Source organism: Thalassophryne amazonica, chromosome 7 (assembly GCF_902500255.1).
Source record: "Thalassophryne amazonica chromosome 7, fThaAma1.1, whole genome shotgun sequence".
In the NCBI taxonomy this organism is placed as follows: Eukaryota; Metazoa; Chordata; class Actinopteri; order Batrachoidiformes; family Batrachoididae; genus Thalassophryne; species Thalassophryne amazonica.
Window position 1 is genome coordinate 64,329,978 of NC_047109.1, and position 224,966 is coordinate 64,554,943.

Sequence of the window (224,966 nt, forward strand, 5' to 3'; positions counted from 1 at the left end):
TTTGGCTGCCTCTCTCCCCTTCCCTTTCTCTCCTCTTGTGTGTTGTTCATCTATTTTCCCTCCAGGTGGTGCACTGCAGAGCCGAGCAACACCTGCCGCTCATCAGCTACTCACACCTGCGGCTCATCAGGAGCGGGTTACTTAAATCCCAGCTTTGAGCTCAGTCACTGCCGGATTCTTCCTTTCCATGACACCAGAATCTACTGCTGAATGCACTGCATCCTGATCGTGAAGCTTCCATGATTATGACCTCATCTTTCCTGCTGCTTCCATGCGATCTGATGTCTGAGCTCTCCACAGCTTGTTCCAAGGTAACCTGGCCAACTATAATTTCCATATTAGAGCTTGTTGATGTTTTTGGTGTTTCTAGACACTCTCCTGCGTGGCTTCCTTGTCGCACACATTCCTTGCTCCCACGACGTCACTTTGGAACTCTCCGGCTCTCAGCTACAGAGCGTGTAGCTCTGCCATGCTTCCGTTACGTTCCTTCATGTTCTGTGAGATCCTGTTCTCACCCTGCCCCTTTTTGTGACTGTGCATGACTAAGAACTGTTTCCAAGAACTGGCTCCTTGAACTAGTACCAAGAACTATTTCCAAGAACTGTTTTCCCAGAACTGTATGAACTCTGATATTGAACTACTAAGAAATCTCTGAGTTGTTTCTAAAGTCAAGTCCCGCTTAATTGGAACTGCGTCACAAGATGCGCAGCATGTGACCTTTGACCTCTGAAGACATTCATGAACTGTGAATGAAATTAGGAACCTGCAGCTCCCTAATTTCCACCGCTACAAGTGGGCTGACTCTCCACTCTGCAGGCACCCCCAGCACAGCATTATTATTTATCCAGTTATTGTAAATAAATATCTTTTCATTCACAACCATTTCTGTTCCTTGCTCCCAGCATTTGAGTTCTTCGTCTGTACCAGTCCGGACCTCTAACCATAACACCTGAAGAAATTTGGTTTTGGTGATAGATTTATTTCTTGGATTTGTCTCTTGTATACTTCCCCCTAGCTTCTGTCTGTAATAATAATGTAAAATCTGACTATTTTATTCTGTCATGTGGTACACATCAAGGCTGTCTATTGTCCCCTTTATGTTTTGCTTTAGCAATAGAGCCACTATCAGTAAGTCTCAGGACCTCTTCCTTGTTCCAGGGTGTAACTCATGTGAGTACAGAATATAGGGTTGCTCTGTATGCAGATGATTTACTTTTATGTCACAAATCCAACTAGTAATTTAACATCTATTATGGCAGTACTCCAAAACTTTGGCTCTTTTTTCTGAATATAGGCTTAACATACAAAAAAGTGAATGTGTGCCTATAAATGTAGCTGCACAGTGACTCAGACAAACTGATCTTCCTTTCCATCTAACTAATTCTGGTTTTAGGTATTTGGGAGTAAATGTAACTGGTTGACCTCAGACTCTGCAGGCCACAAATTTTACTCCTTCATTGTCCACTTTAAGGTCAGAGTTCAAAGTTGCACTAATTTACTAGTATCTCTTTTAGGTAGGATTAGTATAGTGAAAGTGAATGTTTTACCCAGATTTTATACTTTTTTCAGTGTATTCCTCTGTTCTTACCCAAAACCTTTTTAACTCTATCGATCAAATGATTTCCTCATTTATATGGGGAGGTAAAACTCCCAGGGTTCGTAAATCATTACTACAAAAATCTGTCTTTACCTAATTTAATGTATTATTAGTGGGCACCTAACATTCAAAATTACATTTATTGGTTAAAAGATCCTCATACATACAACTTGGTGTCAGTTAGAATAGAAGCTCAGTCATGTTTGTCTACCTCTCCATGCTTTGATATTTAGGTTTCTCCCTGGTCCCTGTCTCAGTACACAGATAATCCTGTTGTACTTTCCTCTCTTAAAATATGATATCAATCTTGAATTCACTTCAAATGTGTTTTGCTTCTGCTTTTGGTCCATTAGAAAAGAATCACTGTTTTCCTTCCTCCTTCTTAGACACTGTATTTCACGTAAGGGGTAAGAAGGGCATTAAGATAAGACAAAATCAACTTTATCCCCAAGGAAATTATTTTGCCAAAGTACAGAAACAGTAAAATTTTTTTGTTGTTGTTGTTTTTTTATCAGTAAGTACAACACATTTATGCGAAATGACTGGATGACATTTGCATAACATGTTTGACAATATTGCACATAACTGAGTAACTGAATACCTCTGTTCATTATGTAGTCATCCTGCAGAAGGGGGGGAATTATACAGTCTGATTGCCACAGGGAGGAAAGACCTCCTGTGGCATTCTGTGATGCACCATGGTGATCTCAGTCTTAAATGTTTCTATAATCAGTTTAGGGATAATATCTTTCTTAATTTTACTGATAACTCTTCCTTAGTTTTTTTTTTTTTTTCCAAACTATACATTGTGCATCTACTATTTTTGTGGAGTTCCCCTCTCAGCCCCCTAAACATTCTTGGCAGGACCTCTTTGAACTTGTGCCCCATAAGAAAGTTCTTATATAGCAGCTATATAATCTTGTTCTTTCAATGCACAGTCATCCACTCAATAAAACTATCTGTAATTAGTAATTGGGTGTGGAGTTCGGTGAAGATTTCTGAGATAACGCAGCTGATAGAATTTGTATGTCATCATCTTGTGTAAGACTTTCCCTTATTCAATTTAAAGTAGTGCACAGGCTGCATTTGTCAAAGTCCAAATAATGCAAAATTTATCCCAATGTTTCTGATCTGTGAGACAGATGTAACTCCTCTCCCTGTGATTTAAGTCATATGTTTTTTTTCTTTGCCCCAAATTTCAGTCATATTAGAGTTTGTATTTTGACGTTAACTCTCACATTCTTGGTGTCAGAATGGATCCTTGTCCGCTGATCGCTGTTTTTGGTGTTCCTGGAGTCCCCATTGTGTTCCTTACTAACTCGCCAGTGGATGAAATTGCCTTTACCGCAGAATATTATCCTGGAAAGTTCCACATCCCTCATCTGTTTCTTTATGGTTGAAAGATCTTGTGTTTTTCTTAAAAGTTGAAAAAAAATCAAGTTTAGTCTTAGAGGGGGGGCTGATAGGTTTCTGAAAGTGTGGCAACCATGTTTTTTTTTTTTTATCTTAGATCTTTGAGAAAATATTGGACCTGATTGAAATGATTGTCATGAGAGCATGTTTTATTATTATTATTTATTTATTTAAATTATTATTTTGGTGGGACTATGGTTGGTATATTGGTGTTGGGTACTGGTGAAGGTTCAGATTGTAGCACATTTATTGATTTTAATTGCACTTTCTTTATGTTCGCACTTTGTAAGTGATGTGCAAGTGTTTTGTCATTTGATGAAAAATGGTAAATATATGTTTTAAAAAGGTAGTTAAAGACTAAACAGGGATGGTCAAACACTGTCAAACATCCCACAGTGAAGCACGTGTGGACAAGACTAATCCAAGCGTGCACTAAATTCCACAGTCTGCCATGTAGATGGGACGTGACAGTATAAAACAGAGGAAGACGTCTGGAGATTTCACTGACAGGAAGTGAGTGCTGTGAGTGAATCAGCCTCATAAATCATTGGGGGGAGGGGGAGAGATGCAGGGAGCTTCCAAACCCAGAGTCCTTTTTATCCACATCTGATAAGTTAATGCCTCAAATGTACACTCAATGCTGCTGATAGCATGTGGATGAGACACACAGCACATGGCTGTTGCGTGTTGGCATGTGTGCACAGCTCTCACACTATAACACAAATCAAGACGTTTACAGCTGGTCGTGATGACTAACTTGCTGGTGTTGTGTTTGAGGTCTGTGGAGAAAATAGTTGCAATCCTTCACCAAGTCCCACTGGGAGCTGAGGCTCTGAGCTTGGGCCTGGTACAGGGGAAGAATCCTGGCTCAGGAAGACATGTTCATGGGAAAGATCAACTGGGGATTTGTCTCTGTGGTGTACTTAAGTCTGTATGTGTGTAGTATATGTAATTAATCATGTTGTGGGGACACAAATCTGTTTACACTGTTGAATCATCTGGCGAAAAAGCTGGTACCCACAAAGTAATCATTTATTTTGAAGGATAAGGCTCGGCTTTAGGAATCAGTCATTGTCCTCTAAATTGAACAAAATCTACACCTGCTTTTGATTAATGCAACTCTGTGCCCAAAGACAAGATTTCAGATGGGGCCCTGTTATGGATTTAATTTTTTACAGCTTTCATTCCCATGTAACACCATAGTATGCATTGCATGCATAACGGTGCATCCGAAAAGTATTCACAGCGCTTCACTTTTTTCAACATTTTCTTATGTTACAGCCTTATTCCAAAATGGATAAAATTCTCTTTTTTTCCCCTCAAAATTAAATTCCTCACACAATATCCCATAATGGGGCAGCACGGTGGCTTCGTGGTTAGCACTGTTGCCTCACAGCGAGAAGGTCGTGGGTTCAATTCCCGTGGCCTTTCTGTGTGGAGTTTGCATGTTCTCCCCGTGTTTGCGTGGGTTTCCTCCGGGTGCTCCGGTTTCCTCCCACATCCAAAGACATGCGAGTTAGGTGGACTGGGATCTTTAAATTGTCCGTAGGTGTGTGCGCGTGTCTGTGTGTCTGTGTTTGTTTGTCTGTTTGTGGCCCTGCGACAGACTGGCATCCTGTCCTGGATGTACCCCGCCTCGCGCTCTATGGCTGCTGGGATAGGCTCCAGCCCCCCGCGACCCTTAAATGGACTAAGCAGTAGAAGATAAATGAATGAATGAATATCCCATAATGACAAAGTGATTTTTTTCTTCTGATTTTTCCAAATGTATTAAAAATGAAAAAAAAAAATCACATGTACATAAGTATTCACAGCCTTTGCCATGAAGCTCAAAATTGATTTCAGGTACATCCTGTTTCCACTGACCATCCTTGTGATGTTTCCACCTGGGGTAAATTCAGTTGATTGGACATGATTTGGAAAGACACACACCTGTAAACATATAAGGTCCCACAGATGACAGTGTATGTCAGAGCACAAAGAGTCAAAGGAATTGTCTGTAGAGTTTCTCAAGGCACAAATCTGGGAAAGGGTACAGAAACATTTCTGCTGCTTTGAAGGTCTCAATGAGCACAGTGGCCTCCATCATCTGTAAATGGAAGAATTTCAGATCCACCAGGACTCTTCCTAGAGCTGGACAGATATCTAAACTGAGCAAAAGGGGGAGAAGGGTCTTAGTCAGGGAGGTGACCAAGAACCCAATGGTCACTCTGTCAGAGCTCCAGCATTCCTCTGTGGAGAGAAGAACCTTCCAGAAGGACAACAATCTCTGCAGCAATCCACCAATCAGGCCTGTGTGGTAGAGTGGCCAGACAGAAGCCACTCCTTAGTAAAAGGCACATGACAGCCCAGCTGGAGTTTGCAAAAAAGCACCTGAAGGACTCTCAGACCATGAGAAACAAAATTCTCTGGTCTGAGGAGACAAAGATTGAACTCTTTGGTGTGAATGCCAGGCATCATGTTTGGAGGAAACCAGGCACCATCCCTACAGTGAAGCATGGTGGTGGTATCATCATGCTGTGGGGATGTTTTTCAGCAGCAGGATCTGGGAGACGAGTCAGGACTGAGGGAAAGATGAATGCAGCAACGTACAGAGACATCCTGGATGAAAACCTGCTCCAGAGAGCTCTTGACCTCAGAGTGGATCGACGGTTCATCTTGGAGGACCAATTCAGTGAGATTCCACATGAAAAGGTTGTCGCCTTTTCACCTGTTTTGGCGTGCTTTTGTGTGTCCGCCTACTCTCCACAAGTTGCAGCCCAGTGAGATACTACCCTTACTATGTTGATATGGTACTGAATTATGCTCTTAAGACATAATTGCATTCTATTGTAGTGAGTGTCACCCGCTAATGTTGCACATGGATATCACATTGTTATTTATTTATTTATTTTTTTATAATTTTATAATTTTACAAAAGGTACTGTAAGTGATTTACTGCCACTAGATGTCATACTAGCAGCAGCATCACCAACCAAAAAACTGGCTTACCTTCTATGGCCTCTCTCAATGCACCCTCTTCCTCCCTCCTTCCTCTGTATTGAGGAAAAAGAATTCCAGTTGGAGCCCTTTAACAGACCAAAGAGCTCTCCATATATGAAAAGTGAGACCTTTCTTGCTCCTTGGCCTTCCACATTGTTGAAGAAAGGCCTTGTAATATCTGAACTTGGTTTCTTTGAGATATTTCAAGAAAGTCTCCACTATCCAACATGCTAGAATGTGTAAGTACTGTATAATCTATTGATAAATGCTTGTGCTGAGCACAAATTCTCTCTGATCCATCAGATGGCACTACATCAAGAACCACCATTCATCAATAGCTGATATAACCACATGGACAAAGGATTACTTTAGGAAACCTTTGCCAAGCACTACAATACAGAGCTACATTCCAAAGTAGCACTTAAACCCTTACTCTGCAAAATAAAGATGTCTTATATCAACCTAGTTCAGGAGTAGCATTGATGTCTCTAGGCTCAGATGCATCTGGGTTGGACCTTCATATACTGGAAACAAGTATTGTGGGCAGAACATTGACCTGACACATGCAGATCTGTGTGCTGTGGGATCATCTTTATATATTAATGATGATCTTGAACACCTGTGCACAATGTGCGTGGTTTTGCTTTGTCTCTTTTTGTTTACATTGATTGATTGATGTGTGCGACAGTTCTGAATCTTGTTTTACGTGTCACTGATCAGATTTACTTGTTTATTTCATTTCATTTTTATTGTTTTTTTTTGTTTTTTTTGCATCAGTTGTACTTGTTTATTGGTTGCTAGCTGCATTGCATGTGTGTTATGTATACCTTGTATCTTTGTGGTGATGACCCAATGTTCACTGTTTTTGGACCATGCTCTTGTGACGCGCCTTGGATTTGACTGGTTTCATAATTTGGCACCATACACCATAAATCAAATTGACTTGATTTAAATGAAGTGAATTGCTATTGCAATCCTTTCCTATAGGTGCTGCAAACTGACAAACAAGAAGGGAGACGGAAATGACCACATGACGTACTGTAATAATATCAGCATGGGAACACATACAGATTCCGGCCACCATAGGGTAGAAAATGAAATACCTCTGTAATATAATATATCATTTTAAAGGGTACTATCTGAAGTATTAACCTATGAAGTTTCAGAGCTTAACACTTGCTCATTGTGGAGACACAGCTGAATCAACATTCGGATCACTTCACCATGGACAAAAAAAAAAAAAAAAAAAATCCACTTTTGAAGATTCTTGCACCATAGTTTGACTAGTCTATTTCCTTAAAGCTAATACTTTACTGGTCAAAACAAGATACACAAACATGTGACATGCACAAAAAACGTGACATACAGCAGCTGAGAGAGATTTCTTGGAACTGTTAGCTACTGTTTAAACTTTAAACTTTAAAGTGTTCAAACCAAGATGTATTGTGAGTACCAAACAACAGTGCGCTCTAACTCGTGGCATACACTCAACAAAAATATAAATGCAACACTTTTGGTTTTGCTCCCATTTTGTATGAGATGAACTCAAAGATCTAAAACTTTTTCCACATACACAATATCACCATTTCCCTCAAATATTGTTCACAAACCAGTCTAAATCTGTGATAGTGAGCACTTCTCCTTTGCTGAGATAATCCATCCCACCTCACAGGTGTGCCATACCAAGATGCTGATTAGACACCATGATTAGTGCACAGGTGTGCCTTAGACTGTCCACAATAAAAGGCTACTCTGAAAGGTGCAGTTTTGTTTTACTGGGGGGGGATACCAGTCAGTATCTGGTGTGATCACCATTTGCCTCGTGCAGTGCAACACATCTCCTTCGCATAGAGTTGATCAGGTTGTCAATTGTGGCCTGTGGAATGTTGGTCCACTCCTCTTCAATGGCTGTGCGAAGTTGCTGGATATTGGCAGGAACTGGTACACGCTGTCGTATACGTCGGTCCAGAGCATCCCAAACATGCTCAATGGGTGACATGTCCGGTGAGTATGCCGGCCATGCAAGAACTGGGACATTTTCAGCTTCCAAGAATTGTGTACAGATCCTTGCAACATGGGGCTGTGCATTATCCTGCTGCAACATGAGGTGATGTTCTTGGATGTATGGCACAACAATGGGCCTCAGGATCTCGTCACGGTATCTCTGTGCATTCAAAATGCCATCAATAAAATGCACCTGTGTTCTTCGTCCATAACAGACACCTGCCCATACCATAACCCCACCGCCACCATGGGCCACTCGATCCACAACATTGACATCAGAAAACCGCTCACCCACACGACGCCACACACGCTGTCTGCCATCTGCCCTGAACAGTGTGAACCAGGATTCATCCATGAAGAGAACACCTCTCCAACGTGCCAAATGCCAGCGAATGTGAGCATTTGCCCACTCAAGTCGGTTACGACGACGATCTGGAGTCAGGTCGAGACCCCGATGAGGACGACGAGCATGCAGATGAGCGTCCCTGAGACGGTTTCTGACAGTTTGTGCAGAAATTCTTTGGTTATGCAAACCGATTGTTTCAGCAGCTGTCCGAGTGGCTGGTCTCAGATGATCTTGGAGGTGAACATGCTGGATGTGGAGGTCCTGGGCTGGTGTGGTTACACGTGGTCTGCGGTTGTGAGGCTGGTTGGATGTACTGCCAAATTCTCTGAAACACCTTTGGAGACGGCTTATGGTAGAGAAATTAACATTCAATACACGAGCAACAGCTCTGGTTGACATTCCTGCTGTCAGCATGCCAACTGCACACTCCCTCAAATAGGGGATTAAAGGCCTTGCCCAAGGGCCCTTAGTGATTTTCCAGTCAGGTGGGGATTTGAACCCATGATCTTCTGGACTCAAGCCCAACACCTTAACCACTAGACCATCACACAATCTAGCCCAAATATCCTTTGATTTGTACACGTGCTTTGTGATTCACAAACACAAATTTCTGATTTGTAACTTGTGTGTGGGTTTTTACAAATAAATGTTTGTTTGCAAAACTGAAAATTCTGTTTGTGAAGGGTGATTCAGCATTGGTGGATCACCGAACACACACATTCATCACTTTGCTCAGTTACTCAATATTGAGACATTCTCAGCGCAAAACTGCAGTTGAGATCCACAAATATGTCAGTCGCTATTCACATTATTGGCAGAATTATTGGGGGGGCTGAGGGGGAGCTTGGCTCGTTATTGGAGGGGCTTAAGCCCCCCCAAGCTCCCCCTTGGCGCCGCCACTGCCCAACACCAAGCATCAAACACCAGACAAGAAAAAGCTCTCCACCAAACCCCAAGCAAAAACTCATTTGAAAGTCAATTATGTACATTTTTAATATGTGTTGAGTAACGTGAGGCTGCAAGCATGTAATTTATGATTTATGGAAGATTAGAAAGATTAAATTAAATTAGATTGACGTCTTGAGAGGTAGCAATCGGTTGTCTGCCTGGATCGCTGTCATGCATATTTCTTACTATCTTTTGATTATTTTCAGAGGCTGACTGTTAAATTTCCAGAGGTTTTAATGAACTAGCAAGTTGAATTATCAGCTTTTTACTGGTATGATTGAGACAGTTTTTATCCTATCAAGTGGAAGATGTTTTCTAAAAAAAAAATTCAAATAAAAATAAAACATGGAATTTCATTGTGGAAGGTTTTGACAGAAGCATGAATGTAAATGTTTGCAAACCCATTGTGTGAGTATGAGCTGGAATGGTTGGCCGTATGGGAGGTGGCCTCAGTTGAACACCAGTGAAGAAGTTGAAGAGCAACAAAAGCAGCCTGGATCATGTAGTGAGGAGGCACCAAGCCCCACTGATACTCCATCGTCCGAATCATGAGCCAAACCACAACCTGGCTGTCAGAATGATGAAGGTCGTCCGGAGGGCTGGTGGGTGAGTGAGCTCACAGGTCCAAAGGCAAAATCAACAGCTGCTTCCAAGTAAGGAGCCCACTCAGGTTCTCATACTTTCATCTCAGTTCACTAGCATGAATGAAATAAGAAATACTGCCAAAATAAGATATGTTTGTATCCTGTTGTTTCACTTTCACATAGTGATCTGCTGTTGTCTGTTACAGTCTGTCTTTCTTCCACCTGGTCTTTGGGCACTTGAATTATTTTTTTTATAATTTGTCCACCAAGATGACTCAGAAATAATAAACATTACACACAATGAAAAACATATATTGACGAGTCTGTCTTGCACAAAAATTTGACTTTGGACTTTTGCCTGGAAGTTAGTCCCTAATAAACAGTACCTACAGAAACCTAAAAGTGCAGCAGTACGTCCTCTACAGCTGTTTTTTTTTTTTTGTCTTTGTATTGACCTACTATCTGTGTTGTATTTCAGCTAAACACAAGCAGTTATCAGCAGTTTATGAATCAGAGTTGGCTTCTGATCCCACACCGTCTGGGGTGATTTACCTTTGGCCCATGCAGCCAAACTCTAATTTCTATTTGTTTTCTTATTTCCTTCTATTTCCCACCACTTCTTTTTTCATTCTTCTATTCTTTACTTGGTTTATTCTCCTCACTCGTGTTTAATGTCTCTGTTCTATTTTCATTTCATGTAAATAGTGATATTTCATATTCTTTCCTCACCCGATTAAAACAACCTTTAGCCTCCATCAGCACTGCAGTGCACGTACACTCGAACACACAGGCACACACACACACACACACACACACACACACACACACACACACACACACACACACACACACACACACACACACACACACACACACACACACACACACTTTCTCATCCCAAGCAGATGAGTCATTCTCTCCTGTTCTCCACCTATGATGGAGCACCCATTAACCCACAGCTGCCTCTAAACACAAATAATCAGCGCTGATGTGCGATCGTGTCGTCCCTGCACCATAATTGTGGATAATTGCAGCACCTCATTTGGACCAGTTCAGCCTATTACTAAACCCTTCTACTTAATCCATGCTGTTGGCTCCAGGATGGAAACACTGTTTGGGTTTCAGCTTTGCTGACTGTGTGAATGAGTGTGATGTTCTTTGGGAGAGAAAAAAAGAAGTCAGCAACAGATAAAAGTCCTGAAAACGTCTTAGTATCTGATGGCTGAGACCATAAAGAGGTAAAAGACACAACAGTATAAGCCATACATCATTAAAGCTGTCAATAAGTCTAGTTATTAAATGGCTACGACAGTATGCGCACTTTGATTGGCTGATTTCAGACTGTTACCATGATCGCATAATAGATTTGCGACTTTGTTTACAATTTTCACAGCGTAAAATAAAACAAAACAAAAACAAAAAGTGAACAAAGAAATTATGAGCGACGAAGAGGACCATTCTCCGAGCGAATTTTATTACACTGAGGAGTTTGAATCGGAGGAATTAACAGCAAATGAGTTCAAAGTGGGCATGCAAAATGAAAAGCAACAAGATGAAAACACAGCTCCAAACAGCCATACAATAAACAAATGATTAACCTCACTTGCTCTGTCTTTTTTGTATGGACCTCTCTTAATTTGTTTGGCCTGTGTGCCTTGCTTTGATCCTGCCAACATAATCACAAGAATGAGGATCTAAGATCAAAGATCAAAGGTATGATCCACTCCATAATCAAAATCAAAGGAACAAAGATCAAAGCTGAATGATGAAGATTTAAAGGAAGGATTTCCTCGAGATCAAAGGCAGAATCAGGATCAGGCTAACACCCCTATTCCACAGGACACCGTTCCATTACGATCCCCCACGATCCAGTAAAAGTGCAAAAGTGGGATGAAACATCTTACTCCAGCATGTCTCCTATCAGACTGACTTATAAAGTGCGGACCTGACAACCTGTTTGAAAATGAAAGTAAAGCTGCACCCGCTGTCTTCTCAGCCAGAACTGCAACAAACGCTGCCTTTGCTTCATATCTTTACCCCGAGCACAAACAACACTCTAAGAAGTAATTCAATGGCTTTGTATATATCAGAGTAAGAAACAGTTATACTGACTTAATAACATCTCTGAAACACATTCAACTGAATGTTTGAGTTGGATATACCAAATGAAATGCCTAAAAAGTTAACTGTTAATTTTATCTTAACATTCAGCATTGAAATGAATTAGCATTTGCTTAATAAATTATATTTTTTGAAATATATTTAATTTGTTTGGTGAATTTCATTCAGAAGATTTGGAAATGACTAATATACTTAATATTTTTTACCAAGATCATCAAGTATATTTAAATGATTTCACAGCTTTTTAATTTACTCAGTACTTTCAAGTGTAAATACAAGGTCTGTTAGAAAAGTTTCCGACCTTTTTATTTTTTTAAAAAGTATATGGATTTGAATCATGTGCGCTTGCATCGGTCAAGCTTGAACCTTCGTGTGCATGCGTGAGTTTTTTCACGCCTGTCGGTTGCGTCATTCGCCTGTGGGCAAGCTTTGAGTGAGCACTGGTCCAGCCCCCTCGTCGGATTTTCATTGTCAGGGAAATGGCTGAGAGGCTGCCGCTTTGCTTCATGAAAATTTTTTCAGAAACTGTGTCAGACAGTCAGGTGGAAACCATTCGGAAAATTCAGATGGCTTTCGGTGAAGATTCTATCAGCATCACACAGATTAAGGAGGATTACAACCGGATTAAAGACGGCCCACAGTGGCGGAGGGCGCGCCGCACTTCGAGCGGCCATCAACAGGCTGAAACGACCAGATCATTTCCAAAGTGAAGGCTGTGTTGATCCGGGACGTTGTGTGACTACCAGAGAAATTGCAGAAAATGTGGACATCAGCACTTTTGCAGCACATTCCACTGTTACAGGAGATATTGTAATGAAAGACGTGCGGAGGAATTCGCACGTCGGGATGGAACCGCTCATGGCGCACAACAAAAAGCACGTCCGTGTTGGAAGTCAATCAATCAATCAATTTTATTTATATAGCGCCAAATCACAACAAACAGTTGCCCCAAGGCGCTTTATATTGTGAGGCAAGGCCATACAATAATTACGTAAAAACCCCAACGGTCAAAACGACCCCCTGTGAGCAAGCACTTGGCGACAGTGGGAAGGAAAAACTCCCTTTTAACAGGAAGAAACCTCCAGCAGAACCAGGCTCAGGGAGGGGCAGTCTTCTGCTGGGACTGGTTGGGGCTGAGGGAGAGAACCAGGAAAAAGACATGCTGTGGAGGGGAGCAGAGATCAATCACTAATGATTAAATGTAGAGTGGTGCATACAGAGCAAAAAGAGAAAGAAACACTCAGTGCATTATGGGAACCCCCCAGCAGTCTAAGTCTATAGCAGCATAACTAAGGGATGGTTCAGGGTCATCTGATCCAGCCCTAACTATAAGCTTTAGCAAAAAGGAAAGTTTTAAGCCTAATCTTAAAAGTAGAGAGGGTGTCTGTCTCCCTGATCTGAATTGGGAGCTGGTTCCACAGGAGAGGAGCCTGAAAGCTGAAGGCTCTGCCTCCCATTCTACTCTTACAAACCCTAGGAACTTCAAGTAAGCCTGCAGTCTGAGAGCGAAGCGCTCTATTGGGGTGATATGGTACTATGAGGTCCCTAAGATAAGATGGGACCTGATTATTCAAAACCTTATAAGTAAGAAGAAGAATTTTAAATTCTATTCTAGAATTAACAGGAAGCCAATGAAGAGAGGCCAATATGGGTGAGATATGCTCTCTCCTTCTAGTCCCCGTTAGTACTCTAGCTGCAGCATTTTGAATTAACTGAAGGCTTTTCAGGGAACTTTTAGGACAACCTGATAATAATGAATTACAATAGTCCAGCCTAGAGGAAATAAATGCATGAATTAGTTTTTCAGCATCACTCTGAGACAAGACCTTTCTAATTTTAGAGATATTGCGTAAATGCAAAAAAGCAGTCCTACATATTTGTTTAATATGCACACTGAATGACATATCCTGATCAAAAATGACTCCAAGATTTCTCACAGTATTACTAGAGGTCAGGGTAATGCCATCCAGAGTAAGGATCTGGTTAGACACCATGTTTCTAAGATTTGTGGGGCCAAGTACAATAACTTCAGTTTTATCTGAGTTTAAAAGCAGGAAATTAGAGGTCATCCATGTCTTTATGTCTGTAAGACAATCCTGCAGTTTAGCTAATTGGTGTGTGTCCTCTGGCTTCATGGATACATAAAGCTGGGTATCATCTCCGTAACAATGACAATTTAAGCAATGCTGTCTAATAATACTGCCTAAGGGAAGCATGTATAAAGTGAATAAAATTGGTCCTAGCACAAAACCTTGTGGAACTCCATAATTAACCTTAGTCTGTGAAGAAGATTCCCCATTTACATGAACAAATTGTAATCTATTAGCTAAATTTGTTTCAAACCACCGCAGCGCAGTGCCTTTAATACCTATGGCATGCTCTAATCTCTGTAATAAAATTTTATGGTCAACAGTATCAAAAGCAGCACTGAGGTCTAACAGAACAAGCACAAAGATGAGTCCACTGTCTGAGGCCATAAGATCATTTGTAACCTTCACTAATGCTGTTTCTGCACTATGATGAATTCTAAAACCTGACTGAAACTCTTCAAATAGACCATTCCTCTGCAGATGATCAGTTAGCTGTTTTACAACTACCCTTTCAAGAATTTTTGAGAGAAAAGGAAGGCTGGAGATTGGCCTATAATTAGCTAAGATAGCTGGGTCAAGTGATGGCTTTTTAAGTAATGGTTTAATTACTGCCACCTTAAAAGCCTGTGGTACATAGCCAACTAATAAAGATAGACTGATCATATTTAAGGTCGAAGCATTAAATAATGGTAGGGCTTCCTTGAGCAGCCTGGTAGGAATGGGGTCTAATAGACATGTTGATGGTTTGGATGAAGTAACTAATGAAAATAACTCAGACAGAACAATCGGAGAGAAAGAGTCTAACCAAATACCGGCATCAGTGAAAGCAGCCAAAGATAACGATACGTCTTTGGGATGGTTATGAGTCATTTTTTCTCTAATAGTTAAAATTTTATTAGAAAAGAAAGTCATGAAGTCATTACTAGTTAAAGTTAAATGGAATACTCTGCTCATTAGAGCTCTGACTCTTTGTCAGCCTGGCTACAGTGCTGAAAAGAAACCTGGGGTTGTTCTTATTTTCTTCAATTAGTGATGAGTAGTAAGCTGTCCTAGCTTTACGGAGGGCTTTTTTTATAGAGCAACAGACTCTTTTTCCAGGCTAAGTGAAGATCTTCTAAATTAGTGAGACGCCATTTCCTCTCCAACTTACGGGTTATCTGCTTTAAGCTGCGCATTTGTGAGTTATACCACAGAGTCAGGCACTTCTGATTTAAAGCTCTCTTTTTCAGAGGAGCTACAGCATCCAAAGTTGTTTTCAATAAGGATGTAAAACTATTGACGAGATACTCTATCTCACTTACAGAGTTTAGGTAGCTACTCTGCACTGTGTTGGTATATGGCATAAAGAACATAAAGAAGGAATCATATCCTTAAACCTAGTTACAGTGCTTTCTGAAAGACTTCTAGTGTAATGAAACTTATTCCCCACTGCTGGGTAGTCCATCAGAGTAAATGTAAATGTTATTAGGAAATGATCAGACAGAAGGGAGTTTTCAGGGAATACTGTTAAGTCTTCAATTTCCATACCATAAGTCAGAACAAGATCTAAGATATGATTAAAGTGGTGGGTGGACTCATTTACATTTTGAGCAAAGCCAATTGAGTCTAATAGTAGATTAAATGCAGTGTTGAGGCTGTCATTCTCAGCATCTGTGTGGATGTTAAAATCGCCCACTATAATTATCTTATCTCAGCTAAGCACTAAGTCAGACAAAAGGTCTGAAAATTCACAGAGAAACTCACAGTAACGACCAGGTGGATGATAGATAATAACAAATAAAACTGGTTTTTGGGACTTCCAATTTGGATGGACAAGACTAAGAGTCAAGCTTTCAAATGAATTAAAGCTCTGTCTGGGTTTTTGATTAATTAATAAGCTGGAATGGAAGATTACTGCTAATCCTCCACCTCGGCCCGTGCTACGAGCATTCTGGCAGTTAGTGTGACTCGGGGGTGTTGACTCATTTAAACTAACATATTCATCCTGCTGTAACCAGGTTTCTGTAAGGCAGAATAAATCAATATATTGATCAATTATTATATCATTTACTAACAGGGACTTAGAAGAGAGAGACCTAATGTTTAATAGACCACATTTAACTGTTTTAGTCTGTGGTGCAGTTGAAGGTGCTATATTATTTTTTCTTTTTGAATTTTTATGCTTAAATAGATTTTTGCTGGTTATTGGTGGTCTGGGAGCAGGCACCGTCTCTACGGGGATGGGGTAATGAGGGGATGGCAGGGGGAGAGAAGCTGCAGAGAGGTGTGGAAGACTACAACTCTGCTTCCTGGTCCCAACCCTGGATAGTCACGGTTTGGAGGATTTAAGAAAATTGGCCAGATTTCTAGAAATGAGAGCTGCTCCATCCAAAGTGGGATGGATGCCGTCTCTCCTAACAAGACCAGGTATTCCCCAGAAGCTTTGCCAATTATCTACTGGCAAAGCCACAACATGTCTCACAGGACATGTTGTGGCATGCCCAGCTGTTACACAATTTCTCGGATACTCACTCGACTGAAAAGCCACCAAAAGCCGTCTGAATCTTCCGAGTGGTTTCCAACACGGAGGTGTTTTTTGTTGTGCGCCATGAGCGGCTGCGTCCCGACGCGCGAATTCCTCCGCACGTCTTTCATTACAAAATCTCCTGTAACAGTGGAATGTGCCGCAAAAGTGCTGATGTCCACATTTTCTGCGATTTCTCTGGTAGTCACACAACGTCCCGGATCAACACAGCCTTCACTTTGGAAATGATCTGGTTTTTTCAGCCTGTCGATGGCCGCTCGAAGCGCGGCGCGCCCTCCGCCGGTGTGAGCCGTCTTGAATCCAGTTGTAACACTCCTTAATCTGTGTGATGCCCAGAGTATCCTCCACGAAAGCCGTCTGAATCTTCTGAATGGTGTCCACCTGGCTGTCTCTCACAGTTTCTGGAAAAATTTGATTCAGCGCTGCTCCAATCGCTCAGCCATTTCCTTTTACAATGAAAATCCGACGAGGGGGGTGGACCAGTGCTCACTCAAAGCCTGCCCACTGGCGAATGAAGCAACCAACAGGCGTGACAAAACTCACGCATGCGCACAAAGGTTCAAGCTTGGCTGATGCAAGCGCACATGATTCAAATCCATATAGTTTTTGAAAAAAATAAAAAGGTCGGATACTTTTCTTACAGACCTCGTATGTTTCACCAAAAAAATTGGGTAGAACACAGTAACAGATTTTTAGAGTGGTATCAAGCTGTACCCACTAGAACTACCGCGTTTAAAGATGCTTGAACATGATTGAAACTGTTAAGACTATAAACACCCAGAAATGACAATTTGATGAATCGGGATGAAATTTTTGAACAGCTCGAAAATTTCACCCCAATTTCAAAACTGGTGCAGATGATGACTGTAACTACTGCATATACAAAGATTGTTCAAGACTGACAAAAGATGGATCAAGAAGTTACTGTGATGCTTCACAACGCACCCCGATTTGCTATTTGGAATGAAACAGGAAGGAACAAGGATAAGGGTATAATCAGGATAAAATATCAAGGCCCAAAAATCAAAAGGGGGGTCTGAACCTCAATCCAGATCTGTACCAAAAATGAATCAAGTATTCTGTAGCCTAATGTCTATCCTTTCCACCATTCATTCATGTGCTTTTTCAGATATCTGCTTACAAACTAACTAACTGTAATTAAAACATTGTATCCTTGCAGTAAATATAACTTCCATTCCAAGGTAATGAAACTGATGGTTGCATGGATGAACATTTATGATTAACATTTATGAGGAAGCAGGAGTACCTACTTCCTCCCACTTCCCAAGACGTGCAGGTCAGCCTGATTAGTGTCCAAGGCTTTGTCTACAGTTTACAAAGTGTGCCTGTGGGACAGTAAACCAGCCGTTACCTATCATCATTGTGGTTCTCTGCATTGGGGTCCTCTGTCTAAGATGTGACAGCCAGATCCATTATTGTCACCAAATTATACAACCCCTGGAAAAAATTATGGAATCACCGGCCTCGGAGGATGTTCATTCAGTTGTTTAATTTTGTAGAAAAAAAGCAGATCACAGACATGACACAAAACTAAAGTCATTTCAAATGGCAACTTTCTGGCTTTAAGAAACACTATAAGAAATCAAGAAAAAAAGATTGTGGCAGTCAGTAACGGTTACTTTTTTAGACCAAGCAGAGGAAAAAAATGTGGAATCACTCAATTCTGAGGAAAAAATTATGGAATCACCCTGTAAATTTTCATCCCCAAAACTAACACCTGCATCATGTCAGATCTGCTCGTTAGTCTGCATCTAAAAAGGAGTGAACACACCTTGGAGAGCTGTTGCACCAAGTGGACTTACATGAATCATGGCTCCAACACGAGAGATGTCAACTGAAACAAAGGAGAGGATTATCAAACTCTTAAAAGAGAGTAAATCATCACGCAATGTTGCAAAAGATGATGGTTGTTCACAGTCAGCTGTGTCTAAACTCTGGACCAAATACAAAAAACATTGGAAGGTTGTTAAAGGCAAACATACTGGTAGACCAAGGAAGACATCAAAGCGTCAAGACAGAAAACTTAAAGCAATATGTCTCAAAAATCGAAAAATGTACAACAAAACAAATGAGGAACGAATGGGAGGAAACTGGAGTCAACGTCTGTGACCGAACTGTAAGAAACCGCCTAAAGGAAATGGGATTTACATACAGAAAAGCTAAACAAAAGGAATCATTAACACCTAAACAGAAAAAAAACAAGGTTACAATGGGCTAAGGAAAAGCAATCGTGGACTGTGGATGACTGGATGAAAGTCATATTCAGTGATGAATCTCGAATCTGCACTGGGCAAGGTGATGATGCTGGAACCTTTGTTTGGTGCCTTTCCAATGAGATTCATAAAGATGACTGCCTGAAGAGAACATGTACATTTCCACAGTCATTGATGATATGGGGCTGCATGTCAGGTAAAGGCACTGGGGAGATGGCTGTCATTACATCATCAATAAATGCACAAGTTTATGTTGATATTTTGGACAATTGAAAGGATGTTTGGGGATGATGAAATCATTTTTCAAGATGATAATGCATCTTGCCATAGAGCAAAAACTGCAAAAACATTCCTTGCAAAAAGACACATAGGGTCAATGTCATGGCATAGGGTCAATGTCAATGAGCAGATCTGATTTGATGCAGGTGTTAATTTGGGGGATGAAAATTTACAGGGTGATTCCATAATTTTTTCCTCAGAATTGAGTGATTCCATATTTTTTCCTCTGCTTGGTCTAAAAAAGTAACCGTTACTGACTGCCACAATCTTTTTTTCTTGATTTCTTATAGTGTTTCTTAAAGCCAGAAAGTTGCCATTTGAAATGACTTTAGTTTTGTGTCATGTCTGTGATCTGCTTTTTTTCTACAAAATTAAACAACTGAATGAACATCCTCTGAGGCCGGTGATTCCATAATTTTTGCCAGGGGTTGTATAAAAACGTGTTCACTATTAATAAGTGAGTTATTTTGTAATTCTGCAAAATGACTCTTCATTTTTAAATTTTGATTGCATCTATTTCACTAAATTTCTTGAGAATCTGTTCAATAGTTTTTCAGTAATGCTGCTGAATAATGCAGTGAAAATATGACCTCCTCTGTGGAGGTAATTTTCACTCATGTCTCTACCCACAAGAAGTCATTACGTCTGTGCACTAAAAACATTCAACCTCCTGAAGAAATGCGTGCCATAGTCTGCAAAAATCTGCAGCACATCTGCAGCATTTCGACTCAGCACCAGGCTAATCACCACAATGTTGTTTCAACACAGTACCATGGACCATGTGGCCTGTCCACATATCCACACTGTGGAGTCCCATATTACCTGGTTGACCTTGTATTTGGCCACATGTGCATTTCCAGCAGGTTGTTTTAGACGTGGCTGTCAGCAAGCGATCCCATGTCCTGCTGAGACTCATTTATAAGGCCAGGCTCAGCTGTGTGTGGACCAGTGACAGCTCAGGAGGGGGGACATGTGGAATTAATTTGGCCTTCAGGAATGGTCAGCTTATTGGGACACAGGAAATATGTAGGAGTGGGTATGAGGGCCGTCGTGGTACACTAAAAACACAATAGAGTACATATATTCCCATTTTCTACTGTTGATACATGAAGACATCACATAAAATGGGATTAAATATTTTCAACTACAGTGTCAAACACTGCCATGTTTTATCAAGAACATTTATCCAGAGATATTTGCCTGTAGGCCTTCACATTCATACATATTCTGTGTTCCCTTCTATAGGAGAAACACTGTGATTAAAAAAAAAAAAAAACATACCTGAATTGCACTGGATGGTAAAAACAAAAGTGTGAAAATGTGCAAAATGTATTATATCATCTACAAAATAACTGTAAACCTTAATTACAGATAACTCCTCTTTTACATGGCTCTGGGTTACATTAAAATATGACACTTTATTATATTGTAAATTATCAATCTGTTTTTATGTTTGTTAAATGCTCTATGTTTTATATTTTATGTTTGGGGACGACAGATGGAAACTAGCATTGTGCTAAATCCAGCGTATTTACATTAAATTTAACGGCTGATGTGAGATTTTGGTCTGTAAGTGTCGCTTTAAAGGCGGCCCACGGCGCCTGACGGCGATCTGCACTCCGAGGCGTCGTCGTCTCGCTGTTTCAAGCTGAAAACTTCCACATTTCAGGCTCTGTTCACCCAGGTCGTCGTCAGAGAACAGAGAAGTTTCAGAAGAGGTCGGCATGAGGAGTTTATGCGGACATTCAACTGTTAAAGGAGATTTTGTAATGAAAGAACGTGTGGGCAGATTCGCATGTCGGGCCGGACCAGACCGCGGGGGGTCGCGACAGCAAAAACACCTCCATTGGAAACCTTAACTGACAAGTTGGAACATGCCCAGCTGTTAAACAATTTCTCAGATACTCACTTGTTGAAAGCCATCAAAAGCCGCCTGAATTTTACAAATAGTTTTCAACACGGAGGTGTTTTTCCTGTCGTGGCGCAGACGGATTTGCGTCGTCGTCACGGAACCAACTCAGCGAATTTGCCTGCACGTTCTTTCATTATAAAATCTCCTTTAACAGTGGAATGTCCGCATAAACTCCTCATGCCGACTTCTTCTGAAACTTCTCTGTTCTCTGACGACGACCTGGGTGAACAGAGCCTTAAATTAGGATGTTTTCAGCTCAAAACAGCCAGACGGACGCCACCTCCGACCGCGCCGCGCCGATCCGCTTTGTGAGCTGTCCTTAAAGCGAAAGAAACTCCACAATCTCTCATCAGCCATTAAACTTTTCACCGAAAACCAGCTGAATTTGTCAAATAGTGTCCACTCGGATATCCCTCACAGGTCCTGAAAAAATTTTGATAAAGCAACGCGCGCCGTCTCCAGCAGCGTCTCAGACAAAGGATTTCAGCCGGGAGGGCGGGACCAGTGCTCACTCAAAGCCTGCCCACAGGCGGATGACGTCACCGACACGCGTGAAAAAACTCACGCATGCGCACGAGGGTTCAAGCATGTCTGGTGTAATCGCATGTGATTCAAATCCATATAGTTTTTTTTTTTTTATAAAACTGCCGGTTAGTTTTCTAATAAACCTTGTATATATATATATATACGAGGGCTGTCAGTAAAGTATAGGTCCTTTTTATTTTTTTCTAAAACTATATGGATTTCATTCATATGTTTTTACGTCAGACATGCTTGAACCCTCGTGCGCATGCGTGAGTTTTTCCACGCCTGTCGGTGACGTCATTCGCCTGTGAGCACTCCTTGTGGGAGGAGTCGACCAGCCCCTCGTCGGAATTCCTTTGTCTGAGAAGTTGCTGAGAGACTGGCGCTTTGTTTGATCAAAATTTTTTCTAAACCTGTGAGACACATCGAAGTGGACATGGTTCGAAAAATTAAGCTGGTCTTCAGTGAAAATTTTAACAGCTGATGAGAGATTTTGAGGTGATTCTGTCGCTTTAAGGACTTTTCACGGTGCGAGACGTCGCGCAGCGCTCTCAGGCAGCGTCATCAGCCTGTTTCAAGCTTAAAACCTCCACATTTCAGGCTTTATTGATCCAGGACGTCGTGAGAGAACAGAGAAGTTTCAGAAGAAGTCGGTTTCAGCATTTTATCCGGATATTCCACTGTTAAAGGAGATTTTTTTCTCAGAGTGGAACCTGCTCTGTTGCAGGCAGCCTGTCCTGTCCTCATAGCCACCAGGTAGTTGGATAATGGGTCTCTAACAGCCTCGTACTCACTACTAACATGCCTCTAACATCCTTGTTTAACCTGGTAGTACCTCGTACACAAATCACCCCATACTATTTTTGCTCAGTTTTGAACTTCACGAAATTAGCGCCATGCTCAGAGATGAGACGTGTTAGCCGAATAATCTGCCTCTAAGAGCCACTGTTCTCCCATGTTTCTTGAAAAACTCCACCCGTACCAACCCCCCCCCCCCCCCCCCCCCCCCCAAAAAAAAAAACACTACGTGGCTCATTATTCATCGTTTATTATTCGGTCTGACCAGGGCTTAATTGATTAAATTAAAAAAGTCAGAAAGACAGTTCAAGTATACTGTGTAGTCTCCTGAGACAGTGCTGATTGTGCAATCTGACAGCGGCAGGAAGAAAGGAGCTGTAGTGCTTCTCAACACACACTGGGTGGAGCAACCTGTCACTGAAGAAACTGTTCGAGCCTGTCAGAGTGCCCTGCACACACATTCCTCAACATGGACGATAGCTTAGGGTTTAAATACAATAGGAAGGTAAATACACAAATTGGAGACAGGTGAGCGTAATCACTGAGGGAAAACAGCTGAGGACAGACACAGGAAAAAATCCAAAGAAACACACTGAGAACAGGTGATCACAAAATAAAACAGGAAGTGCACAAGAAAAGCAGAACAGTGGCAACACAAAGAACCAGAACCAGGAACGGTCACAAGAGGGAGACACAGGACAGAGACAGACACAGACATGAATCATAATAACATATGGAAATTCTACACTTACGACTCCTGTGTCAACCAAAAATTATGATTGATGTTTGGATGGATCGCAAAATATTTTCAGTTTCCGAAGTGGGCTGTGGTGTTCTTAAATTTGAGAATGGCTGCCCCCAGCTGTAACATTGTTCCTTGTGGGAGTTATGGTGTTTGCAAAACGGCACTTAGTGTAACAAACAGATGGACAAACTTTGTCAATCCAGTAGGCATGTTAGCTTTACGTAAGCTGCTCAATAACCTGCCAAAAAAGCAGCCAAAACTGTTAAAGAAAAGTTTGTCTAACGATGTGAAAAACTAGACTGAACATGTCTAAAGTCAGGGGAACTGAATGTGTAGGGAAAGTATCAAAGTTTGACTGAATGTAGACATAACTTCAAAAATCACAGCTACTCTCCCAAAGTTTTTATGAACTCATTTCTGTGCACCTTTCATCTGCGTGCAGTGCAGCCTGTATGATGTCATAACTGTGTGAAGTCGTCTGTGTGATGTGTGCTTTGATGCCTTGGGGAAAGCTTGGTCTGGGTTTTACTGCTCTTTCTCTTACAGATCAGAAGGTTGATGTAAGATGAACTGTGTCTGTATGTGAGGCAGAAAGTATTCATTGACCATAACGTGGTGCCATTTGTAAACTAAAACATTTAAATTAATAGTTCAAACTTTCCACATTTAGCAATAATGACAGCAGAAAATTCAGACCCCTTGCTTTACAACACCATGGAGCTGGAGAAATGTGAAGATGACAATAGACTGCTGCTTACTCCTCAAAACAGCCATGGTCAGCTATGTAAAAAAATATTGTAGACTATTGGAATTTTAGCAACAGAGCTCCCTAAAAACAAAGCTTCATTATAGTAACAGTACTCAAAAACTAATGAACTACTTGTTTATTTGCTTTTAAAAAAAATAATTCCCTGCACTGTAACTGTGTAAAGGTTTGGACAGCAAAATGTACTACCACAAATCAGAAATACCTGGGATGATATGGAAAAGATCAATAAAAAAGGTATCAGAGGGCTGATGCACATACGGACTCTACACATGAAAATATAAATGTACAACTAAATATACACATATCTGTAATGGTGTTGTGTTTTTGTCTCTGTATGACATTATTCATAGGAGTTCTGTGACTTGATTTTAACGTCATTCATAGTAAGTAATATTAGTACCAGGTTTGATCCATCTAGGCTTAGTGGTTGTTGAGTTATACAACAAAAAGTGTTTTCAGACCATGTTTTCAATGAGCTTGGCCTTTGACCTTTGACCAAATGACTTCAATATGCAATCACCTCTACACATCCATACAAGTACTATTAGTACCAGGTTTGATCCATCTAGGCTTAGTGGTTGTTGAGTTATACAACAAAAAGTGTTTTCAGACCATGTTTTCAATGAGCTTGGCTTTTGACCTTTGACCAAATGACTTCAATATTTAATCACCTCTACACATCCATACAAGTAATGTTAGTACTAGGTTTGATCCATCTAGGCTTTGTGGTTGTTGAGTTATACAACAAAAAGTGTTTTCAGACCAGGTTTTCAATGAGCTTGGCCTTTCACCTTTGACCAAACTACTCCAATATCTAATCACCTCAACACATCCATACAAGTAATATTAATACCAGGTTTGATCCATTTAGGCTTAGTGGTTGTTGAATTATACATCAAAAAGTGTTTTTCAGACCATGTTTTCAATGACCTTTGGCCTTTGACCAAACTACTCCAAAATCTAAATATATGCTTAAATAGGGCCTCAATACTCTATAACTATTTCAAAAAATCTTTTCCAAACCTTCTTGTTTGATCTTCTCCCTCCAGTGTTAAAACATATTCAAATCATGTGAATGAACTTAGTCCACAGTGTTTCTGAATTTCATATATAAGGCTACAGACAGTGCAGGTTTGTACGTACACAAGCACATACACTGCTTGTCTCTCATTAGCAGGTAAAATAGGTGAGCTATATGAGGTCAATTTAATATTTTTTTTAATCAGAAGTTTCACAAATATGTGCAAGTCAACATGAAAGTTAAAGTTAAGTCAGTTCAGCTTCTCCCTTATTTTTCACTTGGGGTCACCACGGCAGAAATGAGATGGATTTGCATGTTGATCTGGCACAAGTTTTATACAGGATGCCCGTCGTGATGCAACTTCACATCACATGGAGAATAGCAGGGTTGGCCTTGAACTGAGTACGTTCCACACTGTAAAATAAATCATTGGTCTAGTGTCAGGATGAAGTCTGGGAGCGTGCACTGGTGTCAAATCCAGCACAGAATCATCCTGGATTTTGGAACCATCAGGAAAAAAGGCAGTCCCCCTCCATCTCCTATCAGTCAAGTGGTAAATTACACTGGTCAACAAATTCGTTTTTTTTTTTCTTGGACTTTAAGAACTGATTTAGGGTAATTTTGGGGTGCTGAATCAGAATCTGAGCTCAGATTTCCTCTATCACATCACAATTTTTTTTGCAATCTCCATGTTCTGTATTGATGGAATATGCAAAAGTTGATCATTCACTCACGAGTTTGATGCCACTAATCACATACAAAAGCAGCTTCAATCAATCAATCAATCAGTTTTATTTATATAGCGCCAAATCACAACAAACAGTTGCCCCAAGGCGCTTTATATTGTAAGGCAAGGCCATACAATAATTACGTAAAAACCCCAACGGTCAAAACGACCCCCTGTGAGCAAGCACTTGGCGACAGTGGGAAGGAAAAACTCCCTTTTAACAGGAAGAAACCTCCAGCAGAACCAGGCTCAGGGAGGGGCAGTCTTCTGCTGGGACTGGTTGGGGCTGAGAGAGAGAACCAGGAAAAAGACATGCTGTGGAGGGGAGCAGAGATCAATCAGTAATGATTAAATGCAGAGTGGTGCATACAGAGCAAAAAGAGAAAGAAACACTCAGTGCATTATGGGAACCCCCCAGCAGTCTAAGTCTATAGCAGCATAACTAAGGGATGGTTCAGGGTCACCTGATCCAGCCCTAACTATAAGCTTTAGCAAAAAGGAAAGTTTTAAGCCTAATCTTAAAAGTAGAGAGGGTGTCTGTCTCCCTGATCCGAATTGGGAGCTGGTTCCACAGGAGAGGAGCCTGAAAGCTGAAGGCTCTGCCTCCCATTCTACTCTTACAAACCCTAGGAACTACAAGTAAGCCTGCAGTCTGAGAGCAAAGCGCTCTATTGGGGTGATATGGTACTATGAGGTCCCTAAGATAAGATGGGACCTGATTATTCAAAACCTTATAAGTAAGAAGAAGAATTTTAAATTCTATTCTAGAATTAACAGGAAGCCAATGAAGAGAGGCCAATATGGGTGAGATATGCTCTCTCCTTCTAGTCCCTGTCAGTACTCTAGCTACAGCATTTTGAATTAACTGAAGGCTTTTCAGGGAACTTTTAGGACAACCTGATAATAATGAATTACAATAGTCCAGCCTAGAGGAAATAAATGCATGAATTAGTTTTTCAGCATCACTCTGAGACAAGACCTTTCTAATTTTAGAGATATTGCGTAAATGCAAAAAAGCAGTCTTACATATTTGTTTAATATGCGCTTTGAATGACATATCCTGATCAAAAATGACTCCAAGATTTCTCACAGTATTACTAGAGGTCAGGGTAATGCCATCCAGAGTAAGGATCTGGTTAGACACCATGTTTCTAAGATTTGTGGGGCCAAGTACAATTTAGCTAATTTAATTTAATTTAGTTTAGCTAATTGGTGTGTGTCCTCTGGCTTCATGGATAGATAAAGCTGGGTATCATCTGCGTAACAATGAAAATTTAAGCAATGCCGTGTAATAATACTGCCTAAGGGAAGCATGTATAAAGTGAATAAAATTGGTCCTAGCACAGAACCTTGTGGAACTCCATAATTAACCTTAGTCTGTGAAGAAGATTCCCCATTTACATGAACAAATTGTAATCTATTAGATAAATATGATTCAAACCACCGCAGCGCAGTGCCTTTAATACCTATGGCATGCTCTAATCTCTGTAATAAAATTTTATGGTCAACAGTATCAAAAGCAGCACTGAGGTCTAACAGAACAAGCACAGAGATGAGTCCACTGTCTGAGGCCATAAGAAGATCATTTGTAACCTTCACTAATGCTGTTTCTGTACTATGATGAATTCTAAAACCTGACTGAAACTCTTCAAATAGACCATTCCTCTGCAGATGATCAGTTAGCTGTTTTACAACTACCCTTTCAAGAATTTTTGAGAGAAAAGGAAGGTTGGAGATTGGCCTATAATTAGCTAAGATAGCTGGGTCAAGTGATGGCTTTTTAAGTAATGGTTTAATTACTGCCACCTTAAAAGCCTGTGGTACATAGCCAACTAATAAAGATAGATTGATCATATTTAAGATCGAAGCATTAAATAATGGTAGGGCTTCCTTGAGCAGCCTGGTAGGAATGGGGTCTAATAGACATGTTGATGGTTTGGATGAAGTAACTAATGAAAATAACTCAGACAGAACAATCTGAGAGAAAGAGTCTAACCAAATACCGGCATCACTGAAAGCAGCCAAAGATAACGATACGTCTTTGGGATGGTTATGAGTAATTTTTTCTCTAATAGTTAAAATTTTATTAGCAAAGAAAGTCATGAAGTCATTACTAGTTAAAGTTAAAGGAATACTCGGCTCAATAGAGCTCTGACTCTTTGTCAGCCTGGCTACAGTGCTGAAAAGAAACCTGGGGTTGTTCTTATTTTCTTCAATTAGTGATGAGTAGTAAGATGTCCTAGCTTTACGGAGGGCTTTTTTATAGAGCAACAGACTCTTTTTCCAGGCTAAGTGAAGATCTTCTAAATTAGTGAGACGCCATTTCCTCTCCAACTTATGGGTTATCTGCTTTAAGCTGCGAGTTTGTGAGTTATACCACGGAGTCAGGCACTTCTGATTTAAAGCTCGCTTTTTCATAGGAGCTACAGCATCCAAAGTTGTCTTCAATGAGGATGTAAAACTATTGACGAGATACTCTATCTCACTTACAGAGTTTAGGTAGCTACTCTGCACTGTGTTGGTATATGGCATTAGGGAACATAAAGAAGGAAACATATCCTTAAACCTAGTTACAGCGCTTTCTGAAAAACTTCTAGTGTAATGAAACTTATTCCCTACTGCTGGGTAGTCCATCAGAGTAAATGTAAATGTTATTAAGAAATGATCAGACAGAAGGGAGTTTTCAGGGAATACTGTTAAGTCTTCAATTTCCATACCATAAGTCAGAACAAGATCTAAGATATGATTAAAGTGGTGGGTGGACTCATTTACATTTTGAGCAAAGCCAATTGAGTCTAATAATAGATTAAATGCAGTGTTGAGGCTGTCATTCTCAGCATCTGTGTGGATGTTAAAATCGCCCACTATAATTATCTTATCTGAGCTAAGCACTAAGTCAGACAAAAGTTCTGAAAATTCACAGTAACGACCAGGAGGACGATAGATAACAACAAATAAAACTGGTTTTTGGGACTTCCAATTTGGATGGACAAGACTAAGAGTCAAGCTTTCAAATGAATTAAAGCTCTGTCTGGGTTTTTGATTAATTAATAAGCTGGAATGGAAGATTGCTGCTAATCCTCCGCCTCGGCCCGTGCTACGAGTGTTCTGGCAGTTAGTGTGACTCGGGGGTGTTGACTCATTTAAACTAACATATTCATCCTGCTGTAACCAGGTTTCTGTAAGGCAGAATAAATCAATATGTTGATCAATTATTATATCATTTACTAACAGGGACTTAGAAGAGAGAGACTTAATGTTTAATAGACCACATTTAACTGTTTTAGTCTGTGGTGCAGTTGAAGGTGTTATATTATTTTTTCTTTTTGAATTTTTATGCTTAAATAGATTTTTGCTGGTTATTGGTAGTCTGGGAGCAGGCACCGTCTCTACGGGGATGGGGTAATGAGGGGATGGCAGGGGGAGAGAAGCTGCAGAGAGGTGTGGAAGACTACAACTCTGCTTCCTGGTCCCAACCCTGGATAGTCACAGTTTAGAGGATTTAAGAAAATTGGCCAGATTTCTAGAAATGAGAGCTGCTCCATCCAAAGTGGGATGGATGCCGTCTCTCCTAACAAGACCAGGTTTTCCCCAGAAGCTTTGCCAATTATCTATGAAGCCCACCTCATTTTTTGGACACCACTCAGACAGCCAGCAATTCAAGGAGAACATGCGGCTAAACATGTCACTCCCGGTCCGATTGGGGAGGGGCCCAGAGAAAACTACAGAGTCCGACATTGTTTTTGCAAAGTTACACACCGATTCAATGTTAATTTTAGTGACCTCCGATTGGCGTAACCGGGTGTCATTACTGCCGACGTGAATTACAATCTTACCAAATTTATGCTTAGCCTTAGCCAGCAGTTTCAAATTTCCTTCAATGTCGCCTGCTCTGGCCCCCGGAAGACAATTGACTATGGTTGCTGGTGTCGCTAACTTCACATTTCTCAAAACAGAGTCGCCAATAACCAGAGTTTGTTCCTCGGCGGGTGTGTCGCCGAGTGGGGAAAAACGGTTAGAAATGTGAACAGGTTGGCGGTGTACACGGGGCTTCTGTTTAGGGCTACGCTTCCTCCTCACAGTCACCCAGTCGGCCTGCTTTCCCGGCTGCTCGGGATCTGCCAGAGGGAAAGTAACGGCGGCTAAGCTACCATGGTCCGCACCGACTACAGGGGCCTGGCTAGCTGTAGAATTTTCCATGGTGCGGAGCCGAGTCTCCAATTCGCCCAGCCTGGCCACCAAAGCTACGAATAAGCTACACTTATTACAAGTACCATTACTGCTAAAGGAGGCCGAGGAATAACTAAACATTTCACACCCAGAGCAGAAAAATGCGGGAGAGACAGGAGAAGCCACCATGCTAAACCGGCTAAGAGCTAGTAGCTGCGCTAAGCTAGTGGATTCCTAAAAACACGCAAAGTGAATAACATGTAAATAATTTAGAGGTGATTCAGCAGAGGGAGTGCTTTAGTTAAGGCATGTGAAGATAACACTGTGAAACAAATCGTTATCTAGGTAACTAGATCAATCTAACTGCGCAGATTAAACAGCTAACAGATACAGCAAAACACCGCTGTGCTCCGGAACAGGAAGTGAGAGCCAACCACCAGTAGAGGCAAGCAAGAGCAAAAAAATTTGCTTCAAAAGTATAGTTTTCAAACCACGTTCGTGAAATGTGAAGAAGAGTCGTAATATCATTTATGGCGCAGAAGAGGTGCGCGAGACTGCAGATTTTGCTTCAGTGCTTGATACGACAATTAGGATTTCATATCTCAACAACAAGGTGATAGTTCCTCTCTGGGAACCATCACCTTATCGTGGTGGAGAGGTTTGTGTGCCACTATGAAACCTGAGAGCTGTGTTGTCTGGAGCCTTTGTGCTCCTGGTAGGGTCTCCCATGGCACATTGGTCTCAGGCGAGAGGCCAGACTAAGAATGGTTACTCATGAGTCCCCAGCTGAGCGCCGCTACATTGGAGTTTACTCCAGTAGACAAGAGGGTCGCCTCCTTGCATCTTCAGGTGGCGGGGGGAAACTCTGACTGTTGTTTTTGTGTATGCACCAAACAGCATTTTGGAGTATTCGGCCTTCTTGGAGTCCCTGAATGGAGTCCTGTATGGAGCTCCGGTGGGGGCCTCCATTGTTCTGCTGGGGGACTTCAACACACACGTGGGCAATGACAGAGACACCTAGAGAGGTGTGATTGGGAGGAACGGCCTCCCTGATCTATTATTGGACTTCTGTGCTAGTCACAGACTGTCCATAACAAACACCATGTTCGAACATAAGGATGCTCATAAGTATACATGGTACCAGAGCACCCTAGGCCGAAGATCGATGATCGATTTTGTGATCGTATCATCTGATTTGAGGCCGCATGTTCTGGACACTCGGGTGAAGAGAGGGGCAGAGCTGTCAACTGATCACCATCTGGTGGTGAGTTGGATCAGAGGGTGGGGGAGGACTTTGGACAGACCTGGTAAGCCCAAACGGATAGTGCGGGAGAACTGGGAATGTCTGGAGGAGCCCACTGTCTGACAGATCTTCAGCTCACCTCCGGCAGAGCTTCTCTAGCATCCCTGTGGAGGTTGGGGGCATTGAACCAGAATGGGCAATGTTCAAAGCTTCCATTTCTGAAGCCGCAGCGGGGAGCTGTGGCCTGAAGGTCTTAGGTGCCTCAGGGGGCGGCAACCCTCGGATACTGTGGTGGACGCCGGTGGTCAGGGAAGCCGTCCGAGTGAAGAAGGAGTCCTTCCGGGATATGTTATCTTGGAGGACTCTAGAGGCAGTTGCAAGGTACTGACAGGCCCGAAGGGCAGCAGCCTCTGCTGTCGGGGAGGCAAAGCAGTGGGTGTGGGAGGAGTTTGGAGCAACCATGGAGAAGGACTTTCGGTCGGCACCAAAGTGCTTCTGGCGGACCGTGAGGCACCTCAGGAGGGGAAAACAGGGAACCATCCAAGCTGTCTACAGTAAGGATGTGATTCTGTTGACTTCAACTGAGGATGTAATCCGGCGCTGGAAGGAACACTTTGAGGAATTCCTGCATCAGACTGGAGCACCCTCTATAGTAGGGGCAGAGCTGGAAGCTGATAGAGGATTTTCATCAATTTCCCTGGTGGAAGTCACTGAGGTAGTCAAACAACTCCACAGTGGCAAGGCCCCGGGGGTTGATAAGCTCTGTCCAGAAATGCTGAAGGCTCTGGGTGGGATGTGGAGGGATTGTCTTGGATGAGACGTCTCTTCAACATTGCGTTGAGGTCTGGGACAGTGCCTAAGGAGTGGTAAACTGGGGTGGTGGTCCCCATATTTAAGAAGGGGGACCAGTGAGTGTGTGCCAACTATAGGGGTGCTACTCAGCCTCCCTGGTAAAGTCTACTCCGGGGTGCTGGATAGGATGGTTCAGCCGAGAGTCAACCCTCTGATTGAAGAGGAACAATGCGGGTTCCGTCCTGGTCGTGGAACAACCGAACAGCTCTTTACTCTCACAAGGATCCTGGAGGGTGCCTGGGAGTATGCCCACCCAGTCTACATGTGTTTTGTGGACTTGGAAAAGGCGTATGATCGAGTATACCGGGAGATACTGTGGGAGGTGCTGTGGGAGTATGGAGTGAGGGGGTCCCTTCTCAGGGCCATCCAATCTCTGTACACGCAAAGCGAGTGCTTTTATTGTGGGCAGTCTAAGGCACACCTGTGCACTAATCATGGTGTCTAATCAGCATCTTGATATGGCACACCTGTGAGGTGGGATGGATTATCTCAGCAAAGGAGAAGTGCTCACTATCACAGATTTAGACTGGTTTGTGAACAATATTTGAGGGAAAGGGTGATATTGTGTATGTGGAAAAAGTTTTAGATCTTTGAGTTCATCTCATACAAAATGGGAGCAAAACCAAAAGTGTTGCGTTTATATTTTTGTTGAGTGTATATTATGAGCTAACTTAAATTAGCCTTGGTATTTGCTGGCTAACTGAAGATTCAACAACAGAATGACGAAATGATTTTGGATGACAGGTGGAAGTATAATGCATCTGACAAGTTAAGAACATAAAAAAATTTAACGATTAAACCAAGAAAAAAAATAAACAGCTAACTTTCAATCTTGATCTGCAATGTAACATGTAGCATTACGGCACATACCAGGACATTTGTATTTTACTCTATTTGTGTCTTTCACAAAACAGATGCATGTTGTCACACAGTTATTGTTCTTCATGCTTTCTACCAGGTGTACATTTTTCGATGGGGGGGAGCAAGATTAAGCACCATGACAACCCTGGGTGGACTCAAACCACCAACCTCTTGAACAGTCAAACATACAAACCAGATTGTGCCAGAGTGGCGTGTGATTGTCAGGCTGGAGGTTCTATAAGAGCAATGCAGTCCACTCACTTATTTATTTTTGGTGCCAGGTGAATCATCAAAATTAAACTAATAAGCAACTATATATGTACCTGAAACAAATAATTTTTGGATTGATTGAGTTTATTTACGAAGATAATGTACAAAATACAGACATAAAATGCACATTAAAGTGCTTTGTTTTTAAAAATAATTGTAATACTCAAAATACTGTATATCTGTTTAGCAGCAGCATCACTGTTCGTGCAAAATTTCAGATTTTTTTCTGTTCCATTCCTCTGTATTTGACAGAAATGAAAGTTTTACTTTAATCTGTTGGCAGCAAATAGTAATATATATAGTGTACTAAATATAAAAAATAGTGCTCTATTTTGTGGTGTGTACTTGCTTGTTTATTTTTAATTACATTTTCTCTGTGCTGTTGAGATCAGAGCTTTGACAACAAAAATGCAGATAAAGTCAGTCAAAAACAATAAATGTTGCAACTCACCAAAGTTAAAGATCACATCATGATAATGAGAGGATTGCCTTGGGGCAACTGTTTGTTGTGATTTGGCGCTATATAAGAAAAAAGTTGATTGAAGTTGATTGATTGATTGGTTGGGGTTAACTTTGATGCACCTACTCTCTTGAAAGCAGCTTTGTTTTGCCTGTCTAATGGACATAATCTGTCCCTTGCTGGATGGCTAGTGGATGTTGGATGGATTATGGAAAATTTAAAAACTGGTTGCTTTAAGGAAGAAAACATCTTTTGTGGAAAGGTTTGATTAAAGAGCAGGCATGAATGACATCTGCTCGCTGTGCATCCACTCCTGTGAACAACATAACTCAAGGAGTTTGATCTGGTTCGAAACAACAGGGGGTCTGTTTAAAAAATAACAGTGAAATGTTCAGGTCTAAAGCCGAGGTCAAACTTTTGGTCCAATTCTGAGATATAGAGGATATTTAGAAAGGCATTTTTTTTTCTATAGTTACCTTGAAAGGTCACATACATGGTCATAACTGTTTAACTCAAACAGTTTGAAGCCAGTATGAACTAAACATTGTTAGTCAAGGATAAAGTGGTTCCATTTTAGACAGAATCAATCAAATGTCATGCACCCCATGCATATACGTAATATGGTATTCATTTGCATGAATCGCATCCACAGAAGTGTTGGTTTCCCTGAGCATTCCTTGTTGTTATCAATTCTGTTACCTTTGTGAGATGGTATATGTGGACATTTTTTGGCAGTGGTTATCTTTCCGGCTGCTGGAGGAATAATCGTCAGTCTATTTTTCCGACTCCCATCATGTGACCACATTTACAGTGGTCCAGCTGGCAATATTTCCAGTGCTGAAAAAACTGAGACTAATTGTTCCTGCATGCCAGAAAGACTCCTCAATATTTATTTCTTACAGTAACCCAAAAAGTATAACTTTTTGCACAGTTTCTGGATTTCAATCCAGATCAGGTATTGTTGGAGGTTTCTGTATTTTCTCTTGATCCACCATGTAATTAATAATACTTCCACCAGATGGTTCGGTCTCTGTTCATCCACTTACCATGACTGTGCTAATCTGAAGTTATGCAAACATTTATTTTTGTATTTATGTGACCTTCAGTTATAATCTGTTAAAACCACACAGTCTGTGTTATGGTTTTAAGTGTACAGCAACACAAATCCTGTACAGTCATTCAGGCTTTGCTTGATGTTCTGAAATCATAGAACAACAGACACGGTGAGTCTGCAATGACCACATTAGGCCACCTTCTTGAATTCCTCCTGTATTTATGGATCCATTAGTGCACTTGGCATCCCACCTCGTGGAGCTTCCTGACCCATCCAAAGTCCCCATATTCTTTGTCTGCTCTTTTGACCCCTCATTGTGTTTGTTTTCTAGTCTCCAGGGAGAAGTGCTTTCTTGTGGTTTCTGTGTGTGTGCCTGGCACGGATCTGCTGCTCCATTGTAATCTAGACCCGCAGAACCATCAGCCACAACTCTTAAAAGTACAACTAAACTTAGGGCAATACAGATGGCACGCTTTCACTTGCATACATGACTTTGTGTAATCAGGGGTGTCACCAATCAAAAAACCTGAGAGACAAATACTACGTTCCATTTTTTAAAAGAGCACAAAGAACAATGAAAAAAACAAGGAAGTTCTGCCTGTGGGCCTGAAAGAAAACAAGCTGTCCACTCATTCACTCACTCACTCACTCACTCATCTTCAACCACTTACTCCAGTTAAGGGTCACAGGGGGCTGAAGCCTATCCCAGCAGTCACAGAGCACAAGGTGGGATACACCCCGGACAGGACGCCAGTCTGTCGTAGGGACAAGCTGTCCACTGGTTAAATAATATTTTTAAATAATGTTATATTAAATTGCAGTGTTAATAGTATCAGTTAATAAAAAATTGCTTCAGTCAATAATAATAATAATAATAATAATAATAATAATACAAGCAAAGCGATGCAAAGCGGCACAAAGCGATGCGAAGCGCGCGAAGCTTGCTCATGGCACAGGGAGTCCCAAACAGGAAGTGCCAAATTTTCAGTCCACAGTGAAACAGGAAATGTCAAATGTCAAACACTTCCTGGATCGACACTTCCTGAATTGACAGATGAGATCTCATGGAATCTCACGGGAACTTAGTGGCAAGTTCACAGTGAAACAGGAAGTGCCTAATTTTGAGTCCACAGTGAAGCAAGAAATGTCAAATGTTGAACACTTCCTGGCATGGGTGGAGCTAGAGCGAAGGACAGGATTGCAATCTGAAATCTGATTGGACACAGATGATTGACATGTCACAGCACTGCAAGTCTGGTTGAAAACAGCTGCACTTTGAAATCAGTGAGTCATATTGACTGGTAGGTTCCTCCTGTCCAGTAGTTAGTGCTGTGTACCACAAAAATTCTAATCCACTTTAGTACAAGAAGAAAAATGTTTGACTCAGATTTGAACTGAACACGTCATTTGAACCATGAACTAATAATGACACCAAAGTTATATTGGTGAGTAAATGGCTGTATTTTATGCCAGAAATGAGGTCCAGGTTGTTAAAAGCAGCATTTCTCTTTAACTCGGGTTGCCTTATATATACGTGTTTCTCCAGTGATTTTAAACAAACAGGCAGCTGTTGAGTCATGAGATATAATGTGAAGATGCTCAGGCTGAAAGAAATACAGGTAATTACTCCTCCTCTGTTCTGTATAAAACCTGTGTAACCTCTTAGGCTGAATCTCAACTCGACCCACTGGCCCTTCCCCTTACCCCTTCCCCTCCATTTTGCGCGGGCACGAGAGACAGAGGGGTGTCTCAATTCTCCTTTTGGAGTGAGGCGGAGGGGTAGGCGGAGGGCTACAAATCCCTTCAAACGGAGGGAATCTGGAGGCACACTCCGTTTAGACGGGTAGGAGGAGCTTACTGCTGTCTCCACAGAAACAGACATGGCCCTGAAGATTGGCACAAATGTAAGTGGTTTTCATTACAAATTGCACTGTATAGAAAATTATAACTTGCCAAAAACTTTACAGGCAATTGCCTATGACAGCAACGTGTATGCTGCTGGATGCATGTTGCGTATATTGTCGTTCTAAAGAATATCGTAACTTCACTCGTGTACTGAGGCATTATCATGCATATACACACAAACGCTACAATAAGACACTTTTATATCACACAATGGAGAATATCATGATAAAGGATAAGCACGTTAATTTGTATGTTCATAAATCTTTGGATAATATCGATCCCTGCTGTTGGATTTCAAGGTCTGTAACACGTGTGTATTTTATAAACAAACAGGGAGCCCTGAGCACACTCAAATGAGAAAATGAGGAGAAGTTTCTGCATTCTAAGCAGTTAGCTAAAGACCAATGGGAGTAAGTTGGAAAATATATACACACACATGTATATGTGTAACACATAACCTGATGTCCTAATAGACTGATATTATTTTTGTCAAGGAAATTTCTTAAGAAAATAGTGCTGGATGGGGTAGTCAACAGTTCCCAGGCCTCCAAAAAAATGGGAGAATTTGAAAAAGAAATATAAGGTTAACAGAACTAGATGCAGGCAGCACAGTGGCTTAGTGGTTAGCATTGTTGCCTCACAGCGCAAATGTTATGGGTTCAATTCCCGCCTGTGGCCTTTCTGTGTGGAGTTTGCATGTTCTCCCCGTGTTTGCGTGGGTTTCCTCCGGGTGCTCCGGTTTCCTCCCACATCCAAAGTATGCAAGAGGTGTGAATGTTTGTTTGTCTCTTTGTGGCCCTGCAACAGACTGGCTCAGTGACTGCTGGGATAGGCTCCAGCCCCCCACAGCCTTTGATTGGACTAAGCGGTTGAAGATGAGTGTGTGTGTGTGTGTGTGTGTGTGTGTGTGTGTGTGTGTGTGTGTGTGTGTGTGTGTGTGTGTGTGTGTGTGTGTGTGTGTGTGTGTGTGTGTGTGTGTGTGTGTGTGTGTGTGTGAGAACTAGATGCAGCCCATAACATACATACAGGTGCTGGTCATGTAATTAGAATATCATGAAAAAGTTGATTTATTTCAGTGATTCCATTCAAAAAGTGAAACTTGTATAATGTATACATTCATTTCACACGTCAGGCTTACTGAAATGGCGCGGCTGACACAAATGCAGGATTCAGATAGTAAAACAGAGTTTAATGAAAATTCAGGCCGGGTTCGGTACACAGATAGGCAGACCAAGATAAGCAGCAGGATCTGAAGCATTAGGCAGAGCCAATGTCAAAAACAGGCAGGCAGGTCAAAAACACGGGTAGACAAAAACAGGACAGAAATGCTCAGAAGAATAAATGCTCAAAAGTGGCTCAAGGCTCAACAATCTCACAACCAGACAGGGTGACAGGTGTGACTAAAATAGAGGGAGTGATTAGCAGGAAATTCAGGACAGGTGTGTGTGTGGAGGGATCTGGAAGGGGTGTGGCAAGCTGGAGAGAGGATCACAGGGAAACGTCCACCACCAAGCAGAGGACAGAGCAGAAAGATCACACCACAGCGACAAAGAATGGTAGATACAAAATAAACAAAAAGACACAACATACAAGCCCCAATCATGACAACGCAGACCGATATAGTTCAAGTGTTTAATTCTTTTAATTACTAATTAATTATTTAATTACTAATCAGTCAATTAATCATTAATTAACTAACAATATCAATTATTACTATTATTGATTATTAGCAGTATTATTAATATTGATTAATTAATCAATTGTTGATTATTAATTAATAACGAATTAATTACATTAATTATTAATACCACAAAATTCTCTGACATGATTGTGATGCGTCGAAGAAATATGCAACTCCTGCTATTTCTTTGCGTTGACGCAGAAAGTCGAGAAAATAAAAAGAGCAAACAGGCTACTTCAGCAAGTTGCACTTCGGTTGCCATGTTGACAACAGTGAAGACGGCACTTTAAGCGACGCAACATGATGACGTCAAACTCATGAGACGGGCAGTTTTTTTTTCCCGTAAGGTGGAGAGATGTCTCAATTCATAGGGCTAGAGGCATACCCCTTCGCCTTACCCCTTGTTTTAAAGGGGTAGGCGTAGGGGTAGGGCCAAGAGGATGGGGAAGGGGTACAAAAGAGAAATGAGATTGGGCCTTAATTTTGCTCTCTGAAGGACTTATTTTTAAATAACCTCTTAACTTTGCTGTCTGCGTGACACACCAGTGACACAACCTTCGATAAATAAATCTAAAGTTATCTTCCTTAAACTCAAACTGAAAGCAAATCTCTACAACTTGATATAAATTAATTAAAAATATAAAATCCAGCTTCCTGATGAAGTGGTGTAGAGGAGGATTTTCTTAAAAAGAAGACCTGAAAGTTCAGCTACAATTTCACAGAAAGTACATTTGAGATGAAAGCCTAGATTTGATGTTTTGGTGAAAGAAACTTTTGTATTTCTTCATAATTGATGTAAATAAAGTCCAAGACATATTCAGTGACTTGTAAAGCTCATGTTTCCATTCCCTGAGTTGTCTAAAGAAAACTGGCACTAAAACTGATTATTATTTACAGGTTTTATCAAGTTTTAGAGATTTGCTTTCAGTTTGAGTTTGAGGAAGATAATTTTAGAAATTTTTATTCTTAATTCTTAATTTAATTTTATTCTTAATTTATTCTTATTCTTTATTCTTAATTTTTATTTTTATTCTATATATATATATATATATATATATATATATATATATATATTATGTATTTCTTGTATTTGAAATGGCATAAGCAAAGTACAATGTGTGAAATACCTAGTGTTCCAATACTTTTGGAGGGCACAGTATCCTAACCTTACGATGAGTGCAAAATGAGTGTGGTATTATTACTGTTTTGTTTAAGAATGTTTAATTTCCACTGTTACTGCACTTTGTGTGAAATGATAGTCATATCGTACACCATACTGATATGACAATATTGAGATACGATAATTTGGCTATATTGTACAGCCCTACTGTCAACTAGCTGCAAAGTTTGAATATTAATTTACATCTACATTTAAAAAATGCTTAAAATGGCAGGGGTCAAGAGGGCTGTAATTGGGGGGTCTTGGGGTGGAGTCCCCCAGAAGCTGAAAGGCAAAGAAGAAAAATGCTTAAAAAAGGTGCAGGGGTCTGAAGCTGAAAGAAACTGAAAGGTTTTAGCCATGCTAATGCTCCCCTGAAACATTTGCTAAAGCAAAAGTCTAAAGGACATAAATGACATGATGAGATGCTGAAGAGCTTCACTCAGTCGTGTCTGCGACATAAACATATTAATAATAATAATATTAATAAAAGAATGAAATGGAGCAAAGCTGATGTAAGTTTATAACTTCAATATACTTTTTCCAAAATATGAGGACATCTACATTATATGGTGAGAGAGTAAAAATAATAACTTTATTAATAAAGCACTTTTTGGATATGTACAGCAGACCACGGGTACCCAACCTCTTCTGAACCAAGATCTACTATTAAAGTTGAAAGTGTATTGAGATCTACCAAGCTATGTCAAAAGCCTTAGCATAGCCAGTTTATTACACACCAATATAATAACACAATTCTCTGACACAAAAATCAAGTTTTAACAATAATAATACATTATTGAATTAAATGTGCATGGTGCAAAGAATAAGCACAAGTTGGCCTAGGACTGGTCCATAACAACACAACAAACAACCCAAATAATACCATGTCTAATTCAAGTTGGAAAGGTTTTTCCCTACCTTAGTGGGACGTCTGGCACTGAAAGGAGGCAGCTTGTCTCTTATAGTCTGGAGAGAAGGAGCTGAGTGCCACAAGGTAGTCAGTCATGATGGATCTGTATTTAAACTTGATGATTTTCGTGTGTGAAAAAGCAGACTCACACAAATATATTGATCCAAAAAATGCAGTCAAATTCTGTGCAGTTTGCTCTGGATTTGAGCTCAGTCATCTTTCAGTGTGAGGATCTCATTCTCAATAGCACAGATATCCAGGTTGAAGAGTGATGCCACTTTAGACGTTATATAATCCACATCTATATTTTCCCCAAATGGAAAACAGAAGAAACTGACAACAGGCTCAATAGATGCAAAGTCAGTAAAAGGCCTGGCTAAATATATGTGTAAAATAAATATATGTATATATATATATTTTTTTTAAAAAAAGCCACGATTTGCACTTAAGTTTTTCACTGCTGAATTTACCTTTGAAATTTCCATCCACTGGATAAAATTTATTTTATATGATCTCAGAATCAGTGGTGGGCACAGTTCCACTAATCTGCTAACCGATAATTATCGAAGGTAATGTTTTCATTATCGGATTAGCTTTTCAGATAACTTTGAAAGCCATCAGCAGACTAATTATCTTTAAGTTATCTATAAATTATGATCCAATAAATTTTAGACCGCTAACCTATTTTTGCAGGCGTGGTGAACAAAGCTTAGCAGACACAAACATTTATGAAGTCCAAAATCAAAGATTGGATTATCTACCTGTTAAACGTTTTGTAGTAGATGCACAGTTCTATCATCTGCAAAAAGAGATGAGCTGGTTCCAGAAGAAACTGCTCTATCCTCTGCAGACAAAGGAGAACTGGTCAAAGAAAAGAAAAGCTCATTTCTTTTGACCCCATACAAATGTGCTGGCAATATCACCCAAGTCATCCAGAGGTATACAGTTTTAACTTGTGGTTAAAATTTTAACCAAACAAATTTCGGACAAGTTATTTAAATTAACGTCACGTCTGAAGTTTTATAAAGTGAAAATATCAGATATATGTTTTAGTTTTAAAGTAATGTGCTAATTTTGAAGGTTTTAGTGTGGACAATGTGTCTCCACAAAGTGCATTATGGGTAACCTCAGTACATTCACGACAGAAGAAATGCATTTAAGACGCTCTGATCAGACTCCACATGGACAACAACATTATATTGTGCCTAAAACTCTCGTGAATATATTCTCTGGGTTTCTAGACGTTGTTATTGTGTTTGTTTTATGTAAAGATGCCAGAAGAAGCTCAGGTTGCTTCTCCATTATTTTCAGTTGGAATCATTATGAGCTGCAACGCTTCATGTTCTTTAACGTCTTGCTTTTGTTAAACACTAACTGTCCTCTGTTCCAGACTAATATATCTAAGATGTCTGAAATTCGGTTTGCGTTTATTAAATTCCACGCATCTTAAACGTAGCAGACATGGACAGAATATTTATTTGGAATAATAAATGATCCGTATGAAAACTGCAAGTTTTCAGGGTCTCTACTGCCATCTACTGGCCAGTAGTGTTCATGGACAAAAAGTTGATCGCTGGCCAACTTTTTAAGTCAACTTTTTGGCTTTGCAAATGGCTTCTTTTTTTTTACAAATAAAAAATGGCATATTTTACAAAAGCACATTTATATGGAAACACCAACACACGCCTCACATTAACGTGTTAGTTTTTACATAGAATGAATGAGTCAACCAATCAGTGCTAGTGAAGGCTCATTTACCAATAATCCCTTTGGCATCTGTCTGTATTTGTTACAAAACTTCAGATTTATTTCAAATTAAAAGATATATGTTACATTTTAACTTTCTACAAATAACAAAATTTACATGAATGGAGTTATTCTATCTGTATTAATTTTATTTACACTTCAAAACCATAAGTCAGCACTGCTTTGTTTTCTAAGACCTCCGCCTCACAGCAACACTGTTATTGTGTAGAGAGCTGACCTTTGCAGCTCCTCCCAGCTCCTTCACTGCTACAAGCTATGTAGTAAATAAAAGCTTCCAGCAGTGGCTAGAGTGCAAAAAACCAGAAGTGCTGACTCATTGTTTGGGACTGTGGTTGTCTTTGACGCTACCAGAAGTGTTTCAGCTTATTAGTTACAAGTGTACCGGAGACAATACTGAAAGTTATTGGTTAGCTGTAGCTTCCAATAATTTTTTGGGTGGTTTATCGGTTTAGCTTCATAAAAAATAACTTTTCAGTTAGCCAATTATCTGTTATCGAAGCTAACTTTTTTGGTTAGTTGTGCCCACCACTGATCAGAATAATATTTGCAAATTCCACTTATTTAAGGAATAATTCAATTAGGATTTCTGGAAAAGAAATAGCACTTTTCAATGTTCTAAAAACGTGTGATTTCTGTATTTGCTAGACCGGAAGTGGCGTGGTCTCTTTCGGCCACCATACAAGCATTGCAAGGGAATTCAAAAAGCATTTTTGTGAAAATGCAAATTATTACTGCAAGGACACATCATATTTTCCTATTTTGTGAGGGAATGTAAAAGTTTCTGGGAAGGAAACATCACACTATGACCTTTTTTTGCATACACATAGTATATAGAAGGGATGTGTCCAGAATTACTCCGTAGTGCACTAAAATAGTGTCCTTAACATTTACACTACTTTTCCCCCCGACGTTTAATAATTCTTTAATTTTGGGCAACAATTCAGAAAACTGTTCCAGAAATTTACCTCTGTGTGCAGCAGCATCTGTGTTCTGCACGTCTCCTTCAGCTGCACACGGAATGTTTCTGCAGACTCCTGGTCTGAACAGAACACACAATCTTGTTAGCCACATCATCATGCCTTCCATATTTATGGACTGTTGTCAATTCCTGGACTTTTCAGGCATGCAAAGGTAATTTAGTCTGTAAGTTTGCATTGATGTGGCTCCTTCTGTAACAGTGTAATAAAGTTTGATGGCACATTATGGGCGTGGCAGGGGGAAAAAAATGCAACCTCATATCACAGATGCTGCAGATGCTTATTGAGGTGCAACAGCTTTAATCATGGCTGCATGTTAATTCGGTGTTTCGCAGTTGTGAATCTTGCACCATCTCGCGGGCCATGACTCACGTGAGAGGTCGGTTTCAGCAGAGTTCTGGTGTCAGGCGCTCAGCTCTCACAGTGTAAACACATCTCATGACAACATCGGGGCACAGCAGAACTCGATCACAGGTGTTACACCTCCTCCAGATAACCCTCTCAACTTGAATGTATCATCATTATAATCGCCCGTGAACTCCCTAAATCAGCACCATCCACATCCTCACGTTGCCATTGTTTACATGCACTGTGAGACAGCGGAACTCTGCTGTCGCCGCAGTGCATTCTGGGAAGTTCAGGGGGCCGCCAGGGGGATTATGGGAAATGCTGAAGTACCGAATACTGTCATACTGTTTGATACTGTTTGTCAAGTATGTGTGTGTGTGTGTGTGTGTGTGTGTGTGTGTGTGTGTGTGTGTGTGTGTGTGTATGTATGTCTATGAGAGAGAGAGAGGGAACATACTAATACAACGTTGCAAGTAACTCGTAAATACAAACCCCTTACTATGCCGACAACGCCTAAAACTAATGAAACTTACTAATATTATTTACACAGGAATATAAACAAGTAAACTGTGTGTGCACACTTCCACCTTTTACAAATCTATAACCTCCTTTAGGTGGTTTTCTACTTTTTTTTTTAAGAAAAATGGATTGCACTATTCAGGTCTTTATAATGGTTCAATGGTGGCTGATCATCAATAAATGTCTTTGTCTGGTCAGTGCACCAAAAGGAAAGGTTAATTTGATCATGAGGTTTGTAATTTAATAATGAATTTATTTGATTAAAGTTCTTAAAGTTTTGCACAATACAGAAAGCAAATATATATATGTATGTTCTATTAGGACTATGACATAAAAATTATGATTTGAGAATTTTTGTTATTTTTATTTTGATAATTAGAGCCCACATAATTTTCTGTAATACTTTCTGAAATAACTGACCAAAAAATAATTTTTTGAGATACACCTGTGGATAGATAGATAGATAGATAGATAGATAGATAGATAGATAGATAGATAGATAGATAGATAGATAGATAGATAGATAGATAGATAGATAGATAGATAGATAGATAGATAGATAGATAGATAGATAGATAGATAGATAGATAGATACCCCTGTATTTAACGCTGTAGTAATAAATGTTATTAAAAGAATCACCTCGAAAACGTGCAGTCACTTCAGCAGTTTTAGATTTAGATCTATAACAAGCTTCATTGCAAGCAATTTATTAACCAGCGTTCAAGTACAATGTGTCCCCCTAGTGGTGGAGAAATATCGATACATTAGACGTACCTCTGATGGCCACCAGGAGTCGCTGCACTCCAAATAATACAACTTGCTGAGCAGAGCTCAACAGCCTGACGTCTAACCGCTGCATCGATCAAGTTATTTATTTCCCCTCTTTCTCATGAGCTGATTGCACAGAACCACTGACATTGTTTGATGAGAAATTAAAACTCGCTTTTCTCGAGTCTATGTCTCTTTCTCTCTGCCTAAATCACCTCTAACAAAGTAACAGAAAATAATTTTCACCTGCTGTAAATCCAGCTATTTTTTTTATTTATTCGCTGAAAATGATGGGTTGCTGTGTATTTGGATGCACAAATAGACACAGGAAGGACTTCAAGATGTACAGATCCGAACAGAAGAAAAATTTCATAAAATAAAGTCAGCTGTGTGGGATGGAAGCTACTTCAGAGTCAAGGCTTTGCGAGGTAAACTTATTGTTCAGTCCCATGTACAGTAAAACTCACCTAAACCATCGTCGTATAAACCAGATATTCACAGTCACCAGACGAAAAAAAGTCCCACAGTTTTTGTATCGTTTTCCATGTTATAAACACCGTATATAATGAATTTTGTACAACAGATTTTCACTCACATTGGATAAAATTTCCCATCCAATCGCAATGTATTTTATATAGAATTTTTTAAGGTGTTTATTGATTTTATTAATTTATTTTAAATGTGCTTTTAAGAGATTGTTTTTAATTTCATTGTCATGCACAGTATTTTTTTTCTGGTGTCATGTACAATGATAATAATAAATTCTATTCTATTCTATTTCCATTAAACCCCTCGCATGTGGGACTGGAGGGTTTTTTTTTTTTTTGATGATTAAAAGCCCGACCATATTTTTTTTTCACACCGTGCTCAGACTTGCAACCTGATGTGCACCTGTTAAATCACAGCGCAAAAGGCTGTGATTTGACACTTTGCTGCTTTTAATCCTTTGTCTTTCATCATATCTTAATAGTTTTTACAGTGTGTACACAGATTACATTTTGATAATGGATCAATTACATCTGGCAGTAAAAATTTTGACCTGGTCATTAATGAGGCGCACGTCCTGATTCAGGACTCCTGTAGATGTTCGGTGCCTCCTGATTTAATCCGTTACATACATATCGCTCACATTGGTTAAATGTCCCGTCCAATCACAATGTATTTCCATTAAAAACCATGGACGTGCAGAGGTACAAATTAAAGTTCAGCTCTGACACTCGCCAATTTGAGGAAAGTGGGACCGGAGTCATTTCTGTGATTAAAAGTCCGTTTATTTTTTTCAAACAGTGTTCAGACTCGGACCTGAAGCCTGACGTGCACCTGTTATATCAGACACAAAAGGCTGTGACTTGACACTTTTCTCCTTTTAATCCTTCGTCTGCCATCATATTATATAGCGCATGCTGACAGCACAAAGTCGGTAAAAGAGGAAAGTATCTTACCTTTGATTTGGATGTGATGATTGTAGAAAGAAAAGCTTGTTGAGGGTCAAATCAGTCCATCATAAAGCATAATCCAGAGACAGAGAACTTTAAAACTGTCAGGCACGTCATTGCATGACACAGTTAAAGAGCAGCAGCTGTATAAATCAGGCTTTAAATTAATTAAATAAATCATCACAAATTGTAAATTTATGTAAATTTGATAGCTTATCTATTTTTAGATTTATTTTGATATAATCTGTACCTGGATGTGTTGCTGTATGTGGTTACATGATTTTAAAAAAATCTTGAAAACATTAAAGGTTCATTCAGTAGTTCAGCTCAGTTGAACCCAAAATGGTGCACTGTTCTGAGTTGACGCCACTCTCCAATCAAGGCACACTAGGGGGGGGCACCCCCCTTCATGGACCAAAAATATAGAAATCCCTGCTGAATGCTGCTTTTGAACCTTCTATTTAGCAATAAGTGACTCAGCTAGGCACAATTATACCAGAATGTGTAGAAAAGGTGTTCACGTTTTTAGCCACAGACATTTCAAATGTTCTGTTTTACTTATCATAATGTCATAACATCACATTTTAAATGGTACAATACAAGTTCAAATGAATAAAGCATTGGTTATAAAGTTTCTGTTCTCTGTGGTGTGTTTTGTGGTAAAATATGCACCAAAATGCAGGGAAGGGCACCTAAAATTTCAGTGGGCATCCCCCTCAGTTGCATCTGACTTCTTCACAAATCCATGCCCACCCCACTTTTTTTTTTTTTTTATAGAATCCTGGATCTGCCCCTGTTAATAAAATGTCGAAAGTAATTGAATAACAAAATGCTGTTATATAGTGAAATAAAAATACACAAAATGTACACTGGACACAGTTATTAACACACATTTGATGAAGAAAGCCATTGATCTTCTGGACTGCAGTCACTGCAGTGATATGACATGATTACATTGTTTTGTGGTGGGCAAGGTACTGCACTTACAAGGTCATTCTCTGTGGAGCAGACAGTTCTCAAAAACTGAGTGACTGTGCAAGGAGAAGAGTGAGGAAAACCATCAAGACACCCAGACGAACCAGAAGATGTTATAGGATTCTGTGGCTGTGATTGGAGAAATTGTGTGTAGTCAACCCAGTTTTGCTTTTTGTTGTGCCCCCATCATGAAAAGTGCCTCATTTTCGTGACAGAGTTTTTTATTTTGCTATTTATAATCCTCCCCTTCTCCTCGTCACCTCACATTTTGTGCCCCTGTCACAAAAAGCGCCCCATTTTCATGCCCCCGTCATAAACCCATAGATTAACGTAGTTTTCGTAATGCCACCACGAACTGCCATGAGACTGGACAATGTAGATACCTTTACAGATCAAGGTTCCAAGTATTTTGGGTCCTGGTGCCTAAAATTTAACTAAATGATAGTGAGACTTGGATGCTAACCAGCAAACTAAGGCAACAACTGGATGTCTTTGGTATTAGGTATCTTTAGGGAATACTTGGTCACTGTTGGAATAACTTTGTGTCAACCAACAGCTACTCAAGGAGACTCAGATGAACGGTATGACTTCCGTCATGAGGGTTTGTCAGCTAAGACATTTTGGCCATGTGTTGTGTGCCTCAGTTTTGAGGACCCCAGCAACTCCAAAAAGGTCATGAGGTGACCACATTTTATGTGAGTGTGGAAGACAGGTGTTTACTGATTTTTAGTGGTGGCCATGGACTGGTTGCCTGCCTAGATACAAGGTACTATTTGCTCCCATGTGTAGTGAGTGCTTTATATGGCAGCACCCAGACATCGGGGTGAATGTGAGGCATTACTGTATTGTTTGTTTGTTATGTTTTGATTGTGTGATGCAGATGGAAAAGCGCTATATAAATGCAGTCCATTTACCATTTTTACCATTTAGATGGGTGCTATCCAGGACCCAAGATAATTCCCGAGAGTAGTGAACGTGGTGATGCATGACCCTGAAGCATGCTTCCAGATCTGACATTACCAATGATTGAAGGCAATGACTGGATGTCTTTGGTACCTGACAAGGCCCAGGACACATCCACCCGTTAAATCAAAATATTTACTTTCTGGAGATGGACCACGTGTCTGCCTGGGTGGTTGCCAGCCAGTGCTGACCGATTCTGTTGTGTCTTGGACGTAGCTACACTCAGCCACCATGCTGCCAGACCTGACAATACTTGTACACCTGTACACATTATTTGTACTCAAATGTTTCTTCAGTTTTCACAAGACTACTGCTAAAGGATAAATGGAACAGTCTGTGTGCTATTTTTCATTTTCTTCAGTAATAACCAAAGACAATTTATATGTTGCACCAGATGTAACCACAAATGGACAGATTACCTGATTTTTTTTTTTTTGCACTATACACTATTTGTGGCTTGTAGTGTTCATCAAATACCTACAGTTTAAAAATAGTCTGCTGCTAGGAGTTCATTATAAGACTGTGAATGTGGAAAAAAGTGCACATTTTCTTCCCTGAGGCAGCTCTCTATCATCAGTTGTAATTCCAGTGCGCTGCAGATGACATGAAATGCAAGAAACTGGAGATGCACTGGAAGTGTGAGACGTGTACACAAAGTGAAGAGGCCTTTGTGCTCATCTTAGGAATGTTCCGGCACTTTTAAAGACTCTCTGATGTACATGGAGGTTCCCCCTACTCTGTCCTCGCCTTGGACAAATACGTAATCCCAAGAATGGTTGACTTCACCTGCAGTAGATGAATATGAAGTACAAACCAAACATATACACATATACGCATTTTTTGTGCATTCTAAATGTTAAACAGTAAGTCAAATAACAAAATTCTGCAACAGTTAAAACACATCTAAATGGCCATAATTTGTAACATTCTTTCAAGTGACCAGTCTTAATTCTTCCATGTTTCCCCCAAAAGAAAATAAACCTTTTGACAAGTGTCAGAAAGAAATTAATACACTGGAATGATCTTTATTTTAGGAAATCCAATATGTTTATTTAAGCATTAAAATGAAAATTAGATGGAAAGTCTGCTACCTTTAAACTGCAGAGGAGAAACAATGTGCAATGAGAAAAATGCAAAATATGTGGGGCTGGAATACAGCTAAAAGTTTTCAGGGAATTTTCAGACTTCCGTATCACTATAGAGCGGGGGTTTTCAAAGTGTGGGAGAGTGAGTCCCCCCACGACCAGTGATGCCGGTAACGTGTTACTTAGTAACGCGTTACTCTAATCTGACCACTTTTTTTAGTAACGAGTAATCTAACGCGTTAATCTTTCCAAATCAGTAATCAGATTAAAGTTACTTCTCCATGTCACTGTGCGTTACTATTATTTTTCATTGTGGGTCGACAGCAGCATTAAACTTGGTCCGTGGGCAGGAGGTCGGGGTTTGACTGAACGTCCCACTTTAAGCGAGCTGTGAGCTTTTCATCCCCGTTTTTTTGCAGCTGCTCGACTCGTCCTCACCTCTTAAAGCGCGGTGATCAGCACACCTGCACTGAGCTTTACAAAGACATTTTTATACTTTTTTTCCTCCTTTATTTAGAATTCTGAGCTGAGCCGCTCTGTATCTGGTCGTTAAAACAGCTGATCCTCCGCGACGCGTCAACAACTAACACTATTTTCCACTCAAATGCACCTAAACTCTCTTTCTGAGGACCACATGATGTGAAAATGCAATAAAACTTTCTTACCTGTAAATCTGGTCATGTTTTCTGCATAAATAAATGTTATCCATTCTTTGTGCTCAAACGCCAAAGCAGGGGCGAATCCAGCTGGAATGGGGGCGTGGGGCAAGGATGTGCCCCCCTCACAACACCCCTAGATTAAAGGTCCAGTTTTGAAGCCGTTTTTTACTACAACTACTAATATTGCTTAAAATAATAATAATTTCGACAAGTAAAATGTTTAGAGAGAATTTAAATGTTAGAAAAATGTTAGAATTTAATAGTTACATTTATAAAAAATGTAGGTTCGAAATTGCAAGTTTTACTGTTACAGTGCTGTCAACAGTTAAATATGAGGTCAAGAAAGAGGTCTTTATTTTACTTTTTATAAAACAAGTATTTATTTTCATTGAAGTCAAGAAAGGGTGACTATAAAGTGAATTTTGGCAAAACAGGTATCATTGTCATGTTGAGGTGGCAGAGGGTTGTTGTCGACAGCTGGGAAAAGTAACTAAAAAAGTAACTAGTAATCTAACTTAGTTACTTTTACAATTGAGTAATCAGTAAAGTAACTAAGTTACTTTTTCAAGGAGTAATCAGTAATCAGTAATTGGATTACTTTTTCAAAGTAACTGTGGCAACACTGCCCACGACACACATACACCCAATTTCAACATCTTCGTGTGTGTGTGGTTTTATTATTATTATTTACACATATATTTGTACATTTTTAATGAACTGTCTATGCATTTACACATTGTACACCCTTTTCAAACATTTTAAACGTTTTGTTTTTAAAGAACTTTCTATTCTTCTATTTTTACCTTTTGTCATATTTTGTAAACATTTTTTTGAACTAACACATTTTAACATAATTAATATATTAAATCAACTTTTAGACATATTTAGTCTCTCATCTAGTCTCATCTCGTTTAGTGTGAGTAATGAGTCTGGGTCTTTGACGCGCACAAGCGGTTGATGTGGGGATGCACTGTGGAGAGGTGCAAACGAAGATCGTCCTCTACTTTTTTGGTTGCCCCAAACTCTGTCTTCTCACTGGTAGATTTATGCACTAAAAATGTATCAGTTTTGCTCCTGGCATGTTTGCTAACAATGTTTTCTTTTCCGATTTTTTCCCCCCCTTCTTCTTTGTTGGTTAACAGTGTTTACATTAAAAAATAAACTGTAAACTTTACAGTTGGTTTTTTTGCACTCACCCGAAGAACTATGGTGCACCCGGGGGGGGGGTTCACAGTCTGAAAACTATGCTATAGCCCGACAACCGGCCCTGAATTGGTCCAGATACTCCTAGCCTGTGATTGGTTTGCGGTCGAGACGTTGACGTCAGCCTGTGCGTCAGCCTCACTTTGATGTGGCGCAAGCGCTGCTCTCCTATTGGTCGTTTAGGAGTGGGAAATCACACTCCAAAATGGAGGCCAGTAACCAGCCCAGTTCATAGCCGCGCCGGTTGTCGGGCTACCACTGCTATAGAGTGTTTTCATGTGATGTTACAAACCCGGACGTTGGCCATCTCAGCAATATGCCGTTATCCCTTCTGTTTATATCGGCATATATGCCACAATCAGTCAGACAGAGAGACGGACCTACGTTACTATAGACTGCCGTAGGTGATAAGGAATCAGGGTGAGGACACGACACAATGCTGGACATATGATGACGATACATGAAAGAAAGAAAGAAGAGTGAAGCCTGTGGAAAAACTGCAAGAACGAAAAAGTTACTTTTCACAATATGATTTCTTTAATAATTATCTTATTGGATCCAAGACCATTTAATCTTTAAATGTGTCCATTGACCATTAAAATGTGGTTGAAAAACATCATGAATCAAACATTTTTAAACTGTTAGGTCAATTTTTAAACTACTTTATACCCGTGGGAGCTCCATGAGGCTGTTAATGACTGTTAAAGCCGAAAAGAGCCTGAAAGTCATTAAAAGCACAAACTTCAACATCTGGGGTTTAACAGTGACAGATATTAAAGAAAGTTAAATTTGGTATGACAAGTATGTAACATGTATTTTACCTGCATGTGTTGCAGATCAACAGGAAACATTAATGAGTTAGAACAGCAACGATAATCCGTGCACTGTGGATGTGCCGATAGGTGAAAATAAATCATTCACGATGTCCATGTATGTAACACTCAGCAGTGAGCTCTCACCCTCCCAATGACGTAGATGATGACATTAGTTGATGACATTATGGATCTTCACCACAAATTAATTTCATCTTCATTCACTCATTCACTTCATTCATATGCAATCACAATTAATGTGATTGCATATGCACAGGCTAACATGTCAATATAACAATGTACAGTATAAACACTACATCCAGAAATGCAGCAGTTTCCAGACAACCTTTATTTTTGCTGGAGGTTTAGTAACATGATCACACATCTAACATTACAACTGCAATATTAAAATGTTTTGTAAAATCACTGGATAGAGGCCAGCATTACCCACTGAGCGTTTTCTCAGAATACGTCAGTGCTGCTTGGAAATTCACCCTAAAAGAACTGATTGATTTATTATAATTTTTTTTAATCGTAATTTTTTTATATTTGTATAGCACTTTCAAGCAAGAGATTTCAAAGCTTCAAACCACAACAAAATGCTGAAGATCCAAACATACATATGAACAAATTAAAATTCAACACCAAGTACATACATACCAACAAATACAGCTACAATGACGTAAAACCACAACAAATGATAAGCAACAGAAAATAAACGAGCAATAAGAATACGTAAGAATAGGAAAAAATAATATGGAAACGTGGTTTACAGATCTTTAGTGTTGGCACATATTTGGGCCATAAAAAGACGAGGCTCAGGCCGAAAAACATGGACTGGAGCAGCGCTCAGCATCTAGAGGTCACAGTTGGAGACTTAACTGTAATAATCACAGACTTTAAAGAGATAAAGTCAGACCTACGTTCACAACAACAACAACAACTGTTTCAGTGGACCAACGCAGTCAAAGTGGCTCGAGCTCTGACAACACCGAACGAGGAGTCTCCAGATGTTCCTTGCCCCACGGGGAAGGCTCGGCCGTCAATGGAGACACTCGCTAACTTTCATATTTGCATTTGGAGCAGCCCGGTCTTCTGCACTCTCAACCACAGAATAACTGTACTATGTCACCTTTTAAATCTTACAAGTAGCAGTTTGATAGACTTAACTTTAATATATAAATCCAGTCCCTTGTATTTGGAATACAAAGACGAGATTTGTCTACTTTAAAAATTAAAATAGGTAGTTTTAAGTGAAAATATAAAAGCTGGCTTTGTGTTACTGTGTCAGTCATCAACTGTTTCAAACATGAACCAGCGGTTATAACAAGAATTTACATGTTGTTTTGTTAAAGGTTTTCGTGTAATGCAAAAGAACAACAACTGTAAGACAAAGGAAGTATTACATCTGCATTCTTTTGGTGTTCTTTTATTGTGGCCCTCAAACAGAACTTTGTACTTCTGAGCCCTCCTGCTGTGTTCAGTCACATTATTAGAGTGGTTGTGTAACCGCAAGGCCACTGCGTGGGGCTTTTTTTTTCTGGGCCTCTCCACTCTCTCCGCTGCAACAGGGAACAAAATAATGCTAACATGCCTGTCGTAGCATTAGCAAACAATGACCACATTCAAAACCATAAATATCCACAGATAAACGTATCAACACAACAAGAATATCCTGTTTGTTTTTTTTTCCATTGCTAAAGTACACTGTTCCATTAGTACTTTTACACTGCATACACGGTGTTTTGGCAATAGAAAATCAAGCACGGTGGCTGTAAACAAAGAAAGGAGCAATGAGATACTTCATTTCTTGGCGCATTTGGAAGTCATTTTCACCATTTATGTGCCGCGGTACACAATTATTGCTGTTATGGAGTGGCAACTTTTTCTGTGATTGTCCCCGCAAATAGGCGTCAGTGACATCATACATGTGACAGTAGTACAATAAATGTATTTTTCATCAATGTTGAACTTTTTCATGATTAATTTAATCAACAATTATATACCAGGAACACGGCTTCCTGTCAAAAAGTGGATGTACAGCCTGCATTGGTTGAACTTCATTTACTTATTTTTGGCTGCTCAATGTGAGGTCCTATTTTATGCTGACTGGGAACAAATATTACACCGGATACCTTTCATCGTGCAACTCCAGAGTTGAGCTAATCAAAGAGTTTTTTTTTTTTAATTACTTAATTTAATTACTGGCTTGAGAAAATGTATGACAAAAACATATGTCAGGGCCCCTTCACACACAGTGCGAATTTGGTCGATTTGCGCATAAAGTGCGCATGAAGCAGGAATCGTGTGCAAAACGTGTAGAATCGTAGTTGCCTCGTACACCTGTTGCTACATCTATTTGCGCATACCAGCGGCTGAAAGACAGAGTGTGCGCTGTGTGAACCCATCGAACCCTCTCCCGGCAGGTGTCGGGCAAATTCCAGGTGACACACACGAACATCTAACACCGCTCACATAGCACTTAGAAAATGTGTGGCCATTCGCACTATTAACAGGACAACAGTCAGCAGACAATCAATGTCATGCTGGCAGTGAAATTTGTCTAAATGCCCCACAACTGTGACTTTGGTGTGTGCGCTAAACTGACAGGTGGTGTGGCCGCTGACAGAAGCGGCTGTGGAGATTTGTTGATCTGGACATCCCAGCTGGACAACACTTACTGTGTTTGGATGGACATGGACTAACAACGGCCCACTGTGATGTGCGTGTGTCTGCTTGCTGTCATCACGTGGACATAAATAAAAACATATATCGCTTGGCGACGGGCTGCAGCAAGCAAGAGTGCACATGCTGCAGCCCACTGACAGGCTGCCCCCAGGTTGAAATGGACTGTCAGATCATAACACGCGGCGGGCGATCTGACTGTCATGTCACCCACGTAAGCTCTGTTTCACATGACACGGTGAAGTCCTGCAGCGCACTTGCAGGATACATGCGTGGGCCGGCTGGACATGCGCCAGCAGATGTGGACATGATCAGAGCACAGTGCTTCTTATTTATGTCATTTCATGACTGTACGTCTGTGACCATGGGTCATCTACAGAGGAACAGACGGATCATATTTGTATTGCCCGCTTGATAAATGCGGTGTTTTTATATGGTGTGTGGTTTTATTATTTTTTTAATCAGGTCCATGTCCTTTCTGATATCGGATAGTTTCCCGCAGCTTTCACAGGACAGCAACGGTAGCTCAGTGGTAAAGTTTCTGACTGGAAATCAGAGCTTTTGGAAGGTGCAGGTTCGATTCCAGTGGGTGGTATGTCATTTTTATTTATTTTTTTATTTTCAACCACATCGCACAGCTGCTGTGAAAAGCTGCTGTGTTCCCGTGTGCACGGAACCATCGCAGCATGTATTTATTTATTTTTTATTTTTTCACAGCAGCTGCACAATGTGGTTACACATTGTGCAGCTGCTGGCATTGTGTTCTTGCATGCACAAACCGCCACACTGGCATCGTGCACGCCTGCCCGTCGGCGCAATGTTTCGTGGTGCGCTCATACGAGCTCTACTGCCGTGAGTCGCCTTGGAGTTGTGCATATTCACACTATGTGTAAAGGGGCCCTCAGTGATGGTTACTGCCACGACAAAACTTTTTATCCATGCGCCCTCTCTTTGTAATACAATATTTTTTTCTTGGGGAAAAAAGTAGTTAAATAGCTCTCACACTTGACTGAGTTTGGCACTGAGTTTTCCTGAGCACTGCCTCAGCATAGATCAGCACTTTGGGTTGGTTGGTGCAACATGTGCCAGTTTTAGCATGTTAAAAATTTCCAGGAACTTGGCTGGACTCCTAGCCATGTTAACCACCTCAAGCTTGGCTCTGGGCTGCCTGGTGCAAACTTAATGCAATGGTGCTCCAAATATTCACCTCAAACATGAAAAGAATTACCCAAGTCTAAGGGTAATCAAGTTATACAGAACGAGTCCCTCATTGACAACTGATTCGTAATGCCTCAGGGGACAGTCGTGCCTCCGGATGGCTATGAGGCTAAGGTAAGCAGCTAACTGTATAATCAGTTCTTTAAAACACTTCTTCACTACATTTACGGAGGCAAATGTACATGTTTACCTCTGTAGAGATCCTCCCCACGATACTAGGCACTTCTGTTCAGTATAACCAGAAGTGGACTACTGTGATTTTAGCATGCCCCATGCCATCACATTATGTAACCGGTTAACCCCTAACTCTTTGCATTCTAAATCAATACACAAAATTAAATTAATTTTCTCCCGAGTGATAAGATGAACCCCACTTCTAAAAACTTCGAAAAATTTCAAACTTCCCTTTTAAAGCAGACAATCTGAACTACAAGTTCATACTCATTATTTTCTGTTCACTCTACAATGCTGGGATAAGATAAAGTAAAAACACTTAATATCCAAACATATAAGTAACTGGAGAACAGATGTAGCATTCTCAACCATTCTCCCCACTTCACCAGCAAAATGTATTTTCCACTCATTTGCACTATCCAGCCAAACTGCCATAGGTTTGGACAGGTAGATCAATCAGACAGATTAGCAGTTTTGGTATCACTCTGAGAAGGAACCATTCCTTCAGAAACTTCACCCCCAGTAGTGAGTCACAGCATGAGGATTTCCTCGTGATGCTGCTTTTCGTCATGTTTGAAGAAGCTGTCCCACCAGGGCAGGGCTCCTCTCCCGGATCAAGGCTGACGTGATCTCAGCGACTCTCGACACCGACGTCTCCCAATGCTTGGCATCCTGACAAGAGGAGGAGGAAGAAGGGGAGCAACAGGAGAGGTGATTTATTAAAGACTACAAAATTACACTCAGACACGATAGCAGCACTCATCAGGCTCACACAAGATTCCGTGAGGTTCAGTAGTCAGATTGTACGACAGCACGCAAGGACACAGCCACGCACTCTCACATTTGTTCACATTTATCTGTTCCCTCGCTAGTCACGATGCCGCTGGAACACTTATGAAGTGCTTGCAACATCCATGGCTTCACTTTAGCACACGGAGAAAGAGCATTAGCTGCCACTTTCATTAAACATAATCATTACTGCCAAACGCCATGGATGCTCAAACTCCTGCGACTAGGTTACTCGTGAGACAGAAACTGACTGTCCAATCAAGAAACAGAAGGGATTTTCTAAAAGTGGAAAAGAATAATGGAATGACCTGAGACATTTCACCATTTTTATTGAAACAGATCTTCCTGAAATCCTCTAAAGCCTGTGAGCAGTTCGCTTTCATTAAGATTTACAGTTCATGAGACTGACCAGATATACGTAAAACCACACGTAGGACAAAATTAGACCATACATTCTGCTCCGTCTGTTTCTTTTAAAGGCAAACTCCACTGTTGTGGTTGAGATTTCTTTCTGCTTCATCTTTTTTGTGTGTGTTTTTTGCCCTAGACCAACTGCAAAGCACGTTTAATGGTTTTCACTTGCTTGCCTCCATTCCTTCAGTGAGAGCGACTCCCTTCTTTGGTTTAGTTTCTTGATGAAGCCTATGACCTGTTTTCCACTCTTCAGAGGCCCCACAGTTGCAGCAGCTTTACATTTTGTTTTAACCATTGAGTTGTTTTTCACACAAATTTATGTTTTACACTCTATGTGGCCTTTAGCATGACTGGACTTTAAAGATTTTCATAAAGCTTTTTATTTAATAAAATACTTGATAAGTACATTCTTGAAAATAAACTTTGAGAACCACAGTCCTAAACTGCCTACTGCATCTGTTTCTCTTGTCTTGCATGTGATGTGAGTCAGAGCTCTATTGAGCTGAGTATTCCATTAACTTTAACTAGTAATGACTTCATGACTTTCTTTGCTAACAAAATTTTAACTATTAGAGAAGAAATTACTCATAACCATCCCAAAGACGTATCGTTATCTTTGGCTGCTTTCAGTGATGCCGGTATTTGGTTAGACTCTTTCTCTCCGATTGTTCTGTCTGAGTTATTTTCATTAGTTACTTCATCCAAACCATCAACATGTTTATTAGACCCCATTCCTACCAGGCTGCTCAAGGAAGCCCTACCATTATTTAATGCTTCGATCTTAAATATGATCAATCTATCTTTGTTAGTTGGCTATGTACCACAGGCTTTTAAGGTGGCAGTAATTAAACCATTACTTAAAAAGCCATCACTTGACCCAGCTATCTTAGCTAATTATAGGCCAATCTCCAACCTTCCTTTTCTCTCAAAATTCTTAAAAGGGTAGTTGTAAAACAGCTAACTGATCATCTGCAGAGGAATGGTCTATTTGAAGAGTTTCAGTCAGGTTTTAGAATTCATCATAGTACAGAAACAGCATTAGTGAAGGTTACAAATGATCTTCTTATGGCCTCGGACAGTGGACTCATCTCTGTGCTTGTTCTGTTAGACCTCAGTGCTGCTTTTGATACTGTTGACCATAAAATTTTATTACAGAGATTAGAGCATGCCATAGGTATTAAAGGCACTGCGCTGCGGTGGTTTGAATCATATTTGTCTAATAGATTACAATTTGTTCATGTAAATGGGGAATCTTCTTCACAGACTAAAGTTAATTATGGAGTTCCACAAGGTTCTGTGCTAGGACCAATTTTATTTACTTTATACATGCTTCCCTTAGGCAGTATTATTAGACGGTATTGCTTAAATTTTCATTGTTACGCAGATGATACCCAGCTTTATCTATCCATGAAGCCAGAGGACACACACCAATTAGCTAAACTGCAGGATTGTCTTACAGACATAAAGACATGGATGACCTCTAATTTCCTGCTTTTAAACTCAGATAAAACTGAAGTTATTGTACTTGGCCCCACAAATCTTAGAAACATGGTGTCTAACCAGATCCTTACTCTGGATGGCATTACCCTGACCTCTAGTAATACTGTGAGAAATCTTGGAGTCATTTTTGATCAGGATATGTCATCAAAGCGCATATTAAACAAATATGTAGGACTGCTTTTTTGCATTTACGCAATATCTCTAAATCAGAAAGGTCTTGTCTCAGAGTGATGCTGAAAAACTAATTCATGCATTTATTTCCTCTAGGCTGGATTATTGTAATTCATTATTATCACGTTGTCCTAAAAGTTCCCTAAAAAGCCTTCAGTTAATTCAAAATGCTGCAGCTAGAGTACTGACGGGGACTAGAAGGAGAGAGCATATCTCACCCATATTGGCCTCTCTTCATTGGCTTCCTGTTAATTCTAGAATAGAATTTAAAATTCTTCTTCTTACTTATAAGGTTTTGAATAATCAGGTCCCATCTTATCTTAGGGACCTCGTAGTACCATATCACCCCAATAGAGCGCTTCGCTCTCAGACTGCAGGCTTACTTGTAGTTCCTAGGGTTTGTAAGAGTAGAATGGGAGGCAGAGCCTTCAGCTTTCAGGCTCCTCTCCTGTGGAACCAGCTCCCAATTCAGATCAGGGAGACAGACACCCTCTCTACTTTTAAGATTAGGCTTAAAACTTTCCTTTTTGCTAAAGCTTATAGTTAGGGCTGGATCAGGTGACCCTGAACCATCCCTTAGTTATGCTGCTATAGACGTAGACTGCTGGGGGGTTCCCATGATGCACTGTTTCTTTCTCTTTTTGCTCTGTATGCACCACTCTGCATTTAATCATTAGTGATCGATCTCTGCTCCCCTCCACAGCATGTCTTTTTCCCGGTTCTCTCCCTCAGCCCCAACCAGTCCCAGCAGAAGACTGCCCCTCCCTGAGCCTGGTTCTGCTGGAGGTTTCTTCCTGTTAAAAGGGAGTTTTTCCTTCCCACTGTAGCCAAGTGCTTGCTCACAGGGGGTCGTTTTGACCGTTGGGGTTTTACATAATTATTGTATGGCCTTGCCTTACAATATAAAGCGCCTTGGGGCAACTGTTTGTTGTGATTTGGCGCTATATTAAAAAAAATGATTGATTGATTGATTGATTGATATTTCTGACATTCACTTAAACTTCTCAAGTTCACCCAAGATCAAAAATTCACAGCACTAACAGGACATATTTGATAATATGTGTAAGTCGCAGACATGAACAAGTGAAGCTCTTCAGCATCTCACCATGTCATTTAGGTTCTTCAGGCTTTCAGGCTTCAGGCTTCAGGGGAGCATTAGCATGGCTAAAACCTTTCATACCCCCCGAATTACAGCCTTCTTAACCCCCTGCCACTTTAAGCATTTTTTTTCTTAATGTAGATGTAAATTAATATTCAAACTTTGCAGCTAGTGGACAGCAGGGCTGTACAATATGGCCAAATTATCATATCTCAATATTGTCATATCAATATAATATACAATATGACTATGATTTGACACAAAGTGCAGCAACAGTGAAAATTAAACATTCTAAAACAAAACAGTAATAATACCACACTCATTTTACACTCATCATAAGGTTAGGATACTGTGCCCTCCAAAAGTATTGGAACACTTGAAATTTCATACATTTTAATTTGTTTATGCCATTTAAAATACAAGAAATACAAGAAATGCAAAACAAAAAATATAAAAAATAAAAATTTCTGAAATTATCTTCCTCAAACTCAAACTGAAAGCAAATCTGTAAAACCTGACAATACCTATAAATAATAATCAGTTTTATTGCCAATTTCTTCAGATAAGTCAGGATGGAAAATTGAACATTTTCAAGTCACTGAATATGTCTTGGACTTTATTTACGTCAATTATGAAGAAATACAAAAGTTTCTTTCACCAAAACATTTAAACATCAAATTTAGGTTTGCATCTCAGATGTAATTTCTGGCAAATTGTAGCTGAACTATCAGGTCTTCTTTTTACAAAAATCCTCCTCTACACCACTTCATCAGGAACATGTATTTTATATTTTTAATTACTTTATATCAAGTTGTAGAGATTTGCTTTCAGTTTGAGTTTAAGAAAGATAACTTGGTTTCAGGGCAGCTCGTGGACCACCTTACTGAGAATAATCTTTTTGAGCCACTGCAGTCTGTTTTTAGAAAATACCACTCCACAGAGACAGCGCTCACTGAAGTAGTGAATGACCTTCTGCGAGCAATGGATTCAGACACCACTACAGTTTTGGTGCTATTAGATCTTAGTGCTGCATTTGATACCATGGATCATCATATTTTACTTGATTGGCTGAAGAATCATTTTGAGATTACTGGAAGTGCCCTTGCGTGGTTGACGCCATACCTGACCAGTGGTTCTCACTGTGTTTTGTACAATAACACTACCTCTAACCTTAATGACATGAAGTTTGGGGTTCCACAGGGATCTGTCTTAGGCCCCCTGCTTTTCTCCCTTTATGTAGCACCCCTTGGACATATAATGCGGCGTTTTGGGATTGCCTTTCATTGCTATGCTCATGATACTCAATTGTACATGCCAATAACTGCTGGTAATCTCATCCACATAAAATCCTTAGATTGCCTTGCATCAGTGAGAAGCTGGATGTCTAGTGACTTCCTACTTTTAACATCGTATACGACGGCAAAGACCAAGCTTTACTAAATTATAAATAACTTTTTAATGATATGAGATAGAAACTTACTTTTTTTGCTGAAAAGTTAACTCCACGGACTTTCGAGCCAGCCATCGGCCATCTTTGTACTCCTCATAGAAGCTGTGTGATGACGTGCGCAATGTGAGTGTCAAATCGGAATTGGTTCACCGTCACATGGTTTTCCAAAATCCAATTATAGGGCAGATTTACCGCACGTGAAAAGCCAAAGATCGTTTTCAGGAGTGATGTGTTACTAGTTGGCCCGTCTGAATAGTCCCCTGGGTGCTCCAATGAGTACATACTATTAGTACATACTCAGTGTGCCCTGCGCCATTACGCACAGCAATCACTGAAAGCAGGAGCAGACGGAGAGCCTCTGATGACAATCTCACGTGCTCAAACAAAGAGTGTGTAACTATCAGGATTGCTCCATCAGTTTGCATGTGAATGTTACTGGATAACTCTGTTGCTTTCTCTGCGTAAAGAACTGTTTACCATATCAATGAACAAGAAAACGCATAGACCATTTTGTATATATTGTTCAAAATGTGCATTTGTGTTTACTGTTTCAACCTTTTTGTTGTACAGCCTTTCACACAAGACCTCAAATTACCTTTATAAAGTGTCAAAACAGTTGTTTATTATAGTTTGCTGTGTGTTTTGAATAAATGTGTGTGGAAAATTATTTTTCGCTTTATTTTTTCCTTGCCTATTTTTGATTGTAAACCTTTATTACACTTATAAAACACAACAAAAACATATATATTCTGAAAGCACAGGTTGTGCTGAAAAAAGAGACATAAAACTTGAGAGCTGTTAACAGCAATAATAAAACATTTATACCAGGCGAGTGAACTGTCCAAAAAATGCCCTCGGACCCCAGAGGGTTAAACTCTGATAAGACTGAAATGATGGTTCTTGGTTTGATGGTTCAGATTTCAGGGGAGTCCAGTGCAACCCTGGCCTAAGCTCTAGCTCCACCCATGCCCGGAAGTGTTTAATATTTGACATTTCCTGTTTCACTGTGGACTCAAAATTTGGCACTTCCTGTTTCAGTCTCAACAAATTTTCATGAGATTCCACAAGATCTTGGCTCGTGGGATCCAGGAAGTGTTCGACATTTGACATTTTCTGTTTCACTGTGGACTCAAAATCTGGCACTTCCTCTTTGGAACTCCCTGTATCATGAGTGAGCTTTGCGTCGCTGCGTGTCGTTTCGGTGGTATTATAATAATAATATAGCCTTTATTTTCATTGTACATGTGCACAAACAATGAAATCTGTCCTCTGCATTTAACCCATCCTAATTACAGTTAGACACAATCCAGCCGGTGGGCAACCACAGTCCGGCGCCCGGGGACCAACTCCAGATGTAGAAACGCTGCCTTGATCAGAAGCAGAGAAAGGAGCAGACCTGAAATAAGCATGTTTTTGATATAATCTGTGTATAACATTAAGGACACGTATACATCTCAACCCGGCTACGTCATACCCCCATTCTAAATATTCCCTATGTTTTAGCATTAGACTCACAGTTTGACCTTGCTCTCTGACCTTGATCACTGTCTGTTTTGTCTCAAAACTGAATAACATTGTTGCTGGCTGACCTTCAATAATATCACTAAGTTTGATCCAAACTGGATCAAAGCTGATTAAGTTATACCATTTGCAAGTGCACACAGATGGCCAGGACTGAAAACAATAACCTTCACATTAGTCCACACGGCTGTAATTAACCATTAAATAACTTAACAAGAAAACTCTAAATGTTCATTTGTTCATGACTGCCCAATGTGATGATACCCCCCTTCTCCCCTCTTTCTGTTCAACATGACTCAGACAAAAAGTTTTTGTTTATGGATCGTTGTTCAGATCAAAGTGTAATATAAAGATGTTACCTTGGATGCCAAGAACTAATGAAAACTAATATTAGTTCTGAAGCTCTGAATCTGATTTCATTGTGACCCAGGAATTTGAACTAAGACCTCCCACACAACCTCATACTAACCCTCTTCTGAGACAAGCTACAGGAGTGAGGTGAGCCGCCTGGCCACGTGGTGCACGGACAACAATCTCCACCTGAACGTGGAGAAGATGGAGGAGATTGTCGTGGACTTCAGGAGAAAGCTCGCTCAGCATGCTCCACAAACCATCAATGGTGCTGAAGTGGAGCGGGTGAGCAGGGTCCTGGGTATACACGTCTCCCAAGACCTGTCCTGGAACATCAACACCACATCTCTGGCCAAAAAAGCCCAACAGCGACTCTACTTCCTGCAGAAACTGAGGAAAGTAAGAGCCCCGACCCCCATCATGTACTCCTTCTACAGGGGTACCATCGAGAGCATCCTGACCAGCAGCATCACTGTGTGGTACGGTGCCTGCACCATATCCTGCTGCAAGACCCTGCAGCGCACTGTGAAAGCAGCTGGGAAGATCATCGGTGTCCCTCTCCCCTCTCTGCTGGACACCTACCACACCCGCCTCACCTGCAAAGCCACCAGGATCACAGGTGACCCCACCCACCCAACTCACAGTCTTTTTACCCTTCTGCCGTCGGGGAGGAGATTGCAGAGTATCCGGGCCAAAACCAGCAGGCTCAAAGACAGTTTCCTCCACCAGGCAGTCAGGATGCTCAACTCCCTCCTTTCTCTGCCCTCACTCGCCCCCCCACTGACCCTGCATGCCCACGCACACCTCACTTTATCCTCCCCCATTGCACTATTGCATCCACATCAGGACCGCCTGTACTGATACTGGTACATTAGTATGCAGTCATTGCACTATCATCAGCATACTGCCACTTGCACCACTGTATTACACTGTTATCCATTGCACTTAATGTCATACTGTTTAAAATAGTACACTTTTGCCATTTGCACAACAGCATCATACTGTTATACTTACACGACCTACACTGTTTAATATTTTTTTTTATTTTATTTTGTAAATCAGTAATATTTAAGGTAAATTTTTTTACTTAGCATAGTAGTAGTTTTTATTCTATACTCTGCACCGTGGGCCTGAGAGGACTGAAATTTCATCTGTGCTGTATGTCAAGCATGTATAGCATATTTGACAATAAAGCTGACTTTGACTTTGAGATGATCTCTCTGTGTTTTGTTTTCAAGCTGTAAACTTCGATGCAACAAAATAAGGCATACCCAGAACAAGAAAAAGTTACAGGTCCTTGACTGGCCACTTGAGGTTGGTTTGAGAAAGGAGCAGTTTCCCACCGAAGCACGTTAAAACGTCCAACTTTACAGCACAAATAAAGCCTGGCACACACACAAAAAAGTTTTGGTCTCAATAGGGCAGCACAGTCTCATTTGAACCCTGCGTGATATCGCTGGATTTCACCACTTAATGGGAATAGCCGCTCCTGTTGTACAATACATACACAGGCATAACTTAAGGAAAAATGGTGTACTGTTTGTTTTTGGCAGCAATCACCAAATCAGTCACAAAAAGTGCAGGGTTTTTTTTTTTTTCAGTTCCCGGTGGAGAAGGGGAAACGAGGCAAATGGGAGAGGTCGCGTCGATAAGTGTTAGCCTACACAGCTGACCAGAATAGCTACGGTCTCTTGCCTGCTAAACCACCTCAACACATTTGTGCACATAAACAAACCGCAACAGATGTCCATCCACTTTCCACCGCATCATCACTTTTTCTTTGTTTTCACTTTGTTTGTGTGTAATTTCCCCAAAATCTCAGAGAAAAAGCAGTGCTTCTGTCCCCGGAAGTAGAGAAATTACATCATATGCGTCATATTTTGCTCCTTTAGCGCCCGCCCTCAAAGAGAGGGCGCTGCCCAATAGCCAGTTTCTCCCTCCATGACAACTGTACCAGTGGGTAAATTATTTTCAAACTCCTTAGTATAAGACATTTTAAGACATTAAGTTAAGCATATTTAAGGCAATGACCGCTTTGAGTGACAGCTCATGTGTTATTACTAAATCAAGAGTTCAGAGAGCCCAGCTAGCTGTGGCTGGTAACTCTCGGAGGACTGTTCCTGTCTTTTTTAAGCATGTTATGACAAATATCTGTAATAATGTGGCTTGTTGGGTGGCTAATTGCCCAAACAGCTCATCTAAGACATCTGTACTCCAGTATTCCCATTGAGTGAAATTATCATGTGATTTAATTTTGGATGCTAATGGTGTTAGCATTGTCAGCAGCTATCAGTAGCTTCATGTTACGTCTAGTTAACACATGATTACTTAAGAAATAAGTGGGTCATACTTTTTAATGCCCAGACCAAAGCCACACATTATAAGAACCATCGCCCAGTCCCCATAAATATGATATAATAAAAATCCGAACCCAGGTTAGCCTGTTTGCTTAGCTTGTTTGGTAACCCAGGGTATGTTCAGGCTTCATGTGTCCCACACGGGTCAAGCAGGGTCTCAACCACACCTCTTAATCCAAATATGGGTTGGCTGTGATGTAGGCAGAGTAAGCACTGCCAACATGGCGACACCCAGAGCAGCAGTTTTTGGGCTTCAAAATGGGTCTTCCGGGTGTCTATAGCAAACCCATGGGTGACGTCATGCAGCTTTGTGCAGTATATATACAGTCTAGAGTAATTTCTTGCAACAACACATTTCAACAGCAATTATGTAATATTGGGGAAATTTAAGATCACTTAATATGTTTATGAAGGTTTTTCACAATGCTTTAGAAACAAAGAAATATTACAATGAACTAGAAATGTGTGAGCAAGATGACAAAATGACAATTCTCCCCACTCTGCCAAAATCTCCCAAAATTTCCTGTATAATTTCCTGTATTGTATTGTATTTTATTGGGAGCATGGCCCAAGCAGAGGGTCACCCCTTTGAGTCTGGTCTGCTTGAGGTTTCTTCCTCAAATCATCTAGGGGAGTTTTTTCTTACCACTGTCACCTGTGTGTTTGCTCTAGGGGTTGGTAAGGTTAGATGTTACTTGTGTGAAGTAAAGTACACAAGTAAAGTCTAGCCTTACAACCCCCCAGAGCAAGCACACAGGTGACAGTGGTAAGGAAAAACTCCCTCCGATGATTTGAGTAAGAAACCTCAAGCAGACCAGACTCAATAATAATAATAATAATAATAATAACAGAATCCTGGCTTGCCACAGTAAACAGCATTAAATACAGCACACTGAGTCTCTTTACAGAAGGGTCCTCACACATTCAAGCATTCAATTATCATTCATATGTCATTGGTCAAATTTTATACCATAGCACACTGTGACTAAAATTAAAATTGTTAAAGATCACAGATTAAAATTCTAAGCCAATGGTACATTAAGAGTGTCTTTCATTTGATAAACAGCACATCAATAGTAGCACTGAGAAGCTGAGAGAGACAGCAAGAGAGGGAAATAGGGGACCAGCCACAGGTAGTGGCAAATCAATGAAAATATGTAATAAATATGTAATGACATTCTGATGCTGATTTCACCAGTGATTAAAGTACATTGTTTTCAATATAAGTCCATTATGTCTTTAGAGTGCTGGTTGCACAGGTGTTTAAATACACTGCAACAGATAGCACTTCTGATTGTAACTTATTGAACAGAATGACCCCCTCATAGCAAAAGAGGGGTGAAAGGGGTGACCCCCTGCTTGGGCCATGCTACCGACACAATTTACAAAACAATTCAGAAAACAAATATACAGGAAATATTGCCGGTGCACAGGATGGGAGGGTTTCTGGAACAGACACCACACCCATCTCTGGATGGAGCCACACCTCAAACAGAGAGAAAAAAACAGAATCAGGCATCAGAAAGACAACAAATACAGTATAATTTGTCAGCATTAAGCAACAGGAAAAACAGAAGAAATACTAAGGTGATCGCCGGCCACTAGCCCTAAGATTCACTAAAAGACCCAGTTGAAGCCACGGCCTGCTCCGTTACCTAATAAAATTAATTTAAGAGTAAAAAGCATGGTACCATGCTATGCCAGCCATACGAAAGGGAAAATAAGTGCGTCTTAAGTCTGGACTTGAAAGTCTCTATAGAATCTGACTGTTTTATTGACACTGGAAGATCATTCCACAGAACAGGAGCATGATAACAGAAAGTGACCCGCAGCCTTTTTATTCACCCTAGGGACACAAAGTAGTCCTGCACCCTGAGAACACAAAGCCTGGGCCGGTACGTAGGGTTTCATTAGGTCAGCTAAGTAGGGAGTTGCCAGTCCGTGAACAATTTTTATAGGCTTGTAGCAGAACCTTAAAATCTGATCTCACAGGGACAGGAAGCCAGTGAAGAGATGCCAAAATGGGTGTAATGTGGTCAAACTTTCTGCTTCATGTCAAACGTCTGGCAGCAGCATTTTGATTTTAGATTCACACACAGACTGACAGATGGATGGACAAACACAGTGATTCATACCCCCCCCCCCCTCCCCCCCCAAAAAAAACTTTCAAATACTGTTCCTGTTACAACTGTGACTCTGCTTTAATAAAGCTGGATCTGAATTTATTATCTAGAGAAGAAAACTCAGATCTCACATCCACTCTCTTGTGCACCTTATAACCTAGCTTTAACAGGCCAAGTTGGACACGGAGGAGAATGTGACGAGGTGCGAGAGCGATGAGCGTGGAATCAAGCCTGACCATGGTTAATGGGAGCAGGAGACCAGGGATCCAGAAGTCCTGGAGCACAGCTCACTAATCAGAACCAGCGCAGTGGGAGTCAGATGACATGGATTTTCCACACCGACTGAGTGAAGAGTGAACCAATGCAAAATGCAAGAGAGGGCAGATCAGCAGCTACAGCCTCGCACTGATTAAAGCAACAAAGGAGAAAAGAAAAAGGCACAATGAAATCTGCATTGGATAGCTTTGAATGGGCTCCAAAGACATTGATGTCAACATCTACACTACGTTCCTAAAATGCTTTTTGATATACAGTATAATTGGCCAGACCTTTGAAGAACGAAAGAAAAGCACACAAAAGAAAAGCGACACTTTCCTCTTTTTCTTTTCTAAGTGCCCAAATCATCATTGTGTGGCTCACTCATTGGTATGGGCCAAGGACGAGACCGAACATAGTTAGAAGCACAGTTCTGTCCACAAATCATCAGTAATACACATACCATAGGTTTTCAGTGATTATTCAGGAGTTCTGAACAAGAAATCAAAGGAAATCTGATTGCATCTTTCCATTGTTTACACCATATGCCCAGTCACATCAAAGCATTCCTCCAATTGTTATCTAAAAGCAATTACGTCTTCACACGGAAAGTATTTGAGATGTTGCATGTGTTTGGAGGAGTCAGAGGACTGTGGGGATGATAAATGTGATGAGCACGATCAATGGTCGATTACCACCCAAGTGTTGTGATGAGAGGCGTGGGAACGTCACGAGAAGACTGGCCGTCTTGGGCATATTGAAGACAGCTACAACCATCAAACCACAGCTAATGACTCTATTACAGAGGTCTGTTTTCTTACAGCCAGAACAAAAAAAAAAAACACTTTGTGTGCACACAGATGCACAAGAAAACAAGAAAAAACTAAAAGGAGTCAAGATCACCAAGGAGGATCAAAGTTTTAAGCCCGTCAAAGCCATAGCACAGAATTATTTCCACTCCAGATATGTGGTCTCTGAAATATGAATCATGCTTCATAAATTAACATTATTAAATATAGTAGTTGCTTGCACAGTGGAACACCAATGCGCCTTGGGCTCCTCATTGACTCATGGCACGGCTTTAAGTTGTCACAACTGCCACTCAGACTTCAAATGTGGTCAAGAAAAAAAGCATGACAAATGGAATGATTTAACAACAAACTTTGAGCACAGATTCATTTGCATATTTAACTGCTTTCAGCCTCAAAGCAGCATGACAAGTGTAATGAAATTGCAAAAAGGCTGACAGATGCTCAGTGACTCATTGACAGGAGTGGGCACATCTTTCAACTTGGGCCGTGATCCATCATTTCACTGAGGACCACGCAGGATCAACACAGCAACTTCATAAAATGAAGCATCAAGAAATAGCAATGCATCTGATGGGACAAACATGAGGGCTGAATCATCTCAAGTAATCAAATTTAAGAAAAACGTCCCACCTAACAATCTCAGATTTGCCTGAAAAAATTCCAGTTGGCCATTTTAAAGGAACATTTTATTAATATCTAGAAAACTATATTATATATATACAGTATATATATATATGGCTCACAATATGCTAAACTGTTATGAAAGTGTAACACAAAGGTCAATTTTTCAAGTTACATGTTTTTATTGCAAACTAGTTTGAAATTGTAGTACACATAAATTTCTTTCATAAACCACAAAGCTCAAGATAACTCATTAACTATTAACTTTAAAAATTTAACTTTTCCATTATGGAAAAGTGAAATTAAGAAGAGTATGGACCCTTGCAGATGTTATTTTTGACGGACAATTCTCAGGTTGTTTTCAACTTGTTATAATTTCTTAATACGCGTATCTTTTATACAAATTGACGATGTATATCGGAGAATACGTATTTCAAAGTAGAATGCCCATATAAGTGTAAATGTTAGCTATAGTTTATGCGACTTTTAACCATCTATATCTCCCACTTGGTTTTGACAGATGGCATAACATCCGCAAGGGTCATTTGTAATTTAATTTTTTTGTACTTAAAATTGACTCAAGGGCCTGTTATTTACTTTTAATTTTTCATTTCATGGGTTTTCTATTGACTAACGCACAATTCAATTGCCTTGAGATTGGTCTGAAAAAAAATGACCTGGTTGAAAAAGTGAGGTCCAATCGTTTTCAATTTTTCTTTATTTTATGAGCAACGAAATACACTCAAATTATGCATACTATATATACATTAGTCACATTAGTGTTAACAATAACAAACATTTCTATTCAACAATCCATATTTAATAAACACATTCATGAAGTACCTCAGGTGTAATATAACGGTTTAGCATATTGTGAGCCATATATATATATATATATATATATATATATATATACACACACACACACACACACACACACACACACACACACACACACACACACACACACACACACACACACACACACAGAGTCATCAGATATAACAGCATGTACGAAATCCAAAATACCTTTTTTAAGCATAGCAAGTTTCTATTATTTTTATAACCATGACAACTGATGGTGCCTCTTATTTTCTCAGAGTGAATTTTTGAATGTACATGATGAATGTGGTTTCTAAAACAAAACACTGTTTTCAAGATATGGAGCTTAAATTTCCAAATCAAATTCCAAGTATTCATTCAATATAATTATTGTAAAGACTGGTTTTCTTATAAACTGAAAATAAATATTTTTTAACAGTGAAAAGTAGAACTACGAGGTCTATTAGAAAAGTATCCGACCTTTGGCCAGGGAAAAAAAAAACTGGCTTACCTGGAGGGTTGCAAACCTAATCACCCTCGAAGTACACTCCTTGGGACTCCACACACTTCTCCCACAGATGTCGCCACTGTTGGAAGCATTCCAAAAACGCCTCTTTCGGGATGGCGCCCAGCTCCGCCGTTGTTGCAGCCATGATGTCCTCCCTCATCTCAAAACGCGTTCCTTTTAATGGTCTTTTAATTTTTGGGAACAGCCAGAAGTTGCAAGGGGCCATGTCAGGAGAGTATGGAGCCTGTGGAACCACAGGAGTTTGGTTTTTAGACAATAAGTCTGAATCAAGTTGGAGGAATGAGCTGGAACATTGTCGTGGTGGAGACGCCAATTTCCTGTGGCCCACAACTCCGGTCTCTTGCGCCGTACAGCTTCACAGAGGCGACGGAGGACATCCCTGTAATACTCCTTCGTTACTGTTTGACCCTGTGGTGCGTACTCGTGGTGTACCACACCGCAGGAGTAAAAAAAAACAAAAAAACAGTCAGCATTACCTTAACGTTGCTGCGCACTTGGCGCGCCTTCTTCGGTCGTGGTGACGTGGAATGCTTCCACTGTGACAACTGGAATTTTGTTTCCGGGTCGTACCCGTACACCCAGGACTCATCGCCGGTCACTCGACGGTCCTGCATCACCACAGCGTTCACTTTGGAAATGATCTCGTCATTTCGGCACGTCGATGGTCGGCCGGAGCGCGGCGCGCTCTCCACCGTTACGCGTCCGTCTTTAAACCGGTTGTACCACTCCTTAATCTGTGTGGTGCTCATAGCTTCATCCCCGAAAGCCGTCTTTATCTTTTGAATGGTTTCCACTTGGCTGTCACCAAGTTTCTGGCAAAATTTGATGCAATAGCTCTGCTCCAATCGTTCCGCCATTTTCCTTGCAAGAAAAATCCGCCGAGCGCACAGGACCACTCCCCACACAAAGGCTGCTCACAGGCGAATGACGCAGCCGACAGGCGGGACAAAACTCACTCATGCGCACTAAGGTTCAAGGTTGGCTGATGCAATGTCACGTGACTCAGATCCATAAAGTTTTAAAAAAAAAATAAAAAGGTCGGTTTTTTCTAATAGACCTCATAAGTTCTATATAGGTCAGAGCCCCATCGACGGATACAGGGAAACCTATTATTCCCCTATACAGGACAATCCATCTGTCACAAATTAATAAGTGAAGTCGCTAACTCAGGGTGTGCAATGAAACATGGGTATACCCAAAGGTCATTCATGATAAATTTGGCCCGAAAAAGATAATGATAGTGATGATAATGTTTTGATAGCAACGTATAAAAGGTCAACGCAAAAAGCGACACAAAACTTGATTTAGGACATGATTTTGGACAGGACAGACAAAATTCTTGGAAATGGGTGATATGGGGATGAGTTTGGATGATTTTCAGCAATGGACAATGGTTACGAAATAAGGAAAAGGAAAGAGGAATTGGTGGCACAAACGTTCAAGAAATGAATATGGCAATCTTGCCAGACTCTGAACAAGTTGTCCAATAAAACCAGGCAGATTATGAATCACTACTTCAGACCAATGACGGGGAAACAAAACTAGACCCCATGAAGATTAACAAAAACAAGTGGATGGGGGAGAAGGATGGAGAATGCTCGTAAACTTCTAACTTCTACAATATATTCATATTTCCTGTAAACAGCGGTATCACAGCTCATTCAAATGTCGCATTTACGTAAATCAACGATAGCAACTTCAAGAAAACAGTTCTTATAACCTTCTATAACATATTACTGGTTCATTTCACAGAACAATACATGAAATTTGTTGAAAAACAATGATATAACAAGTGGTTTTCATTCTCATCACAACCATAAACAAATCTTTCAAAGAAATAGCGATCTCTATGTGCACTAATATGCTCGGCTTCCTCAGTTGGTTCCTTCAATTGAAATTAATATGGAAATTATGGTTGGTTGTAAGATGGGGCACTTCAGGTTTGCATAATGTGCACTGGGGCTAAAAAGCTCAAAAACTGGGTTCCCAGCTTACTGGCTAGGCAATAATACTGGTGTCTGTCTGCTCAGGCTGGCAACAGAGCGCATACATCATGGCCTGCATGAGCACCCTTGCCTTTATTCCAGGATCTTGGGCATTTGTTGAACATGGAGACCATGTTCCACAAGTCAGTCACTGCTTTCTTCCAAGCTGCATGGCCCTATGCTACTACATCATGTTTACTCTGTGTTAGGGTTATTCTGGGTGAATTAAGTCCTATATAGGCCCTGAGGACCACTGGTGCTAGTGCTCATCCTTGATACATGAAACGGCTGACATGTATTTATATTTATATAGCCCTTTACAGCAGCCAAAAGGTGATCAAAGTCAAGGAATACAATTCATGAGCATAAAAGCAAATTTATAACAGAATTAAAAAAGAAAAATACCAGTCTGACTCGGGTTACTTCTCCAGCCGTGGCAGGTACCCATTTACAGTTGGGTGGACTGACAACGCAGATTAAATGTGTTGTCCAATGAAACAGACAGACAGTGAGAGCAGGAATAATAATCCAGGTGTACGCACATAGTGGTCATAGAGGGCACCAGGACCTTGTGATTAGCAACTAAGCTTTGCAAGTAACTTGATTAGCCTGTCCCTTTATTTTATCTTCTGGTCATTGTGCTCTACAACTCCTCTGAATGACATTCAGGGTAAAATCAGACATAAAACACTTTCTCTGCATCATATGCCTTCTGTTTTGTGTTGATAGATTGGCCACAGCAGATGACAGCTCGAATGATTTTAATCTGCTTGAGTTAGCTTTCTGTTAAAATAGCCAAAAATGATTATGAAGTTTTTACTTACCACTGTCGACAATCTACTTGCTCATGGGGTTGGTAAGGTCTAAACCTTATTCATATAGAACGTTGAGGTGATTTATGTTATTATGGGTGGATTTATGTTATTATGGGTGCTATATAAATAAATATATATATATAAGTAAATTCAATTACTCGTATATGACAACTATTCACCTTTACACTGTCTTCCCAGTGTCTGTTTAACACTGGATAGACAGTTTGTCATCCATAAACACACATGTGTGAAAACAGTCCTTAAACATACACACACACGAAGCAGTGGAATGTGATCCTGGAGGAATTTGAATGTCTTCAGGTCTCCATCATCATCAGTCTCCAACATTCACCAACTATTTTCCATCATCTCCATTTCTTCCAGCACAGTACGGAGATGGAGAAAACAGTCAGTGAGCGATCAGGGCTGAATATTTCTCACTTTGTTGGTATTGAGAAACATACATCACATGGGTTATGACAGAGACGCAAGATCAAGTCTAAAGCAAAAACAGAACTAAAACCACAAATTAGGCTGATTGATAGAAATATTTAAGTTAATAGGCAATTATCACCTATTTGCAGTGTGAAGTCATTCCACGTGTGTTCCAAAGGCAGGGTACCATGTGCCAAAGGTCTGAGGGCAGTCAGCGGGAGAGCATTTCTATTTTACTATAAAAAGGGTCACTTTTACAAGATTCCTTTTGCTATTATAAGACTTTAGGGAACCTACATTTCCATTTCAAAGTGACTTAACTGACACACATCAGTTACAGCAGCGTGCTGCCAAAAGTATCATCCTTCATTCACATCAGTGGAATGTCTCTCGCAGGTATAATGTGTGCCAGATTAAAAGGAGTGTGACACATTTACATTTTAAAATGCAAATCTTTTTTCCACACTCTGCTATATTACTTACCGACACACACAATCCCTCGGTGGCCTTAATGGCATTTATATAGTTTCTTTTGACAGAATTCACAATTAGTCAAAGAGACCGTCTGCAAACGGTATATAAAGAGGTATCAAGTGGAAAATACCACAGGATACACATGTGCACCATTTCAGCACAAGGAAAAATATGCATATCCCAAAATTAAGAGACAACACTATTTAATTACACTAACAAAGTAAATATAATCACGTTTGCATTGACGATAAAAAGGAATGTGTTCTCAATCACTCTCTTGCACACACACATATGCCACAGCCTTGTTTTCTGCACTTGCAACCACAAGTATTTGGATTGGCTCATCAATCATTAGGATCTATTTTTTACCTCGTACTGTTTAAAGAGAGAATTCTTGATAAGCTGTGAGGCGACAGGTCCATGAAACACAGAGCAGAGTGGGACAGGGAAGAGAGGGGGGAAGGAAACATCAGCAGACCACACAATAAGCAACACTCCAACACTGACTCTTTCCACTTAAATGCCACAGATGCAATCAACCTTTCCATCTAACAGCAGTGCACACCAGCCCCTCTGCCACACAAAAAGGCCACGCTTTGAAGCTTAAAGGTTTCAGGCAATTACGACCTTTAAGCATGACAATTTGCACAGCTCTGTCATTCTTCTGAGTTGGCGGACCCTGAGGATTGTTGCTTTTGAGGGTTTCCACTTTTGATCTCCTCGTGAAGTGCTAAAAGGATGCAGGTTAATTTGAAAACTGCTTATGGAAAAGCTTGGCAAGGATCCCAAGACCAAAGTACTGGAAAGATTTGATAAAAATCACACAAGCTACCATAACCAAGTGGCCAGGAACATTTCAAAGCCTTTATCACTGCTTGTCATCATTTTACAGTTAGCTGTCATTGTTTTTCCCGGGAATGTGTGTGTGTGTGTGTGTGTGTGTGTGTGTGTGTGTGTGTGTGTGTGTGTGTGTGTGTGTGTGTGTGTGTGTGTGTGTGTGTGTGTGTGTGTGTGTGTGTGTGTGTGTGTGTGTGTGTGTGTGTGTGTGTGTGTGTGTGTGTGTGTGTGTGTGTGTGTGTGTGTGTGTGTGTGAGAGAGAGAGAGAGAGAGAGAGAGGATCAATGATGATGTGCTATCCACTTGAGGGCAGTATCATAACTATCTTTAAGCCCAGACAGCACTCTTGGACTCTTAAAGGAGGTGCATGCCTGCACCTAATGTGAACTTCACTAAACTTTACTTTGACTTTTCTTTAATAGATGAAGCAATTTCTCAGAAAACTTTCCCCAAATAACCTGTGTGTCGAATCCCAGTGACACACTGCTGCCAAAAACACAGTGCTTGGCCTGAGAGTGGATTGTATTTCATGGTTCCTGACAGCTCTGTGCTGAGTGGGCATTGTGGCTCTGCCGCCTTCACTCCTCCTTTGTGTCTCGCTGAAGACAGGCAATAGCCAGCAGCTAAACTGAGAAAAGAGGATAGTGGGTCCTATTACTGGCCAGTGCTAAGATCTAATTAGACTCCCCAAATGTTATACCACTCAGCTTATATTAAATGTTTAGAAGCCAGATAATTTTAGAATCTGCACCAAAATCCTTTAGCAAAAGTACTCAATGGCAGTTGGTGTTCATTCAAGTTATAAAAAAAATGAAGATGGAAATAGTTTAATTTGAGTTGCATACAAACGATGTGTGCCACTTGCATCTTGGATTGTATATTTTCTGAACAATTTGCAATAACTTTGAAAACTTTCACCTTTTTCTTTTGTTGTCGTTCCAGGGTGGTTGTACAGCTTCCATTGTTATCCTGCCCCTATAGTTACGTATGGATATTGCAACTTCTGAAAGTTTCACATTTATCTTGGAGGACTCTCACAAAAGCTTGGAATGAACGGAGCATACATAGGCTTATCTTGATACAGGAGAAATGGCCGTCCGCGCTGGGCGACATCTTGTAGGAAGTGGCATGAGTGCTCTCAAAAAAAAAAAAAAAAAAAAAGTGTCACACCTCAAGCAGAACGGACAAAACCCTTGAAGCAAAATGTGACAACATCCAAGAAGTCTTTTTTATATTTTAAAATTAGTTTGACACCAATAATTAATTTTAAAATAAGTGTCACACAAAAAGAAAGCACAACCAGAGCCATTAAGAAAGAAAAAATGTGGACATTTTAGTCTCTAAAATAGTTTGGTTGCTTGAAGGTGAAGAAGATATAGCCTCCAAAGGGTATATTAGCACTGACATCCATAGTAGACAACAGAATATCTTCCTTGTTTTGTTGATGATCTTATGCCTGCTTGAAGCTGCACGATGTCCAAGTGTGGACAAGGTTACAAGTGCAACAGATTTAGTACAACAGGTGATCCCAATGCAAAGAACAACAAACAGGGTGACTCCAAAACTTCTTGAATTAGCGTTATGTGACAAGCCAAGGTACAAACAGTAAAACTCACTTGAACCGTCATCGCATAAACCGGATATTTGCACTCATGGGACAAAGCAAAAGTCCCAACACTTTTGAACGGTTTTCTATGTAATAAAACACTGTATACCGGATTTTGTATAATGGATTTTCACTCACATTGGATAAAACTTCCCACCACATCATAATCTATTTCCATTAAAAAATCCTTGCATGTACCGGACAAAACAGTTTGTGCGTGCCCAGTAACAGAGGTACCAAATGAAGTTCACTGGTACCGTATTTCCGTGATTAAAAGACCGGCCGTTTATTTTTTCAAACCGTACTCAGACACAGGAGGCAGGGCCGGTAATTATTAACAAAATACTGCTTGGTGCCTGCACTGTAATATGGTGTTAAGTTTCACACATATCCTTGGGTATGACGAACCAAACAGCTTTAGATCAGAGCCCTCTGCTTAGTTGCGAACTCTCCCCGTGACATGCACCTGCTAAATGACACAGACCGCAAAAGGCTGTGATTTGTCACTTTTACATTTTTACTCCTCCCTCTCCCGTCACATTTTAATTTGCAGTGCGCACGCCAATTACATTTCGATCATGGATCAAATATGTTTGGCATTAAAGTCCGCAAATATGAACAACTTTACAACACGGAGTCGGAAATGTCATTGCATGGCCACAAAGTTATGGAGCTGGAGAAGCATAAAAATCAGGCTTTAGGATTTTAAGGTACCACTCTATAGCTGACACAGAAAAAACAGTAACTCGACCAAATGTAATCCTTTTTATGCCCATAATGTCCGACGCTTACCTAAGCCGGCGTTTATTTTTTTTCAGATGAAGTTTTCACCTGGTTCCGATTTAAGGTCAGGCATTTAATCAAGGAAATGCATAAACCTAACTGGAGCTGGGGATTCCTTGTAGATCCTTTGGTGCCTCCTGACTGTAACTAATCCGTTACATACATATTACGGATTTTGTCCATTTTATAGATATAGCGGATTTTGTCAGTTTTATACATATAATAGATTTCAATTATAATGGACGAAATTTGCGTGGTCCACCTGAATATATTATATGCGAGTTTGGCTGTACACCATCCAGGTGATTAATTTTGTGTGTAAACAGAGGAAGATACAGAGGACAGGGTGAGATGGAAACCACTGATCTGCTGTGGTGACCCCAAACAGGAGCAGCTGAAAGAAGAAGAAGGTGATTAAATCTGTACACAAGTAGTCACTCAGATGGGATAAACACTTTTACAAAGGGTAGACAAAGGAGATGAGAGAACAGTCAGTAACAGTAAATCATGACAAGATATGATCACAAATAGACATGATTACATAAGATGTACTGGCATAGAGGGACGGAAGAGAGAAGCTTAAATTAACAATGGAATAATCACAGAAATAAATAGCAACTGTGCACAAATGTGGAATTAAAGTGAACTATCAAAATAAAACAGGACATGAAAAGTGCAAATGAAAACTGACTGGGACATTACAACATTATTCTCAGCCGTTTTTTTTGTTTGTTTGTTTGTTTTGTTCTTTTCGGCTACTGTGGTTATAATGCTTCAGTGATCACAGTGCCTCTGTCGTGATGGGTATTACAACTTTGAAGTAAGTATATTTACACCTAAAATCAGTTTATTTTTAAATCTAATAAAGATCAAAACTACTACCGAGTTTTACCGCTGGGTGAGAACATTACATTTTCATGCTTTTCAGACAGTTAAAGAAGAAAGGGAAGAAAAGATGCAGCCAATAAAGAATAATAGTTTAGAAAAGCAGGAAGAAAAGAAAATGAATGAATGGAGGAGATATGCCCTGGACAGAACTCTGTAGAAGCAAGACTGAGTACATGTGTGTGAATGACAGAGAGCCTGGTAGAATAGTGCGGTTACAAGGAGTAGAAGTGGTGAAAGAAAATGAGTTTAAATACGTGGGGTCAGCTGTTCAAAGTAATACAGAATGTGGTAAAGCGGTGAAGAAGAGAGTGCAGGTAGGGTGGAGTGAGTGAACAAAGGTGGCAGAAGCCAACGCAAGAGTGAAGGGGAAAGTGTACAAGATAGTAGTGAGACCAGCTATGCTGTACGCCTCAGAAATGGTGGCACTAACAAAAAGGCAGGAGGCAGAGCTGAAGATGTTACGATTCTCTTTGGGAGTGAGGAGAATGGACAGGATTAGGAATGAACATATTAGAGGGACAGCTCAGGTGGGATGGTTTGGAGACAAAGTCAGAGAGGTGAGACTGAGATGGTTTGGACATATGCAGAGGAGGGACCCAGGGTATATAGGGAGAAGGATGCTGAGGATGGGGTCACCAGGCAGGAGGATAAGAGGGAGGCCAAAGAGGAGATTTATGGATGTGCTGTGGGAGCACACGCGGGTGGTTGGTGTGACAGAGGAAGCTACAGAGGACAGGATGAGATGGACATGATTGATCTGCTGTGGCGACTCCTAACGGGAACAGCTGAAAGAAAAGGAGGCATACTAATACCATTGGCTGTTGAATTTCTAACTTACTGAGAGATGTAACTTACTGATCTAACTTACTGTTAGATGTAGCCAGCAGTCTGCATATGTTTGTGATGAAATTCTACTTCTCATCAACTTAATGCACAGTGAGGGGCATGCACAGTTCTGTTGCACTGCCGAACCTCATGCAAGACTGTGGGGTACAGCATGGAAGAATCAACTCCCCAAGCTGCTCCCAAACAAGATCATTGAAGCCAACTTGACACTTGCAGGAATTTGATGCCTGCACTGGTACGCAATCTTGTGTGCCAAAGACTAATCTTGACCCAGATTAGTCTTTGGCACACAGATTAAGCCATCACTTGACCCAGCTATCTTAGCTAATTATAGGCCAATCTCCAACCTTCCTTTTCTCTCAAAAATTCTTGAAAGGGTAGTTGTAAAACAGCTAACTGATCATCTGCAGAGGAATGGTCTATTTGAAGAGTTTCAGTCAGGTTTTAGAATTCATCATAGTACAGAAACAGCATTAGTGAAGGTTACAAATGAAATAAAATTTTATTACAGAGATTAGAGCATGCCATAGGTATTAAAGGCACTGCGCTTCGGTGTTTGAATCATATTTATCTAATAGATTACAATTTGTTCATGTAAATGGGGAATCTTCTTCACAGACTAAGGTTAATTATGGAGTTCCACAAGGTTCTGTGCTAGGACCAATTTTATTCACTTTATACATGCTTCCCTTAGGCAGTATTATTAGAGGGCATTGCTTAAATTTTCATTGTTACGCAGATGATACCCAGCTTTATCTATCCATGAAGCCAGAGGACACACACCAATTAGCTAAACTACAGGATTGTCTTACAGACATAAAGACATGGATGACCTCTAATTTCCTGCTTTTAAACTCAGATAAAACTGAAGTTATTGTACTTGGCCCCACAAATCTTAGAAACATGGTGTCTAACCAGATCCTTACTCTGGATGGCATTACCCTGACCTCTAGTAATACTGTGAAAAATCTTGGAGTCATTTTTGATCAGGATATGTCATTCAATGCGCATATTAAACAAATATGTAGGACTGCTTTTTTGCATTTACGCAATATCTCTAAAATTAGAAAGGTCTTGTCTCAGAGTGATGCTGAAAAACTAATTCATGCATTTATTTCCTCTAGGCTGGACTACTGTAATTCATTATTATCAGGTTGTCCTAAAAGTTCCCTGAAAAGCCTTCAGTTAATTCAAAATGCTGCAGCTAGAGTACTAACAGGGACTAGAAGGAGAGAGCATATCTCACCCATATTGGCCTCTCTTCATTGGCTTCCTGTTAATTCTAGAATAGAATTTAAAATTCTTCTTCTTACTTATAAGGTTTTGAATAATCAGGTCCCATCTTATCTTAGGGACCTCATAGTACCATATCACCCCAATAGAGCAGGCTTACTTGTAGTTCCTAGGGTTTGTAAGAGTAGAATGGGAGGCAGAGCCTTCAGCTTTCAGGCTCCTCTCCTGTGGAATCAGCTCCCAATTCAGATCAGGGAGACAGACACCCTCTCTACTTTTAAGATTAGGCTTAAAACTTTCCTTTTTGCTAAAGCTTATAGTTAGGGCTGGATCAGGTGACCCTGAACCATCCCTTAGTTATGCTGCTATAGACTTAGACTGCTGGGGGGTTCCCATGATGCACTGTTTCTTTCTCTTTTTGCTCTGTGTGCGCAAAGAAAGTTTTGAAATGTTAAAAATTTCTGGTATGCATAAATTTCATGTCACTTGTGTGAACTAGTCGTGAACATTGCGCAATCTATTCGCAAACATTGCATGTCACTGTGTGTCACTGCTGGAAACAAATCGCTGCAAGTGTCAAGGTGGCTTTTTGAGCATACCATCGAATGACATGCATTGGCATGATGAACTGCATGCCAGTGCGGGGATAAAATTCGTGCAAGTGTCAAGGTGGCTTTAATTTGATTTGCTTCACATCCAGGTCTATACTTTTGCTGATAAAAAATATCACAATCAACTGATCCTCAAGTCAGACTCTTTAGCATTGGGTTCTGGGCCAGCACGACCACACTGAGAGAACTGTACAAGTTACCCTTTTTACCAAACATCATTTGTTGGTAACACACCCATCAAAACTGTTAATCTGACATAAAACATTCCTTCAAAGGAGTCACCACAAAAATAATTGTCTCTACGAAGTTCCTGAATCATAATTGCCTGTCAAAACCAATGAACTGCCCCACCCCTAAATGTAACGTAGTCCTGTAAACTGCACAGGAACGAGATGCATGTTGAACAGCTTGAGGGTGGAGGAATTTAGAACTTTCAAAACAATGCAATCAGCTTTCTTTTTTTTTTTTAAACATACAACACTGCATAAAACCCTTCTGTACATCTACAGAGATGTTTACGTGTAATGACACAAAATCCGAGATGCAATAAATGAAGGTGAAACACATCTGCTTTTCTGCAGGTTTGCCAAACCAAACTTTATTCGGGCGCTGGAGTCAAAGTCAAGACAAGAGATTACCCTCCACAATTCCATCTTGGCAGTTTTAATATTTAGTTCCACACTGTGGGTCTAAAACATCAAGGTTACACTGAAGGATCAGCCAGAAACAAGAGTGTTATTAAGAATCCAGGTCAGACGCCGTACATTATAGTTGACAGAGCTGACATAAAAAAACATTTCATAGTTGTGATAGTCCAAAAGTCTATGTGTTTTATTTATGTTATTCTAAAACATTCTTGTTATTTCCTGACAGCGTGTGTTTGGGATAGCCTTTATTCACACTCTGCATCACTTAATCTAAAAGGAATCAGCATTGCGAAAATAAGTCAGTATCCTGCCTTACTTTTGTTGCGCTATACTTCTGTCTGACTTGCCATCTTTCACACCGATAACTGCTTTTCAGACCCCACTGACAGAACAATTCCTGTCACACAACACTTTCATGGTACAGTGGTAAAGCTCTTTTAACACAGGTTTTCAAAATATCCGGTCTATAAGCTTCCATTGGGCAAACATAACAGTTTGTTAATCAAGTCAAATGTACAACTCTTTGTCTCCCCTCAATAGAGAAAGCAAATCCTGCCCAAGGCTTGAACACCAAGGGCGTCTGTATTTGCACTGGAATCCCTCAGTACCAACACTGTGCTTTCAGAACAAGCTCTGGCGAGAGACGGCTTTGTTTAAATTTCACCCACCGATAGATATACCTCAAAACAGGAACAAAACAATAGAACTTTTCGCTGAGGAGGTATGAAAACATTAGCAGGATTTATAAGCTGGAACACACCAAATCCCCCAAGCAATGAGAGATCCGCACAAGCACACCTAATCCATAGATGCCTCATTTGCTTATCACACTATATCATTTACACAAAGCAGGGAAGCTTCATACCGTCTTATATCCCCAGGGCATCTGAGGTCAGGTGCTGGAGCAGGAACATTTCAATAACAGTCATTTATTATAACATGGCTTTCAACAGTGCACATCTTGGTCACGCCTGATTGCACTCACTTCCATCCTCAATCCAACCACAAGAAGATAATAAGAGCAGGCTACAAGTCAAACATACAAACAATATGCGAAACATTATGTTTTTATACTTCTGTCAAAATAACGTCATGCTGTAGACTAAACACGGGGGGGGGGGGGGGCTTGATGGATGTATTCTGATAAGAGGAAAGTGCTTTTTTAAATAAAAATAAAAAAACTTGGCAAATTCTCACAAAACATTTTAAAAGCCTAGAGCTGTGCCATTTAAGGATTGTAAATGCATGAGTAGCTAAAAGTTATCATAACTTGAATCCTACCACTAAACCTCAAAGAACCTACTTTGAAACCTGGGTATTTATGAATTTATGAAACTTCCACATGCAGTTTCCATCAAAATAGGAAATGTAGCTTTAGCACAAGAGTCCAACTCCCAAAACTCACTAGCAATTTTCAAATTTTTTGCCTATTAGATTAAATCTTTCCAGTAGAGAGAATTCCCAGACATTTTGAATAATTTCACTAAGATTGTGTATACAGTAGGCATGTGAATCTCATCACTGACAATGATTAGATACGCAACTCGATAAACTACCAGCGATACAATGCATATAGTGATACATGACGATACAATTCACTCCTGTTCCTGATTCGATGCGATTTGATATGTATTTTATGGCGATTCAATTCCTCACAATGTGATATTATGCAATTTGGTGCGACACAATTAATGATGGGTATTGATAAGCTTTTATCAATATCAATGCCTTTATCGATTCTGCTTATCGATCTGATTCTTTATCGATTCCCTTATCAATACCTCCTGTGAATTTTCTGTGTGTTTTCTATGTCAACAACATTTTATTGAGTTTTAAAGTAAATAAACATGAAATTGGTCACTGGATCCTTGATTTCTGGAAATAAATAAAAATCAATAAAATCTGTACATGATCACTGGATCCTTGATCTATGGATATAAATAAAATCTGTACATCATGGATACTACATTTCTGGACAGAAATAGAAATAAACAAAATCTGTAGTTTTTGTCAAAAGCATTTACATTCAGATGTTATTGACACAAATGTAACTCCATAGACTATGAGCTGAGCTCCTACATCTGGCTGCACTACACGTCAGGATGTAATTCATAAGTAATGGAGGACGCCTCATTTTTTGGGGGGGGGGGGGGGGGGGGGGCAGGTTTGGTCAGTTGTAGGCTGTTTGTATTATAACGTTTGGGAAGAGGTGTCATTTGATTTAAAATGGCGATTTCTCTGAAGTTATTAATTAGACCGAAATCTGTGCGGCTCTTTGGAGCTGCGCACTTAGTCCCACAAAACAGAGGATATTATTATTATTATTAATATTATTATTATTACTGTAGATACCGATTTGTAGCAATTAATCTCCACATGCCTAGTATACAGTGCTATGTGTCTAGTAGAAGTGTATTTGTTAGCTTGTAATTTCTGACAATAGGTTTCAGCAACCCCCCACCCCCAGCCCCAACCCTACATTAGACTAAGCAGTTTCAGATAATGAAAAAATAATTTCTCACATATGAATGATGATGCTAAAGTTTAATTTAATCAGTTCATATTCAGGAACATACTATCAGTACTGACCCTATGTACACCTTCTACTTTAGTGCAAAGATAAAACTAAATTCATTTACTACAGGTTGACTAAAATGCTAGATATTCCGAGAGTAAACAAGGCCACGAAAATGACAAACACTGAACCTCACAACTTTGATGTGTGGTGTTGGCTGCTCTAGCTGGGTTGGGAGAGACAAAAACCTACTTTTTGTTAATCTACCTTTAACAATCGAACATCAGTGAGATCAAACTAGAGAATTATCGCAGTAGAAATGCGATTTATGGATTGGAAGCATACGTGACCACAAAAAAGTCTTGATTTTTGCAGTCAAAGTTCTTCTCTATCAGATGTTCAACAGATCATTTACACTACCAGGTCAGCATGTCTTGTGTTTAAATAGCTCTCACTTTTGGTAAGAAGGGACCAATTAAAATGTATAGCAGCTGTGTCATTTGATTGTTAAACTCCATCAGAAAAATTAAAGCTTACCATCTTGCTCTATTTAATCATTAAATACAGTAAATGTCTCAAATTGTAAGTATGTAATGTTCTGAAAATAATAACGTGCTGTGTTCACTTTGCAGTAATCCCACATGACAAAGAGCATACAAAATGCAAAATATGGGTGGAAAATAATGGAAGTGTGTGTTATTTCAAAAAAGGTGATGTCAATGGGTGACTGGAATCCTAATTTGTCATAAGAGCAGAATCCAAGAGAGGCTGAGTCTTTGAGGAGCAAAGATGGGCAGAGGATCTCCAGTTTGTTAACAAATGCATGAGAAAATGACTGCAGTGTTTAAAAACAATGGTCCTCAGAGAAAGATTGGAAGGGATTTGCATATTTCTCCTCGAGAGTGTATGATATCATTAAACAATTCAGGGAATTTGGAACAATTTCAGTGCGTACAGTGCAATAAGGCCGCAAACCTATGATGAACACACATGATCTCCAATCCCTCAGATGGCACTACATCAAGAACTGTTATTTATCAATAACTGATATAACTACAAAGGAAAGGGATTATGGGAAACTTTGTCCAGCCCAACAAAACAGAATAACATACTTTATTGTGCAAAAAAGAAGCCTTATGTTGACACTGTGCAGAAGTGACTTTGAATTCTCTAGGCTCAGAGGCATCTGGGTTGGACCATCAGACTGTAGTAATTTGTACTGTGGCCAGAGGAATCAGTATTTCAGATATTTTTTTAGTAGAAAAAAATGCCATGTGCGCTAGACCATGGACACAAACAACCAACAACAAATCCAAAAGCCAGGGTCTGCTTTGATATGGCATTGTGTCAGTGCCCTTGAAAAGGTCATTTACACTTCTGTGATGAAAGCATTAATGCAGTCAATAAGATTTTAGAGCCACACATGTTGCCTTCAAGATGACATACTGTATTTTCTAGGGATGCCCATGGATTTTTCAAAACTCCACACATATTACATAGGCATGGCTGTGAAAGAAGAGATATGGATACTGGACTGGCCTGCTTACTGTTTTGACCTGTTCCCAATACAGAATGTGGAGAGAATTTTAAAATAAAAATGCAAAAATGATGGCCCCACACTGTCACATCTAAGGAGAAGTAAGTAAGTTTTTTTTACTGTTTCGTCTGTTTTTCTGGTCGCATTCTTCTCTACGGAGCTCCCCCTGCAGCTCGGGATTACGTATGTCACATAACTGCCATAAAAACTCACTGCCAGTGTCATGTCAAGATGAACTACCCATCAAGAAGAGCTCCAGCACGAAACTACGCATCTCTCTCTACCCCAGACTTTAACACCCATCGAGTAGAGCTACAAAATGTATGAATTGTTTAACAAAATGCAGTTTTGAAAAGTGTGCACTGTAAATTAGCAATATGTATACAACCCCAATTCCCATGAAGTTAGGATGCTCTCTAAAATGTAAATAAAAACAGAATACAATGATTTGCAAATCTTCTTCAACCTATATTCAATTGAATACACCACAAAGACAAGATATTTAATGTTCAAACTGATAAACTTTGTTGTTTTTGTGGAAATATTTGCTCATTTTGAAATGGATGCCTGCAACACATTTCAAAAAAGTTGGGATGGGGCAACAAAAGACTGGGAAAGTTGATGAATGCTCAAAGAACACCTAATTGGAAACAGGTGAGGGTCATGATTGGGTATAAAAGAAGCATCCTCAAAAGGCTCAGCCGTTCCTAAGCAAAGATGGGGTGAGGATCACTACTTTGTGAACAACTGCACGAAAAAAATAGTCCAACAGTTTAAGTTTAAGTTTTATGTTTCTCAATTTTCAATTGCAAGGAATTTAGGGATTTCATCATCTAGAGTCCATAATATAATCAGAAAATTCAGAGAATCTGGAGAACTTTCTGCACGTAGGCGGCAAGGCCAAAAGCCTACATTGAATGCCCGTGACCTTCGATCCCTCAGGCGGCACTGCATTAAACAAACCAACATCATTGTGTAAAGGATCTTACTGCGTGGCCTCAGGAACACTTCAGAAAACCATGGTCAGTTAATACAGTTCGTCACTACATCTACAAGTGCAACTTAAAACTCTACCATGCAAAGCGAAAGCCATACATCAACAACATCCAGAAACACTGCCCCCTTCTCTGGACCCGAGCTCATTTTAAATGGAAAGACGCAAAGTGGGAAAGTGTGCTGTGGTCTGGAAATCATGGACGTTTGTGTCCTCCGGACAAAAGAGGAAAAAGACCATCCAGATTGTTACCAGCACAAAGTTCAAAAGCCACCATCTGTGATGATATGGGGGTGTGTTCGTGCCCATGGCATAGGCAACTTACACATCTGTGATGGTATGGGGGTGTGTTAGTGCCCATGGCATAGGCAACTTACATATCTGTGATGGCACCATCAATGCTAAAAGGTACATCCAGGTTTTGGAGCAACACATGCTGCCATCCAAGCAACATCTTTTTCAGGGACGTCCCTGCTTATTTCAGCAAGACAATGCCAAGCCACATTCTGCACGTTACAACAGCGTGGCTTCGTAGTAAAAGAGTGCGGGTACTAGACTGGCCTGCCTGCAGTCCAGACCTGTCGCCCAATGAAAATGTGTGGTGCATTATGAAGCTCAAAATATGACACCAGAGACCCCAGACTGTTGAACAACTGAAGTCATACATCTAGCAAGAATGGGAAAGAATTCCACCTGCAAAGCATCAACAATTAGTGTCCTCAGTTCCCAAACGCTTATTGAGTGTTGTTAGAAGGAAAGGTGATGTAACACAGTGGTAAGATACCACTGTCCCAGCTTTTTATTTGCACAATAACAATAAAGTTTATCAGTGTGAACATTAAATATCTTGTCTTTGTGGTGTCTTCAACTGAATATAAGTTGAAAAGGATTTGCAAATCATTGTATTCTGTTTTTATTTTCATTTTTCACAAAGTCCCAACTTCATTGGAAGTGGGGTTGTAACAACCATGGAATGACATTGTTTTGTTTTTTTTTCCAGTCATGGTTATCTTGGCCATAGTAATTGAGATTAATGATAATATCACAACAATTAATAAACATTGTGTACAAATTTAAAAAGGCCTTATGCTGGAATCACAAAGTACATTTTATTGTAAGTTTACACTAATATTTTTATTGAATAGTTTTTCCTATGGGCCAATATCAACTGAACTTATACTGAATATAATAAATTATCTATCCTATAAAGTCCAATGGGTATTGAGAATAAATGGACTGCATTTCTATAGCGCTTTTCCATCTGCATCAGATGCTCAAAGCGCTTTAAGGTGCAAATAAATAAGGATTATGATGAACAATTATCGCAATAATAAAAATGTGCCTATTTAAAGAATACTTTTGAGTACATTTTACACATTACTATGTTCGGATGAACAATTTATACATTTATTTGCCCTTCAAAATAAGTTAACTTTGTCAAGAGTCATATATTAAGTGAATGAATGTGAAACGTGATAGGGGGGCTCATCTCAACAGAACACCAGCCCTTCTCTCGACGCAATCCATGCAACCCTATTAAGACAGCAACACCCTACAGAAATACACAGAGAACTGAGTTTAGCTCAGGCAGATCTCTCTCTCTTGTTCTCTCCACCTTTCCCGCATGCGCAATCTCCCTGTCTGCCAGTGTTACTCACTCTCTCTCTCTCTCTCTCTCTCTCTCTCTCTCTCTCTCTGTTCCCCTCTATCTCTCCACCTCCCCCGCAAGCACATTCTCTCTATGAAAATATGACGTCATGCTTTCAGATCACTCCAAACTCCACTCAAAAGCTTTAGCCCAGCAGCAGGAATGTAGGTCTACATCAGTTTTTCACACTTCTTTATCTTTCAGCTCTGCTATTCCAAGAAAGCCTGACCGAGGTTGAACCGTGTATGACCCCCTCGCTCTGTTGTGCTGTTTTCTCTTCCTCTCTTCTTCCGACAGCAATTTTTTTTACTTATTCGCTGGCTCTGCCATGATTATGACCATGTAAGAGATAAAGTCTTGGTTGGCTTGTTGTTATAGCCGCTAGCTCACTAGTTTCTTGATCGGGGATGTGTATGTGTTGTTGTTCTAGTGCCATAAAGGAGTTTGTGTTTCTCACGAGACCTGAGACTCTCATTTACATGACACCCGGTCGATGTCTCTGAGGTTGCAAGTGTGATTTTTTTGCTACAAGACCCTTGGTGGCTGAGAGAGAGCCCCCATTCTCCCCAAAACAAGTCATTTAACCATTACAATTACTCCCAAACTGTAAAATTTATGTAAAAAACTTACTTAGTTTCCCTTTAAGATGGGTTTACAAGAAGAATGATACACTTCATCACTTTGCAGCCTTAATGCCAAAATATCTTTAAAGTGTTATGAAAAGGAACAGCAACTACACATAGTGGTAAACGCTTTAGTACCCCAACTTTTTTTGGAATGTGATGCAGGCCTGAAATGCACAAAAGGATGTATATTAACAAATAAAATTATGCTGACCACAAAAAACATGAAATATCTTGGGTTCATTCTGTGTGCAATGAAACAGAAGTCAAAGTAAATGTAAGAATCACTGTTTGTTCATTTTAAATTTTCATTTTCGTACTCTCCCAGTTTTTTTTTTTTTTTGGTAAATGGCAAAACATCTTGAACACCAACAATAAGTCTAGTTGCTGTAGAAAACATTGGCCTACGTACATGACTAAGATCCTTCAATGACAGACGGTTAACCCTTCTTGGAACATAGTTCAGCACACTTGAAAAAGATCTAAGCAGAACCACACACTCTATGTCTTTTTATTTCCAGTTTGCCACAGCGACTGAGAAAGTAGATTAATTTACCAGCATTTGCAAAACGTTTACCAGCGTTTGGAGCATCTGGTGGTATTTTCACCCATCCAAATATGTGATGTGCAAGTGCTGAGCTATTTTCCATCTCACCCAGCCAAGCAGGGACGATGCAAATGAATGCACTAGCAGAGCAGGAAGGTGAGTGCCACAAAAACAAACTTTGATGAGGTCTATTACATGAAAGCAGAAAAAAATGCTTCTCCGTGACATTAACTGAAGAAATAGACTGCTGTGGGTGGTCAGAGTCAGCCTAAAAAGAGGAAGAAAAACAAACATACACACTGTATTTTACCCTTATTCTGCATGAATAAATGTTTACAAAGTAATTGTGAAGGAGTGACTCACAATCATCCATCAAAGTATAACATCTGCTTGTTACACCCGACGTATCTCAAGTGGCTGCGAGCTTAGCCCGCATCAGCTCCTCCAACATACTGATCTAATAAATAAATCAAAGAAATTAAAGCTGAGTAATCACTGCTTTGATACGTCTAATTCCTCCAGCCAAACTACAGCGGTCAAATTTCATAAATACCAATGCACATCTGGAGCACTCTCAGTCCGGATGATCATGCTTGATATCCTGCACATGTTGCAGCAGTGCAAAGTTCTCTCCCCAGGCTCTGACCCCAAAAGTCAACAAAGACATCAGTAAAAAGGGAAGCAATCCCTAGGTTACTGCCTGTACAGCGATGTCAGTGTTCTACCTCAGGAGCCAAAGGGATCTTACATTTTAAGGCATGAGTGTAAAAACAAAAGACAAGGGCATAGGCAAATGGTAAAGGAATAACTGTCAATGCGGAGGGTGGATATTGAACTTGTACTCTTACACTAAATGCAGTCAATCTACACAAGACTTGCCAGATCTGTCATGGCCTTCCAGAAACATTGGGATAATAAAAAACAGCTTTGCAAAATGCCACACCATTTCTTAACGGCAAAGCTCTCTGCCACATTTTGATTCACTTATATAATGTTCGTCCAACATTTCACTTCAGCTGTCAATCAAAGGGGACTAGCCAAAGATGTTAATGCAAGCAGTAATCACATTTGGATGGAATGACTTGTTGTAGAGATAACTGGTCATTTTTTTGAATGAGGATAAGTCTCTCAGAGTGCTTTCATCACAGAAAATAACTCAAGCAACTTATTCATCAGAGTACAATTGTTGGATTTCTTCAGAGGAATGTCAGGAGCGCGCAGAGATTGCAGAGATGGCAACCATGTGTGATTTCCCTCTTCACAAACACACTGAGCACACACTGAAGCATTGTGAGTTTGAATCCCAGTTACAGCTCAATGTGTCCATGAACACTAACCATGAATGTCCTTCGGGGGCACAGATTTACACCCACCAACTCCATAGAAACATGGGGGGAAAGATGTCGAGAAAGAATTGTATACAGTACAATTCCATCCGTATGCAGTGAGAACTCTTAAGAGCTTTGTTTTTGTACGCAGAAAGTACTTTTTCTGGCAAATTTTGCAGTTTGTACAACTTACTTGTGCACTCGCATTTGAGTTTTGCCAGTTGACCAATCCTTTTGCAATTGAAGAATAAATATCCAGTGCGGCAGTCCACATTAAATACTGGTTTGCATCATCTTGACAACTTATAGCAATGGTACAGTTACAACCAGCTGAAAGAAAAAGTACAACTAATAGTCGTTGTTGGAATGCCATAGTGGTTGTTACATATTTTGAGGTACTGGAGTTGATACAATGACAAGCAATATGAATGACCAACATGCGCCAAGATGATTTGTAAATACACCTCTAAATAATGCCACCACATTGGCTGCCAGCACCAAAGACATTACTACTGTCCTGCTACTCTGACTGCTGCACAAACCAGGGGGCATCTCAACAATCAGTTTACTCAGCAGAAAGTTGCTTTGTGAAACTATACAATTTGAGAATGTTTACTTTTAAGACATATAGATATACAATAAGCTGTCAAGTTATACTCAATCTGTCAACTCACCACGTCCATAAAAATCACATTCAGAGTGCAGCATTGTAGTGCCTCGATGCTTGGACTTACCCAAAAGACATCTTAAGGCCAACTTTTTCCTGGCCTTTGCTTTGACCTTGATTATTGAAAGCCTTTGTCACATCAAGAAAACTGAAGGTATTTTCAAGTCATTTGCTATAACAATGTAGGTACCTCAACAAATTGTACAATAAAGAATACTACTTTTTACTGGAAACAACTGCTATGCTGTAAGTTACTTTTATAATATACAGGTATTGGATGAAAAAAAAGTCCACATTCTTTGTCACTTTTTGTTGTGAACCTCTATCTTTGTGCGATCCATTGTCATTCCCCACCCCCATTACTTATGACTTGGCCTTGAGGTTTCAAGCCTGGTTCTTGGGGGTCAAAACCTTGGCTTGGGCTTTGGGGGCTAAAGCCTTTGCCTCGAGGTTGCAAGCCTGGACCTTTTTGACCAAAACACCTTCAAAGTGTTGCATTGGTTTGCTTGGGATACACAGGTTCTCACAGTAAGTGATTCAGTTGCTTGCACAGGGTTTCACCTGTTTGGCTTTTATAATGTAGCAGGATAAGCTCAATGTATGCTGCATGACAGCTGAAGTATTAGAGTAATTGCTGAAACAGACCAATGAACTAATCATTTTCCCTTGGCGCCCCATTTAAGAAATTCTCCAGCAGTGTGTAATCCATTTCGAAGGCATGAACTAAAGGAACAGATTCAGTATTTAGTTAAGGAACTGAACAGTGAATATGTTTTAGACCTCCCAAATTATGGCTGTCAAATCATTACAGTATTTAAATTAAAGAACTTCAAACAATGTCTTTGTGGGTTGTAAAGAAGATAAACTTATCAGTCACGGAAAGCTTTTGCATCATTTCTCAGCAGAAGACAACTGTTAGATTTAGCATGAGAAAAGTCAAAAGTGTGCTGAAACCACACAGACAGCAGTCGCCCCTGATCTCCTTTGACCCAAATGAGAGTACAAATCCATGAGTGTCATTGGAATAGCTTTGGAGGGTAGTGTATAGTTTCACCTGTCTGCCTTTCAGACCTAGATCTGAACAGGTAGAAGAGAACAGACCTATAGAGTTCTCTTCCCACCGTCCCTCCCACCGTCCCTCTTCTTTTTCTCTTTTTTATTCATGACTGGCTAATCTCTTCTCAGGTTTAGGATTCCCAGTCTGGGCTCTTTGAGAAGGAGGAAATATGGGGTTGGGTAAACATCAGGGCTCTGACTACAAGGATTACAACACCCATATATCACCGTGACAACTCTCTTTTCAGCGGATAACAAGTCACCAAGACCCTGTGCAAGGAGGGATCCGATGACGCTTCCTATCACCACAGCAGAAACTGATAGCATAAACCACCATCGTTTTCACAACAACATGTCAGTTTATAGGAATACAATGGCTGCTTTTTCTCGCACCAATCTTCAGATTTTAGTTTGGTTTGCAAGACATACAGTGGATGTACTGCTACTTAGTATTACTCTGACTAATGTGAAACCACGGTTAACTGTCTTAACAAAGTCCACATTTTATCTCACCAGAGTTCAATGAGGTGGACCATTTGGTCAAACTCTACACTTGTAACATTTGTACTGCCAATGGGATCTTATTTCCACGTAAACATTGGATGTAATATTCTCATATTTCTGTTAGAATGAGAATGTTTTATTAAGTAACTCCTTGAAATATAAATGTATGCAAGTAGTACAGGAAATGACACTCACTGACACGACAGAGGGCAATTTGAGAAAAATGTTTTTCAGCAGATGTATCAGTTTTTTCCAAATACCTTGCATCATGTGGTCTTGATCTGTAGTTGTGTATATCATTACACAATTGTATCTCAGTGCAAGGCTGCATCTCTGACTCTTACACACCTATTAAAAAGGTTTCTTGGCTGCTGGAGGTGCACATGTCTTTCATAATAAACTTAGGTATGCATTTTTATTGGATGCTCTTCATGTCTACTAGTGTACCACCCAAGATCTGTTCCACACAATTAGCACGTTGACACTTTGTTGGATTTCTATGTAAAGTTGAGAAAAGGTATGAAAACATAACAGTACAACTCTGTTCAACACAATTCCTTCCTAAAACCTACATGCAATTGAACAGAAGAGAATGGACCAATCAACACATTCAGGGATGGCACTCCACCAGCTGGACTCATTGTCATGCTGACGCTTGTATCATATTACCGGAAGTCAGGAAAGACAGGCAATCGTAACAGAGTAACCTAGCCAACTTGGCTTGCTTGACAGTACCCATGAATCAAAACATGGCAAGTAATCCTGTTATGGAGCTTAGATTGAATGGGCTATAGATGCCTTGCCAAGTGTAAAACTCAAACACTGAGTATGGCATATTACCATTGAAAGTAAAAAATATAATGCAATGTTAAAATACCCTCGGCCGTATGAACACTGCTTATTCTTTATAATTTGCAGTTGTTTAATTAATTATTAAGATCCCATTGTCTTACATACATTTTGTACATGTTCAAATCAAATCATCATTAGTTCATGTTGTGCAAACCAAGGAATATTTGTAGATCACCCTCTGTGCATTTGCAGGTATTAATGAGACAAATTTAACTTCATACGAAGTTAGCTTTGAGGTAGCGGAAGTGAGCATGCATGCTAATGTCTGTAAAATGTCTTGTAAATAACTGCAGTGGTGTTATCAGATTCCAAAAACAGCATTTTCAGTTTTAGAAGTGTTTATTTCTCGCTAGCTTTTACATAATGACCTATATTCAATTGAATATACCACAAAGACAAGATATTTAATGTTCAAACTGACAAACTTTACTGTTTTTGTGCAAATATTTGCTCATTTTAAAATGGATGCCTGCAACACGTTTCAAAAAAGTTGGGATGGGGCAACAAAAGACAGGGAAAGTTGATGAATACTCAAAGAACACCTTATTGGAAACAGGTGAGTGTCATGATTGAGTATAAAGGAGCATCCCAAAAAGGCTCAGCCGTTCACAAGCAAAGATGGGGCGAGGGTCACCACTTTGTGAAAAACTGCATGAAAAAATAGTCCAACAGTTTCAGAACAATGTTTCTCAACGTTCAATTGCAAGGAATTTAGGGATTCCATCATCTACAGTCCATAATATAATCAGAAGATTCAGAGAATCTGGAGATCTTTCTACACGTAAGTGGCAAGGCCGCAAACCATCATTGAATAGCCGTGACCTTTGATCCCTCAGGTGGCACTTCATTAAAAACCGACATCATTGTGTAAAGGATCTTACCACGTGAGCTCAGGAACACTTCAGAAAACCATTGTCAGTTAACACAGTTTGTCGCTACATCTACAAGTGCAAGTTAAAACTCTACCATGCAAAGCGAAAGACATACATCAACAACATCCAGAAACACTGCCGCCTTCTCTGGGCCCGAGCCCATTTGAAATGGACAGACACAAAGTGGAAAAGTGTGCTGTGATGTGATGAGTCCACATTTCAAATTGTTTTTGGAAATCATAGACGTCGTGTCCTCCAGACAAAAGAGGAAAAAGACCATCCAGATTGTAACCAGCGCAAAGTTCAAAAGCCAGCATCTGTGATGGTATGGGGGTGTGTTAGTGCCCATGGCATGGGCAACTTACACATCTGTGATGGCACCATCAATGCTGAAAGATACATCCAGGTTTTGGAGCAACACATGCTGCCATCCAAGCAACATCTTTTTCAGGGACGTCGCTGTTTATTTCAGCAAGACAATGCCAAGCCACATTCTGCACGTGTTACAACAGTGTGGCTTCATAGTAAAAGAGTGCGGGTATTAGACTGGCCTGTCTGCAGTCCAGACCTGTCACCCATTGAAAATGTGTGGCGCATTATGAAGCGCAAAATACAACAAAGGAGACCCCAGACTGTTGAACAACTGAAGTCATACATCAAGCAAGAATGGGAAATAATTCCACCTAGAAAGCTTCAACACTTAGTGTCCTCAGTTCCAAAACGCTTATTGAGTGTTGTTAGGTGATGTAACACAGTGGTAAACATACCACTGTGCCAGCTTTTTTGAAACGTGTTGCAGGCATCCATTTCAAATGAGCAAATATTTGCACAAAAACAATAAAGTTTATCAGTTATAACATTAAATATCTTGTCTTTGTGGTGTATTCAATTGAATACAGGTTGAAGAGGATTGTATTCTGTTTTTAATTTACATTTTACACAATTTCCCAACTTCATTGGAACTGGGGTTGTTATAACAGGTGTTATTGGGTTCCAAAAACAGAATTTTCAGTTTTAGAAGTGCTTATTTCTCACTAGCTTTTGCATAATATATGAGAAACATGCATATAAACACACAAAACAAAGTGGTTTTGCAGAGAGCAGCCACTGACGTCACACTGCAGCTCTTCTCTGATTGGCTCTCCCCCTAACCCTAAACCCCGCCACTCAATAACAAAACTGAACAAATTAAAACAGAATGTGACATTTTAACCTCCTAAAATACCTCTTAAAATAGGTCAAGGTTAGCCATCTTTGAACTTGCCCAAGGTCTGTGTCCCAAGAATGTTCCTTGTAAATTTGAAGCCTCTGGCAGCAGTGGTGGGCACAGTTCCGCTAATCCGCTAACCGCTAATTAACGAAGATGACAGAGTTGACATTATTGTAGTTATTCCATCCGGATTAATTTGATTTCTAAATCAAAACCATAAGTCAAACCTGCTTTTCTTTTCAGGAAGTCTGCCTCATGGTTGGACCACTGTATGCTGTGACGGATAATGACTATTCCTTACAGCACTGGGCAGGGCGCACAAAGACAGAAGCGCTGACTCATTGGTTGTGTTTGGGTTTGTAATCGCCTTTGATTCAGTCAGAAGCGTTGCCGTGTTAAAACTCAAAATCAACTTGTTCATAGCTGAGAGTGTACTGGAGACAATACTTAAAGTTATCGATTAGCGATTAGCTGTAGGTTATGATAAATTTTTGGTGGTTTATTGGTTTAGCGCAGGGGTGGCCAAGTTCGGTCCTCGAGAGCCACCTTCCTGACACTCTTAGTTGTGTCCCTGCTCCAACACACCTGAATCCAATGAAAGGCTCATTAAAAGTCTGCTAACGAGTCTTATTTAATGGTCATATTTATTTAATGGTCATATTTGATGGCCTCGGGAAATAAAAAATAAAAACAGGAAATGACTGATTAGGAAGCAGCCGATCTGCTCTGTGTCAGCCTGATACTGTCAGATCTCAGTAGTTAAGCAGTGCAGGGCCTGGTTAGTACTTGGATGGGAGACCTCTTTGGAAGACCAGCGGCTGTGTGTGTTTCTCCGAGTAAAACTGGAGTTGTGTCAGGAAGGGCATTCGGCATAAAACGTGTGCCAAATACCAATGCAGATCTGGCTGTATCTGCTGTGGCGACCCTGACCAAAAACGGGAGCAGCCGAATGGACAACAACAACGACTGATTGGGAAGATCTGACGTGTCATGTTGTTGTTTGCTGTATATCCCTCTAATCTTCTTAACGTTTTGCTGTTTTAAATTAAAAACACACAAGGTTCCTACCTTAACTGACTTTGGATGCATGCCACCATCTACTGTATAGGAGTGTGCTGAGGGACTTAAAAATGTTAAATTCTTCTAACTCAGTCTTTCTGGAAGATAAATTGCCATAAAGGTATAATATCATCCCATTCCATTCCTTGTTCTCTCAGGACATCTCCTATTCTAAGTTCTCAGATTGCCATTGTTTCCTGCCGTGTCAGTCCACAGTAAGAGTCTATTTGTTGCTTCCCTTGAAACACGGATGTTTTAAATATTCTTCAGGAGTTCGCATCACAAAGAACACATCACATGCTCTGCTGCCACCTGCTGAACACTGGAACCTGCTGGACAGTTCAGGATTGTGCATCTATCAAATTGGGAACTTAATATTTAAAAGGCTACCATCCACCCAGGGTCTATACGTGCAAGATCATGCACGCTGCTTGTCTTATATCTATTAATGTAAACCCAGTGAATGTTAAAACAAACTAAATGTACAGCTAAATGTGTTAAGAAGAACATATATGTGCAAACTGTGGAACTTCAGGTATAACTAAAATGTCTATGTTGGCTTCTGTAACAAAAAAAATATTTTCAGACATCCAAACAGGAAAACTGAATCATTTCTTTGCAACACAAAATGTAATCCAGACAGACTAGTCATGGTGTGACCACAAAATGTCAGCCTACATGAAAATAACTTTCTGGATGCAAAAATTGTGAAATTTCTAGGGGGAAAAAAATGAGCTGTGCCTGGTAGCATGTTACATCATGGTTCATGCACAAAGTGTCACCTCAGGTGTTGCGGTTCTGTTAAATTTGCATGATATTATAAGCAACAAGAACAAGGAAACTTTATTTGTGATGACGCATAAGAAGTGATCTGCACAAAGGTGATGGATCTCTCACATATCAGACTGACAATCTGACAAAATTTGTGCTCATGTGTACATTATTGCCTCCTGTCAGCTGGTTGAGTTAAGGCCAAAATAAAACAACCACTCACATTGTGAGCAATAATCACATGCACTGTACTGTAGTGTGCACCCGCCGCATACAGAAGACGTGTTGGCAGGCATCTCGACAAGTATGAATAAGACCATCTGGGAAGAATTATCCTCATTATAACCAACAGCTAACAGTGATTTACACAAAGCTGTATTCTGCTGTTCCACAATCTCATAACGATAAGCATTTTATCATGATTCCCACCCACTTACCACCCCCCCCCCCCCATTTTGTATTTTCCATTTTTCTCAGAGGAGACGTAGCAAAATGACTAATTAACAATATTAATCTCCATAATTCAGAGAAAACTTGTGGTGTTCATCTGTTCGCAGAATGAAACTCATATGTGGGATGCCTGTATAGAACACATGGATCACGATCAGGAATGTTAGACATCTCATTTTAATGAGAGACTATTGCAGCCCAGTGCAGGAGCACAATCTCACTGACCACAGCAGAGGTCAGGCCTCCAACTTCAGCTCACCGTTCAGGTTTTCTGTTAAAGAAAAACAATCTGTTCAAATGCACCCACAGTGTCAAACCTGATAACTTTGTGCAAATCAAACTGTTACATTAGTTAGGCTTAGTTAAACAATTCATCCACTGAAAATTAGTATATTATATTAAATTAAATAATTCCCTTCAGTGCTTCATTCGTAATGTCTTAAAACATTTTGCACTTTCGTTACACGTCTGAGTTAGGTTTTGAGCTAGGTACCGTATTAGTCACAGGGGATTTTGCAAGTCTGGGAGGTTCTGGGACTGATACTCCGGAGCAACTAGTAAAGTCCCTTCGGCTGCTCCCTTGTTTGCACTCGGTGTCGCCACAGCAAATCCAAGGTGGATCTGCATGTTGAATTGGCACAGGTTTTAAGCTGGATGCCCTTCCTGACGCAACTCCACATTACATGGAGAAATGTGGCAGGGGTGGGATTTGAACCCGGAGCCTTCTGAACTGAAACCAACCGCATTAACCACTTGGCCACCACCCCTCCCATACTCCGGAGCAACTAATATAGCAAAAAATCATGCACTCATTATTAATAATAGTTATTACAACAACTATTTATATCGGGCTTTCCCAGGAACTGAAGTACAAAACAAAATAAACTCCAATAATAAGAGAATAAATGGTACTCATAAAAGGACACCACCACAATGCACAAAAAAATTAAAGAGCTGATAAAACAGAAAAAAGGTGGGACTTATACTCTGGTGGGGCTTGTACACTGAAAAATGCAATATGTATAACATGTATGATATGTAAGGATGGCTAGGTTAGCAAAGTACACTGTATTTATTTACATGTGATCACTTGATCATAACATCGTAGGGAATATGTCTGTGTCCAGGCACCCTTAGTACTTTGCTAAAAAACAAAACAAAACAATGTAATTTATAATACCTGAATTGAAGCCAAAACACGGATACTTTTTTGGAATTGGACATTTTCACCATTTTATTCATCTTTAAAGATGGCTGTCTGTCTTACTTACAATGCAGAATTGTTATGTTTGTGTCACAGTTACAAACTGAACCCAATATGCAGGCAGGCAAGACAGGAGGTATGATTTAACATTGATGATTTATTCTCCAAATACCAAAACACCAACCAGCAATAACGTGAATACAAAAAGTCCAAATACGTGAAAATTAAGTCCAATAAATGAAGAGGGAATCCCGAGGGAAAACATAGGCTAAAATAAAACATGATAATACGTCCAAACCTGCAAACTATAATGACAGTGTAGACAGGAAAAATAAGACAGACTATGCAAAACGAACAAAGTAACAACCACCAACAAACTCACGAAACTAGAGTACTTACAGAGCAAGAGAGTAACCAAATGAGCAAGACACGGAAACACAGGAACCAACAAATGAACAGGGACATGGTGCAGGCTTAAATATACAGACACTAAATTAACAAAACACGTGACAACAGGATATCATCATAAACTCAAACACAATAATCAAATAACAAGCCAAGAAAACAAAATGCAGGAAACTAATATGGATGTCAACAGTGAACAAAGTGCCAAACAGGGAAACAAAACATGATAAACCAAAGAACACATACAGAAGACAAAAATGATGAAACCCATAAAGACAAGGAAAGGTGACAAGGACCAAGACTAAGACTACAGTGACTGGAGACACCGCAAAGAAGACAAATACAAATGACCAACAAGGACAGGGGAGTGAATAGAACAGAATACAAGACAAAGAATAAAATGAACACAGCACAAAAACCCACAATGCCGGCAGAATGCAGCAGGAAAATGCAGAATGCCCCTCTAATGCTGTCCATGCCACTCAAGATCTGGGTGGAATGCAAGCAGGGGTGGGGGGTCCGTAGCAGGGCAAGCACTGTGGTCTGATCTTTTGAAGACCTGCTGTGATCCACTGCTGGGTGTTGAATTACATCCAACCCATGGACCAATTACATGTAAACCAGGGTCCCCTGACCATTGCATCACTGGAGTGCATGTATGATTGGATTATTGCGGACATGTGATCACCGACGTGCACACCCACGAATCTGGAGTGGCGGAGAGGGGCGCCGCGAGGCGTCCAGTGCGGCGACGCAAGCGATCCCGGAGAAGCTGGCGGGACCCCCGGGGAGAGTTCTCTTTTCCATTTCCATAGTATTCCATTAACTTTAACTAGTAATGACTTCATGACTTTCTTTGCTAACAAAATTTTAACTATTAGAGAAAAAATTACTCATAACCATCCCAAAGACGTATCGTTATCTTTGGCTGCTTTCAGTGATGCCGGTATTTGGTTAGACTCTTTCTCTCGATTGTTCTGTCTGAGTTATTTTCATTAGTTACTTCATCCAAACCATCAACATGTTTATTAGACCCCATTCCTACCAGGCTGCTCAAGGAAGCCCTACCATTATTTAATGCTTTGATCTTAAATATGATCAATCTATCTTTGTTAGTTGGCTATGTACCACAGGCTTTTAAGGTGGCAGTAATTAAACCATTACTTAAAAAGCCATCACTTGACCCAGCTATCTTAGCTAATTATAGGCCAATCTCCAACCTTCCTTTTCTCTCAAAAATTCTTGAAAGGGTAGTTGTAAAACAGCTAACTGATCATCTGCAGAGGAATGGTCTATTTGAAGAGTTTCAGTCAGGTTTTAGAATTCATCATAGTACAGAAACAGCATTAGTGAAGGTTACAAATGATCTTATGGCCTCGGACAGTGGACTCATCTCTGTGCTTGTTCTGTTAGACCTCAGTGCTGCTTTTGATACTGTTGACCATAAAATTTTATTACAGAGATTAGAGCATGCCATAGGTATTAAAGGCACTGCGCTGCGGTGGTTTGAATCATATTTGTCTAATAGATTACAATTTGTTCATGTAAATGGGGAATCTTCTTCACAGACTAAAGTTAATTATGGAGTTCCACAAGGTTCTGTGCTAGGACCAATTTTATTCACTTTATATATGCTTCCCTTAGGCAGTATTATTAGACGGTATTGCTTAAATTTTCATTGTTACGCAGATGATACCCAGCTTTATCTATCCATGAAGCCAGAGGACACACACCAATTAGCTAAACTGCAGGATTGTCTTACAGACATAAGACATGGATGACCTCTAATTTCCTGCTTTTAAACTCAGATAAAACTGAAGTTATTGTACTTGGCCCCACAAATCTTAGAAACATGGTGTCTAACCAGATCCTTACTCTGGATGGCATTACCCTGACCTCTAGTAATACTGTGAGAAATCTTGGAGTCATTTTTGATCAGGATATGTCATTCAAAGCGCATATTAAACAAATATGTAGGACTGCTTTTTTGCATTTACGCAATATCTCTAAAATCAGAAAGGTCTTGTCTCAGAGTGATGCTGAAAAACTAATTCATGCATTTATTTCCTCTAGGCTGGACTATTGTAATTCATTATTATCAGGTTGTCCTAAAAGTTCCCTAAAAAGCCTTCAGTTAATTCAAAATGCTGCAGCTAGAGTACTGACGGGGACTAGAAGGAGAGAGCATATCTCACCCATATTGGCCTCTCTTCATTGGCTTCCTGTTAATTCTAGAATAGAATTTAAAATTCTTCTTCTTACTTATAAGGTTTTGAATAATCAGGTCCCATCTTATCTTAGGGACCTCGTAGTACCATATCACCCCAATAGAGCGCTTCGCTCTCAGACTGCAGGCTTACTTGTAGTTCCTAGGGTTTGTAAGAGTAGAATGGGAGGCAGAGCCTTCAGCTTTCAGGCTCCTCTCCTGTGGAACCAGCTCCCAATTCAGATCAGGGAGACAGACACCCTCTCTACTTTTAAGATTAGGCTTAAAACTTTCCTTTTTGCTAAAGCTTATAGTTAGGGCTGGATCAGGTGACCCTGAACCATCCCTTAGTTATGCTGCTATAGACGTAGACTGCTGGGGGGTTCCCATGATGCACTGTTTCTTTCTCTTTTTGCTCTGTATGCACCACTCTGCATTTAATCATTAGTGATCGATCTCTGCTCCCCTCCACAGCATGTCTTTTTCCTGGTTCTCTCCCTCAGCCCCAACCAGTCCCAGCAGAAGACTGCCCCTCCCTGAGCCTGGTTCTGCTGGAGGTTTCTTCCTGTTAAAAGGGAGTTTTTCCTTCCCACTGTAGCCAAGTGCTTGCTCACAGGGGGTCGTTTTGACCGTTGGGGTTTTACATAATTATTGTATGGCCTTGCCTTACAATATAAAGCGCCTTGGGGCAACTGTTTGTTGTGATTTGGCGCTATATAAAAAAAAAAATTGATTGAATTGAAATTGAATTGATTTCTTTGTGAAGGGCAGGGCGCCCTGGAATGGGTTCGCCCCGAGAGAGGGGCCCGTGCCCTGGAAAGCGTCGCGGTTCCGGCGGCGTCCGGTGAGCTCTCGCTGGCCCTTGAAAATCTGGGGGAGAGGGTGTAAATCTCGCGCCAGGCCGTACCCATATCCGCAGCAGGTCTCCAAGGTGAACAGCCTCTGGCATGTTGGAACAAGGCGGGTCAGGGAAGTCGGCAAGTCAGATCCGTAACTTCGGGACAAGGATTGGCTCTAAGGGCTGGGTCGGTTGGGCTGGGGTGCGAAGCGGGGCTTTCACCCACAGCCGTTACTACCGGCAGGGGTGAAAGTAAGATTAGATTCTTGCAGGAACGGTGCTATTCAAATAATTTTTTTGCTTACGCGGAGACGCACTGACATGCAGCGCCTGTAATCGCAGTGTAACATCCAAAATGAGCATGATATCACAGTAATATCACGTTAAAATGGCTGTTAGACCCCGTCTAGACGGCCGCAATGTGCATCAGCGCATCACAGAGACACGCTGACTCGCTGTGACACATGGTGTATTTGGTGTGATTACGCAATATTCACTTCTAGTGCACATAATGATTGTCTGCCACAGACTTTGCACAGTACAATATTTCCTTTGCGCGCCCTGAACAGGATGCAAGGGGGGAGTCCGTCTCATCGGAAGGCTTTAAAACAGTTGGCTTCTTCAAAATTGTTAAACAGACATCACATTTTGCAATGCAATAACTGAAGCTGAGCAGCTTACAAGCAATCAGTGGTTATCAAAACACCTTGTTTCTCACATGAACAGTCATGAACAGAAACTCTGACAGACGTCACATATGAGGCCAACAATGGTGTGAATAAACAACGTTTCTGTTTGGCTGCATACCTAGAACTAAAGTTTCAATTTAAACTAATTTTAGTTATGGGTAGTATAAAACTGTTTTTAAATGCATAACATGATATATTTCCTTTGAAATACAGGTCAACAGCATCCACCACTGGCAGGACATCCAGAAGACATACAGACTGACCACGGCAGTTCAACCTGTGTGTTCAGTAACGGAATGTAGTGATCATCCTTACACCAAAACACAGCACTGCACGTTTAATGGATGGAAGGTTCAAAGTTGAATTCCTTCCTTCATAATCTCCTACAGTCATCTCCTCAAGTGTGCACATACAATAAAGCATTGTGATAACAGACAGCAACCTTGCCTGGAGCAAGAATGCATGACAAGACATTGGAATAAGATGTTTAAAAGACATTTCACATTTTGTTTTCCTTGGCCTCTCTTATGCGCATCCACAGGAACGCACATAAGGAATAACAGAACAAGAAAGAGAAAATGTGGTCACAGACACAGGGCTTACCTTTGATTGATGAATCTGGACGCCATAGATGAGAAAATTTCTTAATTTGGCTGATGAAGCCAATTTCATGATTGCAGCTGCCTCTGCCATCTTCCCGATGATTGACAGCCCATCTGTATCACTCAAATGCACCTTTCAAAACAAACACTACATCAGAAAGTACATTTGTCTCTTACACACACAGCGATTATGTCCTTTTTCACACAATTACAGCACATTGTTAAAGTAGCTGTTTAAACTTTCTGCACTCAATGGTCAATATAACTCTTGATGTAATTTTCTGTTCAGTGACGAGCACTGAGAACAAACACACGGTAGATGAGTGCTTATCTTTTCTATGATGTAATAGCTGGATTTCCCTAAAGAGAAATGAGTGTTTTAAAACATTCTAGAAACTAACCTAAACAGGATTAATGTGTCCTCCCACTGGAGAAATCAGCACCAAAATGAATGCATCATCGATTATTCTCATCCCTGCTTCAAGAAGCATTTTTTATTTTTTTGTTGTTGACCTAGGTCGATAGCAGCAATTAATCAGGTGCTCTGTGTAAAGACGGCCGCAAATATCGCAATATTTTCTTCGATCACTTTGGGAAATAAAATGGAATTTCACAGAAAACATAGCCACAAGTTTCCTAACTCTAAGGGAATATATGCAGCATTTCAGATTTGTAAGAGTGGGGCTCACAATCACTGACATATAGACATATGCAGTCATCACAATGTCATTGGGCATGGGAAAAAAAACAAAAACACATCACGGTGTAATTTAATGTTATATAACAAAACATAAAGCATAATATGAAGTTGCACAGTGTAATGTTACAAAGCGTGACCGGGTATGGGCACAGATTGAAAATGCCATTCCCATCCAACGGTATGAGCTCAGAAACCCAAACCTGAGATTATTCCAATCAGGGAGATTCAGAGTCAGGTTGCTAAAACAAACAAACAAACAAAAAAAAAACATATATTTTGGCAGAACGAGTGTGCTAACAGTTTAGTTAGCAAAAACACTAGAGACACCCACATCTTAGTGGAAGAATGTCATTGTGTGTAATCATCAGTTGTTGTCTGTATGTGGCCCTACGACAGACTGGCATCCTGTCCAGGGTGTACCCTGCCTCACGCCCTATGACTGCTGTGCTAGGCTCCAGCACCCCGCAACCCGATCTTGGATAAGCATTTGAAGATGAGTGTGTGTGTGTACAATCATCAGACCAAAGACAAAGTTTTCCTTAAAGTTTTAAATTAAAGTTTTCCTTTTGGGTCACAAAGTGTGTACATGCAGAAAGACAGAGTAAGGCAAATAAAGAAAAAATGTAGACGGTGCAATATTCTTGTTACTGTGTACTGCCTAAGGTTATTATACTATCAATCAGCCGACCCATGCCTAAAAATTGTAACGTAGCACAGCGTGACAGTGGGATCGCTCCCTGCTAACAGTGAGAATTGTGGGAACTTGGATGTGCTTTCATGTTAGGGCAGAAAGTCACGAGGTTTCAATCAAATAAATCTGCATGGCATGTGCAGTGATCAAGTGTGGTTTGGTAGTTAAGCAAAAATGTCTTGTCAGGTTTATTTAGACTTATTAAATGGCTATGGTGCGTGTGTTAAAAGGATACAGAAATCGTGCTTTCTCAGATAGAAATATACTATCAATGTGTTTGGTGAGCTCTCGGGTCTGTTTTGGTGAGTTAGAAACTGATGTTGGCATTTCAAGCAGCCCACGTAGTATGCAGAGGAGAGCTGTGGTGGTTTTTCTGAGACCTGTTTGGTTTCCAAACAGCTACAGTGCTCCTCAGCATACCCAAGGTGGACACAAGGGTACATTTTTACAAGCAGGAAAAAAACAGACAAGGTTTGGATCAGCTTCTCATACGTCAACCCAGATGAAACCAAATCTGCCCTGCCTCAGATGTCTGTACTCAAACACACGCAAAAGAAAGTTCATTCAAAGTGTGGGAAATGACACCGCAACGTGCTTAGGTGTGTGCTCACAGACCAACAGTAATAACCCAACTTTTAAACTGATTTTAAAGGATACAAAAGGTCTAATGAAGACCTGATGCAGTCCGTCACCGCAACGTGAACACATGCATACAAACAAATCTCAATTTTGTCCATTGAACATCCTGAGTCGAGTACTTGTTCCCTTCATAATTAGGGTATTTATTGCATTTATAGCCAAGCAACTGAAGGTAAAAACATGATAGTGGGGATGTTAAGCATAAGAATTGTGCACAAAATGACAGAAGCATGAAACTTTCATGATTTGCTCTTCATAAGCTTTGATTTAAGATGTGGAGATGTTTGCAGTTTGATCCCTGGGGTCAACTAGAGGTAACTGACCTCTAGGATATGAAATTTCTATGTATAAAATGAGAAATTGACATGTCTTAGGATCTAAATGTGATGGAAATGTGAACAAAATGTGTATTTCCACGTTTATGAGCATGAAAAACTCATTTCTGATGAGTCCAATTGCCACAGAGGTCAAAAATTATCACTCTTAGAGGTCAAAGGTCAAGGTCACTGGAAAATATCCCACATTTTGGTCAATCTAAATATATAATGTACAGCTTCTTTGTATTTTAGCAAACAATGCCATGTTATGCATCACCCAAACTTAAAATATAGTTTCTTGTTCATTGTCTTTCATTTAGTGTATTGTCCTTACAATATCTATGCTATCTGATCTAAATAATAGGCATAGTTGGGAGGCACAGTCAGACTTATATTCCATACCATGCGGAGGTGAACATGCTCTACAAAATTTTCCCACACACATTAGCTTGTCAGAAACCACTGTTGGTTATGTTGAAGGTGTATTAATTGATGGTGCTGCGCATATGCTCAAGCCAGGCACTGCTAAAACCTTTCAGGACTATGCTGACAGTGTTTTTATACCATACATAGTATCACAGTTGACAGGCACAAGATGCATCGACATTGTTTGGGATGTGTACCAAACAAATAGCCTAAAGCCATGACAAGACAGAGGAGAGGAAAGGGAACTCAGAGAAGAGTGGAACCAGGCACTCTGATGCCAAAGAACTGGAAAGATTTTTTGTCTGTAGAGGAAAACAAAGCCGAGCTATTTCAATTTCTCTCTATTCAAGTGATTAATACACCATTACCTCTTGACAAAGAAGTGTATGCCACAAACAATAATACTGTCCTCTGTTCTCCTGGGGGTTTTGACGTGAGTCTCCTGTGTCCATGCACTCATGATGAAGCTGATACTCGTCTCTTTCTTCATGTGGCGGATGAAGCCAACAAGGGAACCAAGAAAGTGATGGTGCGAACTGTTGATTCTGACGTGGTCATCTCAGCAGTGGATGCCTTAAAGAAAGTCAGTCTGGAGGAAATGTGGATTGCCTTTGGAGTTGGTAGCAGTTTCTGTTATATAGCCATTGACAAGGTGGTTGCTACACTGGGTCCTTCCACTAGTTCTGCACTGCTAGCATTTCATTCTTTTACTTGCTGTGATACAACTTCTTCATTCTGTGACCGTGGTAAAAAGACTACCTGGGATACATGGCGTGTATATCCAGAGGTTACAGAGGCTTTCCATGAAATGTTGCAAATGCCTCAAGAGTTGAGTGATCTTTCCTTGTCTCAGCTTGAATGTTTTGTTGTACTGATTTATGACACGAGTGCACGCTCAGAAGTCAATGAGGCAAGAAAGCATCTTTTCACCCAGAGGTCAAGATCACTGGAAAACATCCCCCCTACACAAGATGCTTTGAGACAACACATCAAAAGACTAATGTACCAAGCTAACATATGGAACCTTTCCTTGGTTTCTCAACCACATCTGCCCAGTCCCTCAGACTGGGGATGGATTGACACCGATGTTGGTTGGCAGCCACTTTGGACAACTCTCCCTGAGGGATCACAGCTTTGCTATGAACTTGTGCACTGTGGTTGCAGAAAGGGCTGTGTTGGACACTGTAAATGTAAAAAGGCAGCATTAAAATGCAGAGCACTGTGCACATGTTCTGGTGACTGCAGTGACTAAAACATTGTTCACTAGTTCTACTAGTTCGACCTTATGACTGTTTGATGTGATGCAAGCGCACGTGTTTGACTTGGTAGCTGGCCTTGGTCCTGGAATGATTGACGCAGAGATCATAGAGAATGGTGTCCGCTTCCACCCCTTATGGATATAAGAGAAGAGCCACAAGTAAAATGGAGGAGGAGAGGGAGGGATAATTTGCGGAGCCAGGGTGCATTATGTGAGGATGAGCTGGCGGATTTATATCTCCTGGAAGATGTGAGATAGGTGAGTTGATGGCTGCCACTCATCCTATGGGCTCCTCCCGAAATATGTTTAGAAAACAACATTTGTAACGATACATGTTGTGGACACACCAAGTTATACACCCTTCTTATGAGTTCAAGTCTGTTGTTTCTGACGTGTTGAGGTTATTTTTGTACATTTTTGTTGTATCCATGTTCATAGGTCTGTTCTTTTGCCTGGTTCATATTTACATGTAATTGTTTGATAAAACACAATGCTGTACATTTCATATTTAGATTGACCAAAATGTGGGATCTTTTCAAGTGACCTTGACCTTTGAACCCTAAGAGTGACTGTTATTGACCTCTGGGGGTATTGGACTCACCAGAAATGAGTTTTTCATGCTCAGAAACATGGAAATATACATTTAGTTTACATTTTCATCACATTTAGATCCTAAGACACGTCAATTTCTAATTTAATACATAGAAATTTCATATCCTATAGGTCAATGACCTCTAGCTGACCCCAGGGGTTAAACTGCAAACACCTCCACATCTTAAATCAAAGCTTATATCATCAAGAGCAAACCATGACCGTTTCATGCTTCTTTCATTTTGTGCACAATTCTTATGATAATCAGAGCTTAACAGCCCCACTATGAATAAGATTTTCAAAATAATTATGCATTAAAAAGATTTAAACTGTAGATTGTTTCTGGAACCAAGAGTAGGATGTTGCAGTAACATCAAAATCAAGGTTGGACTCCACAGTAAGACCAAAATTTATAGTTTTATTTACATGATTTAAGTATGTACACTGGTTACGCTTGATCTAAATGTTTCTAAATAATAATTTTCTTATGTTTTGTGTCAAAATAACAAAATATTCTTATGTTTCTAATTGATCATGGACAATCGATGTACATATGAGGGTCGGCTGAAAAGTTCTGCCTCCTATATGATTGTTTCTATAATAAGTAAGATACTCACATGAATCGCATGTCTGCTTCAAGCTTGTAATGTTCTCTATCTGTCAGTGTCATTACTTTTCCGTATCGTCACGTTCAGTGGTGGGCACAGATAATCAAAAAATTAACTTCGATAACAGATAATCAGATAACTGAAAAGTTATCTTTGATAAAGATAAAATGATAAACCACTCAAAAAATGTATCGGAAGTTACAGATAACCGATAAATTCCAGTGTTGTCTCTGGTATACTTGCAACTACTAATAAGCCGATTTTGAGTTTTAACACCACGATCACTTCTGAAAGAATCAAAAGCGACAACAGACCCAAACAATGAGCCAGCACTTCTGTCTTTGAACATCTTGCCCCCTGCTGGAAGCTCTTGTTTACTACATGGCTTCTAGCACTGATGCAAGCTGAGAGGAGCCACGAAACGCAACTCTACTCAATCACAATGCTGCCATCAGGCGGAGGTCTTGGAAAATAAAGTAGTGCTGAGTTATGTTTTGGTGTATAAATAAAATGAATACTGATAGAATAACTCCATTAATGTCAATTCTGTCATTTGTACAAAGTTAAAATATAACATATATATTTTAATGCTGAATAATGCACTAATTCTGAAGTTTTGTAACAAACACAGACAGATCACAAAGGATTCTGGGTAAAATGTGCCTCTGTAAAAACACTGATTGGTTGAGTCATTCATTATGTAAACCAGCACGTTAATGTGATGTGTGTCGTGTGTTGGTGTTTACCGATAAATGTGCTTTTGTAAAATATTCCATTTTTTTATTTGTAAAAACAGGTATTTAAAAAAAACAAACAAACAAAAAAAGCCAAGTTGTAATTAGATAACCGTCTAACTGGTGTCAAAATAAATAGAATGCTGCTATGATCTATTGGTGCAGGTGTGAGTTTTGGCCCTTTTTCAGTTGATTTTTCATTGGTGCGAGAATTTTTGGATCGCACTGAGATTCAGGTTAATCGTTGCATCCTGCATCGTTTAGTATACATGGAGTAACAAGCTGCGTTTAACATCTCACGACCACCTCTTGCACTGTGCCTGTGCAAACACCGCAGACCTGTCTTGTAATGTTTTTTTTGTTTGTTTTGTTTTTTTTTTTAACTTTGATGTCTCCCATCGAGAGTTTTTGTAAATTAAGTTTGAAAAAAAGCTTCTGTTTACGTTTTGCTTCTGGACACATGAGTCCGACGTGTGGTTTTTGAACGTACAGTGTGTGTGAGAACATAAATCATGCGCTCTGAACTTTTACACCGTGCGGTTCTGTGGTACATTTTGAGCTGGAACCGAGTACAGTGATTGAAAATATCAGCCCAGCTTCAGTTTGAATACTGCCATGAACACTACTGGCCAGTAGATGGCAGTAGAGACTTGCCAAAACAAAATTCCAGATAATCTGTGTCTGCTGCTACTCTGCTACATTTAAGATGCGTGGAATTTAATAAATGCGAACACAATAATGTCTATAAACCCAGAGAAAATATTCACAAGAGTTTTAGGCACTAGAGTTTAATGCTGTTATCCGTGGAGCCTGATCAGAGTGTCTCAAATGCATTTTTCATGTCGTGAACATACTGAGATTATCCTATACCCATAATGCACCTGGACACAGCATGTCCACACTAAAATCTTAAAAATTAGCGCATTACTTTAAAACAACATATATATGATATTTTCACTTGATAAAACTTCAGACATAACATTAATTTAAATAACTTGTCTGAAATTAGTTTGGTTAAAATTTGAACCATAAGTTAAAAATGTATGCCTCTGGATGACTTGAGTGATATTGCCATCGTATCAGTATGGGGTTAAAATAAATGAGTTTTGTTTTTTTTTTTTGGTGACCAGTTCTCCTTTGCCTGCAGAGGATAGAGCGGTTTCTTCTAGAACTAGCTCTAGAAGCAGCTCTCCTTCTTTTTTTTTTTTTTTTTAAACAAAGGGTAGAACTACACATCTGCTACTAAACATTTAACAGGTAGGTAAGTAAGTCCCTTCGGCTGCTCCCTTGTTTGCACTTGGGGTCCGGATCTTTATGGCTCATTCCTTTCAAAGAGCTGTTCAAAAAACAGGCTCATATGGCTTTTTTTTTTTTTTTTTTTTTTTTTTTAAGTATTTTAGGCTTAATTATCAATTTCCACTATGTGTGCATTCATGGTGGTGCATGCTGCAGTGTGCATGTGCACTTTGCCATTACAATGCATTCTGGTTAGAAATTCCTAGCGCCATTTGTGACATAAATTGATAATTAAGCCTAAAAATATTTTTTGATATTTGATATTTGATTTGATATTTTTTGATTTTGAAAGTTTTTGTATTACATGTTCTTTTTTCTATTCACTCTAAATCTGATATCACAGCCATTATTGAATTATTTGGAAATACTGATGATAACCCCATTATAATATGTTGAAAAGAATTTTCTGAGACTGGGTGACTTTTTTCCTAACCGTGTGCGCGCGTCAGCGTGGCGCCGCTTATTTTCGCGCCACAAGAACCCCCCCTCCCCCCTGCAGGAGTACTCATGTGTAGGGCTGTCATGATTAGGAATTTCTGGAGATGATTAATTGTCAGAAAAATAATTGCGATTGACGAATATATTGTCTATTTTTTCCCTTTTTTCCTTCGTAGTACAAGGCAACACAACTCTGTAAGAACGTTTGGCTTCTGTGAGTGGAGAAACTGGAAATAGTGCAACATTTTTATTTTTATCTTCTTCTGATTTGTGGTGAAATTGAAATTTCACCAAGCTCTAGATTGAACAAATAAATACCTTTGGCAAATAACAGCTGTTAAAGTTCAGAGTTCTCATCTGCTTTTTGTGATCTGTGCATCTGAACATCACTGCAGCTTCAGTTTTTTGTTTTGTTTTTTTTGCTCAGTTCATTCATATATTCTCTTTTTTTAAATATGTTTTTAAAGATATTTGACCGTTTATTTCATCCCATGATCTCATAAATTCAGTATACAACGTGCACATCATGTGTGAACAGGGCGGTAATGGCAGAATCACACCGGGAGAGAAAGTTCAGAGAGAAGTAAAGGCAGCTCCACGGTTTTGTTTTTTAACATGTTTACTTGGGTTAAAATCCTCTCTCTGCTCCGTTCTTGCTGTGTGCACTGATGGTTCTCAGACTGTAACGTGTCGCGCCTCCATTCAGGAATCTCCCCTCCATACAGATCCAAGGTGGATCTGCATGGAGGGGAGATTCCTGAATGTTGAATTGGCACAGGTTGGCACAGGTTTTACACCGGATGCCCTTCCTGATGCAACTCCACATTACATGGAGAAATGTAGCAGGGGTGTGATTTGAGCCCGGAACCTTCTGCACTGAAACCAAGCGCATTAACCACTTGGCCACCACCCCTGCTACAATAAGAGTTTATAGCTGTTCAGCTTTGTTTACTGTGTTAACGGATGCGGACTAGAAGGAGAGAGCACCCTGAACCATCCCTTAGTTATGCTGCTATAGACTGCTGGGGGGTTCCCATGATGCACTGAGTGTTTCTTTCTCTTTTTGCTCTGTATGCACCACTCTGCATTTAATCATTAGTGATTGATCTCTGCTCCCCTCCACAGCATGTCTTTTTCCTGATTCTCTCCCCTCAGCCCCAACCAGTCTCAGCAGAAGACTGCCCCTCCCTGAGCCTGGTTCTGCTGGAGGTTTCTTCCTGTTAAAAGGGAGTTTTTCCTTCCCACTGTTGCCAAGTGCTTGCTCATAGGGGGTCGTTTTGACCGTTGGGGTTTTTCTGTGATTATTGTATGGCTTTTGCCTTGCAATATAAAGCGCCTTGGGGCAACTGTTGTTGTGATTTGGTGCTATATAAATAAAATTGATTTGATTTGATTTAACGTTCTAAAAATTATCTGACAAAAATTTATCGGAAGATAATTAGTCTGATAATGGTTTTCAAAGTTATCTGAAAAGAAAATCAGATAACGAAAACATTATCTTCGATAAACATCGGTTATTAGATTATTGGAACTGTGTCCACCACTGGTCATTTTCCCTTTCCACACACTTACACCAACTCTGGACAGGTTTTTGCATCTGTTAGTAAAGAAATCTGGTGCCTTCTCTCAGCACCAGAGATGCATACCTGCTTGGATCTCTGCATCATTCGTGTAATGGTGTCCCTTTAGATTTTCTTTCAGCTTGGGCAAAAGTAAAAAATCAGAAGGTGTGAGATCCAGACTCTACGGCAGGTGTGACACAATCTGAACCACTGCAATGCATCTTGTGTTTTTTGACTTGTGTGTACACGAGCATTGTTACACTGAAAAATTTGCATCTTTTCACAGAGGAACCTGCTTCAAGCGTGCACCCAGCTTTTGCAAAATCTCTACATATCAGTCAACGTTGTCAGCTGTTCTGAGAGGACTATGTCATCACACCCACACTTGATGCTGTGCATCTGTGGCTGTTGTGGGGTGCCCACTACAGGACTGGTCATGCAGATTTGTTGTGGCTGGATTTTCACTCTTCAAACTCCTTGATCACCTGCTGACTGTACTGAGATCCACACAGGAGTCACCACAGACAACACTCATTTGTTGACGAATCTCCATGGGTGTGCAACCCTCCACCATGAGGAATTCAATAACAGTACATTGTTTCAAATGTCTGTCCCTGTACTTCACATTTTTTTTTACCAACTGCTATGTGCAGGTGTTATGTCAATACTGCACATGCCTGAAATTGCAGGTAAAAACCGTTTGGTGCAGCAATAGTCAATAAGTAAAAGATTATTATCAAACCAATTTCACTTTTATATCTTGCTTGTTATTGAAATAATGGCACTGGAGGTCATTTTTCTTTTTTCTTCAGTGTCGTATTAGAGATGTAAGTCTTTGTCCTGTGTCACATGACACTGGGGCAGGGGCATTTTGAGCCCTGTGGTGCTGCCATGGCGCCGGGCCACCCTGTGTTTTTGTGGGGTCGTGCCTGCATATATGGGGCTATGTGGCACTGGTGCAACTCCTCACAGATATCACGATATTTACAAGCCACCAAAATGCTGGTCCTCTTGTCTTTCAGACTTTTCAGAAATACTTTCAATCATCTACACTACTTTTAACAGTTATTATTTTAGATGATTTTAACATACATGTGGACAGTCTGTTTCTTTTGCACTTGTTAAACAATATACCCATAACAAAGATCTACAGCCTCACATTAAATCAGTATATCGGTATATGTGATCATTTTTGTATCTTTTAATGTTGATGATTTTAAACAACAGAATATTCCAGAATTAACTGTTAGGAAACATTATCTTCCTGCTAAGGCGGCAGCAAATTTTTCAAATCTTTTAAGTGAGACCCGAGCAGACTTTTGACCTTCCTCATGTGATTTTATTGGAGATGGTTTTAACAGTAAGATAGAAACAGCTCTTGAAATTGTGGCACCAAATGAAAAAGGTCATTTCTAATCATATGTCTCCATGGAAAAATAACAAAATGTAACAATAAATTAATTAATTATCAAATTGTCCATAAACAATTGACAATTTCTAATAGCGCAATAAGACATGCAAGATATGCATATTTCTCAAAATTGATAACTGACAACTGTGATAATTCAAAAATCCTTTATTAAACCTTTGATCATTTAATCCCATTGTTATGAAGTCTAGCATTATGTCAATTAGCTCCAGATGTGATGACTTGGCACACCAATAAGACTGACAATAAGATTTCAACAAGAGTTCAACAATAAGATTGACTTTATCGATTAAATTTATATAAACCATAGGATTTTAACCCTTCAGATCCCTTGGTTTTATGAGAGGAGAAACTGGAGAGCTTTGCCCGGGATGATGCTGAAATAATGTTATTTCCCAGTTAAAACGAGCAACCTGCTTTTTAGACCCAATTTCAACACCCTGTTGTAAAAGAAATTTATAGCTTTTTAGACAAAGATGTTCTCAATATTGTCATCTCCACTCTTTAAGACTGCCATGGCTACCACTGCTTCTGAAGAGAAATAACCAGTGGTGGGCACACTTCCGATAATCCGATAACAGATAATTATCGAAGATAATGTTTTCATTATCGGATTATCTTTTTAGATAAATTTAAAAACCATCATCGGACTAATTATCTTGCGATGAATTATCGTTCGATAACTTTTAGACCGATAACGTACTCAACTAAGCTGAACAGTGAAAAACATTTTTAAAACTGTTAAAGCTGTTGAGACCTACCTGTTAAAAAGCTTCCTAATAAGCATGTTGTTCTACCCTGTGCAAACAAAAACCACTCTATCATCTGTAAGCAAAGGAGAACTGGTGACCAAAAAAAAGTCATTTCCTTTAACACCTTACTAATATAATCACAATTTCACCAAGTCATCCAGAGGCATACATGTTTAACTTATGGTTCAAATTTTAACCACTCATTTTAGACAAGTTATTTAAAATTATTGTCATGTCTGAAGTTTATAAAGTGAAAATATCAGATATATGTTTTCGTTTTAAAGTAATGTGCTAATTTTTAAGGTTTTGTGAGCACATGCTGTGCCAGGCAGCAATGCATTATGGGTAGCATAAGGTAATCTCAGATGTTCACGACAGGACAAATGCATTTCAGACACTCTGTTCAGGGTCCACAGATAACAGCATTAAACTCTAGTGCCTAAAACTCTCGTGAATATATTCTCTGGGTTTATACACGTTAGTGTATTTGCATTTGTTAAATTCCACGCATCTTAAATGTAGCAGACACGGATTATCTGGAATTTTGTTTGACATTTTTTCAGGGCCGCTACTGCCATCTACTGGCCAGGAGTGTTCATGGCAGTATTAAACGTCTGGGTACATGGCTGCTGTCAAAATGTTGGTATTGTCCATTGTCCAGGCGCTTTTTGTGTGCATATATTTGTTAACTTTGTATTCTAAAACTACGGTTAGAAGTAATTCCGACTCCTTATCGGTCCACACGAACGAGGTTGGCACGATGTTTTTAGTTTTTGTGGAAGTGACGACAAGAGAATAAGGCTCCTGATTGGATAGAATTTTAATCAGTACCACCACCCAAAGGTTTGGCAGACTAATTACAACACATTTATACGGTTCGATGTGGCTGGATTTTTTTTTAAAGGACGTAGTGTGGATGAAGTTTTTTCCCCAAACTGAAAGGGTAAGATATTTGGTTTTACAAATACCCGACAACGTGTGTACATGGCCTTATGTCTGTGAAAGGCACTATATAAATAAATTTACTTACTTACTTACTAATACTGAGTGCACGTTTTACAACATCATAAAAGTTTTAACACATGCAATTGCGATAACACTTCCAGGGCTCTGTAAAAATGCCTGTTTTTACAAATAAAAATGTAATATTTTACAAAAGCACATTTATCTTTAAACCAACACACGACACACGTCACATTAACGTGTTGGTTTACATAATGGATTACTGAACCAATCACTGTTTAGCACTTTTACCCAGAATGCTTTGCGGTCTGTGTTTGTTACAAAACCTCAGAATTAGTGCCTTATTCAGCATTAAAAGATATATGTTATATTTTAACTTTGTACAAATGACAGAATTGACATTAATGGAGGTATTCTATCAGTATTTTCAAAAAAACCATAAGTTAGTATGACTTTATTTTTCAAGACCTCCGCCTGACCGGAGTGTTGAAATTGATAGGGAGTGGGCCTTATAGCTGCTCTCAGTGTGTCTCTGTGGTGGGAGTGCTGGTGTAAACAAGAGCTTCCAGCAGGGGCAGAATGTTGAAAGAAAAATGTTTATGATTAGTAAAGAGTTGATTTCCTAGGTGCTCTCAGGATTTGTCTGTGTTGCTTCCTGCAGGGGGCAGCATGGTCAAACATTCTTGCTCATTCTTTAGGTCTTTTACCACATCAAAAGCAATTGTATTAAAAATCAATTTTAGCTCTTTAGTAACTGCAAATGTCCCATAGACAACACCGGAATTTATCGATTATCTGTAACTTCCGATACATTTTTGGGTGGTTTGTTGGTTTATCTTTATCAAAGATAACTTTTCAGTTATCTTATTATCTGTTATCGAAGTTAATTTTTTTGGTTATCTGTGCCCACCACTGGAATACTTCTCAGATACTTCTCAAGATACTTCAATACTTAATAACAAAAGACCAGTTTATTATAATCTGCCATTTTTTTTTAATTATATTTTTATTAGTTTTTAAGGACAGTTGTACATACAATTTACAATGTATTCCTTTCATCCACACATAACATCCATTTAATCAAGTAAAGACAAAAAGTTTTTAAGTCAAATTTCAGAGAAGCTTGTTTTTATTCAGTTAAATGGTTTGATAAACTCTCACATTTTGGAACACCTCTAGTCTAGTTTTCAAGCCAATCATTGCATTCAAACAGCACGAGTGAAGGTTATAAATTACCTCAGAATAAATATGTGACATGAAAAACCTTTGGTGCTGGTCCTACTCGACTTCAGTGCTACCTTCTTTTAGCCAGACTTCACAGCATGATTGGCCTGTGGCGCTTTTCTAAAATGGTTTCGTTTTTACCTTACCAGTAGAAAATTCTGTATTAGTACAGATGAATGTTCTTCTAAAAACTACAAAATAGATTGTGGTGTCCCTCAGGGTTCAACTTTAGGTCTAAGACTTTTTAATCTTTATGTTACCACTGGGAAACGTCATCCGGAGGCATGGTTTAAATTTCCACAGTAATGCTGATGAAACACAGCTGTACATTGCTGTGTCTCCTGATGGCACGCAGCTGCGGACAGCTCAAACACAGTTTACAACGAGTTTACTCTTTGGCACGCAAGATCGCATGCCAGTGCAGGGATCAAATTCGTGCAAGTGTCAAGGTGGCTTTAGCTTCATAGTGGAGTAGAGTGGAGAAGGATATTCTTTCAACAAAACAGATCAAATCTAGGCTTCCATATCAGATGTGCTTTCTGGCAATTTGTAACTGACCTTTCAGGTCTTCTTTTTAAGAAAAGCCTCCTCGGTACCACTTCATCATGAAGCTGTATAACTGGTGATACAAAATGCAAAGCTTGCACTGTGCACAATTTCTCCAATCATAGTTTCATAAGCCGATAACTTCTTTTGGGTTGTCAGGGTGTCTTGGTGTCTTTCCTCGCTCTTCTCCTTCTTGCACAGTCACTCAGTTTTTGAGAACTGTCTACCCCATGCAGATTTACCATAGAGTGCCATACTGTTTGTATTTCTTCATAACTGATGTAAATAAAGTCCGATAAATATTCAGTAGCAGCTTTACCATCAGAGAGCCTCATCCACAACTACCACAAAAGACTTCAAGCTGTCAATGATGTTAAAGGGGGCAATACACAGTATTAAGAACAGGGGTATGTAAACTTTTAATCAGGGTCATTTGGGTAGTTTCTGTTGTCAGTATGATTTAAAAAGAGTAAACACAGTTGTTTGACAACAAATGGCTTCAGCCAACCACTAACCATGAGTGAAAAAAAACAAATGTTTTTGTGTTTTCATCCATATTCTCTGAAAAATGGCCAAAAAAACAAAAATTCTGCCAGGGTATGTAAACCTTTGAGCACAACTGTAAGTTGCACCAGAGTACAAGTCGGAGGACCTCTCAAACGTGACTTACTATACTCAGGAAAATATGATATACAGACAAGGCAAATAAAAACAATGTATTAAAAGCAGCAGTAACTCACCAAAATAATGACCAGTGGGTAGAGAAGAGCTCGATCCGTAACCTCCAAAGCCGTCAGAATGGCTTCTAATTCAGAAATGCAGGGATGATCAACCTGGGGGAATTAAAAAATAGAATGAAAAACATCGAGCTCTATTCAAATCCTGTAAGAACCACTGGAAAAATATACTTTTTGTTCTTACAATGAACAGTGACATAAGTGTATGAAGACTTTTTAAAATCCCCCTTCAGTGACAGCACAATTTTTTTTTTCAGTCCTACTTTTCTACATATGAGGGGCAATTGAGAAGTTTTGTGCCTGAGCTTGAAAAAGTAGGGCGTGATTCTCCATCTTTTGCATTCTGAGAAACCAACATTTCTCAACATTGCACCCAGTGAGTAAAAACTTCACACATTCTTAAGAAATGTTGATTTATTTTTCCCCACCCATTGCCAGAAATACTGGCTCTCACAAAAATGGCTAAGACATCCACAATATGCACCAATACATCACTATGATGTGAAGCAACACGTGAAAGGGATGAAAACTTTTTGAACATTTCATGAATAATGACACTGCCTTGTGGGCCCTTTTGATGTATGATGATCACAATGTACCACAACATACTGCCTAACATCATTAGCAAGAGGTCACCGGGATTCACTAAAGCTCGGCTGACACTGTGTGAGTTTTGGACCTTTTTCAGCCGATTTTTCAGAGGTGCGAGAATTTTTTGGATCGCGCCGAGTCTCAGCTTAATCGTGCGTCCTGCATTGTGTAGTGTACATGGAGTAACAAGCTGCGTTTAACCTCTCACAACCACCTCCCAATCGGCAATCATATGGTCGGATGACAATCAAACCTGTTTGAAATTCTGGTCGGCCGTCGTGAGGGTATCCCGCTGCTGAAGCAGCGCTACAAGCATCTATGCACTGATTACTTCTCACACTGTGCATGTGCAAACACCGATGTGGAATTGGAGAGAGCATAAACAGTGATCATCTCTTTGGGAGAGCAGCTTCTGTTTCTTTTTTCCCCCCTTACTCTTCAACTCATGTAAAGTCTTGTTTTTTTTTGTTGTTTTTTTGTTAAAACTTTGATGTCTCCCATTGAGATTTTTTTGTAAAAATAAGAAACGTAAATAACATTTGAAAAAATAACAATTAAAAAAAGCTTCTGTTTACGTTTTGATTCTGGAAACACGAGTCCGACGTGTGGTTTTTGAACGTACAATGTGAGTAGTCAGATCGCATCAGAGCATCAGGCCGCAGTGAGAACATAAATCGTGTGCTCTGAACTTTTACACCCTGCGGTTTTGTTGTAGTTTGAGCTAGAGCCAAGAACAACAATTGAAAACATCGTACAGTGTCTGCCCAGTTTAAGTCTTATACCTGCCTACAGTTTGGTGGGTGTTGTGTGGAACCCTCCTTAAACGTGGTCAAGAGATCAGATGATAGCCACCCTGATCTTCTTCATTTTGTCTGTGAGGATGCTTGGGATCCATTCTGAACACAATCAAGTGATAAAACTACTATTATTTAGGCCAACGCTACTGATATTGATATGCAAACCACAAACTGTTATTAGTACAGCATCCATTGTTATTTAATGTACCCAGTGTCATAACTTCTAACCTTGAAGGTGCCTTGACACTTCCTGCACTGACACATTGCGTGCCAGTGAGTAAACTCACTCTAAACTGTTGCAAACTGCACGTGAACTGTGTGCGGCTGTAACATCTAGAATAAAATTTTATGGCTACACTATATAACTCATAAGAAGGAATGAAAATGCAACTGTTTTACCAATCCATTACAATATATATTATAAATAATTACCTTTGAGACAAGATTCCAAATGCATTCTCCACCGCACGATGTGCACGAACCAACCTGCAGCTGTAGATCATTTCTCTGTGATTCTGGGAGCGATTAGAGATGGTTTCATCAGCCAAATTCTGAGAGCAAATGTGTAATCGGCTACAAAATGATTCACTGGTCAACAAAAAAAAATACATTTTCTTGCATGGACTTTGAGACCTGATTTAGGGTCATTTGGGGACGCTGAATCAGAATTTGAGCTCAGATTTCCTCAATCACATCACATTGGTTTTTTTTTTTTGTTGTTGTTTTTGTTTTTTTGCCTTCTGCATGTTCCTTATTGGAGTACCCAAACGTTGCTCATTCGCTATGATTTTGATGCCACTAATCATACACAAAAGCAGCTTCAAAAGCATAGTTTTTAAACCAAGTTCATGAAATGTGAACAAGAGCTGTAATATCGTTTATGGCGCCGAAGAGGTATGCAAGACTGCACTTTTTGCTTCAGTGCTTTATATGAGAAATACTTTTTCATATGTCAAAAACATAATGTGACTGGTTAAACCTAACACCAGATTCGTATTCAGTGCCCCCAAATTACCCAAAATCCAATGAAAAACTCCATTTTATGTAGCGTGGCATCAAGCAGGACAAGACGAATTGCACTGCAGTGCAGGGATCTCAAGTCTGTGCAAGTGTCAAGGCACCTTAACCCTAGGTTTTGAGCTTGAAATTCATCAAGTACCTCCTGTACAGCTTTGACACCATGATGCCCCTCCTTATCTTGTGATAATCCCAGTGATTTCTTATTGGATGCCGTATGAGAAATAGAAATATGGTACCGTACCAATAGCCACTTCATATCTTTCATGGACCAATGTGACAATTCAATTCAATTTCAATTTATTACATTTATATAGCACTAAATCACAACAAAGCTGCCTCAAGGCACTTTACACAAGTAAGGTCTAACCTTACCACCCCACAGAAGCCAGGTCATTTATTTTTTCTTTTTTTTTTTTTTGAAATCTCAGCATTTACATTCACTGCAGTTACACAGACCTTGCTTTTGCGAAACTGCCTGGATGGTTCATCGTTGTGACTGTTTCTTAATTTTCCATGAACGATGGTCTCATTGTGGCACAGGCTGGGACAGAGTTTCCACAGATGGATTCTTTTTCATGTGCAAAAAACATTTACGCCTCTGTGCTTGGGTCTACAGTGATAGTGTTGCAGTATCTTGCAACTGAGCTCGCAATAAGAAAATTTTTAAAACGCACGTTATACATACTACCATCACACAATACTTTCCACATGCAAACATTTAAGTAATTTCAAGAACTGTATTTGGCTTAAAATCGTTTGACCTCCCTCCGTATGCTTGAATTGAAAAAGTAACACTTTAAAAAAAAACCTTAACATGTTTGAATCACTTTGGGCCAGAGCACATCATGAATATTTAGACTGACATGTTTTTGTTTCTCTCAAACTTGTGCTTTAAATTGGAACTTACAGAAACCTGGATGAAGTTCCACTCCTTTAACAGATACCTGGCGTTGTCTCCGAGTAGGTCTGGGATGACATCCAGCTTCTGCAAGACACGAGAATCCTGATGTTTAATATTTGGTTGATCGTCTGCTTGTTACAAACTGCTGAGTGATAACATTTAAAGCAGGTGCTGCAATACCAAGATCCTAATGCATCTCATGCTAAGTGACTGATTGACTTCAGTCCTCAAAGGTCAAGAGTCTGCAGCTTTTTGTTTCTGCTACTTCTTCAATCACTCACTGCAAGAGAGCACATCCACCTGCACTGCTGGCATACATCATTTTATGATTACAGATGAGGGATAAAAATCAAAACACCAAAACACACCCTCGTACTTGGAGCAGAGAGTGAGTCACTGATGGACTTATTTCCCTCAGCTGCACTGAGAAGTTTACAAGAACAAATGGAAGAGGTTAAAACAAAAAAATGATTATGGGCTCCTTGATATTTCTGAACTGGCCAGAACATTAAGTCATATGCAAAAATCAGGAACAGAGGTCAACATAAGCCAACTTAAATTTCATTACCCTGCAAATTGAGTTGAAGATCAGTGCGTAGCCAAGAACTGTAAAAGTTTTAGTGCTTAAAAGAGAGAGCGAGACATTCAGATCCTCCTGTTCAATTTTGGCCTTTGGCATACAAGTAATAGGGGTTAGCTGGCTAATGCGACGTGTCCTTCATGTCCATTTTAAATCACTCATTGTTTTGTCTAATTATTTCCTCGGTCTACAATTTCATGCATGTAGGAAATAAAAACACAAACAAACATCTACAGTTTGTGTCTGACATTTAAATGTAGTTGTACTGCTAAAAGAAATGAGAAATCTTATGGGAAACATATGTCAGAGGGTTAATTGGTCTTGAAAGATAACAGCCTGCAGCGTCAAAAGAAAAATTACTTGAGTCTGAAATGTAGATTTAAAATGTTTTTAAAAAACTGACATGATCTAAACCACATTGGGCATGAACATTTGTTTAAATTTTAACATGGGGCAAGAAGCCAAGACTTAATGAGCAAACCACTGGTAGGACACACAAATAAATAAATAAATAAAATCAGCTCAACAACTCAAAGCATTGAGCAGCTGTGTGCACCGTCAGTGTCTGACTCAGATGAAAAAGCGCTACAGAAATGCGGTACATTTACCATTAAGGAGTGGAAGGGACTCAGTTAAATCACTGTGGCAAATTAATGGAATAAAACTTGAAAACAAAACTTGCAGACATTTTTTTTCTACTTCTGTTGGTCCAGTTGCAGAGAAATAGCTGAAACCATGTATAAGATAAGATGCCTTTTTATTGTCAATGAATAAAATTCAACAAAATTTGAGTTGCAGCTTCACCTTGCTTAGCATAGGACCTCATACAATAATTTAAGACAAAGGAAAAAAATACACATTCAACTATATACACAGAGAATACAGTAGGCAAAGAAATGCAGCAGGAGGTATCGAAAAGTGCTGTGTGCATGACAACTCTATAGATAAAGTGCAATGTGCATGACAGTCCTATAGATACAGTAGTGTTCAGAATAACAGTAATGCTATGTGAATAAAAAGATTAATCCAGGTTTTGAGTATATTTCTTATTGTTACATGGGAAACAAGGTACCAGTAGATTCAGTAGATTCTCACAAATCCAACAAGACCAAGCATTCATGATATACACACTCTTAAGGCTATGAAATTGGGCTATTAGTAAAAAAAAAAGTAGAAAAGGGGGTGTTCACAATAATAGTAGCATCTGCTGTTGACACTACAAACTCAAAACTATTATGTTTAAACTGATTTTTTAGCAATCCTGTAAATCACTAAACTAGTATTTAGTTGTATAACCACTGTTTTTCATGATTTCTTCACATCTGTTAAGCATTAATTTTGCTGGTTTGGAACCAAGATTTTGCTCATTTACTAGTGTGCTTGGGGTCATTGTCTTGTTGAAACACCCATTTCAAAGACATGCCCTCTTCAGCATAAGGCAACATGACCTCTTCAAGTATTCTGACATATCCAAACTGATCCATGATACCTGGTATGCGATATATAGGCCCAACACCATAGTAGGAGAAACATGCCCATATCATGATGCTGCACCACCATGCTTCACTGTCTTCATCGTGAACTGTGGCTTGAATTCAGAGTTTGGGGGTCGTCTCCCAAACTGTCTGCGGCCCTTGGACCCAAAAAGAACAATTTTACTCTCATCAGTCCACAGAATATTCCTCCATTTCTCTTTAGGCCAGTTGATGTGTTCTTTGGCAAACTGTAACCTCTTTTACACGTCTTTTATTTAACAGAGGGACTTTACGGGGGATTCTTGCAAATAAATTAGCTTCACACAGGCATCTTCTGTCACAGCACTTACAGGTAACTCCAGACTGTCTTTGATCATCCTGGAGCTGATCAATGGGTGAACCTTTGCCATTCTGGCTATTCTTCTATCCATTTTGATGGATATTTTCCGTTTTCTTCCACGCATCTCTGTTTTGTTTTGTTTTTTGTCCATTTTAAAGCATTGGAGATCATTGTAGATGAACAGCCTATAATTTTTTGCACCTGCATATAAGTTTTCCCCTCTCCAATCAACTTTTTAATCAAACTACGCTGTTCTTCTGAACATTGTCTTGAACGTCCCATTTTCCTCAGGCTTTCAAAGAGAAAAGCATGTTCAACAGGTGCTGGCTTCATCCTTAAATACCTGACTCACACCTGTTTGTTCCACAAAATTGACAAACTCACTGACTGAATGCCACACTACTATTATTGTGAACACCCCCTTTTCTACTTTTTTTTTACTAATAGCCCAATTTTATAGCCTTAAGAGTGTGCATATTATGAATGCTTGGTCTTGTTGGATTTGTGAGAATCTACTGAATCTACTGGTACCTTGTTTCCCATGTAACAATAAGAAATATACTCAAAATGTGGATTAATCTTTTTAGTCATATAGCACTACTATTATTCTGAACACTACTGTAAGTAAATATATATATATATATATATGCAAATGTATACAGCAGGTAGGAAAATGCAGGAGAAATATCAAAAGTGCTGTGTGCATGGCAGTCTGTAGACACATTAGTAAATGTAGTAATCCGAAAAAGGGCGGAAGATCCACCAGAGAAAGATGAAGTGCGGTCGCATTGTGACAGACATTCCAAACGCTCAGTGCAAACTGATAATTCGGCGGTTAATGAGGGCCTGGAGCTCAACCACAGTGCCCTTACAGAACCTGTAGTGGATGAAGCAAAGGACCGCATGAAGACTAAGTGGCCGAGTTCGCAGAACAAGGCAGATTGGAAAAGCATGGAGGAGGACCTAGTTCCAGCCATTGGCATGCTTAGAGGAAAGCCTGTGAGAAGAATGGAGAATTTCTCCAAGATGGTGTGCGAGTATGGAAGATCAGGATTTGGTGTAATTGAGCGGAAGGTGCAGAAGAAGATGGAAGAAAAGGATCAGATCAATAGGTGAAGGAGGAAAATCAAAGAGTTAAGGAAAGAAGTACAATGGTTACGGAGAGCGAAGAGAGAGGCAAGTGGGGAAAAGGTAGCAGCAATCAATGAGTTGGTAAAGCTGGCAAGAAATGGTATTAGCAAGTTGGCGAAGGCAGAGAGGAAAGCAGTGAGGCGTAGAGAATCTAGGAAGGCCTGAAAGGACTTCACAGAGGACCCCTTCAAGTTTACAAATAAGGTTTTCGCAGAGAAGACAAGTGGGACCCTGAAGATACCAAGAGAGCAACTTGAGGAAGCCTTGATGATGACCTATGCTGATCCAAACAGGAATATCCAAGTAGAGAGTATAGCTGGCCTTAATAGACCACAAGAACCTGAAGTGCCTTTCGACCTGTGTAGGATACGGCTATGTGAAGTACAGGCAGTCGTTAGGAAAGCCAGAGCAAAGGCAGCCGGAGGCCCAATGGGATCACATATGCAGTGTACAAGAACTGTCCGGAGCTGACAAAAGTGTCTCTGGAAATTGCTTGCGAGTGTTTGGGAGTCTGGTGAGATATCCGACAGCTGGTGCATTGCTGATGGAATTTACATACCAAAGGAGAAGGACGCTGTGTCTCTTGGTCAATTCAGACCAATATCTTTGTTAAATGTTGAGGGCAAGATCTTCTTCACGGTGCTTGCAAAGAGACTAACCCAATTTCTGCTGGCTAATAGCCTTATCAATACCAGCATCCAGAAAGCGGGTATTCCTGGTTTTCCAGGTTGCCTTGAGCATGTGTCTATGATCTGGAATAGGATAATGCAAGAAAAGAATGTAAAGAAGGAGCTCCATGTGATATGGTTGGATTTGGCCAACGCCTATGGTTCTGTCCCACATAGAATGATTCGGTTCGCTTTGGATTTCTTCCATGTCCCAGGGAAGTTGCAGCAGGCAGTTGAGAAGTACTTCGGGAAATTTAAGTTCCGGTTTACGACGGAGGAGTTCACGACTAAATTCATGTGACTGGAGAAAGGTATCGCAATGGGATGTGCGATATCACCTGTCTTGTTCATTTTGGTGATGGAAGTGATTATAAGAAGCTGTGGCGGTGATGAGTACCAGCTAAAGGCCTTTATGGATGACCTGACAGTTCTAGAAGTGGAGGAATGGAGAGCCAAGAAGTTGGTGGAGCGGTTACAAGAGTTAGTGACATGGTCAGGCATAGTGTTTAAAGCTAAGAAGAGCAGGTATCTTATGCTACGGGCTGGGAAAGTTGTTGACGAAGTTTTCATGGTTTAAGGTGAACGAATTCCGTCAGTGAAAGAAAAGGGCGTGAAGAGCCTAGGTCGTTGGTACTCCTTTCCAATCACAGACCGACATCGAGGGGTTGAAGTCCAGCAGCAAGCTGAAGATGGACTGAGAGCAATTGCAAAGACGAAGCTACCTGGGAAGTTTAAGGTCTGGATGGTTCAGTTTGGGTTACTACCAAGGTTGATGTGGCCGTTGACAGTTTATGAAGTGGCGCTGACAAGAGTTGAGAGTATTGAAGGGAAGATCAGTAAGAGGAGGTGGTGGAGACCACGAGTGGGAATTGCTTTACAATTAATAGTGGCCTGTACTGAGCTACAGGAGTTAACATAGCACCAACCAGGAAGACAGAGAAATTGGAGGAAGACTTGGAGAAGTTAAAGATCTCATTGAATCGTATTTCAAAAGACATGTCCAATTTAGACAAGTTGATGAAAGAGATTAAGGAGCTCCAAAATCTTGTTAAAGAAAAGGACAAGATTATTAAGAAACTTGAGCAACGGGTAGATGAACTTGAACAATATACTAGAAAAGATGATGTTATACTAACTGGTTTGGAAACAAAACATTGGTCGTACGCAAGGGTGGTGGATTCTGGTGGAGCCAGTGGGGAGGATGCACCACCTGAAGAATTACAAACATTAGAACACCAAGTTACAAATTTTTTAAATCAAAAAGGTGTTGTCATACATCAAGACACTATTTCAGACTGTCACATTATTCCATCCAAAGACAGTAAAAATAAAACTACCAAATATAATAATATGATTTATAAGCAGAAAATACAAAAATGAATTATTAAGACAGGCAAAGAATCTGAAAGGAACAAATGTATATATAAATTAGCATCTAACGAAAAAAAATGCAGATATTGCCAGGGAAGCAAGACTATTAAAAAAACAGAAACATACTGTTGCTACATGGGTCTGGAACTGTAGTGTTTGGATTAGAGTAAAAGAAGGAACAAAGGGTATATAAATCAGAGACATGGAGGACCTTACAAAGTACAGACCTGAGTAGACAAATGAATATGATGTCAGTTGGTAGTGTGACCAAAAAATCAGACTAAACATGGAAACAGATGATAAAATATATGACAGACACCAATATTGATGAAAGTATATTTGACTTGACTACAATTGGTTGTGAGTATTATACGGAAAAACAGTTAAATAGTGAAAAAATTACTGAAGATACCCTGTCACTCATACATATAAACATTCGAAGCTTGTACTATAAAATGTCAAAAATAAAAGATTATTTAAACCAGTTTAAAAATAGATTCAGCATTGTTGCAATCACAGAATCTTGGCTTAAAAATGACCTCATGGCTGATGTTCAAATGGAGGGATATATGAGTTATATTTTGTTTATTAGAAGAGAAAAAAAGGTGGAGGTATTGCTTTGTACATAAAAACAGATCTGACATGTAAAATTGTAGAAGAAATGACAATTATAGATGATGTCATAGAAATTGTGACAGTGGAAATTGTACATGAAACATCTAAAAATATTCTAATTAGTTGTGTATACAGAGCACCAGACTCTTGTGTTGTGAAATTACAGATAAATAATAGAATTATTCCATCAAATCAAAAACAAAACGCTCTTTATGTGTGGAGACTTTAATGTTAATGTGGAAAGCTCCAGTTGCCAAAGAGTAAGTGATTTTGTGAATTCAATGAATAGCTTGGGTTTATTCCCTTTGATAACAAAACCAACCAGAATTACATCGCAAAGTGCAACTGTAATTGACAATATATTCACAAATAGAACAGATGAAATTATTAAGAATGGGATATTGATGACAGATCTCAGTGATCATTTACCAGTTTTTTCAATATTTAAATATAAAAATAGGTACAAAAAAAAACTGTTATAAACTTTAAAAGAGACAAGTCATTAAAAGCCTTAGAGGCATTAAATTATGATCTTAAAAATCAAAATTGGGAAGAGGTTTATGTCGGTGACGTTAATGTAGCATATAGTTCATTCATGAAAATACTGATGAGATCATATAATAAAAATTGTAAATTAATAAAAACTAGTAAGAAAAGAGTAAATAAACCATGGCTGACCAAGGGAATAAAAAACGCTTGTGTAAAGAAAAACTATTTATATAAGTGCTTTTTAAAAATGCAAACAAAGGAAACAGAACACAGATACAAAAAATATAAAAATAAATTATTGACAATAATTAGGAAACAAAAAAAAGATTATTATAGTGAACAATTGAATAAGAGTAAAGATAATATGAGGGCAACATGGGGAATTATAAAAAGTGTGATGGAAAGTGACGGAGTGAAATCAACTTTTCCGAATTACCTTGTCAAGGAAAATAAAGAGATAAATGATATAAGAGAAGCTGTAAATGAGTTTAATGATTATTTCTCAAAGGTGGGATCAAATCTGGTGGGAAATAAACCAATAGTAGAAGATAAATTAAATACAATTGTAAATACGGTCAATAGTATTTTCCTTGACAATGTGGAAAAAGATGAAATAAGGAATATTGTAAAAAACTGCGTAAGCAAAAGATCAACTGACTATGAAGATTTAGACATGATGACTGTAAAAAGTATAATAGAAACTGTTATTGAACCATTCACTTACATTTGTAATCTGTCTCTGTCAACAGGAATTTTCCCAGACGAAATGAAAATTGCCAAGGTAGTCCCATTATATAAAAATGGAGACAAACATAACGTTTCAAATTACAGGCCAGTGTCATTGCTTCCACAGTTTTCTAAAAAATGGAAAAGGTTTTTGTGACAAGGTTGGATAAATTCATTGAGAAACATCAAATTTTAAATAATGCTCAGAGAACAAAGCCTCAGTCTCTCAGGAAGAAGTCAGACAAAGGAATTCCGACGAGGGGGGTGGACCAGTGCTCACTCAAAGCCTGCCCACAGGCGAATGACGCAACCGACAGGCGTGAAAAAACTCACGCATGCGCACGAGGGTTCAAGCTTGTCTGACGCAATCACACGTGATTCAAATCCATATAGTTTTTGAAAAAATAAAAAGGTCGGTTTCTTTTCTAATAGACCTCGTATATATATAGGTGTTTCTGTGGTGCCATGCCATGAGCGGCTGGGTGCCAACGCGCGAATCCGTCCGCACCTCTTTCATTACAAAATCTCCTTTAACAGTGGAATGTCCGGATAAACTGCTGATCCCGACCTCTTCTGAAACTTCTCTGTTATCTCACGACGTCCTGGGTCAACAGAGGCTTAAATTTGGAAGTTTTCAGCTCAAAACAGGCTGACGACAGCGGCTCGGGGCGCGGCGCGCCATCCAGCGCCGTGGGCAGTCCTTAAAGCGACAGTAACACGCCATAATCTCTCATCAGCCGTTAAAATTTTCACAGAAAACCGTCTGAATTTCCCGAATGGTATCCACTTGGATGTGCCTTACAGTTTCTGAAAAAATTTTGAGAGCAAAGAGCCAGTCTCTCAGGAAGAAGTCAGACAAAGGAATTCCGACGAGGGGGGTGGACCAGTGCTCACTCAAAGCCTGCCCACAGGTGAATGACGCAACCGACAGGCGTGAAAAAACTCACGCATGCGCACAAGGATTCAAGCTTGTCTGGCGTAATCGCACGTGATTCAAATCCATATCGTTTTTTAAAAAATCGGTTTCTTTTCTAATAGACCTCGTATATATATATATATATATATATATATATATATATATATATACACACACACAATGAATACAGCAAGCAGAGATATCAAAAAGTGCTGTGTGCAAGACAGTCCTATGGATAACATAAATAAATATGTATCAACATAATTTGGTTAGGTGACATCATTTGGGTAGGTGAATTGGAAACTTTATAATTTTTAAACCTTGCCTCACAGCAAGGTTTAACAAGGTTGGGAGGTGATGGTCTTGTGGTTAAGCATTGGCCTTGAGACCAGAAGATCCTTGGTTCAAACCCCAGCCTGACCAGAAAATCAGTAAAGACCCTTGGGCAAGGTCCTTAATCCCCAAGTTGTTCCCGGTGTGTAGTGAGTGCCTTGCATAGCAGCACCCTGACATCGGTGTGTGAGTGTTTGTGTGAATGGGTGAATGTGATGCACAATTGTAAAGTGCTTTGAGCATGTGATGCACATGGAAAAGCGCTATATAAATGCAGTCCATTTACTATTTACAACAAGAAAGTTGTGGTATCACTTTCCACCTGGGGCCTTTCTGAGTGCAGTTTCCATGTTCTCTCCGTGTTTGTGTGGGTTCACTCCGGGTTCTCCGGCTTCTTCCCACATCCAAAGACATGCAGGTTTTGTGGATTGGAAACTTTAAATTGACCATAGGTGTGCGTGTGAATGTGTTTGTTTGTCTATATGTGGCCCTGTGATAGACTGGCACCCTGTCCACACCCCATGACTGCTGGGATAAGCTCCAACCCCTCCATGACCATTAATTGGAGCAAGCAAGTATAAAAAAAATGAATGAATGTAACTGTCCAAATACTTGTTGACCTGACAAATGAGCAACATTGCAAAATTAGTACTATTATATTTAAATGCAGTTTCACATAAAAAGGTGGTGCCATAGAAATTGTGTTTGTGTTCTAGAGCGCAAGCGCACATGCTACATGCATGAAGTCATCCAGTACATTTGAAATAGTTTTCACACAATGTAGTGAAAAGGTTGATTTGGAACAGAAACCATCAAATGTGGCAACACAGTGGCTTAGTGGTTAGCACTGTTGCCTCACAGCAAGAAGGTCATGGGATCCATTCCCACCTGTGGCCTTTTTGTGTGGCGTTTCCATGTTCTCCCCATGTTTACGTGGTTTCTTTTCAGGTGCCCCAGCTTCCTCCCACATCCAAAAACATGCAGGTTATGTGAATTGGAAACTTTAAATTGTCAGTAGGTGTGAATGTGTTTGTTTGTGTATATGTGGTCCCGCAACAAACTAGCGTCTTATCCAGGGTGTACTTTGCCTCATGCCCTATGACTGGTGGCAGAGGCTGCAGCCTACCCTTAACTGGAGTAAGTCGGTATAGAAAATGGATGGACCATTAAATGTTGAGTTGGATCTGCAAAAACAAGTGGCCCCAGCACATTTTCAAAACACTTTTTTCCAACATTGCAAGACCAGTCATTTTGAGCGTTCATGGGGGTATGCAGTCAAACTGCTCTTACCATGCACATATTTTCCAACACTGACCATCTTTCCTTTTTTCTTCAGGATTTACTCTGGATCAACTGCACCTCTGTTGAAATAATCCTTTAAATATGTTATTGAGTTTCCCTATCTCACATGCACGCTGCCAAATCCTCCATGTCCACATTCACACACTACAACTAAGCCACCCCCGTTTACTCTTCTACTGGGTTAACTTAGTGGCACTGGGACAAAGGTAATTCCTCATCTTCTACTTCCTCCACTCAGCTTTCATCTCCCCTTCATTCTACGTTTCTCAGAGGATCGCTGTAAAGGGTGTATCTGGTTCCAAACACACGCACCGGAAAACACTGCGTCACCAGAGCTGGGAACAGCTCCAACCAGCCGATCCAAAACAGTCAACACCTACCCCAATCTGTCTCTGGGGCCAAGTTCAGAGCCAGACAAGTTCTGACTTTTTGACGTCCAGTGATGAAGGACTTGGAATGATTTTAAAGGACGACGAACTCCTTGGACACCATCAGAACATGTAAACATGTAATATACCTATAGGATGTTGACACTACATGCAGGAATTACATATATATCAAGATAATCCAGGAAACACGTTTCTGCACATGAACCCATGTGTGGGCAATTTGTTAGCCTGTGTGTTTGGTCTGAAGAAGAGTAATAGTCGAACAGCATGAAATATGAAGACATGAAGCGGTTAACACAGTATTACAAACACATGTACCGTCACAGTATTGGGAAGTTTGCATTGAAAATGTTAGGTGTCATTCATGTATACAGAAAATTGTGCGACAGAAGGGGAATACACAAATGCACTCCATCAGTGTGTGCATGCATGCATTTGTCTATCCATACGACTCTGTCTACACCTTAGTAATGTTTTCTCTGAGAATAAGTTGAATAAAATTAATCAGACTTTCACCAAATTTGAACTGGGCATCCTAAACAAGTGTGTTTTAGACAAGTTTGAATTTGAGGATGATTGGAATTCACCAAGAGCTGTTAAGGACCACTGAATTTAATGATTAGACTATTGATCCTAGTGTGCATGGCAGCTTGAAAAAAATTTATTGGATTTTTACCTACATAATTTGAACAGGACATCCCATATTACTTTGAATTTCAGCATGATTGGGTTTCACCAAATACCATGTAAGCACTGCCTAATTTACTGAAGGCTATTCATTCTTATTACTTATTGTAATTTTGTAATTTGTTACGGTTGTCAGTATCAGATGTTTGTTTCATATCACCACCGTCACCAATCAGCCACAAAAAAAAAAAAATCATGTCAGTATTTGGTCATCATAAATTACAAACCTTACTGTTTTAATTTTTGAAAGCAGAACTGCCAATTTTCTAGTTGCCCAAATCCAAATGCGGTAGCGAGGTTTGGTCAGCAACACAGCTGGTTGTTTTTACTACCAGAAACAGCATCAGAACACAAAAAGCCTCCTTCAGTGAATTTAAACTGACTGGGCATGCAAGAAAGGAGATGCGAGAGAGAAGTCACCAAAAGACCCAGACAATTCTGAAGTCCTCACTGGCTTCTGTGGCTGCAACATACTTCAATTTTTGTCTGTTGTCTGACACAAAGGACTTTCTTCAATAGAATACATGAAATTTCAGATACAGACACATGAGAGACTTGAGCCTATATCTGGAATTGTCTTGTACAAATTCTTGATTATCATTGACAGGATAAAATTGTACTTACTTGCTGCTCAGTGACCCAAACAGTCTATCTTCACACCCAAAAAGTCAACCATCAACAATATCCTAGATCTGTGAGTACTCACTGAACACAAGTGCAAATACTGGCAGCGCTTCTTTGCAACCAGTACTAATATTATCAAAGCGTATAACTCAGCTCATCAGACTGCTCTCTGGGGATATCCTGAGAATTTGTGGGAACTCCAAGAAAATTCTGGACATCACAATTAGCCTATACACAGGTACTGTGAGTACTTTACGGAGCAGAGACACAATCTCTGCATTTTTCCCAGTGAATTTTGGCATTCATCAAGAATGTATTTGATGCTTGATGATAATGGGTGTTGGGTAGGGCTGTGGTAACCAGCGACTTTGCCTTTGTTGGCAATGAAAGGTTTACTGATCTTGACTTCATGGGCAATGCTGTGAACAAAGCGGAATCAATGGATACTCAGATTGCAGTACTTGAGAATCTGAATGAGGAATCGGAGTGTCTGGATTAAGACTAAAATCCAGGCTTTAAAGGATCAAGACACAGTCATTTTGTCCTCACACACACACACACACACACACACACACACACACACACACACACACACACACACACACACACACACACACACACACACACAACAGGAGTAAAAACAAGACCTCCACATGTGTTACCGCTGCATGCCTGGAGAACAGACTCACAAGGTACAGAAAAGCTTGTGCATCTGCTCTCCTTTTTAACAGAAAATGAGGTGTGGCAGAGTGTAGATGTCTCAGACAGGCTCCATTAGATGTCAGACCAGAAACAGCATATGTAACCAGCAGGCCACCCAGGTGGTGCACAAATTGTTTTGTGGAGGGGACGGGAGGTACACAAAGGAAACCAGGAAGGTGAAACACAGAGAACTCTGAATGGCTAATCATTATTAATCAATCAAACAAACAATCAACAATTATGTCACACTCATACCATGTCTAGAGCTCCAAGGGCTTTCTGGAGGGCATCAGCCAGCACCGAAGCTCGTGTTGATCCTCCTGTGATAATGCAGGCTGACCGCGACAATGCATCTGAAAGAGATCGATGTGAATGCCTGAAAATATCTGGTAGCTCAAATTCTACATCATCAACATTCAGGACATTTTTCTGTGACGCTAATGTTAGCTCAGCACCATAAATATAAAGTGTAAACGGTGTATACTGTAACTAAGAAAGACTGATCTGTGTCCCCCATCACTTTCACTGCACAAAAATGAACACTCAACAGTAGTAGGTAGGAATACGTGAACTAAACCTGCTCTGTTACATTCAACTGGAACTAAATTTGGTGTTGGTGATACATGAAGATGGGACCATAAAATGCTATTCTGCCAGAATATAAAATCCAACACCTCATTAAGAAAAATAAATAAATAATGCACCCAGTCCACTTGAGAGGTATGTTGTAAAAAATTCACTAGGGTTGGAACAACACACTTGTCTCCCAATATAGTACATATTACAATACTTGAGTGCTGATTCGATACCTACTGTGATTCTTAAAAAATGCAATTCTACATATATTACAGCTTGATATTACAAAAAATATTGTGAGTTTTGTTTTCTTTTTGGAATAATGCACTTCTAGAGACAGTATATAACAAACCATATTTACAAAAACAATGCACACTGCATTTTTTGAGTTCTTCCCCTGAAGAAGAACCGTACTGTATATTTGGTAATCAATTAAAATGCTTTTTGAAGTAAACTGATTCCTGCCAAAATGTCTTTCACAACCCCAGTCTTGGCAGCATAAAAACTAGTATAAATGTTTTGCATTAGGGCTAAGCAATCTCGATGATGTCTGATGAACTCTTCTTGGTATCTTTGTTGATATTTTCTGTGCTCAGTGTGAAAATTGTAGAGTAAAGAAGCACCGCTGCACCTGCAGCCCATCAGCCCAGGACACTTCTAACAAAAAACGAAATGGAGAACTGCAAATAGAGAACTGCAAAAACATTCCACCTCCTGTTTGGAGGGACACAAGATGTGCACGATACCGCTGTGACAGTTTTGTGCATGTTCATTTTCGCCCGCACGAACACAGTGCGAGCACATGGATAAGTCACGCACACAGCAGCGGAGAAAACTATAAAAGAAACCCACCACGATTTATAATATTTAATTCCTGTTATAAAGAGTGGCGTTAGACTCCGCCTAGTCGTATACCAGGAAGTAATGAAATAACGTGGATTACTGTTCTCCTTTTTATGTTTCACATGAATTACCTGATGCACCCCTCTCATGAAGACATCAGCCGGGCTCCCGTCTCATGAAGAGTCAGCTCCCTTGTCATGAACACATCAGCCGGATGATTTTTATGTGTTATTATTTGTTTGTCCTGCATCTGTCTGATGTGTGTTTGTAATTTAACACCTTGCGTGCACGGTCACGTCCAGCTGACAAGCGCTGTATGTCCACAGCAAAGCATATGAGCAAAGCAATCACAAATGAATGAGTTCACACCTTTACCCTTATTTGTTTTATTTACTCTCCACTCTGTCTATCATGTAAACAACAATTTACATGGTGGAAGTGACGTCAGCCTGCCCGCCCGGCTCATTATTTTCACACTGTGCCACATCCTCAGACGGTGGCCGGTCCTCATGTGATCATGTCGGTACATAATTATCACCATGTCATGAGGGTGTGAGCGCCCATCCACACATGTGTATTGTGTGTTTACCAGCTGAGTTGCAGTCCACAGCAGTCAGTTGTCCCAGCAGCGCACTGCGTTGGACAGCGACCGGACTCCGGGACCCTCAGGCACAGCTGACTGTTTGATTCATGTTGTGTGTGTGTGTGTGTGTGTGTGGTGGGGGGGCACTACACAAGCCATGTGGGGCACAACGACACACTCCACAAGCCCTTTGTATGTGTATGTGGGAGGGTCGGCACTGTCATGCCCATGTGTGTTGCTAGGTTACACCACACTCATGTTGCACTTAGACAATTTTCACAAACAGCTCAAATGTGGTCGCTTGCTCTCTGCTCTAGTGCCGAATAGCCACGCCTTTTCTAAGTGTCCAGCGAGTGGTGTTGGATGTTCGTGTGTGACACGTGGAATTTAGCCAACACCTACAGGGAGGAGGCGAATGAACACTCACAGGGCACTCGCTGTCTTTCAGCCGCTGGTGTGCGCAAATGTTTGTAGCGACTGCTGTACGAGGCGTTTGAGGCAGCTCCAATTTTTCACGAGTGGCATTTGACTCCTCCTTCATGCTCCAGTCTGCCTCAATCGTGTTATCTGTGAAGGAGCCCTAAACCATTTCACATACAAAAAAAGACATGCCAATCACCTTACTTTTTGCTCTCTCTGAATGCCAATCCCAAAGATAGATATTCTTCAGAGCTTAATTTCTCACAGTCCTCCATTACTGTTTTCCATGTCCGCTTGAAATGGAAATGGTGTCAGGCAATATTGTCCAACAAACCCATTTTCACCTCTGCTGAATAAAAATGGTACTACCTTATTTCCACCTCTCCTATATGCCATTGATTTACCTTGGTTATGGACTCTGAAAATCAGTTTTCACATCATAAAAATAAATATTGTGATATTGTATCGATTTTTTTTCACATCCCCAATATCCACAAATGATGATGATGGCGCCGACTTCAAAGAGTCGAAAAGCTCAAATATGGCCACCAGAAGCTGCAGGGCTTCACTTGAAGGATGTCTTCACACACACACACACACACACACACACACACACGTTCCTCAATTGTTTGTTATACTGACAGATGGAAGACCTTTTTTTTTTTTTTACTACATCCTGTCCAGAAACACACAAACTCATTCACATAAAAGATTCTGGTAATAATCACTTATCACCTTATGTCATCAGCACACAGGTAAGTGTTGGTCCAGGTGCTGGGGAGGTGAAATATCGATCTGCGTTAATGTGTATTTCCCTGATTATGACGGTCGTGCTTGTCATGACCTGCTCAACATGATATTCAGAAGACAAACACTGGCCTGTTATACTCAACATCAACAACGCTGCAAAGATTTTATTCTTTCAAACTTAGCAAGGGATTTTCCTAGGTTCTGAATAAGCCTAGGTGCGTACCCTGTAAAATACAGCAATACCAATGAATGAGTCGATGAGTGATGTTGATGAATGAGTACATACCCACCTGTTTGTGAACATGATGACTCAAACATAGTAAACACTACTGTCTTGTATTTCTCCAAAGTAAAAGCATATGTATAAGGAAGACAAACTGATGAAAATCTATCAAAATTTGATGTGTCACACTGATCCAAAAAGCAACTTTGTTTTGCTTATGTAATATCCAATCGACCTGCCTGCCATCTGTTGAACATTGTCATCTGCTGTATGGTTGTTGAATGATGAATGGATGATGGAAATTAGAAGCATGCCTGAGCTTGTGGCAGAAAATGATCTTATCATCACATGCATGATGGGAATTAGGAGAAAGTGTGATTGAAGTTACTCATACAGTAGTGTTCAGAATAATAGTAGTGCTATGTGACTAAAAAGATTAATCCAGGTTTTGAGTATATTTCTTATTGTTACATGGGAAACAAGGTACCAGTAGATTCAGTAGATTCTCACAAATCCAACAAGACCAAGCATTCATGATATGCACACTCTTAAGTCTATGAAATTGGGCTATTAGTAAAAAAAGTAGAAAAGGGGGTGTTCACAATAATAGTAGCATCTGCTCTTGATGCTACAAACTCAAAACTATTATGTTCAAACTGCTTTTTTAGCAATCCTGTTAATCACTAAACTAGTATTTAGTTGTATAACCACAGTTTTACATGATTTCTTCACATCTGCGAGGCATTAATTTTGTTGGTTTGGAACCAAGATTTTGCTCATTTACTAGTGTGCTTGGGGTCATTGTCTTGTTGAAACACCCATTTCAAGGGCATGTCCTCTTCAGCATAAGGCAACATGACCTCTTCAAGTATTTTGACATATCCAAACTGATCCATGACACCTGGTATGCAAAATATAGGCCCAACACCACAGTAGGAGAAACATGCCCATATCATGATGCTTGCACCACCATGCTTCACTGTCTTCACTGTGAACTTTGGCTTGAAATCAGAGTTTGGGGGTCGTCTCACAAACTGTCTGCGGCCCTTGGACCCAAAAAGAACAATTTTACTCTCATCAGTCCACAAAATATTCCTCCATTTCTCTTTAGGCCAGTTGATGTGTTCTTTGGCAAATTGTAACCTCTTCTACACATATCTTTTATTTAACAGAGGGACTTTGCGGGGGATTCTTGCAAATAAATTAGCTTCACACAGGCGTCTTCTAACTGTCACAGCACTTACAGGTAACTCCAGACTGTCTTTGATCATCCTGGAGCTGATCAATGGGTGAGCCTTTGCCATTCTGCTTATTCTTCTATCCATTTTGATGGTTGTTTTCCATTTTCTTCCACGCGTCTCTGGTTTTTTTGTCCATTTTAAAGCAATGGAGATCATTGTAGAGGAACAGCCTATAGGTTTTCTCCTCTCTAATCAACCTTTTAATCAAACTACGCTGTTCTTCTGAACAATGTCTTGAACGTCCCATTTTCCTCAGGCTTTCAAAGAGAAAAGCATGTTCAACAGGTGCTGGCTTCATCCTTAAATAGGGGACACCTGATTCACACCTGTTTGCTCCACAAAATTGACAAACTCACTGACTAATGCCACACTACTATTATTGTGAACACCCCCTTTTCTACTTTTATTTACTAATAGCCCAATTTCATAGCCTTAAGAGTGTGCATATCATGAATGCTTGGTCTTGTTGGATTTGTGAGAATCTACTGAATCTACTGGTACCTTGTTTCCCATGTAACAATAAGAAATATACTCAAAACCTGGATTGACTTTTTAGACACATAGCACTACTATTATTCTGAACACTACTGTATCCTGAAATAAGGATTAAGATGTTCTCTTTTTTGGTCAATCTCTCTCATTTCCAAAACCTTGGTCTGGTGTCTGCCAAGGACACCGCTGCATGTTTAAATTCAATGTCTACTGTAAAGTAACACACACAGGCAAAAGAATTAACAAGGACAAAGACAAAGACAGAAAAGCTGTCTGCTGTCTGACAGCTTTTCTGTCTATTGAACAGGTACATAATGTATATCCATATGACACAATGGAACAGTTCACTGAATAAAATATTTGGACAGTAAAATATGATGTAATACTGGGAAAAAAAAAAAAAATACAGGACCAAACCTTTAACAATGGATTCTGCAGCAGCCAAATCCTGCTTGTAGGTTACCTACAGGATAGAATAAAAAATTTTGCTCACTCAAAGTCACAAAAACATTTAAATAAATAAATAAATAAATAATAAACAAGTGTTTGGCACCCAATAATTTAGATAAAATATAGTGCATCCAAATCATATCGCTATTGAACAGTACATGTGTTGCTTTCCAGACTGTTAATCAAAGGTTGTTTTCTTTTTTAATAGCTTGGGAGGTCTTGCAACTTATTTTCTGAAATGACTTACATATGAAAAAATACTGCACTGTCATCTATGGCCACAAGATGGCACCATCTACACGCATGACAAGTGGCTCCTGTATCGTGAACGAGGTACTGTGAGTCACACTCCGAAGCAGAAGGTGTTGGTAGCACACCATTAAGCTGGATGCCAACCACCGCCAAACAAGAAAATCTGAATGAGAGCTGTGTATTTGAGAACATGTAAATTTAAGAAATCATGTTCTCAAACTGAAAGATCATGCTCTGGAAAAAAGAGGGAATATATGTTTAATATTATTCAGCATAACACTTATTTGAAATGTGTAAGGCTGGGCATACACTGTACAATATTTTCAATCGTTGTACTTGGCTCCAGCTCAAACTGTGCGACAAAACCGCAGGGTTTAAAAGTTCAGAGCGCACGATTCATGTTCTCACACTGTATGGCCCGATGCTCTGATGCGATCTGACTGCTCACATTGTACGTTCAAAAACCACACGTTGGAAGCTTTTTTTTTCTTAAAAAAAAAAAAATAATTCATGCCTATCAGGGGGAGACTGAACGTATATGTGTGTGCACACACACAATAGACAGCAACGTGATCCATGAGAGGACGGTAAAAAAAGAAAACATAAACATTCATAACAGGTGTTGCTACTTACACTGTTGTATAAATAAACTATATTTCATATGGAGTCATACAGCTGTGCAAGGTGCAGCAACTTTCTCCCTCATCTGTCGTAAATCCTGTTGTTGTCTGCTGTGTGTGCGCGCGCGCATATACGTTCAGTCTCCCACTGCCTGATTCCACTCACTGTGCGCGCTGATAGGCATGAACTTTAATATGATATTAGGTTATTGCGAGGGAACACACACACACACACACACAAAAAAAAACATGACTTTACATGAGATCACTGTTTGCTCTCTCCGGTGTTTGCTCATGCACAGTGCACGAGGTAATCAGCGTGTAGACACTTGTAGCACTGCTTCAGCAGTGCGGAACCCTCACGAGTCATGACGGCCGACCAAAATATCAAACAGGTTTGATTTTCATCCGACCATACGATTCCCGATCGGGAGGTGGTCGTGAAATGGTAAACGCAGCTCGTTACTCCATGTAGACTGCACGATGCAGGACGCACGATTAAGATGAAACTCAGCGCGATACAAAAAATTCTCGCACGAGTGAAAAATCGGCTGAAAAAGAGCCAAAACTCGCACAGTGTAAGCCCGCCTTAAGACAACAAGAGCAGCAATGACAGATCAACAAGTTGAATCTAAGGCCAGTGTTTGCATTATAAATACACTCAAAAATATAAACGCAACACTTTTGGTTTTGCTCTCATTTTGTATGAGATGAACTCAAAGATCTAAAACTTTTTCCACATACACAATATCACCATTTCCCTCAAATATTGTTCATAAACCAGTCTAAATCTGTGACAGTGAGCACTTCTCCTTTGCTGAGATAATCCATACCACCTCACAGGTGTGCCATACCAAGATGCTGATTAGACACCATGATTAGTGCACAGGTGTGCCTTAGACTGTCCACAATAAAAGGCCACTCTGAAAGGTGCAGTTTTATCACACAGCACAATGCCACAGATGTCGCAACATTTGAGGGAGTGTGCAATTGGCATGCTGACAGCAGGAATGTCAACCAGAGCTGTTGCTCGTGTATTGAATGTTCATTTCTCTACCATAAGCCGTCTCCAAAGGCGTTTCAGAGAATTTGGCAGTACATCCAACCAGCCTCACAACCGCAGACCACGTGTAACCACACCAGCCCAGGACCTCCACATCCAGCATGTTCACCTCCAAGATCGTCTGAGACCAGCCACTCGGACAGCTGCTGAAACAATCGGTTTGCATAACCAAAGAATTTCTGCACAAACTGTCAGAAACCGTCTCAGGGAAGCTCATCTGCATGCTCGTCGTCCTCATCGGGGTCTCGACCTGACTCCAGTTCATCGCCGTAACCGACTTGAGTGGGCAAATGCTCACATTCGCTGGCGTTTGACATGTCACCCATTGAGCATGTTTGGGATGCTCTGGACCGGCGTATACGACAGTGTGTACCAGTTCCTGCCAATATCCAGCAACTTCGCACAGCCATTGAAGAGGAGTGGACCAACATTCCACAGGCCACAATTGACAACCTGATCAACTCTATGCGAAGGAGATGTGTTGCACTGCATGAGGCAAATGGTGGTCACACCAGATACTGACTGGTATCCCCCCCAGTAAAACAAAACTGCACCTTTCAGAGTGGCCTTTTATTGTGGGCAGTCTAAGGCACACCTGTGCACTAATCATGGTGTCTAATCAGCATCTTGATATGGCACACCTGTGAGGTGGGATGGATTATCTCAGCAAAGGAGAAGTGCTCACTATCACAGATTTAGACTGGTTTGTGAACAATATTTGAGGGAAATGGTGATATTGTGTATGTGGAAAAAGTTTTAGATCTTTGAGTTCATCTCATACAAAATGGGAGCAAAACCAAAAGTGTTGCGTTTATATTTTTGTTGAGTGTACATAATGTGGTGCAGCATGGTGGGTTAGTGGTTAGCACTGTTGCCTCAGAGCAAGAACGTCAAGGGATCACTTCTCTCCATGTTTGCGTGGGTTCCCTCCGGGTGCTCCAGCTTTCTCCCACATCCAAAAACATGCAGGTTAGGTGAACTTAAAACTTTAAATTGTCTGTAGATAGGGGTGTGACTGTGTTTGTCTGTCTATATGTGGCCCTGCGAAAGACTGGCATCCTGTCCAGGGTGTACCCTGCTTCACACCCTATGACTGCTGGGATAGGCTCCCATTGCATTACCTAGCTTTTGAAACAGAAAAAATGACAGCCGACAGTTTTTTGTTTTGTTTTTTTACGTTTTAATAAAAATCTATCATTTTAGAACAGTCGTTTTTTTTTCAATATGTTTCTATGAATACTTCTTGGAGCAAACTGGGCTATCCAGAGAAACCTGGTTTATCAGATGCCTTGGTTCAGTGCTGTAATGCACTGCACAAAGAAAATTCTTTGTTCTTTGTTCATTAAAAATCTCCCACAAATCTTAGCAGTATCTCAAAACATTGGGGCATAAATCCAAAACTATCTGCTTATCAAGATACCACTCTTTTTGTGAAATGTTTTCTAAAGTATTTTATCATAATTTGGGTAAACTAGCCCAAAGTACACGCTCCAATAGTTGCCTCCATACAGAACATTTCTACCCCGCAATAGCCAGAATCTTCCTAAAATGCTGGAGCAAATTTAATATGGGCTCTCAGATTTGTGTCGTTGCCAGGATAGAACATTCCAGTTAAACTAATTTCTGCATGTCTATTCTGGATGTCATAGTCAATGCACCAGTCACATGTGACTTTGGATAAGAGGTTTCTCTCTGCCCATATGATAACTCCATAATGGGCGTACAGTTACAAGAGAAAAATAAATCTGGAGTGGTTTCAAGTGCTCACCTTCCACAGTGTTGGCGGACCCTCGATGAGCTTGGCGTTGATGCCACAGTATTGCAGAGCCAAATGGAGACACTCTGTGCCAAACTCAAAGTCTGACTCAGTGCACTGAAGAGAGGACACAACAGAGGACAGTCACGGGATAAATGTCAGCAAAAATGGATTTCCATCACAGTGTAACCATGGTACACAGTGTTGTACGACTGCACTGCTGGAAATGTGGTAATGGATGCAAAGAAAAGCAACAGCATAATGGAGATGGGACTGATTAAAATCAGTCCACATTGAGTTGGACTTTTTTTTTTTTTTTGAAAAATGTGAGTCCAGACAGACCGACTTCAGCTTGTCCTTCCTGTGCTTGGAAACTAAATAGTAGACAGTTTTTAGTCAAGACTGGACAACCCAAAATCAGAAAAAGGTGGGATGATATGACAAAGGAAAAAAAAACAAAAACAAAAAAACATGCAGTGATCTTTACATTTACTTTGACGTCTATTTCACTGCAGACTATATGAACCCAACATATTTTCTGTTATGTGTGGTCAACTTCATTTCAATCCAAAAACACATTCCAAAAGAAGTTGGGACAGGGGCAATTCAGGGCTAGTAATAATAATGCTACTGCTACTACTACTAATAATAATAATAACAACAACTTCTTCTTCTTCTTCTTCTTTGTCTTTCGGCTGTTCCCGTTAGGGGTCGCCACAGCAGATCAATCGTTTCCATCTCACCCTGTCCTCTGTATCTTCCTCTGTCACACCAACCACCTGCATGTCCTCTCTCAGCACATCCATGAACCTCCTCTTTGGTCTCCCTCTTCTCCTCCTGCCTGGTGGCTCCATCCTCAGCATCCTTCTCCCTATATACCCTGGGTCCCTCCTCTGCACATGTCCAAACCATCTCAATCTAGCCTCTCTGACTGTCTCCAAACCGTCCCACCTGAGCTGTCCCTCTGATATGTTCATTCCTAATCTTGTCCATTCTTGTCACTCCCAAAGAGAATCTCAACATCTTCAGCTCTGCCACCTCCAGCTCTGCCTCTTGTCTTTTTGTTAGTGCCACTGTCTCTAAACCATACAACATAGCTGGTCTCACTACTGTTTTGTAAACTTTCCCCTTCACTCTTGCTGATATTCTTCGGTCACAAATCACTCCTGCCACCTTTCTCCACCCACTCCACCCTGCCTGCACTCTCTTCTTCACCTCTCTACCACACTCTCCATTACTTTGAACAGTTGACCCCAAATATTTAAACTCATCTACTTTCACCACTTCTACTCCTTGTAACTGCACTATTCCACTGGGCTCCCTCTCATTCACACACATGTACTCAGTCTTGCTTCTACTTTCATTCCCCTTCTCTCCAAAGCATATCTCCACTTCTCCAGACTAGACTCAACTTGCTCTCTACTCTCACTACAGATCACAATGTCATCTGCAAACATCATAGTTCATGGGGACTCCTGTCTGATCTCATCTGTCAACCTGTCCATCATCACTGCAAACAAGAAAGGACTCAGAGCTGATCCTTGGTGTAATCCCACCTCCACCTTGAATGAGTCTGTCATTTCGACTGCGCATCTCACCGCTGTCACACTATTCTTGTACATGTCCTGCACTACCCTAACGTACTTCTCTGCCACTCCAGACTTCCTCATACAATGCCACAACTCTTCTCTTGGCACCCTATCATAAGCTTTTTCTAAGTCCACAAACACACAATGTAACTCTTTCTGTCCTTCTCTGTACTTTTCCAACAGTATTCTCAGAGCAAACATTACATCTGTAGTGCTCTTTCTCAGCATGAAACCATATTGCTGCTCACAGATCTTCACCTGTTTTCTAAGCCTAGCTTCTACTACTCTTTCCCATAACTTCATGCTGTGGCTGATCAGCTTTATGCCTCTGTAGTTACTGCAGCTCTGCACATCACCCTTGTTCTTGAAAATAGGAACCAGCACACTTCGTCTCCACTCCTCAGGCATCCTCTCACTTTCCAAGATTTTATTAAACAATCTGGTTAGAAACTCTACTGCCATCTCTCCTAGACATTTCCATGCCTCCATTGGAATGTCATCTGGACCAACTGCCTTTCCACTCTTCATCCTCTTCATAGCAGCCCTCACTTCGTCCTTGCTAATCTCTTTTACTTCCTGATTTACTCTCACTACATCATCCAGCCTTTTCTTTCGCTCATTTTCTTATTCATCAACTCTTCAAAATATTCCCTCCACCTTCTCAGCACACACTCCTCACTTGTCAGCACATTACCATGTGCATCTTTTACCACTCTAACCTGCTGCACATCCTTTCCAGTTCTGTCCCTTTGTCTGGCCAATCGGTACAAGTCCTTTTCTCCTTCCTTACTATTCAACTTCTTGTACAGCTCGCAATATGCCTTTTCCTTTGCTTTTGCCATTTCTCTTCTCGCCTTACGCCGCATCTCCTTGTACTCCTGTCTACTTTCTTCATCTCTCCGACTATCCCAAAACTTTTTCGCCAACCTCTTTCTCCTTATGCTTTCCTGGACCTCTTCATTCCACCACCAAGTCTCCTTGTCTTCCTTCCACTGTCCAGATGTCATACCCAGTACTGCCCTAGCTGTCTCCCTCACCACATCTGCAGTACTTTTCCAGTTGTCCAAAATTGCTTCCCCTCCAACTAGTGCTTCTCTCACCTGCTTGCTAAATTTCACACAACAGTCAGCTTCCACCATCTGATCCTTTGTTGAGCTCTCAATCTCTTCTTCTTCTTTACCTCTAAAGTCATCCTACAAACAACCATCCTATGCTGTCTAGTGACACTCTCTCCTGCTACCACCTTACAGTCTGTGATTTCTTTTAGCTTGCATCTCCTATAAAGAATGTAGTGCACCTTCCTCCACTCTTATATGTTACCCTGTGCTCCTCCCTTTTCTTAAAGTAGGTATTCACCACAGCCATTTCCATCCTTTTTGCAAAATCAACTACCATCTGTCCTTCCCCATTCTTATCCTTGATACCATATCTACCCATTACTTCCTCATCACCTCTGTTCCCTTCACCAACATGCCCATTGAAGTCTGCTCCTATCACCACTCTTTCATGCTTCGGCACACTCTCCACCACCTCATCTAACACACTCCAGAAATCTTCTTTCTCCATCTCACAACCTACCTGTGGGGCATATGCACTGATGATATTCATCATCACCCCTTCAATTTCCAACTTCACACTCATCACCCTGTCAGACACTCGCTTAACCTCCAACACACTTTTAACATACTCTTCCTTTAAAATGACCCCAACACCATTTCTCTTCCTGTCCTCACCATGGTACAACAACTTGTACCCACCGCCGATGCTCCTGCTCTTACTTCCCTTCCACTTGGTCTCTTGCACACACAATATGTCTACCTTTCTCCTCTCCATCATATCAGCCAGCTCTCTCCCTTTACCAGTCATACTACCAACATTCAAAGTCCCCACTCTCATTTCCACCCTTCTAGTTTTCTTCTTCTCCCGCTGTTCATGGCAACGTTTTCCTCCTCTTCTTTGTCGTCTTCGCCCAGCAGTAGCCCAATTTCCACCGGCACCCTGTTGGGCAATAGCACCGGTGGCAGACGTTGTTAACCCAGGCCGCGACCAATCCGGTATGGGAATTCGATTCTGAGTCTGCATAGTTGGGTTGGCTTGTTTTACGCCGGATGCTCTTCCTGACGCAACCCTCCTCATTTATCCGGGCTTGGGACCGGCACTCAGAATGTACTGGCTGCAAACCCCATGTGGATGAGTTAATAATAATAATAACAACAACAACAACAACAACAACAACAACAATGTTATTTCAAATGGGTGATGTCAGCAGGTGAATATAATCATGAGACTTGGTACAAGTGTGTGTCGGAGGAGCATAGATGGGCAGATCTCCAGTTCGTCAACAAATGCCTGAGAAAATTAATAAAATGTCTAAAAAAATGTTCTGAAAATAACGACTGGATGAGATTCACACCCATGTAACAGAAGAAACCATAAAATTTAGATTTACCAGGCTAGCTCAATAAATAAATGTCAAGTTTGCATGGAGACAGTCTGAAGTAAATGAATCCCACAGACAGATTTTGATTTGTGTAAAATAACTTAAATAACATCAACTGCCAATGAATTAAGTAAAAAACATGATATAATAAGATCAAAGACTTACCAGGAGTGTTACCTATTCAATATAAACAATGATTAAAAAACAACAACAACAACAACAAAAAAGCCGGGTCGGCGTTTTGGTGCTTTTGAATTTATTCCTGATGAATTTTAAACTCTCTGCGGCAGAACAACATTTTATCCATTTTCTTTGTAGTTTCAACAGGATGCGGAGTTCAACAGTAAAATCTTTAAAAGCATCTCCCATTTGCTGCCGTGTGAATGTTACATTTATCCTTCAGTTTCGGATCAGGATGTGAAAACATAATATCCACTGTAGCGTCTCATCAGAGACGTTTCCAAATGATTTTACAAATACAAACATCATGAAATCAGACCACAGACTAAATCCGATGCAGCACAGGAGAACAAAAATAACCCAACTCCCATTAGTATGACTAGTGCAGGTGGTCACCCCTCCAAGGCTGGTCTGCTTGAGGTTTCTTCCAACAATCAAAAAAAAAAAAAAAAACAAATGCTTGAGAGAGTCTCTATGTGTTTGTTAATAGAGGGTTCAAGTAAGAGCTTACCCTTGTGAAGTGCCTTGGGGCGACTTATGTTGTGAATTAGCGTGATATAAATAAATTGAATTGTACAGTAGAGAGCAACAAATGCTGCCTTCAAGATGATATATTTTCCAGGGACATTCATGCATTTTTCAACAAGACAATGCAGAAACATGTTCTATATACATTAGAAAGGCACGTTTCACTTGGCTATGTCAAACAGATGGTTACTTTTGAGATGCGAGTATGAGCCAGTTGTCTTGATGGGTAGTTGAAATGAGGAATGGCCCCAATGCAAGAATTCAAAATTTGTAGATGAATTATACCCAATAAAACACAATGAAGAGTGTACACAGCAAAATCACCAGTGTTAAAGTCAGACTGTCAGTGTACATATGGCCCCACACTGGATCAATATAGGACCATATGCACACTGTCAGTGTTAATTTAATACTGTCTGTGCTAATTTAACACTGCTGATTTTTGAAAAAAATTACTGTGTAGCAAGAGTGTTACATAGGCAACCAAACATGTTTCTGACTGTCCACAAGCGATTTAGTGATCTTTATAGGAAATGTAAGGATATAATTAAAAAGTACTATCATCAAACCAAGTTTGAACGGCCCTTATCTCTTTTAGCAAATTTAAAGTGCAGGTGGTGAGCCTACTTAGGCAAAGTAAATTAACATGAAACCAATGGAAGACATACAAATATAAAATTTTCAAATATCCTGGACCAAACTATAAATCAGCAAAACCTTGACCCAAAGCTAAACTCTTTACCGCATTTTACTGAAATCCATTCATGACTTTTTGAGAAATCCTGCTAATAGATAATAAGCAACATTTTGTAGATACTGTGTACAAACTAGCAACATGCATACAAATGCAACAAGCAAACCTCACAACTATGATTCATCCAATAAACCCCAGCATTATTCATAGTAAACTTCACAGACATCTGGTCATTAATTTTCTGAGCTTCCTTATCATGTGATAACCATTGGAAATTATTAATAAGGCAAAGACAAAAATAGTAGTTTTGGCACACCTATAACATTCATGAGGGCAGCTGGAGCGTGTGGAACCACATCTTGCTGCTGATGTGGAGAAAAAAAAAAAACAGCTGGGACGTGTGGAACCACACTGCGCTGCTGATGTGAAGAAAAAAAAACAAAAAAAAAACAACAAATATGTGGAACCACATCACGCTACTGATGTGGAGGAAAAAAAAAAACAAAAAACAACAAATATGTGGAACCACATCACGCTACTGATGTGGAGGAAAAAAAAAACTGGAATGTGGAACCACATCGCGCTACTGATGTGGAGAAAAAAAAAAAAACAACTACACAGTATAAAAAAAAACACCGCAATGTCCATTATTTAATCCCTCTTGTCGAGCGGACAATACAAGTATGATCCCTCTGTGCATCTGTATATGACCCATGGTCACAGACGTACAGTCATGAAATGACATGAATGAAGCAGTGCACTCTCATTATGTCTTATTATGTCCAGCCGGGTATATACATAATTACTACAATCACCGGACACTGATAGATTAGATATTGTGTATAATTAGTGAAAAATCACTGGGTTGATATAAATAATACATAAAAGGGGACCCAATACAGAACCCTGTGGTTAAATAACCCTGGTTAAATAAAAATAAATTCCACTCACGGGATTCAAACCTGCAATTTACAAAAGGTCTGATTAACAGACAGAAACTTTACCACTGCACTACAATCACTGTCTTATTACAGGAGTGGAAAATGCCTAAAATCAACAAGGAGACAAACGTATTTTTTTTAAAAAAGAGAAATTAGATGATGGAGATGACAAGGAAGTTTTCATTGTCTTTAATTATGGCGAATAAAGCGTCATAATAACTGACAAAACACCATTTCTTACAGCATATCTTTGGTGATATGTGACTGAAAGTGGCGTATTTGTTGCACTGTTGGCTTGTAGTCCTGCAGCGCGCCACTCACAGGACACACGTGTCCTGTCAGACAGACGTGACATTCAGATCACCTACCGCGTGACCACATGATCTGATGGTCCGTTTCACCTGTGACAGCCTGTCAATGCGCGCGCCATGTGCTTGTTCACTGCAGCCTGTCGCAAAAGCGATATATGTTTTCATGTATGTCCACGTGAAGGCAGCAAGCAGACACACGCACATCACAGTGGACAGTTGTAAGGCCATGTCCGTCAAAACACAGTACGTGTTCCCCAGCTGTGACATTCAGGACCAGAGATCTACTGCTGTCGGCGGCCACGCCTCCTGTTTATTCAGTGCAAAGACCAATGGGTCACTCTCTGTTTCTGTGTTATGTGATCTTTTTTTTTAGCTATTTTGTTATGTAATTGCGTATGTAGTTATTGTAGTACTTATTTATATATCTGTCCTGGTGGTGGTCTCTGTGTTTTTAATGTGACACGTTGTGTGTACTGAGCCATCATTTGCAGCTGTCAGTGAGTCTCTGGCTGGCGATCAGCTGGGAGGCCACTCGCCGTGCTGTGTGCACTCAGGCGTGGCTGGCCAGTCCCCATCTGTACATACATATCAGCATTCCATGCAAGTGTGCCCCCCCCGGCACACCACATATGTTGCAGGGGGGGCACAAAACACACGCACGTCACATGTGTTGTGGGGGGTGGGGGGGACAAAACACACGTGCAATACACATGCACAGCACATATATTGAGGGGAGAGCAGATACTCTGGCACACCACATTTGTGTTGCTTTGCAACTGTGTGGGCACTTAGACAAATTTCACATCCAGCTCAAAAGTGGTCATCTGCTCACTATTTTCGTGCTAACAGCGTGAATGGCCACACATTTTCTAAAGTGTCCAGCGAGCTGTGTTAGATGTTCATGTGTGTCACCTGGAATTTGGCCAACGCCTGCCGTGATAGGAAACGAATGGGCTCTCACAGGACACTCTCTCTCTTTCAGCCACTGGTGTGTGCAAATAGCTGTAGCTACAGGTGTACAAGGCATTAGAAGCAGCTCAGATTTTTCACGAATGGCATGCAATTCCTCCTTTGTGTGCTAGTTGGCTTCAATTGTGTTATGTGTGAAGGGGCACTGAAAACATTTCAGGCAATGTACCAAGTAACTGTTTACATACCTTGCTCTGCAGAGGTTTTAGACAATGAATACTGTCATCCTGAGAAGATGATGGGAAGAAAGAGCAAAGAAATCGCCTTTTGATAAGATATTGGCATAGAGCTTCTACTTTAACTCTGTCCACTGATATACCAAAACATCCAGGTATGCACTCACTGATTAACACTGTTTACAAATAGCTTTCACTTTTGTCCAGACATTCCAAAGGAAATCTGACTCATTGCATCATACTGTTATCTTTGCAAAAGACGAATATCCTCTCTAACTTGACCCTGCAGCAGACAGTTCACTAAAGTAGCTTTCATTTTCCCGTTACCATTGTTACTGGAACTGCTGACTGCAGACTGAGAAACAGGCCTATAACACATTGCTGCCATCACCACATTATTTATACACACACTTCACAGGACACTGTTTTCTTTGGCCATTGGACTACTGTCTCCAACACTTTAATATCTGAAATAAAATTTAAAAACTGGAACCTTGGTTTCATCAGAATGTATGACTTTTTCCACATGACTCTGTGAGATTGGTAATGTGTTTTGTGAGAGTCTATGACAGGATTTTATCCTGGAATGTTGGGATAGTGTACAAATGCATGTGTTACTTGAAGGATAGTGTCAGGAATGATCTGTCCTGGAAACATGTTTTGACTGAAGATGTTGGAAGAAGAAGTCCTACGTATATAGGCCATGAGGCCCACATGGTGTGGATGGTTGCCATCTAGAACCCAAGGTGGTTCCGCAGTGTGGTGGATGTGGCATAAGCAGCAGAAACTCCAACACCTGACGTGACCTCTGTGCACTGTGAAACATTATTTGTTTCCATGGGTAGAAGTAATTAATTACCACTATTCAAGTAATTAAGGTTTTTTTCAGGTACTTGTACTTTTAAGAGCACATTTTTAATTCTGTAATTTTAGTTGGACTTAAGTAAAAATTAAAGTAAGTTATCTAAAAGTATGCCAATTCCTTACTTCACTCACACACCTACTTCCACTAGGAAAGAAGTGACAGGACGCCAGTCACCTGCTCACAGAAACTCACACCACATCTCTATTTTAATTTTATTTAATGTGACACAATTCACAATCAATGTTACTTATACAACAGATGAGAATATTCTAATGGTTGTTGGTAGATCTGTTTGATAAATAAGAATTTTCTTAATCTGGGTATAAAAAAAAAAAAAAAAAAAAAAAAAATCACTGAATGAAAACGGATTCATATTTATTTAAATCAAACTCAAGCTCAGCTGATATGAACAGGGGAGTAACTCATTCAATTGAAAATAGGAAAAAGCTTTTTCTGAAGCTTTTTATCCACTGTATTACAATAGTATTATAAAGTTAAATATTTGAACACTTTAATCAAATTAATTTGACTGAAAATACTGGGAAATGCATTAATTGTCTTCTGCTTATCCAGGTCCACACTTCCCTTTCCTAGGCAAAGTCCTGTAACTCTCTCTAGGGGAACCCAAGGCAGTCCCAGACCATCTGGGAAATATAATTCTTCCAGCGTGTCCTCTCTGGAACCCCAATTTCAATTTTAATTTATTTTCATTTATACAGCGCCAAATCACAACAGAGTTGCCTCAAGGTGCTTCACACAAGTAAGGTCTAACCTTACTAACCCCAAGAGGAACAGTGGTGAGGAAAAACTCCCTCTGAGGAAGAAATCTCAAGCAGACCAGACTCAAAGGGGTGACCCTCTGCTTGGGCCATGCTACAGACACAAATTATAGAACAATTCACAAAATGAATATACAGGAAATGCTGTTGGTGCACAGGACAGGAGGGTCTCCAGCACAAATACCACACCCATCTCTGGATGGAGCTGCACCTTAAACAGAGAGAAAAAACAGAATAAAGCATCAGAAAGACAAGAAATATAGTATAATTTGTTAGCATTAAACAACAAGAAAAACAGGAAATACTAAGGTGATCGCCGGCCACTAGCCCTAAGCTTCACTAAAAGACCCAGAATTTAGATAAAGTTGAGGCTGCGGCCCGCTTGTTTCCTAATAAAATGAATTAATAGAGTAAAAAGCATAGAACTATACTATACTAGTATGCTAGCCATACGAAAGGGAAAATAAGTGCATCTTAAGTCTGGACTTGAAAGTCTCCATAGAATTTAACTGCAGGGAGATCATACCACAGAAAAGAAGAGGGACATGATAAGAGAAAGCTCTATGACCTGCAGACTTCTTATTCACCCTAGGGACACTAAGTGGTCCTGCAACCTGAGAATGCAAAGACCGGGCTGGTACATGAGGTTTAATTAGCTAGGTAGGGAGGTGCCAGTCTGTGAACAATTTTATAGACGAGTAGCAGAACTTTAAAATCTGATCTCACTGGGACAGGAAGCCAGTGAACGGATGCCAAAATGGGTGCACGTTCAATCTCCTCCCAGTTGGACGCGCCTAGAAGACCTCCCTAGGAAGACAACAACGGAGCATCCTCACCAGATGCCAGAACCACCTCGGCTCCCTCCTTTTGATGCAAAGAAGCAACAGCTCGACTCAGAGTCCCTCCCAGATAGACAAGCTTCTCACCCAGTCCCGGAGTGTAAGCCCAGATACCTGATGGACGAATCTCATTTCCGCCGCTTATATCCGCAAACTGTTTCTGTCGGTCACGATCCAAAGTTCATTACCATAAGTGAGGATAGGAGTGTAAATTGAGAGCCTTGCCTTCTGGCTCAGTTTTTTTCTTCACCACAACCGTCCGGTACAGCATCGCTAAAACGTAAGATGCAGCCCCAGTCAGCCTATTGATCTCACACTCTAACTTACCTCCAATCGTGAACAAGACCCGAGATACTTAAACTCCTACACTTGGAGCAATAAAGTGATGAATGCAATTAAAGGACATAATTTCAGATTTTGTCCTGAAAAGTTACACACCTGTATACATTATGTATTCATTTGTGAAAAAAAAAAAAAAAAAAACGCTTCTGTCCTTCAAAGCAATAAAAAGGCGTCAAGCTAAACCCAGCATCAACTCTATGCCAGCAGGTTTTTAGTTGTGTTGGTATAATATTCATATTCAAATAAAATCAGATAGACTTTGTGAACTTTGGAAAGCAGCTTCTGCTGAAACTTAACAAAAGGTTCAGAAAGTGAACTGCCCAAGACGTGAGCTTGTCCAAGAGTTGGCCAGCCGTTTGTTTTAAGTGCACTGGGAAAATTTAATATTGTTTATACAGGTTCAAAAATGGTTTGAGCATAGTTAACCCAGACTTTTGTTTCATGTGTTTATTTATTTAGAACACAATTTGCCTGAGTTTTGTTCTATTTATACACTTCATCAATAAGGTAGAAATGTGTTTTATTGAAAGTCATTATTTTCCCCATGGATCTCCTATTTGATTTTACAGTTATTTAGAATTAATTAAATATCAATGACTAAAAGGTATTCTGAGTATCTTTTGAGAAGAGTACTTTCCAGGTTTATTTAACTACTTTTTAATCTCAGTACTTTTACTTGTAATGGAGTATTATTTCAGCAAAATAACACTACTTGTACGCACAGTAAGAACAAATTTTCAGTACTCTTCCCCCACTTTTTTTCTATAAACGTTTTAGTAGAACTTGGAACTGTGACGAAGAAGAATGAATGAATGAATGAATGAATGAATGAACGAATCTAGGTCTGTGGTCTTGAATCAGGAACCTTCTGCCACTGTGTTGTTCATCTGTACTATATCATAAATAATAAAATACAATATTAATATAATAAATAATTTAGTCCTCAAAGCATTAAAAGATATAGTTTCACTGAATGGAAGTACTTTATATTACAGTACCACTGCATCTTTCATGTTGTATGTTGCTGAATGATATTGTTCTATACGCTGATCTCAACAACATCCAACCAGGGACAGAAAATAACTTTATGGTTAATTTCACTGATGAAGACTTCATTTCCCCTTTCATATTCCACAGGTGGGAAATCTTCACTCGTGTAGATCACAGAGATGTTTTTGGACTGAGGCAATGAGCTCATATGGTTTATCATACATTCAGAACTACAAAGACTAATTCGTGCTACCTGAGAGTATAGTGGGGTAATATTTTATCAAGCTATAAAAGAGAGGGGTCTTTTTTCCTGGGACCCTGGAACTTGAAGAGACAAATTACAGGAGAAATAGGCTATGTGGTAATTTAACCTTTAGCATTTTCTCTCTGTACAAAAGCCTTTACTACAGACTGGATACAGTGTCTTCCCCTTTGTCTTTTCAGCCCTAAGTTCTTCTGGTCTCAACAGATGTCAAGCTACGAATGTAAAGCTCTGAGATTTTTTTTTTTTTTTTTTTTTATGAGCATGTCCTACAGTCCTAAACTGACAGATACCTTACACTTTTACTGGACTTTCATGATGTGACCGTTGGGGTTTTTACGTAATTATTGTATGGCCTTGCCTTACAATATAAAGCACCTTGGGGCAACTGTTTGTTGTGATTTGGCGCTATATAAATAAAATTGATTGATTGATTGATTGAAGAGAAAGAAGAAGAAAACAAGACGATACCGGGGACACACTTTCAATCAACCCAACCATTTTCCATCACATGCAACCTTCCCTGTTTTTCTTAATGTTCTCCTCTTGACTAGCCCCAGACGCTGCAGCACATGTGTGATCTCATTTTCTGAAAAGGTCAATGCCAAAGCTAACAGCGTTCCAAAGCAAAATGAAGTTTTGAATGTGCCAGGGACAAAAATAACTGAGGGCATAAGAGGTTCGAATGGAGGCATACTTTTACTCTAAGCTCAAAGTCTGTCTTCAAAAAAACCTGTTTGCAGAAGAGCTATCAAAATGAAACAAGACTAATATCATCAAAACACTGAAGAAGCCCATTTTGTGCATCTAAAGTACACATAAACATGTTTCAGATTATTTAAACAAGTCACATCTAAAGGCCCCTGAATTAATTTAAGACTCAACACATTTATAGGTTATCTCAGCCAATACACTTGTAATACATTTCAGATACACATTTTGAAACACACTTAACAGCTGAAACTATTAATGTGAATTAATCTTAATGCACAATGTGATTTCAGTGCTCTTTCACCCTTTTTCCATCTACGCAGTTATTCATTTCTGTTCTGTAGACTAATGTGCCAGACTATATTAAAATGTAATTTCTTTTCCAGACATGGATGAGGACAAGTGAAAATGATAGTACCAATGCCATAACCTCTTGACAGTAAAACCCTGCAGGTTCAAGCACATCTGCTGAACAATGAAGGACTGTAAAGACACATTATGAGATTCATAAATTTACTTTTCATCCAAGTAGCATAATTTCATATGATAAAGTTTCAACCTCCCAGACATTTCTTATCTGACACACATTCAGTGTGAAACACATGCCTGGAGGACTTGATTTGTCCATGCTGTGGTATTAAGTATGTTATTACCACTGAAAAATAGCAGGTACTGCATTTTACAGAATATAGGTCACTCCAAAGTTTGTGCAAAACTATTATGAAGAAAAAATATATAAAAGGCGCACCTGTCTATAATTTGCATTTATTTTTAAAACCTGGTGCCACTGCTTCATCGTGCAACAAGAAGCAAAATGAATGTAATCAATGAATTATTTATTTATAACACAAACACAGAACTTGAAAGTAAACAGTTTGTCAGCACTGTACAGACAATCATAGCTGAGATAACCATGTAATGTCATTAAATGTTTGAAACTTCTTAAAACACTTGAACACATAAGCGCATGAAGCAAGAATCGTATGTGAAATGTGTAAAAACATAGCTGCTTCAAATGCCTCGTACACCTGTTGCTACAATTATTTGAGCACACCTGCAGCTGAAAGACAGAGTGTGCACTGTAAGAGCCCATCGAACCCTCTCGTGGCAGGTGTCGGCCAATTTCCAGCTGACATGCACGAACATCTAATACCGCTCGTTTGGCACTTAGAAAATGTGTGGCCATTCGCGCTATTATCATGATAACAGTCAGCAGACGATCACTGTCGAGCTGGATGTGAAATTTGTCTAAGTGCCCCATGACTGTAGATTTGCAAAAAGCCACACACATGTGGTGCATGTGTCTCGCACATGTGCCCGTGTGTGCCTCTCCTGCTCTCCCTAACACATCTGGCATGTGGGGGGCAGGGGGCACACTTGCACAAAATGATTATATGTATGCACAGATCTGATCACATGGGGGCCGAAGAGAGGTCTGATCGCACACAGCACGGGGAGGGGCCTGTCAGCTGATCACAGCACACTGACAGCTGGATAACAGCTCAGCGCACATATTACAAACACAGAAACCACCACCAGGACAGTTATAGAAATAATTATGACAATACCTGCATACGCAATTACATAACAAATAATGAAAATGAATGACCACATAACACAGAGTGACATGTTGGTTTGGGCGCTCAATGGACCGGGGGTGGGGGGGGGGGCATGTCTGCTCACAGCCATGGCTGTAAAGATCTCTGCTCCTGGACATCCCAGCTGGAGGACACGCTCCATGTTTAGAAGGATGTGAACTTGCAACATTCCTCCGTGAGGCGCATGTCTCTGCCTGCTGTCCTCACATGAAAATATATAAAACATCTTTCACTTTTGCGCCAGGCTGCAGTGGCCAGACACAGCACACCTCGTCCATGTCTTTCTTGATTTCAGCCATTTTTCTGCACTGATTACAGGCCAGCGATGGTAGCGCAGTGGTAAAGTTTCCATCTGGTAATCAGAGCTTACGGGTTTGAATCCCATGAGTGATTTTTTTTTTTTAAACCAGGGTTATTTAACCGCGGGGTTTTGTATTGCGTCCCCTTTTAAGTATTATTTATGTAAACTCAGTTGTTGTTGTTCATTCAGCTGCTCCCGGTTTTGTTCTGGGCCGCCACAGCGGATACAGCCAGATCCGCATTGGTAATCGGCACAAGTTTTACGCCAGATGCCCTTCCTGGCGCAACCCCAGTTTCACCTGGAGAAACACTCACAGCCACTGGTGTTCCAAAGAGGTCTCCCATCCAAGTACTAACCAGAACCTGCTCTGCTTAGCTTCTGAGATCTGACGGGATCAGGCTGACACAGAGCAAACCAGCTGCATTATTTATGTCAACCCAGTGATAGTCACTAATTATACAACTGGCTTTTATTTTACTGTTCTCCACATCAGCGGCGTGACGTGGTGCAGCTGCTCGCATTGTGTTCCTGCTTGAAAGACACCATCAAGCGCATAAACCGTTGCACCGGGATCATGCATGCCTGCCCACTGGTGCAATGTTTTCGTGGTTCGCTCATACGAGCTGTTTCATCGTGAGTCGCCCTGAACAGTACTTATTCGTATTATGTGTGAAGGGGCCCTTAGTCTGGCTGACCTGCCTTTGCTGTTCTTGTTGTGTCACACAGTCCATGCAAGTACATGAAGGTTGTATTCCCTATTTTTATTCAAGAGTGTGGTCTTTCAGTTTGGGATCATGATTATTAAATTTATTTGTTCTCCAAGTCTGCAACATACTGGCATCCTGTCCTGGGTGTACCCACCTCGCGCTCTATGACTGCTGGGATGAGCTCCAGCCCCCCACGACCCTCATCTGGACTATGCGGTTGAAGGTATGTGGGTGTGTGTGTGTGTGTGTGTTCTCTAAGTCAAAAGTTTGTCATTCAAATCTACTTCTTGTTGTTTTATGGTAACTGGCATCAATCTTAATGGTGTATTATTGCCACCTTCTGTATCACAGTACCTCATTCAATATACAGTAGCAGCTTGTCACACATGTAGCCATAGATGATAATGTACTATTTTTTTTATATATATAAGTCGCTTCAGAACAGAAGTCACAGGACCGCACAAACTATTAAAAAAACAAACAAACAGCTACTTAGAAACTAGAAACTATGGTACTTTCTTTTTTCATCAGCCCATAACAGCTACTTTCAAATCACTTCTGTCTGGTGAGAGTTGTCTTTCGTCTGGCCGAATTGTAGTTTATTTTTATTTGTTCATCCATCTATCCACTGACATGTACCAAAAACTATAAAAGATATTAACAATGACCATCAAGCATATGAAAGTTTGGCTATCTGGCACAAAAATGCATGCTAGCAGTTTCACAGACTAGTCAATCAGTCAATTTTACTACTCCACATGGACGCTTTAGGGTTGATATCGGCTAGTCACTAAACACATGGCCGTGGCATGCTGTCTGCTGCACTATATGTCAGTACTTTGTTTAAAGTCTTAGTTGGGTGACTTTGCTTACCAAGTTTCACCTTCATATACAAAGTCCTTGTCAAGCTATCACATACACAGTTTCAAGACTCATGCCATGGTAGCTACATTTAGAATCAAAATATAACCAACGTCGAACTTCTCCACAGTCTTAGTGAGACAGCTTTGTGTACCAAGTTTCACGATGATGAAGTTTTTGTCCAGATATCATACACATTTTGACCACATGGAAACAATGATAGATAGACACATGGAGCCAAGCAATTCCTACACAATGGTCTCCCTTCAGCAACAGTTTAAAAAAAAAAAAAAAAAAAAGGAGAGAGAATGGTCAACTACTTTGAGCCCTTTATAAATAGGGGACTTGGGCAGAATGTGTTGTACTAAACTATACAATTCATGTGATTTGGGAGCAATACACCAAAATGAAAGTTAGTGTTACATTCACCTCTAGGAAGCATAAACAGTGACAACAAAATGAAAAAAGGTGGTATATGGACCTATCTGTACTTGGTGTTTGACCTTGACCATCAATCTAGACTTTAAAAACAAATAGGTTTAAAGAAACCTGACAGGAATGTTGGTTGTTATAAAAGGAAGAACCTGTTGATTTTTGGCAATGATCTGGATCTAAATGTGGACACAATCTGATCATGTGTTTTTTCAACATTCAACACGAATCTAGTTTGAGGGGTAAATTCTCTCATGAATGCTGAGACAAGATCAAACACACATCCTCTTCTTATTTTGCATCTGATTACTCATAGCAACAATGTGTATCACATGCAAACAAGGAAAAACCTCCGATCTCATCAGGACTCGACGCTTCCTCACTCACTAATTAACACAGCTCTGGGAATGTGACATCACTTTTTGATCTGGGAATGTGACATCACTTTCTGATTGTCAAAAACAGTGAGGGAGGAACATTTCTGTCAGACTTTCCATCATGGCTCATTAAATATCCCTCCAAAATAAAACACACCGACCCTATGGTGTCTCTTTTCATAGTGTATGCATAGAGTGTAATTTTGAAGCTAGAAAACCTAAAAGTACATTCATATCACCTTAATACCAGTTCATAAGAACGCTCTCCTGTATTCCACGTTCAAACTCAGGTTCAAAAATATTTAATACCAACCAAATCAATGTTCGATACAAAAAGTATAACTGTTACTCATTAAAGATTTTCCTATAACAATAATAGGGTCATGTATTCTATGCAAAATCAAAGAAGAAAGGAAAGTGAAAGTGTAAACCATTACACCCTCTGGAGATCAATTTCATTTGACAACAAGTTGAAAACAAAAGTAGCCAATGATCAAGTGCTCGCAAAAGTCGTTAAGATTTGTTAATGGTGATTTTCTAATGAACATGATAGTGTCAAAGTGCCCATCAAAAAAAATTGCAAGGAACATCGTTGAGACGCTCATCTAATTTTAACTGGAATTTGAAGAAATTTGAAAGATACATTTTTTGGGGGGTGGGGGAGGGGGTTGACATTTGAAGATTTCAATTTGTTATAACTTTCTTCTGATTGATGCTATGAAAAAGAGACATATAAGCAAAAGAGAGGCAAAAATATGAGAGTGCTGGGTGTTGATCATGAACCACAATCATCCCAAGATTTACAAAATTCTCAGAGATGTTGACAGATTCTTCATTGATTTGACACGGAATGACCCAGTATGGCTATTTCCCCTGCAATTTCGACATCACCTATTTTATGGAAAGAGGAGCACCCTGTTACTCCTCACGAGGGAATAACTTGCATTTAAGGGCAGCTTCAATGAGCTTTCACTGGTTTAGGTAATTTTGAGTTGGGGTTGTACAGATTTAGTTTGTACAGCTAAAAATAAAATTAAACTGGACCTTTAATGTGGCCCTCAACCAGTGGAAAATCCAGTGTTCCTGATATTAGTATGAAAAAGGGCCAAAAGGGTTGCTACTTTGGCAATGGAATAGGGCCTTAATTTTGCTAACTCTGTGCTGACAGTTTTTACTTCCACATCATCCATCATAATTACACAAAGTAGAATTTGTTGACTTTTATCCCTTAATCACAGATTGGATCCTACCCTCAGATAGGCTTGACTGATGACATCATACGTGAAACCCTGAGGCATCTCGCTGGCTCTGTACTTGGCTCGCTCCAGAGATTGATCCAGGTAGCCTTCTAGCGTCCTGGCTATCACCGTGGAAACAAGTGGCCGGATCGCTCCAGCTGCCTTAAAGAAGCAGACAGAAAAATGCACTTAAAGCTCAAACTTTTAGGATTCTTTAGGAATGCATGAATAAAATGTGTATCAAACGCTGGTAGGTGCAGACCAAAGGTACCTTGATGGGTTTTGACTTTCACAGTGAGGCAAAACAAACTACTTATGCAACATAATGTTAGGTTTCACAACAACCTAAAGCCATCAAGCCTTAGTAACTGGACCTATAACAATAAATAACCAATTAATAGAGCATTGATTTGAAACTATTTTGATAATCAAGTTATTCTTGTTTAGGAATAAACAATACAACTCTGAAGCTCTGTACTGCTTAAATACAAACTTTTTTTTTGCCTTTACTGTAATTTTTTTCCCCCAATTTTGTCAAATTTGTCAAACACAGGACAAAAACAACTCTTCAATTACCAACTAAATTAGACAAAAAGATAGTGTTAGAGCCGCATTCAAATTTAGGCTCTGCATCCTTCTACGGTCTATGTCCCATAAAACTCTTCAGACACATAGGAGACCAGAACAAACGGTTCTGAAATGAGACAGTCTAGCCCACAGAGTGTTTTGCTATTGCGATTACCTTTCCCTGCCTCTACCCCCTGTTGTCTAGCAGCCTTGACAGCTGCACACACCAAGCTAGCGTAGCGACCGTAACCCGTAGCTTAGTTTACTTTTCAGTGTGTATTTATACTTTACTTATAAACATTACTTATTAACACTTGTACATATGGAACCTAAAAGTGTCCTTTTGTCTTGTTACCCAAGGCCATCAAATACGGGCATCAGGTATTGTGAAGGCCTTTCGTCCGTCCATCTATCTGTCTGTCTGTGCTCAGAATAAGTCCAGTCCTATTACTGTCAGACTCTTGAAATTCACAGAGAACATTCTTGGGACACAGACCTTAGACAAGTTCAAAGATGGCTAACCTTGATGTATTTTAAGAGGTTAAAAAGTCACATTCAGTTTCAATCTGATCCGATTTGTTTTTGAGTGATGCGGGTGATAGCCAATCAGAACAGAGCTGCACAGTGACATCAGTCGCTGGGATCTTCAAAACTGCTTTGTTTTGTGTGTTTATGCATGTCTCTCATATTATGTAAAAGCTAGCAAGAAATAAACACCTCTAAAACTGAAAATGCTGCTTTGGAACCTTATAAAACCTCTGAACTTATTTAGAACACATTTCACCAAAGTTTGCATGGCAACATCACTTCCTGGTGTAGGTCCTTGCTAACAGCTTTGTTTCGGGTATATTCTGGTAAATCTACCCATATGGAAAAGATATACATACATTTTATAAAAGTTTGTATCTGTTCTATCTGGAGCTTGTAAGTAATACATGTGACAGTCAAACCAGATATGAGATCCTTAGTAAATATGTACAATATGTGACTTATATAAATTGGGAACTTTCAAGAACAATATATGACAGTAATGCCACATACAGAGAATCTTTAGTAAATATGTGTAATATCAAACTGAGACTTATAAGCGCAACACATGTCAAATATAAAGTTTATTACTGGAACCGATGTAACTTCTTGCGTTTTTTTCTATTTCTTTTCCATATGGGTAGTGAGAAATAAACATTGAAAATGCTGTTTTTGTAACCTGATTAACACCTTTGGAGTCATTTACAAGATATTTTGTGGACATTAAGTCAAAGCTAACGTCCTATGGAGTTAAATTTGTCTCATTAATAACTGCCAATGCACAGAGGATGATGTACAAATATTCCTCGATTTGCACAACATGAATAAATGATGATGTGATTTGAACATTTCCAAACTGTACGTAAGACAATAAGATCTTAATAATGAATTAAACAACTGCAAATTGCAAACAATGATCATGCGGCCAATGTTATTTTAGCATTGTGTTATATTTTTTAATCTTACCAACAGTTTTGACAGAGAGCTTGTTCAACCTTCTAAGATGTCACATTACGGCAACAATGGATTTGAAAAAACAATAAAATGGGAATACAGCAAGACTTTCCCCATCTGTCACAAGGACTACTGCAATTATAGTTCTCGCAAGAGCATTGCTGGAATGGTAGTTATCAGGAGAGGGTAACATAGCAGTAATAGCAGTCACATTCTAACACTCAATAGAATCATTTCACCATAGTGCTTTGACAACATTCTGAAAATATCTCTTAACAGTTGCCAAACCTGTAATGGAAACACCACCTAGTGTGGATGTTCACTTATATTCAAAATAAAAAAAAGATATGTTCTTTACCGTTCACAATATCAAAAGCAACTGAAAGCACCATATTATGTGCAACATAATATGGTGTGCATGACTGTTTCACACCACTTTCAGGTTGCATCCATGAGAACAGGAACAATAAATACACTCAACAAAAATATAAACGCAACACTTTTGGTTTTGCTCCCATTTTGTATGAGATTAATTCAAAGATCTAAAACTTTTTCCACATACACAATATCACCATTTCCCTCAAATATTGTTCACAAACCAGTCTAAATCTCTAATAGTGAGCACTTCTTCTTTGCTGAGATAATCCATCCCACCTCACAGGTGTGCCATACCAAGATGCTGATTAGACACCATGATTAGTGCACAGGTGTGCCTTAGACTGCCCACAATAAAAGGCCACTCTGAAAGGTGCAGTTTTATCACACAGCACAATGCCACAGATGTCGCAAGATTTGAGGGAGCGTGCAATTGGCATGCTGACAGCAGGAATGTCAACCAGAGCTGTTGCTCGTGTATTGAATGTTCATGTCTCTACCATAAGCCGTCTCCAAAGTCATTTCAGAGAATTTGGCAGTACATCCAACCAGCCTCACAACCGCAGACCACGTGTAACCACACCAGCCCAGGACCTCCACATCCAGCATGTTCACCTCCAAGATCGTCTGAGACCAGCCACTCGGACAGCTGCTGGAACAATCGGTTTGCATAACCAAAGAATTTCTGCACAAACTGTCAGAAACCGTCTCTGGGAAGCTCATCTGCATGCTCGTTGTCCTCATCGGGGTCTTGACCTGACTCCAGTTCGTCGTCGTAACCAACTTGAGTGGGAAAATGCTCACATTCGCTGGCGTTTGGCACGTTGGAGAGGTGTTCTCTTCACGGATGATGCGAAGGAGATGTGTTGCACTGCATGAGGCAAATGGTGGTCACACCAGATACTGACTGGTATCCCCCCCAATAAAACAAAACTGCACCTTTCAGAGTGGCCTTTTATTGTGGGCAGTCTAAGGCACACCTGTGCACTAATCATGGTGTCTAATCAGCATCTTGGTATGGCACACCTGTGAGGTGGGATGGATTATCTCAGCAAAGGAGAAGTGCTCACTATCACAGATTTCGACTGGTTTGTGAACAATATTTGAGGGAAATGGTGACATTGTGTATGTGGAAAAAGTTTTAGATCTTTGAGTTCATCTCATACAAAATGGGAGCAAAACCAAAAGTGTTGCGTTTATATTTTTGTTGAGTATATATCTCAACCATTAAAGCCATACAGTACTTTGGTTGTCCTTGCTCCTTTGGAGACAGATCATATTTTCATCTATGATTGAAGACAAACTCCTTCACACTTTCGAGAGGCAGACAGTCGGTGAGCTCATGAGGACAAATTGGATCACAAATAGAAGCAAAGCAAAAGAGTTCAGTGTTTTATATGTTCTGGTAACCCCCCGTACACAGGGACGGGGTCTATCCAGTGGTCCTTGTGTGGTCATGAAAGTGCATCGAATACTGCATGATGTCAAAGAGATGCTCAGCTGCCGCCAGGACCTTACAAGGCCCTCTCGACAATGGTCGCCGTGAAATATGAAGCTACACCTGATTTCTGCAGAAAAGTCTCCAAGCCCGGAAGACACACAAATACCACACAGGCCACACAAAAACACCTCACAGATCACACCATGACTGCCCAACAGGCGCGTGATGACTGTGGCATTTTCACATGGCAACAGCAGATCATCCACTGACACATGACCAGAGTGATGTGAGTTTGGACATAAACTCAGGAAAAAAAAAACCAAAAAAAAAACCAGCAATATCATTCCAATATCACAGCTAACAGGCGCAGAATGATCAGGGCTGTGCTGCGATTTTTATGAATAAAGTTTAAGCCATGAGCTACATAAATTTCTTGAACCTAAACAAACAAAACGCACATGCACACAAGATAAATCCAAACTGACAAGCGTGAAAAGTAACCATTAAATATTTAGCTCATTTTGTCTGCCTTCTCTCTCTCTTGCTCTCTCACTGCACACGCACAGTGAGGAAATATGACGACAAACTGGCTCAAAATCCAGCATATATGTCAAAAAAGCAGCAGATCTCCATGGAAATGTGATGTCATCTGTAGCGCACAAACTCCACGTGAAGCAACAATACGTACAATGGCCGCTGAGGTGCTTACACAGAAATGTGTTTTCACGTCACCTCTGTGTATCGGGCACGTTTTAAGCTGCACAACAGGCTCACAACTGCTGCCGTCCTGTGTAAAGGGGGCCGTAAGAATCTAAATGAATCTGCTCCTTTTCAGTGGAGACAAGTGCTAGGCCATGAGGTGGTACAGATGATGAAGAACAGACCCCATGCTGTGACAAAGCACCTACACAGACACACACACACTCAGAAACACTCCATTAATAACAGACCCGTGTCAGGGAGCTACTGCCTTTTTACAACCTATTTGACCTGAAGTCAACAAAGCTCTTTCTCAGTTAGCCAGGCTCAACTCATGAATCATTATAAACAAATGTCTTCATCAGAGTGACCATGACCAAATGTTTTCCCTCTGTCGTGATCAAAGACACACAACCACAAGAAGTGATGGATCTGTCGATGTGATGAACAGAAACTGCAGGAGGAATTTAATGTTCTCAACTAGAACGGAAACTTTACCTGCCGTTTTATTACTTTGTTTGTTTAGGTTCAAGAAATTTATGTAGCTCATGGCTTAAACCAGTCGAGTGTAGCTTATTGTAGTAAAGCAAGTGAAAGGTTTGATTCCAGGCTCTGCAAATTCAGCAAACCATGATGTGTGACGAGTTCAGAATGAGCCATTTTAGCCACAGTTCATTTGATCCAACAACCAATATTAAGCATGCTTGAAAATACCACTGAATGTCTGGAAATTCAAACGCACTAATAACACTCCCAAACAATATTAACAGAAAAAAAATTTAATTTGAGATCAGATCGCCTGGAGAATGGATGTTGTCTTAACTGCAGTGTCGTCATGAATATATTCAACTACTTTAAAAAACAATCTTACCTATACCATTCAGAACAGACAGAGTGGATAAGGAGCTGCCCTGTAGGCCTGGTTCAAATCCCATTCAGGCTACCTGTCTGTGTCCTTGGACATGACAGTTAATCTGTATTGTTTCAGTCCACCCAGCTGTAAATGGGTACTGGCCTTTGCTGGGTAAGCAACCTGCATCAGAGTGGGAGGAGTAGCAGACTATCATCAGAGTCACGCGATGGGGCTCAGGATTTACTTATTCAACCAGTAACAAATTTCAAGCATGAGGCATGTTGATCCATTAAAACACATCCATAACATTTCCTTATCTATGCCTCTTCCAAAAAGCACCCTCCATTGTAATGGCAGATGAGATCAATTCCCATTCAAAAGAAGAATGACAAACAATGGAATAAGAGATTAGGAAAGCATCCTGTGCTAGCCCAAAGCTTTACCACTACTAACTTAATGCAATCTTACTATTCCTCTTAACATGGCTGTTAATAAAATCTAATTTTAAAAAATTATAATGCCTGACATTAAAACTGCACCCGGGATTGTGGGTAATCGTCAACTATGCAAATAATCCTGGTCTGTCTGTGAGGTTGCCAAACAGGAACCAGGACAATGCTACATGAAAGAGCATGGGTCACCATGGCAAGCTTCCACACTTAATCTGATCTATGTAGAATTTCTTGCCATGAAAAACATGGTCCTTGATTTCTCAAACGGGAAATTTGAGCTTCTGACTGATTTGCCAGTAAAAACTTTGAAAATGTTATGCATTTGCTACAAACACTCACAAAATTAATCAATAAAAGCACCTGCTTAAAGGATAAGTTTGCTTGTTGAACAGACAAGGCCAGACAGACTCCTGTTTGGATAGACTTAACCTGTGGGGGTGCCGGACACCAAAGGAGTGACTGAACACAACTCTCTGGATCAGAGTTTGGCACTCTGGGGAGTGTCGGGGTGAAAGAGTTGGAGATTTTGGGAGGGTGTGGGATGAACTCATGGGTGTTTGCGCACAAGTGGTTGGAGACTTTCATTGACGTGAGTGCATTCTACACTGGAACTTTTGTGCTTGTGAACTCGAATTGCTGGATGATGGGTACCTTGGGGAGGGGGTGGAGGCACATCTGGGTTGGGTTCAGTGGAAAGAGATCCCTTGTCTCATTGACTGATCTGTCATCAACAGTCACACACACAGTGGGACTTTTCACCTCACTGTTGTCATTTCAACTATCCTGTCAGTGTTGTTTAGTTGCAACATTCCTGTCAACCATGTGTTGTGCTTTTTGGTTTACAAGTATGACCATAGCAGATAGTCACCCCAAAGCATCTGGTTTGCTTGATGATTCTTACTATAATAAACAAATGCTGACAAGGGTTGGAAATCAGTGCCTTAGATGATCCCAAAACACAATTAGGATGCTCCAAAAAGTAAAATCTGGCCTCAAGCCAGATAACAAAAATGGCATCCAAAATGGCCACCAATGTAGGGGTCCCCCACCCCTCATTAAAACAGATTAAAATAACATATAAAAGACTTCATTTTCAAAAACATTCCATGAGAATAATGCATTTGTTCACAATAAATGCATATGTGCCAAGATAATGTGATTTACCAGTTTAAAATTCAATATGGTGTCCAAAATACGAGCCAAATGACCAGTGGTTGAGAAGCACACCTAAGGAAGATGGCTTACTTGAGTTCTGGGGGATGGGGGTGTCCTGGGTCCCCAACTATATAAACCATTGAGATGAATATGTTATAATTTAGCACTATATAATTAAACTGAATTAACTTTTCACAACCTTAGTCATATTAAAATATTCTTACCATTCAAGCTTCTGAGGGCTGGATTCATGTTTGATTACTAAACTGTATACCCGTTTTCCAGAAAGTGTTGAAAAAAATGTGTGAGTTTCAATAGGGCAACTGTTGTAGATCTCTAAAATAACTCAAATCATGTTTTTGTTTTTTGTGGGTTTTTTTTTTTTTTTTTTTTTTAACTGTACCCTATACTGCATATTGTAATTATTATCATTATCATGATGTTGCATTTTTATGATTACTTCCACCAAACAGTTCCAGGAGTAATATTAAATTTCTAGAAAGACTATTAAACATGAACACAAACAATGTTTGTGGTAAACAAACCTCTAAGACTGACATACATCAACCTATTTATATATATTAAAAGTAGATTTCCATGATTGAATCATTCCTATTTTGAGCTTACAGTAAATATTTAAATCCAAGTATGGCTGCCCTATTGACTTTCATTCATTCCTTCATGAAGAATATTTTTAAAAGATTTTGAACAAATGAAGCAAACTTTGAAGGTCAGCAGAGCATCCAGAGGCTTGCGAACAATGTTTGAATATGACTAGGGCTGCAAAAAAAGTGAATGTAAGCAGTTCTTACACCTGGCTGAGTTCTAAACCAGTTTTCCCAAACAGCACCTCTACACGGCTTGTGTGTCTTGTGGTGACAGGTTTGGTGCACCCCGCTGTCCAAATTTCATGCTGAACAAAGAAAGAATTACAACAACATATCAAGAGCTGAGGCCCACACAGAATGTACAAGTTTGCCTGGCGTGATATGAAGTTGTGCCAGGCTTCCCTCAGAACTTCTGGATCTGGGCTCAGTTGGTGCTGTGATGGCTGGAGTCCACTGAGTTCCGAGGAAAAAAAAAAAAAAACTTTTCCCAATTTTTTCCCAAGTGGTTAACCTGTTCTGGAGAAGTCTGCACCAAACACATCCAAGTGAGAACTACTTAGGGAAATCAACTGCAGTACGCCGAACTGCAGCTCGGCTCATTACTGAATGAGTAAAATAAGTCCCTTCGGCTGTTCCCTTGTTTGCACTCGGGGTCACTACAGCAAATTCAAGGTGGATCTGCATGCTGTTTTGGCACAAGCTTTACACCAGATGCCTTAATGATGCAACTACACATTACATGGAGAAATGTGTCAGGGGTGAGGTTTGAACTGGGAACCTTCTACACTGAAACCAAGTGCATTAACCACTTGTCGACCAACAAATTCAACCAGAGGTAATACAGGTGAGCCCCGTTAACTTACACACACGTGAGTCGCAATTCAGCTTTACCCGCGGTCAAGTTATGGACCCGGAAAATACAACTACCTATAAATGTCCATTTTGATTTGACTGTTTTTGCAAGGGATCGTCAGTGCAGACAATTCTGGATGTTGATTTCTTCTTCCTCCTCCAGCTGCTGCACGTGATTTATTGATATGAGCTTGTACTGCACTCACCCCTTGTTTCTTGGCAGCCATGGCTATTTTGTAGAGAAAGTCCTCATCCACAAAAGGACGGACTGCATCGTGGATGATGACCACCTCTGGTCTGTCTGCTGCCAGCCTGTCGTCCCCCTCAACCAGAGCTTGGACTCCATTAGCTATCGATCTGTGACGAGTTGAGCCACCAGGCACAACTCGAATCTTCCTGTGCTGGAAGCGCTGGATGATGTCCATCATGAGGTCCATGTTTTCCTTGGAAACCACAACCACAATGTTCTGGATCCATGACACCCTGCAAAACCATATGAGCTGCTCAGCAACAATTCAGACAGGCCAGGCCAGCAATGGAAAGAAATAGCAGCACCACTTTGATTGTGTGCTAACTGTGTATTACAGTGCTGCCATGTGGAGAGTAATAAAGTTATAAACCATTTTAAGCATTTAAACAACACTTAGTTGCACAATGGAAATGTGTCATTAGTACAAAGGTTCAGTTCAAATAGAAACAACAATTTCATGAAATCATAATGTTACATTTGTCATAATTTCAACCCATTCAATTTGAAATAAGTGACAAACTTCTGCCCCCACCTTTGTACTGCATTATTAATACATAAAAGTAAGAAAGGATACACATAAATGGTCTCACTTTGTGCAAGTGTATTAGTTATGGCAGTGACAAGGTTTTGACCATAAGTTGGACAGAAGTACTTTGAAATGTATTCACTTACTGAATACAACATACATTCAGAATACTTTTGGATTACTTACAACATAATCCAAATACTCTTGAATGACTTCAAAATACATTACTGAAAATATTGCACTTCATATTGATGATATTGAAGCCCACAAGTTCACAATAGGAATAAATCAGGTGAGAAAAGGGAAAATTACTTGTTGCAGCTGCAAGAGTCGTACAGTAGTAAAGAAAAAAATATATATTTACATTGAAGAAGGGTGACTAAAGTACAACCCCAGTTCCAATGACGTTGTGACGCTGTGTAAAATGTAAATAAAAACAGAATACAATGATTTGCAAATCCTTTTCAACCTATATTCATTTGAATACACCACAAAGACAAGATATTTAATGTTCAAACTGATAAACTTTATTGTTTTTGTGCAAATATTTGCTCATTTTGAATGGATGCCTGCAACACATTTCAAAAAAGTTGGTACGGGACAACAAAAGACTGGGAAAGTTGATGAATGCTCAAAAAACACCTGTTTGGAAAAAGGTAAGTGTCATGACTGGGTATAAAAGGAGCATCCCCAAAAGGCTCAGCCGTTCACAAGCAAGCGAGGATCACCACTTTGTGACCAACTGCATGAAAAAATACTCCAACAGTTTAAGAACAATGTTTCTCAATGTTCAATTGAAAGGAATTTAGAGATTCCATCATCTACAGTCCATAATATAATCAGAAGATTCAGAGAATCTGGAGAACTTTCTACACGAAAGCGGCAAGGACGAAAACCTACAATAAATGTCCGTGACCTTCGATCCCTCAGGTGGCACTGCATTAAAAACAGACATCATTGTGTAAAGCATCTTACCGTGTGGGCTCAGGAACACTTCAGAAAACCATTGTCAGTTAACACATCTACAAGTGCAAGTTAAAACTCTACCATGCAAAGTGAAAGCCATACATCAACAACATCCAGAAACGCCGCCGCCTTCTCTGGGCCCGAGCTCATCTGAAATGGACAAATACAAATACAAAGTGGAAACGTGTGCTGTGGTCTGATGAGTCCACATTCCAAATTGTTTTTAGAAATCATGGACGTCGTATCCTCGGGACAAAAGAGGAAAAAGACCATCCAGAATGTTACCAGCTCAAAGTTCAAAAGCCAGCATCTGTGATGGTATGGGGGTGTGTTAGTGCCCATGGCATGGGCAACTTACACATCTGTGATGGCACCATCAACGCTGAAATGTACATCCAGGTTTTGGAACAACACATGCTGCGATCCAAACAACGTCTTTTAAAAAATAAAAAATAAAAAAATACATGCCACCCACGGGATTCAAACCTGCACTTTACTTACTGCCAGCCCAAACTTTACCACTGAGCTACCGTTGCTGGCCTATAAATGGTGCAGGAAAAGGCCTGAAATCAACAAAGAGACGGGCGCATTTAAAAAATAATAAAACCACAAACATAAAAAAATACAGCATTTCATTGAATCCCTCTTATAAAGTATGACCCGTCTGTTCCTCTGTAGATGACCCATGATCACAGACAGTCATGAAATTACATGAATGGAGCAGTGCACTCTTATCGCATCCACATCTGCTGGCGCCATGTCCAGCCGGCACTGCGCGCATCAATACACGTTTTGTGGACGGCGCGTCGCAGGACTGACACCGCGTCATGTGGAACAGAGCTTACATGACAGTCGGTGTGCCCACTGCGTGTTATGATCTGATGGTCCATTTCAACCTGGGGACATCCTGTCAATGGGCTGTAGCATGCGTGCTCTCGCTCGCTGCTGCCCGTCGCCACAGCAATATATGTTTTTATTTATGTCCGCTGTGAAGACAGCAAACAGACACACGCACGTCAGGGTGGGCAGTTGTTAGTCCATGTCCGTCCAAATACAGTATGTGTTGTCCAGCCGTGACGTCCAGATCCACAGATCTCTACAGTTGCTTCTGTCAGTGGCCACACCTCCTGTCAGTTTAGCCCACACACCAACTCACTGTGTCTGTTTGCAAAGCCACACTTGTGGAGCACTTTGACAAATTTCACATCGGGCCCAACAGTGAATGTTTGCAGACTATTATCGTGTTAACAGTGCGACTGGCCACACATTTTCTAAGTGCCATGCAAGTGGCATTAGATGTGTGTGCATGTCACCTGGAATTTGGCCGCCACCTGCCACGAGAGTGCTCGATGGGTTTGCACAGCCCACACTCTGTCTTTCAGCCGCTGGTATGCGCAAATAGTTGTAGCAACAGGTGTACGAGGCGTTGATGCAGCCACAATTTTACACATGTTGCATACGATTCCTGCTTCATGCGCAATTCGACCAAATTCGAACTATGTGTGAAGTGGCTCTTAGGCTGGCCACAGTGTGTTGTGACTGTGAAAAGTCACAATGCACTCACATGTGAGAGCATGTCAAATCAAGTCAATTGTGGGAGCATGCACAGGTACCACACCTCACCGCATCAACAATAACAGAACTGCCTTGGTTCCTGGATTGCTACCACCCAGGTACACACCCTGTCCATCCCCACATCTCTAAAATAATCATCTATTTGCCACAACCAGGTGAAACATGGGTGTCCCCTTGGCCTTCTCGATCCACTGGGTCCTCAACTCCCAGACATCTGCATGCATGGTCATCATAGAGAAATATTCTACATAGCCAAAATATTGAAGCTGATGGTCCCTCACAATGCTAGTGATACTCCTCATCTTAGTCTCCTTCAGTAACCGCTCATTTGATACAAATAGTCCATAGGCCAAGCAGGCTTTCTGTACCACTTAAGATGGCAAAACAACACTTACAATCCAGCTTCAGTGTACCATTACCTAAACAAAAATGTATGCTGGCCATTCCGGGGTGGCAGCTGTAGCCAGTAGGTTTCAATGAACAATTACATAGGGATCAAAGATTAAAAATGCTCCAATTATATTGAAAGGCATACCACACTATTTGTCTAATCATAAAAATTCCAAAAAGGTATAGTTTAGACTATCCAGGGCTCAACATAGCCATTTGCCCGCTGGCCCGGCGCCGATTTGGCCCACTTTCGGGCCACTACCGGCCAGTACAATTTATCAAATGATGGCCCGCTCGGGCCACTACAAAAATACAAAAAATTCTATTTATTTTCCCATATTTTGTGGCGGCAAAGTCAAATTTCTTCACATCTCCGTGTCATCAAACTTCACCGAGTCCACCATGTTTGTTTTGGTCTTCTTCTTATTCTTCTTTGTTTGTTTTGGTCTCGCACCATGGACCACATCTCGCATCTCGGGTTGGGTATCGTTAAGAAATGAATCGATCCACCAATAGCAATAGACTTTTTGCTTAACGATTCCCTTATCGGTCCTTCAGAGTGGCCGTTCTTTTTGAGGGTCTTTGTCGGGAAATTGATCATTTTTCTTCATTGAATGCAAACCCTGCAGCAGGTCTGTAATCAACCGCCTCTGCAGAGCGACTGCACTTTGAAGCGTGAACCAATGAAGCAATGGTTCGATCCGCTGGGTCATTGGACTTTATCTTAATTTTTCCCAGCTAAAACCCTAAACAGCATATGCCTGTGAGTAATATATACCCTTTTATGTTAAACCAACCTGTTATGGCAGAGGTCTCAACCGGTTCCAGAAAGGGCCAAGACGGTGCAGGCTTTCTGTGCAACCACCCACTCCAGCAGGTGATTTCACTGATTAACTGATTTCATCTGCTCAAATCACCTGCTGGAGTGGGTGGTTGCACAGAAAACCTGCACCCTCTCGGCCCTTTCTGGAACTGGTTTGAGACCTTTGTGTTATGGTCTTCTGAAACAGTTGACAGATGTATTTTATAACTTAAAAATGGGACCGATGCTAACACGTTAGCATGTCTATAGCTTTTTCAATGTTAAAGTTAGCATTAGCTATTGGCATTTCAGCACATTTGTGTGCATTTGTTTTCTGTATAATAATTAATGGCTCAGCGCTTGTTGTCATAAGACTCAAATGTATTAAAAAATTTTATTTTTTAATTTATATATTAATAATAATAATAGCAACAACAGCAATACTTAGGGATGTCCCGATCCGATCACGTGATCGGAAATCAGGCCTGATCACGTGGTTTCAGACTTGATCGAAATCGGACATTGCATCCTGATCAGGAATCCGCTATAGATTTTATCCTCATTATTTTGATCAGCGCTATTTCAAGCTCATTATTGCAGATTAACAGGCCTTTCACATTGAACGTGTCGGAAGCATCAGAGGCGTCAAGAATCGGTCTAAAAAGCATTATTTTTAATGAAACGCGTTGCTTTTTAGAGGCATCAGAAGCGTCGCATCAAAAGCTGAGCTAAAGCGACGCTTCTGACGAGAGCGCGCATTGCCGATTGTCGGCAGGCTGACACGGTCAAAGTTCAACCCATGGAGAGCTGTATATGAGTTCTCATATACAGCTCCATGGTTCAACCCAATCTTTTTTTTAACTGAACAAAAGAAAAAACATAAGTTCAACCCAATCCAACTTTCGATGCTCTGAGCTGTGACATAGCTTCGCGCTGTCCAATAGGAACAATGCGCCGGGCCAAAACATAGAAGGCTAGTGGCAGAAACCACTGATCTGTACAAAACAGATCTGTGCAGAAACAGAAATGTGTAACTGCTCATTTACAGAGCAGTTTTCTGAAGAAAAATCCTTGGAAATGTTTTTTGTTGTTGTTGTTTGTTACCTCAAAATTTCTGATTACTGTTTAAAAAAAAAGTTTAGAAAACTTGTAATTAAAATAGCTAAATCAGTAAATAGTTCTTTAGAAACCTTTCATCTGTAAATTAAAACCACCTGTTATTTCATATTAGATAATTTCTTGTTTAACATAAGGAACCTTGGACATTTATTTTTAGACAAATAAAATAACATGGAAATTTGTACATTTTTTAAGTCTGGTAGATATTACTTGATTGTTCAAGCTACCTCAAGGAGAAGTGCACTGTTTAAGTGATAAATAATAAAATAAGGTGATTAAAATGGAAATATTATATATTTAGCATTTGTTCATTGTTCATTCATTCAGTTTTTTAAAGTATCGGATCGGGACTCGGTATCGGCAGATACTCAAAATCAGATGACTCGGAATCGGATCGGAGCCAAAAAACGTGATCGGGACATCCCTAGCAATAATAGTAATAATAACTCTTCAGAAGTGGCAAGTCCGCTTCTTAACTCCTCTCAAAGCCATTAAAATATGTCAATCGTGACTGTGAGTCACTTTGTGCAGATTAAAGTCACTAAGTGGGATCTTGTCTTGTGGCAGTCAAGAAACAAGAATCGTCCTCCGTTCCGTTGGCACAGCCCCAAATGCTGTGCGGCTCTCTGCCGAGAAAAAGTCCGGTCAGAATTAATAACTTCAAAACGAATTGCCGCTTTAAATAAAATCAGACCTCTTTCCAACCGCTGTAATACAGAAAATAAACTACAATTGACTAAAACGTTTTTTCTTCCAAAAATGAGACGTCCTGCATTCTTTATGAATTAAACTGATGCTGACGTGAAGCACAGCCAGCTGCAAGAGTTCAGCTCAGAGGTATGGAAAGAATTCATGCCAATAATGTCTGAAAGGAAATACTTTTGACAAAAACTACAGATTTTGTTTGTTTATTGCTATTTGACCAAGAGAAGAATGAGGTTTTCTGCCAAATCTGCAGGGCCTATCCGTCGTATGCTGACAAGTAAAGTACACTCAACAAAAATATAAACGCAACACATTTGGTTTTGCTCCCATTTTGTATGAGATGAACTCAAAGATCTAAAACTTTTTCCACATACACAATATCTCCATTTCCCTCAAATATTGTTCACAAACCAGTCTAAATCTGTGATAGTGAGCACTTCTCCTTTGCTGAGATAATACATCCCACCTCACAGGTGTGCCATATCAAAATGCTGATTAGACACCATGATTAGTGCACAGGTGTGCCTTAGACTGCCCACAATAAAAGGCCACTCTGAAAGGTGCAGTTTTATCACACAGCACAATGCCACAGATGTTGCAAGATTTGAGGGAGCGTGCAGTTGGCATGCTGACAGCAGGAATGTCAACCAGAGCTGTTGCTCGTGTATTGAATGTTCATTTCTCTACCATAAGCCGTCTCCAAAGGCGTTTCAGAGAATTTGGCAGTACATCCAACCAGCCTCACAACCGCAGACCACGTGTAACCACACCAGCCCAGGACCTCCACATCCAGCATGTTCACATCCAAGATCGTCTGAGACCAGCCACTCGGACAGCTGCTAAAACAATCGGTTTGCATAACCAAAGAATTTCTGCACAAACTGTCAGAAACTGTCTCAGGGAAGCTCATCTGCATGCTCATCATCCTCATCGGGGTCTTGACCTGACTCCAGTTCGTCGTCGTAACCGACTTGAGTGGGCAAATGCTCACATTCGCTGGCGTTTGGCACATTGGAGAGGTGTTCTCTTCATGGATGAATCCCGGTTCACACTGTCCAGGGCAGATGGCAGACAGCATGTGTGGCGTCGTGTGGGTGAGCGGTTTTCTGATGTCAATGTTGTGGATCGAGTGGGCCATGGTGGCAGTGGGGTTATGGTATGGGCAGGCATCTGTTATGGACAGGTGCATTTTATTGGTGGCATTTTGAATGCACAGAGATACCTTGACGAGATCCTGAGGCCCACTGTTGTGCCATACATCCAAGAACATCACCTCATGTTGCAGCAGGATAATGCATGGCCCCATGTTCCAAGGATCTGTACACAATTCTTGGAAGCTGAAAATGTCCCAGTTCTTGCATGGCCGGCATACTCACTGGACATGTCACCCATTGAGCATGTTTGGGATGCTCTGGACCGGCGTATATGACAGCGTGTACCAGTTCCTGCCAATATGCAGCAACTTTGCACAGCCATTGAAGAGGAGTGGACCAACATTCCACAGGCCACAGTTGACAATGTGAAGGAGATGTGTTGCACTGCATGAGGCAAATGGTGGTCACAACAGATACTGACTGGTATCCCCCCTCCCCAATAAAACAAAACTGCACCTTTCAGAGTGGCCTTTTATTGTGGACAGTCTAAGGCACACCTGTGCACTAATCATGGTGTCTAATCAGCATCTTGGTATGGCACACCTGTGAGGTGGGATGGATTATCTCAGCAAAGGAGAAGTGCTCACTATCACAGATTTAGACTGGTTTGTGAACAATATTTGAGGGAAATAATGATATTGTGTATGTGGAAAAAGTTTTATATCTTTGAGTTCATCTCATACAAAATGGGAGCAAAACCAAAAGCGTTGCGTTTATATTTTTGTTGAGTGTATATGCCTGGTCCTGGTAGACCCTGGCTGTTTTGAAGCTAGTTTAAAAGTCTAACCAGCTTGCCTTTGTGGAAACCCCATGGTGACAACATTAGCAAAGGAGGCAAGCATATTTTTTTTCCAGTTTTTAGATCTATAACTCCAATCCAGACAAGGCATACTTTTTAGTTTTGATATGGACCTACATCTGTATTTTACATTTCTGACTGTGAGTTAGCCAACTCTCTTTTCATGGTCCATAGACTATTTTATGTTTTTCTGGATTGGTTTATATTATATAGGCAGTTTTATTTGCAGGATTTCAAGGTGGAATATCATGAACTCTCGCGCACAAAACAATGGGCCAGTGTTCATACACTGTGGGCCACTAACTTCTAAATTCTACTGGCCCTGTGGGCCAGTGGGGCAAATTGGTTTATGTCAAGCCCTGCTATCTATGGCTGAATGTTATGGACTAGGGTAATAACAGCAAAAAGTGGTGATAAAGCTAAATTTCAGTTTGTACAGGAGTAAAAGGTATAGTTGCTCCAATTTGGTTAAAAAAAAAAAAAAAAGTAAATAAAAAAGCGATGCAAATTATTGGGTTGTAAAAAGGAATAGTTTGTGTCATCTGTTATGCTTAGGTATCAACTTAGAGGGTAACATATGCCATATGTCATATGTCATAGAATTTGATGGACATTGACCTTGTTTGACCTTTACTACGGAGACCAAGCATTCAGCACGCTCAAAACTATTCAATTTATTAAGAAAGAAAGAAGAGAAAATGTCAAACGAGTCATGGATCTACAATTATTTAATTGGAAGAAGGTCATGGGAGATGGTCATGTGATCAGATGAAACCAAAATAGAGCTTTTTGGTATCTACTCTACTCGCCGTGTTTGAAGGATGACAACAAGCTCAAGAACACAGTTCCAACCGTGAAGCCTGGGTGTGGCGATGTCATTTTTGTGGGTGCTTTTCTGCAAATGGGGACAGGATGAGTGCACCTTATTGAAGGGAGGAGGGATGGGGTCATGTATCACAAGATTTTGGCAAACAACCTCGTTCCCTCAGTAGGAGCACTGAAGATGGGTCCTGGCTGAGTCTTCCAGCATGACAATGACCCCAAACACACAGCCAGGGCACCTAAGGAGGGGCTCCGTAAGAAGCATTTCAAGGTCCTGGAGTGGCCGAGCCAGACTCCAGACCTGAACTCAATGGAAAAGATCTGCTGCAGTGTGCAAACTTGGTCAAGAACTACATGAAACATCTGACCTCTGTAATTGCAAACAAAGGTTTCTGTACCAAATATTAAGGTCTGTTTTTCTATTGTATCAAATACTTATTTCATGCAATAAAATGCTAATTAAAAAAATATATATATATTCCCTCGGCTGCTCCCTTGTTTGCACTTGGGGTCGCCACAGCAAATCCAAGGTGGATCTGCATGTTGAATTGGCACAAGTTTTACGCCGGATGCCCTTCCTGACGCAACTCCACATTACATGGAGAAATGTGGCAGGGGTGGGATATGAACCCGGAACCTTCTGAACTGAAACCAAGCACATTAACCACTTGGCCACCACCCCTGCTAATTAATTATTTAAAAATCACACAATGTGATTTTGTGATTTTTTTTTTTTTTTTTTTTAAGATTCTGTCTCACAGTTGAAGTGTAACTACGATAAAAATTACAGACCTCTCCATTCTTTGTAGGTGGGAAAACTTGCAAAATCGACAGTAGATCAAATACTTATATACTTACTTGCCTCACTGTATATTTTATATGTGTGTATGTGTGTGTATTCTGTACCTGCTAGATATCTTGATACAATTTTTTATGTAATGTCATATTGAGTGAAATGAACACATACGTGTAATATTTTCCTCTGCAGCTTGTGTGTAGAAAAACTCTTAATATAGCAGAATTTCAAAACAAACTCAGCCAGCAGCAGTCTGCAGTGTGTGGGACACCTCTGTCTGTTCCCTGGATATTTTACCCACATTTTCCTCTTACACCGTCAGCCTACCTCTCAAAAGCCTGGATAGTGTAGCTTATTAGCGGTCTGCCCAATAACGTGCAGAACTGTTTTGGGGTCTGCAGTCCGACTCTCTCTCCGCTGCCGCCGGCAGGAAGAACCGCAGACACCGGAAAGTCCACGGCGCAGTGACCGGGCTTGTGGTCTTCCATTTCGGCTTCTTGGGTTAGGAAAAGCCCCGGATGAACGGCCCTGTGCGGATCATCGCTGTTTGTGTTGTTGCCTTCCATCAGCTGGTGGATAAGGGTCATCGCAGGTCAACCCTATACGTTCTTTTTATTGTAAGCGGTGCCCTGTCCCAAAATGGGCGTGGTCTGTGTTCAGCGGGAACAAGGATTGGGTAATCACTGTGGTCAAGTCAGACGAAATTGTTTGAAGACTATTCAGTATTTTCAAAATAAAAGCCGCAAAAAATAAGTGTCCAAAAAAAAAAAAAAGCAAAACAATGGAAGAATCTTCTTTTCAAACTTTCATCTTCTTCTTTTGGCTGTTTGTTAGGTCTCTGTCTCACCCCTTCACATCTTCCTCTGTCACACCAGCCAACGCCATCCTCTACATCATTCTCTCAATATACCCTGCATCCCTCCTCATTGAAAACTTTCATTTAATCTATAAATTACAGTTGTAATTAACTGTTTATATTTCATAAATTTAGCTTGAATTAAAGTACTGTAAAAGTGTGTTTGAAAAAAAAAATTGAACCTTGTTTCATCCATCCTTGGATATACATTTACCAAACTCCATAAGACAAGTAAAAGTATGGTTAGTATTGCAAATCATCACCATCTTTGAGGCGAGAGTTGGGATTCTGAAATTGGAAAATAAGATGTCAAAATGCCCACCTTCCTTTCAGAATATCAGCCAGTAAATGTTACTTCCTTGCTTCCTATCTGTATTTAATATAAGTAATAAGGATCTATATTTCCCCTCAAGAAGAATGTATGGAAAATATCAAATTATGACAGGTTTACCATTTTTTCCAAAACTTTACTTTTCCATTTTCAAAAAAACAAATGCTAACATTCACGCAGAAGAATACATTCATGTACACAACAAATACTGAGCTCCAAAAAAAAAAAAAAAAAAAAAAAAAGATTTGAATTTGATTATTCTGGCACATACTGTATAGAGTGACACTACAGCTGTGGTGCATTTTCTCAGGTATCACCCAACACACACGTGGCTTTTTGCTGAGCACGACAGCCTCAAGCGGGCACCAATGTAACACCTGGCTGTAACAGATACATAGTTACAGCTAGGAAATAAGATCTGACTGCAGGTCTAAATGGTTGGTTACCAGTTGAGACCAAAAGCATTTCCTTGTGTGCATCATTTTAAACCTATACCTGATATTCAGTGGCATCTAACATTGGTGGCAGGTGGCTCACTGTTGTTTTGTATCAGAAAAAAAGGTCTAAAATGTGAGTTACTTGTCTAAATGTGAATTTTTAATATTGGCCAATTTTAACAAGCCTGGACTGCCCCTGCAATACCTCTCCCAGTTTTTCATAGTAGTTTTGTCAACTCTGACACTTTGTGTCAAAAATAGCTTCTACCCAATGTCATGCCTAAACCATCGCTATCATCCAAATAATCTTTAGAGCTGAGAAGGCCACTTCGATGGGTCAAACAGCGTTGTGAGGACCACTGGGAGTGTGGAGTGAAATTCTGCATGTCTCCAGTCTGAATGACTCAGACCCATACGCACAGACATTATGTTGTCTGGGACTGTGATCTACATTGTTGTTGCAAATTCAGTTATCTCACCATTATGCACAATGGTGAGATAACTGGTGAGACAGGGAGGTGATGGTAGTGGTTAAGCGCTGTGCTTCAGACCAGAGGATCCTCAGTTCAAAACCCAGCCAGACTGGAAAATCGCTAAGGGCCCTTGGGCATGGTCGTTAACCCTCTAGTTTCTCCCCGTGTGTAGTCAGCGCCTTGCATGGTAGCACCCTGACATCAGTGTGTGGATGTGAGGCATCATTGTAAAGTGCTTTGAGCTTCTGTTCCTGGTGGAAAAGCGTTCTACAAAAGCAGTCCATTTACAATGAGCTATATTTCATTTTCCGAGGTGCAGCTCCATCCAGAGATGGGAGTGGGTGTCTTCTTCTGCAGGCCTCCCATCCTGTGCACCAGCATGGACTCCCAAAATTTCCTGTATATTCATATTGTCAGTTGTGTCGGTAGCATGGCCCAAGCAGAGGGTCACCCCTTTGAGTCTGGTCTACTTGAGGTTTCTTCCTCAAAATATCAGAGGGAGTTTTCCTTACCACTGTCACCTGTGTGCTTGGTCTGGGGGCTGGTAAGGTTAGACCTTACTTGTGTGAAGTGCCTTGAGGCAACTTTGTTGTGATTTGGCACTATATAAATGAAATAAATTGAAGTGAAATAAATTGAATTGAGCAAATTTACTGTTATAATTCATGTTCTGTCAATATTGTATTGTGTCTTCTGTTGTGTCTTGATATAAAGGCTATAGTAGATGGCCACCCCACTGAGTCTGGTCTGCCTGAGGTTTCTTCCTCACTTTTGTTCATGTACTTGCTCATGGAGTGGGTAAAATCAAGACCTTACTCATGTATAGTGCTTTGAAATGGCATCTGATTTGGCACTATATTTAAAAAAAAATGACTTTATTGAATTTCCTTCAAGTGGAAAAAAGTAAATGGATTCTCAAAACATTCCACTGGGAAGGTTTTGCTTCTAATTTTGGGTGGATTTTGGGCTGCTGACTACAAAAATCCTCTTTGGAGTTTAAATAAAAACATGTTTCTTATTTCTCATCATATTTCCTAACATATTACCCACAAACCAAGCAGTTTTGCTCAGTCCAAGCACGCATGCACATGTACTTAGTGTAAGTTAAAATGCAAATATTGTTTGAGGGATGCTTGGGCATACTCAAGCAGGATACATGCTGACAGACAGGCTGTAAAAGCTGTCCATATTTACAGATGCTGTTTAGATACACGCTGAACCACATGTTCTTAATGGGATTTAGTTGATGCCGCTGAACTAACACAAAGTGTCAGCATTAGTATGCAATTAAATGTTGTGCTTTGATGCAATTAAGTTCAATACATTTAATGTTTCTCCAAATTCCTACATGATATGGTTATCTGAATTTTTTGTACTCATCTTGATATTGATTATCATTATCAGTTTTCAGAAGCAAAAATAAGTTAATATTATTGTTATTTTGGTCAGTTCAATAGAAAAGTGCACTTCCTTTTAATTGGATGATAGCTCATATTTGCTTTTTTAATTACATATTTATTTCATTACACTGCTTAATTGTGTTTCAAAAGGGTTGAATAAATTTTAATATCTAAATTATTGTTAAGAAAAAATGTTTTGTTTTTAATGTTCTTGCTTTAGAAAATGCATTAAATTAAATGGGTCATTACAGTATTTATTGTTTTAAGAATGGCACTTTGAAAATAAATCATAAATTCAATTCAAAATCATTTCTTATTTTGAAAATCTCCCAATGACAACAATAAATGTGATGAAATGGATATTTATTTCATATGACACTGCTATAACATGGAGTTGTGACAAAGCAATGCAAACCTTAGCTACATGTTGACACAAATATATTACATCATAGTTTACATGTCAAAAATATTTGTTTCTTTTTACACATGGCCATACTTCAAAGCAAGTAAGAATCTGACATATGTACAAGTATTGACACAGGATATTTACAGATGTTTGCTGGCACTGGTTACTGAAACATCTGTCCGCTTATAAAACGAGTACTAAAACCCATACACATGCTACGTTTGGGTCAATGTAAACTGACTCTGGGTTCAAGAAAGCTGCACCCTCCATTTTCTTGAATGACATGGAATATAAAGTCAAGAAAAGTTCTTAGCTTGCCATTTGGAGGTTTCCATCATGGTGAGGAACAAGCTTCATGAATCAAGTCCCAGTCACATCGCAAGATAAACATCCACAACTATAAACTCTAGTTGTTGCGTTTCAACATCACTGAGAGAGAGCTCTTGTGGGTTTCAAAGAGTCAACATGCTTGTCGGTCTTCAAGATTCAGTCTCATGCCAATTCTCACTCAGTCGGTTTTTTCCCAGCCTCCTCTTCTTGCTGGACTTGTGGTGGACTTGTGGAGGTGACACAGCCTGCTCTCCAAACTTGTTTCCGGACTCGTTGTGTTGCCTCGAGTACCTCTTACATTTACACGATGTGACCACAGTGATTTTGTACGTTCGCGTGCTGCCATCCTGGCACTGCAGTTGGATACGCTGGGTGCGTGTCTTGTCGTTAACACAACGCCAATCCTGATTGCTGCTCCGACGACTCCAGAACTTCCTGCCATGGCCGCTGCCAATCCAGTTTTGAAGCATATGAGCTGGGAGACACTCGCCAGCGCACACTAGCTCCTTGATGGGGTTAATGCTGGTGCAGTGGCCATCAGAGATGTACTTAGTGGACCTCAGCTCTCTGCATCCGATTTGACTTCGTTCTATTGGGCGAAAAAAAAAAAAAACAGATTAGGATTTTGTGAAATTAAACAGTTGAGTCTATAAATGTAAACATTTTGATTGGATGAAGATGGGTAAGTTTTTAGGAAATCATGAATTTTCTTTTGCTTATCCTGTTGAGTTTATTGAGGTGGTTGGGGTCTATCCCAGCATGCAACTTTAAAAAGGTTGGGTACACTCTGGTCTCATTATCCTAACTTGCATGTGTTTGGACTGTGAGAAGAACCTGGAATTCCTTCAGAAAAACACCATAGATGTGGAAAACCTGCAACTTTGAGATGGAATCCAGAATGAGGTGACAGTGCTAACTACTGCTGCTGCATTAAAATTTATGAGAAACTGAAATTAGCACATGCTCTTACACCAGAGTGGAAAATTATGGCTTCAATGAGAGTCCTACCATATTTTGTTTCTGCCTGTGCACATATAACGTTTAGGCATGAATCCAACCACGAGGAGTAGTGGGCAGCCACAATCTGGTGCCTTGACACTACCCCGACAACCGGCCCTGAATTGGGCCAGATACTGACCTCTCTCTCCTAGCCTGTGATTGGTTGGCAGCCGAGACGCTGACGTCAGCCCATGCGTCAGCCTCACGTTGATGTGGCGCAAGCGCTGCTCTCCTATTCGTCGTTTGGGAGTGGGAAATCTCACTACAAAATGTAGGCCAGTATCGGCCCAATTCATAGCCGGGCCAGTTGTCGGGCTACCCAGAGACCAACTCTAGATGTACAAATGCTGCCTTGGTGAGGGGCAGAGAAAGGAGCAGACCCTAAACGGAAGAGTTGAACTAATTAGAATCAGCTGTTTTAGTGGGTGGATGGAACAAATATGTGGTTGGACTTTTACATGAAGCCAGAGTTTTCCACCTTTGTCTTATACCCCATTAGTTGATTAAAAGCTGGGTATTGTTTTTATGTTCAGCTAGCTTTGTTTTCAGCTAGTTTTAGATTTAGTGTCCTTTATGTTCATCTGGTTTCGAATTCAATGCGCTTTAGAATTGAGCTAATTTCGATTCAGTGAGCTTTATATTCAGCTACATTTCAAATCATTGTGGTTTAAGATTCTGCTAGGTTTAGACTCAACGTGCGTTACAGTGCCTTGAAAACATATTCGGCTCTTTGGTATTTCACACGTTTGAATTTGTTTATGCCATTTTAAATATAAAAAGTAAATCAGGCTTCTCAAAATAGAAATTTCTAAAATTATCTTCCTTAAAAGCAAACTCAAAGCAAATCTCTACAACTTGATATAAATGAAATAAAAAAAATAGAAAAGCCAAGATGATGGGTTGCATAAGTAACATTCCCATTTGTAATAAGACGTGTAAATCATCAGTTTTCTTCAGATAAGTCAGTGGATGGATACATGAAAATTTAGTAAGGTATATCTTATATATTATATTCCAATTCTAAGGTGGAACTATGCTAGTATACTAAGGTATATTTAAATATCTAAAAAGGAAGAGTAAAATAGAAGAGCAGAAAAGAGTAGAGTAGAGCCACTTTTCAAGTCACTGAATATGTCTTGGACTTTATTTACATCAGTTATGAATAAATACAAACAGTATGGCACTCTATGGTAAATCTGTATGGAGTAGACAGTTCTCAAAAACTGACTATGCAAGAAGGAGAAGAGTGAGGAAAGCCACCAAGACACCCAGGCAACCCAGAAGACGTTATCGGCTTCTGTGGCTGTGATTGGAGAAATTGTAATTGGGGTGGGCGAGGGGGCTAATGGTCTAGTGGTTAAGCGTTGGGCTTGAGACCAGAGGATCCTCAGTTCAAATCCCAGCCTGACTGGAAAATCACTAAGGGCCCTTGGGCAAGGTCCTTAATCCCCTAGTTGCTCCCGGTGTGTAGTGAGCGCCTTGTATGGCAGCACCCTCACTTTGGGGTGAATGTGAAGCATTAGTGTGTAAAGCGCTTTGAGCATCTGATGCAGAAGGAAAAGCGCTATATAAATGCAGTCCATTTACCAATTGTACTCAGTGCAATTTTTGCAACACCAAGCTGAGCTTCATAGTGGAGTGGCACAAAGAATAATTCTCTTAACCAAAACGCCAAATCTAGGCTTGCAACTCAGATGTACCTTCAGGCAAATTGTACCTGAACTTTCAGGTCTTCGTTTTAAGAAAATCTTTATCTATGCCACTTCATCATGAGGCTGTACATGCAGTAATGTTTACATAGATACTTATGCACACACTGTGACTCGCTGACTAACTCCATTAATGATATGTTTAACCTGTTAATCACAAAAAAAAAGAAAAAGACCCCAGTTTGACCCTCTGAGGTCCTTGGATGCACTGGCACATCTGTGTACTTTTCAGTATATTTCTATATACTTCAGTAATGAAATGCCACCAGAGACTTCATACATCCATTTCCTGAAACTATAAATTCTCAGCTGTAGAATCCATCTCTCATCTCTATGATCTTTGACTCACAGCCATTGCTAGAGGCTGCAAAAGTTCACGTGAGTATGTCTCCTCTCTCTGCCTTGCAAGAGGCTACATGCAGCATCTGTTAGTGGGATATCCTCTCTGAAATATGCCACTGAACTCTCAAACTCTGAAAAAATGGTCCTGTCAGCCTGAAAACACTTTACTTTTATTTAGATTTACAAAGAAAGACATCAAGGAGAAACACGTGGAGGGATCCCCCCGCCCAGGTATAGTGTAGCATTTTTCCCAAGGTTTTCATCACTAACAGACTTTATTCATCCAAAAAGGAATTATTTTCAAGAGCAGCAGATGGGAGACATGTAAGTGATATTACTTTACAAATGTATTGTTTGGGAATGTTTGAGATCTCGCCCATGTAGTTCCCAGTGGGTGGTGCTGCTGCACAGCAAGGCACATACTAATTTTTAATTACACATCATTTTAAAATCTTTTTCATATACTGCACTACTTTTATGATCTAAATACTCCCACCAAAACAGTTCACCTACAGGAATAAAAATGTATATTCACAAAAGATTTGAAGAATTTCAAAAAACACATTTGATATTCATAATTAGAATCGCCTTTATTGTCACTGTAATTTACATTGCAACGAGATTTGAGTGAAACTCCATAAGGTGCTTTCCCAAGGTATTCAACTTTAGAGGCACATTTTATCTTCTACACATTCCAAAAGCTGAGATTGTTTTGAACATTTTGATATGCAATACATGAGCATTATACGACAATATGCAAGTTCCTTAAAAGGAAAATTTCTGAAGTTATGGTAAAATGAATAAATATATCTCAAAACCCAGAATGAGATGTTGATGTCCTTGTGCAAGCACGTACAAATAACTGGTGGACTTGTCGGTGAATGGCAGACTTGGAGAAGATTGGGGGAAAGTTGAATTTATGGGACACATCATCAATAGTGCTCCTCTGGCTCATGGGGTGTTTCAGCCTTTAAACACTATACACTCTCACCAGTGGCAGCCAGCTACAGGCTGATCAGACCTGAGCTTGTGTCCCATGCGCCATGAGAGCCACGAGAGTCACCTTGTTGTCAAGTGGCAGACATCTCATGGAATTATGCATGGCAGGGGTGTCCTGTTCCCTGAGTCAAGCTGCATACCTCCTGGCTTGTTACTTGGGGGCCCAACAGGGGTTGTTCCTCTTCAGCCAGAGCCACTGGCTGCTTCTCTCTGCATCCTCTGATGCAGTTTTGATGGCTGCGTGTTGGCTGGGGACCTTGATTCCCAAGTCCCTCAGCAGTTTGGTCGTAGATGTTCCCACAAACAAACAAACACCTTTAAAAAATGCCCCTGAACCATAGAGGGTTAAAAACAAATGAGGGTGGAGACCGATGTGGTATTACAATATCATTCCCATAGGGACACAGCACCATGAAGGTGAGTGTGCACTCCTCCCAGCTGACCTTCTACACTACTGGAGTTAACAGAAGCAAATATCACAAGTTACTGTCATTTCATCAATATCGAAAGAACTCAAGTTTAGTTACTCCTCTGCCCTTCTTATGTAGCCTCTGGATAAGTTTGTGCTTCTCTTAAAGGATAACATGTTGTGTGGGCCGCCAGAAGAGGAGGTACTGCTGGCCCACCACCAGAGGGCGCCCTGTCTGGAGTGCGGGCTCCAGGCACCAGAGGGCGCAGCCGCCTCACAGGAGCAGCCAGGGTGACAGCTGTCACGCATCACCTGCAACAGCTGTTACCACTCACCTGATCAGCAGGGGTACATCAGCAGGACGACGTCTCCACCTCTTTGCCGAGATATCGTTCTACCTGGAAGGTAACATACTCAGCTGACTGTTTGACAGTGATCTTTTGTGACTTTTGTGCGTTGTTTAGCTGACTCCTTTTCCAACGAGAGGTGGAGGTGGTTTTCCTGCCGTGCGGAGTCCTGGGTGCAAACGCGCCCACATTTAAATGTTTTTTGTTCCTCGCCAGCAGTACCAGGTCCGACACGCGGAGGCAGTGGCCACCTGGGAGTTCGGGACTTGGTGGCTCCAGTATTCCCGGGGTCTGGTGGCGGAGGAAATCGTGTGGTTCTGGTTCTGCTTTGGACGGACGTCTCCTATCTTCGAGCCTGCCCACACGACACCTTTTGTAAATTGGCTTTTGTCTATTGTTGTAATCTGTTGTATTTGTTGTGCCCATTCACAACAGTAAAGTGTTGTTATTTGACCTCCTCCATTGTCCGTTCATTTGCGCCCCCTGTTGTGGGTCCGTGTACCTACACTTTTCCAACAGGATATCTCGGCCAACGTCATGGACCCCGAGGGGCGTCAACCGGCTGTTGAACGGCCAATGGAAGAGCAGGGCGCACAGGCGTCTGCAGGAGGAATGGTCGGTGAGTTGCAGCGAATCCTCACCGCTTTTACTGCTCGAATGGATCTGATGACCGAGCAGAACATCCTCCTTAACCGCAGGGTGGAGGCTCTCGCCGCGCAGGTGGAGGCGCGCCCTCAGGGCGCTGCTGCGGCTCCCCCTCCTGTCGATCCTGTGCGCAACAGTGACGTTCCACAGGTCGTTCAACGACCCCTCCCACCTTCCCCTGAAGCATACATAAGCCCACCAGAGCCGTACGGGGGTTGTGTGGAGACATGCGCGGACTTTCTTATGCAGTGTTCGCTCATCTTCGCACAACGTCCCGTCATGTACGCGACTGATGCTAGTAAGATAGCTTATGTGATTAATCTGCTTCGCGGCGAGGCACGCACTTGGGCTACAGCGCTCTGGGAGCAAAATTCACAGCTCCTTCTGACATATGACGGGTTTGTGAGGGAGTTCAGAACTGTGTTCGATCACCCTAATAGAGGAGAGACCGCTTCAGCCGTGCTGCTGTCAATGAGACAGGGGCGCCGGAGCGCAGCTGCTTATGCAGTCGACTTCCGCATCGCGGCTGCGAGGTCCGGCTGGAATGACACTGCCCTCCGCGCCGCCTTCGTAAATGGACTGTCGTTGGTCCTGAAGGAGCACCTGGTGGCCAAGGACGAACCGCGGGATTTAGACGGGCTTATCGATCTCATACGATTAGACAATCGGCTAGAAGAACGCCGTCGGGAACGAGACGAAGGGCGTGGCCGGGCACGCGCCGTCCCTCTCCCTTCCGGTTCCGACCGAGTTCCGCCCTCCCCACGCTCCACGACCTCTACGCTCCGTGTGGTGACGGCTCCCCCTGCTGACGAAGCTATGGACACGAGCAGGGCCACATTTAGGGCAGCAGATAGACAGAGGAGGCTGGCCCGCGGAGCGTGCTTTGTTTGTGGCTCAATAGAGCATCAAGTGAGGGACTGCCCCGAGCGGTTAAAACACCAACGCCCGCCCCTAGAAACTGGGTTAGGGGTGGGTCAAAACATTCACGTGGGACATACCCATATTGCCACACGACTCCCAGTTACAATCCTTTATGAGGATTTAACCCTGAAGGCCCCAGCACTGGTGGACACGGGCTCTGAAGGGAATCTGTTAGACAGCAGATGGGCCAGGGAGGTAGGGCTCCCTCTGGTGGCGCTTACCTCGCCTGTGCAGGTGCGGGCACTAGATGGCTCCCTACTCCCTTTAATCACACATAAGACACCACCAGTAACTCTGGTGGTGTCAGGAAATCACCGGGAGGAGATCGAGTTTTTTGTGACTCCTGCCACCTCCCGTGTGATTCTCGGTTTCCCTTGGATGTTAAAACACAATCCCCGGATCGACTGGCCGTCCGGGGTAGTGGTTCAGTGGAGCGAGACCTGCCATCGGGTATGTTTAGGTTCCTCGGTTCCTCCCGGTTCCCAGGCTAAGGAGGAGGTCAGAGTCCCGCCCAATCTAGGGACGGTGCCGGTGGAGTACCATGACCTTGTGGATGTGTTCAGTAAGGATCTGGCGCTCACCCTTCCCCCCCACCGTCCGTACGATTGTGCCATTGATTTGGTTCCGGGCGTTGAGTTCCCGTCCAGCAGGCTGTACAACCTCTCACGCCCTGAGCGCGAATCAATGGAGAACTACATCCGGGACTCTTTAGCTGCCGGGTTGATCCGGAATTCCACCTCCCCGATGGGTGCAGGTTTCTTTTTTGTGGGTAAAAAAGACAGCGGACTTCGTCCATGCATTGATTATAGGGGACTGAACGACATCACGGTTCGTAATCGATACCCGTTGCCCTTGTTGGATTCAGTGTTCACGCCCCTGCATGGAGCCCAAATATTCACGAAGCTAGATCTTAGAAATGCGTATCACCTGGTTCGGATCCGGAAGGGAGACGAGTGGAAGACGGCATTTAACACCCCTTTAGGTCACTTTGAGTACCTGGTCATGCCGTTCGGCCTCACAAACGCCCCCGCGACGTTCCAAGCTTTGGTTAATGATGTCTTGCGGGATTTCCTGCACCGATTCGTCTTCGTATATCTAGACGATATACTCATCTTTTCTCCGGATCCTGAGACTCATGTCCGACATGTACGTCAGGTCCTGCAGCGGTTGTTGGAGAACCGGCTGTTTGTGAAGGGCGAGAAGTGCGAGTTCCACCACACTTCTTTGTCCTTCCTGGGGTTTATCATCTCCCCCAACTCCGTCGCTCCTGATCCGGCCAAGGTTGCGGCGGTGAGAGACTGGCCCCAACCCACTAGCCGTAGGAAGCTGCAACAGTTCCTCGGCTTTGCAAATTTCTACAGGAGGTTCATTAAGGGCTACAGTCAGGTAGTTAGCCCCCTGACAGCCCTGACCTCACCAAAAGTCCCCTTCACCTGGTCGGATCGTTGCGATGCCGCGTTCAAGGAGTTGAAACGACGCTTCTCGTCTGCACCCGTTCTGGTGCAGCCTGATCCTAGTCCCCCGTTAGTGGTTGAAGTGGATGCCTCAGACTCAGGGATAGGAGCTGTGCTTTCCCAGAGCGGGAGGACCGATAAGGTCCTTCACCCGTGTGCCTATTTTTCCCGCAGGTTGACCCCGGCCGAACGGGACTATGACGTCGGCAATCGAGAACTCCGTGCAGTGAAAGAGGCTCTTGAAGAGTGGAGACATCTGTTGGAGGGAACGTCCGTGCCATTCACGGTTTTCACTGACCACCGGAACCTGGAGTATATCAGGACCGCCAAGCGGCTGAACCCCAGGCAAGCCCGCTGGTCACTGTTCTTCGGCCGTTTTGACTTCCGGATCACCTACCGTCCCGGGACCAAAAACCAGAGATCGGATGCCTTGTCCCGGGTACATGAAGATGAAGTCAAAGCGGAGTTGTCGGATCCACCGGAATCCATCATCCCGGAGTCCACTATCATGGCCACCCTCACCTGGGACGTAGAGAGAACCGTCCGGGAGGCCGTGGCACGAAGCCTGGACCCCGGAACTGGGCCGAAGAACAAACTATACGTCCCACCAGAAGCTAGGGCTGCAGTCCTGGACTTCTGTCACGGCTCCAAGCTCTCCTGTCATCCAGGGGTGCGAAGAACCGTGGCAGTTGTCCGGCAGCGCTTCTGGTGGGCATCCCTAGAGGCCGACGTCCGGGATTATATCCAGGCCTGCACCACCTGCGCCAGGGGCAAGGCTGACCATCGCAGGGCATCAGGACTACTCCAGCCGCTGCCTGTGCCCCATCGCCCCTGGTCCCACATCGGCCTGGATTTTGTCACGGGCCTCCCGCCGTCCCAGGGTAACACCACCATCCTCATGATAGTGGACCGATTCTCCAAGGCGGCCCACTTCGTGGCCCTCCCGAAGCTCCCAACAGCCCAGGAGACAGCGGACCTCCTGGTCCACCACGTCGTCCGGCTGCATGGGATTCCAACAGACATCGTCTCCGATCGCGGTCCCCAGTTCTCCTCGCAAGTCTGGAGGAGCTTCTGCCGGGAACTGGGGGCCACGGTGAGTCTCTCGTCCGGGTACCACCCTCAGACCAACGGGCAAGCAGAACGGGTAAACCAGGAGGTGGAACAGGCCTTGCGCTGCGTGACTGCCGCGCACCCGGCAGCCTGGAGTACCCATTTGGCCTGGATCGAGTATGCCCATAACAGCCAGGTGTCTTCAGCCACCGGCCTCTCCCCTTTTGAGGTGTGTCTGGGGTATCAGCCGCCGTTGTTTCCGGTGGTTGAGGGAGAGGTCGGTGTGCCCTCGGTCCAGGCCCACCTACGGAAGTGCCGTCGGGTGTGGCGTGCCGCCCGTTCTGCTTTGCTGAAGGCCCGGACGAGGGCTAAAGCCCATGCAGACCGTCGGCGGACCCCGGCCCCTGCGTATCGGCCAGGGCAGGAGGTGTGGTTATCCACAAAGGACATTCCCCTCAGAGTGGACTCCCCCAAGCTACAGGACCGTTACATCGGCCCTTTCAAGATCCTCAGGGTCATCAGTCCAGCCGCAGTGAGGCTTCAGCTTCCGACCTCACTGCGGATCCATCCTGTGTTTCATGTGTCCCGAATCAAACCACATCACACCTCACCCCTCTGTACTCCGGGTCCGGCGCCGCCTCCTGCCCGGATCATCGATGGCGAGCCGGCTTGGACTGTACGCCGGCTCTTGGACGTCCGTAGGATGGGCCGGGGCTTCCAGTATTTGGTGGACTGGGAGGGATACGGTCCCGAAGAACGCTCCTGGGTGAAGAGGAGCTTCATCCTGGACCCGGCCCTCCTGGACGATTTCTACCGCCGCCACCCGGACAAGCCTGGTCGGGCGCCAGGAGGCGCCCGTTGAGGGGGGGGTCCTGTTGTGTGGGCCGCCAGAAGAGGAGGTACTGCTGGCCCACCACCAGAGGGCGCCCTGTCTGGAGTGTGGGCTCCAGGCACCAGAGGGCGCAGCCGCCTCACAGGAGCAGCCAGGGTGACAGCTGTCACGCATCACCTGCAACAGCTGTTACCACTCACCTGATCAGCAGGGGTACATCAGCAGGACGACGTCTCCACCTCTTTGCCGAGATATCGTTCTACCTGGAAGGTAACATACTCAGCTGACTGTTTGACAGTGATCTTTTGTGACTTTTGTGCGCTGACTCCTTTTCCAGCGAGAGGTGGAGGTGGTTTTCCTGCCGTGCGGAGTCCTGGGTGCAAACGCGCCCACATTTAATTGTTTTTTGTTCCTCGCCAGCAGTACCAGGTCCGACACGCGGAGGCAGTGGCCACCTGGGAGTTCGGGACTTGGTGGCTCCAGTATTCCCGGGGTCTGGTGGCGGAGGAAATCGTGTGGTTCCGGTTCTGCTTTGGACGGACGTCTCCTATCTTCGAGCCTGCCCACACGACACCTTTTGTAAATTGGCTTTTGTCTATTGTTGTAATCTGTTGTATTTGTTGTGCCCATTCACAACAGTAAAGTGTTGTTATTTGACCTCCTCCATTGTCCGTTCATTTGCGCCCCCGGTTGTGGGTCCGTGTACCTACACTTTCAAACATAACAAACAAAAAAGATCTTGACTTTTAGATTTCAAATAAGAAAAATATAAGGCAATGCTAAAATACCCTCAGCCGCATGAGCGTAAAAAATAGGAAACAGAATGTGACCTTTTGACCACTTAAAATAGGTCAAGGTTAGACATCTTTGAACTTGTCCAAGGTCTGTGTTCAAAGAAGGCTCCCTGTGAATTTGAAGACCCTGGTAGTAATAGAATTGGACTTGTGCTGAGCACAGACAGACGGACGGACATAGAGTCTTCACAATACCCAATGGCCATATTTTGGAATCGGATAAAAATCATACAATAAAGAAAAAATATCAGTGGTGCAGGAATTTAATGGAGGAGGAGGGGGATTATATCAATACAGGAGCTACGACCAGCAGCAGTGTTTTGCCGCAGGGTACAAAGTCTCCCCAACACCACTGTAACCCAAGCTCAGGTCCATTCATATAGAACCATATACCTTTGTGACAATACTTCCCCCCCAACCCCCCATTCCCTGTGACAGTTTTGATGAATTAAGAGGGGTGAGAGACTCTGCTCCGTTATTCACCCACCCCCAGGAGAGCTCGTGTCACAGAGGAACACCTCCATTCAGCCGCGCTGACACCCAGCGGGCTCCTGCAGCCTGATGGAGCCTCTTATTCCTGACTGGCTAACAGCCAGACAGGTATGTGTTACACTCGAGTCTCAGCTGGGAATCACCATTCATGCAGCAGGCCTCATCAACAGGAGGATGCACAAATTCAATAACAGCAGTGAAGTAAACCTAGTCTTTCTGCAAAACTCACAAGTTTGAAGAGTTAATTGTTCCCAGCCGTGGGTTCAAACCAAATCTGAGGCTTTACGTGATTAATGTGACAGGAAAAACACAATACCCCCCCCCCCCCCTTTTTTTTTTATTGTGAGGCACCTAAAACCTAAGCTTTGGTGGTAGCTCCCTCACATATCAGTGCTATGACATGAAGCCACAATGTCAAAAGATAGTGAGCACTCTGATTTATATTCAGCTTTATCTGAGTTTGCAAATTCAGCAAAACATTTTCTTTTTTCTGAAATGTGTAAACCAAGATTCAAGTGTACAAAACTAACAGCAAATCGGTGCCATATAAACTCATTAAAATGACGTTTCAATGATTGCACACATTTTGTTATATGTTTGGAAAGATGAACATATAAGAAGGTGTGAAAAGAGAAACTTTGGAGCTTAAACTATAAATGTTACCAAACAATAAACTGACCTTTTACCAAAGAACTTAACCAAGTAAGCATTTAGTTGAGTGTAAGAACTGGATGACACATTAAAGCATGTGTGTAGTACTGCATGGTAATATCATTTAGAGAATGCTCACTTGATAAACAGAGTGAAAGCAAACAAAGCACGATCATGAGGGAAGCTTTCAAGACACCACTGATGGCATATAGCAAGTTTTATCTGCTGCTTTGCCAGTTATAGATTGAAGAGAGAATGACAAAGAAGGACTTGGTTAAGAAGAATGTAGAAAATTTAGCTGCAGATTGTCAGAACACACAAGGGAAACCTGTGCCGAGATTTCAAAAAAAGTGGGGGGAAAAAAAAAAACTTATTTGTGCTGCTCGACCATGAAGCTGTCATACGTGCAGCGACCAACAAGAGCAAACCAAAATTTCTGATGTCCGCCAATCAGGATTACCTTCAAAATGCAGTGGAGTCTTTTTGCGTAATCATTCAAAGCCTATATAAAGTGAAATCTTGATCCATAATCCACATCACCTACAAAATATAATGGAGTCTTCCATGACCTAATATGTATCTGTGCTGAAAATTTTGTCAAAATCCGTGCAGTAGTTTTGACATAATCCCACTAACAGACAGACAAATGCAGACAAACACTGATGATTGTATTACGTCCTTAGCGCACATAATAAAATCCAAGTTATTCCCAGTTTCTCAATCACATGCAGCTACTTGACTTCACTACTTGAGAGTTACCATGTATCTTGGAAGCTTCCCTCACTAGTCTACTTTGTATATCAGTTATAAGTTTTTAAAATGAGCCTGTTCCAAATAAAATCACCGTACCTACATTTCCCTCTATCTAACTTGAATAGGAAAAAAGTATATTATCCAGGGGTTTGCCATTTTATGTACTTATGTGTGTTTTATTCATTTTATTTTGTTTGTTTACCGTCATTATGAAGACTGTATTATAAATTAGCGTATTTTACACTTGGTAATATTTATAACTGTACTTCACATGTATTAATTTTTACCCATTTTTTAAGATGGCTGTACAAGTGATCATTGAAGAGTGTGCACACTTGTACTGACTTTTGCTGCATTGTTTTGCATTTTTGACATCATCTTCCTAAATGTTATTTGTCTTTGATTATTCAGAGAAAAACACTCCCATGTAAACAGAATTTTCTGATTATCTTAACCCAAATAGTCACAATCAGAGTGATAATCTAATGAAGACATGTTGGAATGCACTGTAGAAATGTATGTCAGACTATGACATCCTATTGGAGTTTTAATAGACTTTTGCAACAAATAAGGCATTATAGTGGGGGGGTTATTTCAGAAAATTTGGAAACCTATAAATGTTTGCATGGAATATGGAAATATACACGGAATAAACTATAGCAGGATAGATTTTGGGTCATTTGCTTCCAAAAACCCATATGGACGGAGCCAGTGAAGATATCAGGTTCAAAAATCGCCAAAAATATCGATCAATAGGTTTTTTGGTCAATTGCAAGAAATTATTGAGTAAGAGTAACTTGAACAATTCAACTGTAGAAAATTAATTGATTTAAGTTAATAAACTTAAATTAGTTTTTTTTTTTTGTCAATTACAAGAAATAACTGAGTAAGAGTAACGTGAACAATTCAACTGTATAAAATTAATTGATTTAAGTTAATAAAAAATGGTTTAAGATAATCGGTTACATGGTTTGAGTTCAACTAACTCATCAGGTTTTACAGTGTACGATCAATTGTAACAAACAAAATCTATGTAGTTTTTATTTCAGGAACATCAGTTGAGTATAATCATCACATGTAAAGAATGACATGGCCACAATGAACTAATTATAAGCAACAGAGTGGTTTTCTACATCAACAGCACATATACGACACACGCGTTACTTGACATTTTCAAACACTCTGTCCATATGGGTTTTTGGAACCAAATGACCCAAAAATTATACTGTTATGGTTTATTCCATGTATATTTCCATATTCCATGCAAAAATGTATAGATTTCAAAAATTTTTGAAATAACACCCCTCCCTAATTATGAGGAGATTATACATTATCCATGAGTCATAAATCATGTAAACAGAAATATTCTTTAAACAGCTTAATCTGAATATAGCCTTATTTAGAATATGGCCAATAATCAGATTATTGATTTCCATGTAAACGTGGTGAGGTGATACAATTTTGAAACATGACACATTTAAGTGATATTGCACACAGGGATGTGACCTGCTGCACACTATGAGTAGAGGTGGGCGATACCGGGAATTTTGGTATTGATCCGATACCAAGTAAATACAGGCCCAGTATCGGCGATACTGATACCGATACTAATACTTTTTTCAAATTTAAGCTTCATAGATCCAAAGGATCCAAAAGACCTAGGATAAAAGTTCGCCAAACATTGTCCGTCACAACAAAAGATTTTATAATCACAATCAACATTTTTGTTTTAAAAAATATCACTCAACACAACTTAAAACAAAATCTCCTGAGGTAGAGGGCTGACAAACCATAATACAAGGGCGCGCTGCTCCATGTTGTGTGACACAGCGCAGCGCTGCTCTTACAGAGAGTAGACTTTGATGAATCTGCGTGCGCAGCAGTCAGTGCGTGCGGGAGAGAAAAGAAAGCTTGAGTATCAATCTTTTTACACGAGGATCATTCGATATCAATACCAGCGTTGGTTTCGATATTATCGGTATTAGGATCGATCCACCCGCCTCTAACTATGAGTAGAAAGAAATATGATATGATATTGCAGTTTAAATGTGAGGCATAAATTGCACCAGAAAGTTGCAGTGCCAGGATTTCAACAATTAAAGAATAATTCGACCAATATATCTAATAGATCATCTCATCTCTTGATGACCCAGAAAACCCCAAAAAATTCTTAAAAATAACACAGACCACCCAACACACACACACACACACACACACACACACACACACACACACACACACACACACACACACACACACACACACACGGAATAAGTCTACGCGCGCGGCTGTAGACTTATTCCACGTGTGTGAGAGAGAGAGAGAGAGAGAGAGAGAGAGAGAGAGAGAGAGAGAGAGAGATTCGTTTAATGACAGACAGACAGCCTCCTCTCGCGCTCACCTCCTCTGTCGTGCGCGGCGGCGCCTCCCGCGCCGGCGCCTCTGCCGCCGCTCCGTGCGCGGTTCAGGGACGCGTTGCTCGGAGCTTCCCTCACCGGTACGCTCACACGCGTGAACAGGAGCTCTGTGGCATCGTTTTTGAAGGCCTGGGAGCTCTTCAACAGAATGCAAAGTAATAAGAAGACGGCGTGGCACGACTCGTGCGCGCTCAGGTGCATGTCTGGTCCAGCGCAGGGAGCACGACGCACCAGGTGGAGGTCCGGGCGGAGACGGCTGATGCTGACTGAACTGTGCGGGTCTCCACCGTCCGGCTTCAGTTATATCACCGGACCCCGCCTCTTGTCTTTGGCAGCTACTCAGGTGCGCGACTCTGATCGCCAGCTGTGATTGGTCAACCGCGGTGGAAAACCCCGCCCACTGCATTTATTTTGGAGAGATGTGACTTTGATGTTGGATGCTGGAAGAGATGATGGTGATCATCGTCATCACCATCATAATTTATCGACCTCTCCTGGCTCGTGTGCCTTTAAATTACAGCAAATTGGGGAATGTAGCTCCATATTTATTCATATTAAATGACGATTTTGCTTATGTGCTTTTTCATTTATTTACAATCAAGGTCCAGACTGTGAGCTGACTGTAACCTTTGAATGTGAAATTCAGAAACAGTGCGATCAGAATTCCTTGTATTTTATTTCAAAAGGGAGGTGATGGTCTAGTGGTTAAGCGTTAAGCTTGAGACCAGAAGATCCTCAGTTCAAATCCCAGCCTGACTGGAAAATCATTAAGGGCTTTAATCCCCTAGTTGCTCCCGGTGTGTAGTGAGCGCCTTGTATGGCAGCACCCTGACATTGGGGTGAATGTGAGGCGTTATTGTAAAGCGCTTTGAGCGTCTGATGCAGATGGAAAAGCGCTATATAAATGCAGCCCATTTACCATTTTGTTTGAACTTGAACATTTTGACGCATTTGTTTCAGATCCGTTGGTAACGTGGATCACACTGGAATAAGATTCTTTTCGCTTTCATGTGTTATCTTGTATTTTTTTTAATGTTCTCATATATACGTTTTGTTTGTATGATACATTATTTGTCGAATAAACAAGACAAAACAAAAATTGAGATGTTGTTTAGTATAGCTCTGAAAACAAACAGGTTTTGAAACATTCCAGAACAGTGTTTCGAGGTAGCCATCACTAATTTGCAATATTGACAAAATGTGTTTGCTCCATCCCCAGACACACATTGTATTTATTGTTTAATCCTGAATTTGCCCACATAGTTGGCATGATATTTCTCCCTGAGGTTGCTACATTGTTTTAGGACTGAGCAGAGCAACAAGCACAAACTGTGTCCATGCAATTTTTTGACAATTTATCCAACATCCACTAACCATCCAGCAGGTGGCAGACACATCTATGGAATATTACATAGGCAAAACAAAATTGCTCTTTTGATCAAGCTGATCCATCAAACTTCACCAGAATAGAGTTTGTCGTTATCTTTGGCGTTTTTGCCCACAAATATCCAAGATGTTAAAGTTAGTTTTGTGAGATACACTTTATACTCATGGCACTGAATATTAACATTATAGTCATTTTGTTGTGAAAGTGTCGTGACACGGACCCACAACAGGGGGCGTTAATGAACGGACAATGGATAAGCCAAAAGTAACAATTTAATGTTGTGAATCGCACAAGGATGTACAGACAATAACAATATGGTGGAATGTCAATTATACACCAGGTGACGTATGGGCAGGCTCGACGATAGAAGACGCCTGGCGAGAGAAGAGCCGGATCCCACACAGCTTCCACCACCAACGGAGCTGAAGAACACCGGAGCCGCCAAGCCCTGCGCCCCAGGTGGCCGCTGTCTTCAGCAGTCAGACCCGGTACTGCTGGCAGAGAACAGAGACAGTCCTGATGAGTGTGAGTTGCACACTCAGTAATCCCACAGTCTGTATACAGTTAGGAGGGAAAACCTACACCTCCAATCACACACTCGTGCAGCTCCTGAGATAACCACTTATCTGGGTGGGGTGGGAGGCGAAGCCGTCGCAGTCCACACCAAACGCCAACTCAGCAGACAGGGTATCCGTCCCAGGAAAACGGCTGCAAAAGAGATCAGACTGATGCTCGGGTTAAGGTTCAGCAGAGAAGTAATTACCTGAATGGTAGCTGATTTCTCGGCGGGGAGGTGGAGTTGCAGTCCGGCCTTTATGGTGGTGGTGATGAGTAGTGGATGAGTGACAGCTGGTACGGATGATGAGTGACAGCTGTCACTCCCGGTTGCTCCGACGCCCTCTCGTGCTTGAAGCCCGCACTTCAAGCAGGGCGCCATCTTGTGGTGGTGGGCCAGCAGTACCTCCTCTTCAGTGGCCCACACAACAGGACCCCACCCTCAACGGGCGCCTCCTGGCGCCCGACCAGGCTTGTCCGGGTGACAGGTGTAGAAGTCGGCCAGGAGGGCCGGGTCCAGGATGAAGCTCCTCTTCACCCAGGAGCGCTCTTCGGGGCCATAACCCTCCCAGTCCACCAGATACTGGAACCCCCGGCCCTTTCGACGGACGTCCAGGAGCCGGCGTACCGTCCACGCGGGCTCCCCGTCGATGATCCGGGCAGGAGGCGGCGCTTGTCCCGGGGCACACAGTGGTGAGGTATGGCAAGGTTTGAGTCTTGACACATGAAAAATGGGGTGTATCCGCAGTGAAGCTGGCAGCTTCAGCTTCACTGCAGCCGGACTGAAGACTTTGAGTACGGGAAATGGTCCGATGTACCTGTCCTTTAGCTTGTGGGATTCCACCTGCAGGGGGATGTCCTTAGTGGATAGCCAGACCTCCTGCCCGGGCTGGTATGCAGGGGCCGGGGAACGCCGGCGGTCTGCATGGGCCTTAGCCCTCGTCCGGGCTCTGAGCAGGGCAGAGCGGGTGGTACGCCACACCCGACGGCACTTCCTCAGATGGGCCTGGACCGAGGGCACCCCGACCTCTCCCTCCACTAGCGGAAACAATGGGGGCTGGTACCCCAAACACACCTCAAACGGGGAGAGGCCAGTGGCAGATGAGACTTGGCTATTATGAGCGTACTCGATCCAGGCCAGATGGTTACTCCAGGCTGTCGGGTGCGCGGAGGTCACGCAGCGGAGGGCCTGCTCCAGTTCCTGGTTCGTCCGCTCTGCCTGCCCGTTCGTCTGGGGGTGGTACCCAGAAGAGAGACTGACGGTGGCCCCCAGTTCCCTGCAGAAACTCCTCCAGACCTGGGAGGAGAACTGAGGACCACGATCTGAGACAATGTCTGATGGAATCCCATGCAGACGCACGACGTGGTGGACCATGAGGTCTGCAGTCTCCTGGGCCGTCAAGAGCTTCGGGAGGGCCACGAAGTGGGCAGCCTTGGAGAACCGGTCCACTATCGTGAGGATGGAAGTCATGCCCTGGGACGGCGGGAGGCCCGTGACAAAGTCCAGGCCAATATGAGACCAGGGGCGACAAGGCACGGGCAGAGGCTGGAGGAGGCCTTGGGCCTTGTGGTGGTTGGCTTTGCCCCTGGCACAGGTGGTGCAGGCCTGGACATACTCCCAGACGTTGGCTTCCATAGACGCCCACCAGAAGCGCTGCCGGACCACTGCCACAGTCCTTCACACCCCTGGATGACAGGAGAGCTTGGAACCATGACAGAAGTCAAGGACCGCAGCCTTGGCCTCTCGTGGGACGTACAACTTGTCCTTCGGACCTGTCCCCGGGTCCGGGCTCCATGGCAGGGCCTCCCGGACGGTCTTCTCCACGTCCCAGGTAAGGGTGGCCATGACAGTGGACTCGGGGATGATGGTGTCAGGGGGGTCTGACGGCTCGGTCTTGACCTCCTCTTCATGCACCCGGGACAGGGTGTCAGATCGTTGGTTTTTTGTCCCGGGGCGGTAGGTGATCCGGAAGTGAAAACTCCCGAAGAACAGTGACCAGCGGGCTTGCCTGGGGTTCAGACGCTTCGCAGTCCGGATGTACTCTAGGTTCCGACGGTCCGTGAAAACCGTAAATGGTACCGATGCTCCCTCCAACAGGTGTCTCCACTCCTCAAGAGCCTCCTTCACCGCAAGAAGTTCCCGATTGCCGACGTCATAGTTCCGTTCAGCTGGGGTCAACCTGCGGGAAAAGTAGGCACATGGATGGAGAACCTTGTCGGACTCCCCGCTCTGGGATAGCACGGCTCCTATCCCTGAGTCAGAGGCGTCCACTTCAACTACGAACTGGCGCTTGGGATCGGGCTGCACCAGAACCGGTGCAGTAAAGAACCGGCGTTTCAACTCCCTAAACGCGGCTTCGCACCGATCCGACCAGGTGAAGGGGACTTTTGTGGAGGTCAGGGCTGTCAGGGGGCTAACTACCTGACTGTAGCCCTTGATGAACCTCCGGTAGAAATTTGCAAAACCGAGGAACTGTTGTAGTTTCCTACGGTTCATTGGTTGGGGCCAATCTCTCACCGCCGCAACCTTGGCCGGATCAGGGGCGACAGAGTTGGAGGAGATTATGAACCCCAGGAAAGACAAAGAAGTGCGGTGAAACTCACACTTCTCACCCTTCACAAACAGCCGGTTCTCCAACAACCGCTGTAGGACCTGACGTACATGCTTGACATGGGTCTCAGGATCCGGAGAAAAGATGAGTATATCGTCTAGATATACGAAGACAAACCGATGCAGGAAGTCCCGCAAGACGTCATTAACCAATGCTTGGAACGTCGCGGGCGCATTGGTGAGGCCGAATGGCATGACCAGGTACTCAAAGTGACCTAACGGGGTGTTAAATGCCGTCTTCCACTCATCTCCCTCCCGGATCCGAACCAGGTGATAAGCATTCCTAAGATCCAATTTCGTGAAAATTTGGGCTCCATGCAGGGGCGTGAACACTGAATCCAACAGAGGTAACGGGTATCAGTTGCGAACCGTGATCTCGTTCAGCCCTCTGTAATCAATGCATGGACGGAGTCCACCGTCCTTCTTGCCCACAAAAAAGAAACCAGCACCCATCGGGGAGGTGGAGTTCCGGATCAACCCGGCGGCTAACGAGTCCCGGATGTAGGTCTCCATTGATTCGCGTTCCGGACGTGAGGGGTTGTACAGCCTGCTGGACGGGTACTCAGCACCCGGTATCAAATCAATGGCACAATCGTACGGACGGTGTGGGGGCAGCGTGAGTGCCAGATCCTTGCTGAAGACGTCAGCAAGGTCGTGGTACTCGGCTGGCACTGCCGCCAGATTGGGGGGGACTAAAACCTCCTCCTTAGCTGTCACACCGGGTGGAACCGAGGATCCTAAACACTCCCGGTGGCAGGTTTCACTCCACTGAACCACAACCCCAGATGGCCAATCAATCCGGGGATTGTGTTTTAGTACCCATGGAAAACCCAAAATCACTCGGGAGGTTGAAGGTGTTACATAAAACACAATCTCCTCCCTGTGATTTCCAGACACCACCAATGTCACTGGCTGTGTCAGGTATGTGATTAGTGGAAGAAGGGTGCCATCTAGTGCCCGCACCGACAATGGTGACGGTAAGGCCGCTAGAGGGAGCCCAACCTCCTTTGCCCATCTGCTATCCAGCAGATTCCCCTCCGACCCCGTGTCCACCAGTGCTGGGGCGTGAAGGGTTAGATCCCCACTCAGGATCGTGACTGGGATACGTGCAGATCGTCGGGGTCTCCCCACGTGGGTGTTGTGACCCACCCTTAGCCCAGTCTCTAAGGACGAGTGCTGCTGTTTTGACCGTTTGGGGCATTCTCTCTGTGTGTGTTCGGTAGAGCTGCAGAGAAAACACTCTCCACGGATCAGCCTCCTTTGTCTCTGATCTGATCGCTTTTTGGCCCTGCTCGTTTCCCTAGCAACGTCAGCAGGGGGAGCTGTCATCACGTGGAGAGCCCTGGCAGCGGAGCGTGGGGAAGTCGGCTCCCTTTCGGACCCGGGAGGAAGAGGGACGGCTTGTGCCTGACCACGCCCTTCGTCTCGCTCCCGTCGGTGTTCTGTTAATCGGTTGTCTAACCGTATAACCAGGTCGATAAGCCCATCTAAATCCCGCGGCTCGTCCTTCGCCACCAGGTGCTCCTTAAGGACCAGAGACAGTCCGTTTACAAAGGCGGCGCGGAGCGCAACAGCATTCCAGCCGGCTCGTGCTGTCGCGATGCGGAAGTCGACTGCATACTTCGCTGTGCTCCGACGCCCCTGCCGTATCGACAGCAGCACGCTTGAAGCGGTCTCGCCTCTATGAGGGTGGTCAAACACCTGTCGGAACTCCCTCACAAACTCAGTGTAAACTGTTAGGAGCCGTGAATTCTGCTCCCAGAGTGCCGTAGCCCAGGCGCGTGCCTCTCCTCGAAGCAAATTTATAACGTAAGCCACCTGGCTAGCGTCTGACGCGTACATGACGGGATGCTGTGAAAAGACGAGCGAGCACTACATCAAGAAGTCCGCGCATGTCTCCACACAGCCTCCGTACGGCTCCGGAGGGCTTATGTATGCTTCAGGGGAAGGTGGGGGGGGTTCGTTGAATGACCAGCGGAATGTCTGTCTCTGGCACACGGTCAGCAGGAGGAGGTGCTGCAGCAGCGCCCTGAGCATGCGCCTCCACCTGGGCGGTGAGAGCCTCCATCCTACGATTGAGCATAATGCTCTGCTCGGTAACTAAGTCCAACCGAGCGGTAAAGGCGGTTAAGATGTGCTGCAGCTCACCCAACACGCCTCCTGCTGACGCCTGTGCACCTCGCTCTTCCATTGGCTGTTCAAGCGATGGTTGACGCCCCTCGGGATCCATGACGCTGGCCGAGAAATCCTGTTGTGAAAGTGTCGTGACACGGATCCACAACAGGGGGTGTTAATGAACGGACAATGGATAAGCCAAAAGTAACAATTTAATGTTGTGAATCGCACAACGGAATACAGACAATAACAATATGGTGGAATGTCAATTATACACCAGGTGACGTGTGGGCAGGCTTGACGATGGAAGATGCCTGGCGAGAGAAGAGCCAGATCCCACACAGCTTCCACCACCAACGGAGCTGAAGAACACCGAAGCCGCCAAGCCCTGCGCCCCAGGTGGCCGCTGTCTTCAGCAGTCAGACCCGGTACTGCTGGCAGAGAACAGAGACAGTCCTGATGAGTGTGAGTTCGCACACTCAGTAATCCCACAGTCTGTATACAGTTAGGAGGGAAAACCTACACCTCCAATCACACACTCCGTCGCAGTCCACACCAAACGCCAACTCAGCAGACAGGGTATCCGTCCCAGGAAAACGGCTGCAAAAGAGATCAGACTGATGCTCGGGTTAAGGTTCAGCAGAGAAGTAATTACCTGAATGGTAGCTGATTTCTCAGCGCGGAGGTGGAGTTGCAGTCCGGCCTTTATGGTGGTGGTGATGAGTAGTGGATGAGTGACAGCTGGTACAGATGATGAGTGATCGTGCTTGAAGCCCGCACTTCAAGCAGGGTGCCATCTTGTGGTGGTGGGCCAGCAGTACCTCCTCTTCAGCGGCCCACACAACACATTTAGCTACATACACAAACTGCTGTCTCAATGAGAAAAATTGATGTAACAATTTGCATAGATTTTTTAAAGTTATTTAAACTTTCAACTGAGTTAATGCCACAAGACTTCTGTAGTTAAGGTGAAATAACTTTAAGTTGAAATAACTTAAAAATCTATGCAAATTGTTACATCACTTTTTCTCGTTGAAACAGCGGTTCATTTTTTTAGTGTAGCTTTAATAAGCTCACCACAAGAGCCAGCATGAAACATTCTGAAATAACAGAATAATAAAAAAAACTATTTATCATTACAGATCTCCAGCATCCTTTGGACTGCTGTGTGTCAGAATAGTAAGCACTGTTTTGAGAATGGTAAACGTGAACATAAACCATGCTGTTCTCTTTATTAAGATAAAATCCCTATTTTGAAAAATAACATTACAAGAAAGAAACAATTTCCTTCGCACCAGTAGCAGTAGAGAGGAGGACATCGCTTCCTAGCACCACAAAGGATTCTGGGAGAACTGTAATGATAAATCATTTTTACTTAATCCTGTTATTTGAGAAAGTGTTACACTGGTTTTTGTGGTGAGTTTGTTAAATTTCTGCAGTTAAGTGATTGTGATATCAAAATGAAGCAACATTCTGCACCATGAGTGTAAATTGTATCTCAGATTGATTTTTATTTCTCATTTAGAATACTTTAGTCTACAAACTTAAAGTGGTTCTAATCAGTTTATTATTATTATTATTATTTTTAAAAATACATGTGGTTGAAAATGATGTACTTGGACTGTTTTTTTTTTTTTTTGGTCTTTCTATGAAGAAAGCCTCAAGCACAAGTTTTGTATTTTGTCTGTAAGTGTATGAACATAGTATTGATGATTAATTAGTTGTGATATAGCTGGAACCAGATAAAAAAAAAATTGTCAGGGCCAGCTGTGCAACCATTCATCTACATTTTTGCTGTTCAAGCCCTACACTGTTCCCAGCACAGGGAACATCAATATTACTTTTTATAAGCAATAACATGATGAATGGCCCTATGCAGTATCATCAGTCTCCAAAGGTTAGGACTTTCATTAAAGTTTTGTTCCAATAATCTGAAAACAGGAACAAAATACATGAAACAGCCAAGAATAAAAAAATACATAAAATAAAATAAATGATTAGCAGTGGTTGCGTGTTCATAAACAAGATGTTTAAATCGAGGCAAAGTTCCTTTTCATTCAAAATTCAATTAATCTAAATACACTGTTTGTAGTTTGTGAGTCAGTATTTTGCAGCCATTAGGTCAGATGGCTGGATTCTGCAGAATAAGAAGCTCCTTATGTATTAACATCTTAACCTGAGAAAATTCAATCCTGAATAAGCCTTTGTTAAATAATAACAACAACGTCCTGCACAAATTATCCAGAGTTGGCATCAGAAGTGTGAGAAATCAGATTTCTATTATTCTGCAGAAGCCCTGACTGAATCAGCTTTTCACTGATAGGGAAAACATTTTGAAACCTGCACCTCTCACAGTAAGTTATTGTTCTTGTAGGCTGTAAGCTGTAGAGAATGTAGGATTTTAAATGCTTATCTTGCTGCAGCTGTGTGGCAGCCTATAATCAGCTTCAGATTTTAGTGACTCCAGCAGTTCTTGGATGGTAGGAGGTCTGAGGGTGTTCCTTTTCTTCTTCATGGACCTGAGTGTTCCTACTCATTTGAATTCCTGGACCAACTCGTTAAATCTTGGAGAGGGACGTAAATGAGAAACTGTTGCCTCTCTTACTTAACCCCAAGTTAAGCCTGCAGCCACATATCAGGTTTTAATGTGTTAGAATGTCGTCAATGAAGGCATTACTATCCCTGTTCCCTTTTCAGTCCTGCTGTAGCACCTCAGAAAATCCATGTAAGAAGATTAATGAACACATATTTTCCTCTGATTTATATTCTGATGTGTAAAATTATGTATTTAATAATTTATTTTCCAACTTTGTCATAATCAGGCTATAAAGCTACAGTATGCAGGATTTAGTGTCATCTAGTGGCGAGCCTGCAGAAAGCATTGTGCAGTCGCTGATCAAGTTATTGTTTCCTTCCAGGTTTTGATCCTTTGGTAATGGGAATTCAAACTCCCTTGTCTTCCCTTGTGTTAAGCAACGTGATCATCCACTGAATAAAAAAATGCTTCTCAATATAATTTTAAAAAATTATATTGAGAAGCCTGATTTACTTTTTGTATTTGAAATGCCATAAACAAATTAAAATGTGTGAAATAACAAGAGGTATGAATACTTTTGCAAGCCCTGTAATGAATGTTTAGAAGTGCAATGGTAAGAGTATTTCATGAACAATTCAATTGAAAATTGTTGTCAGTTAACTTGCAAAAATAGTCAGACAGTTCAAACACAATCCTGACAATGTAGTCCATATCTGATGCAGTGCATTGACTTCTTTGTGTACATACTGTCATCCACTTTCTCAGGCTAGTGAAAAATTGCGAAAGAAATTTGTTGAGCTTTTCATCTAAAAACGCTTGTACTTCAGCAAGAGACATCCCAGCAAATATTGCAAATGCTTCCAGATGGTTTACGGTGCACTGATAATAATAATAATAATATCATTCAAGTGTCGTCTGTCAAAAAAAAAAAAAAAACCCCTCCATGTTTGTTTTTAAGCTAAGCAACGTTGCCACTAGTGTGAACATGCCCAGTGGTTGCGGCGTACAATACCACAAAATGAACAAATGAATGAATGTACCAAAGTTGCATGCTAAATAGCACCAAAATTGCATGGTAAATGGAACAAAATGACAAATAGTATCCATGTCCTTCATGACAAAGGCTGTGAATACTCATGTACATGTGATTTCTTAGTTACTTTTACTTTTAATAAACGTGCAAAAATTAGAATAAATAAATATAATTTTTTACATTGTCATTATGAGGTATTGTTTGTAAATCCATGTCACGTGACATGCAAACCAACAATCACATGGCAAGAATCTATTTAGGTGTAAAAATTAATATACAGCTGGCTATGAATGCTTTACTCAATTTTTGTGACTAAACACACTGAAATCTTACACACTGTAGCTTTAAATTTTGTACACCTGACTCTACCCTTGCGGCAACTCTTGTGATCACATATAATAATAAAAACAGATTTGCTTCATAGCTGTAGTTAAAAGTGACATGCATGGTCACAACAAGCCCTTCTACAGACTGGACCAAACAAAGAATACTGTATGAGCGTTTCCAAAATGACTAACGGCTGTTGATTTGCCACCCTAATATGTCAAATGTAGCTGTTGTGAGGCTAGTGCCTTTGGAAACCAAAGAACAGTAATTTCCCTCATAACAAAATAATAATTTATTAAAAGCTAATCATATCAGGCACAAAAAGTAACAAAAACTGAGAAAATGGGATTATTTAATGGTAGCAGCTATCTGCACATAGCCATATTCGTATAGTGAACTTCTATTGGTGTGTAGCATCACTGTCATTGGTCAATATAGGTCACTTGTTCATGAGGCTGCATACTTGTATACTGCATGTATATGTATATGTATTTGCTATTGCTACATAAATTCCTAAACCACGTAAACCACAAGCACTAATCCTAACCATAACTCCTAACTCTAACCATAACCATAACAAGGCTGTGCTATGTACCAATAACCACTTCCTTATTTAATTGAGATAACATCCACAGCAAGTAGTGATGGCCTTTGAGATCCCCAGACTAGGCGTTGGAAATGAAAGAAACTAACAATCAAGTCCATTTCCAGCTATGACTTCAAAACCACACACTGAGTGAGCAAGAGAGAAAGCGAAAAGTAAGAAGTCTGCTCAGCTACATTCATACAAATCCTTACAGTACAGATGTGTGGACTTGGGACCATGTTATATGAATTACAGAGCAACCACAAAGTATTCACAGCACTTCACTTTTTCCACATTTTATTATGTTACAGGCTTATTCCAAAATGGAATAAAATCATTTTCCCCTCAAAATTCTAATCACAACCCACATAATGACGTGTTTTTTTTTTTTTTTTGCAAATTTGTTAAAAATAAAAAAATGAAGATATGACATGTACATAAGTACAACCCCTGGCAATAATTATGGAATCACCAGCCTCGGAGGATGTCATTCAGTTGTTTAATTTTGTAGAAAAAAAAGCAGATCACAGACATGACACAAAACTAAAGTCATTTCAAATGGCAACTTTCTGGCTTTAAGAAACACTATAAGAAATCAGGAAAAAAAAATTGTGGCAGTCAGTAATGGTTACTTTTTTAGACCAAGCAGAGGGAAAAAAACATATGGACTCATTCAATTCTGAGGAATAAATTATGGAATCACCCTGTAAATTTTCATCCCCAAAACTAACACCTGCATCAAATCAGATCTGCTCATTAGTCTGCATCTAAAAAGGAGTGATCACACCTTGGAGAGCTGTTGCGCCAAGTGGACTGACATGAATCATGGCTCCAACACAAGAGATGCCAATTGAAACAAAGGAGAGGATTATCAAACTCTTAAAAGAGGGTAAATCATCACAAAATGTAGCAAAAGATGTTGGTTGTTCACCGTCAGCTGTGTCTAAACTCTGGACCAAATACAAACAACATGGGAAGGTTGTTAAAGGCAAACATACTGGTAGACCAAGGAAGACATCAAAGTGTCAAGACAGAAAACTTAAAGCAATATGTCTCAAAAATCAAAAATGCACAACAAAACAAATGAGGAACAAATGGGAGGAAACTGGAGTCAACATCTGTGACCGAAGTGTATGAAACCGCCTAAAGGAAATGGGATTTACATACAGAAAAGCTAAACGAAAGCCATCATTAACACCTAAACAGAAAAAAACAAGGTTACAATGGGCTAAGGAAAAGCAATCGTGGACTGTGGATGACTGGATGAAAGTCATATTCAGTGATGAATCTCGAATCTGCACTGGGCAAGGTGATGATGCTGGAACTTTTGTTTGGTGCCATTCCAATGAGATTTATAAAGATGAATGCCTGAAGAGAACATGTAAATTTCCACAGTCATTGATGATATGGGGCTGCATGTCAGGTCAAGGTACTGGGGAGATGGCTGTCATTACATCATCAATAAATGCACAAGTTTACATTGATATTTTGGACACTTTTCTTATTCCATCAATTGAAAGGATGTTTGAGGATGATGAAATCATTTTTCAAGATGATAATGCATCTTGCCATAGAGCAAAAACTGTGAAAACATTCCTTGCAAAAAGACACATAGGGTCAATGTCATGGCCTGCAATAGTCTGGATCTTAATCCAATTGAAAATCTTTGGTGGAAGTTGAAGAAAATGGTCCATGACAAGGCTCCAACCTGCAAAGCTGATCTGGCAACAGCAATCAGAGAAAGTTGGAGCCAGATTGATGAAGAGTACTGTTTGTCACTCATTAAGTCCATGCCTCAGAGACTGCAAGCTGTTATAAAAGCCAGAGGTGGTGCAACAAAATACTAGTGATGTGTTGGAGCGTTCTTTTGTTTTTCATGATTCCATAATTTTTTCCTCAGAATTGAGTGATTCCTATTTTTTTTCCCTCTGCTTGGTCTAAAAAGTAACCGTTACTGACTGCCACAATTTTGTTTCCTGATTTCTTATAGAATTCTTAAAGCCAGAAAGTTGCCATTTGAAATGACTTTAGTTTTGTGTCATGTCTGTGATCTGCTTTTTTTTCTACAAAATTAAACAACTGAATGAACATCCTCCGAGGCCGGTGATTCCATAATTTTTGCCAGGGGTTGTATTCACACCCTTTGCTCAATACTTTGTTGATGCAACTTTGGCAGCAGTTCCAGCTCCATGTCTTCTTGAATATGATGCCACAAGCTTGGTGCACCTATCTTTGGGCAGTTTTGTACATTCCTCTTACAGCACCTCTCAAGATCCATCAGGTTGGATGGGGAGCGTCGGTGCACATACATTTTCAGATCTTTCCAGAGATGTCAGATTCAGGTCTGGGCTCTGGCTGGGCCACTCAAGGACATTCACAGAGTTGTCCTGAAACCACTGCTTTGATATCTTGGCTGTTTGCTTAGGGTCATTGTCCTGTTGAATGATGAACCATCCAAACCAATCCACTTTATTTATATAACACATTTAACAACAAAAACGTTCCAAAGTGCTGCACTACTGTTGTGTGGGGCCGCTGAAGAGGAGGTACTGCTGGCCCACCACCAGAGGGCGTCCTGCCTGAATGGCGGGCTTCAGGCACAAGAGTGCGCCGCCGCCTCACGGGAGCAACTGGAAAATGACAAGCTGTCCCTCATCACCACCTGACAGCTGTTCCCCATCATCACCATCTCCATAAAAGCCGGGCAGCAACTCCACCTCCCTGCCGAGATATCAGTCTACCTAGAAGGTAAAATTCTCAGCCACTGTTGTGCCAAATGCACGTAATCCTTTTCTGAACTATTTGCAGCTGGGAGCTGGGTTTTGTGGACGGTGGAGGAGTGACGACCTTCACTCCTCGCTCCACATACGATAAGTAGTGGTTCAGGCTCTGCCGTTACATTGTCCTGTGTCAGAGGTGGGTCATAACACGCACAAGGGTGCGCACGTAAATCTGCACCACTCCCAGTTACAATCCTGAGTGGGGGATCTAACCCTTCACGCCCCAGCACTGGTGGACACGGGGTCGGAAGGGAATCTGTTGGACAGCAGATGGGCAAAGGAAGTGGGGTTCCCTCTAGTGGCCCTTCCTTCACCATTGAAGGTACGGGCACTAGATGGCACCCTTCTCCCTTTAATCACACACAAGACACAGCCAGTAACATTGGTTGTGTCTGGGAATCATCGGGAGGAGATTGTGTTTTTTGTAACACCTTCTACCTCCCGCGTTATTTTGGGCTTCCCATGGATGATAAAACACAATCCCTGGACTGATTGGCCGTCTGGGGTTGTGGCTCAGTGGAGCGAAACCTGCCACCGGGAGTGTTTAGGATCCTCGGTTCCCCCCGGTATGATCGCTAACGAGGAGGTCAAAGTCCCCCCCAATTTGACGGCGGTGCCTAAGGTGTACCACGATCTTGCTGACGTTTTCAGCAAAGATCTGGCACTCACTCTCCCCCCGCACCAGCCGTACGATTGCGCCATTGATTTGATCCCGGGCGTTGAGTACCCGTCCAGCAGGCTGTACAACCTCTCACGTCCAGAGCGCGAATCAATGGAGACCTATATCCGGGACTCTTTAGCTGCCGGGTTGATCCAGAACTCCACCTCCCCAATGGGTGCAGGTTTCTTTTTTGTGGGCAAGAAAGACGGCGGACTCCGTCCATGCATCGATTACAGAGGGCTGAATGAAATCACGGTTTGCAACCGATACCCATTACCTCTGTTGGATTCGGTGTTCACGCCCTTGCATGGAGCCCAAATATTCACTAAATTGGATCTTAGGAATGCGTATCACCTGGTTCGGATCCGGAAGGGAGGCGAGTGGAAGACGGCATTTAACACCCCATTAGGTCACTTTGAGTACCTGGTCATGCCGTTCAGCCTCACCAATGCGCCCGCGACATTCCAAGCCTTGGTTAATGACATCTTGCGGGACTTCTTCATCGGTTCGTCTTCGTATACCTGGACGACATCCTCATCTTCTCCCAGATCCTGAGACCCATGTCAAGCATGTACGTCAGGTCCTGCAGCGGTTGTTGGAGAACCGGCTGTTTGTGAAGGGCGAGATGTGCGAGTTCCACCGCACTTCTTTGTCCTTCGTGCGGTTCATATCTCCTCCAACTCCGTCGCCCCCTGATCTGGCCAAGGTTGCGGCGGTGAGAGATTGGCCCAAACCGACGAGCCGTAGGAAATTACAGCAGTTCCTCGGCTTCGCAAATTTCTACCGGAGGTTCATCAAGGGTTACAGCCAGTTAGTTAGCCCCCTGACGGCCCTTACCTCCACTAAAGTCCCCTTCACCTGGTCGGATCGGTGCGACGCCGCGTTTAGGGAGTTGAAATGCCGGTTCTCGACTGCGCCAGTTCTGGTGCCCGCCCAATCCTAGCCGCCAATTTATCGTTGAAGTGGATGCCTCTGACTCAGGGATAGGAGCCGTGCCGTCCCAGAGCAGGAGTCCGATAAGGTCCTCCACCCTTGTGCCTATTTTTCCCGCAGGTTGACCCCGGCAGAGAGGAACTATGACGTCGGCAATCGGGAAACTCCTAGCGGTGAAAGAGGCTCTCGAGGAGTGGAGACACTTGTTGGAGGGAGCTACGGTGCCATTCACGGTTTTCACGGACCATCGGAACCTGGAATACATCCGGACCGCCAAGCGTCTGAACCCCAGGCAAGCCCACTGGTCACTGTCTTTGGGCGTTTGACTTCCAGATCATCTACCGCTCTGGGACCAAGAATCACGGTCTGACGCCCTGTCCTGGGTCCACGAAGAGGAAGTCAAACCGAGCTGTCAGATCCACCGGATCCTATCATCCCTGAGTCCACTATCGTGGCCACCCTCAACTGGGATGTGGAGAAGACCGTCCAGGAGGCCCTGGCATGGAACCCGGACCCAGGGACCGGCCCTAACAACAGACTTTACGTCCCACCAGAAGCCAGAGCTGCAGTCCTGGACTTCTGTCACGGTTCCAAGCTCTCCTGTCACCCAGGGGTGCGAAGAACCGTGGCAGTGGTCCGGCAGCGCTTCTGGTGGGCATCCATGGAAGCCGACGTCCGGGAGTACATCCAGGCCTGTACCACCTGCGCCAGGGGCAAGGCAGACCATCAAAGAGCACAAGGACTCCTCCATCCGTTACCTGTGCCTCATCGCCCCTGGTCCCACATCGGCCTGGACTTCGTCACGGGCCTCCCGCCGTCCCAGGACATGACCACCATTCTCATGATAGTGGACCGGTTCTCCAAGGGGGCCCACTTCGTGGCCCTCCCGAAGCTCCTGACGGCCCAGGAGACTGCAGACCTCCTGGTCCACCATGTTGTGCGTCTGCATGGGATTCCAGCCAACATTGTTTCAGACCGTGGTCCCCAGTTCTCTTCGCAAGTCTGGGGGAGTTTCTGTAGGGAACTGGGGGCCACTGCAAGCCTCTCGTCCGGGTACCATCCCCAGATGAACGGACAGGCAGAGCGGGCGAATCAGGATTTGGAGCAGGCCCTCTGCTGCGTGACCTCTGGGCACCCGATGGCCTGGAGTGACCGTCTGGCCTGGATCGAGTACGCTCACAATAGCCAAGTTTCATCTGCCACCGGCCTCTCCCCATTTGAGGTATGTTGGGGTACCAGCCCCCATTGTTTCCGCCCGTGGAGGGGGAGGTCAGGGTGCCCTCGGTCCAGGCCCACCTAAGGAGGTGCCGTCGGGTGTGGCGCACTGCCCGCTCTGCCCTGCTTAAAGCCCGGATGAGGGCCAAGGTCCATGCAGACCGCTGGGAGCTGGGTTTTGTGGACGGTGGAGGAGTGACGACCTTCACTCCTCGCTCCACATACGATAAGTAGTGGTTCAGGCTCTGCCGTTACATTGTTCCTGTGTCGGAGATGGAGGTGTTCCCTCCAAGTGGAATAGAACTGTTTGCTGATTGTTTTGCTGGGTGTGCACACACCCACCATAAACTGTTTTTGCTTCCTGCCAGTAGTACCGATCTGACAGCTGGAGACAGTGGCCACCTGGGGATTCAGGTCTTGGCGGCTCCGGTGTGTTCCAGATCCGTGGGCAGTGGAAATCGTGTGGGACGGACGTCTTCTATCCTCGAGCCTGCCCCACACATCACCTCGTATTATTGACTGTTTTCTAAATTGCATTTGGCTGTTTTTTTTCCGTGTGCACATTCACAACATTAAATTGTTGTATTTCGGCTACTGATCCATTGTCAGTTCATTTACGCCCCCTGTTGTGGGTCCGTGTCACTACACTTTCACAACACATACAGTAGAATCATGATAGATAAAACCCCAATAGTCAGAAATAAATTAAAAATAAGAAAATTAACAATAAAATACTAAATGTGCAAGATAAATAATAAATACATACAGCATACAAAAGATAAAACCATAAAATCTACCCAAAATAAAAACGAAACCAATAAAACAGAGGACCACACACACTCACGCAGTGTTAAAAAACAGAGAAATAAAAGTGGGTCTTCATTGCTCCATTCTGAGGTCAAGAGCGCTCTGGAGCAGGTTTTCATCACAGGATGTCTCTGTACATTTCTGCCATTCATTCTTCCCTTAATCCTGACTAGTGTCCCAGTTCCTGCCACTGAAAAAACATCCCCACAGCATGATGCGGCCACCACCATGCTTCACTGTAGGGATGGTGCCTGGTTTCCTCCAACCATGACGCCTGGCATTTGCGCCAAGAGTTCAGTCTTTGTCTCATAGATAATTTTGATTCTCATGGTCTGAGAGTCCTTCAGGTGTAGTATGAGTAAGAGTATGTACCTTTTTACTAAGCAGTGGTTTCCATCTGGCCGCATCTACCATACAGGCCTCATTGGTGGATTACTGCAGAGATGGTTGTCCTTCTGAAAGGTTACTCCCCTCTCCACAGAGGAATGCTGGAGTTCTGACAGCGTGACCATCAGGTTCTTGGTCACCTCTCTGACTAAGGCCCTTCTTCCCAATTGCTCAGTTTAAACAGGGTGGTCAGGTTTAGGAAGAGTCCTGGTGGATCCATCTTCTTCCATTTATGAATGATGGCCACTGTGCTCAGTGGGACATTCAAAGCAGCAGAAATGTTTCTTTTTTTATTATCTGTATATATAATGCAATTATTGAACAGTGATACAATTTTGAAACATTTGACAATTACGTGGTATTGCCAGTGGGTGTACACACCTCTACTATGTCCTGTATATATAGTGGATTGCAAAAGTATTCATACCACTGGGTAATTTCACATATTTTAATTTATTTATGCCATTTCAAACACAAAAAGGAAATCAGCTTCTCAATATAAAAATTTCTAAAATGATCTTCCTTAAACTCAAACTCAATGCAAATCTATACAACTTGACATAAATTAATTAAAAATATAAAAGCCAATATGATGGCCCTTAAAGTTGATGCTGCGCCTCCTTCTACCCTATTCATTTATCCGGGCTTGGGACCAGCACTCAGAATGTACTGGCTGCACACCGCATGTGGCTGAGTTCTCACATGCCTCTTTAAGGCACACATTTAACTGAAGAATGAAAAACTGATATGAATCGTCTGCATATAATTTGTGTATGTCTTTGCTGTCCTGCCTCTCGATCCCGGTCAGTCGTACGTCTAATCATTTGACTGCCCAGACTAACTGGAGTCATTGTGTGGCCTTTCTACAAAACAAGGCAAGACATAATTATATTTTTGTGGGGAATATTCAATCCAGACATGTACTCCCTGATTTGAAAAGAGGCATCACGCTGAGACACTAATTGTACTCATGTGAATGAAAGCTGATACGGAGATCACTTGCAGAAGGGCTGGCTTTAGGCTCGACACATTTTTCCTGCATGAAGTGTAGGACTGACAACTTTATTTGCAAAAAAAAGAGTTTTTTTTACAAGTGTGCTCGTGGTTATTTAAAAATGCCAGAGTAATATGCACCAAATCTCATCAATGTTTTCAGTGTTTTAGTTCAGTTGAAAGAGTAAAGGAATTAATTAAGGGAAGATTAAAGGACATAAAGACAAAGGAAGAAAGGTGGGAAGGGCAAGAAGAAATGGTGAAAAAAGACAGAAGGAAAGAAAATAACATGGAAGGGCAGAGGGCAAAATGAAAGAAACATAGAGAAATCATACAATCATCCATTCAGTTTCTATACCCCACTTACTCAAATTAAGGGTGAAGGGAGGCTGGAGCCTAACCCATCATACTATCATACCGTATTATAATCATACTGTAATTTGAGAAATGTGTGTTTGTTTGTTCCACTACTCCTCCTAAGTGCTTGGGTCAATTTCCATCAAACTGCAACTCAGGTTGACCTTAGAATTGTCTACCCACTCCACCCAAACATCAATGTAACTGGAGTCAAACATCAAAATTTGGTTGTTGGAATTTGTTGAAATGGCCTAAGCAGTGGGTCACCCCTCTGAGTCTTGTCTGCTTGAGGTTTCTTCCTCAAAAAATGCCAGAGGGAGTTTTTCCATTACCACAGTCACCTATGTGCTTGCTCAAGGGATTGGTAAGGTTAGACCTTTGGCACACAATTAAAGTCACACAATTGAGGTCAAAACCTGCCAAAATAAGACCACCCATGAGTTTCAGGAGCAAGATACTTGAGAAATGTGATTTGATATTACTGTACATATATATGTATAATACAATATACTGTTATTTGGTTGCCTTTTGTCTGAACAGACCACAAATAATTAAGAAGACTGCTTCTAAAGACTGCCTATCTTAAAGTGTTTTTCTTTTAATGCATATCACATTGTTGAGGCACCCCCCACCACCACCAACAGGAGAACCATATGGTAATTAAATAAACCATATTTTTGACATGAAACTGCTTGCTTGTAGGGAACTCTCTGTACTGACTGTGTTCAAAGTGAACATTGGATGCCATTTTACACCTCCGCCGCTGCAGCAGTGTCTGGACAGCCGAGTGTCTGGATAACACAGACGGCTCCAGAGCACTCAGACCTCCAGCCGTGACCCACCACACATTTGGCCCCTGAACAAACACTGAATCTTAACTTTTAAACATACAAATAAATACTTGCTCCATCCTTAATTTTGCACTGTCTGGCTCTCAGTGTTTAGTTTTGTCTCCAGGGAAATTTTCTCTCCACAATTTTTTTCTTGTAGCTGACAGCAAAACAGCCACTGACTGTTTGAAATTAAGGTGGCATGACATATATCAGATTAGTCTACAATACATTGCACACCCTCTGCTGAATGAAGTGGTGGGTACTACCTGCCGAACTGAATAGAATATATAGATTCTGGACCTGCCAGCACAGTGGCCTAGTGGTTAGCACTGTATGCCTCACAGCAAGAAGGTCATGGGATCAATTCCCACCTATGGCCTCTGGGTGATCCGGTTTCCTCCCCACATCCAAGACATGCGGGTTAGGTGGATTGGAAATCTTTAAATTGTCATAGGTGTGCGTACGTGTGTGAATGTGTTTGTTGTTCTATATGTGGCTCTGTGACAGACTGGCATCCTGTCCTGGGTGTTCCCCCCTCACGCCCTAGGACTGCTGGGATAGGCTCCAGCCTCCTGTGACCCTTAACTTGAAGTAGCAGTTGAAGATGAGTGAGTGGATTCTGGACTTTACAAATCGATTCTTATGTTTTAAAATTAAATATTGTGATTTCATGAAATCAATTGATTTTCCACCCCTATACAGTCAACCCTGACAGCACTCTCAGACCATGAGAAGAAATTCTCTGTTTGATGGACAAAGATTGAACTCTTTGACGTGAATGCCAGGCATCATGTTTGGAGGAAACCAGGCACCATCCCGACAGTGAGCATGTGGTGGCAGCATCATGCTGTGGGATGTTTTTCAGTGGCAGGAACTGGGAGACTAGTCAGGATTGAGGAAAGATGAATGGCAGCAATGTACAGAGACATCCTGGATGAAAACCTGCTCCAGAGCGATCTTGACCTCAGACTGGGGCAATGTTTCATCTTTCAGCACGACAATGATCCTAAGCACACAGCCAAGATATCAAAGGAGTGGCTTCCGGGCAACTCTGTGAATGTTCTTGAGCGGCCCAGCCAGAGCTCAGACCTGAATCTGATTGAACATCTCTGGAGAGATCTGAAAATGGCTGTGCACTGACGCTCCCCATCCAGTCTGATGGATCTTGAGAGATGCTGCAAATAGGAATGGGCAAAACTTCCCAAAGATAGGTGCGCCAAGCTTGTGGCATCATATTCAAGAAGACTCGAGGCTGTAATTGCCGCCAAAGGTGAATCAACAAAATATTGACTAAAGGCTGTGAATACTTATGGACGCATGATTTCTTTCTTTTTTTTTTAATAAATTTGGAAAAAAAAAAACCTTTTTCATGTTGTCATTATGGGGTGTTGTGAATAGAATTTTGAGGGGGGAAAAATTTACTCCGAATTGGAATAAGGCTGGAAAAAGTGAAGTGCTGTGAATACTTTCCGGGATGCACCGTCATATACTTCACCATTTGAGTACACACACACACACACACACACACACACACACACACACACACATATATATATATATATATATATATATATATATATATATATATATATATATATATATATATATATATATATATATATATATATATATATATATATATATATTGTGTGTGTGTGTGTGTGTGTGTGTGTGTGTGTGTGTGTGTGTATGTCCGAACTGTTGATCAGAACCCAGTGTGCTTTAAAAGTCACTCTTGGTAACAGCATATCTGATCACTCAATAAGAGAAAACAAGGACTGTGCTTTTCAGAAGACCACTTACCCCTGAACATCCCTGTGGGTTTGGATCAATGGAACCCTGAACAGTGAAAATGGAATACAATAGGCTTGCTTTAAGAAAGACTCCTCCATGTGCATGGAGCGGGGTGGTGAAACCAGTGTGAAACCCGGTTTTCCCCTATCCCCCATGGGAAATGAGAGGTGCTCGGGTTAATAGCATATTGATGAGCAGCATGACAGGCTAGTGTGCATATTCAGGAAGTGCCCACATGCAGTAAAAGGAATGCACAACCGCTGGAACAAAGCCAGGAAAGAAAGGGTTATAATGGCAGCACAGTTTGGAAAGAATCCAACAGAGGGTTAGACAATAGCTGAAGGGCCGTTTCTCAGTCACCCCTGTTATAACTATATATCATCATGTGTGCTACTTTTACAATATGTAACATAACCTACCACAGATGAGAATGTCACTCATTCACTCTGTGCAAAGCTGTGCTAAAATGAAGACAACTGTGTACATCATGATCCACTTATGTACAAGAATGTCTCAGTGAATTAATTTAGTGAGTTATGCTAACTGCTAGCATCATCAGTAGCTATAGCTAGCAATAACTGCAAGGTACTTCATTAAAAATGGAAACTACAGCTAAAAAATTACCTGCACAAAAGATTCCAGACTGTATGATCTGTGTCGGCAGCACATTTTAAAATCCCATAAATACACACAAAGGTGAACACAAAATATCAAATATTACGCTTTAGCCTCCTCACAAGCTAATGATTAAGAGAGCTACAGCTAAGCTAAACAGTTTAGCTGAGGTAGTACTACAACAAATATGGACAACCCGTGGCCCTTTGATCATCAGTGAATAAATAATATGACTAAATATTAAAACACAATAAAGATAGAGATTATAGAAATGTGTGTATGATAAGAACTACGCAAAGTGAAATCTTTAGGGATTTGTTTGAGTCTTGTGTGTGTGCCGGTGTGTTGCGGTGGGGGCTGATGTGAAGTTGATAGGAAGCAACGAGATTTTATCAAAATTCTATTTAACAAGCCTATATAATTCATTCATTCATTTTATATACCACCATATTCCAGTGAAGGGTCATGGAGGAGCTGGAGCCTATCTCAGCGTCTGTTGGGGACAACGTGGGGTTCAGCCTGGACACACTGCCAGTCCATCACAGGGCAGCCTATGTAATAATTAATGTAAATATTAATCTGCAAACCACTCACTGCTTTTAGCGCATAAAAAGGATTTAAATGCTTGTGTGTGGTATCCTATTAGATCAATTTACTGTTTGTGAGTAAACTCTACACTATAATTGTGACAGCAGCATCTGTAGCGGAAGGAAAAGCAGTATAGAAAACAACCTAAAACACTGAGTAAAACTATGCCGCATTAGCTTATTTGTTTGGTGTGATATAAGTGTCCAGCAACAGCAGAAACTGTATTTACCACGACTGCTCAGTGAAATGCTTCCCAGCTGCTGGAAAGCTCCCTTTTCTGCACATAAATAATGCAGCTTTTCCCCCACTCATCCTTCCTTCGGCTGCCCCCCATTAGGGGTCACCACAGCAGATCATCTGTCTCCATCCCATCCTGTCCTCTGTATCTTTATCTGTCACACCAACCACGTGCATGTCCTCCCTCAGCACATTCATAAACCTCTCTTTGGCTCCTCTTTCCTCCTGCCTGGTGACTCCCATCCTCAGTATCCTTAGTGGTTAGCACTGGTTGGCCTCACAGCAAGAAGGTTGTGGATTCAACTTCCCATCTGTCCTTTTTGTGTGAGTTTGCATGTTCTCTCCATGTTTGTGTGGGTTTCCTCCGTGTGTTCTGGCTTCCACATACAAAAGACAAGTCTGCTGGGTGAACTGAAGACTTTAAAGTCTGTCTGTTTCAGCTCAAGGTCACTTAAAAACATATAAATACAGTCTAAAATTCAGATAGAAAAAAACACATTTGAGTATGACATCACTATGCCCTGTGATAGACTGTATCCTGTCCAGGGTGTATTGTCCTCATGCCCTGTGACGCTGAGATAGACAGCCATCCTGGGACTCTTATTTGGAGTAAGTGGGATATAGAAAATGGATTGGATTATTTTCAAAATCTTCCCATTTTGCTCCTCAACATAATGATTCACTATGTTGTGTTTCTTTAGCATTTGTTTGAATTTATTTATTGAAGTGGATATTTTAAGGTGTCAGTTTATAGAACAATTAGACACTTGGCAAAGATTGAGTCCCCTCACTTCCAACCCTGCCAACTGCAGTCCTATGAACAGGACAACACTGTGGTTGAACTTGGGTTTCATACAAACATACCAAAAAAAAAGAAAAAAAGAAAATGGACTGTGTATTTCTTCAGTGCAGTGAAAAAAAATCACGTCAGAAATTCATCCAACTCTTCATGGCTCCAGACAGCTTACAGTGTAGAGGATTTGTTTTGTGTGTGTGTGCGTGTGTGTTTTAGAAGAATTAGCACCATCAATTAGCTCCTTCAAATCGTCATCTGTCAGCAAAACAAACTCAGCATGTTTAGCTGAACACCGCCCCACTAGTGGGCAGGGTTCGCAGCATGCAATGGTACAAAACGTATGGAACCAAATTTGCATGCTAAATGGAACCAAATTGCATGCTAGATGCAACGCAACACAAATGGGACGAATAATCTGTTCTATCATGTCTAACCATGCACGTGTGTGCCAGTAAGTCAGGAGACACTTATAGCTCTTGCCCTGACGCTTTATTCACATAGCTTGACATGCTCATTCCTTCTTATGGGTCCGTCCTCTAAATGTCCCACCGGATCGCTACATACATTGGTTCCTATCTATGATATGCTCACAGTACACCTCCCCTTTTAGCTTAGAGTCCTTGTATGTTCTATTTTTTTTCTACAGAGCCTTTTACTTCTTTACTTTTAACTGTCCTTTCTTCTGCAATGTATAATCAATCAATCAATCAATTTTTTTTATATAGCGCCAAATCACAACAAACAGTTGCCCCAAGGCGCTTTATATTGTAAGGCAAGGCCATACAATAATTATGTAAAACCCCAATGGTCAAAACGACCCCCTGTGAGCAAGCACTTGGCTACAGTGGGAAGGAAAAACTCCCTTTTAACAGGAAGAAACCTCCAGCAGAACCAGGCTCAGGGAGGGGCAGTCTTCTGCTGGGACTGGTTGGGGCTGAGGGAGAGAACCAGGAAAAAGACATGCTGTGGAGGGGAGCAGAGATCGATCACTAATGATTAAATGCAGAGTGGTGCATACAGAGCAAAAAGAGAAAGAAACAGTGCATCATGGGAACCCCCCAGCAGTCTACGTCTATAGCAGCATAACTAA

General features: G+C 41.2%; 2 protein-coding genes and 1 long non-coding RNA gene across 5 annotated transcripts in view; all 3 read right to left on the reverse strand.

The window, feature by feature from the left end:
- LOC117514047 overlaps positions 1-6,412 on the reverse strand; it is a 13,408-nt gene extending 6,996 nt beyond the window's left edge. Inside the window, exons 1-2 of the long non-coding RNA XR_004561784.1 lie at positions 6,306-6,412; positions 4,394-4,399 (exon numbers count right to left, since the gene is read on the reverse strand). This is a non-coding gene — a long non-coding RNA (uncharacterized LOC117514047). The remainder of the gene's footprint in view (positions 1-4,393; positions 4,400-6,305) is intronic.
- Positions 6,413-56,175: 49,763 nt separating this feature from the next.
- Positions 56,176-181,329, reverse strand: crppa (CDP-L-ribitol pyrophosphorylase A). 3 transcript variants are annotated; one of them, XM_034174332.1, is made up of 11 exons: positions 181,011-181,329; positions 170,986-171,262; positions 162,308-162,457; positions 144,178-144,282; positions 140,442-140,487; positions 135,152-135,249; positions 122,555-122,632; positions 119,243-119,335; positions 104,330-104,461; positions 74,310-74,355; positions 56,344-56,449 (listed from the first exon to the last, which is right to left on the reverse strand). In XM_034174332.1, the coding sequence occupies exons 1-10, from the start codon at positions 181,268-181,270 to the stop codon at positions 74,335-74,337; spliced, it is 1,260 nt and encodes a 419-aa protein (XP_034030223.1). In that variant the 5' UTR covers positions 181,271-181,329; the 3' UTR covers positions 56,344-56,449; positions 74,310-74,334. The 3 variants fall into 3 exon arrangements, with proteins under 3 accessions (XP_034030221.1, XP_034030223.1, XP_034030222.1); XM_034174330.1 differs by lacking the exon at positions 74,310-74,355 and having other exon boundaries at positions 56,176-56,449; positions 181,011-181,327; XM_034174331.1 differs by lacking the exons at positions 56,344-56,449; positions 74,310-74,355 and adding an exon at positions 75,589-75,760.
- Positions 181,330-184,425: 3,096 nt separating this feature from the next.
- sostdc1a (sclerostin domain containing 1a) lies at positions 184,426-200,036 on the reverse strand. Its single transcript, XM_034174334.1, has 2 exons — positions 199,715-200,036; positions 184,426-185,505 (listed from the first exon to the last, which is right to left on the reverse strand). The coding sequence occupies exons 1-2, from the start codon at positions 199,929-199,931 to the stop codon at positions 185,066-185,068; spliced, it is 657 nt and encodes a 218-aa protein (XP_034030225.1). The 5' UTR covers positions 199,932-200,036; the 3' UTR covers positions 184,426-185,065.
- Positions 200,037-224,966: the final 24,930 nt, after the last annotated feature.

Excerpts from the sequence above, each read along its gene's own strand:
- crppa (XM_034174330.1), bottom strand. The coding sequence starts at position 181,270 with ATGACCCTTATCCACCAGCTGATGGAAGGCAACAACACAAACAGCGAT. Across the intron at positions 144,283-162,307 it reads TCAGTCAAGCCTATCTGAGG|TGCACTGAGTCAGACTTTGA; the intron begins GTAGGATCCAAT and ends TCCTCTCTTCAG. Across the intron at positions 140,488-144,177 it reads GTCCGCCAACACTGTGGAAG|GTAACCTACAAGCAGGATTT; the intron begins GTGAGCACTTGA and ends TCTATCCTGTAG.
- sostdc1a (XM_034174334.1), bottom strand. The coding sequence starts at position 199,931 with ATGCACCTGAGCGCGCACGAGTCGTGCCACGCCGTCTTCTTATTACTT. Across the intron at positions 185,506-199,714 it reads CGCCGCGCACGACAGAGGAG|AACGAAGTCAAATCGGATGC; the intron begins GTGAGCGCGAGA and ends TTCGCCCAATAG.